Source organism: Schistocerca americana, chromosome 5 (genome assembly GCF_021461395.2).
Source record: "Schistocerca americana isolate TAMUIC-IGC-003095 chromosome 5, iqSchAmer2.1, whole genome shotgun sequence".
NCBI lineage: Eukaryota > Metazoa > Arthropoda > Insecta > Orthoptera > Acrididae > Schistocerca > Schistocerca americana.
In genome coordinates, this window is record NC_060123.1 from 244,093,272 (window position 1) to 244,381,629 (window position 288,358).

General features: G+C 39.7%; 2 protein-coding genes across 8 annotated transcripts; both read left to right on the plus strand.

Moving 5' to 3' along the window:
• The first annotated feature begins 35,232 nt into the window (after positions 1-35,232).
• On the plus strand, positions 35,233-172,601 carry LOC124615711 (putative methyltransferase DDB_G0268948). Of its 7 annotated transcripts, XM_047143761.1 has the most exons (8): positions 35,233-35,520; positions 35,596-35,621; positions 101,775-101,907; positions 133,064-133,221; positions 149,357-149,567; positions 150,921-151,036; positions 151,111-151,251; positions 172,434-172,601. In XM_047143761.1, the coding sequence occupies exons 3-8, from the start codon at positions 101,797-101,799 to the stop codon at positions 172,522-172,524; spliced, it is 828 nt and encodes a 275-aa protein (XP_046999717.1). In that variant the 5' UTR covers positions 35,233-35,520; positions 35,596-35,621; positions 101,775-101,796; the 3' UTR covers positions 172,525-172,601. The 7 variants fall into 7 exon arrangements, with proteins under 7 accessions (XP_046999717.1, XP_046999716.1, XP_046999715.1 ...); XM_047143760.1 differs by lacking the exon at positions 35,596-35,621 and having other exon boundaries at positions 35,234-35,505; XM_047143759.1 differs by having other exon boundaries at positions 35,491-35,621.
• Positions 172,602-264,923: 92,322 nt separating this feature from the next.
• LOC124616023 (tetratricopeptide repeat protein 19 homolog, mitochondrial) lies at positions 264,924-287,668 on the plus strand. The gene is made up of 3 exons (XM_047144241.1): positions 264,924-265,315; positions 265,406-265,668; positions 287,099-287,668. The coding sequence occupies exons 1-3, from the start codon at positions 265,055-265,057 to the stop codon at positions 287,604-287,606; spliced, it is 1,032 nt and encodes a 343-aa protein (XP_047000197.1). The 5' UTR covers positions 264,924-265,054; the 3' UTR covers positions 287,607-287,668.
• The last annotated feature ends 690 nt before the right edge of the window (positions 287,669-288,358 follow it).

The window sequence follows — 288,358 nt, forward strand, 5'->3', positions numbered from 1 at the left end:
CGCACCGCCTCCGACAGGCTCCAAGCCAGCACGGATCTCTGCTCGACGTTCCACAGTCTCAGTGACACCCACGCCCCCACCGTCTGCGTCTTCTGCTGCTCAGGGTGGTCCTGCCCCCCGCCATCTCCCCCTGCAACCCGTCCCCCTGCCCCCTCCCCACCCAGTGGTGTCCACGAAACCTTCCAAGCGCCCGAATGCTGACCCTTCCCCTGAAGTCTCCTCCAAAAAAACCCCCAATCCCCGTGATCCACCCACTCCCATGGACGCGGCCCCGACCCCCGCCCCCGCCACGCCTGCCACCCACACCTTTGTCCTCTCCAATCCTGACCCTCAATTCCTTGATGCCCGCTCCCTCACTCTCGCCATCCGGAAATACTGCCCCAATGCTCCCATCTCCCAACTGATTCCTCGCAAGGACTCGGTCCTCATAAAATCCCCCAATGCTTCCTTCCACACCGACCTCCTCTCCCGCATCCCTCGTATCCAATTTGGCCAACGTGCAACCCTCACCCCCTACCACACCCCGTCCTCTCCCCATCAGCCGCAACCTCCCCAACGTCCGCCGACCTTCACCGCTGTGATCACGAAGCTTAGCCCCGTGATCACGGAGGCTGAGGTGTTGGCGGAACTCAACTCCCGGCCCGACATCGAAATCCGCTCGGCCCGTCGCATCTTCAATGATGCCGGGCCGACTTTTCTCATGCGGATATTCACTGAATCCTCCTCCTCCATTGACCGCCTCCTCACCGAGGGAGCCCTCATCTACAATCAGCGCCATAAGGTGGACCCCTCCCGTTCCCCAGTCCAATCCTACCGCTGCCAACGCTGTCTCACCTACAACGACCACGTTACCTCTGCCTGCAAGAACCCCCCTACTTGTCCCCACTGCAAAGCTTCCCACTTCCTCAAGCATTGCCCCAACCTCACCTCTCCCCCATCCTGCAACACTTGTAATGAACCCCATCCTACCTACTCCTCGAAGTGTAAAGCGAAACCTCCACCAGTAACCCCTGAGCTCACCGTCCCTGTCCGTCCTGTTGATGACCCCATCCACCCCAACAACTCGCTCCGTCCTCCCCCTACTGCTGAGGACATCATCCGTTTCACCACCATTGTGCTCCAAAACATCCACCCCTTCCAGCGCTCCCACACTCTTTCCCAAATCGCCCTCGCTGCCCGTTCCATCTTCCATCTTACCACCTATGCCACTTACTCCCACAACCAGGCCCACTTCACCTTCACCCCCCTCACCACCCTTGTCTAACTCTCCACTCCCATGGCACAACAACCATACCGTATCCTGTACCACAACATTCGCTCCCTGCCCACCCACAAACTCCTCTTCCTCCACACCCTACGTCAGCACCGCGTGGATGCCTTCGTCCTAAATGAAACCTTCCTTCAACCCCGTCTCTCCGTCTCCACGGCTCCTTACACTCTACACCGCACCGATAACCCGTACCCTCTCGCGCGTGGCGGAGTTGCTATTGGCCACCTCAAGCACCTCCCTGTCCGGCCCCAACCTCTCCTTAACAATCCTGCCGAGCATCTCACCCTCAGCCTCTTCTTCCCCACCCTTACCATCACCTGTGCCACCATTTATGTCCGCCCTCGCACCCCCATCCCGTACGATTTCCTGGCCCACATTGACCGCACCTTCTCCACCTACGTGATTGCCGCTGACCTCAATATCCACAGCCGTGATCCTGCTGACCTCCGGCGGTGGCATCAGTTTCTCACCACTCTCCAGGGAGACCTGGTTCCCCTGCCTCAGCACACCCGGCCCGAATCCAACACCACTCCTGATGTGGTCCTTGCCTCTCCGAACCTCCTTGGGCGCATCACCGCGGATGTCCTTTACCTCATTGGCAGTGACCATGCTCCTGTCCTCCTCACTATCTCTAACGGTCGCCATCCCCGCCACGCTCCTCGCCCTGACGTCCCTCCTAAACTTGTCCATGATTACTCCCGTGCCAACTGGGATGCCTACCGGGATTCCATTCACACCCAGGTTGGCGGCCACGACCTTACCCTCCAGTCTCCTGATGACATCGCTCGCGCTGCTGCCTTCCTGCACCAGACATTGTCTGACGCCGTCGCCACCCATATCCCCACCAAAGCCATCCACACTCACCGCCCCGCCCTGCCTCCACAGGCCGTCCTTCTCCTTCGAGAGTCCCGCCGCCTCTACCGCTCTTTTCTCCGCACTCGTGACCGGGATACACTTACCCGCCACCGGCAATTACAGCGACACATCCGCAACCTGCTTGTTGCGAAGAAACGCCGAGCCTGGCGCCAGACATGTACACGACTCAACACCACACTCCCCATCAACTCTTCCAAGTATTGGTCTGACTTCCACCGCCTTACTGGGAACCGCCTCACCCCCCAGTACCCTCTCCTCCTTCATGACCGTCCCTTTCCTGACAACCTCAGTAAGGCCAACCCCTTTGCCTCCCACCTCTCTGATGTTTTTTCCATCCCAGATGATCCCCAGTTTGATTATTTCCTCTTCCCTGATGTCATGGACCGTACGAATACCTCTGTTCCTCCCCTTGCTCCTAGCTTCCAGTACTTGGGCCACACCCCACCTTCTGCACTTAACACTCCCATCACTACACAGGACATCAGCCTCACACTCCGCACTAAACGCAACACTGCTCCCGGCCACGACTGCGTTACCTACCGCCACCTCAAACACTGCCCTCCCTCCTTCCTTTCCCTCCTTGCCACCCTCTACAATGTCATCCTTGCCACTGGCTTCTATCCCGACCTGTGGAAAACCTCCCGTATCCTGATGTTCTCCAAACCCAATAAGCCTCCATCTGATGCCTCTTCCTATCGTCCTACCTGTCTCACATCGGTGTTCAGCAAGCTCTTGGAATCCATCCTTTCCCGGCGCATCCATCTCCACCTCCACCAAAACCACCTCCTCCCAAACACCCAATGTGGCTTTCGACCTTCCTTCTCTGCTGATGACCAACTCCTCCGCCTCACTCATCTCCTCTCCCTCCAGCTTAACTCCCGTCGCTCCGCCATTTTTGTCTCCCTTGACCTCGAAAAGGCCTACGACCGTGTCTGGCATCCCGGTCTCCTGTTTAAACTCCAAACCTACGCCCTTCCTATCAACTACATCCGTCTGGCGGCCTCCTTCCTCTCCCACCGCCCTTCCTATGTTACCATCCATCATGCCACTTCCCACACCTTCTACCCCTCTGCCGGTGTGCCCCAGGGCTCTGTCCTCTCCCCTCTCCTCTACCTCCTGTACACGGCAGATATGCCCCAACCCCCCCCTCCAGTACACCTCTTGCAATATGTTGATGACACCGCATTCCTCGCCCTCGCTCCTACCCTCCAACGGTCCCAACGCCTTCTCCAGAATCACCTTGACCTATTTGCTGCATGGTGTAACCAATGGCTCCTGAAACTCAATCCTTCCAAGACCCAGGCAATCATCGTAGGTTGTACCACTCGCTCCTTCCGGCTCCTGGATTTCTCCCTTACTGTCTGTGCACGTCCTGTCCGCCTCACCCCCACCCTCACCTACCTTGGCCTCACCATTGACCGTCACCTCACCTGGATACCTCATCTCCGCTCCATCCAATCCAAAGCCCACAACCACCTCCGACTCCTCAAACTCCTCTCTGGCCGGACATGGGGGTTGCACCCCTCTACCATCCTCCACACCTACAAATCCTTCATCCGTCCCATCCTCTGCTATGCCAGTCCTGCCTGGATATCTGCCCCCCCCAAATTCTATCAGTCCCTCCAGATCCTTGAGCGTCATGCACTCCGCCTCGCCTTCCGTATCCGCCTCCCGTCCCCCACGCGGATCCTCTATGATCTCATTCCTTTCCCCCATCTGCTCCTATTCCTCGAACATATCCGCATCCTCTACACCTCCCGCCGAGACCCCCTGGTTGCTCCTCTCCTCTCCCATCCCCGCCCCCTGCCACGTCTTCACTGTTGTGTCCCCCCTACCCTCCATCTCTCCACCCTCCATCTCCTTTCCCAAGGTGGCTTCCGTCAACTCCCCCTCCCGGATGATGCCCTCTCTCCCTCCATTTATCCTTCCTATCAACTCTGATCCTCAATCCCCCTCCTTTCCTCTGTCCTTTCCCTGGGCTCCCTCTTCCCCCCTCCCTTGCGTCCTGTTTTCTCCCCACTCAACCTCTCCCTACCTCCCTTCTCCCCCCCAGTCCTTTTGTATTCCCCTCCTCTGCCTACCCCACTCCCTGTCGCGTCTGCCCCCCACCCCTCTTATGGGTCCTCATCCTCCTTCAGCTCCTTTCCCGGCTCCCCCCTTCGCTTTTCCTCTCCTTTCCCCCCTTTTTTGTTTTCCCCTCTTCTGTCCAGTTTCCCCCCACCTGCTCTCGACTGTGGTGTCACATTTGCCCACTTTTTAGTGCAGTGTTCCAGTGACTATTCAGTGTTGTTTGTCTTTCTCGTGTTGCGAACAGAAACCATGCTGTCGCTAGGTGTGAATTTTATGTCCTTTGCGAACAGAATCCAGACTGTCGCCGTGTTTTTTTAATTGTCTATTGTTTTCCCTGTCTGCTTCGTATGTATTTTTCTTAGCATCATCATCCCTCTGTTGTTGTTTTAAGTTCCACGATTTCTTTTCGCCTTGTTACTCTCTAAGTCTCCGATTTTATCGCCTGTTTTGTTTTTTATTATTTGTTCTCTTGATCTTTGTCACAAAATCTGTCAGCTGAAGAGCGGCATACTAAGCTGCTGCCAGCCCGCCCCCTTCGGGGGGAGTTGAAATTCAATAAATGAAAAAAAAAAAATGAAATAAGTTCACGGGCTTCACCTTATAAACAAGGATTTTAGTACATTAGTTGACCGCGTGTACCTAATAGAAGCAAGATCGGACTTGTACTCAGTCAATAACTACAGTGATGCATCAAGTAAATGTAGAGTATAACTGCTCTTTCGCATGGACAAGAAGTACACACAGTAGGTGCTACCTATAATTAACAATTCGGTCGCCAGCCTACTTAGGCAATTAGTGAGTTTTTCCTTGTACAAGTGGGTGCATGTACAAGCATAGTAACACGTAGTAATGATGCGTTATATGGCAAAGTTTGGAACTCGAAAAATCCACTGAACTAAAGTTTTCTCTTTTTTTGGTACTAATTTTGACGAGCTACATTTACACAACACCACACAGTAATGATTACTACGAACTGCATTTTGTATGTTTAGCAGACTGAAATCGGGCATAGATTGCCCTAGCGTCGACAATCTTAAAAGTACACACACAATATCACTATGAATAATAGAAAAACACTAATACATTTAGGATTAATATAGAATTTAGCTTTACTGGTCAAATCTGATCAATACACATCAGGGTCTGAACGAATGAACAAGAGCAAAGGGGGGGGGGGGGCCCTGAAACTGTTATAGTCGTTATTCTGAAACTATCTAGTACTGAAGGCAAATTAACACACAAAATTATCAATCTCTGGATAACTACTCTTTTGTCTTACTTCTGAATAATTTAACTGTCATTATTTCTGTCTCAAATTAATTAAATAACATCGCTAACTCAATCCAACAAAAACTCTTTTGTTCTTTACTAATATTTGCAACAGCACACAGAACTTTAGATCCCTTTATGGCATAGATTAATCTGCTGATAATTTTCATTAACACAAACATTAAACTTTCAGTTTAGGATACTCGGATTGCACAATACGAGGTAAGGATCCTGTCTAGGTCAGTGATCGGGATAAGTCATGGCTAAAGCAATTCTGGTAAAAGTCACGTTATTATTGAACCATTAGAAACAGTTTCGACACTGGTCCACACAGATACACTTCTAAAGATGAAATAAATGTTTGACCTGTGCAAGTCGGTGTGGCGGTTGGCGGGCAGCGAGATAGCGGGCAGCACGGCACACATACAAGCACGGCTAAGGCTCACACAACGTCGGCACTTTCCATCTTCTTAGCGTCGTAATTTTTCCAATTTTGTGCCTCAGAATATAGCCATGCCAAGTAGTCGTCGGAATCGGTTCATCCGAGGCTCAATGGAATCCACTTTTCCTGGGTAGCCTCCTTGGTACAGTACGTGTACTTCCGACTGTTGCTCGCCTCCGACTGTGTTACTGAGCCCGTTGTGCCGAATCGCGCCCAGTGTGCGTTTTCCCGCCTCGCCTGCCTCCACCTTTTCCCGCTCCCCTACAGGTAGGGTATTCACCACAGGTTTTCTACTACACATATCCTAATGCATTACCTACGTATGGACCAAGTGTATAAATTACAATTTTCACATCTTACAATAATATTAACATTAAATACACTTTCCTTTGATTACCACATTATTTGAAATCTAACATAAATAATATTCGTTTCAAAAGTTACTCACCGTTTCTTTAACATGACACGAAAAGAATCGAAAAAGAAATTCAACACATTGCTATTATTAATTTATCTAAATTCATAAAGAAAAAAATTCTTATACGTATAATTCTCGTTACAACGCGAAAGCCTAAAAGCTTTCGGATGCCGAATATAACCCCGCCGTTGTCTACCGCTGTGGCGACGATGAACAGCGGCAGTTTCTTCTTGTTGGTCTTGTTGTGCAACCTGATGGTTGCATCAACAAAACCTTGGCGGCGCAGCCCTTCCTTCACAGATTGCTCCATAAGAAGCCAAGGCAGTCCCCTCAGGAGCGCCTTGGTGACTTGTTTGCGATGAATCTTGCGATCCATCGCACTTCTTATCGGGGCGTCCACTAAATGCGCAGCCACAATGTCCTTCAGGGCCCTGTAGTCGCTCCAGTTTGCTGCCTGGAGCTTTATGGTGGTGTCGGAGTCAGCTGACTCGATGACGACCTCCTTGACACATCTCTGCCCCATCTCATTAAAGATTTCCACCCACTCGACCTCCCTGCACTTGATGTACTGGACGGGAGCGGGTGAAACTTCTTCTCCTGCCACCGAGCTGCCGCCTCTCGTGGCATCGCGTCCTATGCTACTCATCTACACCATACCGCATGCTGGGGTTTCGACAATTTGCTTCCTTGCTGGTAAAACAGCACACGACAATTTTCCACCCCACGCGCAGTGCGGCCTCCACAGTCAACTCTCCCACAAAGGCCGCTGCCGCATGCTACACTGACCCGCGCCCTACGGCTGCCACAACTCGACTCGGATACTGGGCAATCCTTGATGGCCCAATATATTCTGCAGCGCGGACGTTCCCTATTCCGTTCGCGCCCGCTCTGGCCCCCTACGACTGCGGCTGAGGCTTCCTGGTGTTTCCTTCTTGGTTCGTGCCCGCAGTGTGCAGATGTCTGTGGCTTGTTGTTGGTGTTGGAACAATGCTGCAGCCCGACAATTGGCAAAATTTGAACGCCTGAACAGCAGAGTGCAACAAAATCATGACACTCGCAAGGTTGTAAATTTGAGTGTCAGAACACTGGATGAAGCTACCCTGAAGGTTCTTGGCAGGGGCCTATATTTCGCTGTCACTCCTAGAGATCTACCAGTAGCCAATTTCATCAGCTCTGTGGAACAAGTCGTCAACACACTACCCTCAAGTACGGCTGAAGAGATTCGGAGAGAGACGTGCAGAGCCCTTACCAGAGCCAGGCCACCTAAGTCTAACATCTCAAGAGACGAGAGGCTGGCCCTCAGGAGATTACGAGAAGATGATGACATAGTGGTATTACCAGCAGACAAAGGGAACTCCACAGTCATACTGCAGAAAGGTGACTATGACCTGAGGATCTGGCGACTTCTGGAGGACCCTGCTTACAAACCACTACAGCAGGACCCAACTGACAGGGTGGACAGAAAAACCAAGTCTCTGCTGAAGGAAACTGGCCAGCCTGAGAAAGTTATCAAACAACTGAAATCCAAGGCACCAGTACCACCCAGACTCTATGGACTACCTAAAATCCACAAAGAGGGTGTACCACTATGACCCATTGTGAGCAATATTGGGGCAGCCACCTACCCAGCTGCAACATATCTCAAGAAAATGTTGGCACCATATGTGGGGAAGTGTGCACACCACATACGCAACTCACGGGACTTTGTGGAACGCCTTAAACACCTACGTTTCTCAGATGCAGATTTAATAGTCAGTTTTGACGTCTTGTCCCTGTTCACCAGAGTGCCCCTTAAGGACACACTTGACTTAATCAGTGAGAAGTTTGATGGAGCTGTGCTGGATCTGTTTAAGCATATTGTAACATCGACTTGTTTCCTATGTGGAGGTCAATTCTATGAAGAGACTGAAGGGGTGGCGATGGGTAGCCCCTTGTCACCAGTAGTGGCCAACCTGCTTATGGAGAAGTTCGAGGATGAGGCTCTTACAACTGCCACTTACCAGCCAACATGCTTCCTGAGATACGTCGATGACACATTTGTCATTTGGCCCCACGGTTGCGAAAAACTGGAAGACTTCCTGGACCACCTGAATTCAAGGCATCCGAATATTAAATTCACCATGGAGCTAGAAAAGAACGGTCAGCTTCCGTTTCTCACACCTCACAGTGTGTGCCGAAAGCCAACACACACAGACTTATACCTACAGGCAGACAGTTGCCACCACCCACACAGAAGACCGGGGTGCTTAGAACACTCGTACACCGAGCCAAGACACTGTCTGACTCTGACAGCCTGGCAGGGGAACTTGAACATCTTCAAAAAGTGTTTGCTAACAATGGATTCTCATCCAGGGACATCCGCAGAGCTCTGCATCCCGCCAGACGTCAGGATACGCCGGAGAACGAGCAAGAAGAAGAAATCAAGAAGCTGGCATTTTTACCGTATGCCAGGCCTGTTTCTGCCAAGATCAGCAGAATACTAATGAAACATAACATCAAGAGTGTCTTCTGCCCACCTAGCAAAATCAGGGCTTTACTTGGAACAGTCAAAGATGACCTGGGCTTAAGGAAGCCTGGCATTTACAATATTCCTTGTGAATGCGGTATGTCCTACATTGGCCAAACGACTACAGCGGTGGAAATCAGATGTAAGGAACACCAGCGACATACCAGGCTAAGGCAGGCTACAAAATCAGCAATAGCAGAACACTACCTAGAGTTGGAACATTCCATGGATTATGAGAACACCAAGGTCATGGTCCAGACCCCTAGGTTCTGGGATAGTGTCATCACTGAATCTATAGAGATAAAGATGGCACAAAACCTGATTAACCGGGAAGCAGGATACCAGCTAAGCACTGCATGGAACCCGGCATTTGAACTGCTGAAGCGATACCGAAGAAAATATGTTTCCAACACCAACAACGAGCCTCAGACATCCACACACTGCGGGCACGGACCGAAAAGGCAACACCAGGAGGCCACGACCGCAGTTGGAGGCAGCCGGAGTGGGCGTGGACGGAATAGGGAACACCTAGAGCGGCAGGATAGCGCGACTCGCGGGCGCGGACCGACTATGGGACGGCAAACAGAACGCCAGGCACCGGGCAGGCATAAATATGCGACCCGGTCCAGGAAGCAGCCAGTCTCAGGGAACACCTGATGAAGACATCAAGTAATGACGTCGAAATATCGTGTCTGGAAGACTCTGATATCCGGCAGAAAACCCGATTTCCGCGAGATGTCATCAAATCGCCGGGAAAGTCTAAGAAATTACAACATACACGGTGTCGGGAGTCACGTTGCGATTATCTTGTTTCTTTGTCGTTCCACCTAATCCGAGTTACACGACATGGATGAATCCAGAATTCCGCACAAAAAGAGAGGAAAGTACTTCTGTACGTATCAGAAGAAATAAGAAGAAGCTCATTTACGATTTAATCCTGCAAAAGGAAACAATTTTAAAGGGCATTGCACCCTTTGCAAGCGTGAATTCCGCACATAGTGGTAATACAGTCAGCCAGCAGCACGCCAACACCGCAAGGACACAAGCAGAGTTAGGGGATGTAACACATCTAAGATATCCAGCTATTTTCAGTGCCCAAGCGGTAGTGCCGCTGGTGGTGAATCTGACAAAGCTGCAGTGAGCGAGTTATCGTATGTGAATCATAGAGTGAAATAAAACTTAAGTTATATTAGCATGGACTGTGCAAATAAACTTGCAAAGAATGTATTTATGGATTTGGATGCAGGCCGAAAATTATGTTGTGGTAGGACAAAAGCAGACTCTATTTTTTTTTTTTAGTACTAGCGCCTAGAAGTGTAATTGATTTCCTAGGTATGCTTAATGATCCACAGAAGTGTAGCACCTTTTTTCTGTGGCTTCAGTTGCGTCGAAGTTCAAGACCAGGAAAATGTTTCCTGTAGTAATCAGATAGTTTGAAGCTTGTGTTGGCATCAGAAATAAACTATATTTTGTGAAACAAGCATATTAAAGTGCTTGTGATAGTCATGCTTTGATAGTAAACAGTATGGAATCTCATACATTAAATGTTGATAACGTTTCGTCATATAGTGCCGATAATTATGGCAACAATAAATCTGTGATGAAGAGTGAGAAAAATAACAAATTACAGAATCCATAATGGCACTACATATGCTTCTGATATCTTCGATATGTGCAGAGAAATGACATTTGTTAAGATTTATGGGCACTTTTCAGTGTCAGCAAAATGCAGGGAATAATGAAGACTTTTTTTAAGTTTTGTTGGTACTGCCTGTTGAGACATTTTAGGCATGTAGCTACTAGGTAGCTGTCCCTCACACCAGCTGCTGATAGGCTAATAAATAACTGGGAGCCAATAATTTATTTTCAAAGCACAAATGAAACACCTAAGGCTTTGAAATTGTATTTTAGTAATGAGGATTCAAGCAAAATGTAAATTCTCGAAGCGCGTCTCCAGTTTTTTTCTTACATTGGAAATATTTTGGAAACCTTAAAAATTAAGAGATTTCAGGTTTACCTATAATGGAGTACTGTAGTGCCATTGAAGCTCTGTCAAAGAAAATTGTGCAAAGAAAAGATGACTCGTTTTTTGGAAGCAAGATTTTAAATAGATTAGATCCTGTCAATCAGAAGAGAATTCAAAATAATCTTGTCGAATTTTATGATACCTTTCATACTTACATTGTAAAAAATGTAAACATAATCACAATGCTACAATTCAGTCCTTCCTCCCACTGCCCCTAAGGAATTTGGTCAATTTTAATGATTTTTAGAACAGGCTTACTCATATTCAGGTAGACATAAATGGGGTTAACCTGTACAATGAACTTTGTTCCTCGAAAAAATATAGTAAATACAAAAATTGCCACCAATGGTAGCACAGTTGAAAAGTGGGTATTCGTGATGATTGAGGCAGAGGGCAAAGGGCTTAAAGCCAAGGAGACAATAAGATTCTTGGTTTGGTTCTCACTATACAGGCATCTAATGCTCACACTGAAAGAATTTTTTCTTTGATGAACTGCAGGTAGTCTGATAATAGGAACCATTGCAATCTAAATTTAATGAAAGCTGATGCATTGATTTTTGTTACAAATGTGATGAATTTGTCCAGTCTGTAAAGAACGATTGCGAGCTTCAGACTGCTGGCAAAAGTGTAAACAAATATAGTTTTAAGTAAAACTTCTGTAGAGCTTCAGCTTATAATTGTTATAAAGAAGTTTTTTGGTTGGTCCAGGCAATAAACCTGTTTTAAGATCTAAATATACTGTGGTAGATCTAATAATATTGTCGGGTTGAAGTCTCCCTTATTTTTACAAAAAGAAGCTGGCAACCCTAGAAACGACAATTTTCACTAGGAGTTTAATTTCACTGAATGACACTTTCCTTCTCTGTAACAGTGGGAGAGTGTATCTTCACAGTGCAACAAATTTGTAATTAGGTTCATAAACTTGTGTGTCGACATGGTTGCAATTTGCCAGTGCAGTGGATCCACATTTTATTCTCATTCTCATTCACTGGAACACTAAAAAAACAACGTTTCAATAGTTTTTATATATTTATTTGTACAGTATGGTTCTACACACCATTTGCAACTCACTTTCCAAAATGTAAATTCCAAAATAAAAGATCACTGTGAATTAGCATTATGACAGTAAGAGCATCGAGCTATACAGCGATGTCACAGGCATCACATGACTCGAAATGAGCCTTTTAGCGCGCTTTCAAATTATTTGAATTTCATTTCCGTGTTTTTAGAAGAATACTGATATTCAAGAGGATGAAAAGCTTGCTAGGAGAATAAAATGACATAATTAATCATTCAAGACAATTTCAAGAAAACAATCAAATACCGTATTATGGCTAGAGTGCAACATAGATGCCCTTGCACAAATTTATTCATACAGTTGGGGATCCTCAGCATCCATGCAAGTCCATTTGTTTCACTTTTGTGCTTTGTGAACAATAATCATATAATTCACAAAACAAACATTGCATATTGTGATCATGATACAAGAAGTAAACGTGATCTACACAAAGGTATAAAAAATATCAGCATGTTACAGAAACGAGTACCCTATTCAAGCATAAGCACATACAGTTAACTCCCATATTATGTCAAATCAGTCATTGGGAATATGAGTAAAATGAAAAAACAGCTAAATCTTTATCTTTTGGAGGGGTCTTTCTATTCTTTATAAGACTTCTTTGTCACAGTGTAATACTTTGTCAAATGAATTTAATTTTAAACATTATTATAAGAACTGACTTTGTAGCACTGGTATATCACTTGTTGATTGAATGCTTGTTATATGAAATAGAATGTAAGCCTTACAATTTGATGATGTGGCCATTACTACTACTACGAGCTATGTTATTATTTGAAGACTTTGACCTCGCTTTTCATATATCTGTTTATATATGATTTAGATTGACGATTTATGTGTATTTATTACTCCATCAATGAGATACTTCTACAACATAATGATACACTCGTATCAAGGATCTAATAAATAATGGAAAAAGTGTCCAAATCTTCATGGAAGATTAACATTTCGCTGCGAAAGCAAAGCAGAATAGTAAAAAAAAAATAAAAGTTTGGAAGATACAAAAGCACAAACCATACTCCTATAGCTGAAGGAGTGCGTGCGAAAATAGGTTAACTATCGACGGTAGCAGATATCGACATCGTCAGAACTTTCTTCGCGAGAAACCTTGGCATGACGTGACATGGGGGGTCCGTTGACGGCCTATGTGAATGCCGCTATTTATAAGGCACTGAATGTTTTGACTTGATGTGACAGGAAGTGTGAATTGGCCTTTATTTTTATTATTTTTCTTTATTTTCATGGCAAATTGGAAATTTTGGTATGTACCACTATTAAATCTGCACACCCATCAGCGGAGCGCTCCTTTCAGCGCAGCCGAGAAACTCATTGTTGGCCGAACTTCTCCAAGCGCGGCGCGCTGCTAGCATCGCAGGCTGCCTTCGCGCATGCGCACTTCAACTACAGCAAGTGGTCTCAAGTTCACACAGAGATTGGCCCCTCAGAATGTACAGCGACTCCAGCCTCCCTATCCATTAACTATGGAGCCTTATTTAACGCCACCACGGACGTCTAGAAACCAGTTCTCATTGAGCCACGTTGTACTTCACAACTCGGAAATACTATGCTACAATGGACTGTTTTGTCTCTTGGACTGGTGTACCTGCCACTCGATGTTGACTTGGCAGCATTCTGGACATAGGATCTGGGTGCCATATTGGAACTTGGACTTTAACTTTGACTGGTCTTAGTATATCAACAGACTTGTGACATCTGCTGGAATTCCACATTCAACTTGCACTTGCTGGACATAGGCACAACCACAATCGATTTATATTATTTTCACAAAGTGTTCACCTACCACTTGGCACTGGGTGACACAATTATTAGTACCATGGTAGTCTTAATAAACTGCTTTATTTATTGTGTTATTCCTGGTTACAACACAATAAAAATGGCGACGAGACAGCAACCATCTACACTGGAAGCTATACTCACGCATCTTATTCATCGACAGGACGAGAATCAGAAGCTGGTACTGAACAACCTCCAACCGCTTCTTCAAGACTTCCTGCAGACGCAAGCAATGCAGCAAGTGTCGGCTTTTCCTTCCTTTGATGAGGCATTGGAGGTTTGGGAAGGCTATGAATCAAGATTAATGGACCATTTCCATGCATTCAGGGTAACTGATGCCAGCCTCATGAAATCTTTGCTATTTGTCTTGATCCTAACCTGAGATTTACCAGCTACTGTGCTAACTGGCCCCATTATTGAAGCCTTTGGAGCTAACCTTTTGAAATATTCACTCGTTGCTGACCAAGTATTACAGTGGCATAACCATATTATTTCATCATGGGTAGTCTTTTACTAATGCTAGAAACAGCCAAACCAGACTCATGAAGAATGGGCTGTACAGTTGCAAGGCTTAGGGCAAAAATGTCACATTGTTATTCCTAAAAGTAAGGACTTATTTTGAGAAGAAATTATCAATGACATGATCATCCAGGGTACTCAAAACAGGGATTTCCAGCATGAGTCACTTCGACTCGAGGAACCACCATTAGAAAAAATTTTGGACTTAGTGCAAAGCTTCGAAGTGACCTCACGCAGCAGGCAAGAAAGTAGAGTTGTGGGTCGTCATAGCAGTCGTTAATGTAAACACATCCGAGTCAGCAGCCAATGGCCATACGAGTGATCATTTGGACATAGCAACAGTACAGCCAGGATTCAATTACATTGCTGGATCCTGAATTAAGCTACCTATTTGAAAGTTTGTGCTCCTCCCTTGTAAGACACAAAGAGCTGTCTAAAGGTATACAATAAACAAACCATTCCAGCTTGTGGTCAAGTCGCACTGCCAACGATGTATCATAATGTCACCTACCACATTACCTTCTTGGTTGTTAACAATGATTCTGCTGAGAACTTGTTCGGACCTGACTCATTTCAGAAATTTGGGTTTTCGATAGACGATTCTGCGAATTTGGTACCTGAAGATGTTTGCCATGATTCTGAGGACCTGTTCACCCCAGAACTCAGAACTACAAAGGATTCTAAGGAGTACATCACACTGAAACATAATGCATGGCCTCGGTACTTATGAGCCCATGCTGTTCTGTTAGGTCTGACACCAAGTAAAGGAAGGGTTGGATTGCCTAACTGTAATTGGAATTCTAGAACCTATTGCTTCTAGTCAATGTGCTACCCCATTAGTCAAAATGCGGAAGCCATTGGGGGAGATCTGCCTGTGCAGTGATTTTAAAATAACAGTCAATGCCCAATCAGAGATTGAGACTACCCCATTCTGAAGCTGGAGGTATTACTGTCCAAATTAACAGGTGGAAACTTCTTCTCCAAAACAGACCTAGCAGATGCATACCTCCGAGTTACCTTGTTACAAAATCTCAAAAGTGTGACACTTAACACGTCTTTCGGGTTATATCGTTTGCAATGCCTGATGTTTGGTATAGCAAGTGTCCCCGCCATTTTTAACGATTTTTGTAACAATTAATACTCTGAGTGGATGGCTGCATTAACTATTTAGACGACATCATTGTAATGGGGAGAATCAAGGATGAACACCTTTGTGCGAGGGGGGCTGGCGTAAAATGCAGAAAAGAAAAATGATGTTTTTTTCAACCTGAGATGACTACCTCAGTCACATCATTTCCAGCTCTGGCATTAGTCCACTGGATAAACTAGCCACAATCAAACTCAACAGACTAACAACGCTTAAGCAACTTCATTCCTTTCTGATGAATGTATTGTATTACTGAAAGCTCTTACTTACAGCGGCAACAGAGCCGCCCCTTGTCTGTTATGCAAAAATGGGGTGCCATTCCAGCGGACACCAGCTTTCGAGCGCGCTTCCACAGATTGATGTCCTGCTTGTTGACGGCCCCTTGCCTCATCCCTTTTGATCCAACAGAGCAGATAGTTTTTCCAATAGACGCATTTGATACATGTGTCAGAGAGATCCTGACACACATAGAGGCACATGGCTCTGCGTTCCATGTGGCCTATGCATCGAAAACACGACTGACACTCAACGAGGTATTCCCAAACAGAAAAGAAGCACTGGGTATCATCTTCGCTTTAAAGAGATTCCTCCTTTTAGTGTATGCCACAAAGTTTCACCTTATCATAGGTCATAAACCGCTGATTTTATTCAATCCAGCAGCAAAGATTCCAGACTGGACTGCTCACTGTTTCCAGTGCTGGGGTTTATTTTTGGTGCGCTACCAGTCCGAGATTCACTTCTGCAATGTGACTGAGCGTGCCAACGCTGATGACCTCTCCCCCTTTCCATGGGGATCCAATCCAGAGTTTGACAAAGAAGAAATTCTGTGCTTTTATATCGACGAAGAAGCGCAAGCCGCCATGGATACTTTTCCAGTGACTAGCTCTCAGGTAGCAGGCACAGCAGGTAATGAAGAGGCACTCTAGCAAGTCCACAGTCACATACTTCATGGATGGCCCAAAGGAAACCTGCCAAGGCTTCTGTGGCATTCTGTGAGTTCTTTAATGCTCGCCGTCAGCTGATTTTGATTGACCTAGTAATTCTACTCGCTTCCGGCGAGCGATACCCACGATTAGTCATTCATTATTGTTTACATAAGCATGTCCTGCAAATATTGCAACAAGGTCGCTGGTGAGTATCCCCAGTTAAACTTCTGGCTTGTAGGTTCACTTATCAGCCAGGCATGAACCACGAGATTGAACGACTCCCCTGAACATGTCCATGCTGTTAAAGCTAGCAGGCAGCCCACGATATTTATTTGCTTCTTGCCCACCATGTGTTTGCCCTTAGGAATGGAAACACACTGATTTGCTGGACCAGTGTTTAAAGCCATATCCTTGATAGTGGTTTATGCTTACTCCAGATTTCTGTACACTATCCGATGCAATGCCATGTCAACCACCAACACCATCAGAAATTTAGAAAAAAAATTTGCGGCTGAATGTCTGCCAGAAGTGCTCGTAACTGCCGACGATCCACAATTCCATAGCAAGGAGTTTCGTGCTCTCTGTGCCCAGCAAGGCATTCGCCACGTTATAATGCCTCCCTCCCATCCACAATCTAATGGAGAAGCCGAGAGGATGTCTGCACTTTCAAAACTCAGTTGAAGCAATATCTCCAGGATCACTCCACTAATGCATCACTAGCTTTTTTTGAGCAGTTACAGGTTCACATCCATCAGAGACAAAAGTTCAGCAGACAGCAAGCCTGGACCCTCTTCAGCCTGCTCATGCCGATGCCATGGCCAGCTTCACCGCTGCCCACTTTCCAAGTTCCGCCCTAGGACCCCATTGTGAGCAAAAGGATTCTGCCAGCAACCAGCCTGGATTTTGGAAACCATCATCCAGCACCAAGGCCAGAAACTCTTCAGGGTGCAGCCTCCAGACTGGGAATTTCTGAGACATACAAATCAACATCATCCCCTATTAGTTTCCTAACAGTCTTTCTCTCCCTCCTCTCTACACTCTCATTACCGGTCACCTAGTTCCCATCCTACCCAAGCCACCCTGCCAACACCACACCACAGCAAGAGATACTTATACTAGATATCAACCAGTTGCAAAGCCTGTCCTCCCCAGACACTGATATATCGCCTAGTCATCAACCGTGAGTAATTCTGGATAATGGTGTAGAAATGCTGGTGGCTCCTCCTGATCCACCTGCTTCGCTGCCGAGGTCAACACTGTAAAACTTTCGCCCCTGCTGAGGCGTTTTCGTTCATATGCTCCTGTGTCCCAAGACAGCAAGTGAGAAGGGATGTGGAATGCACCATTATTAAATCTCTGTGCTGAGCAGTGGCTCACTCCATTGATCGTGGACGAGAAACTCATTGTTGGCGCCACTTCTCCATGGATGACTCGCTGCTAGCATCACAGACCGCCTTTGCATGTTCACTTTTCAAACCACAGTGACTGGCCACTCAGAACACACAGCAACTGGCCGCTGAGAATATACAGCCACCCCAGCTACCTTCTCCATTAACTATGGAGGCTTATTTATCGTCGCCACCAACATCTACAAGCCAGTTCTCATCATGCTACGTTGTACTCCACAACTCAGAAGTGCTGTGCTGTAGTGCACTGTTTTGTGTCTTGGACTGGTGTACCTGCTGCTCAATGCTGCACTCTGGACTTAGAATCTGGCTACCATATTGAAACTTGGACTTTAACATTCACTGCATTAAATTCCCCAATATTCTACATAATTTCAGCCTATATTCTAATACAAACAGTCCTACAAGGTTAACAAACATTTCAGAAAGTCTTATAGATAATATATTTTCAAATATAGAAAGCCCAGATACAAAAGTTTTGAATATTGACCTGGGAATGTCTGTTCATAATGCACTTATTATTAAAGCGCTCACAGTTCCAATACATGCAAAAACAGTACATCATAATTATAAGAGAATTTTCTCTCCCGAAAACTGCAACCACTTTGGTATCACACTAACTAACCAATCTTGGGCAGAAGTATTGTCACAAACTGATACAGATGCTGATACAATGTTTTCTCCTCTCTTTTCATGACGAATTTTGAAATGTGCTTTCCAAAAACATTAGTTAAAATCAACTCATCTAGCCACATACTTGTATCACATGTGCATTAAAAACTCTTCCAAGACTATAAAAAGACTAAACTCTGAAATGAAAATCAATACTGACCCTAATTTCATAAAACATGTTAGTAACTACAAAAAGGTATATAGAAGGGTAATTAATCTAGCAAAAGTATTGAGTAACGATAGACTAATAAGGAATCAGACAATAAATCAAGAACCACATGGGAAATTGTTAAAAGAGAAACAGGAAAAACTCTCAAGACCAGGATATTGTACTTAAATCTAGTGATAACATTGAAATAAAGAAGGGCATCTTGCCCAATTACATTAACAACTACTTTCTAAGTGTACCTGATAAATTAAGCAAGAGCTTTACCAAAGAAGAGAAAACAACAGCTACAAAAGTAGTCAATAGCATGATAATAAGTTCCACTGATAAATATGAAATACTGAAAGTAATTAACAGTATGAAACCCAAAATGACAGTAGTACTGGGCGAAGTGCCAGTGACAATAATAAAAAAAAGTCGCCACACAAATCTTGGAACTACTGGTACATATTGCCAATTCTACATTCAGTGAAGGTGTGTTCCCCCAAAGGCTGACCATTATTCAAAAATGGGGACATACATAAGGTAGAAAACTATAGACCTATATCCCACCTTCCATCTTTATCAAAAATTTTGAAAAACTGATGAAAATTAGACTCATAAGCTGCCTTGACACCTTCAATCTTCTAAATTGTAATCAACATGGTTTTCGTACATGTTGCAGCACAGAAAAAGCTATACAGGCCTTTACCGGAGAACTTATTAGAAATTTAGACAATAATAAATGTGTGGTAGGAATCAACCTAGATCTTTCCAAGGCCTTCGATACAGTAGATCATCAAATTCTCCTTGACAAACTGGAGGCAATAGGCATCAGAGGAATTGGGAGGAATTGGTTTGAATCCTACCTCCAAGATAGAACTCAGGTTGTGGAACTTACCTCATCATAGAATTAAAAAAAAAATAAAGTGGGTTTATGATGCTAAGAAAGTGGCAGTAGGTGTTCCTCAGGGTAGTGTTCTTGGCCCCCTGTTATTCCTAATCTATATAAATTATATTGAAAGGCCCAACAGATCATCAAAAATTATGTTATTTGCAGATGATACAAGCATAATTATAAGTGATGACAGCAAATCCTTATTCATGACAGCTGAAAAGGTTCTGAAGAATGTGCAACAGTGGTTTTACGCTAATAAGTTAACACTCAATTTAAATAAAACAAATTACATACAGTATGGAAAAGTAAATGAGAAGGATGATCACCATTTACCATTGAGTGACCATGAAATAGAGAAAGTCTGGTCTACAAAATTTTTGGGCATGTACATTGATCAGCACTTGAGCTGGAAAGACCATGTCACATACATACCCAAAAAACTCAATTCAGCATGTTTTGCACTGAGAATAATTTCTAGAGTTTACAGCGCAGAATGTACAAGATTAGTGGATATGTCTTATTTTGATTCTATTATATCATATGGAATAACATTCTGGGGTGCAACTAAATGTCGCTTGACAGAGGTTTTTAAATTACAGAAAAGGGCCATTAGAATTATTACACACAGCTCCTCACAAACATACTGCAAGCCCTTGTTCAGGCAGCTAAACATACTTACAATACCATCTCTGTACATATTAAAAAGCATACTGCATACGAGAACACACTTGAGTAGTTTACGTGTAAATTCAAATCTTCATGACTACAATACACGTTCCTGTAAGAATCTGCATGTAGAAAGAACAAGAAAAACGAAAACTCAAAAACATGTGAGCCACTATGGAATAAAGCTTTATAATGCTCTGCCACTCTGCATAAGGGGAACAGAAGATGAAGGAAAATTTAAGTCAGAATTAAAAAAGTTTATGAAAAGTAAATGTTTTTATAGCATAGAGGAATATTTTGAATCCATAAATCACTAACTGATAGTTGTATCGTTAATATCATGTTCTCATTGTCAGTTCTATGTCCGATTTATACTCTTTTTAACTCTAAAATTATGTGTAATATGTGTTTTCCAAAATGTACTAAATATATATAAATCCATGAAGGAGCATGTAAAAGAACAACACATTAATTCACTGTTTTATTTTTCAACATAGGCCTACTATATAATGTTAATTTTATGTGTTTTAATTCAATGTTTTAATTTTCAACAGAATGTTAATTTTGTGTGTTTGATAGAAATTTCCAATATTCTGCTGTGCATATTCTGGACAGTATTATGACAATTCCTGTACCATGTAAATGATGAAAAGGATGATAATAAATGAAATGAAATGAAATGAAATACACTTAGTATGTCAATTGACTTGTAATTTCCGCAGAATTCCACATTCCACTTGCACTTCCTGGACATTAGTATAACGACCATAAATTTACACCATTTTCGTAATGTGTTCGCCTAGCACTTGGCGCTTGGTGACAGAATTACTTGTATCAATGTCGTGTTAATAAGCTGTAGAACTATGATATATTTATTGTGTTCCATGATGATTTCGATACTTTTTCCAGTGAGTGTTCTTTCATAAGTGAGATCAGATATCTGAAAACGAAAAATGATTTAGGTTTTACAATAATGGAACAGAGTTTTGCTACAATGTGTATTTAGGGGAACACAAGCTGATGAAGCAATTTTCACTAAATGACAGTTACACGATTCATAATTGAAAATGACAGCCCTAATGAAGGAGAAAAATTCAGTTGTTAATGACATTATTAGCAACAGAAGAAAAAAATTGTAGGTGATGTAAACAGGCGCTACTTAATCCCTTTTAAGTACTGTATGATGTGTTCGAACATATATATTTCATTAGCAAATAAATGTCAAAGTTTTGAAGTGTTTCACTTCTCAGCGCGTTACCACACAAAATTGACCAATAACATATTTTGCAGACCACATTATTTTAAAGTAACACAGGAAAAACCATAGTGACAGAAGAAGAAAAATCACCTACAAAATGAAACAAACCACAAAGTGTCACAACCAGACCTTCACACGCCAAAAACGATGAATATTACACTGATCCAACAACAGAAGAAGCAGATGCAGCATTAACTGTAGTATTGGCATTGGAACCACAGCAATGTAAAAAAAAAAAAAAATCAAGATCATAGTGTGTCAACAGAAGAACCAGCTTGAGCAGCTTTAAATTTAATAAATGACCCATGACGTACAAACCACAAAAAGAATATGAAATACATCAAAGTATGAGAAAGCAGCAAACAGCAACTTCTGAAATTAAACACACAGAAAAGAAGCCAAAGTGGACTTCGCAGAGAGTACAAGCAGTTCTCCACTACTCAGTACAAGATTTTTTATTCCACAGCCAAACAGAGAGAAGAGTGACAAGATAAATAATGATACATATAGGGGGATAACATGCCAGTCTCCAAGTAGAACAGATTTTCAACAGGTCAATAGTCGTCAGAAAGAAAATAACATTCAAGTCTCGAACCAAAACATTCGATGTCTAGGTATCAAAAAGCTAGAAGCAGAAGTGCTCCTGAGTGAAACATGACCAAATGTGTTATGTATTATTGAGCATGGTGTCTAAATGAAATAGAACTTTTCGATCTTATAATAAGAGATTATTAATTATTTCTGTAGATCAAACACAAAGGTGGAGATGTTGTTATATGCAAGAAGAAAATCGATAGTCTGAAAACCATAAGTGTATAAATCTTCCAGCACGCACTGAAAAGACTCTGAAATTACTGGCATAATGAGTAAAGAACTAAGAATTTTCAACACTGCAACATTTCTCAAGAAACTAGCAAAATTATTACTGGAAGAATCAAAACCAAAACAAGAATTAAAAGAAACACTACTACAGTGTAATATGAAAATAATAACAAGAGTATCTGATCAGAGTTAGACCACCATTGTAACATAACTGCTAATATTGAAAACAGTGATAGTGAAGCAAAAGTTCTGCAAACAGCTATCTCCAATCATTATGGGTTAATGTTTTGTATCTGCCAAAATAGGAGCTCAAAAACCGAAACATATCAGGGTTAGAGAGAAATCAGCATTATGAATCTATGAAACACCAAAATTTTAAAATAACATTGAGGAAAGGATGTGGAACTGAAACAATGAAAGCACAAATGAGAATTATGATGCATTTCTTAACACCCTAATCCATCATTTTCATGCGGTCTTCTGACAACGGATCTGTCAGAAAAAAGCAAGGTCACCATAGCAAATGAATTACTGAAGAAATAATTGAACTAAGGACTAGAGTGAAGTAACTTGGACAAAAATGGAAGATGGAGCCATACAAACAGTATCAGAAGAAGTGCAGGTAATCAATAAGAGAAACAAAAGCCAGTTCAATAAACAGAATCAGAGCAAATTCAAATCATAAAAGGAAAACAGCGTGGGTAATAATCAGCACTGAAAGATATAGTTAAAAAGGTAAATAGTAGAAATTTTATTAAGTCAACGAAAACACTAGGAACAAAAATTGTTAATATACTCAATAACAGTTTTATAGAAGCTGTGCAAAATTTAAAATTAAAAAGAAATTATCAAGAACTGAAGCATTATAGGACACTTGAGCAACCATACCAATCAATGTTCTTGAGACCAGTAACAAAAACAAAACTCATTAAAACAATTCAGAAATTGAAATTCAAGAAGTCCACAGAAGATGATGAAATACCAAGTTATCCAATAAAGCATATAAATGAAGAAATAATTGAACCTCTTTTGGATGTAGCAAGCAGCTCATTCATAGAGTGTTCCCAGAAAATTTAAAAATAAAAAAGTGGTACCAATATATAATAAAGGTGACAGAGATGACCTGAATAACTATAGACCAGTACCTTTAATTTCTAGACTCTCAAAGATACTAGAGATGCTCATGTGTAGTAGAATGACAACATTCCTCGAGAAACATAGCATTCTTATTCCAGCACAACATGTTTTCCGAAAAGGAAAATCTACAGAAATAGCTATATCAGGCCTAACAGAATCTGTTAAAAATGCATTAAACAAGAAACTCTGTATCTGCTATGTTCCAGATTTGCCTAAGAATTTTCACACAATCAACCAAAAAACACTAATTTTTTTAAAAAAAAGTTTGAAAACTATGGCATATGTGGACATGCACTGCAGTGGATAAAATCATATGTCAGTAACAGAAAGATGTTTGTGACAACAGAATCTGGATGTAGATCTGAAGTCATGGATATTCAGTATGGTATACCTGATGGATCTATACTTGGCTCACTCCTGTTCAACTAATTTGTAAGTATTTTAAAGTCAGTGAGGATGATCTAAAATATTGGTTGCAGTAGACTGTCATTAATGAATGTAGAAGAAAATCTGGAAACACTGGAGAGAAATGTAGTTATGTCTACAAATAACACAGTACAGTGGCTCATAGAGAATGACTTAATTATAAATCTAAAAACACAATGATCATGATGTTCAAGAATAGAGAAAACAGAGATGACATAGATATAGTCATATATGAAACAAAATTTTTGGGAATTAAAGTTGAAAATAAGCTCTAATGGAGACAACATATAAACAATGTCTCTTGCAAATTAACCGCCATAATATTTATTATTTAACAGATTGTCCATTATGCTAATAAACAACTACTATGTACAGTGCACCATGCACTATTTGAACCATATTTACCGTTTGGAATTACTGTTTTGGGAAAAACTCCAACAATAATAACATAAGAAGAATTCTTGTATTGCAAAAAAAAGATCATTAGGACCATTTTGAATAAAAAACAAACAGACTCATGCAGAAATGCTTTCTGTAATCTAAAATACTGGCTCATTCATATGACACAAGAAGTAAAGGTCAGCTGAGTAGTACACCTCACAGACAGTGAGCTGCTGAAAAAGGTCCTTGATACTCAGATGTTCAATTGATGAAGCAACTTTCCAAGAATCTACAGTACAGTATGAGTGAAAGGACATTCAAGAAGCTTCTAGGGGCTTTACTTAAGGGAAAAAAATTTATGGTTTAGAGGAGCAGATATGTAAAGAATGAAGAATGCTAGTAATATTTGTATGTGCATATTGCAATTAATTGAAAATATTGTAGTATGATGTATGTAAATAACTCATAGTATATTGGCTTATATTGTATTCACTGATGCCAAAAGCATTCTTATGTTAACAATGTACATTTAGTTTAATCTGTCAAAATTTATAAGTCTAAAACTAGTAATGAAATAAAATGAGAGATACAGTATATACATTCTGACCAATAGAATATATTTCAGTTTTCTGATTTTTATGTATAAATGCGCCACAGAAAACCGTTGGTTATTACATTGCGCAATTTTTAATCTCATTTATCAGAGATGTGAAAAACCACTATCAATTTTTTTAGAAAATCATATTACTCTCATTATATGGAAGCATTCCTATTTGATGCATTATACAGTTTATAACAGAAGTATCACATTCAATGAGCTGTACAATTAGCAGTCAGTGCATACTTGCTGTGCATATTCTAAACATGAGATATTTCTTACAGCTGCAACATGTATACTTGGTGTATTGGTTTTTTGAAGGACCACATTCACAGCATCTCTGTTGTTTTGAGTGTTGGTCCTCTTCTGTGTGTTGGGTTGCGTCTTCGTCTGGAAAAAGACTGAATATCTCGTCTGAAACCTCATGGCAATGATGAACATAGAGGAAGTAGATGCAAGTAAACATCAACTAGATTACGTGCTAGAAGTTTCAGATACACACTACACCTGGTGTAAGCATCAGTATTTTTTGCATCATATATTTATGCCTTTGTAGCTGCAATGTTCATCATGCTATAAAAAAGTCGCCATAGGTCATCAGCTGGTATTTCTTGATATGTTGCATGTAATACACAGCTGACATAAAAGGTTATCATTTGTGGATTGTTGTTATCACCAAATGTGTGAATTGCATTACCATGATGCATTGTGGAAGGTATCAGATTTTTTTTTTGGCGACTAGACATTAGAGTTGAGTTTTTCTGAAATCCAAACAGTGGTCCTTTGTCTGTGTAAACTCTGGAGAGATTTCAGTTTTATTATTGGGCTCATAATTCCAACCACAGTAAGATTCTTCTGAAACATGTAAGCAGTTAACTCTAAGGAACTGAACCAATTGTTAATGGTTATATTATGCTCAGATCCTGAGATCACAGAAGTGAGTCATTTCATAACATCTGTCAGTTTGTTGCTAATTGCAAATGATCCTATTGGCTGTTTACCAGCACATATTTCCTGGTTGCCGGTGTGATACATCCCACGATCTATCAAAGCAAATATTTTTAGCCCATACCTATTTGATTTGCTAGGGGTGGACTGTCTGAAGAAACATTTGCCCCTGAAAGCTTCTTGTTTTTCATCAGTAGTGCAGTGCTCCCCAAATGACTAAGCATTTTTACAATTTGCCTCGAAGGTAGAAAATATTTCACATGTGGGACTAAATTATTAGCCTTCTTTTTTTCCTCTCGAATATCTCTGTTGCCGAACTTCAAACAGTATAAGAAGCACCTAAATCATCTTTCACTCATTGTTAGACAACATAACAGAGTTCCCATTTTATTGGAGGCCCATATGTCTTGTGTGTTTGTATGGATTTTTTTCTTGTTGCACATAAATGTAATATTCCTAACAGAGCTTTTATTTCAGTTGTGTTGTCAGATTAGCATCACTTTCTCTGGAATAATGTCCCTTAGCATTTTTTTTCTCTGGAATAATGTCCCTGTACTTCAGTCACCTTTTCGTTAGTGTACGAAACACTGCTAGAGAGCAGATCTTTGTCGAAAAAGCATTCCCAACAGTCCATTTGTGTTCTTGAATTCTTTGCAGCTCCTTTCACTCCCAGTAAATAACTAATTTCCTTCCTAGGAAATATTCGTCAACATGATTATCACTATAACTATCACTGGAGTTTGCATCTAGCTCGGTGTCGGTATTTTCTTTTCTTGTTTCCACACTGTCTTCTTCTACATCACCGTAAATACCGAAGTGATCATCTGAGATATCATCTTCCTCAAACAATAGCCATAGTACAATTTCAGTGCCACATACATTTTCCAGATTGTAGGTCTTCTGTGATCTCGTATTGGATCTTAAGAGAAGTAAATACCTGATAGCGACAGCTATTACTAACAAATTTTAAAAACTACTAGATTAAATAAAAAATAAAATATTTACCCTTAAGACTATATTAGATGGAGCGTATTTATTCGCTATTCTCTGGCGTATTTGGAAGAAGCTGCTAAATTCTACATGTGTAATAACAGACAGTGAACAAAGTCGTTACTCTGAACCGAGAGCGTCAAAAGTTGAAGTGTGCTTTACTTTTTCGCTGGTCGCTGGTTTCTCTCGTCGCTGCCTAGTGTTGGTTGCCCCATGCCATATACAGGAGCATATAAAATATTCATCAGCTGGGTGAAAATGTCTTACTGGCAACAATCTTAACAGAACAGATAATCAAACAAAAACAAAATGGAAAAGGCAAAAAGAAATGAAACAAATGGATAAGAAGGTGGATTGAGAGGAGGGATAAATATGGTACTTATGCAAATTTTTGGAGGGAATCATCATGCAAAGCTCCTTCTGCTTACAGAAATATAATGAGGATGACATTAGAAAACTTTGATACGTTATTGGAGATGGTAGAGAATAAATTAAAAAAACAGAACACCTCACAGGGATGGCGATCTTGCCAAGGACAAAAATAGAGGTAACACTGCGTTATTTGGCAATGGGTGATAGCTTCAAAACACCTGAATATATATGTCCTATACGTCAGTGTTCTATCTCCAAGTCCATTTCACAAGTTCTGAATGTGATTGCAGAGGTTTTATACTGAAGCGCCAAAGAAATTGATATAGAGGTGCATATTCAAATACAGAGATATGTAAACAGGCAGAACACAGCGCTGCAGTCAGCAACGCCTATGTAAGACAATAAGTATCTGCCCAGTTGTTATATCGGTTACTGCTGCTACAATGGTGGGTTTTCGAGATTTAAGTGAGTTTGGACGTGGTGTTATAGTCGGTGCATGAGCGATGGGACACAGCATCTCCGTGATGGCGATGAACAGAGGATTTTCCCACACGACCATTTCATGAGTGTACCATGAATATCAGGAATCAGATAAAACATCAAATCTCCGACATTGCTGCGGCCAGAAAAAGATCCTGCAAGAACAGGACCAATGACGACTGAAGAGAATCTTTCAATGTGACAGAAATGCAATCCTGCAAATTGCTGCAGATTTCAGTGTTGGGCCATCAACAAGTGTCAGGATGCGAACATTCAACGAAACGTCATTAATATGAGCTTTCAGAGCTAAAGGCCCACTCGTGTACCCCTGATGACTGCACGACACGCAACTTTACACCTCGCCTGGGTCCGTCAACGCCAACGCTGGACTGTTGATGACTGGAAACATGATGCCTGTATGGAGACAACCTCATAAATCCATGCAGGCCCACCTGGTTGGCCGCATGGTCTAACGCACTGCTTCCCGAGCAGGAAGGCGTGCTGGTCCCCAGCACGAATCCACCCAGTGGACTAGTGTCAAGGTTCGGTGTGTTGACCAACCTGTGGATGGGTTTTAAGGCGGTTTTCCATCTGCCTTAACGGATGCAGGCTGGTTCCCCTTATTCTGTCTCAATTATACTACGTCGCTGATTGCTGCGCAAGCACTGTCTCCACATACACGTACACCATAATTACTCTACCACACAAACATTTGGGGTTACACTCGCCTGGTATGAGACGTTTCTTGGGGGGTCCACTGGGGGCCAAACTGCACAATAGCCCTGGGTTCGGTGTGAGGTGGCAGTGGGGAGGGTGGACTGCTGTGGCCTGTTGTGGGGTTGTGAACCACTGAGGGCTATAGTGGGACGAAGCCTCTCTGTCGTTTCTAGGTCTGTGGTTCAATACACCCAATACACACTCGGGCATGGAGACGACCACGTGAATACATGTACTCTCCATGTCAACAGGGGACTGTTTAAGCTGTTGGAGTCTCTGAAATGATGTGGAGTGTGTGCAATTGGATTAATATGGGATCCCTGATATGTCTAGATACGACTGTGACAGGTGACATGTACGTATGCATCCTGTCTAAATACCTGCATCCATTCATGTCCTAGTGCATTCCGACAGACTTGGGCAATTCCAGCATGACAGTGCGACACCTGGTGCATCCAGAATTGCTACAGAGTGGCTCCAGGAACACTCTTCTGGGTATAACACTCCCGCTAGTCACGAAACTCCCCAGATATGAACATTATTGAAGATATCTGGGATGCCTTGCAACGTGCTGTCAGAAGAGATCTCCACACCCTCATACACTTACAGATTTCTGGAGAGCCCTGCAGGATTCATGGTGTCAATTCCCTCCAGCACTACTACAGACATTAGTTCATGCCACGTCATGTTGCGGCGGTTCTGTGTGCTCGTGGGGTCCCTACACGATATTAGGCAGGTGTTCCAGTTTCTTTGGCTCTTCAGTGTAAAATCAGATAGGCTATACACATAAGTTTATTCATTCATTTGTTAAATATTTTCAAAACGTTTGTCAGGAACAATACCAAAATACAGTTTTTTTGCAAATTACATTTTACAGCAAGTAAGGAGAATGGAAAGAAAGAAATGAAATCAGAGTTTGTGACAACACTGTCTGTGCGTACTTGAGTAAAGTACTCTTATCTATTTTTTTGTCTATAAATGAAACAGCAATGGCTTCAATAATTCTGTTTTCACTTTGGGGTGAAGGTGTCAAATGAAAATAGTTGACATATGGCGAATGTGCTTCTGTAGCATCATTTGAGGGAGAGGACAGAATGAACATGGAAAGATTCTCACTGTATTCTTTTCCTCTCAACTCTGTGGGACACTGCCAAAGTTGCCTCAATTCCGCTGCTACATATTTTCCGAAATGGTTAAATGCGTCTTCATTTTGGACTTAGTCTGAACTTCTCTAATGATTTGGCACTCAGTGATGTTAATTTTTTTTATTTTTCGTGCTGGCATTGCTGAGGATTCATTTTTTCTAGCGATCTCTTAATTGGGGTAGTTGCTGCTTTAAGAGACGACTCCAATTGTGAATCATTATTACTACATTCACATTCATTGTATTCCAGGGATTCCTCTGTCTGTTGGTGTATTTACTGAAACAAATTATTATTATTATTTCAGATGCCAAGAAAATGAGATGAATGGATTCAAATATCTAATAGTCTCCAGCATTGGTGGAAATTCCCAGGATGCTGTGGAGCAATTGATGGGAAGCATGTCCAAATAAAGTGTCCCCCAGCCTATTGGTTCTACATTTCTCAGCTATGAGGGAACATCTTGTGTTATTTTATTTAGCTTGGTTAAATGCAGATTACTGTTTCTGAAATTTTGATGTGGGTGGAAATGGATGTGCTAGTGACAGTGCCATTTTCTGTGACTCTACTCTCAATACAGCCGTGCAGAATAATCTAATTGACATACAAGAAAAATCAGTGAGTGTTGGTGATGATGCCCTTCCCATGCGAAAAAATTTAATGAAATGTTACAGCAGAACTGTGTTATCAAAAGCAGAAAAATATTTAATTACTGACTATCGAGAGCTTGATGTGCAGTGGAGAATGCTTTTGCCATACTTGTATTGCGGTTTAGAATATTTCTTAGACCAACTGAGCTTAAATTTTCTTCAACTGATAAAGTGATGTGGACTGCTTGAAGTCTACACAACTGGTTAAGAATGACATCACCAGACTATTTCCAAACACAGTACATTGACCAAGAAGATTTCAATACAGCTGGAGATATTCCAGGAGCAAAGTGCGAGTATACAATTAGTCTGCAGTCAGTGGCTCGTTTGGGAAGCAACAATTATCAAAGAGAAGCTGAAAATGTGCGATGGGAATAACGATTTCATGTAGTGGGAAAAAGTTGGAATTAAGGAATCATTTTAATAATGTAGGCCTAAACATTTGACATGACAGATAGTGAAGTTGAATAACAAATTTATATATGTTCTGAAAACACTTTGTGTGTATCTAAACCATCCAAAATATGTAGCCTATTGATTGTTGCAATGTTATCCCTTTAATAAGATCTACTTATAAATAAAATTAGTCTAGCGACGCGGTTTCGCTGACAACCTCTTCCGTCCAACACTGCACTGTAATGGATGCAGTGTTAATGAGCAAAATATAGGCGATAGGCAAAATAATGTGAACATCTGTACCTAACTTGGGAATGGTTTATTAATAAGGCATTGGACCCCCATTTGCCTGTAATACAGCTGTGATTCTTCTTGGAAAACTGGAATACGGTGATTGTATAATCCCCAGTTGAATGTTGTGCCAATCTTCGATCAGAACCTCTTCTACATCCTGTAGTGACGAGAGAGGCGGAAATCGGCTCCGGAGTCTGCGCTCCAGTACCACCCACATGGGGTTCAATAACGTTCAATTCCGGGGACTGTACTGGCCAGGGAAGACGCTGCAGTTCAGTAGCATGCTCCAGCGTGTACTGGTTGTGTGAATGGGAACATTATCATCCTGAAATATGGCATCATTGTTGGGGAACAACATTTGAATCATGGGGTGCACACGACTGTCTAAAATGCCAATATAACCGTCAGCTGTGACACGGCCATTGAGAGTAATGATAGGACCAGCAGAGTAGCATGATATGGCTTCCCACAGCATTACATTTCCACTTCCATGCTTAACCATTGGAGTCAAGCAATCAGGATTGTAAGCTTCTTTTGGCGTTCTCCATATGTAAACCTGGCCCAATGTTGGAAATAACGAAAAGGTTGACCATATGATGTGTTTCCACTCATCAGCAATCCAGCCATCCAGTATTTATGCTCTTGACACCGTGTTTTACGCTTCTTTGCATTGGTTGCCGCCACTAATGGTTTCAGTATAGCACTCGTCAATGCATATTCGCTTTATGGAGTTCTCGGCGGACAATTTCGATAGATATGGGGGTCTCTAAGATGATTATTGAGCTCCGCAGTCATTTAACTGCCGTAATTTGTGTTGTTTTCACAATTGGTGATAGCGTACGACGATCTCTCTCATTTAGTTTTGATTTGCGCCCGCTATCACATCTACATTATAATGTCTTTCCATGTTTTGTGTAGGCTGTCGTGAGTTTTGAAACAGTTGCTCTTGAAACATTCAATAACTTGGCTATCTTGGTTACTGATGCTCTAGCTAGTCGAGCCCCCACAATCTGCTATTTTTGGAACACTGGTAGTTCTTTCATTGCACGTCTAGCTCGCCTCTGAATGCAATTACGAAGTGTGCATTACTCGTAAAAAATCTCCACTGATGCCAAGTATGCACTACTCGTAAACTACAGGCACTGATGCCTAGTAATAGTCTGTAATGAACATGCACAGTCCAACGCGACATATGTCTTACCTGCATTGTTGACCGTTAAACACAACCATCCCGTTACTACCACTGTTCACATTATTTTGCCTATCCCCTGTATGTTTGCATTTATTTAACTGGAAGGTAGATGACAATAGCGATGGGCCTACTCGGGCTTACGCTAAATGGAGTTTACCAAGGCCGCGCGGAGTGGCCGCGCGGTTAGAGGCGCCATTCACGAGTCGGGCGGCCACTCCCGCCAGAGGTTCGAGTCCTCCCTCAGGCATGAACGTGTGTGTGTGTGTTGTCTTTAGCGTAAGTTAGTTGAAGTAGTGTGTAAGTCAAGGGACCGATGACCTCGGCAGTTTGGTCCCATAGGAATTCATACACATTTGAATAGTAAACCAAGCTGAAAGTTTGTGTAAAGTGAGTTAAATCGAGTTGGGATGAAAAAAACTGATATAACATTCAGCACTGTGCTCTCTTTTGCCTCTACGCAGATTATGATTCAATTCAGTTAACTAACCAGAGTTTTGCGTTTTCCCAATAGATTACTATACATATATTTCTGGTGCTATACCAAGGACAGAGTCTTCGTCACACCAGTTGCTGACGTCGACGAACTGGAGGCTAGGATACAAGCTGCTGTGGGTACTGTGACAGAACACATGTTACAAAACACCTGGCTGGACCTGGAATACCGCCTCTCCATTCTCCGAGCTATCAAGGGAACACATGTTGGGGTTTACTAACGTAAGTGGTCTTTAAAAAAAACTAGTAACACTAACCTATGTAACGGCATCAAATGTAAATTATTGTGTCAAACTGTTTTATATATATATATATATATATATATATATATATACAAAGTTGCCATGGTGCAAATGTTCTTTATAGTCCCACTAGCAAAAGACAGTTATCAAATGCTTCGTGAATTTCGATCAAACAAAGCAAATCATAATCTACTGCTACGTCACGTTCTATAAACTCCAACCTCGTGCGAAACCACCACCCACAGAGGCCGCCCACACCGTGCACCACATGAACACAATTCAAGTTACTAACAGTCTAACTAAGATTGACTTGAAATCCCCTTAACCTGAGTTAATCCGTTTGGCAGCTCGAGTTGACCCATCTCCAGATGGCACTACAAGTCCGCCAGTGTATCTTCTGAACAATACTGATTAAATAAAGTGTGCCTGGCGTCTGTGAGATGCCGCATGACCAGTCCAGGGTTACATATTTTAAGATGTTGGGTTTAAGTTGACCTGTCCTATATTATAAGTACACACACTGTACATAATGTAATCAAGTAGGATCAAATAAAAATCAGTCAATCACTCAATGAAGTTTGTTGTGGTTATTAATAAACTTTATCGTTGTTGGTTTCTCAATTCCGATATTCTACTCTGACTCTTTGTAACTCTACTGGTGTCTCATAACTTCACTTAACCGTACAGTAGCAGGCCTAAGTGAACTGACCTGATGTGACAGTCAATGTGAATACACCCTGACATGACGGTGATGTCACGTAATAATTCGTTAACGAATAGTGTGAATCGGTCGTACGGTTTATGAGATATGTCATTTGTTTGTAACTATTGCCAATACAAGTGCGGCAGATACTCATGACGGAATGACCACATTTACATGAAATTACAATTGTGTGGTCATGAAAATCAGCATTGGGTATTAAACGAAATAATACTGTGTTGTATATCAGGCTTGTTATGAACTCTCTAAAGGAGCCCTCACACGTTCAGTAATATTGTCCGACTGTCAATATATTGATCATCTGAGGGCGTGTATAGAAGTACCGTCAATAATAGAAAAATTGACGTGCAGTACTGATGGACTTCAAAATACTCTCAGTGTTGTCAACACATACTGGATATGTAAGGCCAAGTATTACGGTTTGACATTATTCTCCATTCAGATGCTGACAGAGCTTTAGAAAGCAGAAACGCGGCGTTAGTGCACACCATTTATTTTTTTAATACGCTGCTGTGTATATCGTACATCGGATTCAATTTTTAAGAAGTCTTTTAACACGAAAGAATGTCAATAGGCCTATGCAAGGGAAATCATTGGGTATACCACTTTAGGATGGTTACCGGAGGATTCCCTGTGACACTGCTTACTTCCTTAATTTGAAAGTATAGTATAGATTGGTGTAATACATTTGGAAAAACTATGCCATTTCGAAAAAATACGTCATATATCTGCAGTGGCTAAATAAGAGGTCTGCGTAATACACTTCAGTTTCGCCAGATTATCTCAAAGTGTGAAAAAACTGTTTTTCGTTAATTGTCTGAACAGGTCCTTGCCAGGCATATATAATTGCCCCACAGGTTTCCACAGAGGTCTGCGTAATACACCTCAGTTTCGCCAAATTATCTCAAAGTGTAAAAAAAACTGTTTTTCGTTAATTGCCTGAACAGGTCCTTGCCAGGCATATATAATTGCCCCACAGGTTTCCACAGAATTGTACTAATTGTGCTAGCTGATATTACAGAACTAAGCTTCGAGCATTAGAATAACCTGCCTGTCGTCAGAAATGTCTTAAGTTATTCCTAGTCGCTTGTCGACTGCTACTGCCTCTCTGATTAACGTGTTTTGCTTCTCTGTTTTATCAACGCTAATAACTTGACGTACGTTTAAGAGCTCATCGGAAAATAATTTATGAAATCTTTCAGGTCTGTGGTTCTGACTTTAGTTTGTAGCGGCCGCGGCTAGCAGTTCTGTATAGTGTAGTGGGCGTGTGTTTGGCGCATGTGTCGTGCCACGAGTGTTCGATTTCGCGCCAAATTATTTCCGCGACGACCGGCCAGAGAGCTGTGTTTTGTCTAGTATAAACTCCGTGCCGTTACTCTTCGGTTATAACAATTTATATGTTACTGTATAGTGTATACCATAAGTTTAGTTCAGTGATTTTGCATATCCCTTAGTAACAAGTCAACAAGCGGCTTATCCGTTCTCTCTCGACTTTGTGCAGCATTTAACGACTTTCTGTATTTCTTAAGACCTACGAACGAAGAAAGTCATTGTCATGTGTCATTCCAGCAAAGAGCATATAGCTTATGCGGTCTTTATTTTTATGTAAACAGGCAGGCTAAGGGGTTGGACTCCCCATACACCCTAAAGTCAGATAATTAACACATGACTTGTCGCTGTGTTGAGTTGGTTTACAACGTCTTAACCTTGTAAACTAGCGTTGTCAGCTGACAGTTTTGTCAGTGTTATTGATAGTGTGAGGTCGCTTCAATATATTGAAGTTTTGATAAACTAGAATTGTCAATAAATATTGAACGTGTGCTGGTTCCTTTTAAATTGATTACGTACACGTCCATCACGTAACAAAGGACGTACCTGTACACTGAAACCGTGTTGCGAAAGTAATGACACGTTTCAGATATGCTTCGAATAATCTGTCTGGCGTAAGGGCCACGCGTTTAAGTACCGTAAAACTTTTAATCTCTCTGTAACTCTATAAAAAGTACACATACGCTGTAGTAAACTGAGTAGATTCATTTGGCGGCATCTGTTCAAAGCGACGATAGACTGGGTTACGTAAAGAATTTACGTCACTTAAGAATCAAGAATCTTTATCAAGGTACGGCTTCAACTCCAATGAATTCAGAAAAGCAACGCAGACCTTGACGAATCACGTTGTAAAGTGTTGTCACGCCCGTTACATTGAAAACCAAACCTTAGCATCGAACCAAAAAGGTTCGTCCGTTTCAAATGTTATGGTCTTCATACTTCATGGAAGTATTGTTTCTTAATGTAATGTAAGTGTCTTTGCACCGAAAACCTAAATTAATTGGACTTTGATATTACCGCCACGTTACATGTTACAGCATTTCCTTCTAGTTTCTGTAATTTTCTAATGACCTATCTTGTGCCGTACTTGTTTGAATAATCGCATATTGTATGTTTTTATATGCTCCTGCGCAGTTGTCTTCCTCTTCTCGATTTCCCAGAAAGTTATGAATGCTACCCGGGTATCGGGAAAGTAGCGATGCTCGCTAGATGAGGAATTTCCGAACTAGTTGAGGGCGTAAATCTAGCCGAGAATGCTTTTTTGCTACTATTTCATTGGGTGTGTTGCATAACATTTCATGCCACGCATGAATATCAGTTTATAACGGACTAGAAGATGCAGATGGGGAAGACGTTTTTGTCACTTAGAATTGCAATTGAAATTATATAAATTGTACGTTAGTAAGGAGACGTTTGCCAGGCAGTAGTTTTAAATTGAAAAAACTGCAGTCGAAATTGTTTTGTATTTCTCCATACGCGGTATGTAGCTGGACATATTTTTCCAGCAGGTGTCTACAGTATGTGGTGTTTTGCCCGAATTTATTAAAAAAAAAGGAAACAATGGCCAACCTACTGTTTCGGAAGGGGAGAGTTTCTCGACTTGAAGGACATAGCAATTAGATTGCAAATCTGGTTTACATTGGTCAGTTTTTTGCTTGAGGTAATTATCCTCATTACTTTCTTTTGCAATAAAAGCCCATTCTTGCAGCCTGCAGAATGGCTCCACAGTAACAGTCCATAGCTACTGTGGCTGTGGAACATTGTGTAGTATTCTGTTAGTAGATACTGTTGTGATATTTTGCTTTTTAGTTTCCTCAAGAGGTATAAAACCTGTGAGAGTTTGGAATGTACATGGTCAGTGTGTTGTTGCCAGATTAACTTGGCATCAACGAAAAATCCACAGAAGCTTAACAGCTGCTGTGTCACCCAGTGCTCCAGTATCACTGAGGCTGTGTATCATTCTCTGTGTTTTGTCTTCAGTAATGTTCATCTTGTTTATGATAAACTAGGCCTTGACCTCACCGAATAGGACATCTGCTTGTTGAACATCCCTAACTACATTGAGAACATAGTTACCATTTGCAAACAGCAAGGTATACCCATTGGAGACTATGGCATTAACGAAAATTAAGAGCAACAGAGACCAATTATGGATCTGTGTGGCACACTATGTTTGAACTTCATTTCACTTTAGCCTGCTCCTGGCACCAATACAATCTGCTATCTGTTATTTAGGTAGGATTCGAGAGTTTGTAGAACAGCTCCCTCAGTACCATATGATTTTAGCTTGCTGAACAGGGCCTTAAGTGGGATACAATCATATGCCTTGCTAGGGACACAAAGTATCAGTGCTACCGACTCCTTGTCTTCAAAACCCTGACTTGTATTTGTAACTTAGTTAAGTACTGCTGTTGTAGTTAACTTTCCCTTCAAAATCTATGCTGCTTATCACAAAACAGGTTATTTCCTTCAAAACAACTTAACAGCTGATCTTTCATTATGGACTCCATCACCTTAGCTAGCTCTGGTATTGTAGATACAGACCTATAGTTTGACACTTCATGTGGGTTACCTTTTTTCGTAAACTGGTAGTGGTACTTCAGGAAGTCTGGAAATTCTCCAGAATGGAGGCACTTCCTTGTTGCTATTGTCATAGGGCGAGCAATTTCAAACATTACAGTTTAATGTAATTGGATAGATAACAAATGTACACATCAAGCAGTGGCAGAACTCTTACATAAAAGGAGGTTATAGTTAGGCAAGCTTTCGGAGCCAGTGGCTCCTTCTTGAGGCAGAAGGTTTGGAGGGGAAGGAAGAGGGGTGAACAAACAGGACTGGAGAGGTCTAGGAGAAGGGGCGGATTTTGGGAAGGTCACTTGGAAGTGCAGGTAAGGGGAGACTTACCAGATGGGACGAGAAGGAAAGACCACACCGGACAAGATTTGATCTTAAAGGTCGAAGACAGGGTTGTATTAAAGACAGTTATTACTGCTTAAACATGGTGCACGAGTTAATAAGAGTGAAAAGCTAACTGTATTGTATGTAACAGAGGTGGGAGGGGGTGGCAAAAAATAGCCAGGTAAGAAAATGAAAACAGAATGAAGAAAGAAGTAGTTACTGTGAAGAAAATGCTGAGGTAGAAGACATTAACACAAGTTAAGGCCAGGCGGGCGGTGAGAACCAAGAACATGTAGCAATAATTCCCACCTGCGGAGTTCCAAGAAATTGGTGTCTGGGGAAGAATCTAGATGGCCCTTGTGCTGAAACAGGCACCAAGGTCACAATTGTCATGTTATAAAGCATGCTTTTTAACAGAATACTGTGTGTTGCCAGTATACGCCCTCTGCATATGCCCATTTGTCTGAACTGATAATTTGGTGGTAGTCGTGTCGGTGTAAAAGGCCGAACAGTGTTTACATAACAGCTAGTATATGATGTGTCATTTCACCGGTGGCTCTCTCTCTGATAGTATGCTTTTCGTCGGTTAAAGGGCTGGTATAGGTGGTGGTAGGAGGGTGCATAGGGCAAGTCTTGCCGCAAGGACGGTCACAGGGTTAGGAGCCTTGGTTCTCACCACCCACCTGGCCTTAATTTACGTTAATGTCTTCCACCTCAGCGTTTCTTCACAGCAACTACCTCTTTCTTCACTCTGTTTTAGTTTTCTATATCTTTCATTTTCTTATCTGTCTATTTTTTGCTGCCCCCTCCAATCTCTGTTACATACAATACACTTAGCTTTTCATCTAAATAATTCGTACACCATGTTAAGCAGTAATCTCTGTCTTGCATAATACCCTGTCTTCCACCTTTAAGATCTCAGGTTTTCAAATATCATCCGGTGCAGTTCCCAACAATTATTCTTTCCTTCTCAATCTGAATGGTAAGTCTCCCCTGACCCGCGCTTCTAGCAGACTTTCTTGAAATACACCCCTTTTCCTAGACCTGTCCAGTCCTTTTCCTTCACTCCCTCTTCCTTCCCCTTTAACCCTCCTGCCTGAAGAAGGAACCACTGGTTCTGAAAGCTTGTGTAATTATAACCTCCTTATATGTGTGTGTTCTGCCACCACTTGGTGAGTAGATTTTTTTATCTATTCAGTTACATTATTTTGTCAAAAATTGATTGCTTTCATTATTATACAGACTGTAGTTTGTAATATAGTGTGGGATGTGCCATAAATACCTGGGATCCCTGAGTGTTTGTAGTTTTTACTTTTTTTATGCCTTTTGGATACTCTTTCTTCCGCATTACCATGCTGCATTTATTTCCAAATTTCACAGCAAATGCCGTATCTGTGCCAAAGTAAGGAGTTTTTTTGTACTGTGCTTTCTGCTGTGTTTAAAACACATTCATTAAATCTGGACTGCAAGAATTAGAGCAAGAGTTGGGCTTTTGCCTGTGTTCATTAACCAGATACCACATTACCTTGCAAGGATAATGAGCTTTTTCAATAAATCTGAAATTGCTTTCTTTTTTTGCTTTCTCTACTTCTCTTCTTTGGTCTGTAAATAATTGCAGTATAGTCGTCTTGTTAATGCTAATATCTTCAGTGGCTGTGACTTTATCCTTTAATAGTTGTAGTTCAGAAAATCTGGAGGTATACCCGCTCTTTAGTGTGACAGATTTCTCTGTATATTTTGATTTGGCAATTGGATACCTCGTGGGTTATAGTGGAAACTTTCATAAAATTTTGCTTTAAGAGTCTGGAAAATTGAATGCATCATTTGCTGCCAATACTTCAGACATTTGATGCTAATCTGTAAAAGACGCTTTAATTATGGAATAATAATCATTTTTCTATGTAATAACCCTAATTCCGATTATGTAATTTGAATGCCAACTGGAAATTTGTTGTGTATGTATTGAGTTTGTCCATAGCTTCATGATTACAGCAGTTTGATCTGCAAGCATAGGATCAATTACACTAACTTTGTAGTCTCAACTATTTAGGTTTGTGACAATTGTACCAAGACAGACACCTCCTCTTGTCAGTTGTTATTTTACCACAGATAGTCCATAGCTGCTTAATAAGTTCATCAAAGTGCTCTCCTTGTCACTGCCTTCCCCCGTTTGGATGTTGAAGTCTCTGTATAAGACAATTTTTGCTCCTAGAACCAGTAAATGACATGAAAAGCTTTCCGATTTGTTCAAAATTGCCATTTGGGAACAGTGCGTAGAAACAACAATTAAGTTAGTGTCTGGCAGCCTCAAAGTTGCCAAATCTAGATCGAAGTTCACACAGAAGTTATTTATGTCAATTTTCTAAGCAATGGGCTTACTATTTGAATACGCAGACACACTACCATGGATAGAAGTTTGTCTACACCATGGTCTCACTTCCTCAACAAAAAGTGATGATGTATCGAGTTTTGTTGTCAGGCACTGCACATGTGCACTGGCTGTAACTAAGCTTGCATTTTTTCAGTGGTGACATTTCCTGTTCTACTGGAATATTCTTTGCCGTGGGAGTTTATCTCACTGGAGCACTGGGCATCATCTGGAATAAAAAACATCATAATGCTCTTGGGTCATACATTGTTGTCCATTATTTTATCTTGTAAGTCGAAATGAACACAAAGATTGAAGCTGTTATTTAATTCCTTTGATTCCAGTTTATCAACTATAAAACTGTTGTGACTTGGTAAAGTGTTTTGTCAGAAGTTAGTTACAGAATCAGTTTTGGCTAGAACTAGACTCTCTTTTCCCCATACAGCATTCCATTTTCTTTGCCTGTAGTACCTATTATGACATTACTTCTATTTTTAGTACTGACATTTCCAAGAGTAGGCTTCAGAGTATGCCATTCTGTTCACCAGCTTTCCTATTTTGTAACACAGTCATGTATGACGGTTTATTTCCTTTTGCTGTGCCTGCAATGGTTTTGGCCAATTGGTTTCTTCTGCCTCTCTACTTGTTGTTCACTTCCTGCCAGCCTGTATTTTTGCCTTCTATAGAGTTTATGTCCAGCAACTTTTTAACATCTGTATGCAGTTTGTTGTCATTGATAGATTCTGTGTTACTGACGCACTTGCTGAAATGGTTGCCGCTGCAGAAACGTCTGGATCTTCATCAGCATTTTCTCTTGGAAAATTACCACCTGATGATTTCGCAGATTGTTTACTAGCTACTGTTTTGATTGCTGCTTCTATGATGTCCCTCAGTTGTAGAGGAGTGAGGTTTACCTGTTCAGTTTCACTCATAATATGTGGCTCATTATTTTATTTTCAACAACCTTTAAACATTGTTTTTCCATGTTTCTTGAAGATCATTCAGAGGGCGTTTCTCGAAGACCCCTGAGAGGGCTCATGGGTCTTGTGTGAGTTTGTGTATGGCACACAAAGATCCTGAGCTATTGTTTCACTTTGTTCCTTCCAGGGCTGCATTCCCTTCCATGTTCCCCTCCCTATTTGTTCTCACTCCGGGAATATGGAAGCGTCCAATCGCGCCCGTCTGCTTTGACCCATGACGTCACAAATGTGGCAGAAACGACCATAAACCACGATTACAATACGGCGCATATAAAATCGTTACGTACACATTATGAAGACGAAAATACACACACGTTCCACAAAAAGCCTAATGACACTAACGGGACAAGTGCGGGAAATTGGGGTTTTTGGTTGGGGACAAACTAAATATAAACAAATTTAGACACCCATCCCCATAAAAAACCTCGCAAAACAATGAAAAAAACTGACATCACAAAACTCCCTAAATACCACTAAACACAATATCTGGAATCGGACACTTCCCTTGACCTATATAGCTCAACAGCAGCTCTTGATCACAAAAATTGGGATCGAACACTTCCCTTAACCTATATAGCTCAACAGCAGCTCCCGATCCCATAAATTAGGATCAAACACATCCCTTGACCTAAGTAGCTCAAAAACATCTCCCGATACCAATACCAACATTCACAGCCACACATTTCAATAAAACACTTCCCTCGACCCCAACACAACACATACACTAAAAACAAAAAAATAAAAAATTAACACAAAAAAGTTTCGGCGCTACAAACTAGGTTGGCCACCACAATCACACACAGGCACTCACACACATCTATACTTACCCCTGTACTTAATGAACTCGGAACACACTTCAGGGCAAAAAGAAAACTAATCAAGCACACTCCTCTCACTCACACCAGTCTCATGTGCCAAAAACTGTGTGGGGATCTATAACAAAAATACTAAGTCACTAGTACAATCTTGCGCATGCCCAACCTAGACTTCTCGAACCAGGAACCGCGCTGTATGGAATGCCAAATGTTGTGTTTTCGACAGCACCACATATAACCGTCCCTGGTCCGAGACGCTGGATCTTTAGCCAACTTCATTTCTTCGCCACAAATAGAGCATTTCACAACCTCGGCAATTAAACCGAAGCTGCAAAAACTTGATCAGTTCCAAAGGAGTGTTCCCCATCATATCCCTCAGACGTGTACTGTTAATTTTATCCGTCATATCCATTCCTGAACAAAAACAACAACAGATTAATTTAAGCCAACGCGTGGGATCGGACGCTTCTGTCGACCCCTCACTCCTTCCCCTATGCCCCCTCCTCCTCACTTGGTGTCCTTGTTTACACCTTCCCAGCTATCCTCTTTGTTTGTGGCATTCCTTTTGGTCTTTGTCCTTCTTGATTTTCTTTTTCACCTCCCATTTTTGGCATTTTTAGTCTCCTTTTGGGCTTAAACTCCCCTCTGAATTTTCTCTCCTTAGTGAGAGCCAACTGGAGAACACCTTACTTAGCGTCTTCAGCATGTAGCCTTACCATCTCTTCCATCTTTTCCTCGATGCTATTGTCCTGTACCACTACACAGCCAGCATGGTAGCCAGTCCGTGTGGTGGGTTTGTTATGTACCCTCTTGGTTGAGCCCTCTGACACCAAAGAAACCACACTTTTGATACCTGAGCTGATACCTCCCCATATATACCTAGCAATTGTAGTTTGTCATTCGGGAGCGTCAGAACTCCCAGCAAGGGCTGTCATGCCAGATAGCGCTTGCTGTGGCTGGTTGGTGTCTGCGGCGAGTGTCCCTGATTGAAGAGGGTGTTATCAGGGTGGACACTTTGAGTATGAACACTCTAAGCTTCAAACGGCCATTCCACTATGTGCGTCTTTTTAGTTGGCAATGGGTGTTTTCATGCTGCTTCTTATAACCTTGCAGCCTTCCCTGGTTGCATCATGAGAGGAGGGTCAGACTCACAGGTTTGGTGTGAGGCCCTTTCACCGCCACCTGGTGTGCACCAGAACTCATGGGGACACTTTCACCACCACCAGGGTGTTACTTTTTGTGGACACTACTGAAGACAAGTTGGCAAAGTGGGGCTTTGAGTAAAATATGGTTGGGTTCAGTGTTGATCTACTTCTGCTGTCCAGTCAGCTGCTCTTCGTGCGTCTGACCATTTTGGCAACAACCCAGTGTCCATTACTCCTCAGCAGTCTTTGAATCTGGTTCTGGCAATCACTTTTCATAGGGACCTCATCCTTCAAACTAATGAGGAACTCCAGGCCATTCTTGAATGACAAGGCTCTCATTTTGTTCAGCATGTTCCAGTAGGCCACAAAAGGATAATTGCATCAATAATGATGCCTGTATTCTGGCGTTTGAGGGGGGTACTCTCTCAGAGAAGATCAAAGTTGTGTGTTATCAGTGCGACAGGAATCTATACTGCCCACCATCCATGAGCTATTATCAGTGTTTGCACTTTGGGCACATCTTTGTGTGGTGAATTGAGACACACGCTCCGTGAGGGGAGCCATGTGTTCTGCTCCCCATTTGTGTTAATTATCAAGACCATCACTCTCCACACCTGCTGTATTGCCCTATTTATAAGAAGGAAAAGAAGGTACAGGAATATAAGTCCCTTGATATTTTATCCTATACTGAGGCTTTTCAGAAGTATGACTGTCTTCATCCTGCATCTATGACACCTAACTTTGCCTCTGTTGCGTCCTTTCTCCCTTCTCCCTACCCCTTTCCTGCCCCCCTCTCTTCTCTCTCTCCCCTGTAGCTCTCACACTCACCACTCTGGGTGTCACTTCCCTTATGCTGCCATAGAGATAACCACCTCCTTCAGCACCTGTTGGTGATTGGGCCCCTTTCCGGGATCCCTCCCCTTGTGTATCCCAGACTGGAGGTGTGCTGCCAACGTGCCCCCCCCCCCCCCACCCCCACCCCAGTGTCTCCTGGACCAGAAGCATTCTGCAACTAGTTGGCCACATGTCCCACAGACCACGTGGCTCAAAGTTGCCCAATCTGTCAGTTACAGATCTTGATGAAGCCTGCTTTCTTTCTGGGCCCTGCCCTTCTCAACCTGTTAAAGAGCACAAGAAGAAACACAAGTCCCTGGACAAGGCCACACTGGCACCACAGGAGGTGCTGACTCCGCCTTCACAACTTGTCAGATCTCAGGTTTATGACTGTCACCCCATTCTTGTTCGTCACAGATGATGACCCGGCGACATGGCTGGTTTCAGCCCATCCACTTCCTGTTTGGATCCCTGTGCTGTGCGTATTCAGTGGAGTTGCAATTCCTTATTCCCTTGTATTCTGCAACTTGTGTCATTCTCCAGAAGCCTCATTTTACTGAGGCTCACTCACCAACCCTTCATGAATTCTGCGCTTTCTGTTGGAACCAGGTTGTCCATTTGAGGGCTTCTGGTGCCGTCTGCATGTTGGTCTATGCAGACTTTATTAGTACGTGGATCCCCCTTCATTCCAAATTGGCAGAGTTGCCATCTGGGTCCACTTGCAATCTCTGTCCTCCTCCTCCTCCTCCTCCTCCTCCTCCTGACAGGCCACCTATACCCACTGCCCTAACTTCCCTCCTTCAGCAACTACGCCTTCCCGTCCTCCTCCTTGGGGATTTTAATGCCCATCACCTCTTGTGGGGCAGTGCTAACTGAAGTCTCCTCATAGACCAGCTTTTGCAGACCATGATGTATGCCTTCTTAATGATGGTTCCCATAACATTTCAGTGCTGCCTGTGGCACTCATTCTGTCTTACATCTTTTACTCACTTCCCCTCCCTATCTCACTTCATTACACTGATCGCAGCACAGTGATCTCTCTGATAGCGATGACTTTCCGTTGATCCTCTCATTTCCTTCCTGCCTCCTGATGGCTAGGTTATTCTGCTGTGCTTTCCATCAAGTTGATTGCATCTGGATACCTCACAGGTTGTGTTTACCCCCTCTTTGTCAGGTTGTATTGATGAAGTGTCCGTGACATCTCTGATACAATTATTCACGCTGCCAGTGTTGCTGTTCCTCCCCCTCAATAGGCTGTTTTGCAGCTGGTCGGTCCTGTGGTGGAGCACGGCCATTGCCGTCACCATCGCCATCCATAATCACCATCTGGCCTTGCAAAGCCTTAAGCAGCTCCCATCCTCCGCTAGTCTTATTACTTTTAAACATCTTCATACCAAAGCCTGTTATTTAATCAACAGATCAAGCAGGTGTGTTGGGAACACTTTGTCTCCTCGTTAAGTTCTTCTGTCCCTTTGTCATGGATGTGGACTACACACCATACCCTCTAAGTTTGCTAATAGTAGTCATCCATCCTGGGCCTTGCCCCTTTCGGGTGGCCTTTGAATGGATCCATCTGTTCTTGCAGAACATCTTGTGACTCATTTCACTCCTGCATCGGTGTCCTTCCTATCCTCCCGCCTTCTTCCTTTGGAAACAGTGGGTTGGAGCTTCCCACTTACTTTTTACCCCTTGTCAGGTGGAATCCTGCACTGAACCTTTTACTGAATGGGAACTTCTTCTGGCCCTTTCGTCTTCCCTTGATTCAGCCCCTGGCCCCTATTCCATGCATAACCAATTGCCTCAGCATCTCAAGTCTCCACGACGATAATATCTGCTCTGGGTGTTTAACCTTATTTGGCTGCAAGGTGTTTTCCTCTCTCAATGGAGGGAAATATTGCGGGCCCTGTCCTTAAACTTGGTGGTGATTCATCATCCCTTTATAGCTCTTGACTGATCAGTCTGACCATTGTCATCTTCAAGTTATTTGAATGGATGGTACCTCGTCGGCTCAGTTGGTTCCTTGTATCTCAGGACCTTTTGTCTCCTTAGCAGTGTGGCTAATGGGAGAGATGGTCTCCGATTGACTATCTGCTTCAATTGGAAAGTGCAGTTTGACAGGCCTGATTTAGCACTGCCATCTTGTTACAGTTTTCTTCGATCTTCATAAGGCCTCTGTCATGGCTCGGCACCATAACATCTTTCTTACACTCCGTGAGTGGGACCTTCGGGGCTGTTTCCTGATTTTTATTCGTCAAATCCTATCACATTGATTATTCAGAGTTTGGGTTGGCAACATTATCAGCTTTCTGCAAACCCAGGAGAATAGTTTTCCTCAAGACTTCATATGAAGTGGCCTTCTCTTTCTCATAGCTATTAATGAACTCATAGCTTCCATCAGACTGTTGATCACCCTGGCTCTGTATGTGGATGACATCTGTGTCTGAACTAGTTCCCACTTAGTGGCCTCTGCATAGCAACGGCTCCAGGATGTTATCCGGTGCACTTCTGCATGATGCTATCATACGGTTTTCAATTCTGACGTACCTTAAATCGTGGTTGGTGCATTTCTGTCATCGTACTGCAGTCCATCCTTATCCAGAGCTCTGTCTTGATGCCCAAAGCCTCACCATGACCCCCCCCCAGTCCATTTCTTGGGTTTTCTTTCTGACAACAAGCTTACTTAGTTCATATCTGCACTCTGAAGTTTGGCTGGTTTCGCAAACTCAGTGTTCTTCACTTCCTTGCTCACACCTCTTGGAATGTGGATCATTACACTCTTCTTCGCCTTCATAGGGTCTTAGTACTGGCCTGTCTGGACTATGGTTGTCAAGTTAATGGCTCTGCTGCCCTTTTCACATTGCTGCTCATGGACTCAGTCCACCATCATGGTATCTGTTTGGCCACTAAGGCGATTCACACTAGCCCTTCTGGTTGACACTGGGATCCCCCCCCCTCCCTCCCACCCTTCCCTTCCCTTCCCTTTTCGGTTTGGCAGTCCCAGCTCCTGGTTTTGTATGCTATTGCTATCCACTCTTTCCCTGCTCACCCCTCCAATTTTATTTTTCTGCACCTTTTGAATGTCACTGGCCCACTTACCCCTCCCCCCCCCCCCCCCTCCTTCCCCTCCCCTCCGACAGGTTTACTGTTTGGGCTTTGCCTTGCTTCTCTCTGCCACAATTTCCATCTTCCTCCTCTCTGTCCTGTTCAACATATTCTCTCCCAAACCCCCCCCGCCCCAATTGGTTAGTTTCTCAGCCACAAATTCAGATGGATCTCTTCTAGCATTTTGTGGTGTGACTGTTTGTTCTGCTGCTCTTACAGAGTTTTGGGATGCTATTGTTTTTACAGTGATGGCTTTAAGCCACGTACCCCCAGTTCTCCATGATCCTTCTGGGGCAGAGATACAGCTTGACATCAAATTCCTTTTTGCTCAGTTGTGAGCTGACTCTTAGAGGGCCACCTCCCTGTCTAATAAACTTTGAGAGATCAAGGGGCCTCCCACCACATTTTGTTCTTCTCTCCACCTCTCCCAGCAGGAATCCACCATTCTCTGTTGTCTTTGTACCGGCCATACCAGGTTGATCCATGGTTTTTTACTCTATAATGAGCCGCACCCCTGGTTCCCCCCCATACCCCTCCATTCCCCTTGTAGTTGTGGTGCCTCCCTCACAGGGGTCCACGTTTTGCTGGACTGCCCTTGCCTTTTGGCCCTTCACCTTAAATATGCCCTTCCACCTTTCTTGTACCAGGGGTTAGCAGTGATCCTTGCACGGTTACATCTGTCAGTGATTTTCTTCATGAAAATCATTCGTCCTGCCAGATTTAACTACTTGAATTGCCTTCCAGAATGGGATCCCCTCAGTTAGCGTTGGCATTGTTTTTGGAGCTCTTTGGCCTTGCCCACACAGCGGCCTTGTTTTCCCCATGTTTTGCCTGGTCTTTTGTGCCATTTTGTTTCCACTTTTCTTATATCTTCTTATCATGATCATGGTATGGTATGGGGACCAGAATGGGTTGGCAGCAGTGCTGATACCCCCTCATGTGTAGCACCTTTGTGGCGTCTTGGCTCTTGCCCTTCCCCACTCCTGCCCCCCTTACTTCCCCTTCCTGTTCTTTACTCTTCCTGCCACTTCAGTGTTCCTTTTGCCTCTTTGTTTGCCAGTTTTCCTTTCCCATTGACTAAACTGTGATGTCTGTGTTGTTCCTCCATTAGTTTCTGTCACCTTGGATCGTGAGACCGATGACCTCACTGTTTGGTCCCCCATCTCCTCCCCAACCATCTGACCAGTCAAGGCTTCTTCACTTAGTGGCAACAACATTTCTAACCTATAGTTTGTGACAATCACAGAATCAAGTTTTTCTTTTATTTGTTTGTAATGGTAAGTTGTTTCACTATTTTTACTCACTATTGCAACTATGTCACCACCAACTTGCTCTCATGAACTCCATTAAGACCTCACATAAAGTATAACCTTAAAATAAGTCTCATATGATGCACAGGAATGTGTTGTAATATGAATTTTGCTATAGAACTCTTTACCAGATACTTAAACAGCTAGCTATTTCATTGTTTTTCTGCAAAGGGAAGAAAAGACCATTTACTACATCTAATCATTTAGTGGATTCGTTTCTTTCTTGCTTAAAGCAAAGGTAAATAACTGTAAATTGGATTTTGTCTGGCAGGCACTGCATATATTCGAAAGGGGCAATGACATTCAGAACTCTGCACAATGTATTGCATTTCCCACTTTTCTCATGTGAGTGATAGTCAATGCTTTATTTCCTAGCAGGCTGTTATATGTAATATTATTATCTGTGTATTACTCAAGAGGTCAAATATTTCAAATTGAAGATCATTCGAATTTTGCTTAGTCTGTGCAGAAATAGCAGAAAGAAAGAATTCCACTTCTGTTAGTAAGAAATATTCAGTGTAACAATTGCAGTGTTGAGCTATTAATGTGGACCAATTTCTTTTTTCTTTTTCTTTTTTCACTAAGCAGCAGTACAGCATGTGTGGTGCTCGAGAGAGAACTATGATAGGCTTAGATTTGCTGAAAAGTCAGTCACGTCATACAGTTATTTTAATTCAAATATAAGCACTTGTCTGAGCCTTACAGTATGGCTTTTTCTGAAATTTATATGTATTCTTGGAAAGTAGCTTAATAGCTACTTTGAATGCTGCCACTGATAAGAATCCAATATTGACAATATAGTCAATTAAAATGGCAAACATGTAACAGCTGCTTGGGGCAGCAAACTGAAAGGGGCATTAGAGGTGCCCCTAGAGCAAAACCTGTATATTCGTACATCAAATTAACACTGAAAACAAACAGTTTCCAAGGTCGTTAGACTTACATTTATTTTTAAAGGAATGGCAACTAATGTATGAGGGACGAACACAAGGGGCTGGGGGGACACCAAATGATACATTGCTTTGTGTGACATAATTTATCGAGAGTGCCAAATTATATGTTGCTTGTGTGGAAAAATGTTCTTGAACCAACCCTGGACAGAAGAGATGCACTGCCATAAGGCTTAACCACAAGTTTGAGTGTGATCATGACTGCTATTTCTCTGATTGGAGTGAATTCTTTGCCTGCTCTTCCCCTTCAGTTTTAATAGTAGTATTATTTCTGCTTGGAAGTGACTGTTGGAGTGGGGTGAAGGGAGGGGATTTGGGGGGGGGGGGGGGGGAGAGGAAAGTCAGATCAGGACTCTTTGTAAGGGAAGGGTGATGTAACAATCATGGAAGATGCTGTCTTGTTTGTGGCATTATAAACAATTTAAAATTAATTAAATAGCAGTCAGCTCGTGCTATAAAAAATGACAACAGTAGAAACAAGAACTGTTTTTTGTTATTGCCCTCTTGATATTAACTAAGGCCAAATAACTTTGGTATTGGCATGAGGCCTTTGAATAAATTAACAATAAAAACTTGAAGGTAGCAAAACTGGGCGTGTAACGTATGACTATTTCACAGTCTTCATCATACGTCGAAGAGATATAAATTTGTATTATCCTTTCTATGCATTTTTAAAATAAAGCCTTCTATTCTGTCTAAAATTTCAACAGCAGTTATTTGATTTTTTTGTTTGTTAGTGGAGTCATTCTGTGTAAAATCATTCAGCCCATCTCATTCACCATTTCAGATTTGAATGAAACTTGGCATATTTATTCTGTCCATACCAAATTTTAGCTTTCTGTCTGTCTGTTTCTGTTTTCATTTTAAGGCGCTACCAAGCCTGGAAGTTTTCCTGTTGTTAACATTATGAAGGCACAAAATGACACTTGCTAACATTTTGAAAAATAAATTAGCATTTTCTTTTTCTTTCCTATTTATTTATTTATTTGTTCTTATCATCTAAACTGTGTGTATGAAATTTGGTGGTTATACACTTCATAGTATAAAGATTTTAAAAATAAGTAACTCTTACCTCTAAGTAAAACCATTATGAGAAAAAAGATGCATACTTCCATCTTTTTATTTTTTTAAAGTCACCATTACATTAAATACTGATAATACCAGTGCCACATAAATGGAAAGAGACATGGACTATTGCCTGAGAAAATAAAATTAGTAGGGATTTTCTTCCTTTGTTATGTTTTTCCTGCTGTATAGGAAATTTTAGCTCATTCCTCATTCAGTTGTTTCATAAAATATGTTGTTAAAATGTCAGTAAAAATATATTTTTTGTACTTTCTCATTCTTTCCAATGTTGTATTATTTCTGGTTAAACATATTTTGTTTGAAAAACAAGTATCAGCCACAACTGGTGTAGTGTGGCATGTTGTTAATTCAGAATAACAGGTTACACTTCTTTCCCTCAAGGTGATGGAACATGTTACTGTAGAAACATTTTTATGTAGTTAGTATATAGAGAACTTTCCACTGTGCACATGCAGGTTTAATGGGTGTACAAATGTGGAGTGAGACATGCAAGCACTGAATGTCACTGAGGTGCAACTGCGATTGAGTGTCTCCACTTTTTGTGAAGGGATCAGTTATTCTTTGGCATTGCGGCTTGGTGATGTTTTGGAAGACAGAGAACAAGAGGTGCTGCCAACAGTGACAGCAACTGGAAAATAGTTGATAGTAGCTTCAAAGAAATGCCATTCTATTCTATTGTAAGAGTCTGTTCAGGGATGTTGTTCTGATGTACTGATTAATAAGAGAGCTGTTCACCCAGCATTATAGTTGTTAAATTGGAGCAACAAAAGAGTTGATGAAAGACATTTATGTCATTCAGCAGCTTGAATACTTTGAAGCTCTCATCCAGCCCTCAGCTCTCTGCAAGGATGGGAGGAAAGAAGATTAGGGTTTAACATCCCATCAACATCATCATCATTAGGGATGATCAGCTCTTTCTAGACAGAGGAGGAGTCACGTGGCTTGGTGGCACAGCATAACAGGTTGCATCAAAAAAATTCAAGAGAGGTGACTGTACAAGGAAGTAATTAAAGTAAAAAGTATCCAGGAAAACATCAGGGTGGCAGATTGTTTGGAAGAGAACACTGAAATTACATTCCATTGGCTAAAGGCATCCTAAATGTCAGAGCAATTGGTAACAGTTGTTCCTTTTCAGAGAGGTGTGGCACAGGATTTACCTAGCTTCTGCAGAGCTGCCTATGCGACAATCCTTAACTGTGCTTGTTTGGTGTTTGGTACTGAAGTTTTTGTATGGAAAAGTTGTGTGTCTTTAAGTATCCTTGATTGAGTTGTGTGACTGGTGAAGACTGAATTCACATGTTGCAGTAATAACTCTTTGTTTATTAATTTTGAACTAACCTCAGTATAGCTTTATTGGATGACAGTCCACACAAGAGTACAACTGAAAAGTCCACCTTGACAACGTACAGCAGGTGCCTACTGTGGTGAGGTCCACATTAATTGGATGTGGTTGTGAGCAGGGAGGTATCATGGATGATCAATGGCATTGTACCACAAGGTTGTGAGCTCGTGGGCTGTTATGACGGAGGTCCAGGCATGGGAGTGACTGATGGATGTCCAGCAGCTGATGATCCTGGTAAATGCATGAGATGGCGCTATCTGATGGTAGCAGCAGTGGCAGGCACTGTGGTCCAAAGCACAAAAGTGTGGGTGGCAGCAGTCAGTCTGGAGCCCAGAGCACAACTCACTGTCAAGGAGCTGAGCAACAACCTAAGTACCCATCGGCATAGGAACACAGTCGCGGCGTCATATGGACATGTGACAGCGTGGAAGCAAATAGGTGGCTGTGGCTGCGGCACTGATTACAACAACCTGTGCACCATTCATTGGCATGGTTTGTGCCCACAGATTCTATTGTGGCTGCAGGAGGCTTGATGATAAACAGCCTAGGGAATGTTTTGTTGATAAACAACCTCCTGAGGTAAAGCTGGGCCCACACTTGGCACCTGGCCTTCAAATTACAGCCATGAGTGTGATGGCTGAATATGCAGGGCTCTAACCCCCCATATGCGACATTTTAGTTTCAGGTTTTACATACAGATATGGTTGTATATGTGTTTTGTTGTTCATTTCATGTTTGTCTGCTGTTAAATATAAGTACTCTAGAGCTTCTATCTCAGTATATCTAAAATGAATGATGAAAAAATTACTTCTTTTGTCATCAGAGCACTAATGTATAAAAAATTCTTTTTGCATCAAAACAATTAAGAGATATATTTATATCTGCGAGATGATTCTCTGATCTATGAATTTGTATTTGCATTGTCCATCATGGAAGATAAGTGCATCATGTGAATATTGACACAGACCATTTGTCTCATAAAAACTTGTGCTAATGAAAGAATTACAGAAAATTAAGTAACTATGTGAACACGACATCAATCAATTAAAATTATGGACAGATAAAGATGAAATTTAGTTGTAAAAAAAAAAAATAAAAAAAAAAAAAAAATGAAATTCTACAAAAAATGTTGTGACCCATACAAAAAAAAATATAAACCTGTTAAGAAAACACTAGGAGTTATTCTCTCTACAACAGAGCCAGGGTGCTTTTCTCTCAAGCTGATTAAAACTATAATGAGGAGAAACATTTTATGCATCTTGTCATAAAACATTGTTTAATACCAATGATGATGATTACGGTATTGATGAATACTTTGAGGAGAGTGACGACACAGAAATGACACTCACAAGGAGTAGTGATGGAGACTTTTAAATACTGTTTTCGCATAACTAGTGTGCTCAGCTATGATATTACATGCCATTATTGAGGACTGCAAAAAGGAGTATCCAAAAGTTAAACTTTAATACTTAGAGGAAAAATAAAATTGCTTGAAGTACAAGAAGGACAATAGAAGAGAAAGCTTGGTGCTTTATAACATAGGGAACAATTTTCACCAATCTCCAGAGAAGTAATAAATGCAGTTGGTATCCTCACAACACTGAACTGGTCTTGGCAAAAAAAATTGAAATACATTCAAAATTTCTGAATACTCAACACAGCAAGCACAGAACCTTTTTAAAGAAAAGCATCTGTTAGTGAAACCAAGCCTGAAAAGAGAGAAGAAACTGCAACCTGAAGTAATTGATTTAGTCACAGTAAAGTCAACCAGTGCCCTTAAATAGGCAAGGAGTCCCTTTACCAGTTTTTCGTTAGACACAGTTTCTTCAGGTCTAGTTCTCCTGAAGATTCTATATGTTTTGCTTTCCAATGACATGCATTTGAAGATTAGATGTGATGCAGTTTATTCACCCTCATCACAGATCCTACGTTTAGGGGCTTCTTCCTGTACACCCATTGTGTGTAGGTGTTTTTTGAAATTCCCATGGCTGGTCATCAGTCCAGTCATGAGTATTATCTCTTTCCTGTTCATTCCCAGGACTACAGAGCTTCTTTTTAAACACTGCTTAGGCATCATTACCTTACCATTTTGGAACTTGGTCCAATATTCTATGTGCTGTTTTCTAGGCTAGTTCCATAGTTCTAGTTTGATCATTGCCTTGGTGATTGTCAGGACAAGTTCCGGTCATGTAAATGGAGTTGTTGCCTCATCCTGGCCAATATGTCATCTTGTTCATTGCTACAGATCCCTGAGTAGCCAGGGACCCACACAAGGTTTACACTATTGCTTCCCCCTAGCTCCACCAGAGCCCTGTGGCATTCTGCAATAACCTTAGATCTCATTGCAGGAGCTGCCAGTGATTTCAGGGCTGTCTGGCCGTCTGAATAGATGTAGATGCTATGGTTCTTGTAGCACCTGCACATGTTCTCCTCCACACATGCCCTGATTGCAGTAATTTCAGCTTGGAATACTGAAGGCCAGTTTTCCTAGAGAGATGATGCCCTCCAGTCTTGGCTGAACCCAGTACACTCCTGCCCCAATGCCTTGGTCCGATTTCGACCCATTGGTGAACCAAACAATGTCCTCCGTACATCTCGAACTGTTTTTTCCCACTACTCCTTGCTTCCAGTTGTTGTATTGTAAGGATTGTTGAAGCTGTTGAGAGTTGTTATATAGCCAGCCGGCCTTTTGCCAGCCATTCCTATATTTACCTCACTCACTATCTTAGTGTGTAATTCTGGATATCCCAGTGAGAGCCAATTTTTACCATTTTTAAGTCTATATGCCCCAATTGCTGCCTCCATCTTGACCCAAAGGTGTAGTGGAGGTATGTCCAGCATGGCTTCCAGCCCAGTGGTTGGTGTGCTGCTAATTCTGACTGTTATGGCTAAGCATGCAGGGCATGCAGCTTTACTGTATGATTACATGATGATGGCGTCCTCTTGGGTAAAATATTCCGGAGGTAAAATAGTCCCCCATTCGGATCTCCGGGCGGGGACTACTCAAGAGGATGTCGTTATCAGGAGAAAGAAAACTGGCGTTCTACGGATCGGAGCGTGGAATGTCAGATCCCTTAATCGGGCAGGTAGGTTAGAAAATTTAAAAAGGGAAATGGATAGGTTGAAGTTAGATATAGTGGGAATTAGTGAAGTTCGGTGGCAGGAGGAACAAGACTTCTGGTCAGGTGACTACAGGGTTATAAACACAAAATCAAATAGGGGTAATGCAGGAGTAGGTTTAATAATGAATAGGAAAATAGGAATGCGGGTAAGCTACTACAAACAGCATAGTGATCGCATTATTGTGGCCAAGATAGATACGAAGCCCACGCCTACTACAGTGGTACAAGTTTATATGCCAACTAGCTCTGCAGATGACGAAGAAATTGAAGAAATGTATGATGAAATAAAAGAAATTATTCAGATTGTGAAGGGAGACGAAAATTTAATAGTCATGGGTGACTGGAATTCGAGTGTAGGAACAGGGAGAGAAGGAAACGTAGTAGGTGAATATGGATTGGGGGACAGAAATGAAAGAGGAAGCCGCCTGGTCGAATTTTGCACAGAGCACAACATAATCATAACTAACACTTGGTTTAAGAATCATGAAAGAAGGTTGTATACATGGAAGAACCCTGGAGATACTAAAAGGTATCAGATAGATTATATAATGGTAAGACAGAGATTTAGGAACCAGGTTTTAAATTGTAAGACATTTCCAGGGGCAGATGTGGACTCTGACCACAATCTATTGGTTATGACCTGTAGATTAAAACTGAAGAAACTGCAAAAAGGTGGGAATTTAAGGAGATGGGACCTGGATAAACTAAAAGAACCAGAGGTTGTACAGAGATTCAGGGAGAGCATAAGGGAGCAATTGACAGGAATGGGGGAAATAAATACAGTAGAAGAAGAATGGGTAGCTTTGAGGGATGAAGTAGTGAAGGCAGCAGAGGATCAAGTAGGTAAAAAGACTAGGGCTAGTAGAAATCCTTGGGTAACAGAAGAAATATTGAATTTAATTGATGAAAGGAGAAAATATAAAAATGCAGTAAATGAAACAGGCAAAAAGGAATACAAACGTCTGAAAAATGAGATCGACAGGAAGTGCAAAATGGCTAAGCAGGGATGGCTAGAGGACAAATGTAAGGATGTAGAGGCCTATCTCACTAGGGGTAAGATAGATACCGCCTACAGGAAAATTAGAGAGACCTTTGGAGATAAGAGAACGACTTGTATGAATATCAAGAGCTCAGATGGAAACCCAGTTCTAAGCAAAGAAGGGAAAGCAGAAAGGTGGAAGGAGTATATAGAGGGTCTATACAAGGGCGATGTACTTGAGGACAATATTATGGAAATGGAAGAGGATGTAGATGAAGATGAAATGGGAGATATGATACTGCGTGAAGAGTTTGACAGAGCACTGAAAGACCTGAGTCGAAACAAGGCCCCCGGAGTAGACAATATTCCATTGGAACTACTGACGGCCGTGGGAGAGCCAGTCCTGACAAAACTCTACCATCTGGTGAGCAAGATGTATGAAACAGGCGAAATACCCTCAGACTTCAAGAAGAATATAATAATTCCAATCCCAAAGAAAGCAGGTGTTGACAGATGTGAAAATTACCGAACTATCAGCTTAATAAGTCACAGCTGCAAAATACTAACACGAATTCTTTACAGACGAATGGAAAAACTAGTAGAAGCCAACCTCGGGGAAGATCAGTTTGGATTCCGTAGAAACACTGGAACACGTGAGGCAATACTGACCTTACGACTTATCTTAGAAGAAAGATTAAGGAAAGGCAAACCTACGTTTCTAGCATTTGTAGACTTAGAGAAAGCTTTTGACAATGTTGACTGGAATACTCTCTTTCAAATTCTAAAGGTGGCAGGGGTAAAATACAGGGAGCGAAAGGCTATTTACAATTTGTACAGAAACCAGATGGCAGTTATAAGAGTCGAGGGACATGAAAGGGAAGCAGTGGTTGGGAAGGGAGTAAGACAGGGTTGTAGCCTCTCCCCGATGTTGTTCAATCTGTATATTGAGCAAGCAGTAAAGGAAACAAAAGAAAAATTCGGAGTAGGTATTAAAATTCATGGAGAAGAAATAAAAACTTTGAGGTTCGCCGATGACATTGTAATTCTGTCAGAGACAGCAAAGGACTTGGAAGAGCAGTTGAATGGAATGGACAGTGTCTTCAAAGGAGGATATAAGATGAACATCAACAAAAGCAAAACAAGGATAATGGAATGTAGTCTAATCAAGTCGGGTGATGCTGAGGGAATTAGATTAGGAAATGAGGCACTTAAAGTAGTAAAGGAGTTTTGCTATTTGGGGAGCAAAATAACTGATGATGGTCGAAGTAGAGAGGATATAAAATGTAGGCTGGCAGTGGCAAGGAAAGCGTTTCTGAAGAAGAGAAATTTGTTAACATCGAGTATAGATTTAAGTGTCAGGAAGTCATTTCTGAAAGTATTCGTATGGAGTGTAGCCATGTATGGAAGTGAAACATGGACGATAAATAGTTTGGACAAGAAGAGAATAGAAGCTTTCGAAATGTGGTGCTACAGAAGAATGCTGAAGATTAGATGGGTAGATCACATAACTAATGAGGAAGTATTGAATAGGATTGGGGAGAAGAGAAGTTTGTGGCACAACTTGACCAGAAGAAGGGATCGGTTGGTAGGACATGTTCTGAGGCATCAAGGGATCACCAATTTAGTATTGGAGGGCAGTGTGGAGGGTAAAAATCGTAGAGGGAGACCAAGAGATGAATACACTAAGCAGATTCAGAAGGATGTAGGTTGCAGTAGGTACTGGGAGATGAAAAAGCTTGCACAGGATAGAGTAGCATGGAGAGCTGCATCAAACCAGTCTCAGGACTGAAGACCACAACAACAACAACATGGCTAAGCAGGCCAGTCTCTGCACCTTAGCAAGCTCCTCAGCTGCACCCTGCTGTTCTACCTTCTTCCACCACACGTCTCTGTAAGAAATCCTAGATCTAACCACCATGATGTATATCCAGTGCGTACCTCTGGGGCTTAAGCCTTCTGGTACTCACTAGAGTACCTTTCGCCTTCGAGCAGATGCTGTTAATGTGACGGGTCCATGTTAGTTGCTCATCTAGGGTTACCCCTAGATATTTCACTATCCCCTTCATAGGTAGAGTTTCATCGAAGAGCTTCAGATTTCAGCTTGAGTGTTGGCTATGCCTCTTTGTGAATGGTGTCACAACAGTCTTTTTTTGGATTAACCCTGTGATCCTGTTTAATGCACCAGTCTTGCACAGCATTTTATGACGTATGAATGATTTGATAAACACAAGGAAAAATGCGACGAGAAAGAAAATTGTTAATTTTTGGCAGTTTACACAGAATTTTTTAAATTTTAAAAGTGAATATTCAGAAACTTAATAGGATTTCTAAATTTTGTCCTCTTTGCCCCAAGTGGTGTGTTTCAGCAGGTGGTAATGGTATCCATTCAGAACGTGTCTGCCCCATTTATCGCAACATAATTTTACTAATGAATGTAGTAACATTTGAAGAAAACTATAAAGACCTCATAGAATTACTAGTATGCGAAAACCGAATCCCAGCGTGTATGTTACAGCACTGCATTGAGTGACCTCCAGGAGAAACTTTATTATGTTACCTAGAAAAAAATGAAAACTGTGGTAAAGATGAAACCAATTATTTTCAGCTGACAGAACACAAATATACTGCAGACATTTCTGACTGTATTTAGCACCTTTCGTCTAAATAGAAAAAGAAAGGAAAAAAAAGCAAGTTCCACATTCTTTCATTGCCAAGTCTCAGTCAGAATATTACAAGACACTTAAAAGTTTCATTTGATGGAAACATTGCCACAGTATCAATGGATGTAAGTGAAACTTACTACTATGCAAGACAAAGCCCAAAGATACCATTGGACTTGACTCTTGCGCTGTGCATTCCGTTGTAATTAATCTAAAAAATACTGAAGATGGAAGAGTAGTTTAGTGTATTTGTGTTATATCTGATGACATGAAATATGAAGTCTATATCGTCCACAAAATTCAAGAAACAGTAATGTAATTTATCAAAGGAACATATTCACATGTTAAAAAAACTTCACTCTTTTAGTGATGGATATGCAGACCAGTACAAAATAAATTTAATTTTATAAAGAAGGAAAAAGAATTACAGTTAAGAGATTAGTATGAAAGGAAGATTTACAGAGCTCTTGGAAATATTATCTGTGTCAAATTTATTTCAGTTTCGTAATGCTAACATCACCAATGTTAAGTTCCAATTTGTGTCTGAAGAGCTGGTAAATTGGACGCATTCTGAGCTTGTAGAACTTCAAATATTTCCTTTGACAAGAAGTTTCCAGAACTTTAAGCTGACAGATCTTCTGCGGATCTTGGAAGCTGGGAGGACCAGTAGTGAAGTGGAGAACACCTTGAAATCCAACTTAAGGAATAAATTGGTATCCTTTGTGGGAGAAGAAAATTTGATCCCATCAAGATATGTAGCTTGTAAATATTCCAGTCTGTGGGACTTTGGGATAATCACTGAACCAAACACAACAATACTTGAAGTGACATCATCATTTATACAGAAGAATCTCCTGTTTCTTGGTGGCAACTCAGTGGAAGATGGCTCCCAGAAGAAGGAGAAAGCCAACTCAACACGACACCCAACCAGATCTTGCAGAAAGGAGCAGGAAATCAAGTAGGCCCCAAGTTTCAGAACTAAGTGCTGACCTTCTAGTGTTTCACCAAAATGTGCAATCACTGACAAATAAAATTGATGGATTTCAAATACTGCTAGTAAATGAACTTGAAGATGTTTCAGTTCTATCTTTAACTGAAAACTCGCTGCAGAAAGACATACTGAAAATGGTATATCGTCCATACTTTTGCAAGAAAGCAAAAATTTATGGTGGCAACTGTATCTATATTAAAAGTGACATCACATTTGACCATTCAGTTCCCAGAAGACATTCCCAGAGAAAGAGCTATCTGGAAATATCAGGTCTTCAACTATTAACTGAAAATACAGCCATAATTTGTTTTTACAGGATCCCCAACAGCGATGTGAACACAGCTACAAAATTTAGAATATCTCCTCTACAGTTTTCAAAGAGAACAGATGTCAGATTATTTGTGTTGACTTTAATATCATTTTTTCTGTGAAATCCAAGCAATAAACTGACATACTGAACCTCCTGTTGACATTTAACCTGAACCCTACAATAGAAATAGCAACACGTGTAACAAACATAACAATACACAAAATATAAACTAGTGTATCTATAAAATCTAATCCATGAAGTCTCATCACAGGCTTGAGAGATCACACTGCACAAATAATTTCAGTAAAAATATATCAGCCTTTATATTCAAATAAATCATTAGTATTTACTGCATGGAAATTCAGAGCACAAAACATAAATACATTTATTTATTTATTACACAACTAAACAGACATGGGAAGAGATATACACCTGTAGGAAGACAAATGAAAAATCCAATAAATTCTTAAGCACCTCCCAGTATTATTTTGAGCTGTACTTCCCACTCAAGAAAAGGAAAAATCATGAAAAATAATACAAAAGGTAGTAGTTGGCTCACTCCATACATAGAAGTTTCATTGAGGGAAAAAAGATTTCTCTATTGCATAGCCAAATAAATCAAAACACATACAAAATCTGATGCTTATTTTAAAAGACACAAACAGATCTTAAATAAAATCTCCGTAAGGCAAAAAAACTGAGAAAAAACAATTGCAGGAAAAAGCTCTGAAAACAGAGACCAGCAAACAATCTAATTTGTATTATATCCAACAGATGAAAAGGAATTACTAAATATTATGAAGGAATTAAAGTCAAAATTTTCTTCTGGCATTGACAAAACATTAAAAAATGTACAACAGTACTGTCTATGCCCTTAGCTTATCTTTGCAACTCCTCATTTTGTAGTGGTATTTTTGCAGAAAAACTATAAATGGTGAAGGTAAGGCCTCTGCTCAAGAAGGGAGACAATATAAATGAAAAGAATTGGGAAAAAAATATTTTAATGCTTATTTCATTCACAGAAAAAATATTTTTCATCAAGTACCCAACATTGATTCAAGAAGCACAAGGCAATAGAAGCTGCTCTTTTTTATTGTTAATAAACTTTTGATTGCAATGGACCAGAATAAACATGCACTGGCAATATTACTGGACCTCTCAGAAGTCTTTGATGTGATAGACCACAACTTACTGCATCAAAAATTGGACTAGGCAGGAATTGGGGGGTTGGCACACGAATTCGTGGCATCATACCTGAAAATTATAGAGCAGCTGGCAGAAATCATGTACTAGGAAGAAAGAAAACTCCCAAAAATATATAAAATTTGCTAATGACAGAAATGAATTGATAGAAGGCAAAACTGTTGCAGTACCACAATATGGAATATGTAATTGCACCTCTCACATTGCAGAGTGGTTCACGACCAAGTATTCTTTTTAACGCAAAGAAAACTGTTGCAATACACCTTCATACCATACAAAGCAAACATCCATTAACCCTCAATATAAATCTAGTTAATAAACAATCAGAAACTGTAAACTCAACAAAATTTCTAGGAATATGGATTTGGGAAAACATGAGGTGGGTTACGCACATAAATGACATCAGCAAGAAGCTAAGCACAGTATGCTGTGGCATAAAAATTCTTGCTTGGTCCACATCAAAAGAAACATTAAAAAATGTGTGCGGTGCCCAAGCACAATGATTGCTGTGAAAAGGAATGATTTTTTGGGGCAACTCATCAAGAGTTTCAGAGTCCAAAAGAGGATTGTAACGGCACCCAGAAACTGCTGCAATCCCCTTCTAAAGCACTGCAGGTACTACCATTGCCATGCCTGTATGTTCATGAGGTAACTGTGTACATAAAGAAAATTTCAGAGGCTAAAAACAACTTTGTAGGTGCAAGTCAAGCTGTCCGCACATGACACCAGGCAGATATTGGAATATCACAGTGAGCACGCAAACATAATTCTCAGACAAAATGGACCACTGCAGACAGGCAAAAACTGTACAATAAACTTCCCCACCACATCAAGGAAAAAAAAAAATATCAAAGTGGCTCTAAAAATTCAACTTGAAGAGGGACAGCTTCTCAGCCATGATAGCATTTATAAAACCTTTATTTAGAATGACCGGTTTTGACAAACAGAGGTATCATCATATGATCTGTGATAGTGTACTTAAAGTGCAAAGCATATTGCATTATGAAAAGTAGCATACATTTCATTGATATGATACAGCAAGACCATGATAATCAGGTACTCGATAATCCAACAGACCTGATAGTGTGGCACACGTATTTTTGGCTCGGCATGGTTGGCAGTGGAGTTGGACAGTTTCAAGAAACATCTGCATCTGCAAATGAACTGAATGCATGTTCAGCAGTAGAATTTGATAAATAGATCAGCGCTGACAGAAATTTAGCTATTGAAGAAGAGCTGACTGACGATGTGTTTTTACAAAGTATATTCAACCCACAGAAGGCACCAGAAATTGAGAGGGGTGATGGAGTGCCTACAACTCATATCTCTTGTGATGAGGCTTTCAGAAGCCTTGCACATGTGAAATTCACTGAGAGCAGTGAACAATAAAACACTTCTGAAGTCATGAATCTGCACATCATACAAAACAACTTTTATCAAAAAGGAACTCAATCCAAGACACAAGCATTTTCTGCAATGTTCCAAAAATCTCAAAAGAAAATTTCTGATAAACCACCTGTGGTAAATACCAGTCCGACATAATCAAAGTCTTCGACGTCAGATATCTGTGCTATCCCTGAAGACTGTGATTCCAATTAAACTGCACCAAATTCTTGATAATAATTTTTATCAATTAGCCCGTTCCTGGTACTTTCAAATCAGTGGTGCTTATTTTATTTCATGACTGACAGACAAAAAAATTATTTATGTGTATTGAGCTTTTTTAAAACTTTGAGCCATACACTGGATGTAATAGAGAAGTATAGCTTTCATCTTTTAATTCAATTTTTTTTACAGAAAAGCAATACATACATTCAATTTGGTCATACTGTAATCTCTCCTGTTGAGTTTAACAAATAACAGATTCTTGGTTTCATAGATTAACCCTATAGGTTTTGCTTCTATGCCCTTTTTAAAAACATGTTTTTAAAAATGATCCTGATAATCTACCATATTTGATGATCCAACATTTTCTGATCCCCAAGCATTCTGGATTATGAGGTACCTACTATACATAGATCAAATTTATATTACACTAACCTCTGTACTGGTTAGTACATTGGCCCCTTTGCATATATAAATGTACTCCACAAATTAATTAGCTTGGCTGCTGATGTAAGATGCATTGGCATGTCAAAGTTAAAACCAGCATATACAATATGTTCGAAGTTTAAACCAACATTTACAAAATGTTTTGCCAAGCACATCCATCCGATATTACAGATCATGGAGTACGTTACTGATGCAGAAGTGCCACGGAACTGACACACAACGAAAGTCACTATAGAATATATTCACATTTAGCATCACTAGAGGTCGTTTGTGTATTTCTGTCATCATCAGTTGCAAATATTAACTTGTCAGGTTAATAAAAATGTGGTAACTGGTATACAATTACAGTTTTTTTGTAGGATATAGAAGCTAAAATATTTTCTAAAAACAGTAGGAGATACGTAACCATAAGGAGGTAAAACAGTAAGTTGAGAAAGACAACATGTGATTGTGATCTAAGTCATATTTCAGAATCTTATTCTTATACGATGTTGATATAAAATAGAATGATCACACAGTAACATTTATTGACAATAAGCTTGCACAGCGGAAAACTGGGTGATGAAGAGATTGCACTGTATAGAGCCCCATATGTAGCTTATGATGTAGGTGACGAAGAGGCAATCCATCATTAAGCAATTTTAATGTCACTGTCCCCAGCACTATCCTGCAGTTGAAAAAAACATCATAGGTGTTCATAAACACCACCTGCTAGATTGCCACATGATATATAGCCCAAGGTCTGTGGACTCTGAACAACCATTACAAAGGGAAAATAATTAAAATCTCAAAACCAAAATAGTATTCTGACAGTGATAACAAAGGAAATTAACTAAAGACATTAAAAGATTTGGATAAAATATGGATACAGTCATAAGTGTGAAGTGTAATTACACAGTATATTGCGTATGGATATAACCAAGGACAGATCAGTGATGTAGGTACATAAAGATCACATCAAAATACATAGCCTATTCATGATCTAGCTTAAGACAAATGAAACATGATGACATTCAATTCTAAGATAACGTGAAATGTCAAGTATTCAACCCAATCAATAGCTCATGGTCTACATGTGGTGGCATTTTAAAACAAAAAAAAACAAACCCATTTAATAAGCCACAGAAAAATGATTACTCCATGCCTAATCCAGTTTAAGATTGGTGAAACAGGGTGATGTTCAGCTATAAAGTAATATGAAATGTCAAATAAACAATGCAGTCCATAGCTCATAGTCTATGTGTGATGACATCTGAAAAATGGAAAACTGCTATGTGGACTTCAGCATTTAATTATGTATTTTTTAGCGATGTTATGCGTGAAGGCTAATAAAAGAGGCTTAAAAATATTTCATGATGCACTGTAGTTGCATGCTGAAGGCTACTTAGCAGCTTTCCATTTTTCAAGTGTCATCACATGTAGACCATGAGCTATGAATTGCATTACTTAGATGGCATTTCGTGTTACTTCATAGCAGAATGTCACCTTATTTCATGAATCTTAAGCTGGATTATGCATGAAGTAATCATTTTTCTGTGATCTATTTAGTGGCTTTGTTTTTTGGTTTTAAGATGTCATAACACGTAGACCATGAGTTATGGATCAGATTGACTACTTTATATTTCATGGTACCGCAGAGCTGAATGTCAGTAGTTTCACCTAACATAAGCTGGGCCATGAATAGGCTGTTTATTTTGCTGTGACATCTATGTACCTACACCACAGATTTGTCCTTTCTTATATCCAAGGGCAGTATACTATGTTATTACATCTCATACTTATTACTAAATCCCTGTTTTATTTAAATCTTGTAGTGTGAATTTTCTTTGTCACAGCTGTCATATTACTACTACTATTACATATTACTATTTTGGTTTTGAGATTTTAGTGTCTTCTGTTTTTAATGGATGTTGAGAGTCCAAAATCATACATAAACCTCATGCTATGTATCATGTGGTATACCTATGGTATTTTTGCAACTGCAGGTGCGTGCAGAAAACAGAGATGTTAAAATTGGTTAATGAAGGGTTGCCTCTTCATCAGCTACATATGGGGCTCTGTACTGTGTAGTCTCATTGTCAACTAGTTTTCCGCTATGCAAGCTTATTGTCAATAAATATTACAGAGTGATTATTTTGTTTTATATCTGACACTGTACAAAGATAGGATTCTGAAACACAACTTAGGTTGTATTCTTAATGACATGGTGTCTTTTTCAACTCACTGCTTTACCTCTATATGGTTACATATCTGCTTCTGTTTTTAGAAAATGCTTTAGCTTCTATCTGCTACAAAAAATTGTAATTGTGAACCAGTTACCAGATTTTTTAAATTAAATTTAGATATTAATATTGCCAATTGACAGAGACATGAATATACAAGCGACTTCTAGCGCCACTAGACATCAACATGTTCTCTAGTGACTTTCACTGTATGTCAATTCAGTGGCACTCTTGCGCCAGTGGTATACTCCCCAATCTTTAATATGGGATGGATGCAGTGGGCAAAAACATTTTGCAAATACTGGTTTGAACATTGAACATATTATATATAATGGTTTTAAATTTGTACTGCCAGTGCATCTTATGTCAGCTGCCCAGCTAATAAGAAAATGGAGTATATTTATAGTCCAAAATGGCCACATGTATTAATCTGTACAGAGGTGTATGTAATAATAATTCAATATATTTATTATATTAACAACATGTCTACTAGTTTACATGATGTAATATGTTCTACAATTTATGTACACTATTCATAGATCAGACGATGGTAACTCTGGTTACCAAAACTAGTCATTGTAAATAAAGATTTCACAAATGTGATCTTGGCTGAGAAGTTGTCTTGTTTCAAGATGAATATTTAGATATCACGCCTTAGTACTCAGTATGGCTCTAAAAACACTTTTGCGAGATAGGTGATATAATGTTGTAAGTGAATATCTGTTGACATAAATTTAAATTATTTCCTTTTTTCTATTATGTATCTAATATTGTTTTTGTTACCTTTTTTACTATATATTAGATTGTACTATTATTTTAATGTATTATATTGCCCTGCTTTACTGTACTGTATAACATGCTTAATATTATTTATGGTATTGAATCAATGTCACTGTAAAGTACCATGTATTTACAACTGTGTATTGATGTACAAGATAAGCTACATCCTGTAAAAAGACAGGATGAATGGATATGTAATAAGTGAATAAAAAACAAAGTTACTGTACAGTTTACGTATCCTTGAGGACATCTGCTGTCATTCCATTGGCTCAGATGCGAGGGTATTTGGCCTGTTTCAATTATTCAAAAACTTTATTTTGTTCCTGAAACATCAATGGAAGACTATACCAGTCTTCAGATGAGCAAATATTCTCTATTCAGAAAAAATGTTACTGTTATAAGTTATGTCTACTGTATTGAGTGTTTTCTTAAAAACTGAATTAACTTGAGCATCTGTTAAAGACGTTTGGTTAAGCCCATTTCATGTATAAGTTTAATCATAAAGAATTTGAGTTTTGTCAAAAGTATATTGTTCAGAATGTTTCAAATTTCAACAGTTTATGATAGTCTCAAAAAAAAAAAATAGAAACTATTATTTCTTATACAAGAAAAATAACAAATGAACAAAAAATCTCTTAATTTTATTTTCCCAAGTGACAGCTCATCCTTCAAGGATTATTTTGTATGAAAAAAAATTAAAGATCTTACCTTTCTCTTTATGTGATGTTTGGTGTAATGATGAACCACGTTTTTTACAAAATAAAATACAAAAATGTAAATATACATTTTTTCCTGTCCTTGTGGTTTTACTTAAACGTACGAGTTATTTTATTTTTACAAACTTTACACAGTAGAGTATATAATCACCAAATTCCACATAGTTTGGATGATAAATGGAAGAAAATTGTAATTTATATTTCAAATATTAGCAAGTGCTGTGTGCCATCACAGTGTTAAAAATGGTAAAAGTTCTAAACTTGGAAGGGCCGTAAAATGGAAACAGAGAGATAAAAAAATAAATTTGGTATGGTTGCTTATCTCTGTGGGGAGAATAAATAAGCCAAATTACATCTGAATCAGAGATGAAGGGTGATAAAAATTTTTTATGGTTGAAAAGGCATGAAATAACCCATTGATAAAACCTGCTTCTCAGTATTGCCTTTGTGACATGCACCATATATACACTATCACAGCACTTAAAAGATATTGTATTGACTGACTGCTGACTTCTGAAAGCTTTCCATTCCAAGCTCTGTGAATGGATTATTATTGTTAATAAGGGAGAGAAATTCTGGTATCTTACCCTGATTGTTCCTGAATTCCACTGTAGTTGGCTTTTAAGTCTCTTGCAGATATATGTTCAATGAACATGGGGCCATGAGCCATTGTATTACTCCTTCTTTTTTATATTGCAGTTTCCGTCTCCTTCCATTCTATTTCCCCACTCACTCTCTCTTTGGCAGCTGTCTTGATGATAACCTGGCTTTCACATCAGTCACGTCTTGGGTTATTCTCATGGCCTCTTATGTTAATTCTTACCTTTCTTAATGTCTTTTGGTCCCTGTTGAGGTCTGAGCCCTGTCATTTTCTAAATTTCTCCAAATTGTGTAGGGAAACACACTCAGTCTCTCTGCTTAAGTGTGACTTTTCTGATACCCATTTCTGGGGACACTACCTACCAAACCATAGACCTAATATGTTAGTAGGTAGTCTGTTGTAGGCATGCCACCATGAACCACACGTTTGTAGCACCCTGACAATGCAGGGATTGCGCTACTGATATCTGCACTGTCGACATTGCATGCATGGCAAGGAGTACTGCTCGAGTATTTGTGTTCTGTACCAGGTCAGATTAAAGGAAGACATTGAAGCAATTTAGAGGTGGGTTGCTAGATTTGTTACTGGTAGGTTCGAACAACATGCAAGTGTTATGGATATGCTTCAGGAATTCAAATGGGGATCTTTGGAGGGAAGGTGATGTTCTTTTCAATGAATACTATTGAGGAAATAGAGAGACGCAGCACTTGAAACTGATTGCAGAATGATTCTACTGCCTCCAGCATACATTGCTCGTAAGTAACATGAAGAGAAGATACATGAAATTGGGGCTCATACTGAAGCATATAGAAAGTCGTTTGCCCTTGCTTTATTTGTGAGTGGAACAGGAAAGGAAATGACTAGTAGTCATACACGACACCCTCTGCCACACCCTGTACAGTGAATTGCAGAGTATCAATGTAGGTGTAGATATAGAGCAAGTGTCGAACCCTATTCTGCCTCTGGGACTCCTGACAACACTCATTACACCATGTAGTTCTTGTCATGGCAGGATGGTGTCCATGGAAGCAGTCCCCAATTGAAGTGGGTGACACCAGACTGGACAGCCTGCCATGAAGAAACTCAAACATGAAGCCCTTGCTCCAATGCGACAAAACCTCCTTGATGTGAGGCACAGTTGACCATTTTATCCTCCCCTATCTTACCAGCATCAGAAACCTAGAGACCCCATCCTCAGCTGGAGAAGCATTCTTCTACTCGGGTGTCCCTGGATAGAGTGTCCCCATCAGGGGAATCCTTTCCTGAAACCATGCAGGCTTGCAGACCAGCACTGGTCAGTGGCCTAAAGAACTGCAGGCTGGGGTGGTAGAGCCATCCCATCTTCTTCTGACCCCAGTCTTAAACTGGGAATTTTCACAGACCTTTGAAATCTCAACAGTGTCAAAAGACAAGCCAATGTAAAATCCAAGATGAAGATGATTCTGGCGGGTCCGTGACCCCAGAGTCTCCTACTGTACCTTAACTGGAACCTGCATTCCTCGCCATGTAACCACTGCAGGTGCTGGCGAGTGAAGACTCTGAAACATAGTTTGATACTCTGGCCTATTCCTTATCGTCTCCTCTTCAGACCCCCCCCCCCCCCCCCTTTTCCATAGCAGTTATATAGTTTGACTGAATGGGTATTACTGTCACCTCCTTCAATTATGATGACTTCTGTCGTGCTATCCTAAAATCTGTATTGTCCTATTGCCCTGATAGAAATCCATATTTCCAGTAAGAGTGAAACTCGGTTTGGACTATGATAACTGTAGGAACTGTACCAGCCCCGAGAGATTTCCTGCATAGTCATTCACACTCATTATAGTGAATGAGTTTCCCTCTTAACATTGTTAGAGGTGGTTGCTGTGCAGGTTCAAATGACCATTGCAGTCACAATTTGCAAAATTTACCTACCGCTAGGCACTCATCCTCCTCCTTAGGGATTTTAATGAGCTTCACTCCTTGCAGGGAAGTTCCAGATAGTCTGGTAGGGTCTCCATAATGAACCTCCATGGCGACAGATTCCCTACCTGTTTAGTGCAGCACAACACAGCACAGTACATGGTTCATGTCCATTATAATTATCCGGGCTGTTATGCCGAGGTTGGTTGATGAATTCTGTGTCAATTCCCAATGTTTCGTCTCTGACTGCGGGAGACATCTTCAAGGGGGTCCGTAGCTCGGTAGAAGGTTCAACACACCCACTGGCTCGCTACTGACTGCCACTAAATTCCGTGTCCACGCGCTCCCGCGGCGTGACGTCATGTGTTTTGAAAACGTCAGTGCAATTGGCCGCTGTCCATCGCCGTTGACATCACCCAGTAGTGGATGGGTGGTACACATCTTCTTTAACACTGGCATCCATATACCGTTTAATTTCACGCCCCCCTCCTTTCGAGTGAAATTATTATGGTATTTAGCGATTTCGATTGCCTCCCTGTAGAGCCTTTTGTAATATCCGCTTGTGGCCGCTAGTACTTGCGTCTCCTCGAAACGAATATTTTCCCTGGCTGGAAAACATGCTCCACAACAGCTGATCGTTCCATTTCTCCTCTTCTACAATTGCCCTTGTGCTGTTCCAAACGTTTAGAAACAGTTCTTTTAGTGGTACCCACGTAAACATCTCCACAGCTGCATGGGATCCTATACACTCCAGCTTTTTCCAATGGTTTGCGAGCGTCCTTGGCAGGCTTAAGGTATTCCTGTATCTTCCTGGTGGGCTTGTAAATTATGGTAATATTCTGCTTCGTCAAGATCCTCCCTATTCTTTCCGTTACATTTTTAACAAATGGCAGGAAAACCTTAGATTTTGCAGTAGCCTGTATGTCGCTATGATTTCTGTGTGGCTGCCTCAACACACGTTTTATTTCAGTGGACGAATATCCGTTCTTCATTAGTGCATTGTGGAGATGTTCCATCTCAGCGTCGAGCAACTCAGGTTCACAAATATTTCTAAAAAAACATGGTTCAAATGGCTCTGAGCACTATGGGACTCAACTGCTGAGGTCATTAGTCCCCTAGAACTTAGAACTAGTTAAACCTAACTAACCTAAGGACATCACACACATCCATGCCCGAGGCAGGATTCGAACCTGCGACTGTAGCGGTCTCGCGGTTCCAGACTGCAGCGCCAGAACCGCGCGGCCACTTCGGCCGGCACAAATATTTCTAGCTCTGTCCACTAACTTCTTGGTGATCGGCGGTGACGGACACCGGCCAATTGCACTGACGTTTTCAAAACACGTGACGTCACGCCGTGGTGCGGGAGTGTGCAGACACAGAATTTGGCGCAGTCAGTAGCGAGGCAGTGGGTGTGTTGGACGTTCTATCGTGCTACGGGCCCCCTTGAAGATGTATCCCACAGTCAGAGACGAAACGTTGGGAATTGACACAGAATTCATCAACTGACCACGGCATAACAGCTCGGATAATTATAATGGACATGATATTTCTGGCCGTGAAAGTCTACATTTTAGTATCAGTACATGGTTCGTTCTTGACCAGTGATTTTACACTTTGCTTACCCAACTTAGTTACCTTATTACAATGGGCTGCACATAATGATCTCTGACAGTGGTGTTCTAAGCCACCCTCACTTCTTAGAACATAGATTGCTCCACTCTATCACCATTCTATAAGGTTTTTGTTTCATCACAATGGAATAGTGGATGCCAGGCATATGTTTCAATGACACGGTGAGCATTGCTAGATACAGTTCACTATTGTGAAGTAAGACTTGCCATCTGTGCTTTCCAAATGAGCTCAGTGGACAGGCTTGTGCCAAAGCCTGGGATTCTACTCTTGGAATTTCAGTGTTACAAAGTATGACTCAACTGTGCCTCCACTGTCCACCAATTCCCTCCACCCAAACTATCATATTCTTTTTCCTCCACAGGAGTTATGAGCCCTGACACTGAACCTAGGGGCAGGCCTCCAACACTGAACCTAGGGGCAGGCCTCCAAACTGTCATTTGAATGGTAAACCACCATAGAGATCTTCCCCCCCTCCCACCCCCCATTTTGACAGTACCCATTGGATCACCTCACATACCCGTCATTGGTGCATACTTAGACTACTGGTTTGGCTACATCTATCCCATGGCCGTAATGTTTCTGTTTCTCTCATTGTCCACCAACACATTTTTCTCTGTGGTACCTGTGAGTACCAAGGAGCCTAAATCGTCTATACCAATGACTCTAAATATTCTGGAAGTAATGGATGCACTTTCACATATACCAATAGTCAGGAATTACATTCTCTGCCAAGATACCTATAGGGTATTCTTGGTGGAACTGATGGCTATTGCCATAGCTGTCCATTTTATCAAGAAGAAAGACCACAACCAATTTTTGATGTGACGTAACGAACAGTCTCCAAGCTGTTAGTTATAGTGTCCATTATCCATGATCTTATACATGATCTCAACCACATTGGCCAATCAGTTGTCTTCCTCTGTGAGTCCCCTGAGAATGAGATGGCCGTTTACCTAGCCCAGGAAGCAACCTTGTGACTTACTCTGCTCTACAAGTGTATCCACTCTACAAATTCATCTGGAACTGGGAATAGTGGGCTACCCCTCCCACTAACAAGCTATGTAAAAATAGGGAGACTTCTGCTGTGTGGTGTTCCACCTTCCATATGTCTCAGAGTAAGACTACAACTTTATGACAGCTCTGTGTTGGGCATAATCAACTGACCAGTGGCTTCACCCTGCATAATGAACATCTCTTCCTCCAATCCCAATCCCCCCACCTCCCCTTCCATTGTAGCTGTGGTGTTTTGCTGCAGTTACTCACGTCCTGGTTTTACGCCTTTTTTTTGAAAAGAGATTGGGTTTTATTTCCACCTTTAATTAATTAATTACTTAATTGATGAATTTATTTAGCAGCTTATGATGTGCATCTATGGAGTAAGTCCAAGTACATATTTGCTTTGTCAGTTTTACAATAAAATACATTACTTTTACTGATAATAACTATAGTTTTGCTAAGATAACTAATAAATTTTTGCCACAACATTTCTGGAAATTTACATCATGGTTACAAAATTTTAAAAACTGTAAACTGAATGGATTTTATGAGGCATACATAATCTACGTACTTAAATTAAAGAACATTTAATTGCAATAATTCTATACTATGGGTCCATCATTTTATATATACGGTATAATACAGTCATATAGCATATACATATTTTAGATCCCGTTTTATTTACATTTATAAAACATTTGACTGCAATAATACTGTAGAAAACAAAATATTTAGATAAGACAATGCTGTTAAGAAGTTAACACATTTTACTTTTTCTTTTTCTCTATACCGGTGTATGTTTTTTTTAGTGTACTATGCCTGTTTGCTTCAGTTATTTTTGTTTGAAAGAAATTCTCTAATTGAATATAAGTGGGTTTCTAATAGCAGTTGTTTGATTGACTGTTTAAACTTATCCTTTGACTTGGCATGTGTGGTGGTAAAGAGTTGTACAACTTTACTGCCATATAACCACTGCTGCTCTCATATTGAGTTGTGTTATGCTGCAGAATTCTTTATTATTTCTTGGTGTTTCTAGTGTGCTGCTGGTGTACATCTTCAATCTTGTTGAATTTATCTTTATGATCCCAAGCACAGAGCAGAATTTTATATATGTACAAGCTGTAGAAGGTTAGAATCTTATATTTTTTGAAAAGAGGCTTGCAAGTATCTCTTGTTCTTTTGTTTCCTGTTATTCTAATTGCTTTCTTTTGTAATTTGAATATTTTAATTGCCTCAGTTGTGTGGCTCCAAATTTCAATACCATAGCTCATTATAGCACTGAAGTATGGAAAAGTACACCATGTGCACATCATCTTCAATTATTAGTGGCTTAATTTGTCTCAGAGCAAAAACAGCACTGATAAGTTTATTGCTTATATTGGAAACATGAACTTTCCATCCTAAACAACTGTCCATGGTGATCGCTAAAAATTTAGCACTTTCAACTACTCTTACATCTAGCTCTTCCAAATTTGTCACTTCACTTGTTTTTCTTTTGTTGTTCCTAAATAGGATTTCATTAGTTTTCTCATAATTGAGAATTAACGTATTCACTTCAAGCCAGTGGGTGATCATTTCAACTGTTGGATTACTTTTACTTATGGCCTCCTGTAAGCTCAGTCTCACAGTTATGCTTGTTGTGTCATCTGTGAAGTGTGTCAGTTCACTGTCTACATTACAAGGTAAATCATTTACATATATATGGAAAAGGAGGGTCCTAGAATATTACCCTGTGGCACCCCATGTTTTATATCTTGTAGTTCTGATAGCTGTTTCCCTTGATTGTTTGACACTTCCACTGCTTGTTTTCTGTTCTGCAGAAATGACTTTATGATATCAAGAGCAGTTCCTCTAATTCCATAGTGGTGTAACTTCATTATTAATATGTGGTGATTGACAAGATAAAAAGCTTTAGATAAGCCACAAAAAAACACCAGCTGGGATTTGGCCTTGATCTAGGCCTGCAGAGATTATATTAATAAGTCAAATGCAGCTGACTCTGTAGATTTTTCCTTCTGGAACCCAAACTGTCTGCCATTTATGATACAGTTTTTATCAAAAAATGCCATTAACCTAACAAATATTATTCTTTCTAGGATCTTTGACAAAATGGGAAGGAGGCTAACTGGTCTGTAATTATGTGGACACATGCGATCCCCTTTTTTTGAATAGTCGTAGTACTCTGGCAATCTTCATTGTATCTGGGAAGATTCCTTTTTCGAGACATGAGATGACTAAGTGACAGAGGGGTTTAGCAATTTCGCTAGTAGTTAGCTTCAAAATTTTACTTGACAAGCCATTTATGTCTGTGGATGCTTTACTTTTTAGTTTCTCTATTATTTTTCTTATCTCTTGTTCGGTTGTCGGATACAGGTAACATATGTTACCCTTACCAGATCACTGGTGGGGCAGCTATGGAATGAGTGCCTCTCATTGCATAGTGAGCCTCAGGGTGGTGATGGTGGTGGTGAAGGGGGGGGGGGGGGGACCAAACTGTGCAATAACCCTGGGTTCAGTGTGGGGCGGTGGGGGAGTGAAGTGGACTGCGGTAGTCATCGTGGGGTTGTGGACCACTGCAGCTGTGGCGGGGATGGAGCCTCTCCATCGTTTCTAGGTCCCCGGTTAACATATAATACATACAATTGTTTCGTAACTTAAATTCTATTGTTGACTTATAACAAATATAAATTTTGTACTAATTATAAACATTTGGAGGAACAACTAATAATATTCTTAAGGGATCTGTTTGGCTCTATTCGAAAACATGTTAGCAAAGCCAACTCTTAATTAATTCCAAAGTAATTACCAGTTTTGTCAAAAGTATTGTTTGCGTAACTGTATCTGTTAATTTCATGATTTAAATAAATGATTCAGCTTAACTCTTGTAATAGAAGAAACTGTTAAAAAGATGGAATTGTTTGATGTATTCAGTTAATTTAATGAGTTAAGTTTTAATTGTAATTACTGTAAATTAAACATCAAACAATGTGTAGTTTCTGTTATAACCTTTAATCACTAATAAATTGCGTGTATACACAAAAGTAGGAACAATAGCGGGTTACATGCTATTAACTCCGTATCTGTCATTAGACTGCCGTGCCATGACATGCGGCCGGCGCCGTTCATAGCCAGGTGGCGCTCCCGCGCTCGGCCGGCCTGCGGAGCGCCTCTATCGCTGTGTTCGCGTTCTGACGTAGCGGCACTTTTAAATCTCGTGGCAATGTCACAACACTTTTCCCCCCTTGAAAAAAAAAACCTCACTTCTTTGGAGACACGGACAGTGCGGAGACATCAATGACCTCTTGGGAGGCCCCGAGAAGGTCCCACGGAGAAACACGAGAGTATGGTCGAAAATGGCCAGGACGGAAGCTTACGCGTGGAACGCCCCTCCTGGACGAGATGATGGGGGAAAACTCCGGAGCAGCATCCATAGGTGTCGTGGACCTGGGGGTGTGCCCCAGCGAGATCGGTCCCGGAGAAGGCGGCGTTGCAACTGGGACCGGTTCCGGCGTACTCGGAAGCGGTAGCGACTTCGGCTGCAGCAACATGCCCGGAAGATCGGCAGCAGCGACAGGACTGGCTTCTCGGGCTGGTGGAGACGAAAGAAGGGGCGGTGGCACCAACGTGGCCACCACTCGTGGACGCATCTGGTCGTAATGGCGAACAACCATGCCGTCGTCCGTACGTATTTCACAAAGCCGGCGGCCGCGTAGAGCCTGGACCACCCCTGGAATCCATTTAGGGCGAGATCCATACCCTCGTGCCCACACGTCGGCACCCACCGGGTATTTTCCCGCACTAGGGGACACAGTACAAGGCCTGACAGGGTGAAGCAGGTGCAGTAGAGTGCGCGGTTGGCAGCCATGCAAGAGTTCAGCAGGGCTGCGATCACCCAGAGGCGTGAAGCGATAAGAACTCAGAAATTGCAACAGAGCGTCATCTGTGGAAAAATCACTAAGGAATTTTTTCATCTGGCTTTTGAAAGTGCGGACAAGGTGCTCGACCTCCCCATTCGATTGCGGATGGAAGGGCGGTGCTGTAACATGATGAATCCCTTGTCCAGTACAAAAATCACGGAAGGCCTGCGAAGAGAACTGAGGGCCATTGTCCGTGACAATCGTGGATGGGAGACCTTCTAGCGCAAAGATTTTGGACAAAGCCAGCATCGTCGCCGCAGTTGTGGGCGTCGGACATCGAACAACAAACAGAAACTTCGAGAAGGCGTCAATCAACAGTAGCCAATAAGTGCCGAGGAAGGGGCCGGCAAAGTCAGCGTGCACCCGTTCCCACGGCTGCGCCGGATCAGGCCACGGAGAGGGCATAGTACGAGGTGCAGCCAGTTGTTGAGCACACTGACCACACGCAGCGACCATGTGGGCGATGTCCGAATCAATACCGGGCCAATAAACGTGCCTGCGGGCCAGGGACTTAGTCCGAGAAATCCCCCAATGGCCTTCATGCAATAGTTTGAGAACATCTTTGCGAAGAGAGGCTGGCACCACGACCCGTGGAGATGCGCCATCCATGGCCAGAAGAACAACACCCTCATGAACAGACAGACGAAGGCGCAAGGCATGGTAGTTGCGAAGGGGATCCGATGCCCGGGCCTTGGTCCTGTCCGGCCAACCCCGTTGAACAAAACCGATCACCTGACGCAGGACCGGGTCCCGCGCAGTAGCCGACGCAACCTGCGAACCTGTAAGTGGAAAACCCTCGACCGCACGACGTTCTTCCTCATCAATGTGGAAACAGAGGAGTTCATCTTGATCAAAAACCGGGTCGGGGCCCATCGCCAAACGCGACAACGCGTCAGCATTGGCGTGCTGGGCCGTGGGGCGATAGTGAATTTCATAGTGAAAACGAGACAAGTATAAGGCCTAACGTTGCAGGCGGTGAGCTGCCTTATCTGGAAGCGACGCCGAGGGGCTGAACAGAGAGACCAGCGGCTTGTGGTCGGTGATGAGGTGAAACTTAGAACCATACAAAAAAACGCTGAACTTTTTTAGAGCATAAATGATAGCGAGCGCCTCCTTTTCGATTTGAGAGTAACGCCGTTGGGCATCGTTGAGGGTCTTGGAAGCGTAGGCGATGGGTCGTTCCGACCCATCCTCATACCGATGGGCGAGAACAGCCCCTAGGCCATACTGTGACGTGTCAGTCGCCAGAACCAAGTGCTGACCCAGACGGAATGTGGCAAGACAAGGTGCCGACTGCAAATGAGCCTTCAGGCGGACAAAAGCCTGCTCACACTCGTCGGACCAGCAGAAAGGAATGTTTTTGCGTAACAGCTGATGCAGAGGATGAGCCACCGCTGCCGCGGAGGGAATGAATGTGTGATAATAAGCAATCTTGCCTAGAAACGCCTGAAGTTCTTTGACCGTAGACGGCCGGGGTAGAGCGGTAATGGCCACAACGTGCTGTCGTAGAGGACGTATACCCTCACGGGACAAGTGGAAACCAAGATAAACAATGGAGGGTTGGAAGAACTGTGACTTGTCCAGATTGCACTTCAACCCAGCTGAATGCAGAACCCGAAACAGTGAACGCAAATTGCGAAGGTGCTCCTCAGCGGAGGCCCCCGTGACAACAATGTCATCCAGATAGTTTATGCAGCCGGGAACGGAGGCCGTGAGCTGTTCCAAAAACCGCTGAAAAATGGCCGGCACGCTAGCGACGCCAAATGGTAACCGCTGGTACTGATACAACCCACAAGGAGTGTTGATGACGAGAAATTCCTTGGAAGACGCATCCAACGGCAACTGATGGTACGCCTCCGATAAGTCAAGTTTGGAAAAGAACTGGCCCCCAGCGAACTTGGTAAATAACTCCTCAGGACGGGGAAGAGGATAAGTGTCAATGAGGCTCTGAGCATTGACAGTGGCTTTAAAATCACCGCACAATCGCAGACTCCCGTTTGGTTTAAAAACCGCCACGACGGGCGATGCCCATTCGCTGGAGGTAACAGGAAGGAGAATCCCTGAAGCTGTTAAACCTGTCTATCTCAGCCTTGACAGGCACACGCAACGCCATCGGAATAGGGCGTGCCCGGACAAACTCAGGGCGAGCTGTAGGTTTAAGAGTAATGTGGGCTTCAAAATCCTTGGCCCGACCCAGACCAGCAGAGAACACGGACGAGAATTCAGAACACAATCCATCCAGCTGTTGATACGGAATATCCTCAGATATGAGGTGCACATCATCATCAATGGAGAACCCGAACAACTGGAAAGCATCATAACCGGACAGGTTTTCCATGCCCGCATGATCCACCACATAAAACGTGAGGAGCCTAACAACAAACTTGTAGGCAGTGGAAGCATCAAACTGGCCAACGATAGGAATTTTCTGCTTATTATAAGTTCGCAGATTTCGCGTAACTGGAGACAAGGGAGGGGAGCCCAACTCCAAATACGTGCGAGAATTAATGAGAGTTACTGCAGAGCCAGTGTCCACTTGCATGTGAATGTCTTTATCCAGAACACGAACAGTAACAAACAACTTATTTGTTTGAGAAAGCACACAGTTAACATCCATGTCCGATGCCTCGTCCTCGTCGACAGGAACTTTAGGGGACTGACACACAGAAGCAATGTGGCCTTTTTTGCTACATGAATTACACATGGCCCAACATTTTGGACACGCGGCCCTGTCATGCTGTACAAAACAACGTGGACAAGAAGGAAGTGCGGAACGAACCTGCTTCTGTGGTTGCTGTTTTTGCTGCGAGCGTGGTGGCCCAACGCGACATTGTTGATGCGAGTGAACCCCTGCCACATCGCCGTTCCCCTGGGAAACAGGCAAATTGTCCACGTCGAAAGTGGTCTATACAGCGCCCACATCACACCACGCATCTATTTGCGCACCAGCAGCGTGAGACACTTCAAAAGATTGAGCGATGCTGAGAACTTCCGACAACGACGGGTTTGGCAGTTGTAAGGCATGTTGCCGAACTTCTTTATCAGGAGCAAGCCGTAGAATAGTGTCCCGAACCATTGAATCAGCATAAGACTCATGATGAGTGTCTGTGACAAACTGACATTTCCTACTCAGACCGTGTAGTTCCGCCGCCCAAGCCCGGTAAGATTGATGGGGCTGTTTACGACACCAGTAGAATGCCACGTGGATGGCAACGACGTGAGTGTTTTTTCGGTAATAGTTAGACAATAATTCACACATTTCTTGGAAAGACAGAGAGGCAGGTTCCCGCAGAGGGGCTAACTGAGATAGCAGCTGATAGATCTGTGGGGAAATCCAAGATAGAAATAACGACTTACACATAGGAGCGTCGACAACGCCAAAAGCCAAGAAGTGTTGCCGCAAACGCTTCTCATAATCCTCCCAGTCTTCAGCGGCTTTGTCGTAAGGAGGGAACGGAGGCGGAGAAGAGGAAGACAGACGATGAGTTAGCGACGTCGACAACGCCTGAATAGCAGCCGTCAGCTGTGTTTGCTGTGCCTGAATAGCAGCCGTCAGCTGTGTTTGTTGTTCAATGAGTGCTTGCATAAGCTGTTCCATGTCGGCCCTGACACGAACACACAATGCCACAACACAGGAAAAAATATCCGACATCGTCGCCAAAAAGTGTTATAACCTTTAATCACTAATAAATTGCGTGGATACACAAAAGTAGGAACAATAGTGGGTTACATGCTATTAACTCCGTATCTGTCATTAGACTGCCGTGCCGTGCCGTGACATGCGGCCGGCGCCGTTCATAGCCAGGTGGCGCTCCCGCGCTCGGCCGGGCTGCGGAGCGCCTCTATCGCTGTGTTCGCGTACTGACGTAGCGGCACTTTTAAATCTCGTGGCAATGTCACAACAGTTTCAGTGGCTATTATTGTGATGGTATATTAGGGCCCAATTTTTGGTTCTGAGACAGTCATTCCATGGCCGAGTTTCAAATAAGAGACCTGTGTTGGTTAGAACAACAACAGTGCATCAACTTGACCGTTAAATAAGTGTTACACCAATAGGCCATGTGTGAAAGCAATGACAGTGTCTGTTCAATTTATCTGAAAGACTGTGAAATGTGTGGTTAGGTTTTTACTGCTTGTAGATGTTCAACAGTAAACTATTGTAGCAGTATGTTGATGTTTCCCTGCAAACTACTAATGAGGCTTATCGAAAATTAAACAATGGTGCACTGGCCATATAACTGTGTATTATTCGGGGCTTGTGAACAGTGAAAGTAAAGAACTGTGAAACACAAATGTACACTTGTCAGCTACATCATTTAAAGTAGTCAGTGTTGAACTTCCAGCCCCCATTTTTTAGCCAGTATTGCAGTGCAGTACATTGACACCAAGGACCATCAGTGAAGAAATAAAGCAGTTGAATGTCACAATTACATTTCTAGTTTCACATGCACATAGAACATAGGGAAAAACAAATGCCTATATGCTTCATACAAGCCCTAGTTTCTTTTTGCTTGTCTTCAGAGTAGTCATACGGAAAGTTTGTCTGTGACTGTAAAATTATTCTGCAGTCAGCCACAATTCCAGTTCTCTAAATAATCTCAGCAGTGTTTCACAAAAAGAACTTCATCTTACCTCTAATGATTCCCATTTGATTTCACAGAGCATTTCCGTAATACTTATGTGTTGATTGAACATACTGGTAAAAAATCTAGCAGCATGCCTTTGAATTGGTTTGATGTCTTCCTTTAATCCAACCTCTTGGGTATCCTGAACACTCAAGCAGTACTCAAGAATGGGTTGCATTAATGTTCTATATGTGGTCTTCTTTATAAATGAGTTACGGTACCTAGAATTCTCCAAGTAAACCAAAGTCTACCATTTGCCTTCCCCATGTCCAAACTTAGGTGCCCATTCAATTTGATATCACTTTCTAGCGTTATATGTAGATATTTAATCAGCATGGCTGTGCCAAGCAGCACACTGATGATAGTGTATTTAGACATTGCAGGTTTGTTTTTCGTACTCGTCTGGATTAGTTTACATTCTTCTACATCTAGAGCAAGCTGTCTTTCATCACACCTGTAGAAATACTGTATAAATCATCCTTTGTCTAACTACAGTCACTCAACAATAACAATACTTTCCTGCTATCAGCAAATAACTGCAGATTGCTGCTCACCCGGTCTACGAGATCATTTGTTTATCTAGAAAACGAGCAGTCATATCACACTTCCCTGGGGCACTACTAACAGTACCCTTGTCTCCGATGAACATTTGTCATCCAGAACAACATACTGGGCTCTAAGAAGACTTCAAGCCATTTACATATCTGAGAAGCTATCCCATATGCTCTGACCTTTGTTATCAGTCTGCAGTGGGACACTGTGTCAAATGCTTTTTGGAAATTAAAAAATATGGAATTTTCCCTTTGTCTTTCAACCATGGTTTGCTGGATATCATGGGAGGAAACAGCAAACAGAGTTTCACATGAATGATGCTTTCTAAATCCCTGCTGATTTGTGGACAGAAGGTTTTCTGTACCAAGGAAATTTGTTCTATTTGAACTTCCAATATGCTCAAGAATTCTGCAGCAAAACAGTATTAAGGATATTGGTCTGTAATTTTACAGATCCATTCTTTTATCCTTATATACAGGAGTCATCTACACTTTTTTCTACCTACATTGCACTTTGTGTTATGCAGGAGATTTGCAATAAATGCAAGTAAAATAAGGGACCAGTGCTGACAAGTACTCTTTCTCCTGAACTGGCAACTTGTTTTCAACTCTGTCAGTTGCTTCTCAATAGCAGGGATGCTTATATCCTCCACATAGGAGTCTGTACGTCGGTCATATGATGGTGTGCCTTTATGATACCCTCCTTGAATGACTTTTTAACCCTTTGTTTCCTGACATAAGAAAAAAATTACTTTTTAACATTTTCTTTGCAGAATTTATGCTATTGTGGCCTAAATGACGGTAGGATTTTTTGTAAAATTTTATCTTATTTTTCACAACTTTTTTCTCTCCTGGTACTCTGAAGTACCGTCAGACTCCGTGGACAGAATCACAATATGCGCAGAAAAATGATCCAATTTTTATAACTAGTACTTTATTCCACATAAACATTAAATATTTTTACATTAGAAAGTTAATTAACAGAAATATGATATGATATATTTCTGAATTTTTTTTTAAATTTCGCATTAATTTATTCTAGAGCAACTTCACAATACATAGTAACTTAGCTATACATATCACATATTTCGTGTTAGTGATACCTCATGAAATTGTAGGAAACAGTTCTTTTTCTCGTTGGAGCACAAATACACTTTACATGTACTACATTGTGAATGTGGTCTCTACTGAATTTTATTTTTCGCACACATTTCGCATCGTCCTCTTTTACAACTGAACACTGCAAAATGGTTTTCTCGGTTGCCAAGATGTACATTCTTCGGAACAGAAAAGTTATCCTTCCTTCTCTTTGGGGGAGTTATTTCATCTTTACCAGAGTTTCTCTTTTTGAGATTTGGCACTTGCTGTTCATTCATTAGCCCTAGTGCCACAGCCCCCCTGAATTCCAGCAGTGGCAGTGCCCCATGTAGATCACTGAAAATGACGTAAGCATTGAGAAAAGCAATTTCTATTGCTCCCCAGAAGAGACGGTGCCACCATTTCTTTGATCGCCTGTCAAGACCATAAGTTGAACGTAATCTGTCTGCATGATCCACACCACTCATGTGTTTATTGTAATCACATACAATAACCGGTTGTGGTATAGTCATACTAGTTCCATCTTTCTGTTTTCTTGTCACTACGCTCTGTTCAGTGCCATGGAAGTTTGACGCAAAATACACTACTTTATTTTCCCTCCATTGAAATACTGTTAGGTCTAAAGATGATTCTCTGTGATTTGATTCCCCACGGTTTAGACATTTTTCTTTAGGTAAATTCCCTGGAAAACCTTTCCTGTTTGTTCTAATTGTTTCTGTGTGAGAAAAAGTGAACAGAACAACTAGTGAGAGGTAACGCATTGTTGCTACAATAAAGTGTTCGCACATCCTGATGGTACTAATAAGTCCACCTTATATTTTCCACTTTATCTCATTCACTTGTAACGTAATGCTTCAAACTATTACACAAAAACAAAGAAGGTAAGAACGTACAATGGAAAACTCAACGGAAGTTTCAATAAATTGCACACAAACTCAGGTAACACCATTGAAACAAGCACATACAATCTTCTGTTTTCACAACAGCGCGCAAAAAACAATTTCAAGCTCTGACCGCCAGAGAGGTCAATGTATTGCACAATAACATCTATGAAACAGTAGAGCAGAGTTACTGTTACGTCCCGACGGGCTCTCAGATCACGAAACTGCACCACGAGAAAATAATGAGAGTCAAAACTTACTGGTACTTTTAAGTACCGTCAGGCAACAAAGGGTTAAATGTGAAATTTAAAACTTCAGCTTTACTTTTGCTGTCTTCTATTGCCATATCAGACTGGTCAACAACTGACTGACTAGAAGCCTTCAACCCACTTGATGATTTAATGTGAGACGAGAATTTTCTCAGGTTCTCAGCAAGATCTTTTGCTAATGTGTGACAGTGGAAATTGTTGTATGCTTTGTGCACCAACCTTTTTGTAGGTGCGTTAATGTCTGCTAACTTTTACCTTTCAGCTTTCCATGTTCTTTTTTGATCCAGAATGCAGCTATCTCAGTTTCCTCAGCATTTTCCAAGTTCTGTTATTAAACCAAGGTGGGGCTCTTTTGTCATTGTTGTTGTTGTTGTTGTGGTCTTCAGTCCTGAGACTGGTTTGATGCATCTCTCCATGCTTCCCTATCCTGTGCAAGCTTCTTCATCTCCCAGTACTTACTGCAACCTCCATCCTTCTGAATCTGCTTAGTGAATTCATCTCTTGGTCTCCCTCTATGATTTTTACCCTCCACACTGCCCTCCAATAATAAATTGGTGATCCCTTGATGCCACAGAACATGTCCCACCAACCGATCCCTTCTTCTAGTCAAGTTGTCCCACAAATTCCTCTTCTCCCCAATTCTATTCAATACCTCCTCATTAGTTATGTTCAGCATTCTTCTGTAGCATCACATTTCGAAAGCTTCTATTCTCTTCTTGTCCAAACTATTTATCATCCATGTTTCACTTCCATACATGGCTACACTCCATACAAATACTTTCAGAAACAACTTCCTGACACTTAAATCTATACTCAATGTTAACAAATTTCTCTTCTTCAGAAATGCTTTCCTTGCCATTGCCAGTCTACATTTTATATCCTCTCTACTTCGACCATTATCAGTTATTTTTCTCCCTAAATAGCAAAACTCCTTTACTACATTAAGTGATTCATTTCCTAATCTAATTCCATCAGCATCACCCGATTTAATTTGACTACATTCCATTATCCTCGTTTTGCTTTTGTTGATGTTCATCTTATATCCTCCTTTCAAGACACTGTCCATTCCGTTCAACTGCTCTTCCAAGTCCTTTGCTGTCTCTGACAGAATTACAATGTCATCGGCGAACCTCAAAGTTTTTACTTCTTCTCCATGAATTTTAATACCTACTCCAAATTTTTCTTTTGTTTCCTTTACTGCTTGCTCAATATACAGATTGAATAACATCGGGGAGAGGCTACAACCGTGTCTCACTCCTTTTCCAACCACTGCTTCCCTTTCATGCCCCTCGACTCTTATAACTGCAATCTGCTTTCTGTACAAATTGTAAATAGCCTTTCGCTGCCTGTATTTTACCCCTGCCACCTTCAGAATTTGAAAGAGAGTATTCCAGTTAAGATTGTCAAAAGCTTTCTCTAAGTCTACAAATGCTAGAAACGTAGGTTTGCCTTTTCTTAATCTTTCTTCTAAGATAAGTCGTAAGGTTAGTATTGCCTCACGTGTTCCAACATTTCTACGGAATCCAAACTGATCTTCGCCGAGGTCGGCTTCTACCAGTTTTTCCATTCGTCTGTAAAGAATACACGTTAGTATTTTGCAGCCGTGGCTTACTAAACTGATAGTTCGGTAATTTTCACATCTGTCAACACCTCCTTTCTTTGGGATTGGAATTATTATATTCTTCTTGAAGTCTGAGGGTATTTCGCCTGTCTCATACATCTTGCTTAGCAGATGGTAGAGTTTTGAGTTTTGTCAGGACTGGCTCTCCCAAGGCTGTCAGTAGTTCTAATGGAATGTTGTCTACTCCTGGGACCTTGTTTCGACTTAGGTCTTTCAGTGCTCTGTCAAACTCTTCATGCAGTATCATATCTCCCATTTCATCTTCATGTACATCCTCTTCCATTTCCATAATATTTTCCTCAAGTACATTGCCCTTGTATAGACCCTTTGTATACTCCTTCCACCTTTCTGCTTTCCCTTCTTTGCTTCGAACTGAGTTTTGTCCTTAATCCACTGATTCCACACATACTTCTTCAGATGCAATTTACAGTTAATTTAAACTTTACCCGTAATTCCTCTATGTCCATCACATTCGAACTGAATGATGTCCATTCATTGGGTAAGAGGACACTAACAACTGCTTATCTGCTCTTTCCAGCACAAAAATTTTCCTATCCTTCTTGGTGGATTTATCAACTTTAGTAATCATTGTTGCTATGGTGATATCATGATCAGTAATCCCTGTCTCTGTACAGACAGTATAGATAAGGTCAGCTCTATTTGCAGCTATATTATCAAAAATATTTTGATTGTGTGCAGGTTGTCAAACTAGCTACTCAACACAATATTCAGAAGGTGTATTCAACACTACTTCAGAAGACTGACTGTCTGTACCAGCTGCAATCAATCCATCAACATCCCAGCCTATATGTGTTAGGTTAAAGTTGCATCCAACTAAAGCTGCATGAATGGGGTACTTCTGCACTACTACATATAGACTTGTTTTTACATGATTCTACAATGGTCGTGATCAAATTGGGTGGCCAGTAGAAACATTTGATGATTAATTTGACTTCACCAAGACCATTTATTTGCATCCAGATAATTTTGCAGTCAGACTCAGCTGTGACCTAGACAAACACAACATTTTTGTTGATTGCAATGAACACTTCCCCTTCTTTGGTGTCTAACTTGTCTTTTTGATATATGTTCCATGATTTGTTACATGTTTTGGGGCTTTATACTTCATATTTTCTCCAGTTTTCAGTATAATTTGAGTGCAACAACTTTCCCTATGGGTGGTAAAGTTGAGAACTTTGTTATGAATGCCTCAGCAATTTATTGTTAAAATTTACCACTAGTTGAAGACAATAACCTTTCAGGGCTTGTTTTGTGAATGAGGGTCTGATGAGATTACAGTTTGGTCCCTTAACCTCCATACAAAAAACCAATCTCTAGCAGTTTAGTACTATGAACTTAGATTTTCTCTGTGCAGTGGTTGATTATCTCCCACTTAATTAATGTAGGTAGCTTACTTATCCTTCAGAATGGTATTTCACAAGTATTCATTGGACTGACAGAGAGCTTTCTCCAACGTAAAAAAATCTCATGTTAGAACTACAAATACCGTAATTACCCAAGCAATTGCTTTCTACTCTCTTACCATAGAGCAACAATATAAGATCTTTGGCCAAATAATAGATGGGTACTACAGTGTTGCTCACAGTCAGATAACAAGGAACCCTATCATTGTGGATCTTTTGTAGGCACTGAAGGGAAGGATTCCTAATAATATAGCTTTGAGGGGCACACTTCTTAAGGAGGCAGGTCTTACTCTGAGCCTTGTGACACTCAGAATGCAACTATTAGACCTATTACATAGTTTTGATACAAAGTGTCCATCTATATGGGGAGGGCTTCTACTGCTTAAGTGATAGACAGTGTGGCTTGAGGCCTGTGCTACCTGTTCAGCATAAGCAACTACACAATCTGTCTTTGTAAATCCATACTCATTCCTAATGCATTCCTAACACCTGAATCAGTCAGTACTCTCTCAAGTCTCTTTCATATTACTAATTCATATTTCCTAGAGTTGAGTTGCAGAAAAAAGTTCTTTGTACTCAGGTGTTGGGTTAGTAAAATGTCTGTAGAAGTAAAGTGATATATTTTATGGTCTGTATGTACTGGTTATTCTTGCTAAATAGTGTCTTCAAGTACTGACATGACATAAATCAAAAGTTACACATAAGTATAAATTGTACTACATAAGTATAAATTGTATGTTTTGTGTGTATGTGAAAGAATATATGATAACTTTGAGATCCAAATGTAAAACTACAGTTTGTAATTATCTTATTTTCCAAATATTTGTTGTAAATTGTAATAAAGAGACAAAAAATTAAGAGTAAGCTGGCCTTTGCTGTATAACAAACTGCACACTCTACAACAGTGTAGTCAAGTGGGACAAAATAAAAGTCAGTCAATTAAGGATGGAAAAAGCAAGCAAGAAATCAATACTGACAACTTCTCACCTACAGATAAAATATTGATGGCACAGTCACATTTATGGACCAGAAGTTACTGGCTTTCAAACTTTCCTAGTTTTCCTCACTGCAGAGTGCATGTGCCAAACAAGTACTCATGCCAGCACACACACAGAAGCATATATGTGAGTGCAGCACCCCATCCCCACCCCTTGTGCATGTGCCCCTGCCCTCGTCCCTCCTCACACACACACACACACACACACACACACACACACACAAACACATGTGATTGTGCGTGTTCACCTCCTGTGGCACAGAGTGTCTTGTTGTCTGTGCCACAGGTAGTGATTATGTGTCCATCTGTTCTAAATAATTACATATTTATAATACTCTCTCATATTGTGTTCTACTGCTTATTGTACTGCCTGTGTTGGTTGCTCACTTGAATGTGGATAAATGAACTTCTGTTCTTAATGGTCACAGTATTGGTTGTGTCTACCATTACAACACAAGTGGGGACGAGTGTGATGTTCATTTCTGTGTGCTCATTGTATCTGGTTGTTTCATCGGTTCTCATGTCAATGGAGTAAGTGATCAAAACTCTCCTCAAGCAGCAGCAGGCTATCACAAATTTGTCAGCTACATTGGCTATGCACACTTCTAAGCTGTCAGCATAGCCGCCATCCTTTCCCCCTCTTATGATGAAGTGGCCAAAGACTGGGAGGCTTATGCGAAGGGGCTTCAGCTATGCTTCCTCACTTTTGGTGTTGCTGATACGAACATGCTTAAGGCTTTTCTCCTTTCTTGGATTTACCCTTGAGTTTACCAGTTTTTGTGCCAGCTATCCCTGCTCCAGGAATGTGCATCATTTTGGTTTGACAAAATGTCTAAGTTGTAGTTCAGTTATTACCATAAGCACATGCATGTCATTGCACCATGTCCTGAGTCATACTGTTGTCATTAACAGCCCTTCCACACCTATCGGGCTTGGGTGGCTGAACTCCACAACCTCATTCGCAAATGTCAGTTTGTTACCAATGCCCATAATGACTCATATTGCTTCCTCTACTGATGTTATGACCCCTGACACCGTCATTCAGCTGGCTTCCAGCAAGGAGGTGCATCAACATTCACTAGAGTCGAGGAATGTATCTTTGGCTGAAGTGCTGAATATTGCTAAATCTTTTGAGGTATCTTGTGCTGCTGTTGATCAGATAGAGGATTGGAGTGACACTGCTGCAGTGGCTCCTATTTCTGGTTGGCAAGCATCACTTATTTCTTGGGGGGGGGGGGGGGGGATGCCCTGACAGCCATACAAATGGGACCACCATGCCACACTGAACAGCAACGTGTCAAACAACAACAACAACAGCAGCAGCAGTGGTCCCATCTTGTCCATACTGATTCATGCAGCATGGCAGGGCCATGTGCCCTAAACACTGGGCAGCTTGAAACAACCATAGGAAAAAAAGGACATACAGCATCTGTGGGTCATTCTGAGCCTCCTTATAAGAACAAGGACAAGTCAACATGGATTTGGAAAATGTTGTCCTTGTGAAACACACCATCTATATAAGCAATTTAGGAGACAATTTGAGCAGCCACCTTAATTTATTTGCAGATGATACTCTTGTTTATTGTCTAGTAAAGTCATCAGAAGATCAAAACAAATTACTAAACAATTTAGAAAAGATATCTGTGTAGTGCAAAAATCAGCCATTGACCCTAAATAATGAAAAGTGTGAGATCACCCACATGAGTGCTAAAAGGAATCTGTTAAACTTCAATTACACGATTAATCAGTCAAATGTAAAGGCCATTAATTCAACTAAATACCTAGAAATTACAATTACAAACAACTTAAATTGGAAAGAACACACAGAAAATGTTGGAGGAAGATAAACCAAAGACTGCATTTTATTGGCAGTACACTTAGAAGATACAACAGATCTACTAAAGAGACTACCTACACTACGCTACTCCTTTGGAGTACTGCTGCGCGGTGTGGAATCCTTACCAGATAGGATTAATGGAGTACATCGAGAAAGTTCAAAGAAGAGCAACATGTTTTGTATTATCAAGAAACAGTGGAGAGAGTGTCATTGACATGATGTGGGATTTGGATTGGCGATCATTAAAACAAAAGTATTTTTTGCTGTGGTGGAATATTCTCACAAAATTTCAATCACCAACTTTCTCCTCTGAATGCAAAAATATTTTGTTAATACTGACCTAAACAGGGAGAAAATATCATCAGAATAAAATAAGGGAAATCAGAGCTCACACAGAAAGATATAGGTGTTCAATTTTTCTGCGCCTTGTTCAAAGTTGGAATAATAGAGTATTATTGTGAAGGTGGATCGATGAACCTTCTGCCAGGCAGTTAAGTGCAGTTTGCAGAGTATCCATGTAGATGTATGTTTCCAGTGCTTATGAATAATAACAAACTGTTTATTGAAGTGTGAATGATGGACAAAGTGCTCAGACTGCAAATGGGCAGGTGTGCTGTTATGACATTGCAAAACTCACAAACTTATGTGGACTTGGGATCTCCGTCATTATCTCAATGTTTGATGAATTACATTGAGCAGCATATCTCAATGTTGGTACAATTTGTGGTTCTACCTATACCTCTGTGGTTTGCTCTTTGACTCTTCTGGCAGTGGATGATGCTGGCGGTGACAATTTGTTTGGTCTGGATGCTATCAATGCTTTTGGTTTTCCGCTGCAGAAGTGGTGCAGCTTGTTTCCAACAGGGTCTTTTACCAGCAATTAGATTCTCTCTGTTTTGAGTTCTTGTGTGTCTTTTTTGGATGGATTAGGTTGTGCCACTAATTTTATGGTCCGTATTACCTTGAAACTTACAGTGTGGTTGCACTTTTTCTGTACGTGCCCTATTCCAGTGGCTTTGCATGTTTAAGTGAAATCCAGATTGGGCATGTTGACAACTTATTACATCAAGTGAGTTCTCTACACCCCTCATGATTGTTAAAAAGCCAAATCATCAGCTTCACCTCTGTGGTGACTTTAAAGTTTCCATTAATGCTTAGTCTATCACTAATACCTACTCTTTGCTCTGTCAGGACAATAAATTGGCCAAACTCACCAAGGGTGAGTTTTTTTCTCTAAAATTGATTTATCTGGAGCCTGTTTGCAAGTTCCACTGGATGAGAACTCTAAACAGCTCCTTGTGATTAACACGCCGTTCACATTTTACCAATATCAGTGCCTCCTATTTGGTGTGACTAGTACCCCTGCAGTGTTTCAGCATTTTATGGAACAATTGACAATGTCTCTTCTGAGATACACAACTATCTCAGTGACATCGTCATGATGGGTGCATCCTTGGAAGAGCACGTACTCAACTTACGCTCCTTGTTCACGGTCTTAAATACTGCAGGGTTGAACTGCCACTTAGACAAGTCTCACTTTTTTCAACCATCCATTGTGTATTTGTGGTTTGACATTTCTCGGGGTGGTATAAAATCCTTAAGTCATTATGTTGCCACTGTCACAACTCTGCTTCTCCCTTCCAATGTGAAAGAACTTACGCATTTTTGGGAAAATTGCCAACTATCACAAAACTGTTCTGGATGTGGCCATGTTGGCCCATCCTCTCCACAAATAGCTCCACAAGAAATTTTCCTTTCAGTGAATGCTGCCCTGCGAGTGCATGTTTATGTTTTCGAAAATTAAATTACATTGTTATCCTTGTCTGACCACCTTCCATCCTGGCCGCCACCTGATCCTGGCTTCAGACAGCTCTCAGTATGGACTTGGAGCTGTTCTTGCACATCACTATGAGGATGGTTCCATACATTCAGTAGCTTGCTTGTCAAAAATGCTCAACTACAGGCAACAGCACTACTCTCAAGCTGAAAAGGAAGGACTTGCCATCATCTGCACCACAAAAAGTTCCATGTATTCTTGTAAGGGTCTATGTTCCACCTTTATATGGACCACAAGCCGCTGGTTTCATTGTTTAAGTCATCTGCTTCATTGACCAACAAGGCAGCACATCCCCTCCCACTGGGCCTTGTTTCTGTTTCATTAAACTATAAAATACATTTTTGGTCTTCCACACAGCTTGCCAATGCTGTTGCGACTTCTGATGGGGCTGGATCCTACATTTGATCAGGATTTGTTCCTTGATTTCCACTTAGATATTGAGGTGCAACATACAGTGGAAGGGCTTCCTATTATGGGCTTACGAATCAGAGCTGCTGTTGTTGCCGATCCATTTTGGCACCAAGTTGTTCACTTAGTTCAACATTGTTGGCCAGACAGGCCTCTAGGCAGGGCTTCTGATCCTTAATATAACTATTTTTCCCTCTATCATCATCTTTCATTATTTGATGGTGTTGCTGTCTTAGCTATGGACAGACTGTCGCTCAAGGCTGTGATCCTGACCGCCATAGGGCGCGATGTGCTTCAGCTCCTACATCTACGACATTTGGGGGCAGCGGCGGTCTCTCGTGCCAAGTCATTGGCCCGTCAACAAATGTCTTGGCCCAGCATTCGCATTGACATTGTGCCTCTTGTCGTGGCCTGCTCTCAGTGTGCTACACAACGAATGATGTCTTGGGTGACACTCTATCCTTGGCCTGCACCACATCATCAATGTAAGTCATCTGTGTTGATCTGTGAGACCCGTCCTAAATTTTTACTGGTTGTTTGTTGGTGATGCTTTCTTGAAATTTCCATACGTTATCAACTGCCCTTCTACATCAACTGTGACAACAGTTTGTGCCCTCTGAAATTTTTTCTATTGAAGGACTGCCTAATATGTAGTGATGGATAACAATCCACAGTTTGTGCCTCAGACCTTCCTTGATTTCTGCGCCTGTCAAGGCATTTGCCACATAACTGCTCCTCCTTTCCACCCCAAGTCTAATAGCAAGGTGGAACAGCTCATCTGCACATTCAAGGTTCAGATGAAGAAATACGTTGCGGACTCTTCCACAGACAATGCCTTGACATGGTTCTTTATTTGCTACAGGTTTACACTGGTGGTGAGGATCCGAGTCCAGCTGAGATGCTCCATGGTCGACAACCCTATAACCTCACGCAACTGCTCATGCTGCCCTCCAACGTCTGTCAGCACAGCCCTAGTTGCAGTTTGCTCCTCTTTCTGTGATCCAGGCTTGGGGGCTTAGCCACTGACCAAAGTAGATTTCGGTCACATTCCACAGCTTCCGTGGTAGCCACTTCTGTATAGTGTGCACCAGTGAGAGGTGATGGTGCACCATCATGATCAGCCACCATGATCATGCCTGCCTCTTTCCTTAGTGTCTGTCCTGGCCTCAAAGGCCATCCATGTTACAGGGACAGACCCATCTTCCTTGTGCAAGCGTCCACTTCTTGCTTCTTATCCAGGGTCCAGCACCCCAATACATACTGCCAGCCATTCCTGTGATGCTTTGCTGCGACCTGCATTTTCACTGCCATTTGGGCCAGAACTGTCAGTTCCGTTGGTAACAGTGTCATCAATGCCACCACTCATGTGGTCGGCACCACGACCGTCGGTGCAGTTCCACCACATTGAGGAGCCAGATGTCGAAGTGCTGTCAGTGCCCTTATTGCTAGTCCTCCCTTATGGTACTTTGCAGAGGACAGCCATCACATTTGTCTTTGGATGCACGACTTCTGCCCCTGTTCACCAATTCAGGCCCAGAATCTCCTTTTGCTGCCTCTCTCATACCACCTGTGACACCCACTGCAGAGGCCCTGGTGCCCACATTGGCATAGCAACTTGCCCTATATAGGGAGGGTTGCTGTAGCCCTGTATGCAACATGTGGATACGTGCCACAGCCCCAGGCTGGTGACGTGCCACACTTCAAATAGTCTGCCAACAGCAGCTGCAGGGGCCGGACACCAGAAGCTGCCTGCAGTGGGTCACAAGACTAGTGTGCACAGTGTGACACATGCCACACCACCTACCAGAGCCGTCCCCTACATAAACACAGCACATTTGGTGCTCCATCTCAGATTGTGTTTTACTGCCTATTGCACGGTTTGTGTGTTGGTTGTTTACGTGAATGTGAATAAATAAACTTTTGTTCTTATTGGCTGAACTATTGGTTTTGTGTAGCATTATGAACTTGCGTTAATTGTTTCAGCTTTTAAATTTATATTAATTAACTAAAATTTCATAGTTTTTCCTTTTAGTTAGCTGTTAGCAGCAATTACTATGCTTAGGTTGCTAAATTTCTTCTAAGCATCATCACAGTGTGTATACATCTGAAGATGCTTGGTAATTATTCCACAAAAGCATACTTACAAATTTTCAAAAAGCAGTACTAAGTAAGAATCTAGACACATTCTTCAATTCCCCATGTATCAGTTTAGTAGGGTCTGGGAAGACAAAATTAGACTAATATGAGCAAGCAGAGAGGCATTTAAGCTATCATTTTTAACGCACTCCATACCTACTTGGAATGGGAAGAATCCTTAACATATGGTACTGTGCTAAGTACCCTCTGCCATGCAGAGTATGTATGTAGATGTAGATATCAAGGCAGGTAATATGCAGAAGCAAAGCAAAATCAAATGAAAAGGGGCCATATGGCCATATCCTTGAAGATTTTCAGTATGTTATATAGTGCAGAAAGAAAAGGAGCTCTAATAATGTAGCCTAGAGGGGCACACTTCCAAGGTGAGGCATTTCACACCCAGGAAAGCCCATTTGCAACTGTCCCATTGTGTGGGATACCAGTGCAGTGCTGCAATCTGCATGTGGATAGAGAAGCCAAAACTTCTTGCACTCATTAATTAAATCAATAGCAGAGTTGCATATTAACTGTACGTAATGCTGACCTTCTTATACTCTGTACAGACACAGTCCCACAGTGTATCTAAGTTCTGGGGACATGTTTTACATTGTGTGTACTTGTAGGTAAACAGCATACATAAGGATTCCTTGTAGGAGCACTGTTCCACAAAAATGATGAATGGGAGAAAGAAAAATGTGATGAGCATAAAACTACAAATTCAACTCTGACTGAAGAAATTTGGAACCAAAAACTAAAGAAGTTGGTACTACACTAGAAGAAAGCAGGAAAACATTTGATCTTTTTTGTAGACAACACTCGATGTCTATTTCCACATAACTCGTGGTATAATCTCATGAAGTAAATGTGACAATGAAGAAACCCTAACGCAATCTAAGTCCCAGTACCAGTCTAGTTCAGGGGATATAGGCAAAATCTGAAGGGCAAAGAAACAATCACAGGCCTGAGGATCAATAATGTATTTTCAGTATCTGTATCCAGAAAACCAGAGGAGGGGGAAGGTGGGTTCTGAAGTGTCCTAATCAATAGGGATAGGTTTAGGGACAAATAATAAAATGTACTGTGTGATAAAATGGGTGTAGAGTTCCTATTCAGTTAGTTATTTGCATGTTCCATGAGTCATAATGGTGAAGTCTCACTATGAGGTGGAAAGAGTCAGTTTTACAATTATAGAATACTTTATCAGCGAAAAATATGACAACCGGCTGATCAGTTAAATGGTTCCCTATACATATAGTGATTTATATTTCATGATGTTCAAGGTTGTGTTTAAAGTTAATTATGTTATTTACTAGTTTTTTCCCCAGCTGCTTCACCCGCAAATGTGTTTGACACATATATTGAACACACCACCTCTTCCCTACTCTATGTCTACTTCTTCCTCCCCATTCACCTCATTCTCCCTCCTCTGTCTATTCACCCTCCCCACTCTCCCTGTCTCTTCATCTCTTTCTCCTCCTCCTCATCCTCCACCTCTCTTTGTCCATTTACTCCTACCCCTCTCTCTTTCTATCTCTGTCTCCCCCTCTTTCTGTTCCATTCATCAACTTCCCTCAACATCTTCAGCCTGCTTCATACATCTCATCTTCCCCTTTCTCTGTCCATTTCCTCTTCTTCCTCACTCTGTACACCTTGTCTATCCACCTCAACCTACCCCTGACCATGCTCCTTGGCATGTATAGCCCCTGCAGTACAGTTCGAGAAAGCATGTCGATACTACTTCCACAACATGCCCGTCATGAAGGGCAGGCTACACACTAGAGCCTTGAAAATAATTTGCCCCCAATGTATATGTCACCGTGCAAAGCAGGTTGATAAAGCAGGCCAATACTAGACCAACACAACACACCTTTCATGCGGGGCAGCACACATGTCGAGGCTCTAAAAGTTTTTCTTGCCCCTGACATGTAGGCTGCCCCACAGTGCACATTAATTTGTATATCAGTGCTGTTCCCATACAACATGATTTTCATGCTGGGCAGCCTATCTATGCATAAGAGACTGGGGAAAAAATATGTTTTTGTCCATATTTCCAATCCTATTAGAGCTAGGAGGTTATAAACCATAAAGTGCTGATACTCATTATGCCTGCCGTAATCCCAGGGTTTTGGAGGAGACCATGGACACACACACACACACGCACACACACACACACACACACACACTGTACTTTATATATATATATAAAACAGATCAAATTCTATAAATTCTTCACATCACTAAATATGTGATAGAGTTTTGTGGCTGAATACTTCCTCTTTTCTGTGCCACACTATGGCTGAGTGACAGCAGGTGTAAATAATTTCTCCAGTAACATGTTGGGCAATTCAGTTGCTTCCATTTGCTCTTCATGCTGTAGCTAGATGACTGCAGTTTTTCAGATGTGTGTGGTGGAGATACATTGTCATATGTATGTAGATACCTGTTGCCACCCTTACTGTGTGTTATCTATGTGGAGTAGTCATAAAGTTTTAATTTCTTCCTGGAGAAAATAAAATTATGTAGTTAATTTTTCGCTTGCTTGCAGATAAATGTCTGCATTTCTGATACTCATTGACATCCCCTTGCCACAGTACCATAGCACACCACTAGAGGAGCCAAAACAAAATTATGCAGTCCATTTCCACTTTATTAAGATGGATGTAGAGAAGGGCTGTACCATTGTATTTTATCTCCTCAAGTGAAATACTACAGTACTGTGGTGTATGGATTTCTGTTTCACAAAAGTCATTCTGTCCATGTGCGTGGCCACTGCCAAACTGTGGCCAAAAGACAGCTGGATCATTCAGATACTGGACATACTTCCCATCGTAATATGCTTCATTTTAATGACTGCTTTACAGCCTGTGCCATCTGGATTCATTCCACCACCAGCTTTTCTGAACGGTGCAGGTGTATGCTCTCTCTATGACCTATCCTTCATTACCATAACACCCATTGCCTTAACTTTTGCTAGCCCCTGCCCTACATCTACCTATCCCCTTCCCTGTTCCCATTCCAGTACTACCCACACCTTCTATCCCACCAATGCACCTACATAGTTCTTTCTCCTCCTCTACTTCTCTCCTCTTGCTTTCACCCTCCTCTCCCAACCCCAACCCCTCTCAGAAAAGCCTCCCGATGCTGAACCTAACAGCCCTTCCCTGTCCCCATCATGTCCCAGCACTCTTTCACAGACAGCAGTAGTATGTTCACCCACCCCTACCCTCCCTACCTATCCCAGATCTCTTCCTTATCCCTATTACTCACCCCAGCTAGATTGCTGCTCACATCAGATGAAATTGCAGTTTGGCCCTAGTGCTTGCTGGAGACAGTGGCTCGCTCTCTCTCTCTCTCTCTCTCTCTCTCTCTCTCTCTCTCTCTCTGTGTGTGTGTGTGTGTGTGTGTGTGTGTGTGTGTGTGTGTGTGTATTTCCTACTTCGGAAGAAGTACTTTGTTCAAAAGCTTCTATATCTTAGCTCCCTTTTCCATTGTGCCTGTCTGTGATGCCTCTTCTATGTGATGAATAGAAATCTATTCTTTCCATATTGTTGTTATTCCATCCTGGACTTTCCATTGTTTGAGTACTTCATTCTAAAAGTTTCTTTCACAATAAAATACATGTTATTGGAAAATATTAAGTCCAAGATCTTAAACAGATAATACATATCTACTTTTATCTCTGTGAGTTCAATTTCTCCTTAGTATGAGAGGAAGTAGGCTCAAGTTTTTCACACATATGAAAGGAGAGAAAGGGGAACCACAACAGATATACTACAATCACAGCAGTATCTCCATGGCCTTTATGTCAGCAAAAAGTTTGTAAATATTTGTGTGCAAGTGCACATGTGCAATGCACGCAATTGTATTTAGTATGTACAGTGCATAATGGTGAGATACAGAGTGTGGACAAAAGTATCAAGACACCAAAAACACAACACGTTACCATACCTTAAATGGTGTAGGAAAAGTGTTGGTGATCAAAACAGCTTCCAATCGCCCCAGAATGGATAAATATAGGTCTTGGGTGTTTTTTAAGGGAATCTTATACCATTATTCCTGTAAAACAGTGGCATGTTTCAGTAACAATGATGGGTGTGGATAGTGACAACCTACGCTTCTCTCCAAAATAGATCACAAATGCTCAGTAATACTGAGATCTGGTGACTGTGGTGGTGAGGAGTGATGTGACAATTCAGCCTTGTGTTCACAAAAACAGTCCTGGATGGTGCTTGCGAACAGGGTCACTGTAGTTTTGAAACATAGAATCACCATTGGAAAACAAATATTGTATTGGGGTTGGACTTGATCAGTCAAAATGGTCACATAATTGTTAGCAGTAATTTGACCTTGCAGAGTAACCATGGGGCCCACGGAATACCATGATATGGCTGCTCAGATCTTAGCTGAACTCCCAGCATGTTCCACTCTTGGCAGCAAGCAGGCTGAATTGTAGACTTTGGACAGCATATGCCAGCCATAAACTCAACCACAAGTTGGAAACAGAGTGGAATAAGACTCATCCATCCAAATGAATTTCTTCCATTTCTCCATAGTCTACATTTTATGGCTTCTGCACCATATTTCCTGATATGGGCATTTGCATCACTGATGTGTGGTTTTGGAATCCCAGCTCATCCTGCAATCCGCAGCTTGTGATGCTCCCTTCGTGTTGTTTTGGTGCTGACAGTATTCATGCCTGCAACATTCAGTGAATTTTGCAGCTGTTGCCTTTAATTTTTTGTGACAATCGTCTTCAATAACCATCAGTCATGATCACTCAACACACACTTTTGTCTGTGTTGACACTTATCATAACATATTTTCCCTCTTGCCCTGTATAGCAGTATAATTCTTGAATATGGTACCTCCTGACCAGCAAACGCCTTGGCTATGAAAGCATCTGCCATATGAACACCAGCAACTGGCCAAGTTCGAATCCAGTTAGCTCTGATGTACTGCACTCACAGCTACGCAGAACACTATTCTGACTGTGACTGACACTTGCAGTGTACAGAGGGCTTTGCACATGTGTCATTCTTGGTAAAATACGACAGTGCCACTTGCAGCCTTGGCTAGCACCCTCATTTGTCTTCAAGTACGCATTTTTCACATTGTTTCCTTTTTTCTAACTTCTGTAGGACTGAATAGATGACTAGTGTAACATTATTTCACCAGTATGAGCTTAATTGTCTATGTGTTTTTGTATATGAAAGACCATTGTGCGCAATATATGAGTTGCTATTAAGCTAGACAAGTAAGTAAATATATGCCTATACCTGTATGTATGAATTCGTTAACACTTGTAATATGTAAAGAGGAAATTGATTTGCCACTTGTCAGTTGAAGGAAATCTTTAGAAAGATGTAAATTTACTAACTTTCCAGTGTAGGGGCTTCACCTTGTCTTAGGAGAAAGTCATGATGGAAAAGATGATGATGAAGGTTAAGGAAACAGAATGTGTCACCCAGGACAATTCCTTTTCATCGTATATGCCACATGATTCTACCTCACAGTACAGTTCCTCTGAACTGTGCACATCAGAACTTGCTTTATGACATAAGCTTGATTTTCATCACCCATGTAGCCTCAATTTTCAGTAATTTTAATGGTCTTGAAGTTCTCTGGTCTCTCATTGTTTCTTTTACTTGTCTTTTCTTTATGGTTTTCTTTATTTATCAGTCCCTACCATGTTTCCTGTACTTAGGTTTTCTTCTCTTTGGCCCATTTATGAGATATTTTCTCTCATCTCTGACTTTCCTACTGCCCCTCTGCCAGAGTTTAAGACCTTAGCTCAGGTTTTGAAATCTCATTTAGTGCCAACACTTCCTTTTTCCCCTCTCATCAAGTCCAGTAAGTCACCCTTGTTCTGTGTTCCTGGTTGACTTTTCCTGTATACTTACAACTTGCTAATCTCTGTGCCTTCAACCTTTTCTTTTCGTCAGCCAGAAGGAGAAGGACCCACTTCCAAATGCTAGCAACTTTATGTCTATTGTTTGTTTTCCTCTGTTGAAGCTTAGTGAGTAGATATTCTGTATCTACCTTATAAATATTTCCAATTTGTTGTTCTCTTTCTTAGTTAACTTTTAACGATGTTATCTCTCTCTATTAAATTAACATTTTCAGTACCATAATAAAAATGATCTGCGGATGAATAAACAACCAACTTTTAAAATATTTTTGTGCATGTCAAATTCGATTAAATATTTATTGAAATATATCTGAACCATAATTACTTACTTGTTATATTTCTGTATTTATCCATTATATTAGGTGTACGATTTTTTTTTTATGTGAATGTACAAACCTAAATCATGTTGTAAGACTGTAAAATTATTATGGGCAAATAAAGATGGTGATGATTATTAGTATTAGTGTCATTATACACATAAGTGCAGGCTATCTGGACAATGTTTTTCATTTGCAGAGGCAGGGAAAGGAGGTTACATTTTAATGTGTACCAGAGTGTGTAGAATTCAGAGAAATAAGACCACATATGTAAAAGCAAGGGGAAAGTGGATAACAGATATGGTGGTCTGTCCTGCTTCATTTTTCTCCTCCCTTTTGAGGCACAGTATTGTAGATCACTGAGAGTAAGAGTGGTTGAAGCAGGACAAGAAGTTGTCATCAGTTATGCCAATAACTGGCTGTAAAATTTCTCATTTCAACCATTGAGATCAGACAAGGCAATTCTAATGTGCATCCAAATACATTACAGCCCTGTGATGCATGAGTTCCTTCTCTGTTCCGAGGGCGTACCAATGGCTTTAATTGATTTACCATGTAATATTCCTTCTATTTTAGGTGACAGTGATACAAATGTGATGAGTTTCTGTGCTGTCTCTGAGCTTTTATCTAAATTGCAGTAATGGAAAATCTGGAGTGGAGTATAATATCCAAATGAGGATGGATTGCTACTCACCAAATAGAGGAGGTGATGAGCAGTCGACAGGCAGGAAGGAGGAAAGGTTGCTTATTTTTGAGGGAAAGGTCTTGATCATAACTAAGAAATGTAATTCACACTCACACAGAGTCATTATTGTGTCTCAGTGTTGCCAACACTGAAGAATATCAAGTGTGGTGACACAATGATAACAAACTGGACTTGAGTTCAGGAGGAAGGCAATTCAAATCCAAATCTGTGTACCAAAATTTAAATTTTGTGTTGTTTCCCTAAATACAAGCTTGAGCTCCACTTGTAATCTTCCTTCTTTCATTATCATAAGAGATTGTAGTGTGTTCTCAGTGTGGCTCATCCATTTGCTATGCTGCTAATTATGCAGAAAGATACTTCTGATTGTTGCTTTAGTGTTTTCTATCTGTGTATTAACATTTTAACTATATTTTTAAGAAAGTGACTGAGTTAGTAGTTTCAGTGTTTAGGATAAATATGTTTCTGAATGTGAGACCAACAGAGAAGGATGGGTGGGCTTTTGACCAAGACTTTATCCTATCAGTTTCTGCACTTTAAAATTTTTAACCACATTCATCATGGAATTATTAGCAGAGGGTTAACAACTGCCCTGTTGAGCCAACAAAGACCACCAGCACCACTATCACCTCAAGCAATTTTTAGGTGGTACAGTAAGTCCACTGAATCCCTTCCCTGGCCATTTTATGATCACAAGCCATCAGATCTGTAATATCCCATGAGTAATCCAGTATGCTAACCATAATACTGTGACTGTGGTCATCATATTATGTGAATGTTTAGGGAGGTTTTGTGGGAGAAAAACAAAGAAATAAACAAAGAAAAGGTGGTAAAGTTGTCGAGGGAAGCAGGGAATGCAGGAAAACAAAGGAGAGAAAAAAGCAAGGGAAATAATAATCATTGTGAGTATGCTAAAATCTGTAAACTTATTTTAGATGCCCTATGTCAGAAGAAGAATGTTTTACTGATGCTGTGAACATTTGTTAATGCCCTGTCATTGTCTTTGGTACATAGGCATCAAGTTCAACTATTAACCTAGTTCTGAGACAGCAAGGTTACAGAGTAGGTAAGATATCAGGCTCTGTTCAGTCGTGTTTGCTTCACATTTTCCACCCCTGTCTCCACTCCCTCCTACAACAGCCTCCTCACATCCATTCCTTCTGTAAATCAATTCAGGCAGATTCTGTGATAGATAGTTCCTTCATCAAGATTGTGGCACATTCCCTGCTCATTCTCAGTTTTTTGAGCTATTGCTCTGTCTCTTATCACCTCAATGTTAACAGAAAAACAATACAAGATTTGTGAGGCTGCATTGGTTATCAAAATTGCATATTGTTTTTTCTGTAGACATGGGTCAATTATGAGAGTAGCCTGTGTGTAAAATGATCATCAAATATTATCAAATAACTTTTTTATTTATCTGTTTTCTATTCTACCATTTATTTTTTATTTATGCATGTACAGTACCTATATATTTTTAAGATAAAACTGTAGAGAGTTAATATGATCAATTTATTTTCTTATTTCTCCACAGATTTGCAAGTTATTTTTGAGACATGAGTTATCAGTACTATGAAATCCCTGAGCATGCTATTGTTTATAACAAATTCAGACCAAGCACACCAAAGGAAATAGCAGAAAAAATTGTTGATTATCTGAAACAAGAGGTAGGTATGATTGTGTTTGTTTGTATCTTTATCAGAATGCTATATATGTGTGTGTTTTTCTGTTTGTTTTTGTATAATTTGGGGGTGGAGGAGGTGGGAGAGAGAGAGAGAGAGAGAGAGAGAGAGAGAGAGAGAGAGAGAGAACAGCATAAATATCACTGTTGGAACAAATAACTGCTTCATGTGGAAGACTGTAATTAGTTGCGTAGACCATATTTCATTCTGAACCACTAGACAGTGGAATTGAGGGAGTAATGCATGTAGCTACTGTGGGAGCAAAAGCAATTTAAAGAGACTGTAGGAATGCCATCAGTCTGGCAGTGAGAAACTGTGTCCAATCTCATTAACAAAGTTCTTGGAGATGGAATATTGTGGCTTTGACATTGGCTTCAAGGTAGATCATAAAATAACATTACGAAGTTCTGTAAGCTTCATGGCATTATTGCCCCAACGATGACAGATTACCTCAAAAACAGAAAATACACAGTCATGTCAACAAACTGCATAACAGGAACAAATTATACACTTACCGGACAAAATACCAAATTAGACAATTTCAAATACATGTAAATATGATAGTCACTTTGATGTCTGTGCCATCTGATCGCAATGGCATATTTATGGGACTGTCTGGCATTGGGAGTAATATTATGCTCTATCCGATCACCTTGATTTAGTTGAAAATGGTTTTCCCAAATTTGGTGATCATCATCCTCTTATCATTTAACATTTGGGGTATATTACATTTCTTGACATGTCTTTCCTAGTATAACACTGAACATCTCCTACATCATTATAAAATGATCCATTGACTACTTCATTGTTGTTGTTGTTGTGGTCTTGAGTCCGAAGACTGGTTTGATGCAATTCTCAATGCTATTCTATCCTGTCCTAGCCTCTTCATCTCCAAGTAACTACTGCAACTTACATCCTCCTGAATCTGCTTACTGTATGGCTTTCTTCGTCTCCCTCTATATTTTTTACCCCCATGCGTCCTTCCAGTACTAAGTTGATGATCCCTTGATGTCTCAGAATGTGTCCTACCAACTAATCCCTTCTTCTAGTCAGGTTGTGCCATAAATTTCTTTTCTCCCCAATTCTATTCAGTACCTCCTCATTAGTTAGGTGATTACCAATTTAATCTGCATTCTTCTGCAGCTCCACAGTTCAAAAGCCTCTATTCCTTTTTTGTCTATACTGTTTATTGTCCATGTTTCACTTCCATGCATGGCTAAACTCCATACAAATACTTTAAGAAAAGACTTCGTGATACTTAAGTCTATACTTGATGTTAACAAATTTCTCTTCTTCAGAAACACTTTTCTTGGCATTGCCAATCTACATTTTATATCCTCTCTATTTCAGCCATCATTAATTATTTTTCTGCTCAAGTAGCAAAACTCATCTTCTACTTTAAGTGTCTCATTCCCTAATCTGATTCTCTCAGCATCACCTGATTTAATTCAACTACATTCCATTATTCTTATTTTGCTTTTGTTGATGTTCATCTTATATGCTCCTTTCAAGACACTGTCCATTCTGTGAATTCTCAACTTTTCATGGCATAATGAATAGTCCATTCTGTCCAGCTGTTCTTCCAAGTCATTTGCTGTCTCTGATAGAATTACAGTGTCATCGACAAACTTCAAAGTTTTAATTTCCTTTCCCTGGACCTTAATTACTACTTTGAATTTTTCTCTTGTTTCCTACTACTACTTTATTATATACAATACTATATGCAAACCAGGACATTGAGACTACTAACATATATGCACATAACAGATAGTGATCAAGGCTTGGATTATTTATTGGAGTTACATGCTCTTCCAGATTAGTCTCCTTGTGAAGCACATTAAAATTTTTTGCATTTCTCAGTACGTATCTTTAAAGAATGCTTTCCTATCACAGATACCAAGAAAGCATATTGAGAAACAGAAGAAAGCAACAGCACGATTAAATAATCTGTTCTTCCCTATGTAAACTTAAAATGATGTGCTCCAGAAGTTATATTATGAAAAGCCTTGCTGTAAAGGTATTACAAAGGTTAATGGCAACTTCATACTGGAGTCGAATAACAGATGCAGTGTTGACGATTATCAGAGTCTGGGATTTTTGCAAAAAAAACCAGCCTAATTACCTTAGCCCAGATTGAAATAACATTAGCATTGTTAATTCAGGGAAGTACACTATATGTAGTGATAAGTCAGTGTCTACTAATGATAATGTACTAGTCAGTCAATATAAGGACAGGTAGTATCATAACAATAAACATCAATTCATGCTGTAGATTTTGCTACCAAGATAGCAAACTGCTCCAAAGTAGCTACTGATAAAATCTTTATAGCCAGGTCTACAATGGACTAAACTAATAAAATTCTCTCTCAGACCAAGATATGAAATACATTACCTCAAATATTAATACTGAGATACAGCAAGCCTCTTTAACGGTCACTTTCTAAATGTAAGTGAGAGGCTCATTACGGCCAGCTCGAAAGAAAATCAGGACAGTCAATATCACAAGGCCTCAATTAATTTGACAACAGAAAAATAAACTTAATTTTCCTAAAAGCAAAATTTGTCATTGGATTGACATTTCAAGTGAGATATGAAAAGCTTGTTCTCTTGAAATTCGTCATTTTCATAAATTATATTTCCAGACAAAAGTATGCCATTACTAAACTCCTCTTTTAGGAATATAGTTGGACAGATATTAATAATTATCAAAACATTTCACTGTTAGCTTCCTACACAAAATTTCTGGAAAACCTAATATGTTTCAGAACGGTTGAGTATATCTGCAAATATAAAATTCTGAGTGAGCCATAGTTTGATTTCCAGAAGGGCCTCACCATTGAAGATGCCATCTTCCTGTTCCACTGACCATGTATTAAAATATCTGAATGACAAGATTCCACCTACAAGGATCTGTTGTGATCTGTCTAAGGTGTATGACTGCGCAAATCAAAATATTCTTTTGTAGAAACTTGGAAAATCTATAACTTTCAAGGCACAGTGAGGAAGTGCTTTACTTCATATTTATCTGAAGGGAAGTGATGAGTCATGTTGGGTAGCTCATGCAGCTCTCATGATCAAACTTCCTCTGACTGGGGACGAAATACTACTGGAATTCCATGGGTTTCATCTCTGGGAGCACTTCTGTTCTTGCTACATACAAATGACCTCCTATCTTACACTTATAAAGCAGAAATAGTGGCCTTTGATGATGATGCAAGCATCATAATCAAGGCCAACAGAGCTGCTACACCACAAGAAGCAATAACTAAAATATTCGGAAGTATTATTAAATGGTTCTTGTTAACTCAGTTAGACAGAGAAAGAGAGAGAGAGAGAGAGAACACATCCCAAAAGGGAGAGGCTCGGTTACTGTACCTCCATAGAGGGAAATTTTTGCCCTTATGGACCAATATCTTCAGCATATTTCCCATAACCTACTGTCCTGGAGTAAAACCCTCTTTTTGCACTTTTCAGTAGACTGACTCAAGAAAGTATAAAATGCAAGAAAATGTAAATTGCAGGAAAGCATAGGAATCGCAATAAACAAAAATGAATAAATTACTCTTACTGTAATTTATTTTGTATTGTTCAAAATAGAAATTTAAAACAAATTAAATTTTCTACATCTACATCTACATACATACTCCACAATCCACCATACAGTGCGTGGCGGAGGGTACCTCGTACCACAACTAGCATCTTCTCTCCCTATTCCATTCCCAAACAGAAAGAGGGAAAAATGACTGCCTATATACCTCTGTAGGAGCCCTAATCTCTCTTATCTTTGTGGTCTTTCTGCAAAATGTAAGTTGGTGGCAGTAAAATTGTACTGCAGTCAGCCTCAAATGCTGGTTCTCTAAATTTCCTCAGTAGCAATTCACGAAAAGAACGCCTCCTTTCCTCTAGAGACTCCCACCCGAGTTTCTGAAGCATTTCCGTAACACTCGCTTGATCATCAAACCTACCAGTAACAAGTCTAGCAGCCCGCCTCTGAATTTCTTGTATGTCCTCCATCAATCTGACCTGATAGGGATCCCAAATGCTCGAGCAGTACTCAAGAATAGGTCGTATTAGTGTTTTATAAGTGGTCTCCTTTACAGATGAACCGTATCTTCCCAAAATTCTACCAATGAACCGAAGACGACTATCCGCCTTCCCCACAACTGCCATTACATGCTTGTCCCACTTCATATCGCCCTGCAATGTTACGCCCAAATATTTAATTGACGTGACTGTGTCAAGCGCTACACTATTAATGGAGTATTCAAACATTACCGGATTCTTTTTCCTATTCATCCGCATTAATGTACATTTATCTATATTTAGAGTTAGCTGCCATTCTTTACACCAATCACAAATCCTGCCCAAGTAATTTTGTATCCTCCTACAGTCACTCAACGATGACACCTTACCATACACCACAACATCATCAGCAAACAGCCACACATTGCTATCCACCCTATCCAAAAGATCATTTGTGTAGATAGAAAACAACAGCGGACCTACCACACTTCCCTGGGACACTCCAGATGATACCCTCACCTCCGATGAACACTCATCATCGAGGACAATGTACTGGGTTCTATTACTTAAGAAGTCTTCGAGCCACTCACATACTTGGGAACCAATCCCATATGCTTTCGTACCTTAGTTAGGAGTCTGCAGTGGGGCACCGAGTCAAACGCTTTCTGGAATTCAAGGAATATTGCATCCGTTTGATACCCTTCATCCATGGTTCGCAAGATATCATGTGAAAAAGGGTGAGTTGCATTTCACAGGAGCGATGCTTTCTAAAGCCGTGCTGATGCATGGACAGCAACTCCTCGGTCTCAAGGAAATTCATTATAATCGAGCTGAGAATATGTTCGAGAATCCTGCAACAAACCGATGTTAAGGATATTGGTCTCTAATTTTGAGGATCCATCCTTCTACCCTTCTTACTGAAGTAATTAATTGACTTTGTTTCTTTTTAACAGAAATTAGTTCTACTTGTCTCTCCATACTATACAAAGCATCAGTCACAAAGGCAGTGGCTGAGTGCTGACACACAAATACACCGGTGAGTTTCCCATTTCATTCCGATCATGTCCAACTGAGTAAATAAAATGCAGAAGCAAAAGTCTTTTGTGGCCCTACATTAAATATGTAGTCATGTTCTAATGTGAAACATACTATTGATAATCATTATAAAATTATGGTCAATAAAACTTGTAACATGATACTGATTAAAACTCTAAAGTTGGCAGTCTTCATAAACAGAGAACAATGGGCACAAAATCTACAGCTTGTTGCCAGCAAGGAGGTAACTCAGTTCAGGGACATCCTGGATGAGAAAGAGGGTGGAAATTGTCATCATGTTATGGAGCATCTTGAGGAGGAATGTTTATATCTGAGATCAGGTCATACCAACCTGAGACTGTGTGCCTAGTTTGGTTTATAGCATATTTCCCACAGAAGTAATGATCCATGAAAGGCCATTATAGAGATGGCTGTCTTCAAAATTGGTGTTTATTTGTATAAATTACTCTGAAATTAAATTAAAGTTGTGGTAATACATTGCAGTGAGCAGAAGGGAGATTGCTACTAAAGTCACTATCATCAGATCATGATTATCATTAAGACAGTGACTCAGCATACTTTCCCACTCTTGCAAACACTGCAAACCGATAATATAGGTGACCATGACCCAACACACCAACAATGAGAATCTTGCTATGATCAATAACTTTGCATATACACTGTGTTTTCTTCTTCGTTCCGAGGCTGGCTCTGAGTTTTTTCAGAAATCTGTGTGAAAATCAATATTAAAGATTGTAAGGACATCAAAGAAAACCTAAAGTGTGGGAAATGCTGTAACACAGAATCATTAATGGTGGGAGAGCATTGTGTTGAGAGAATAAAACTTCCGTTGGGATGGACAAAAATGAAAGTAAAATGTAGGAAAACCTAAAATGCGGGAAATAGTAATGGACTTTTACAATATATAAAAACACTAATCATTTCCTCTACTGACTCTCCACAGTATCTGTTTTTATATCATCTGATGCTCTGCTCATCATTGTGGATTCCACCTCCCTCTGCACTAACATCCCCAGTGCCCATGGCCTCACTGCGACTGTACACAACCTTTTCCAATGCCCAACTGACTCTAAACCTACGACCTCCTTCCTGTCTACCATGACCAACTATACTGAAGCACCAGATAAACTGCTATAGATACGTGTATTCAAATACAGAGATATGCAAACAGGCAGAATACAGTGCTGCAGTTGGCAACACCTGTATAAGACAACAAGTGTCTGGTGCAGTTGTTAGATAAGTTACTGCTGCTACAATGGCAGGTTATCAAGATTTAAGTGAGTTCGAATGGCACATGAGCAATGGCACACAGCATCTCTGAGGTAGCAACAATGTGGGGATTTTCCCATATGACCATTTCGCTAGTGTACCATGAATATCAGGAATTATCAGGAATCAGGCAAAACATTAAATCTCCAACTTCGCTGTGGCCGGAAAAAGATCCTGCAAAAATGGGACCAATGATGACAGAAGAGAATCGTTTAATGTGACATAAGTGCAACCCTTCTGTTAATTGCTTCAGATTTCAGTGCTGGGCCATCAGGAAGTATCAGTGTGTGTACCATTCAGTGGAACAACTTTGACATGGGCTTTCAGAGCTGAAGGCCTGCTTGTGTACCTTTGGTGACTGCACAACACAAAGTTTTACACCTCACCTGGATCCATCAACACTGATATTGGACTGTTGATGGCTGGAAACACATTGCCTGATCGGATGAGTCTCACTTCAAATTGTATTGAGTGGATGGACACGTAATGGTACGGAGACAACCTCATAAATCCATGGACCCTGCATGTCAGCAGGGGACTGTTCAAGCTGGTGGAGGCTCTGTAATGGTGTGGGGTGTGTGCAGTTGGAGTGATATGAGTCCCCTGATACGGCTCTGACAGGTGACATGTAAGTAAGCATTCTGTCTGATTACCTGCAGCCATTCATGTCCATTGTGCATTCCAACGGACTTTGGCAATTCCAGCAGGACAGTGCGACACCCCACATGCCCAGAATTGCTACAGAGTGGCTCCAGGAACACTCTTCTGAGTTTAAACATTTTTGCTGGCCACCAAACTCTCGAGACATGAACATTATTGAGCATATCTGGGAGGCCTCGCAATGTGCTGTTCGGAAGAGATCTCCACTCTCTCGTACTCTTACAGATTTATGGACAACCTTGCAGAATTCATGGTGTCAGTTCCCTCCAGTAGTACTTCAGACATTAGCTGAGTCCATGCACGTCATGTTGCTACACTTCTGCATGCTCGTGGGGGCCCTACAAGATATTATGCAGGTTTACCAGTTTCTTTTGCTCTTCAGTGTTTATCCTTATTCACAGTCACTTCTCCTTTGAAGATAGAGCCTACAAATAAATGTGTGGTTCATCATCAATGGGCACTAATGTGGCATCATCCTACACCAACCTATTTGTGGGCTGTCTAGAGAAGTCATTCCTGTCCACTCAGGATCCCAAACCCCTCACCTGATTCAGGTTCACTGATGACATATTCGTAATCTTAGCTGAGTATGAGGGTGCTTTATCGACATTCCTCGGAGACTTCAACACCTTCCCTCTCATTTGCTTCACATGGTTGTCTTCAACTCGACAAGCCACTATCCTCAATGTTGACTCCCACTTGGAGGTTGGCTGTATCAGTATCTTCAGTCCACATCAATCCTACTGACCACCAGCAATACCTTCATTTTGATAACTGCCACCTATTCCAGACTTAGAAGTCCCTTCCTAATACCCTAGCCACCAATGGTCATTGCATCTTTAGTGAAGACCAGCCCCTCTCCAAATATGCTAAGGGTCTTACTGAGGCCTTCAGAATCTGAAATTACCTTCATAATCTTGCAGAGAAACAGATCTCCCATGCCTTGTCTCTCCAGCCACCTACCACCACCCAAAGTCCCACTGTTTAGCCACAAAGGAGCACTCCCTTCATGTCTCAGTACCATCCAGGACTGGAGTATCTGAGTAAAATTCTCCACCAGGGTTTTTGACTACCTCTTGTTGCATCTTGAAATGAGGAATATCCTACCCACTATACTCCACATCCATCCTACAGTCATGTTCTGCTGCCCGCTGAATCCCTGCTCCCAACTCGTTGCCTCATGGCTCATATACCTGCAATAGGCGTAGATGCAAAACCTGTCCCATACATCCTCCCACTACACCTCCTCCAGTCCTCTCACTGGCATGTCCTATGCCATCAAAGTCAGTGCCACCTGTGAAAGTGGCCATGTGGTCTACAAACTAAGCTGCTACCCCTGTGCTACTTTATATGTGAGTATCACAACTAACAAGCTCTCTGTCCATATGAATGTCCGCTGCCCAACTGTGGCCAAGAGACAGCCGGACTACACAGTTCCTGAGCATGCTGTCCAGCACAAGGTGCTTTACTTCAACAACTACTTCAAAGCTTGTGCATTTTGGGATCTTCCCAACAACACCAGCCTTTTGGAACTGTGCAAGTGGGAACTCTCCCTACAACTTACCATTTGTTCCTGTAACCCCTCTGATTTCAGCCTTCACTAGCTCCTGTTTTCCAACTGTCTCTATCATCTTTCCTCTTCTCACTCCCATCCTGCACATGCCTTCTATCCCACCAGTGGAGCTGCATAGTCCTTTCCTCTTCTCTGCTTCACCCCTCTACCCCCCCCCCCCCCCCAAATGATGCTACACCTAGCAGCCAACTATCTTGTTTCTGCCATGTCTCTTGGCATGCTTCCACAGGCAGTGATACTAATCTATCCCCACTCTTATCCTCCTGTCCATCATCTTGCCATCCTTTGCTTCTCCTCTTCTGTGCCCCAATATCCACCCCAGCTAAGAATGCGGCTACACCAGACGTGCTTGCAGCCTGGCCTTAGTGCTCTGAGATGACAGTTGCCTTGTGTATCTGAGTTATGAATGTGTGTGTTTGTGGCAGGGCAGCTGAAAGAAGAGAAGGAAAAAGGCTGTGGATGTGTTGGTGTAGTGCTAGATTGATAACAGGAAATGATAGGTGGGTGTAGGACAATGACTGACTAAGATTGAGGCCAGGAGGGTTACAGGAATGTAGGATATACTCCAGGGAGAGTTCCCATCTACACAATTCAGAAAAGCTGGTGTTGTTACAAAGGATCCAGATGGTGCAGGCTGTGAAGCAGCCATTAAAATGAAGAACATTCTGTTGCACAGCATGCTCAGCAACTGGGGGGTCCGGCTGTTTCTTGGTCCCAGGTTGCCAGTGGCCATTCATGTGGACAGACAGCTTGATGGCTGTCATCCCCATGTAGAATGCAGCACGGTAGTTGCAGCTTAACTTGTAGATCAAGTGATTGGATTCACATGTATCCCTGCCTCTGATGGGATAGTGATGCTTGTGAATGGACTGGAGTAGGTAGTGGTGGGAGGATTTATGGGACAGATCTTGCATCTAGGTCTATCACATGGATATGAGCCATGAGGCAAGGGTTTGGGAGCAGGGGCTGTGTACAGATGGACAAGGATATTGTGTAGGTTTGGTTGGCAGCAAAATACCACTGTGTGTGGGAAGAGGAGGGGGGGGGGGGGGGGAGGATAGCGGGTAGGACATTCCTCATTACAGGGCACAATGAGAGGTAGTCAAAACCCTGGCAGAGAATGTGATTTAGTTCTTCCAGTCCTCGGTGGTACTGAAACATGAGGGGAATGTTCCTCTGTGGCCAGATAGTGGGACTTAGGGAGTTGGGGGAACCTGGAGAGATGAGGCATGGGAGATCTATTTCTGTACAAGGTTGTTAGAGTAATTACAGTGTGTGATGGGCTACATTGCCATAACCCTCCTGGCCTCAACCTTTGTTAGTTCATTAGTCATTGTCCTAGACCCGTCAGTCCCCTTCCTTGTTCCCAATCCAGCACTACACAGCCCTCTATTCCACAAACACAGCCACAGTATTTTTATTTCTCTCCTTTTCCACCATCCCCAATCCCAGCTCTTCATATAACCTCCCAACTACACCTAGCTGCCTTTCCCTTTCTCCATCTTGTCCCTGTGTGGTCCCACAAGCAACACTTTACTGTCTCCCACCCCTACCTTGTTATCCTTGCCCACCCCAGTCTTTTTGTCGTGCTTATCTGTGACTCAACATCTTGTTTGGTTACTCTATTAGTAAAGTACAGTTTAAAAGGACCTTAAGTGTTTACTGATTGCCATCTCCTCCTACTCCACTAATGAACTTCCCAGCATAGGCAATAGATGTGAATGTTATTATGCAGTGATGTAATTAGTGTAACCAAGCCTGAAAGTTTTTGTATTGACAATGGTTGGCTACAATAAACTCCAGATTCTTATTTCTCAATTAGAAAACAATTGAGGTTACCTTCCATTAGGAAAGTGGGTGCACTCAGCAACTGTTATGTGATTTATAAATTATAGAGCGCAGCAATCAGTCGACCTATTTTTTGCAGGTTTTATTAAGAAAATCCAGATTTCAGCTAGTGCCTAGCCATTATTAATGCAATATTTTCTAATCTCAGTGCATGTTAGTTCCATGTTATTCAGGCGTCAGTCACAGTTCTTTGAATAGTGGTATTCAAAGAACTGTGACTGACACCCGAATAACAGGGAACTAACATGCATTGAGATTAGAAAATATTGCATTAATAATGGCTAAGCACTAGCTGAAATCTGGATTTGTGTAATAAAACATAAAAAAAGGGTTGACTGCTGCAGTCTATAATTTAAAGAAAACAATTGTAACTGACTTAAATACAGAAACTGTAGTTTTCCAAACATGAAAAATAGAGTACTCCAGGAATTTGTATCGTGGTCTATTCTGCTTATTATCAAGGTGAATGATCTGATTTGTGTTTTATCTTTCAAAGCAGTGGTGTATACTAATGATCCTACATTTCATTATACCATATATATATATAATGAAGTAAATAAATGACTTTGATAGAGAAGTCATGTGACTGATTTCAGGCAATAGGTCAACTACAAACAACAGTAGAATGAGTATGTAATTTTCTTTGTGAAAGCTGAAGGTAAATATTGTGTTGACAAAGACTCTGTCATGTTGTTATGTATCCATCCTGAAACCAAACTGAACTGCACTCATAGGTAAAATCTTAAACAAACTGTGTTGTGTTGTATGTCATCAAAGATGTAGAGTTTTTTTTATTACTGGAAAACTTCTACTTCTTGGGTAATATGTCTTGTCATGCACAAACGTACTCCATAGTATAGTGATTTGCTGTAACTTTGTTGGATCCAAAAGAGTTCTACACTGGCAGAAGAAAGTCATCCAGTAAACATATGATTCCAGTGTCACCATTTCTTGCAGAACATATTTAATTGAAAACAGAATTCTAACTTTCTTAATTCATGTACATTTTCAGATACTGTTGCCTGCTGAAGTCAGTTGGTATGAGTGTTAAGCAAGATCTAGAGACAGAAACTCCTTATATGGTACTGGGATTAGTGTATCAAAAACACAAAATCTTTCTGCATGTTGGAAAATCTTTTTCTTAATGTCTTGAAATCCATCAAACTGAATATCAAACAATTGACTGGGTTTGTTGGAGCCTGCCACTCGATCATCCCTCTGTTATTGACCTACTTAAGTGATGCAATTAAAATACTGACTGAAAGCTTCAACTTGGTGATACCAAGTATTATCAGGGCAATGGCTCATTTGTTTGTCAGAAAATAGCCAAAATCATGATCTTCTAAAAGTCTCTAATGTGATCACAGAATATAAAATCAGCTAAAGTTGTTTGTCAGAGGACAGGGAATTTGACATAATAAGATACACATATGACTCTCTATAGATAATGTAAATGAATTTTCTTGACTTTTGACAGCAGTCTATTGCTCAGTGTAACAACAAAGAATTCAAGAGTTCCAGTTCATTCCAATGTCCTTCAACATCTGAAAAGTGTTCAGTACGCTTTTGGACAGTCGACTGGTGAAGATCTTACCAGCTTACTGGATATTAGACCAGCTTAGTGACTGGATTCTTGACTCCCTAATGTACATGATGCAATGTCATTCTTAATTAGATGAAACCGTAAGATGTAAAAGTAATTTCAAGAAAAGCTCAAGGGATTGTTGTTGGGCTATTACTGTTCAAAATATTTATAAATGATTGCTAACACAAATCAAGAATAATAAGGGCTAAACAGGCAGAGTCATGAGGGAAACAATGGTGAATAACTCCTGTCTTGTATGCAACAGCTCTCCAACTTTAAACAACACCATCTCAAAAAACTCTCCACCCTGCTCACTTCCTATTCTTGCCTTGGAGAACATTGCCTACCACCTCTACAACAACCTCCAAACCTCCCCCATGTCCCCTAATAGCTGACAGACCCTGTCTTGCAGTCTTACTACATTTACCCCACCCTCCAAAACTCCCTCCCATCACCACATAGAATCCAGAACCTAAACAGACCTGAAACACCGTCATGAACCTTTCCTCCAGTAGCCTTATCCCCACAGGAATATCAGTCCTTTCCAAAGGCCTCAACTTTTGCCCCACTACCAAATTCAGTCATGCAGGACTTGTTAAACACCTTCTCCACTTATCCCAGTCCCTACAGTGGAAACACTTTTTTGCCACAACCCTCCCCCCCCCCCCCCCCCCCAAACAGACTCAACAAAAGACCTATGTTGAACCCTGCCGCATTCAGTTCACTCCTCCATCCAACCATGATCCACCCCCACTCCCCCAAATCACCCCCCGCCCCCTCCCATTAACTTTCCAGAATTTCTTAACATCGAACCTTTCCTCACCATCATTCCCCAAATCCCTCAAAACGCAAAATAACCTTAAATCCACAGAAAGAATCACAGTCCACCATCTGAAGACTGATCCTGACCTTATGATCTTACCTGCAGACTAAGGCTCCACCTGTTGTAACCGTGACTGTTCTGGTTGCCGAGATGTCAATAGACTCCATGAATTTCAGACTGCCTAGCTGAGTGAGAGGCAGGCACTTATATACAGGATATGGTCATCGCTATTGGCTGCTGGGACCATGTGCTCCACTGTGGCGCCCTCACATTAAACCCAAGCCAGGAATGTGTGCAGCCACAGCTTACAGTGTGATGGCTGTAGAGACCTCTTGTGGTAATCGAGGCCCATGCCATCCGGCACAGATTCAAAACCCGCAGCGCTCGGTACCAGACCACCACTGTTGTTTTGAACTGCAAGGATTACCTGGAAGAAGGACTCTGCCAGCTGTCAGATACATCCATCTACAAACCTTGCCACAATGACCCTATTCCAGGAACCCAGCAGGATCTCATGTCACTCCTCAAGTCCTTGGGCCCATCCCAGTATCTCTCCCCAAAGTCCATCTCTCTGCTCATCCCTACCACTCCGTGCTCTTCTACCTTCTACATGCTTCCTAAAGTCCATAAACCCAACCACCCAGGATGCCCCATTGTGGTCAGTTACTGTGCCCCCACTGAGAGAATCTCTGCTCTCATAGACAAACACCTTCAATGTTTTACCCGGAACCTACCCTCCTGTATAAAAGATACCAACCAATTCTTCACTGTTCCTGTACCTTTACCACATGGTGCCCTGCTTGTCACTGTTGATGCCACCTCCCTTTAGACTAACATCCCTAATGCCTGTGGTCTTACTGCTATTGAACACTACCTTTCCCAATGCCCAATGGTTTCCAAACCAGCAACCTCCTTCCTAGTCACCATGACCAACTATATCCTCACCCACAATTTCTTCTCCTTTGAAGCCATTACCTACAAACAAATCTGGAGTACGGCTGCGGGCACCTGCATGGCACCATCCTATGCCAGCCTGTTCATGGGTCTTCTTGAGGAATCTTTTCTAAACACCCAGAATCATAAACCTGTCTCCTGGGTCAGATTCTTTGATGACACCTTTGCCATCTGAATCAAGGCTGAGGATACCCTATCCACATTCCTCAAAAACCTCAACAGCTTTTCCCCCATTTGCTTCTCCTGGTCCTACTCAACCCAACAAGCTACCTTCCTAGATGTTGACCTCCACCTCAAAGATGGTTACACCAGTAACTCTGTCCATATCAAACCTAGTAAACACCAGCAATAACTCCACTTCGACAGCTGCCAGGAAGTCCCTTCCATATAACCTAGCACCCGTGGTTGTCACATCTGCAGTGATGAGCAGTCCCTCTTGAAATATGCTGAGGGTCTCAGAGAAGCCTCCACAGATTGTAATTATCCTTCCAACCTTGTAAAAAAACAAATCTCCCATGACTTATCTTTCCAGTTTCCCACCACCTCCCAAAGTCTCACCACCTGGCCACAGAGGACCAATACCCTCGTAACTCAGTACCACCCAGAACTGGAGGAGCTGAATTACATACTCTGCCCAAGTTTTGACTACCTTTCGTTGTGCCCTGAAATGAGAAATGTCCTGCCTACTACCCTTCCCACCCATTCCATAGTGGTATTCCACTGTCCTCTGAACCTACACTGTATACTTGTCCATCCTTACACAACCCGTGCTCCCAACCCCTTATCTCATGTCTCATGTCCCTGTAATAGACCTAGATGCAAGACCTGTCCCATATGTCTTCCCACCACCACCACCACCACCACCACCACCACCACCTACTCCAGTCTGGTCACAAACATCACCTATCCCATCAAAGGCAGAGCTGTCTGTGAAATGAGTCATTTGATTTACAAGCTAACCTGCAACCACTGTGCTGCATTCTATGTGGACATGACAGTCAACAAGCTGTCTGTCTGCATGAATGGCTACCGACAAACTGTGGACACCAAACAAGTGGACCACCCTGTTGCTTAGCACGCAGCCCAACACAACATCCATCATTTCTATGACTGCTTCACAGCCTGTGCCATATGGATCCTTCTCACCACACCAGCTTTTCTGAATTGCACAGGTCGGAACTTCCCCTGCAATATATCCTACATTCCCATAACCTTCCTGGCCTCAACCTTCATTAGTCACTATCCTCAACCATCCAGCCCCTTGTCTGTTCTCATTCCAACACTACACAGCCCTCATTCCATCATCACACCCAGTCTTTTTACTTGTCTCTTTTTCCATTACCCCTCTCCCCCTCCCCACCTCACCCCTGCCTGCTGTCTAACCTCCTGACTGCACGTACCTGCCCTACCCTCTCTCCACCCCTTCCCTGCCTGCTCCCCAGCAGCATTTCACTGTCCCCCACCCTTACCATACTATCCCTCCCCCACCCCGCCCCAACCTCCTCCTTACCCCCACCCAATCGCCACTCCCTTCATGTACTGGTGCTGCTGCTCACAGTGTGGCTTCAGTTGCCAGAGACTGCACTCATGTGTGCGTGAGCTGCATTTCTGTGAGTGTGTGTTTGTCTGTCATCTATTTTTGATGAAGACCTTTCTGGGCAGAAGCTTATTTGTGACAGTCTTTTTATTTCGCCTATTAGCAACTCAGCATCTCCGCTATGCAGTGCGTGACAACTTTTCTTTTCATAAAATTTTTACCAATTAGATACTTATACCATCATGAAAGGCATTCTCTATAGTAATTTTGCTTTTGACCAGTAGCAAAACATACCTACTGACTTGCTGCTGTTGTTAAGGGAATCTGCAATATCATCCACAAGGACAAAGATAGCTTTATCAGTTGATACAATCTTTTGGAAGCCAAATTGCCTTTCTTTTTATTAATTATAAAATGGTCAGTGTGTTTCACAATACTGACATGAAACATTCTATTGAATGCTTTGGAAAATACAGTTAGAAGTGAAATTAGTTTTTACTAGTTTAAATTTGTAGCAGCCACCCTTCTTTGGCAGTGTTTTTGTGATGATATAATTAACTGTTTCAGGGAACACCTCTTAATACAGTGCTATGTTAATGATGTGACACAATCCTCTACATACTTCACTAGTTCAGGTTTTCAGTAGCGGCCTCAGGGGCTCAGTATTTGTTTGCTGGGTACAGGCTTGGCGACCCCCGGACCCTGCGCTGAGGACCGGTAAGTGCTGCCAGTCCTCCATCACTGTAAGCTCTTGGCATGCTTCAGTGACCAACACGTGATCCGATCGTGGAACTTCGCATGTCACAGGGAATGAGGATCTTGACTTAACTGCCCAGTTCATGAGTATGGTAAAAACCTTTATAACAGGCCTCAATCTCAACGTGTACTGGGGCAGTAGGATTCATGGAATTTGAGGTAGACCCCTCATTAGTGGGCAACCTTTGGTGAAGTTGCCATACCTGAGATGAAACCCTCAAAATTTCCTCCTCCTCCTCCTCCTCCTCCTCCTCCCAGCAGAATGGGTGGTTTACTAGTGGGTACCAACACCCAACCACTCAAGAGGCGTCATGGTATGAGTCCTGCCAAATGTGGATTTGTTCAAGTTAATTCAGAAAACGCTGCAAAGCAGAATGTGTTTTATATAGTTAAAAGAAGAGAGGGAAGTTTTGAGAAAGTTTCACCATTTTACATTCAGAAGGGTTTAGAGAGCATAGCAGGTATGTTAAAATCTGTCAAAAGATTGCGCAATGGGATGCTGATGATCAAAACATTTGCTTCCCATCAAGCAACAAACCTGCAGAAAGCAAAAAACCTAGGGAGTGTGCCACTGAAACTGAGCTACACATCACCTTGTACTACAGCAAAGTTGCTGTGATGCGTAGGGATCTGGTGGACATTACCAAAGAAGAACTGAAAGATGAATGGGCTGAAGATGGTATAGTCAATGTGCAAGATATCTTGAAGAGGGTGGATGGGAATCTGGTAAAATCCAATTCCTTTATCTTTACCTCCAATAGCACAAGACTCGCAGAGCATGTCAAGGCACATTTCCTTCATTTAAGTGTGCAGCCCTACATCCTCAACCCAATGCACTATTTTAAATGTCAGCACTTTGGGCACAACCCCTTAGGATGTAAGGGAGAAGCTACATGTAGCAAATGTGGTAATGCCACCCATGAAGGAGTCAGTTTGTAATGTAGCAAGTTATTACCAAATAACATTCACTGCAGTAAAGCATGCAGCCGTATTATAGCCCGGTGGCTGCAGGATTGTGTCTTCACTATGACTCATAGCGCAGCTGATGCTACCAGCCATGAGAACGGTCTCAAGTAACATCTAATAGGAACGTAAATTCATACCCCCTATGAATCTAAATAAACCATAGTAATTATCATCCGATTTTGCTCAAACTTGGTGCTCAGTCTTTTCTTATTAAGTAAAGGATCATGTAAAATTTTCAGACTTTTATCTCATAAAGTTCTGGAGATAGAGAAAATTACTTAAATGTCCAAAAGCCAACACTTATGTTTCAAAACTCAGTTAGAAACATTAGCTGTTTGTCTTTTATTATCATCTTAAGTCATAACCAGAATTCTCAGTGTATAGAATCACTTAATTGGAATTTTTCTTTTCAAAACTTTAATTACTCTGCATTTTGTAGTCTAAAAATCATTCAAAATCATTATCTGCTTATTATTTTGTTGTGTGAATACATGGGAGTGAATGAGAGAGTCTGTCTGTGGGACATACGAAAAAAACTTAATACTATTTTCTGTAAAAACTTAAAATGAACTGTGGGGAATATAGTGTTGTAACCATGAAGCTGATGATGTACGTCGATGTGTGCTTGCTTTTGTAAGAGAGCAGCCAGAATAATAGTCAGAAGTGGAATGAGTTTCTAAATTAATTTAAAGATTATTTTGTTTTTCGGTCTATTTTATTAAATATTATATCAGAAACTGGCATTGGAATGACGTAAGTGATTTTCTGATTAGTGATTGGCTCAGGCAAGTTTTGCTGTGAGAATGATCTAGAAGGACGATTCTGATTGGTCATCCAAACCATTAGCCAATCAGAAAGTTAGATAGGCATAGTGTGGGGTGGCATCGAGAGAGTCGCTCGCCAACCTTTGTACATGTAACATCATACTAAATGTTGCCGAGAAAGTTACTTGTAAAATGAAGAACTGTTGAGTTCATTGCTGATAGGAAGTGTCGTGACTTAGGCAGTTTAAGTTATGAACATTGTGTGGACAATTTAATTAATTAATTGATGTGTTATGAGCATGTGATATTTCGGTCCTAGAGAAATTCTTGTAAAATGAAGAACTGTTGAGTTAATTGCTGATAGGAAGTGTCGTGACTTAGGCAGTTTAAGTTATGAACATTGTGTGGACAATTTAATTAATTAATTGATGTGTTATGAGCATGTGATATTTCGGTCCTAGAGAAATTCTGCATGGCCTGTTCCGTATTCTTTATGGAATACTTGGGCGAGCACTTCTAACTTTGAAGGCCACTGATACAATTGAAGTTTCAACTCACTATAGTAGTGGGTCAGTACTGTCAGATCAAACATTAATCGGGTCAGGCTGTTAGTTATTCTGGCTGCTTTTTTCGTGTGATAACATTTTGTACAGAGTGTGAGATGGGAATAGTAGATTAGTTAAAAATAGTAAATTCGGACTTGATCTCAAATTCTGTGCCTCCTTAAGAATAAAAACCAGTTTACTAAAATTTCCGAAGACTTACTACAGGTAAACTGCATTTACCCGTCACCCAAAATTTGTTAAATGAACTCGCAGGAACTGATTCGCAACTTATGTACAACTTGAGTTATGCGGCCTCTGTGTGGTAGGTATTAGGTAGTGGTTTCATCAATGCTGCTTTACACGGCCTAGTGAGTATCTACTACTGCAGAGTGAAGGGACATCGTAAGGAAGCCGTACTGAGGTAGGTGGACAATGAATGAGAGAGAGTATACAATCGAGAAACGACGACAAAACCCTGCCCCACCGCAGGTTGATCATCTCCTCCGAAGTGTGTGAATAGCTCTGGGGACCACCCTATCTGGAGTAGGGACTGTAGCATATATCTTGAAGAATGGAAATATAAGTGCTTAAAACTATGAAACACAACCTATATCTACGAGGCCATGCTGTCCCCAGTGCTTGTACATCATTTGCTTCAGCTCTTGAAAAGCCTGTTGAGAAAACCGATGCTGCTATGCGAATGGAGGTTCCTGGTGTTAGCACTAGTACCTGCGTTTGTCAATGTGCTTGGGCTGCTGCAGCTATTCTGAAGACTGTAACATTAGAAAAGGTTGTGGTTGACAACATTGCAGAGTTTTTTACCCCTCCCAAGGTTCAGCGTGGTTCACAATTGATCAATGACACTACCAGTGCCACAGTTGTGGCTCTGAAGCCCCCCAGGCCAAAAAATCACAGGCAATGTATCAATCACTGACTGAGATGGAAAGTGAACAGTTTGATGATGTCAATGTTCTTCTGGATGATGTCTCTGATGGTTTATCTTCTGAACTAGTGGCTGTTGATGTCAACCTTGGGCCTCATCTCATCCCAAGACTGAGCCTCCGCGTGTTGTGGGCTCTCCTTCCCCAGTGGAAAGATATGGTGAAAGTGCAACCACATGACAAATAGCTCCCCTATTGCAATGGAACATTAATGAATTCAGGATGCATGTGAAACAACTAAAACACCTAGCACAGGAAGGCTGCCTGTGCGTATTTGCAGGAAATGCATTTTAAAGTCTCTTGTGCCCCTGTAATATGGAGTTATACACTCCATCGCAATGATGACCAGACTGAGGAAAGGACTTAGGAAGGGGTTGCTTTGTTTGTCAATAACGTGCACCACTCCTCTTCCCTTCTCTTGGCTACTGACCTGCAGGCAATTGCAGTTGAAACTCGTGTATCAGAAGATTACTGTTTGTTCACTGTATTTACCTCCGCAAGATTCAATCAACTGTGAGAATCTCACAGATCTTATAGAACAATTCCCCCAACAATTTCTCGTATGGGGAGACTTCAGTGCTTTTGGAGTTGGGTTTTGGAGAGCGTCATGCTGTCTCATACCATTCATTTCTGTACTGTTGCTGGGCCATTTTCAGCCATCGATCTCTCTTTCTGCTCTCCAGCCCTCGCGGATTCTGTTCAGTGGGAATTCATTGATGACCTTTATTCCAGTGACCATTTCCCACTGAGGACTCACCTCCCTCAGAGAGCACTCCGTGAAAGGATGCAGCAACGATGGTTGACTGGCAAAGCCAACTGCAAGCCATTCAGCCAGCTGGCTGTGTTTGAACACTGCAACAATATCCAGGAGTGGATGGACTAAATCACATGAGTGATTCAGCATGCACCTGGTGTCTCCATCCACAAGTCCTCTGGTCATCTTCATAGACGGGGTCAGCCATGCGACTCTACGATGGTTTAAATACCGCCCAACAGGGAAAACCTCACAGCCTGTTGAGTTGCAAGACCTGAGGCATTTGGCAGCAACATGAAAGCCAATTCTCCTCAAATGTTTCAATTTAATGTGGGAAAGAGGCCACTTTTTCAACTCATATAGAGAAGCCATCTTGAGACCTCTTCTGAAACCAGATAAGAACCAAATGTGTCCCAGTAGTTATCGAAATGTCTCCTTATCCTTGGAATGAATGGTTAACTGCCATCTGATCTGGATGTTAGGGACCAGCTAACCACTTAGCCACTCTTAGTTTGGATTCTGGAGATTTCAATCCATGGTCGACAACCTGACCTTGCTAGAGGTGGCTATCCAGCAGGCTATCCTACATAACCATCACTGATAGGTGTATTTTTTGATATCAGTTAGGTATATGATGCTACTTGAAGACACAGTATTCTAGAGCAGCTCCAGCAGTAGGACTTCTGTGGCCACTTCCCCATCTTTATACAGTCTTTTCTGTCTAAGAGCCTTCCTGAGTTGGTGTCGTGCTGTCGAGTCATTTTGAGTAGTAGAACGATGTTTCAGAGGGCAGTGTTTTAAGTGTTATTGTCTTTACCATAGCCACAAATAGTATCATATCTATGGCAAGGAGTCCTATACAGTGTTCCTTATATGTGGACAACTTTGCAGTTTTCTGTCCCTCCTCCAGTGTTGCAACAGCAACTCTTCAGTTGCAATGTACATTAACGAGGGTTGGGGAGGGGGCAGGCTGCAAAGATTTGTTTTACATCTTCTGTAAAAAAATGTGTGTGTGTGTGTGTGTGTGTGTTTTTTCACTTTAATCAGTCTTGTCGTATTTTTAATGTACCTGACTTGCATATGTGGAATACCATTCTTCCTTTTAAAGTCTATGTGACATTTCTAGGCATTATTTTTATTCCAAACTATCACGATTACCACACCTAAAGGACCTGAAGGCAAGGTCCCAGAAGGCACTGACAATCTTAAAGTGTCTTAGCCACAGGTCCAGCAAAGCAGACAGGGCATGTCTGCTCCAGTTTTATAGGGCTTTCATGCGACTGTGGCTAGACTACAGGTGCATAGTGTATGGCTCAGAGAAACTTTGTTATCTGATGATTATTGGTGCTATCCAATGTGAGGGAATTATACTGGCAATAGGCTCTTACAGGACCACCCCCATACCCAGTCTCCATGCTGAGGCTGAGGAACCACCATTTATCATCCAGCAACAACTCCTCATGGTGCGTCAGGCATGTAAATTTCTCACTACTCCAAATTCACCAGCATACCATTCCATAGCTCATCCAGCTATGAAATGCCCCTTTACCGATTGTCGATGGGCAACTAGACCATTTGGGATGATCTGCATGAAGTGTGAACTAGCATCACTTAGTATGGAGCAAGTTCAATCCCAGTCCTGGGTTTTAACTGCCTGCCATCCTGGTTACTGCAAAAGCCCAGAGAGATTTTAGATTTGGTGCGATGCAGAAGAGGTTGCACCCCTGCATATGTTTTTAATACATTGTTTTATGACATTTTAACTGAGCACCACAACTTAGTAGTTGTATTTATGGATGGGTCTAAAATGAGGAATTCCATTGGTTGGTTTGTTGTTTTCCCTGATCATCTCCTCAAGCTCTAATTTCCTCACAAGTTTACTGTATTCAACACAGAATTGCATGTGTCCTTGTAGGCACTGAAGCAGATGAGATGTGTTATGAGCGGTAAATTTGTTGTCCATTCAGTTTCCCTGAGTGCCCTTTGTTCTGTACAATGCTTGTACATGGCAGATAAAGTAGTCCAGAACATCCAGGATGCCTTCCTCCAACTACAAAGGCTGGGCAAAGAGATGTCTTCCTACTGAGTTCCAGGACATGTGGGTATTGCAGGGAATAAATGGGCAGCTGTAGCAGCCTAGGAGACATGTTGAGATCCTTAGTTTGTTCAGTGTGCCATTCACCTGCATACTATCACCTTGTTGTTGAGGTATAGTCATACATCAGTCAGAGGAATGGGGCTAGAGTGATGGACAATAAGCTGCACATAGTAAAGTTCACACCACAGCCATGACATAACTCCTTTCAGCAATGCAAACAGGTTGTGGTCCTTCTTACTCATCTTTGCATGACACATGGGTTCTTGCTCCGATGAGAAGACCATACAATGTGTGATGCTTGTGGTTTATGAATCACTGTGGACCACATTTTATTAGACTGCATTTTGTTTTCAGGCCAGAGGACAGTAGCAAATTTGCCAACAGTTCTGCCCCCTATTTTCAGTGATGTTCAAATGAATGTGGTGAGAGTTTTAATATTTTATAATATGTCCAACTTGTTTCCTAAAATTTTAGGAAGATGTTCTTAATGTGTTAACAGGGTGACTGGCTCACCCATGTTTTCTGTAAGTGATCAACATGTCACATTTCCCTTTACCATTGTTTTAGCTCTTCTATAGCTTTACTTATGTCTTAATTCCAGGTATAGTACCTTTTACACTTTCTCTGCTGTCTTAAGGCATATGAGATAGAGTGATTGTGTGAGTCAACACAAGTGAGGTGGGAATGAGTGTCATTTTGTAGGTTTACTCTTCACTGGTTGATAACATTTTTAACCATTTTATCCATGTCATTTCCTTTAATATTTGTAAGGGCACTGATAACCTCACTGTTCAGTACCTGTAAACTCCAAACACACACATATTTTCAGTAGCTCACTAGATATGTTGTCAATTCCAGAAGAATGTTTACTTTTTTGTGAAATCCCAGTTTTTTTCTCATCCCTATTTGTTGGTGGAGATAACAGTAATTTTGTGAATAGTAATAGGGAGTTGATTCTTGAGGATATGTACTGGATGATTTTTACCTAAAGTGCAGCTGCTCATGAAGGTCCACTGTGGGGTGTAATTGTTGTCAAAACTTGATAGATATGCTGATGCGTTAATGCGTAACCGATTTTTGTTGAAAAACAAATGACTTCCAGTTGTGGCTATGAGGAGCTTTACACTGTTTGTATGATGATATGACATACTTGCTGTCATTTAATAAGCCATAACATGAGTGAACAATGTTGCTATCGAGAAGAGGGACTGTGCGCTGATAGTGAAACCTTCTTATGTTAACGGTAGTAATTATAGTGCTACATTGAGAAATTATTGCTTACTGAATGCTATGAGAAGAGACTAAATGCCATTAAATGATTCAAAGGAGATGATAGTGAAGTTCAGAAACATAGGTGAGATTGGTGTGGCACCTGGAAAAGATATGTGTCTTATCCCAGGGGAAGATTAGATTAGATTAGATTAGATTAGATTAATACTAGTTCCATGGATCATGAATACGATATTTCGTAATGATGTGGAACGAGTCGAATTTTCCAATACATGACATAATTAGGTTAATTTAACAACATACTTAAGTTAATAAAACAATTTTTTTGTGTTTTTTGTTTTTCTTTATTTTTATTTTTTTTTGTATTATTTTTTTATTTTTTTAATTATTTTTTTAATATTTGTTTTTTTTTCTTTTTTTTCTTAATTTATATCTAAAAATTCCTCTATGGAGTAGAAGGAGTTGTCATTCAGAAATTCTTTTAATTTCTTCTTAAATACTTGTTGGTTATCTGTCAGACTTTTGATACTATTTGGTAAGTGACCAAAGACTTTAGTGCCAGTATAATTCACCCCTTTCTGTGCCAAAGTTAGATTTAATCTTGAATAGCGAAGATCGTGCTTTCTCCTAGTATTGTAGTTATGCACACTGCTATTACTTTTGAATTGGGTTTGGTTGTTAATAACAAATTTCATAAGAGAGTATATATACTGAGAAGCTACTGTGAATATCCCTAGATCCTTAAATAAATGTCTGCAGGATGATCTTGGGTGGACTCCAGCTATTATTCTGATTACACGCTTTTGTGCAATAAATACTTTATTCCTCAGTGATGAATTACCCCAAAATATGATGCCATATGAAAGCAATGAGTGAAAATAGGCGTAGTAAGCTAATTTACTAAGATGTTTATCACCAAAATTTGCAATTACCCTTATTGCATAAGTAGCTGAACTCAAACGTTTCAGCAGATCATCAATGTGTTTCTTCCAATTTAATCTCTCATCAATGGACATACCTAAAAATTTGGAATATTCTACCTTAGCTATATGCTTCTGATTAAGGTCTATATTTATTAATGGTGTCATACCATTCACTGTACGGAACTGTATGTACTGTGTCTTATCAAAATTCAGTGAGAGTCCGTTTACAAGGAACCACTTAGTAATTTTCTGAAAGACAGTATTGACAATTTCATCAGTTAATTCTTGTTTCTCAGGTGTGATTACTATACTTGTATCATCAGCGAAGAGAACTAACTTTGCCTCTTCATGAATATAGAATGGCAAGTCATTAATATATAATAAGAACAACAAAGGACCCAAGACTGACCCTTGTGGAACCCCATTCTTGATAGTTCCCCAGTTTGAGGAATGTGCTGATCTTTGCATGTTACGAGAACTACTTATTTCAACTTTCTGCACTCTTCCAGTTAGGTACGAATTAAACCATTTGTGCACTGTCCCACTCATGCCACAATACTTGAGCTTGTCTAGCAGAATTTCATGATTTACACAATCAAAAGTCTTTGAGAGATCACAAAATATCCCAATGGGTGGTGTTCGGTTATTCAGATCATTCAAAATTTGACTGGTGAAAGTTATGGAAGAGGTTGCTGTTGTTGTAACTGACCACACAGCACATGCCCGGGGTAGTGCTAGTACTTGTGCAGTGTCACGAGAATTGTTTATGCCATGGTCAGCAGTAGGGAAAGTGTTATGGTTTATTTTACACTAGTACCTCTGCAAGATCCAAGTGGTGCAGCAACTGAAATCTCATGATCCGCACCAACGTTCTGAATTTTCTCTTCGGCTTTTGACACATATTGAAGTTTGTGTCCTCAGTGTTTTTCACAGTGGCATGAGTGGATAAAATCTTCTTGATTCTCAAGCTGCATCAAGTCCAATAAAATTCTTGAGCTTTTGATTGCAAGCTCCACAATCACCATCACGAGTAAAACTACTGACTGCCACTATTTCCCGCTTGTACAAGTATACCTATGATTACGGCCACTGGCACAAATCAGAGAGAGCCGAAATGATGCATGGATGGAAGTCAAATTGGGCAGCTCATAGCATCTTTGACCCGCTGCAGGATCAAGTGACGTCAGATGGCATGAGGGGCTGGCACCATGTTCGAAACTGCCACTCCCACCTCCCTACAAGCATTAAGCATCCACCATTGCTTCCTTTCGGCATCCAAAGCCCTTACCCACACCCTAATTAGTGTGTAGCCCTGGTCTCTGTTGAAATTGTTGCGGTTCATTCTAATGTTGGTTGCCTCTTTTATAATAGAGTCCAAGTTTGTTGACATAAGAGCCAAGATGCTTGTGTTCTCAAACTATATTTTGTGTCCGTTTTTGAGGCAATGCTCAGCTATGGCTGACTTGTCGAGCTCACTTTGCTTAATATGTCTCTTGTGCTCAGTACAATGCTCCGCAACTGTGCGAATTGTCTGGCCTATATAGCTGCTGCTGCACTTGTAAAGGGCACCATACACACTAGTCACACAAAGAGCTATGTCATCTTTAATAGGGCACAACATACCTCGAATCTTGGGGACAGGCCAGAATACTGGTCTCAATCCATGTTTCTGCAGTAGATGTCCTAACTTGCTGCTCATTGTCCCACAGTATGGCAGGAAAGCCACTGTCTTGGCTTCTGGTGCCAGTCTCGGCAGTCAGTAGTTTTACTCCTGATGACGATGGCAGAGCTAGCCGTTGAAAGCTTGAGAATTTTATTGGAATTGACACAGCTTGAAAACAGAGAAGATTTTATACATATTGAAGTTGATGACAAATAACTGGGCAATATTCTGTGGAGAGACAGTGCACATTTTACACTACAGGGTACAGTGAATACACAGAACTGCCAAATTTGGGGTTCTATCAAACCACATGTTGTGCACAAAGAACCATTGCACTCGCTACATGTGACTGTCTCATGTGGATTCATGAGCATCTTTACTCTGAATCCATTGTTCTTTGAATTTAATTATAATCACCTGGTATTTCTTCACATGCAGGTGACCCAAAGCTTATCTGTTCAGTTACATTACAGAAGTATTCATTTGTCAATTTCATCATCATCAGTATTTAGAACAACATTTGGGGCCTTAGAAGGTGTTTAACATGCCTTGCTTTTTACTACATTGCACACAGTTTTAACATTATTTCCAGAGTTATTAATTTTTCCCAATAAAACATATTTTAATATCACTTTATCAAGAATTTTATAGTATTTCTGGTGCAAGAAGAGTTTTGATGTTCATATAGTTCATTGCTAATCCCAAGAAAGAAATAATGTACAAAATCTTATTCCATGGGAAAACAGTGTCTTAAGTATGGTGTACCACAAGGCTCTACCATAGGATAATTTCTAACTTTTATCTTTTGTAGCAGAGTTAGAATCACATGTCCTATTTTCCCATAAAATAAGTACATTCACACACACACACACACACACACACACACACACACACACACACACACACACAGTGCTGGTAGTCACAGTTCAAATAAAGCACCTACTAACTCTGAGTACCATTACTTATGGCCTGAAAATTCTTTCTGTGTGCACAACTAGAGAGGCAGTAAAAATATGTATTTTTGCAAAGAAGAATCATTATGTAAAGTAGTGTAATCATTTGAGGAAACTCTTCAGCCAAAGAACATAATTCATATGCCAAATGAGAATTTAAGAGACTTGCAAATGCAGTTGCAGAAGCTCTGGGAGACCATTATTTAAGAAACTCCATATCCTTCCATTACTATGCTTATACATTCATTAGGAAAATCATAGATAATTGTAACAGTTTTGTATATGCAAACCAGAACATTCATTCTGAGGACCACACCACTAGAACAAAATGCTTAACAGCACCATGTATAATAACTGTTCATAACTGCTAGCTGCAAAAATAGTATTACAGCAGAGATGAATACCTTGCAATGTAAAGATTTATATCAACTTTGTTACTGAAAAAACGAAAAGATTTTATGTGTGCAAATTGTCAGCACCTTTTATAAACTATTTTAATTTGCTGTTGAAAGCTGTATGACTGTTGCCTGTGTGCTATACTGAAAGATTGTGGGTAATTTATTAAAAATACCTCATAGAGTGACATCATGAAGTTAATGAATCTGTAAACAAAAGGTTTCGAACACTAGGCATATTTTTTGATTTGACTAAGGCTTTCGATTGTGTTAATCACAAAATATTGCTCCATAAGTTGGACCATTATGGAATACGGGGAGTAGCTCACAATTGGTTCACCTCTTACTTTAACAACAGACAGCAAAAGTCATTATTCACAGTGTTGAGAATGGCTGTGATGGGGCGTCTGAGTGGAGTTCAGTCAAATGGGGTGTGCCCTAGGGATCAGTGTTGTGGCCACTCATGTTTCTTATTTATATAAATGATATGCCCTCTAGTATTATGGGTAATTCTAAAATATTTCTGTTTGCTGATGACACTAGTTTGGTACTAAAGGATGTTGTGTGCAACATTGGCTATGTTTCAAATAGTGCAATTTTTTTTATTTGTTCTCTGTTTGCCTGTGCCACATGTAATGAAATAGCCTTTATAATAATGTCAAGATACATAAGAAGTTACTATATTAGTTATTTTTTACATTACAAGTACAAGTTATTTATGCTACATTAATCAGTTGTGCAGTATTGCAATCACCGACTTAAAACTCAATTTCTATGTTAGAAGTATCCAAGAATTCTGTAAGACTGTTGTATGGATTGTCTTTTAACCCAGTATGAATTGTCTAGTGCAGTTCATGACATAAGTTCATGGCTTGTGGAAAATAATCTAATGCTAAATCACAGTAAGACTCAGTTTCTTCAGTTTCTAACACAGAATTCAAATAAACCTGACATTTGTATGTCACAGATCTGGCACTTGTTTTCATTCACACGTTATATGGTACTATATCTTGGGGTTAATATTCCCATTCTAAAAGGCTATTTCTGGCTCAGAAATGGGCAGTTCGGGCAATAAGTGGTGTAAGGGCGCGAACCTCTTATCGACCCCTGCCCAGTAGTCTGGTTATTTTAACATTGGATTCCTTAAAAAAAAAAAAAGAATTGCAGCTTTCACACAGTTAACACTCGGCATAAATCCAATCTGCATTTGGATCGCACTTCCTGAACTCTTGTGCAGAAATGTGTGCAGTATCCATTTTCAATGAGCTACCACAAGTATTCAAACATCTTAATAGTAATCCACATGCTTTGAAATCGAAACTGAAGAGTTTCCTCATAAGTCACTCCTTCTGTTCTGTTGAGGAGTTCCTTTAAAAAATTAAGCTGATCTTATGTTATATTGTTGATTGTGTTTACTTAACTTATGGCTTGACTTTTTTGGGTTCATAAAGATTTTATTTTATTTGTGATTACTTTTAAGTTGTAATTTCATGTACTGACATATTCCATGATTTTGGATATCTGCTCCTCAATTTGATCCTATGGAACTAATCATGTAAATAAATAAATAAGTAATCTCCTTAAATATTGTTGCGTATTTCACATGTGTTTATGATTTTACCATCCTCTCATTATCATATAACATGTCATCTCATTATGCAATATGTTCCCCTCTATGTTCTTTTTATCATACATTGACTTATTCAACATCATTTTGTACATCATGCAACGGTTCATTTAATTTATAAATTACATCATCACTGATCTTCAGCTCCAAGATGTCTGCAAACCCTCAACTCATTGATAATTCTTCTTGTGTCTGTAGAAGAATTCAGCTTCTACCAAAGCCAGTACTCATCAACTCTGATTTGTTGGAATATAATGTAATTGGATAGATAAAAAAATCTACTCACCAAGTGATGGCAGGAGAACACACACATAAAAAAGCTTTTACTTACACCAGCTTTTGGAGTCAGTGGCTCCTTCTTCCAGCAGAAGGGTTGAAGGGGAAGGAAGAGGAGTGAAGGAAAAGGTCTGGAGAGATTTAGGAAAAGTGGTAGAATTCAGAAAAGTCACGCAGAATCCCGAGTCAGGAGAGACTTATTGAATGGGATGAGAAGGAAAGCTCTAAATGTAGAAATATGTAAGCTAATGTTGATGGATAGGAAAAGCAAACACGTAATGTTTTGATACACCACATCATTTACATATCTGAGTGTAATGTTGCAAAGTGATACGAAGTCAAGTCAGAGTGTGAGGATCATCGTAGGGAAGGCAAATGGTTATCTTCAGTTTATTGGGAGAATTTTAGGAAAGTGTGGTTCATTTGTAAAGCAGACCACATACAGGATAGTGGTGTGACCTATTCTTGAGTGCTGCTGGAGTGTTTGAGATCCACACCAGGTTGGATTGAAGGAAGACATCAAGGCAGTTCAGAGTTGGCCTCCTATATTTGTTACCAGTAGGTTTGAACTACACACAAGTATTACAGGGATGCTTCAGGAATTCAAATGGGTTTTGAAATTTTAAACATTTGAGTAGCTGTGATCCAGCAACCACATGCTATTTAATTACAGGATATATATACAGCCACTTCAGTTGCACAAAATTTTGTCAATTGACCATGGTCTCAACTGTGCTAGGGCAATCTTCATCAGAATAAAGAATTACTTTTGCTCAGACGTTTTAAACGATGTTGTGATTACATGTGTTCTATGTAACAATCTTCATCAGAATAAAAAGTTATTTTTGCTCAGACGTTTTAAACCATGGTGTGATTATATGTATCCCGTGTAACTTTTTATTCTGATGAAGATTGCCCTAGTGCAATCGAAACCATGGTCAACTGACAAAATTTTGTGCAACCGAAGTGGCTGTATATACGTTCTGTAATCAAATTGGTATTCCTGGAGGTAAGGCAACATTCTTTTCAAGAACACAATGAAAAAATTTAGAGAACCTGCATTTGAAGCTGACTACAGAACGAGTCTACTGCTACCAGCATACATTTCGCATAAGGACTGCAAAGGTAACATACAAGAAATTGTGGTTTCTATGGAGACATAGAGACAGTTGTTTTTCCTTTGCTCTGTTTGTGAGTATAATAGGAAAGGAAATAACTAGTAGTGGTACAGGGTATTCTCCGCCAACCACCATATGGTGGCTTGTGGCGTATGTATGTAGATGTAGATAGGTCCATTTTGATTGATTATGTTATACAAACATTTTAAAACTGCATAATAATGAATAATAAATAATAAATGAATAATTTTACTCATCCAATTGCAGTCAGTGTGATAGAATGTCGCCATTCCAACAGTTTTGAAAATCGTGTTCGGAGTTAGTGAAACATTTTGTTACTCATTAAAGTTAGTATACAATTTCATCTAAAGTGCAGAAACACATGAACTGTTAAAAAAAATAAAGTGATGATTTGCCAGCAACATTATAATACATACTGGAAACAGTTGCAAAAATATTTAATCTCAGAATATTCTTGTCTCAGTCATTATACTTTTGTTTATTTATCTGTATATTCTTACTTCTGCAATGGAGAAAATTATGATACCTAATAGTCCCAGACTATTTAGACGGAAGATATATTTGATAATGGAAAATCCTGTGTGGAATATAAATAAAGAAGACAGCAAAGATAATCATTCATAATACAGTTAGGGCATCGAGTGGTCAACAGGCACACAAAAGAGATTGAAAACTTCAATTTCTGTCGACCACTCTATGATACATCTATACAGTGGGTACTATTTCTCATCTTAGTGATTGCTGCTATTACTCTTGTTAATTTTATTATTTTCTTATTTGTAGGTTACTGATTTAGCTCTGGCTGTAGATGTAGGCTGTGGTTCAGGTCAAAGTACCGAAGTACTGGCACCATATTTCCAAACAGTCATTGGGATTGATCCAAGTGAAACTCAGATTGTTGAAGCCCAAAAGAACAATACCATCCCAAACATTGTTTACAGGTATGGCTGTTGTTAATTACAAAAGTTTCTGTTAATCTGAAATATAACTTTAAAGCGAAAGGCAATTAGTGCTGCAGTACAAGCTTGGTAAAGTTGGGAAAAGAACTCCTGTTTGTTTATTTGCAAAGGAATCATCTTTACATCAAGGAATTTTGAACATATTTGTCATCTTCCTCATGCTATTTTGTATTGTTATAATGGTTGTGTTAGGATGTTTGGCTAAGAAAATTGAATTTCATAGAAATTTTAAATAGTCTATTACAGAATTGTTGAAAAGGAGAAAATTGTTAATCCAACAAGCAGAAAGTACATTTAAAAATGATGATATTTGTACCAAATACATTCCAAGAAAATAGTTTTTATGGTACATTTTTATCAATGCCAATATCTTTATTTTTGGCACATCACAGATCAGGTTTATGATGTTTAGTGCACCTTGCAACAAGACACACAAAAATCTAAATGCATGTTAACACCAACACAGAGAGAAGAGATTCCATCTCCCTGATGTAATGCTCCCACTACTACCCTACTTTGTGCTACATATAGATCTTCTTCACAGCCGGTTGGTGTGGTCGAGTGGTTCTGTTTGTTTATTTGCAAAGGAATCATCTTTACATCAAGGAATTTTGAACATATTTGTCATCTTCCTCATGCTATTTTGTATTGTTATAATGGTTGTGTTAGGATGTTTGCCTAAGAAAATTGAATTTCATAGAAATTTTAAATATTCTATTACAGAATTGTTGAAAAGGAGAAAATTGTTAATCCAACAACCAGAAAGTACATTTAAAATGATGATATTTGTACCAAATAAATTCCAAGAAAATAGTTTTTATGGTACATTTTTATCAATGCCAATATCTTTATTTTTGGCACATCACAGATCAGGTTTATGATGTTTAGTGCACCTTGCAACGAGACACACAAGAATCTAAGTGCATGTTAACACCAACACAGAGAGAAGAGATTCCATCTCCCTGATGTAATGCTCCCACTACTACCCCACTTTGTGCTACATATAGATCTTCTTCACAGCCGGTTGGTGTGGCCGAGTGGTTCTAGGCACTTCAGTCTGGAACTACGCGACCACTACGTTCGCAGGTTCGAATCCTGCCTCGGGCGTGGGTGTGTGTGATGTCCGTAGGTTGGTTAGGTTTAAGTAGTTCTAAGTTCTAGGGGACTGATGACCTCAGATGTTAAGTCCCATAGTGCTCAGAGCCATTTTCGTTTTCACATGTTGTGGACAGTGAACTCTGTTTTTGACGGTAGATTTGTAGGTAGTTTCCATGATGATAAAGAACTGCTTCATCCCTCATTGTAGCACAAGCAGTTGAAATGAAGCACAACAAAATGAAGTGTAGCATTAAACATGGTTATTACAATGCCACTGCTAACAGTTTGTTTGATCCCCAGTGTTGGGAGGGCATTGATAGAAAATACTAGGAGCTTGAAATCTTGTCTTCCACTACCCCAAACACAATATGAGACACAACCAGGATAGTATCTGACAAGGCTTACAGTGGATTCACAGCCAATGACTTAAATCTTCATCTTCCAAAAAAGCTATACTATGCAATTCCTGGGTAATAAAAATGATGTACAGATTGCCAAAATAGAGATAATTGGGCACACATTGAATGAAACTTCATGTGAAGTTCCTAGACATCCTAAACATGCACAAATGAACCAAAAACCTCAGTTCTTTATGTGTTACATTTAAAAATCTCCCTAATTGTATTGCATTGCAGATGAGATTGCTGGCATGCTTTTCCTTAATACTATCCTCTTGTATCCCCCCCCCCTCCCGACCCCCCCCTGAACCATGGACCTTGCCGTTGGTGGGGAGGCTTGTGTGCCTCAGCGATACAGATAGCCGTACCGTAGGTGCAACCACAACGGAGGGGTATCTGCTGAGAGGCCAGACAAATGTGTGGTTCCTGAAGAGGAGCAGCAGCCTTTTCAGTAGTTGCAGGGCCAACACTCTGGATGATTGATCTGGTCTCGTAACACTAACCAAAACGGCCTTGCTGTACTGGTACTGGAACGGCTAAAAGCAAGGGGGAACTACAGCCATAATTTTTCCTGAGGGCATGCAACTTTACTGTATGGTTAAATGATGATGGCATCCTCTTGGGTAAAATATTTCGGAGGTAAAATAGTCCCCCACTCTGATCTCTGGGTGGAGACTACTCAAGAGGACGTCGTTATCAGGAGAAAGAAAACTGGCATTCTATGGATTGGAGCGTGGAATGTCAGATCACTTAATCAGGCAGGTAGGTTAGAAAATTGAAAAAGGTGAGTTGATAGGTTAAAGTTAGATACAGTGGGAATTAGTGAAGTTCGGTGACAGGAGGAACAAGACTTTTGGTCAGGTGAATACAGGGTTATAAATACAAAATCGAATAGGGGTAATGCAGGAGTAGGTTTAATAATGAATAAAAAATAGTAGTGTGGGTAAGCTACTACAAACAGCATAGTGAACGCATTATTGTGGCCAAGATAGACACGAAGCCCATGCCTACTACAGTAGTACAAGTTTATATGCCAACTAGCTCTGCAGATGATGAAGAAATTGATGAAATGTATGATGAGATTAAAGAAATTATTCAGGTAGTAAAGGGAGACGAAAATTTAATAGTCATGGGTGACTAGAATTCAAGAGTAGGAAAAGGGAGAGAAGGAAACATAGTAGGTGAATATGGATTGGGGGTAAGAAATGAAAGAGGAGGCAGCCTGGTAGAATTTTGCACAGAGCATAACTTGATCATAGCTAACACTTGGTTCAAGAATCATAAAAGAAGGTTGTTGTACACATGGAAGAATCCTCGAGATACTAAAAGGTATCAGATAGATTATATAATGGTAAGACAGAGATTTAGGAACCAGGTTTTAAATTGTAAGACATTTCCAGGGGCAGATATGGACTCTGACCACAATCTATTGGTTATGAACTGTAGATTAAAACTGAAGAAACTGAAAAAAGGTGGGAATTTAAGGAGATGGGATGTGGATAAACTGACTAAACCAGAGGTTGTACAGAGTTTCAGGGAGAGCATAAGGGAACATCTGACATGCATGGGGGAAAGAAATACAGTAGAAGAAGAATGGGTAGCTTTGAGGGATGAAATAGTGAAGGTAGCAGAGGATCAAGTAGGTAAAAAGACAAGGGCTACTAGGAATCCTTGGGTAACAGAAGAAATATTGAAGTTAAATGATGAAAGGAGAAAATATAAAAACACAGTAAATGAAGCAGGCAAATAGGAATACAAACATCTCAAAAATGAGATCAACAGGAAGTGCAAAATGGCTAAGCAGGGATGGCTAGAGGACAAATGTAAGGATGTAGAGGCTTATCTCACCAGGGGTAAGATAGATACTGCCTACAGTCAAATTAAAGAGACCTTTGGAGAAAAGAGAACCACTTGTATGAATATCAAGAGCTCAAATGGAAACCCAGTTCTAAGCAAAGAAGGGAAAGCAGAAAGGTGGAAGGAGTATATAGAGTGTCTGCACAAGGGGGATGTTCTTGATGACAATATTATGGAAATGGAAGAAGATATAGATGAAGATGAAATGGGAGATATGATACTGCGTGAAGAGTTTGACAGAGCACTGAAAGACCTAAGTCGAAACAAGGCCTCGGGTGTAGACAACATTCCATTAGAACTACTGACAGCCTTGAGAGAACCAGTCCTCACAAAACTCTGCCATCTGGTGAGCAAGATGTATGAGACAAGCAAAATTCCCTCAGACTTCAAGAAGAATATAATAATTCCAATCCCAAAGAAAGCAGGTGTTGACAGATGCGAAAATTACCGAACTATCAGTTTAATAAGTGACGGTTGCAAAATACTAATGCGAATTCTTTACAGACAAATGGAACAACTAGTAGAAGCTGACTTCCGGGAAGATCAGTTTGGATTCCGTAGAAATATTGGAACACATGAGGCAATACTGACCCTACGACTTATCTTAGAAGCTAGATTAAGGAAAGGCAAACCTACATTTCTAGCATTTGCAGACTTAGAGAAAGCTTTTTGACAATGTTGAATGGAATACTCTCTTTCAAATTCTGAAGGTGGCAGGGGTAAAATACAGGGCCCGAAAGGCTATTTACAATTTGTACAGAAACCGGATGGCAGTTATAAGAGTCGAGGGACATGAAAGGGAAGCAGTAGTTGGGAAGGGAGTGAAACAGGGTTGTAGCCTCTCCCCGATATTATTCAATCTGTATATTGAGCAAGCAGTGAAGGAAACAAAAGAAAAATTCGGAGTAGGTATTAAAATCCATGGAGAAGAAATAAAAACTTTGAGGTTCGCCGATGACATTGTAATTCTGTTAGAGACACCAAAGGACTTGGAAGAGCAGTTGAACGGAATGGTTAGTGTCTTGAAAGGAGGATATAAGATGAACATCAACAAAAGCAAAATGAGGATAATGGAATGTCGTCGAATTATGTCGGGTGATGCTGAGGGAATTAGATTAGGAAATGAGACACTTAAAGTAGTAAAGGAGTTTTGCTATTTGGGGAGCAAAATAACTGATGATGGTCGAAGTAGAGAGGATATAAAATGGAGACTGGCAATAGCAAGGAAAGCGTTTCTGAAGAAGAGAAATTTGTTAACATTGAGTATAGTTTTAAGTGTCAGAAAGTCGTTTCTGAAAGTATTTGTATGGAGTGTAGCCATGTATGGAAGTGAAATATAGACGATAAATAGTTTGGACAAGAAGAGAATAGAAGCTTTCAAAATGTGGTGCTACGGAAGAATGCTGAAGATTAGATGGGTAGATCATATAACTAATGAGGAGGTATTGAATAGGATTGGGGAGAAGAGGAGTTTGTGGCACAACTTGACTAGAAGAAGGGATCGGTTGGTAGGACATGTTCTGAGGCATCAAGGGATGACCAATTTAGTTTTGGAGGGCAGTGTGTAGGGTAAACATAAAGATTGTAGAGGGAGACCAAGAGATGAATACACTAAGCAGATTCAGAAGGATGTAGGTTGCAGTAAGTACTGGGAGATGAAGAAGCTTGCACAGGATAGAGTAGGATGGAGAGCTGCATCAAACCAGTCTCAGGACTGAAGACCACAACAACAACATCCTCTTGCATAATATTTAGTTGCACCCTTCTTCCCCGTGCCCCCCTCCCCCCATCACCATCACCCCACCCACTTTCCCAGTCTTGATGGTCTTACTCTCCACTATTCACTGTCTCCCAAGCCTCTCTGTTCTTTCTGAGCCCCTGTCTGTACTCCTGATCCCACCCCTAACCCCATCTGCCTATCTGCACGCCCTTCCCCCATCCTACCCAATTGCTCCACACTTTCACATTATGAGCAACATGAATGTTTGTATTTGTGTTTCAATTTTTTTAAACTCTGGTTTTCTGAAAATTGGTTACTGTGGCTTTTACATATTTAGTTGCAAACATTCTGTAACTTGAAATGGCACATAATACAATTTCAACTATTTCTTGATTTCACACTATATATAGATTGACTTTTCTTTGCTCTTCACTACAACCGAATCTTCAATGTGATAAGTTACAAGTTTATTTGAAGTGTCATATTGCTTCTTTTGCTCAGCTGCCTTTTCCATCTGCTTCCTAGCAGTCACGTCTCTTTGCTGATGTCATCTCCTGTCTTGGGAGGTATTCAGTGATTTCATATAGCAAGTTTGGCAGCTTCACCCAATCAGTCACCTCAAGCAGGAATATGCCTGTTGCACTACTCTTATTACTGTTCAGTACATCTGCAAAATAAGGAAATTGTTCCACGCAACTGGCATACTTTGAACTAGTGTAAGACCAAAATAACTGAACAATTTTCCACATGTAGTGCTGAGTTGGATTGTTAGCCAGGTGATGTACAGATATTTGTACATATTTGATGCCGTGTTTTGCTATAAATGTCTCCCATGTGGTTGAAATGAACTATGGTCCATTGTCAGATAAGATCCTAGCTAGCCTGGCAACATTGCAAATGTAATCGTTTTCAAGTTCATCAATGATTGTTTTACTGTTTGCTTTCCTGAGGGCAAGCAACTTGATATATTTTGGGAACACTTGTCCACTAAAACGACATACCAAAACTTTGGGAAGTAGTCCAAATAAATCCATGGCTAACAGTTCACTTGCCTTGTTGGGGGTACTTGCTTCCCATTGAGTTCACTATTATCAATTTGTATGACAAGTCTTTGAGTGGGTATTTGAAATCAACTACCCAACTAGGCCTGTGTGATAATATCTCTACATAATTATGCAACATGCTGTTTAGTTTGTCACATTATGATTGATATGTTTTATTGATTCTCTTTATGCACACAAAGCTCCTCACATTCTTCATGCATAGTAATTATATGGGCTACCTGTGCCTCACCTCTTAATACTTCTTTGGATTGTATTCATTTGTAGCTTCAACCACTGTCAAATTGGAAATATCTTTTTCTATATTTCAATGAAAATAATCAATTATTGATAAATAATGTTAATGGACAGATAAAAAATCTACTCACCAAGTGGTGGCAGGGGAACACACACACACACACACACACACACACACACACACACACACACACACACACATACATACACACACACACAAAAGAGTTTAATACTTACAAGCTTTTGGAGCCAGTGGCTCCTTTTTCTTTCAGGAGAGTTGAAGGGAAGGAGGAGCAGTGAAGGAAAAGGACTGGAGAGGTTTAGGGAAAGGGGTACAGTTCAGAAAAGTCACCCAGAAACCCGTGTCAAGGGGAGACTTACCGGATGGGATGAGAAGAAAACAAGCTGTTACGTAAACACTGTTCGGCCTTTCACATCAGCATGACTGCCATCCAGTTATCAGTCAGGATGAATGGACATAGGCAGAGGGTGTATACAGGCAACACACAATATCCTGTAGCAGAACATGCTGTACAACAAGACAATCGTGACCTTGGTGCCCGTTTCACCATACGTGCCACCTGGATTCTTCCCCCAGACACCAGTTTCTCAGAGCTCTGCGGATCGAAGTTAGCACTACAACATGTCCTTGGTTCTCACACCCACCTGGCCTTAATTTATGTTAATTCCTTCTGTCTCAGCATTTCTTCGCAGTAACTACTCCTTTCTTCATTCTATTTTAGTTTTCTACATCTTTCATTTTCTGCTTTGTCTCTGTTATATACAATGCACTTAGCTTTTCACTCTTATTAACTCATGCACAATGTTTTAGTAGTAATCTCTGTCATGCATATTACCCTGCCATCCATATTTAAGCTCTCAGGTTTTCAAATCTCATCCGGTGCAATCCCCAACAATCAGTCTTTCCTTCCCATCCCGTCCAGTAATTCTCCCCTTGCCCAGGGTTCTGGGTGACTTTTCTGAACTGTAACTCTTTCCCTAAACCTCAACAGTCCTTTTCATTCACCCTCTTCCTTTCCCTTCAAGTCTTCTGCCAGCAGTCCCCAAAATCAGTCTTTCCTTCTTATCCCGTTGGCTAAATCTCTGGTGACCTGGGGTTCCCGGTGACTTTTCTGAACTGCACCCCTTTCCCTAAACCTCTCCAGTCCTTTCCCTTCACTCCTCTTCCTTCCTCTTCAACTCTTCTGCCAGAAGAAGGAGTCACTGGCGTCAAAAGCTTGTAAAGTTTTGTGTGTTTGTTCCCCTTCACTGCTTGGTGAGTAGATTTTTTATCTATCCTTTTTCTATATTTTGTATTTCTTTGATAATGCATCAAGAAATTGGTATCTAAAATTATGTCATTCACTTGATATGGGATAATTAGATAACTTGTATTAAAATCACAAACATCACTTTAAATTCTAATAATGTCCCTCACTCACATCTCCTGTTGCTACGTTTATCCCCCTCCCACCATGAAACTTCACATAAAGGATTCTGTTAAAGATAACACAAAACTGCCAGAGTCCAGAAATGTCCTATCTTTACCTCATTTATCTTAATTTTGATGAATGGTTGTACATTCCATAAATATCATTGCCTACAACAGTTTATGTATTTCTTCATCATCACAGAACAATTTATAGAAAATCTTGGTCCCTGCTTCACACTTATGTTGCTCCAACTTCCTTGCTACTCAGAACTCATTCTGCTCCCATCAAGCTGGGATAAGCAATTTGTTCATAGCCACATGACTTCAACCAACTGAATTCATGTTCTTCATTAACACAACCAGCTAGAATCTATGTTACAGTCCAAAGATGTGAGGGTCTCTTCACTCCACAGAAACAAAAGTGCAAATACCTTCTTCTGTGGTGTCGAATGCAGGGGCTGCGAAATCTGAATTAACATGAGATACATTATTTTCAAGTTCTGATCCTTACAGTGACCCACCATTAACTGTCCCTGTCACCTTTTCCATTAACTACATGAATTAACAGTCTCTGTCTGACATACGTGACTCTATCCTGTCCACCTCAAGCATCAATTCTGTAACCTGCCTTCCAATGGATGTGCCTTCAGCTCCGTCACTTTTCATAGCACAGTGGACAATATCACTCACATTAACATTACCGTCAATACTGTATCCCATCTCTTTCAATGTCTCCTTAGACCCGATTTTTACATCAGTTAGTTTCATTCCTCTCTCTGCTTTAGGAAAACAAATTTCCATGCTAATTGCTTCCATCCAGTTGTCAGAAACATATTCTGAATTATTAAATAGCCAATCAGTCTGAGAAACATCTTTAAAATTACAACCATTTTGTACTGATTTCTTCACTCTCCAATGCAAATGATTTGTCCAGACTTCCCAGAATTTCTTGTTAGTCAAAATTGCGTCAATAGCACATGCCTGCGCTGGTTGCATATTTCTGCACTTATCCTTTTCATCATCCTTTTTCTCATTGGTTTGTTAATCCATTTCAGTTCTAAAAATGCAGAAAATATTAGTTTTCCAACTGCCAGTGCCTGTGATTGTCATCATTTTCTTTCACACTCATTTCCCAGACTGTTATTGTTACTACCAGTAGACTATGTATTGAAATTCTCTCTCCTCCATGGAGAATTGGATGGGCTGTGTTCACAGCTATTGTGCACTGGAACTGCCTGATTATTCACACATCAGCACATGTCGTTCTCACTACACCCATTACTATTATGTCTGCTCAGAGTTCATATTTCTATTAAGGCACTATGTTCATATGTGTCTGATTGTCTTTTCCACACAAAATTCTTTTATAGTGGCCTGACAAGTCCTACATAAAGCCCCATTTAAGAGCTAATTTTGCAGGTGAGTCTCCCTCACATCATCTTAAAACTTAAGTTTAAAACACCTCATATAAGCCTTACTATCTATAAATTTGTCAGCGTTCTAGTTTACCCACAACAAAGTAATGCAGTGTTAAATTTGTCAGCATTCCCATTTGCCCATGACAAAGCAATGTCATGCAGGGACCACTTCATTTATCTTATTTTTGCTGCAGCAGACATCTCTGCAGCAAAATTATCATTACAAGCAGCAAGATGATATCTATCCTGTTACATATTTGCCATTCTTGAGCAGACAAAACACAGTACCAAGAAAGTTATCACCTGACTCAATTGTCCTGACTGACTGCATTTTATTTAATAGTGGATGAGTTGCTTCACTCTCATATGTCATTACTAAGGACTGCTCAGCTCCTCTGACCCACAAACACTTACTTAGTAATTGCACCCCCACAATCTCTGCCTGTAGGCAGCTCTGGAAGCCAAGTTACAAATACATTAATGCTGTCAGTGTAATATTTATCTGTTCTGTTATCTGGGCTATCTCTGCAATTTGGAACTTCTGCTGGCTGAATGTCAGCTGCTTCTGTCACACTCTTCAATGTCTTTGTATCACTCAAACACATCATACCTGACTTCCAGCATTCACTACACAATTGCTACACAATATGGTACCACTCATAAGCCCCCATGCAAGAGACTTCAACTTAACCTGTGGTGGAGCACTATGGGATAACCTTACCCCAGCCCAGAGACTCCTCAAATGGTAGCTACACCCTTTCTGTGAAACATTTAAAGGCCTATGACATCAGTGTTCTCAGATCAGTATACGTAACAAATATGAATGTGTTTTGACTGTGCATGGTATGATATAGCTCTACAACCCACTATTGCAGCCCTGTGGTGACTATACGATATGGTAGCCCTCCACCTCCTATTCATGAAGAAGGTTTCAGATGGCAACTGCAGGGGTCAGATTGAATGTTATGGGTGTCAAAAGGGCACATTTCACCAAAAAGGCTTCTTGTGGGACGGCAATGCAACAGTCAGGAGTCGAGTGCTGGAGTGGCCAAGACTGGCCAGGACCTTGTAGAATATTCCAGTACATTATAGAATCTTCCAGAATGTTTGAGAATGTCCCAGAATCTTCCAGAAGGTTCAAGAATGTTCCAGAAAGTTATAGAATCTTCAAGAAGGTTCAGGAATGTTCTGGAATTCTCCTGAATGTTTAAGAATGTTCTAGAATATTCTTGATGTTCTATAAAGAAAAGAGTAAGTAAGTGACAGAGTACTTTATTCCAAATTAGGATTTTATTGAATACCTAAGTGGATTTAAGAACACTTAAGAGTATTTTTTAGTGTTCAAGTGTATTTTTGCTTGTGAAATAGAGTATTTTTGAGTATTCAAGAGTATTTTTATTGTGAAATATTAACATTTTTAAGATTTCTTTGAATGTTCACATTTACATTGTTCTCGGGTATTCTTGAGTGATCTGGTATGTTTTCAGAAAACAAATGAAAGTAAAGACCAAGCAAAGGATCTTGTTCAGACTGGTAGAACTTTATTGGGGTTTGTACTAGTCAACAAGCCCTAAGGCAGAGTGTGGCTCTGCAGTCTTTGATGGGTCTTTCACTGCTATACATATGCCTTAATAACAGCACCAGCCACCATAAGTAGGTTTCATCAGACAAGCACTAATTACATACACAGAGTTTGGGATTTATTGCATAAATAAGTTTAAAAAAATGGTAACTTAGTGTAAAATGCCAATAACCAAGTTGTGGCTATGTATTAATCCATCAGTGATGTTAATTCACCATCTGCAAAAGTTCATCATGAAATAGAACTATCATTCAGTCAGCAAGACTCTCAGCATATTTGGAGAGGGACTGCTCATCACAGTGGATGTGACAACTGTGGATGGCTAGGTGTGTGGAATGGCTGCAGCAGTTGAAATAGTTGTATTGTTGGTGCCTAGTAGGTTTGATGTGAATAGAGAAACTGCTGGAACAATCCATGAGTGGAGGTCATTAGAAGGAAAGTAAATTGTTGCGCTGAGGAGTATCAGGTGAAGCAAACGTTTAAATATATGTTGAAGCTCTCAAGGAATGTGGACAGGATGTCCTCACATTCAGTCTGGATCATGAAGATGCCATTAGTGAATTGGAACCAGATGAGGGGTTTTGCTTAGGATTCTGGGTTGCTAGGAAGGATCCCTTTGGATGGCCCACGAATTGACTGGCATAGGTTGGTACCATGAGAGTGCCCATAGTTCTACCTTGTTTATAGGTTATACTTTCAAAGTAAAAGTAATAAAGAGTGAGGATATAGTTGTTCATGGTGGCAGGAAGGAAGTTGTGGGTTTGTAGTCAGTCTGCCACTGAGAAAGGTACTGTTCTATGGTGACAAGTTCATGGGCATTGGAGATGTTGGTATAGAGGGAAGTGGCAGTGACAGTGATGAGCAGGGTGTTGGGTGGTAAAGGGAAAGGAACTGTGGAGAATTGCTGGAGGAAATGGTTAAGGCATTTTCTATAAAAAGCTAGGTTACAGGTAATATGCTGAAGATGTTTGACAACAAGGGTGGTGCAGTAACCATCCAGTGGGGTCTCCTGAGTGGTTGGTTTTATATATTTTAGGAATCATGTAGAAGGAAGGAGTCCAGGGAGTGGTGAGTCAAAATTCCTTCTCACACCCAGCACTTTTTATGATTTAAGCAATGTCTTGGTCTTACATTTCCAGAAAAAAAGCTTTTATGACTTTAGAGATAATGGCCTTAATCTATTAAAATCTTATTTACAGAACTGTAAGCAGTTTGTCTGTTTTTTCAAAGAAGTATCCAGTGTAGTACATGTTAAAGTGTATATTCCAGAGGGATCTGTGCTGGGCATGTTTTCGTTTCTTATAGTGATTAATAACCTGCCCTCACTGTTGTCATGCCCCTCTCCTGGTGTGTCTCCATTTATTTCAGATCAACCTTTCAGTGCATGTTGGGTAGGAATTATTAACTCACATCTGCATATTTAATAATAATTATTTTTTAAAAAAAAAGACTTCTAAATGTTCATCATGTAGCCACATGTACAAATTAATTTGTTATGTGAATGTTAAATGACTCTTGTACCACATCGTTGTTGTTGTTGTTGTGGTCTTCAGTCCTGAGACTGGTTTGATGCAGTTCTCCATGCTACTCTATCCTGTGCAAGCTTCTTCATCTCCCAGTACTTACTGCAACCTACATCCTTCTGAATCTGCTTAGTGTATTCATCTCTTGGTCTCCCTTTACGATTTTTACCCTCCACGCTGCCCTCCAATGCTAAATTTGTGATCCGTTGATGCCTCAGAACATGTCTTACCAACCGGTCCCTTCTTCTTGTCAATTTGTGCCACAAACTCCTCTTCTCCCCAGTTCTATTCAATACCTCCTCATTAGTTATGTGATCTACCCATCTAATCTTCAGCATTCTTCTGTTGCACCACATTTCGAAAACTTCTATTCTCTTCTTGTCCAAACTATTTATCGTCCATATTTCACTTCCATACATGGCTACACTCCATACAAATACTTTCAGAAACGACTTCCTGACACTTAAAACTATACTCAATGTTAACAAATATCTCTCCTTCAGAAACGCTTTCCTTGCCACTGCCAGTCTCCATTTTATATCCTCTCTACTTCAACCATCATCAGTTATTTTGCTCTCCAAGTAGCAAAACTCCTTTACTACTTTAAGTGTCTCATTTCCTAATCTAATTCCCTCAGCATCACCCGACATAATTCGACTACATTCCATTATCCTCGTTTTGCTTTTGTTGACGTTCATCTTATACTCTCCTTTCAAGATACTGTCCATTCCGTTCAACTGCTCTTCCAAGTTCTTTGCTGTCTCTGACAGAATTACAATGTCATCGGTGAACCTCGAAGTTTTTATTCCTTCTCCATGGATTTTAATACCTACTCCGAATTTTTCTTTTGTTTCCTTTACTGCTTGCTCAATATACAGATTGAATAACATCAGGGAGAGGCTACAATCCTGTCTCACTCCCTTCCCAACCGCTGCTTCCCTTTCATGTCCCTCGACTCTTATAACTGCCATCTGGTTTCTGTACAAATTGTAAATAGTCTTTCGCTCCCTGTATTATACCCCTGCCACCTTCAGAATTTGAAAGAGAGTATTCCAGTCAACATTGTCAAAAGCTTTCTCTAAGTCTACAAATGCTAGAAATGTAGGTCTGCCTTCCCTTAATCTATTTTCTAAGATAAGTTGTAGGGTCAGTATTGCCACACGTGTTTCAACACTTCTACGGAATCCAAACTGATCTTCCCTGAGGTCGGCTTCTACCAGCTTTTCCATTCATCTGTAAAGAATTCGCGTTAGTATTTTGCAGCTGTGACTTATTAAACTGATATTCATACAAGTGGCTCTCTTTTCTCCAAAGATCTCTTTAATTTTTCTGAAGGCAGTATCTATCTTACCCCCAGTGAGATAAGCCTCTACATCCTTCCATTTGTCCTCTAGCCATCTCTGCTTAGCCATTTTTCACTTGCTGTCAATCTCATTTTTGAGATGTTTGTATTCCTTTTTGCCTGCTTCATTTACTTCGTTTTTATATTTCCTCCTTTCATCAATTAAATTCAGTATTTCTTCTGTTACCCAAGGATTTCTACTAGCCCTTGTCTTTTTACCTACTTGATCCTCTGCTACCTTCACTATTTCATCCCTCAAAGCTACCCATTCTTCTTCTACTGTATTTCTTTCCCCCATGCATGTCAGTTGTTCCCTTATGCTCTCCCTGAAACTCTGTACAACCTCTGGTTTAGTCAGTTTATCCATATCCCATCTGCTTAAATTCCCACCTTTTTTCAGTTTCTTCAGTTTTAATCTACAGTTCATAACCAATAGATTGTGGTCAGAGTCCATATCTGCCCCTGGAAATGTCTTACAATTTAAAACCTGGTTCCTAAATCTCTGTCTTACAATTATGTAATCTATCTGAAACTTGTCAGTATCTCCAGGCTTCTTCATGTATACAACTTCCTTTTATCATTCTTGAACCAAGTGTTAGCTGTGATTAAGTTGTGCTCTGTGCAAAATTCTACCAAATGGCTTCCTCTTTCATTTCTTACCCCCAATCCATATTCACCTACTATGTTTCCTTCTCTCCCTTTTCCTACTCTTGAATTCTTGTCACCCATGACTATTAAATTTTCGTCTCCCTTTACTACCTGAATAATTTCTTTAATCTCATCATACATTTCATCGATTTCTTCATCATCTGCAGAGCTAGTTGGCATATAAACTTGTACTACTGTAGTAGGCATGGGCTTCGTGTCTATCTTGGCCACAATAATGCGTTCACTATGCTGTTTGTAGTAGCTTACCCACACTCCTATTTTTTATTCATTATTAAACCTACTCCTGCATTACCCCTATTCGATTTTGTATTTATAACCCTGTATTCACCTGACCAAAAGTCTTGTTCCTCCTGCCACCGAACTTCACTAATTCCCACTATATCTAACATTAACCTATCCATTTCCCTTTTTAAATTTTCTAACCTACCTGCCCGATAAGGGGATCTGACATTCCATGCTCCGATCCGTAGCACGCCAGTTTTCTTTCTCCTGGTAATGACGTCCTCTTGAGTAGTCCCCGCCCGGAGATCCAAATGGGGGACTATTTTACCTCCGGAATATTTTACCCAAGAGGACGCCATCATCATTTAACCATACAGTAAAGCTGCATGCCCTCAGGAAAAATTAGGGCTGTAGTTTCCCCTTGCTTTCAGCCATTCGCAGTACCAGCACAGCAAGGCCGTTTTGGTTAGTGTTACAAGGCCAGATCAGTCAATCATCCAGAGTGTTGCCCCTGCAACTACTGAAAAGGCTGCTGCTCCTCTTCAGGAACCACATGTTTGTATGGCCTCTCAACAGATAACCCTCCGTTGTGGTTGCACCTTCGGTACGGCCATCTGTATCGCTGAGGCACGCAAGCCTCCCCACCAATGGCGAGGTCCATGGTTCATGGACATCATTATAACTAATTCAGCAAATGATCCCTGCAACATGAAACTAGCTAACTAACTACATAACTCTTAATGTCACAATAACCTCTGCATATAAACATTACAAATTTTTAACATTTTCAGTTCTTTTAAAAACATTTAAAATTATTCCTTTCTTCATATAAGTGGTTTCAGCAGTACATATTTGGTTAAAAATTAAAATTGTATCCACTACACTATTGTATTGGCAGCAGCCACAAACACTGGCACGACAGACAGGAAAACAGGATACATGAACACATATTGAACACCGATGGTGTGTGTCAAGTACACTCAGCAATAGTTGCTAAGTTGACCTCGTGTATGAAAGTCAGTTGTGCTAAGCACAGACAGTTTGAATGTATACTGTAAGAATAGAACAAAACTTTTATATATTTCACTGGAATTATTTTACAATTGTGTGATAAAGACACAAGTATGTCATAGTCATTGTAATGAACTTCTGTGACCTTTACATATGGGATGCTAGAGAAATTCTGTATATTTCAATGTTTTATATTTATACTTTCACGAATGATGTATTTTTTGGACTAGGCAGTGTTTCAAAAATAAATGGACTCATTCTCATTCCAAACTAATTACCATTAAAGAATATATTTGCAACTGTGACAGGAAACTAAATAAAAAATGAAGTTGGCAGTCCTTTATACCAACACAATGTTGGAGTTAGACAAATAAAATTATAATTATAATTGTTATTTCCTCCTGAAGTTTATTTTGATAGTACACAGCATTTCAATTTCATTTCGGTTTTATGTTGCTGTAACCATTGTAGAATTTTGAAAGATTGTTTGTCTTAGTATTTAAAAAGTTGAAAGAGTCATATTTTAAAGTCCAATCCTTTTTTAAAGGGTGGGCTCAGCAGAGAAAATAACAAGTCCATCGGGTAGTGTTCAACTTGTAACAGCAGGACAGTCATGTCACTGGTTTGATATGAAAAGGTTTTATGCTGAAGTGGAGAGGCTCTTGGTACCTGGAGGAGTTCTAGCTATATATGGATACTTTTTGCCAAGACCACATTTCCCAGGAAAATCAGAAGACTTATGCAGTGTTGTAGACAAGGTGAGAGTTCTGTTATTTAGTGTTTCTGTCCTCGGTGCACACTGCACAGCAAAATGTATCAGTTTTTTGAAACCCTCTATTTGCCTCCCATTGGAATACATAAGGTTGAAATTTGGCTCAAAGGTGCCAATAACCTTCCCCTGTAAAGGTGAAAAGCATAGTGCCCTGTGATGTCATCCTCAGGCTCATGACAGTTAAAACATAGCTCAGAAGTTCATGTGAGGTGTATTCTGGCCAATGCCTTGTGGATATGTCACATGATGAAAAGGTTGTCACACTGGCTCTTGCCCACATTTCACTGCTTCTTGTGACACCTCTGCTACATAGGTCAGTACTGTGACACCCAGCATTGAAATCAAATAGTTTTTGTATGGGTGGTGAGGAAAACATTTCACACACACCACCTCTCAGAACTGGCACAAAAAGCCCTTAGGAGGTAGTATAAAAGTCAGTAAAACCACCCCTTTCCCTGGGATGTTGATTCCCACACATTTTGCAGTTGAAAATGACAATTTGCAATACATTGAACAATGGGACAACATTCTTGATAACTTTTAACTTTGTTGAGAGTGCCCCCCCCCCCCCCCTCCCCGGACAATCCAACCCTGCTCTAAGGACAGCATGGGGTTATATTCCATTGAACATGATCTGACCTGTTGGAGTAGAGCGCAACTGCAACATCCGGTCTGGTATTCAGGATGGAACTAGTAGGTTCTGTTCATAATCATTTGATGAAATTTGAATGTGATCTGAAGCAGCAATGGTTGCTTATGCTTTTTTGGCCCTCCTGTTTCACACCATCCTGTCGCATGATCACAGAGGGGTGCAACATTGACAAATGAATGAATAAAATGGCAAATGCCCCCTCTAAGACACCACAGCTTGACAATACCATCTGTGCCACCGACACACTTAAGCTGATCTTGTTAAAAATGTACCTGTCAAAAACTTTGACACTTATTCAACTGAGTGGTGCCTTGGAGTTGCTCTAGCTTCTGAGGACAGTCAACCCCATCTAAGGGTTATTGAAGGAGCAGCCTGCTAGTTCATTTAATCACATGACATCTTGCAAGGTATGACTTACTGCGACAAGAAATTACTCCCATTGAGCTAATCTCCTCCTTCCTGTGAATATTTTGATGAGGCTGTGACCATCTTACAATGAACTATATGAGAATGACTCACAACATCCTACTGCATTATGTTTTATTTTTATCTTGGCAATATTAAACTAATTACTAATTAGTGTGAGTATTTCGAGAATGATGATGTATGAGAACAATTCTCAATACCCTATTGCATTACATAAAATTTTATTTTGGTCAATGTGAATTAAACTCTTATAATTTTCAGTTTTACAGTGATGTTCTGGGGAAATATGTACTTCCGGAGAGTAAGAAAGTATACATTGACAATTACAAAGGAGGTGATTTTATGCATTTTCCATTCACAAAACAACCAGTTATAAGGTGAATTTTTATCTAAGACTGTATGTGTTGTCTATAATATCCAACTGTTTTGTTAATGGCCTCTTTTTACTTAGGGATGAATCTGTCACGACTGAAATTGATGCTACTGTTGCTGATCTTGTGGGATATGTAAGCAGTTGGTCAGCATTTCAGAATTATGTGAAACTGGAAGGAAAGACCCAGGGAACAATGGTCCTTCAGAAATTTGAAAAAGAGTAAGTATTTAAATGTCGTAATGTCAATGTCTGTAAGTAAGTGAGCATAAACACGCATCCACACCTTGGTTTACAATGTCAGTTTGGTTTATAGGCATTATTATTCCATTTTCAACACCACTACTAAAAGTTGGAGATTAGTGATGCACACATATTTCCTGTTGCAGCTGTTACATATATTCAGAATATCTGAAGCTTTGTTACTGAATGTAACACTGAATTAACTTTTTTGACTGATTAGCACTCTGTGTGTACTGGAACAGGGCACACATGTGGGCTGTGGTCTTACTAACTGCTCTATTGAGGTATGTCTCATACTCCAAACCCAAAGCATCAACCAGCCAATGCCTTTCTCCTAGCCTTTCTCCGAAGACACCCAAACAGGAAAGAAGTCAACAATCAATCGCAATTCGGTGTGTGCTTGATTGCAGATGAATTCAGCTGCAGTATAGCTGTCGTCAGTGCATATGAAGTGAATCATGTAGACTCAACAGGCTTGTAAGTGAACATGTAATAATACATGCATTTAGTAGCCTCTGGAGTCTATATGACTCACTTCATATGCACTGATAACAGCACCTGATAGCTGAAATCTAGATCTGCAATCGGGTGCACACTGAATTGTGACTGATTGCTGACTTCTTCCTGTCTGAATTACATCACAGCCACTGTGCGCAACATATCTGATGGACTCCAGCCTAATCCAAAGACACTCTCCTGAACAAATATGGTTTTCCCTGAGTGGCTCTCTGGATAAAAGTGACGTGTCTAAAAGGGAAGGCTCTGGCCACAAGTCCTAGTCTAGTTCACAGTTTTCATTTGCTGGAGTTTATTGCTACTTCAGTTAATGTTACTCAGAAAAGTATAAACTTAATTGTGACTAGATGGAAAATTTTGATTGGTATGCAAGCATTTGTGAGAGAAAAAAATCATAGTTCACTTCTGAGCTTGAAAACCATGGGATACATAGACATACGAATCTGCAGTTATAGCAGCAATGCATTGAAGGTTTTTGTTCTTTTTCAGAGTAGAAAAGAAATTTACATGGATAGATTACAACACCCTTATAATGCTGTGGCATTTGTGATACAAAGGACTCAGAGGGTGATGAGGAAAGGAGGAGGACTCAGAAAAATACATCCTTTTCAATTATGCCCACATTATAGTAAGGCAGTTGGTCATGAACACAAAGATATCGATATGCATTTTAAATTGTCACAAACTCACAGCTTTGTACTATTTGGAAATGCTGTAGACAGTGGAACTGCAGAGACATAGAACAAAGAGGTAGAAAATAATAATACTCACAGAAAACAGAGAACTGAAACCATGAAATATTAATAATACTGAAATTTTGTGATTAACATCATAATACTTTGATACATATGACAAGATGTAAAATTTATAGTAATGGAAAATGCATAAAATAAAAATGTGCTGTAAATGTACTACAAGCAGAATCTGCATACAGATGACAGAGGTAGTATAACTAGTCATAACAGTTACATCATCAAAACAATAACATTTCTTAAAGACTTATTAAGTAGTTTTCTGCAAATTGTCTCTGCCTTTACTTTAAGGAATCATACTCAGTTTCCTACATAAATGGCTGCATCAGAAATTATACATCTATCAAAATGACAGTGAAAAAATTGTTGACCAACAATAAAAATTCATGCCATTCTTTAACATTAAACATGTTACAAGTTTGTAAATGAAATCCATCATGGAAAAGAAGGAGTTTTCACTTTGTTTGTGTTTTAAATGTAAGAAAGATTCAGTGATATTATCAAAATTTATGAGAGGGTTTTTTGCACCTCTTGAGTTCTGAAATAGTGTCAGGAGATGATGCTACCCTAGCTGCACTATGTTTTTGAAGATCCTTATATGTTAGTGTGCTGTCCAAAATTTGGATAACCTGCTGTGACGTAGCTGTAAAACCAATAGGCAATGGTTTGTCTGGCCATGATGCTCAAATGTCAACAGTAAAATATGCTGAGCAGTTATGTGCAGATCATAGAAGTAAACTATTGCATTTTAGAATCATAAACAATGACTTAATCATTGTGTTTAGAGAGAAATTACAGAAAGACAACTGGGGAGAAATTTATGAAGCAGACAGTGTAGATGGAAAATTTAACTCTTCCTTAAACATTCTTCTACACCACTCCCTAATTAAGATGACAAAATGCCATCAATGTTTGGAACTCTGCTACATCCATTTTGTAAAATCCTCAACTGTGTTATGCTCCAAAAATTAAACACTTTAAGAATGAAATGAAAACGATTTGTAATGGGAAAAAAACAAAAATGGTAATCCAAATGAAACTGATCTCTCAGAAAATAGCTCAAGCAGGATTGGTGATATGTTCAACGATTAGTTCCTCATAGTAGCAGCAAACATTGCACCCACTAATAAACAAACATTTATAGCTGCCATGCATTACTTGTGCAATCACTTGCATGCACCACCAACAGACTTTTGTTTCAAAAATACAAATCATAAGGAGATTACAAAATTCATTAAGCCACTAAAAAGTAGTAATTTTGGTCGATTGATTGCACTTCTAGCTGAATCCTCAGATCTTGCATTGATTTGATTCGTTTGCCATTAAGTTATTTTTGTAATAACATGGGTATATTTCTTGACAGACATAAATATACCATAGTAACACCCATCTATAAAACTCTAGTTAAAGATCCAGTTCACTCCTGTCAATATTTTCCAACTTTTTTGATAAAGTGACATATGATAGATTACTGGGCATTTAAATAAGTAGTACTTGTTAAGTGCTTCTCATTTAGGCTTTCTGAAATGATTCACCACAGAGAAAGGAATACAAGACCTCAAAAGTGAAGTCCTTGTGTGAGAAAAATTATGATGTTGGTATATTTTGTGACCTTGCCAAATCCTCTGATTGTGCTGATCACAAAATTCTACTTGTCAGTCTAAAGGGGTATGACATTAATGACATCCCTCTGTCATGGATCCAGCATTATCTCCATAATGGAAAGCAGTGGGTCTCACTGACTGTGTCATGTCATAGCAGTGGAACTAACCTCAAAATGGGGGAACATAACAAGTGATGTCCCACAAGATTGGCACTGAGCTCACTCCTGTTTTTCACCTACAGGATGATCTTTCAATTACTTTTAAAGAGTGATTCAGAAACTATAATGTTTGCTGATGACAAGCTCAACCTTAGCAGGCACAGCTCAGATGAAAGCTGAACAAGCCTGCAAGTGATTCAGAGCAAGGATTCACCTTGCAGCAAAACACGTACCATGACATCCAAAGTGAATAAATTCACACCTATTTCTCATGACACATAGCATCTCATTGAGCAGCCTACACTGATGCATTTGACTGTTAGGTGGTGCAGTATTTTCTGCTGTGCTGATGTCTGCTTAATGCAGACTGGATTTTTCACAATGCTGCTGTACAGCTGCCGTGTTGCATAGAGCATATGTTCATGATGTCCACAGAGAAACTAATTCTTTCTGAAGCTGTTTTGAGGAAACTGTTTGGTTAAAAAAAGGTGATTTCACATCTTGCAGTCTTCCATCCTCACATACTAAAATTATTTTTAAAGCTGAAAGTAGTCATATCTAGTTCCAGTTAAAACTAAATGGGTTTTATGTAGTGGACGTATGTTGTCCCATGCAACACTGAAAGCTGTGGATATAGACTATCGCATATTTACTTTTGCAATAGATATTTCATATTGTTGTCAGCAGTGAGAAATTTTTATTCACAAGACAATACCTACATGATGTTATTTGCAATAATATGTTAAAATCAGATTAAAGTAAGAATAAGTGCAAACATGTCTAATAATGTTCAGTAGTTGATGTGACAGGAACAAGTGGCTTTCTTTCTTTGAGTGATATTAATAGACAGGGACAAGTACAACTTTTTCTTTTATTGACTTTATTTATGCGAAACAAATTCAACTTTGGACTTAGTGATGAGAGAGAAATTTGAGGTGTCACAAGGTAATGACCAGTGATTCAGGATAATTCATATTCAATTTTTCAGTGTGATTAATGGCATTCTAAATAAAAAAAATAATGAAAGGCCATTCTGAAGTAAATATAAAAGTGTTTTTGATCCAGATGAACCTGAACACATGCCTTTAGTAATAGTAGCTTTGTAAAGATATGTCATGCACCTACCTACTTGTTTTTCTGCATATGTCTTCAACATTAATTGATAAATTTTTTAGCTTACCCCAGCTGTTTTTCATATGAGGCATAAACATCTTTCCTATGAGTGATTACATCTTTCTACTTCTTCTTCTTCTTCTTCGACTACTACTACTACTACTACTACTACTACTTCTATTACAATTAATAATGTTATTTATTCCATCCATAGAGTATTTCATTCCTAGCATTTCAATTCTTCTCCTCAGCTGTAGGCCTATGTGTTTTTGTGGACATATAGGATCTTGAAATGTTGAGTCAGCATATTTTTCTGTCTTCAGCATGCTCACTACTGTATTTATTTTCACTTACTGACGCTTTTCAGAAATAAGTAGTACTGGCATTTTTCACTGTGACAAAGCATACATTGGCAGCCCATCATGATCACAACTGACTGCAGGGTATATTTTGCTGGTTCAAAAATCCTCATGTTCTGGTGCCACTGCAATAAATTGCACTCTTGCATAAGTCACCTGGTGAAACTGAACACTTGGGTTGTAATACCACACAAACTCCATTATATGATTTCAAATAAACATTAATGACCTGTTAGCACCAGAATTAGACTGTAATAATCATACACTAAATGAAAAACCTTGTGTAAAATTCCTTGGAATCTAGTATAACAAGTTAAAATGGAGCTGACACATAAATAAACCAATTAAGAGGCTGGGTTCAGCATGTTTCACCCTTAGAAGCATATCTCATTGTGCTGATTTTAAAGAGATGATTGCCAACTAATTCTGCACATTTTCACTTCTTGCTGATATATGAAATTATGTTCTGGGGAAGTGTGCCTAAAGTAAATAGACTGTCAAATTAGCAGAAGTGAGCAGGAAGAATATTATGTAAAATAAATAAATGTACATCTTGCAGAATCCTTTTAAGCATCTTGGAATTATTAGACTCACTTTCCAATACATTTACTCCTTAATGGTTTTTGCTGTAGACAATAAAAATCAGTTGTAATTAATAACTGAGCATAATCAGAATGCAATACAAAATAATTTCCACACAGACTCTGCATCCTTGTGTTGGGTTGAGATCAGAGTTATTTTCTCCAGGAGGTAGATAATTCATCAAGCTCCCAACTGATATAAAGCGAGAAACTGGTAATCTTTGTCAATTCAAAATAAAATTAAAAATATATTTCACTAGCAAGTCTTTCTATGAATTATCTTACTATCTAGGTTGAAAGATATAACAGTACTGTTAGCTATATGGCAAAAACTAGCAATGGTAATTTATTGTTAATACCGTATAAAAATTAAGTTTATAGGTTTCGCTTATCTTCCATAAATGTATACATTGACTTGTTCTGCATCCATGAAGGTTTTCCTTCTCAGTGAGATGTATGGAACATAATAAATGAATGTAGTCCATAAAAGGAAAGAAACCACCAAGGCTCCATGACCTTTCCAGATTCACATAGATTATAATACTGGAATGCTGCATCACCTTAAGTCATAGTGAATAGCTCAGAAGACCAATGATGCCTGGTCAACAAATACTTGAGCAAAGCCCCACTTATCAATCATTGATAAAATCTTCATGATCTGGACTCAGGGCCAAGACATCCTCACTCTTCCGCAATCTCAACACCTTCTTCCAATCAGCTTCACCCAGTTGTCTACAACCCAATGTGTCACCTGCCTGGACATTGACCACCATTTTCCTGATGGCTCCATCCACACCTCTGTTCATGTTAAAACTCACTAACCACCAACAGTACCTGCATTTGGACAGCTCTTATCCCTCCCACAACAAAAATCGCTCCCATATAGCCTGGTCACCTGTGGATGGTATATCTGCAATTAAGAGAACTGCCTTGCCCAACGTGCTGAAGGTCTCACAACGCCTTCACAGACAGGCACTACCTTCCAAACCCAGTCCACAGAAAGAGTTTCCATGCTATATCCTACACACCCCTAATCCTCACACCATCCCCAAGGATCAGCTACAAAGCAGCGCCTTCCTCATCACCCATTGTTGTCCTGGACTGGAACAACTGAACCATATCCTTCCCCAGCACTTTGTTTATCAATTATCTTGACTGGAAATGAGGGACATCCCACACAAGACCATTCTCACCCCTCCTAAAATGGTATTCCATCACCCACCTGACCTACACAACATGCTGATCCCTCCCTATTCCACCCCCATTCCCAGTCCCTTGTCACAAGGATCATACCCCTGTGGAAGACCCAGATGCAAGACCTGCCCAATCCACCCACCCAGAACTTCCTACTCCAGTCCTGCCTCAGGGTTATCCTACCACAGCCATGCTGCAATAACTATACAGCTTTTTACGTCAGTATGACAACCAACTGGCTGTGCACCAGAATGAATGCCCACTGCCAAAGTATGGCCAAGAACAAAGTTGACACCCAGTGGCACAATGTGCACCTGAACGCAACAGGTTGGATTTCATTGGCTACTTCACAAGCTAGGCCATCTGGATCCTTCCCTCCACAACAACCACCTTTTCTGAACTACAAGGATGGGAGTTATCCTTGCAACACATTCTTCACTCTTGTAACCCTTCCGGCCTCAGTCTCCTTAACCACTGCCCCCCACACCCTCCACCCAACACTTTCCTCTTCCTCTGTCCTTTCAACCTCTCCCAATTCACATCTCCACATCATTTGCATTGAGCACTGCTCCCCACTGGCTCTGGGACCCATGCATCACATGTCTAGCCCATGCACTGGCCACTTCTCCCTCCTGCATTCCTAGCTAGAAAACCTGCTGCCTCTCTATGAGCCACTAGCTACCCACCCCTCACCCCTTATCCCTCTCCTCTACCTATCCCACCTGACACAATCTGCAGCCCACTTTAGTCCACTATGTCTGTTGATGGTTCAGTACTTCTGATATTTGGTGAGTGGTCTCCTATACTCCTAAATTATAAAAGATTATGTGACTTTTCTGTTTTAGTTATATCCACATATATTATAAAAATACATGTACATGTGTATTCACCATGGTCCATTGATAGTGACTGGGCCAAATATCTCATGGAATAAGCATCAAATAAAAAAACTACAAAGAACAAAACTCGTCCAGCTTGAAGGGGGAAACTAGATGGTGCTATGTTTGGCCCACTAGATGGCGCTGCCATAGGTCAAACGGTTATCAACTGCGTTTTTAAATAGGAACCCATTTTTTATTTCATGTTCATGTAGTACGTAAAGAAATATGAATGTTTTAGTTGGGCCACTTTTTTCGCTTTGTGATAGATGGCGCTGTAATAGTCACAAACATCTAAGTACGTGGTATCATGTAACATTCCGCCAGTGTGGACGGTATTTGCTTCGTGATACGTTACCTGTGTTAAAATGGACTGTTTACCAATTATGGAAAAGGTCGATATTGTGTTGATGTATGGCTATTGTGATCAAAATGCCCAACGGGCATGTGCTAAGTATGCTGCTCGGTACCCTGCAGCTGGATAGTTAAGTTATTTAAAGAAACAGGAAGTGTTCAGCCACATGTGAAACGTCAACCACGACCTACAACAAATGATGATGCTTAAGTAGGTGTTTTGGCTGCTGTCGCAGCTAATCCGCACATCAGTAGCAGACAAATTGTGCGAGAATCGGGAATCTCAGAAATGTCGTTGTTGAGAATGCTACATCAACATCGATTGCACCCGTACTATATTTCTATGCACCAGAAATTGCAAGGCGATGACTTTGAACGTCATGTACAGTTCTGCCACTGGGCACAAGAGAAATTATGGGACGATTACAAATTTTTTTGCACGCGTTCTATTTAGTGACGAAGCGTCATTCACCAATAGTGGTAACGTAAACCAGCATAACAGCACTATTGGGCAACGGAAAATCCACTATGGCTGCAACAAGTGGAACATCAGTGACCTTGGCGGGTTAATGTACGGTGCGGCATTATGGGAGGAAGGATAATTGGCCCCCATTTTATCGATGGCAATCTAAATGGTGCAATGTATGCTGATTTCCTACATAATGTTCTACTGATGTTACTACTGCATGACACAATGGCAATTGTCAATGCATGTGTGAACATTACGGAAGGCGAACCACTTGCTGTTGAGAGGAATGTCATTACACGTATTGCCAAATGCATTGAAGTTGACAGACAACATTTTGAGCATTTATTGCATTAATGTGGTATTTACAGGTAATCACACTGTAACAGCATGCATTCTCAGAAATGATAAATTCAGAAAGGTACATGTATCACATTGGAACAACCGAAATAAAATGTTCAAATGTACCTACATTCTGTATTTTAATTTCAAAAACCTGCTTGTTACCAATTGGTCATCTAAAATTGTGAGCCGTATGTTCGTGAATATTACAGTGCCATCTATCACACAGCGAAAAAAGTGGTCCAACTAAAACATTCATATTTCTTTACATACTACACGAATATGTAATAAAATATGGGGGTTCCTATTTAAAAAAACACAGTTGATATCCGTTTGACCTATGGCAGCGCCATCTAGCGGGACAACCATAGCGCCATCTGATTTCCCCCTTCAAGTTAGACAAGTTTCGTTCTTTGTAGTTTTTTTGTTTGACACTTATTTCATGAGATATTTGGCCTGGTCACGATCAATGAACCACCCTGTATATGTTACCCGTCTCCTTCTAAACCACTAGACTGATTTCAACCAAATTTGGTACACATGTCACTTACTGTCTGAAAAGAGTTGCTGTGGGGGGTAAGAACTACCTTTCTATCAGAGATGTGAGTGTATAGCCCGCATCTCGTGGTCGTGCGGTAGCGTTCTCGCTTCCCATGCCCGGGTTCCCGGGTTCGATTCCCGGCGGGGTCAGGGATTTTCTCTGCCTCGTGATGGCTGGGTGTTGTGTGCTGTCCTTAGGTTAGTTAGGTTTAAGTAGTTCTAAGTTCTAGGGGACTGATGACCATAGATGTTAAGTCCCATAGTGCTCAGAGCCATTTGAACCATTTTTGTGAGTGTATAAAAGCGGTATAGCACATGACATGCAAATAGCCATACTTCATTCATTCAGTATTTGAGAATGAGAGCACTCAATGATTTACAAAAAACTCTACACAAAATTTCAAACCTGTATGAAACTTTTTCTCATTGACAAGCCTCACAAAACGATGAAAGGAAAAAAGTTATTGCTTACTACATTCTCGCTCTTCATGCAGTAAAGCTGCCACATGAAATCATAAACAGAGCTGCTTGAAAGTAAAACTGCAGAGCAAAATACACTAGAGATATTGGTGAAAGTTGTGTACAAATACATGTGAAATTGTTTAAATATATATAAAATAGATTTGATATGTATGTATGTGGCCAAAACCATGGGTATAAAGCTGCTGAAATGATTCACCCAAATTTGCTACACATATTACTCACAGTTACAATATGGAAAGAAATACTGTGCTGGTAAAAACCACCAGCCTCCTGTTGGAGTGAGAGTGATAACATGGAGATAGAAAGGGGGGGAGGGGATGGAGAGACAGAGAGGAGGAAGAATGAGATGGACAAAGATAGAAGGAGGAGGAGACAGAAAGATAGAGGGGAAGGGGAAACATGCAGAATAAGAAAATATATGTCTAAAAACAAAGATGATGTAACTTACCAAACGAAAGCATTGGTGTGTTGATAGACACACAAACACACACACAAAATTCAAGCTTTCGTAACCCACGGTTGCTTCATCAGGAAAGAGGGAAGGAGAGGGAAAGACGAAAGGATGTGGGTTTTAAGGGAGAGGGTAAGGAGTCATTCCAATCCCGGGAGTGGAAAGACTTACCTTAGGGGGAAAAAAGGACAGGTATACACTCGCACACACACACATATCCATCCGCACATATATATTGGTATATATATTGGTATCTTCCTAACTTTGCTAGGAGCTTGAGATATTATTTTCTCAGATTCATTGAATTTATGGCTCTAGATCCTGTGTAAACTGTAAGTGGGTAATTGTATTTTAGTTATATTTGTTCCCTAGGAAGCATCTGTGCAACTCAGTACAGAAAGAAAATCAGTGTCAGTTGTACTATCATCTGTATTTTATTGCAGATACAGATTTCGGCTAACAGCAGAGTTGCCATCAGTGCTATAAGTACAAAATAACACAGGAATCAGACCTTGAAAAGCACACTAACTAAGAACCATGTCCTAGTTGTTCAGTATACCAACTGAACAATTACTAATTATTATAGGTAGTCATGGAGACTCAGCATTGTTATAATGACACGCTTTACATTATAACTTTGGATCTACAAGCATCAATCAAACTAAGGCTGCTGTTTACAGACCCACACAGTTAAACCTCAGTTTATGCTTTGGTGGCCAGCCAACACCCCCTATTTCCATTACTCATATATAAAAAAATGGGTTACGATTTTATATATAAGAATAATATGAATGAGATTTTCACTCTGCAGCAGAGTGTGTGCTGGTATGAAACTTCCTGGCAGATTAAAACTGTGTGCCAGACCGAGACTCAAACTCGGGACCTTTGCGTTTCATGTGTAAGTGCTCAACCAACTGAGCTACCCAGGCACGACTCGCGCCCCGTCCTCACAGCCTTACTTCTACTAGTACCTCACCTCCTACTTTCCAAACTTTACAGAAGCTCTTCTGCGAACCATGGAGGACTAGCACTCCTGAAAGAAAGGATATTGCGGGGACATGGCTTAGCCACAGCCTAGGGGATGTTTCCAGAATGAGATTTTCACTCTGCAGCGGAGTGTGCGCTGATATGAGACTTCCTGGCAGATTAAAACTGTGTGCCGGACCGAGACTCGAACTTGGGACCTTTGCCTTCTGTGGGCAAGTGCTCAATCAACTGAGGTACCCAGGCATGACTCACTATACGTCCTCACAGCTTTACTTCCACCAGTACCTCACCTCCTACCTTCCAAATTTTACAGAAGCTCTCCTGTGAACCATGCAGGACTAGCACTCCTGAAAGAAAGAATATTGTGGAGACATGGCTTAGCCACAGCCTAGGGGATGTTTGCAGAATGAGATTTTCACTCTGCTCAGTTGATTGAGCACTTGCCCACGAAAGGCAAAGGTCCCGAGTTTGAGTCATGGTCCGAGACACAGTTTTAATCTGCCAGGAAGTTTCAAGAATAACATGAATTCAAAATAACTGTAGTGTAAAGTAAAAGTTTTATGAGGAGGCATTAAAATAAGCATTGCCACAAATATTGCTACATATTGAGTTCATTATCATAAAGTACATTAATATGTAGTAATACTTTGCATGAGTATACCTTAAAATACTAAAACATAAGTAACAAGCTGGTGTAGAAATTAAAGTGTCCATACTTTTTTTTATAACCTAAAAACATATAATATAATCACCAATCAAATGTATGTAGACACTGTATAATGAAATTTTAAAATCACTGTCACAGCTGCCAAGCAGAAGTGGAATACAATAAAGTGTTTATAGTATACTTGTTAGCATATTTCAGAGAATATAAGTAGCATACAATAATGTTAAAAACAAAATTACAAAGCATACAATGTATAAATACTGAAAAATGACTTAGATTTTAATTATAAAGTTTCTACTTATATGGTACACAATCAAAATGTTATTACATAGGGATGAGTCCACTAGGTTGAATGCATATCTCCTGGTTTGCCACCATGCCTTCTATCTGGAAGATGGTTTTCAAAAAGCTCCCAAAAATGGGCACTTCTCATTGTGACTTGCTCATTCAGTGAAATGATCTAAGGAGAACTTTGAAGGTTGAAAATCTCCACCTCCTCAAGCAAATCTAAAAATGCGCCCTTCTTACTTCTATGAAGCTATTTTGATTGTTAGGTCAGATCTGGAACACTTTCTCCACTATCAGTCAGGTGGGGAGCAAAATTAGATTTATCTGCCATGTCCCTTCTGTCCAGCACCACATGCTACTTGAATCTGACCTCAAGCCATCTCCCAGTTCGGCCCACATAACAGGCATTACAGTCTGAACACTCCTATCTGTATACACCTTATTAGTGAAAAATATTAGTTTTTTGTATATTAAGTGATAGTAACTGACCAAGACTATTCACAGTACTAAAAGATACTGTAACTTTACACATCCTCAAAACTGATGACGCTCATGTACTACAGTACCATAGCAAGGCAACATAACAAATGTATATTTTGTCTTTTACTGTGTTATTTGCAGCAGGTGTTGTATTGTGTTCCATTTTATTGTAAATATTAGTTACATAATTCAGTGTGTAATTATTAGCTTTTGCAGTGTAATTGGTAACATTTAACTCCATCTTTGATAAAGACAGAAGCTGAAGTAATGAATTGGAATTTGTACCAAGGTCGAGACTTGAACCCTGGTCTCCTGCTTACTAGACAGATGTGCTACCCACCACACCACCATGGCATTGTGTGTGCCACAGCTGCATGGGCTACCCTAGTCCAGTGCCCTCGATAACACTAACTTCAGTTCATGCCTTCAGCCTGTTTTCTCTTTTTAAATCGCCAGAAATTTATTGAAGATAAAGTTGAGACTCAAATGTCTCCAGGAAAATATAATTCCATCAGATGAATAAATCAGCTACACCTAAGGTACAGGAAGGTTTTCCCATTATGTATGAAGCTTGGGTGCTATTCTAATATGAGAGAGCCTCAGCAGTACTGACGAAAAGAAGTGGAAAATGGCCCGAAGGCATGAACTGAAGTTAGCATTAGGGAGGGCAGTGGATTAGGATAGTCCTTGCTGCTGTGGTAGCCACAGTGCCATGGTGGTGTAGTGGTTAGCACATCCGCCTGTGGAAAATAATTCATTTTTAGCATTCGAGACAGCAGGTCAGTATTACATAATATACAAAAAACAAAATTTTTTTACCAATCAGGTGTATACAGATGGAGCATTCAGATAAAATATAACTTTTGCTGCCCACCTGACTGACAGCGAAAAGTGCGTTCAAGATCTGATCTCACAACTGAAATAGCTTCATAGAGGTGAGAAGGGGATATTTTTAGATTTCCTTGAAGAGGTGGAGATTTTTAACCTTCAAAGTTCTCCTTAGATCATCTCACTGAATGAATAAGTGGCAATGAAAAGCACCCTTTTTTGGGAGCTTCAGATAAAATATAACTTTTGCTGCCCACCTGACTGACAGCGAAAAGTGCGTTCAAGATCTGATCTCACAACTGAAATAGCTTCATAGAGGTGAGAAGGGGATATTTTTAGATTTGCTTGAAGAGGTGGAGATTTTTAACCTTCAAAGTTCTCCTTAGATCATCTCACTGAATGAATAAGTGGCAATGAAAAGCACCCTTTTTTGGGAGCTTTTTGAAAGCCATCTTCCTGATAGAAGGCATGGTGGTGATCCAGAAGGGAGAAATTCAACTTAGTGGACTCATCCCTGTGTAGTAACATTTTGATTGTGTCCCATGTGATTGTGAAGTGTCCCCATGTGGGATGGTGCACACACAGAGACTACAGCTTCCAGGTAGCCTTGAACTACAGAATTCATTTCTCTAAGGAAGCAACAAGAAAACATGGACAACAGAAATTGAATCTTTACAGAGATCAAAAGAGATTGTTCTGATCTGATAAGAATAACTGTTACTCTATGGCAACAATTCTAAGAAGGTGGAAGAGAAAGCACACAGTTTGTCACCATCGATTGCTCTCCAAGGTCAGAATCGGTTGTGGTTATGATCTCTGGTGCATTGACATTGTCTTCGTTCATGGAAGTGCTGTATTGGTGACTCATTGTTTACTCAGTGGTAGACTTGGTGGCATGATTTGCTGGAGAGCTGCAGGCTGCAGGTGGCCTACATCCTATATAGGCCATCAGTGATAGAGATACCTGGAAACAGCCTGTGTCACGTGGCTTTGCAATTGCGAAATAGTGCCAGCTGTCCACTGGACATACATCTGGTGTGATGGCAACCCACAGGGCACTGCTGTGTGGCGGTGTGGCAGAACATCAGGCACCAGAGGTACACAGTATTTCTCTCCCCTTTGGCGAGAGATGGTGAAGACAATGCAAGGCGTAGACAGCGGCCGCGGTGTTGGCAGTAGCCAAGGACATGGTACTCCTCTTCGCTTTGGAGGGATATGGCAAAGCCACCTCAAGGTATAGACAGTGGCCATGATGGAGGCAACAGCCAAGAACATAGCACTCCTCTTCCCTTCAGAGAGAGATGGCGAAGCCATCTCGAAGCGTAAATGGTGGCCGCAGTGAAGGCGACAGCCAAGGACGTGCAGTCCTCTTCCCTTTGCTGTAGATGGTGTAGCTGGCTGGAAGCAGTGGACTGCAGAGCATAGGCACTGTCAACAGCAAAGAGCACAGAGAGTGCAGGTGGGCCAGCGGAGCCCACAGAGGGTGGCGCTGAAGCCAGCAACGTACGTACCACCAGCACCGGAGCAGGTGACAGGAGGCACATGCCATGGGACCAGAATGTATGTGATGTTCGGCATACCAAGGTGGTCGGTGAGGAGGCCTGGAAAAAACAAAAACGTGCACAGACTTCATTGAGCAGGGCATCGACATCACACGAAGGTGGCAACACGAGGCATAGCCAAACGTTGTGGCGAAACTTCCACAAGTGAAGCACAGGAGGTGCAGGGAAGGCCATGAGGTGGTCAGAGAGGTCCACAAGGAAGAGTGGCTGAGGACGGCAACCAGAAGGGACAGCACTCTGAAGGGTTCCTCTGAAGGCACAGTAACAGGTGATGCATCCAGCAGAGTTGTGGAAACAGTAGATAGATAAGTCACTGCTGTAGTGGAAGGACCAAGGCAGACAGAAGGCATGTATGTCCACCAAGGGCATTGGATGAATAGGGTCAGATCGGATGGAGAGGGACGTCGACAGGACTGGTGGCAGTGGTGAGGGTGGCAGCTGCAAAACTTACGCGTCTGGAGGCGCCGCATCGGGAGGTGCCATGTCGGCAGGCATCGCGTCAACAGGCACCATGTCAGGAGGTCCTGCTTCAAGAGGTACCACATCAGAAGGTGGTGATGCTGGCATAGCTGAGGGAGCAGCGCAGTGGCACTGAGACACGAGTGTGCCAGAGGCCGTGTGGCAAGGGCCCGGAGGCAGGGAGCCAGGGGCCAGGGCCAAGGTGGCCAGGACAGAAGCATCACGAAGAGAAGTGTGAAATAGGTGGTCCAGGGTGGCTAGGAAGAGGGGCCAAGAATCCAAAGCCACTTCAAAGTTGGAAGGATGGAGGGGGTGGTAGCAAGCATGCCATCCTGCACTAGGTGGTCATTGGAACAGTGAGGTGCCATCGGAGGAGCTCCAACGAGTGCAGAAAGTGCCTAACATGAAGCAGAAGCCATGCTGTCCCAGCTGCAGCATGTGGAGGCATTGACACTAAGAAGCACTAAATCAAATGAGCTGTTTCCTGGGTCAAACGGAGCAACTGCTGAACCCACAATTGGAGAAGCTGCAGAAGCGAATGCTCTGGTGTAGAAGCAGCCATCAGAGAATAACAAGTGAAATGAGATGGGAAGAACATCAGGCAAACATGCAGAAAAGCACACTAATGCAGAGAGAGGGCTACTCAGGTGAGCTCAGATACTGGAGCAAAATTCCAAAGATGAAAGCAGGCATGAAAAGTTTACCCTTATAACCAACTGATGTGTCCCATTGTGGGATGATGTACACACAAAGAAGACAGTTCCCAGGTAGCCTTGAACTACAAAATTTATTTCTCCAAGGAAGCAACAAGAAAGCATGAACAACAGAAATTGAATCTCTACAAAGAACAAAAGAGATCATTCTGATCTGATAAGAATAACCATTACTCTTTGAAAACAGTTCTATGAAGGTGCAAGAGAAAGCACACAGTGTATAAGCATCGATTAATCTCCAAGATTGGAATTGGTTGTGATCACTATCAGAGGTGCACTGGCATTGTCTTCATCCAGAAGTGCTGTGTGGATGACTCATTGTTTACTCAGCAGCACACTCCTCTGGAGAGCTGCAGGCGATAGCCTATATAGGCTGCCTGGCATAGGGATACCTGGAAATAGTCAGGGTCACGTTAATTTGCAGACTCAAAATAGTGCTGGCTGTCCAGTGATCGTGGCACTCTCCATACCACAGGGGATGGTGCAGTGAAGTTGAACAGTGTTGGCTGCAGGCACCTTGCATGACGGCAGCCGACAGGGCATTACTGTGTGATGGCGTGCTGGAACATCAGGCACCAGAGGCACAAGGCATACCATATGAGAAGAAAGTGTATAATTAAAATCTAAGTCATCTTTCCAGTATTTACAGGTTGTAAACTTTGTAGTATACATTACTGTTTGCTACTTACATTTTCTGAAATTTGCTCACAAGCATATTATAAATATTTTTTTGTATTCCACTTTCACTTGGCAGCCATGACAGTGATTTCAAAACTTCATTACGCACTGTCTACATACATTTGATTTGGTTATTATATTATATATTTTTAATTTATGAAATAAAATATAGACTGGATAATTATAATTTTTACACTAACTTGTTACTCCTGTGATATTTTAAGGAATACCTATACAAAATTTTATTACATGTAATGTACTTCAAGATATTGAGCTCAATATATAGAAATATTTGTCACAATGCTTATTTTAATGTCTCCTGACAAAATTGCACTTTACTATAATTATTTTGAACTCATATTATTCTTATGTATGTAAAAAAAATCGTCTTTGACACTTTCAGGACTGAGCAGCCAGTGGGTAGCTCAGTTGACAGACAGTTTCAGTGTTTGGGAATTTTGTGTAACAGGTTCTAATGCACAGAATATTAGTCACTTGTATTTCATTTGAAAGAGGGGTCTTTTCTCTATGACCTGCTGCAAAGAAACATAGACTTACATCTGTGTCCCATTTATTACATGGGAATGAAAAGGTTGTTTTTGCAGCAACAAAACGTTTTTTGGCTTTCGTTTCCTAAATGGAGATAGAATTTGTTGGTCCGAGTTCTGCATTACATTCTTCACATAGTGCCTTGTATCTTTTCTTGCTATTTTCTCAGATTTTGCCTTGCTTTGTTCTGGATGAACCTTACTTCTCCTCAGAATACATCTTGACATTTCTGTAGGCAAAATCAATTTAGGGTAATGTTTTTCACTGAGTTTGTATGCAAGTGAGCTATTTTGAGTCCCAAGTTGATTCAGCCATGGCTCCCTTGTTCATCAAAGACAGTGCCAGTTCAGTGACAAATTCAACAAGATGCTTACTTGTAGGCCTTAACTTATTATATAAAACATACAAATTTACAATCCACCCTGATGAAAAAAGTATTTCTGCCACCATTTTATTTGCTTCGCCTCAAAATGGTAATAGCCCTTTAGCTGGTAGGTAGCTGTGGTCCATACCAGCCTTGTTTTTACTATAATCCAAAATTCAGGGAAATTTCATCTCCTCTATCTTTCCTAATTTTGTTCTGACACTGACATTTGATGCAGTCATTTTGAGTTTTGTTGCCAAAGGAATACATTCCTAGTGTCCTCCCGATCCACAAACAGCAAATAGTTTCATAAGTGAAATGTAAGACTTTTTTTCCAACTTCTGTGCAATTGATCTTTAACAAGCCTTCTTTCTATTTTTCAGTTGTAAGGCCATCTAAAAGAAATAAAAAGTGGGTAGCTGACAACAATTGATGCCATTTGTACTGTTTGATATCTTGAGGCATGGCATGTGGCAATAAAGGGGAATGTGAACAACACAAAGAAAGTTACACACAGTGTTTTCTGTATTTGTTTTCCACAAATATGAGTGCAACAAGATGCCATTTGTGTCTTCTCGTGGTAGTAGAAGCATCATAACATATTTTTATACAGAGCTCAGATGTAAGAAAAAAGGTGGAATACATTTACAAAGCTGAAAAGCAGCTGACCTACATTACTCATCTTCTTTCAGTATAATGTGTGCAACATTGGAGCTATGTCACTCATCTCCAAAGTGTTAACCCAATTTTTCATATATAGGTAATGGAAGTGTGTGTTTAAATCCCCCATTACTATCATATTCTTCCTTCCCATCTGCTTCTGCATTTCCTCTTCAAACTCTTGCTTCTCCTCAGAAGTGCAACCCACCTGTGGTGCATACACTTCTATTACCTCTGTGGTTGTCCCCTTGAGTGATATTTTGGTCTTCATCATCCTCTCACTTATTCTCTTCATTTCCTCTTTTAATCCATCTCTTACTACTATTCCGACTCCATTTCTGCTTCCCTCCTCATTTCCACTCCAGTACAGTTGGTAGCCTTTTCTCAGTTCTCTCCTTCTTTCCCCTTTCTATCTCACTTCAGCTAACCCCAATAGGTCTAACTTCCTTCTTTCCATCATGTCCACCATCTCCTCCACCTTTCCAGTCAATGTTTGTGTATTTAATGTTCCAAATCTTAATCCTTGTTTATATCCAGTTAGTCATTGATTAAATCTGTCCTTTCTGAGGCCCATTCTATTTTTGAAAGCAGAAATCATAATCCACAACTGGCTAAGAGAAGACAAGGCTGCAAAAGTGTGCTTGGACCAGGGGATTGGTACTGCTGAAATGAGGGAGGTGAAAGACTATTGGAGTTCTGTTAAAGGAATGGCTTGCTTGGTTGGGAACTCTTGGTTCAGGAAAAGGGAGAGCCACAAGATTACCTGGTATAGTCAAGACTTAAAGAGGAAGTCGATAGTTGACTGCGTCCTGTATGATAGTGAGATGAATAGGAACATCATTGACATTAAGGTATTACCATCAGAGGCCTTGGATAGTGACCACCGTTTGCCGGTAATGAACCTGAGAGGGACTAAGGATAATAAAGGGACAGAAAACCAGGAAAGATGTGTAAGGGCATATAAGTTGAAGGAGGAAGAAAGCAGGCTATATTACCTACAAGTAGTAGAGGAAAGCGTCCCAAAGGATGAACCAAAAACAGTAGAAGAGGAATGGGGTAGATTCAAGGGAACATTAGTAAGTGCAGTGGAAGCAATCTGTGGGAGGACAAGCAACAAAAAGAGATGGAAAGAAACACCCTGGTGGAATGATAAAACAAAGGATATAGTACAAAAGAAGAATAGAGCCTTTAGGGTACAGTTCCAGAAGAGAACAGTAGAGATGGGAAGAGTACCAGGCAAGAAAGAAAGAAACAAGAAGAGTGGTAGCAGAAGAAAGAAGAAAATGGATGGAACAGTGCACCAGAATGATGGAGGCAGATAGTGAAGGTTCAAAAGAGGTGTTATATGGGATGATTAAAAGTAAGAGGAAGAACGGTGTGACAGATTATGCTCGAATAGTGAACAAAAGTGCACTAGATGTAGAGAATAAGGAGGAACTCACAGCAAGTCTGGATGAGCTAAGTGTAGAGATGGTGAGAGCAGCAGGAGAGGTAGGGATACTATAGCTGTATTGAGTAATGAAAATTGTGTGGAGACTGAAGATGTTTCCAGAAGACTGGAAGAAGGGAATAATTGTCCCGATCTTTAAGAAGGGAAATAGGGAAGAGCAACATGGCTTCAGAACAGGAAGGTCCACGATGAATCTAATTTTTGCTGTAAGACAACTGCAGTAACAGCACTATGAATATGGAATAGATGTACTAATGTCCTTCCTGGACATTGAAAAAGCGTGTGACAGTGTATGTAGAAGCAAAGTGTGGAAAGCCCTGGAGGACAGAGGAGTAGCAAAACAGATTATTTAGAGGATAAGGGAAATGTACTGTGGAAGTGTGAGCAGTGTGAAAGTGGGAGGAGAGAGATTAGCTTGGACTGAACAGAAGAATGGCTTGAAACGGGAAGTGCACTTTCACCATTACTCTTCATTGTAGTGATGGATGATATAATGAGTACAGTACCACAAGTAATTGGTGAAAGGAATATGAAAGCTATGGTGTTTGCAGATGATCTGATGATTTGGGGCAGTAAGGAGGAGGAAGTACAAGAGCAGTTGGACGTATGGGAACGAACAGTACAAGAACATGGGATGAAATTATGAAATTTAGTATAAGTAAGAGTGAGATGATTATTACAACAAGAAAGAAGGAGAGAGGAACAACTGGAATAACAGTTGGTGAGGAATGATTGAGGAGAGTGGAGAGTTTCAAGTACCTAGGAGGCCTGATACAGGAAGATGGAAAAAACAACAGAGAAACAGGAGGAGATAGAGAAATCAAGGCTAAGATGGTATGGACACGTTAAGAGAATGGAGGAGAAGAGGATAGCCAGGAGGATACACGAGATGAAACTGGGAGGAAAGAGACCAAGAGAAAGACCAAGAGACAGATGTCTGAAAGGAGTAGAGGAATGCATCCAGATGAAAGGAGAAGACTGGAACAAGGTGAAGATGGAGAGATGGTGGCAAGACAAAAGACAATGGAGAGGCTTATGTTCCATACAGACCTGGCCAGAGGCTGGAAACTGTCTATGATGATGATGATGAGGTAAGGGAAGTGGAGGGCATTGGCCATCCAACATGGCTTAAACTGACATAGGTGTACAGGTCTGTAAACAGCAGCCTCAGTATGACTGATGCTTGTACATGCCACAGTTAAATGGTAATATGTGCCGTTATAACTTTGCTGAGTCTACATCAATACCCATAACAGCATGTAATTGTACAATTGGCATTTTCTACAACTGTGACATGGTTGATGATAAATGTACTGTTAGCTGAAATCTAGATCTGTCATGAAATACAATTTATAGTACAACCGATATGATGCTGACCTTCTTTCTGTCCTGGATTACATTATCATCCTGTGGCACAATTATTCCCATGGAATCAAACCTGACTTTTTCAATTGCTTGACATGTGTTTTTAAATATCGTAATTTACATAATCTCTTTAAAGTGTGCAGAAGAAACTAAAAATTGCTTGTTTTAGAAGCATTGCAAGAATCTTCCATGACTCTGCATCTGTCACTTCAGTAACATTACCAGAAAAGTTGTTTTATTTGTACTTTAATAATAACAAAAGTGGAATTATTAATTTTTCAGAGTTACTTGTAACTATATTTCATGTGTTTTGTTTATAGGGCTATGGATATTCTGAATGCAACATCTGCTCCTGCTGAAACAAGAATAACCATAAAATATAAATATTTTCTTATTATGGGAAGAAAATGAGCAATTTCATAGGAATTGTAGCTTTTGTATCCTACTATGTGCCAAATAAAATGATACAATAAGTGTTGAAAAAATTGGATGTGGTTGTTGTTTGTGTAACTGAATTCAATAAAATTTCACCATATTGTGATATTACTTTATGGAAATGAACTTAGTATTAAAACTTCCAGAATAAATTATTTACTAATGAGCCAAAACATGATGACCACTGCCTGCTGTGAGACTGCATCCAACCTTGTAGTGATGCGAGCTGTGACACATAAGAAAAATATGTAAGAAGAGCAAAGATGGATGGAGAATCCTTTTGATGCCAATATGGGTCACAAACTGAGAAATCCAGTAACATAAGTGACTGTCAAAGGGCAAATTTTTAGGGCCCAGCACCTGGAATTATAGTATCTTGTAAACAGTGAAGATGGTCGTGAGTTCTCTGGCTGCTGTTGTGAGATAGTGAAACTATGAGTATGTGACAAGGTGTTGGACATCCACATATGTGCACACCTCTTCACAAAATGTGAATGTGGAGATTGGAGGCTTGCCAACTCTGCAAACAAGGATAGGCAGTGATCTGTGGCATGGTATCATTGAGACTGGGCCTTGGATCGATACAGATGTGTCAACTAGTCGGATTAATCACATTTCACATGTCACCTGGTTGATATGCCATCATGCAGGTGGACCACAATTTCACATGTTCATTGGACCATGGACTCATGCCATAGGGAACAGAATTACATGATGGTGTACTGAAACTGGAGTTCCATTGGATCTGTTGCATAATTGAAGGCACCATGATAGCCATGGGATATATGACAATTACTGTGAGACACTTGCATCCCTTCACAATTTGCCTTTCCCTACGGCAATGGCATCTCCTAGTAGGAAGAAGTCACAAGAACAGAATTGTGCTACAGCATTTTGAGGAGCTTTATAGCGAAACTGACCACCAAATTCGCCTCTTTTAACCTAATGGAACACGTCTGTGACATTATAACTCGCCAATTCCATGCCCACAAACCACCGGCCCATAATTTATGGGAATTTCATGATCTGTGTGTAAACATCTGCTGCCAATTACCTCCAAAAATCTACCAATGACTTGTCAAAATCTATGTGATGTAGCATCACTGCTGTGTTGCATTCCAAAGGTGGACAAATCTGCTATTAATGGTTTGAGTCATCAGTCTATATCACTGTGGGCATGTTTCAAATTACACACATTATGAATTCAGTCTCTCCTGTCCTTGCTCCCCAGCCTCTCTCTTTCTCTCTCTCTTTCTTTCTTTTTTCTGTCTATGTATCCATCTGTCTGTCTGTCTGTCTGTCTGTCTGTCTAATCTATCTATCTATAATAGAGGGAAACATTCCACGTGGGAAAAATATATCTAAAAACACAGATGATGAGGCAACAGTTTGTTGCGAAAGCTTGAATTTCGTGTGTATGTTTGTGTTTGTTTGTGTGTCTATTGACCTGCCAGCACTTTCGTTCGGTAAGTCACATCATCTGTGTTTTTAGATATATCTATCTATCTATCTATCTGTCTATCTTATCCCTTCCAGCAGGTTGGACTGTAATCAGGTCCAAGCTGTTGGAGATGGCAGTCATGTGTACTTGAAGTAAGTTTGCTTGTGTGAATGTGTATGACTTTTCTTTTCTGAAGAAGGCTTTGGCTGGAAACTAAACATGTAACAGTCTTCTTGTTGTAACTGTCTGCAACTCAACATATCATCCTTACGGCATATAGCAATCTATCTTTTCCATAATATTGTTGAAATTTAACGTAAATTATTATTTTTTTTTTTTTTTACTCATCTGGAGGAACTCAAATTGTTATCATTTAGCCACTTTCTGCGCAATTGAATTTCTTGTACAAATCATTTTGCAATTGTTTGTGATCTTCTGATGACTTTACTAGATGGTAAACAACAGTGTCATCTGCAAGCAATCTAAGAGAGCTGCTCAGATTGTTCCCTAAATAGTTTACACAGCTTAGGAACAGCAGAGAACCTATAACACTTCCTTGGTGAACTACAGATATCACTTAGGTTTCTCTAGATGACTTCCTGTCATCTACTAACCTTCCTGAAAGTAAATCGTGAATCCAGTTTCAGAATTGAGGTGATACCCCTAGAAATGCAATTTGATTGCAAATTGTTTGTGTGGTATGGTATCAAAAGCCTCCTGGAAATCTAGAAATAAAGAATGAATTTCGAGTCCTGTCAGTAGCACTCATTATTTCATGTGGATGAAGAGCCAGCTGTGTATCGCAAGAATAATATTTTCTGAATCTGTGCTGGTTACATGTCAATAGATTGTTTACTTCCAGATATTTCATAATGTTCGAACACAGCATATGTTGCAAAACTCTATTACAAATTCAACAATGGTATTGACCTGAATTCAGCAGATTACTTCTATTTCCATTCTTGTGGATTGATGTGACGTGTTCAATGTTCCAGCGTTTAGGTACTGATGTTTCATTTATCAAGCAATGGTATATGATTGATGAAACTGGACATATTTCTCCAGCGTCTTCTGATTTCTTAAGTGACTTAAGTTGATTCTCCACACCAAGAGCATCTGCTTCCACATTACTCATATATTCTGGATTCGAATTCTAGAATACTTACAGTATTATCTTTGGCCATGGAATTTCAGAAAACTCTGTTTAGTCACTCTCCTTGTGGTGCTGTTTCTAGTAACATTACAATTGCCATCACATAGTGAAGTGTTTCTTGCCACTAGTATAATTTACATATGACCAGAATCTTTTTAGATTTTTTTGCTGCTTCTGCTACAGTTTCCTGACCTGTCTTGTGTACCATGAAGGATCTGTTCCACTTCTTATTTATTTACTTGGTATAAAACTTTCAATGCCATCATCACTATTTCTTTGAGCTGAAGCCATATTTGTTCTGCACTTACATAGTTAGTGTGGAAGAAATGGCGAGTGTGTCTTTATCTGTTATTTAAATACATATATTTCCATCTACTTTTGGTAGATTTAGATGTTAAAGTATTAAATCTTGCTACAACACCCTTGTAGTAACTAATTCCTATATCCATCATGATGCTCTTTATTGGCTCAGCACTGTTTTTGCTAAGAGGCCTAGTATGTTACTGTTGCCATTTACACTTTGTTTGGGCTCCTGAGCTAACAGCTCAAAATAATTGTTGGAGAAGGCATTTAGTACAATTTTTGACAATGTTTTGTGCCTCCCACCAACTTTCAACACGCTGAGGAGGATTACTGGGTTGGTTGCACCAATAATTGGGGGGGGGGGGGGGGGTGACTATGGTGTCGGCAGGGGTGGTCCGTGGGAGCCCAACAGCGTCGTCGGGGAGCTGTGTGGGTAGATGTCGTGAAGGTTGCATGTTCATATCTCGTCGGGGTCACCAGTGAGGAGGATTACCGGGTTGGCTGCACCAATAATCACACCCATTTAGCAATAGTTCATTTATTAACCTTAACACGTACAAGGATCACAAAGAACTGAACTGAACATGGCGGAACAGCCAAAGATAATGCTTAGAGTCCAAAGATGATTGCATATTGATGTTGGTGTCGATTTCATCAGCGCCACAATGTATTTTTGTCAACATATTGAGGGTAGATCGTGGCCACCGCCAACTAGAATTGTATGAACTGAAATGAGACTCAAATTTTACTTTCACCTTTCAGTAACTATATCATATGACTCAACAGTTTGTTAAAAGGAACCAATTACTAATTTATTCCAGTTATTGAGTATAACCTCTACCCATACAATGGGTATCCATTTCTGTTTCACCTTTAACAGTAATGAACACCCACCTTGAGACCAGAGAAAGATTAATGAAAAGCTATACTTGGAACACAACCATGTTGAGGTGCAAAACATAATTAATGGAGATGACAAAAAAGAAACATCTGGATGTCTTAAAATGTGGTGTTACTATATGCACACTCTAAGAAGAGTGTGCATATAGCTGATGTGAATAGATGTTTCAACAAAAATCATCAACTAGTATTGAGTGATATCTGATTGCTTCCAAATTTAGCTAGTAGATGAGATTGAAATAACCTTATTTATTGAATTATTAGAACAATTAAACACAGTGTTGTCATCTAGCTAAAGTTTGTAGCTATCGGAATGGAATCAGTACCAGTTAACATCATTCGATTTCCACTAGTTCAGCTGCTCCCATTTGGATGTGTATGTATAGAAGGAGAAAATGTTTTTTATAACAATACACAGCCTTATGCATTTGTCCTAAAAACATGAAATTTTGAGTGAATATCCATTACGTAAAGTAGTCACCTAATAAGAAAATATTACAACATTCAATCCTATTCACAATTCAGTACACAGACTAAACATTGGTCCTAGAAACGTGCAATTTGGAAGTGACATTTATTGTTTACTTTAGGCATCCACCAAGAAAACATTTATCAAAATTCAACCCCTATGTTAATAAAATATGACTTAAAGATTTCTTTACACATTTTGCAACACAGAGAACTAATAGACACTCAGCTTGCCTATATGTACCTTAGATAAAGGCAATCTGAAGAGCAACAAATGTAAACAATAGGTATTAATGGAACAAGAATAGCAAATCTCCCCCCCCCCCTCCCAAATGGTAAAGAACATTGTTGACAAATATGTATTGTATAATGTGTGTGTGTGTGTGTGTTTTATTTTTTTCAATTTGCATTCAGTACCTTGCACTGATCACCTTCTTTGCCATCAGAAGACTTTAACCATCAGATGCAGAAACAGGTATGTGAATATCTAGAGCACTTAACAGATGTAGTGTTCAATAAATGGCAATCTGAAAAGGTCTAACTTTTGCAATTGTACTTTGTATATGACTACACAAATACCTACTCTTTTTCTCACTGTCTATCCATGATAAACCAGGCTACTATGCCAGCAACTGATTCCCGTAAAAACTGGTGGAATGCACAGCCCTTTCTTTAACTTCCATTGTGAAGCGCAGGCATACAGCTAGAGAGAGAGAAAGTATATAGGATGAACGTGAGCTCCATTGACAGAGTTTCAGGAGTTGTTCAGGGATATTTTCTTTGTATACTGATATGAGGGAAATGTAGTGTCTGGCAATTCTTTATGGAGTAATTGCATTTCATCTAATCTCAAACCCCCATTTATCTTTGCAACTGTACTGCACTGAAATTATCTGTACAACAATTTAAATCTCAATAGACACACTGTTTTTCTTGTTTGGAAACAAACTTGTTCCATACATTCATCGTACTTACCGTTGACAACAGTGATGGCCACTTTACTCTCTGCCCTTAATCTTACATTCAGTGCTGCTCAGTTCTCTCCTGTGTTTGTGTTTCCAGTAGTGTTAGTTGTATGTTGCACAGCATTATGGATAGGTTACTGATGAAGAGTTGGCTCGTAAGCACCTTGTGTATTGGTTTGCTGAAGGCATGGGAGAATGCCACAACATTTTGCTGAGCAGTTTCTGCAGTGATAGCAACCTGTTGCAGTACTTTTGCATCTGTAACTTTTTCAACTTGCAAATGTCTTTTCTACATCCACAGCAATGATTGTGGCCACTGACTGCAAAGAACAGGCATACCAGGCTTTTCCCCAGACTCCATCCTCTTTTTACTTTTGCTGGATAGAACACTTCTGAGGAAGGCCCAAATATATAACTATCACATCATTTCAGGATCAGATTTGTTTAACCATATTTCATCACCAGTAACAATATTAAATACTGCTTTTAACAGCCCATAATCAGTTTTTTTCTGGCAGATACCAGAAGTCAATTCCACAAAATTCTTTCCATATTTTCATTTTATGCAGGTCATTTCACAGTGGTCAAGCAAGTTGTCTTAGGAAACTCCAGTATGTGGATCGATCAAAAAGACACATTATGCCTTTAAGCACACAACTGACACCATCAGTGATTTAGTTGATTGGTGGCATCATAAGAAGGGGAAGAGTTTTTTTCAGCCTGCTAAAGGGAAGATTGGTCATTTAGACGACAGCTTTGGAAAATATCATCAGATGTGTGGTGACAACTGCCACATTTCTGTTCACCATGCGTTTGAAACAGGAGATAAATTAAGAGTCCAGTGCTATCTTTCATTAGTTTTCCATTCCATTATCTTGTAATTCTTCTTAGCTTTCACTGAGGATAGCAATGTCATCAGTGAATCTTATCATTGATATCCTTTCACTTTGAATTTCAATTCCACTCTTTATTTTTGACATTTCTTCTGCAATGTATAGATTAAATAGTGGGGGCAAAATACTATGTCCCTTTGTTACAAACTTTTTAATCCAGACATTTCGTTCTTGGCCTTCCAATCTTATTGTACCCCTATGGCAACTGTACATATTGTATATTCCCCATCTTTCCCTTACTTACACCTATTTTTCTCGGAATTTTGAACATCTTACACCATTTGACACTGTTGAACTCTTTTTTTTCCAGATTGACAAATTCTATGAATGCATCTTGATTCTTCTTTAGTCTTGCTTCCATTATCAACCTCAGTGCCAGTCAACCAAGCCTAAAGTCAAATCGATCATCATCTAATACATCCTCAATTTCCTTTTCCATTCTTCTGTACATTATTCTTATCAGCAACTTGGATGCATGATCTTTTAAGTTGATTGTGCAATAATTCTCACACTTGTTGGCTCTTGCAATTTTTGGGGCTGTGTGGATGATGTTTCTCTGAAAGTTATTCATACATTCTACACACCATCATAAAGAGCCGTTTTGACGCCACTTCCCCCAAAGATTTTAGAATTTCTGATGGAATGTACTCTATCCCTTCAGCTTTATTTGATCTTAAGTCTTCCAAAGCTCTTTTAAATTCTGATTTTAATACTGGATCCCCTTTCTCCTCTATACTGATTCCTGTTTCTTCTTCTATCACATAATCAGACAAGTCTTTCCCCCCCATAGAGGGCTTCAGTGTACTCTTTCCACCAGTCCACTCTCTCCTTTGCATTTAACAGTGGAATTCTCATTGCACTTGTGGCACCAATGAGGTCGACACCAGCATCGATATGCGTTCATCTTTGGAATCTGAGCATAGTCTTTGCACTCTGAGCATTGTCTTTGGGCTGTTCTGCCATATTCAGTTCTTTGTGAATAAATGAACTACTGCTAAATGGGTGTTGTTTGTTGTAACCAAGCCAAACTCACTCCTCACTGGTGACCCCGAATTGTAACGTCTTCTGTTCTCGCCGTTTTACTGTGTCCGCGACCTTTGCGTCAGTTCTTTTGCGTGTATTACATCGACACAGCATTCGAACAATGACTTCAGCCCAGTGCCTAACACCGAATTTTGTGATCAACATGCATCGTGTTGCGGGTGATGTACACCCACCAGGACTGCAACACGATGCCTCTCACTTGACGATTCCGCCGGATGTTTTCAAGCCTGCAACAATAAGTGAGGTTAGGAGTGTGCATGACTCCGGCTATCAAACGCCTTTGTTCCTGCCACATGTGCCCTTCCTCATCGATTGTGCAGTTACCTCTTATGGATCTCCATGCAATGCGGGACAAATGCCGATTTCTGCAAATGCTTCGTCGGACAACCTACTACTGCCAGGACAACGATTTGCCACGCCGAAATCCATGCAGTACCATGCGGATACCTGCCATGTGCCTGGAACTGCTTCGTCCACAGGTCAACCTCCTCAGCATCCAACCATGCCCACACCTGCCTCGGTTCAGCATCAGCACATGCCTTCCTACTTTGATACCTCGTCCTGCAACAGGAACAATTACTTGTTATCTGTGCCTGACCCCCACCTCCGTCCCATTGCTATGCCTCAGTGTTTTGTACCACGACATTCACCTTACCCGCACACCATTTTGAGTGGAGTGATGATGATCAGTGAACATTCACACACTCCGTCCCATGTTCGACATCTTTTCCAACACTGTGCTTCTGGACAGCCCACACCTCCACAGCCTCCCTGCAACAAAGGTGGCCCCGGCTCTGGTCATACGTCAAGCTTTCCGCAGACTAACACGCGTTGTCAAACTTTGAACTTTTTCTCACCTGTCGCCCCCTCGTCAGCTCCAGTCGAGCTTCCCCTACTGTTCTCGGCACATCTTGGTGCCCCATCCACGTCAGTCTTCCACTACGTGTCAATCCAAACACACTCGCAATGTGTTGAGCTTCCGCAACTGCAATCAACACATTATGGTGTCTCACCCGCGTCGGCCTTCCGCGTCATGACGAATCGCGCTCAACCACAACATGTCACCTTCACGCTACCACCCAAACAGCTGTTGTTGGCACATCCCCTGGGGGCACACTCTCCTGGCATACTACAGCAACAACAGCTCCATTCAGGCAGTGCCACAACGAACTCAACTCAACCTGTTCTTCCGAACATTCTACAACGCTTACTGACGTTGCCGCTGTTTAATCCCGACAGAGCTACAACCTGGTTCAGAATTGTGGACGAAGTGTTCGACTATTACAAACTCGACAAGTCGACCATGTTTCTGTGCTTCATCACCCACCTGCACGACCAGGAGTACTTGATTGCTGACCTGGTCGACGCCCCGGACTCATCTACCCGGTACACTCTAGCCAAAAAGACAGTTCTACGTCGGCTTGCACGCTCAACTGAGGCAGCAATACAGCAAGTGCTCCACGTCAAGCAACTAGGCAATGACAAACCTTCCCAGCTCTGGAGACGGCTACTTGCCCTGGTCAGCGCCAATCTACTCTCTGACACAGCTTTCCTCGCCATCTGGTCAGATAAACTAGCTCCTCACATCTGCTTTGCTCTGGCTCAAAAGTCTCCCGAACCTGTCGAGCAAAGAATGACAATTGCTGACAAGCTACACGATGCATCACTGCTCTATTACGCCAGCCACTGCCTACCTGACAAGTCTCAGGTTCAGGCTCATCGTCGTGTGGCCAGACGCGGCTGGGGCCATACTGTGCCGACCGTTCAGCTCGCTCCGGGAAGCAGTAAACAAGCAACTGGGACGTCACCGTCTCCACCCACGGTCACGCCCCCTCCTGCAACTGAACCTGCTGCGGCCTCAGAACCTCAGCCACCGCCACTGGCAACAAACGTTCTGCAGGAAATGCAACCGCACTACCCGTACTGTTACTTCCACACACAGTTTGGTGAGGCGACACAGAACTGCAGACCACCCTGCTACTTCCCAAACGCCAGTCGCAGGTAGGTCCGGGTGCTGCCTCCTGCGCACAACATGACAGACACCCTCCAGTGCTCCATTCTGTCTGGGAAGGACCAGATAATTGTGGACGACTTTACATTAAAGACATTTTGTCGGGATACCTTTTCCTAGTGGACACCGGCGCCGATGTTTCACTACTGCCTACGTCCTCAGCGTCGTCGAACATCAACCCTCATCATACTTCACTGCAAGCCATGAATTCATCTAAACTAAAATGCTCAGGTTCAACTTCCCACGTCGTATCACTATCCGCAAACTGCAAACTCCAGTGGACTTTTTTAGTGTGCGAAATTGACGAACCTATACTAGGCACTGACTTCTTGCGACACACCAAACTTTCACCGGACCTAGAGCGAAACACCGTGTTTCATCATCCATGCATGACTCACTTCCCTTGTGCTCCGTTGAGCAAACCCCCGCCCCCGTGACACATCGGTCTGGGCTCATCTCATCCGTACATGCTCGTCTCTGTCAACGACGTTACAAGAAACCACGCACAAGTGCCTTGTCGAGCTTGAACACATCGCTCGCATATGCAAGGAAACCTTCGAGCTCTCCCTCCGGCTCCACGAAACACAGCTCCAGCTCTCCGATGCAGCAAAGGAATTTCAGACACTACAGCAAGGACAAAGAAAGGTCAGTAATTGCGACAAATCTGCTTGCAGTCCCAGCAATCAAGCCTCAGTGTGTTTATCTCCCGCTACCCCTCGCAACTGTGCTATCAAGACTGCCATAACATGTACTGACAGTTCCGCAGGGCCACACCCTCCTAACACAGCAGCGTTTGACTCTCGGCCGGACACAAGTGCACGTCACATGTTCCCGAACTGACGGCTCCTACCCCACCCCTCGTGGACAGCACCTCAAACCATGCAACTTCAGCTCCTGTGCACCGCCGTGCAACCGCCACTGACAACACAAACAGTGCACTCGCGCCAAGCATTGTGCCCACGACCGTGCTGCCACAGGCCGCGCCCTCGGACAATGGACTCACTAATGGCTCATGAGCTCTACCGAGCTCACTCGACCATGGTGCCACTGCTTCGGGCTGGCAGCCATCTTGTTGTGTTGACTCCTGGGACACTTTGCCGCCTCGGCTCCCGTTGGAAATGCCTAGTGACTCCGAACATCAAGACTGCGCCTCACCTGCCCCGCCCACCACACATTGTAAACAAACCACCTCCCGCACTGCCGGCAACATTTCCGTCGTCACCAGCAGCATGGTTCACAAACTTCGCCTCACGCCAGGTCCCCGGATCTCCAGTAAACCATGTTGACTTTGTCCCGAGTGCCTCTCCGACCTTAAAAATCAGATTTCTGAACTACTAAGCTCTGGCGTCATTGAACCCTCTGCCAGTAGCTGGTCTACGCCCATACATATAACACCCCAGAAAGACGGGTCCTGGTGCATGTGCGGAGACTACCGTCGACTAAACGCATGAACAATTATGGACACCTACCCCATACCCAACATTGCTGACTTTACCAGTTCCCTCGCAGGTGCGACCACGTTCTCTGTCATTGATTGCAAACGGGCCTTCCACGAGGTCTCCATGGCACCTGAAGACACCAAGAAGACAGCAATCACCACCCCGATCGGGTTATTTCAGTTTCGATTCATGCCCTGCGGTCTGAAAAATGCAACCCAGACCTGGCAACACTTCTTCAACGAAGTGCTATTCGACCTAAAATTCTGTTTTGCATATTTTGATGACATTCTTCTGTTCAGCTCCTCCGTCGAGGACAACATTCGACATGTGCAAACTGGTATGAACACTCTCGCGGCAGCAGGCATCGAGACCAACCAGGACAAATTGCAGCTACATCAACCTTCTGTCACTTTTCTTTGTTTTTGGGTCTCTGCCGACGGCATTTCACCACACCCTGAGAAAGTACAAACAATACTAAACCTACCCAGACCTTCGTGATTCAAAGAGCACCTATGCTTTCTGGGGACGGTTAATTATTATTGTCGACATCTACCTCAGGCTGCAGAGATTCAGGCTCCACTGATGGATACCTTGGTAGGCACCAACACTTCTGGATCCATTGACCCCTGCTATGACTGACTCTTTCACTGCCCTCAAAAATATTCTTGCCGAGGGCTGCACCATCACGCATCCTCATCCCAATGCGCAGCTTTTTATCACCCCAGACATGAGCGATACTGCCATCGGTGCTGTCCTTAGCAGACAATCGACGGCCAAACTTCGCCTCTGCAGTTCTTCTCGCGCAAGCTCACCAATGCACAACGAAAATATTCTGCATTTGATAGGGAGTTGCTCGTGGTCTACGAAGCGATCAAGCATTTTAAGACTGATGTTGAGGGACGTCCTTTCTATGTTTTAACAGACCACAAACGCCTCGCTGCAGCCATTACAAACCCGCCAGCTGACCCGCCTCCTCAATGCTTCAGATACATGGACTTCATATCTCAGTTCACCACCAATGTCAGACACATAAAGGGTGCTGAAAATATAGTTGCTGATTTCCTTTCATGAGTCGACGCTGTCCATTCGCTGTTAGACCTCTCTGAACTGCAACCTGCCAACGAGGAAACACAAAACCTGATTTCAGACTCTACTTCTTCACTACACTTCGTCCGCATCACCTTCCCTGGCATTTCTGGTGAGATCTGGTGCTCAACCCAACCACGCTCCGTCGAGCTGTCTTCAACGCATTGCATAATTTAGCACACCCAGGTGTTCATGTGTCTGCCTGCCTCGTAGCGCAGCGCTTTGTGTGTAGAAATGTCAACAAGGTCTGCCAGCAATGGGCATGCTCCTCCGTCACGTGCCAATAGTGCAAAGTACACAAGCACACTTCACCCCTCCTCGGCTCCTTTTCGATCCCTCCTGGGCATTTCCAGCATATTCATACTGACATTGTCGGCCCTCTCTCCCCCTCTAACGGCTTTCATTATGTTCTCTCATCTATCGACTGAACAACTCGCTCGGTTAAGGCTGTCCCCCTCCCCAATATTATGGTAGAAATTGTTGAGCTTTCGTTGAGTCACGGGTATCGCGTTTCGAGTGTCAAGCTATCATCATGACTAACCGGGGCAGACAATTTGAGTCGGCCCTGTTCAATGGGATTTGTAACATTTGTGGTATCCGGCACATCCATACCACAGCATATCATCCACAAAGTAACGGGCTAGTCGAGCGCTGACACCACACTCTCAAGGCAGCTCTTCGGTGCCACGACTCTCTATGGACAGAGGCCCTCCCCCTTGTGCTACTGCTACTCAGCATTCGTACAATCCATAAGGAACACCTCAAAGGCACAATAGCCAAGTTCGTATATGGCCAGAACATTGTTCTCCCTGGCGAACTTGAGCCCTCCCGCTTCTCTCCCTCAGTCATCAACCTCCATATCCCTCCGCCCACCAGCCATTCCCGCCCTAAGGTTCACGTCCCGAAATCTCTGGCCAATTACGAGTATGTCATGCTCCGAGATGACAATGTCCGTGCTCCCCTCCGACCTCCATATACCGGTCCATATTGAGTTCTCTGGCGCTCAGCCAACACCTATAACATCCAGATGAAAGATTCAGCTGTTACAGTCTCTCTCAACAGACTTTAGCCTGCTCATGTCGAGCCTTCTTCTACCCCCCTTCAGGCCACGACCACACCACTTACTGTCGTGGTTCACGACACTCCGATAACTCCCTCCACGTCAGACTTACACATTCGATCGAGTGACTTCCAGCTCCAATCATCGAGCTCTCCTCCGACCTTGCCATCTACGCCAGTCTCACACACTCCGTTGAGTGACTTCCAGTTCCAATCGTTGAGCTCTCCTTCGACCTCGCCCTCTACTCTGGTCTCACGCACTCCATCAAGTGACCACATGCTCCCCGTGTTGAGCTTACCTATGATCACGCCCTCGCCACCAGGCCCTTCACCAGTCCCTTCGACCTCTCCACCATCACCTGCCTTGCCCTGTCGAGGTTTCTCATGGCCCCCCCCCCCCCCCCTCGCTAGAGGTATTTGTGCCTGTCCCCCCGGACATAATCCTCAACATCTCAATAATACTGCGTGATTATACACTGTTTGTCGTGTGTTTCTCTTCATCCAGTGCTCATGACACAACCTCCACCATTCCCTGCCACCTGGTGAAATGTGTACCCCTCCCACCCGACATCGACCTGGACATGCTTCATGTGTTCGCCATGCCCACCGGAGACATCGTCATTGTCGCTCCGTTCCACCCGCAAACTGCCGGCCTACCTGTCGCCGCATGACCAGCACGCCCAGTACAACGCCCGGCTCGCTTCAACGACTTCCAGGTTCAATGGCCGAACCTTCCTTCATGACACCTATGCACCCAGCTCCCCGACGACACTGTTGAGCTGACCGTGGTCCGGCTCCCGTGGACCACCCCTGCCGACGCCTTAGTCACCCCCCCCCTGCGTGGCGGGGAGAGGGGGGGGGGAGGCTACGTGGTGCTGATGAGGTCGACACCAGCAACGATATGCGTTCGTCTTTGGACTCTGAGCATCGTCTTTGGACTCTGAGCATTGTCTTTGGGCTGTTCCACCATGTTCAGTTCTTTGTGAGCCTTGCATGTGTTTAGGTGAATAAATGATCTGCTAAATGGGTGTTGTTTGGTGTAACCAACCTGAACTCACTCCTCACACACTTAATGTTTCAACCCTTGTTTTTAATTTCACCTAAGGTTGTTTTGACTTTTCTACATGCTGTGTCAGTTCTTCTGACAGTCATTTCTTTTCCGATTTATTTTCATTTTTCATGTAGCCATTTTGACTTAGCTTCCATACACTTTCTATTTATTTGATTCCTAATTGACTTGAATTTCTGTATTGTGGACTTCCCTGAACATTCTTGTACTTACTACTTTCATCGATCAGCTGAAGTATTTCTGCTGTTACCCGTGGTTTCTTTGCATTTACCTTATTTCAGCGGCAGATACGGAAAAACCTCAAGCGGGGAGGGGAGGGGGGGGGGTGCTTAAGATATCTTGAGCTACCTTTACTTTTACCGAAATAAAAAATAATCAAGTCACATTGTGACATTTGCCTGCTTTATTTCATCGTTCATTGTCCTTGGTGTCAACGTACTGCATTGTGATACTGGCTGAAAAATGGGGGGTGGAACTTGAACACGGACTACTTTAAATGATGTAGCCAACAGGTGCACAATTGCATTTCACAGTTCTTTACTTTCACTGTTCACAACCCCAAATATATACAGTTAATATGGCCGGTGCACTATTATTTAATTTTTGATAAGCCTCGTTAATAGTTTGCAGGCATATGTCAGCATACTGCTACAATAGTTTACCGTTGAACATCTATGAGCAGTAAAACCTAACCACACAGTTCACATTCTTTCAAATAAACGTAACAGACACTGTCATTGTTTTAACACACAGCCTATTTTTTTACACTTATTTCACAGTTAAGTTGATGCATTGTTGTTGTTCTAACGAACACAGGTTTCTTGTCTGAAACTTGGCTTGGGACCAAAAATTGGGATCTTATATATCATCACAATAATAGTCACTGAGACTACAAATTGCTTGATGTTTAATTTACAGTAATTACAATTAAACTTAACTCATTCAATTAACTGAAAACATGGAAAAATTCTTTCTTTTTAACAGTTTCTTCTACTACAAGGGTTAGGCTGAATTATTTGTTTAAATGATGAAATTAACAGATATATTTAAGCAAACAATACTTTTGACAAACCTGGTAATTACTTTAGAATTAATTAATGGTTGGCTTTGCTGACATGGTTTTGAATAGAGCCAAATAAATACTTATATAATGCTATTAGTTGTTCCTCCAAATGTTTATAATTAGTATAGAATTTATATTTGTTCATAAGTTAACAATAGAATTTAAGTTATGAAACAATTACTGATTTCACCCTATAACAAAAGATTCTACATCTACTTCTACATCTACATCCATACTCCGCAAGCCACCTGACGGTGTGTGGTGGAGGGTACCCTGAGTACCTCTATCGGTTCTCCCTTCTATTCCAGTCTCGTATTGTTCGTGGAAAGAAGGATTGTCGGTATGCTTCTGTGTGGGCTCTAATCTCTCTGATTTTATCCTCATGGTCTCTTTGCGAGATATACGTAGGAGGGAGCAATATACTGCTTGACTCCTCGGAGAAGGTATGTTCTCAAAACTTTAACAAAAGCCCGTACCGATCTACTGAGCGACTCTCCTGCAGAGTCTTCCACTGGAGTTTATCTATCATCTCCGTAAAGCTTTCGCGATTACTAAATGATCCTGTAACGAAGCGCGCTGCTCTCCGTTGGATCTTCTCTATCTCATCTATCAACCCTATCTGGTACGGATCCCGCACTGCTGAGCAGTATTCAAGCAGTGGGCGAACAAGCGTACTGTAACCTACTTCCTTTGTTTTCGGATTGCATTTCCTTAGGATTCTTCCAATGAATCTCAGTCTGGCATCTGCTTTACCGACGATCAACTTTATATGATCATTCCATTTTAAATCACTCCTAATGCGTACTCCCAGGTAATTTATGGAATTAACTGCTTCCAGTTGCTGACCTGCTATTTTGTAGCTAAATGATAAGGGATCTATCTTCCTATGTATTTGCAGCACATTCACTTGTGTACATTGAGATTCAATTGCCATTCCCTGCACCATGCGTCAATTCACTGCAGATCCTCCTGCATTTCAGTACAATTTTCCATTGTTACAACCTCTCGATACACCACAGCATCATCTGCAAAAAGCCTCAGTGAACTTCCGATGTCAACCACAAGGTCATTTATGTATATTGTGAATAGCAACGGTCCTATGACACTCCCCTGTGGCACACCTGAAATCACTCTTACTTCGGAAGACTTCTCTCCATTGAGAATGACATGCTGCGTTCTGTTATCTAGGAGCTCTTCAATCCAATCACACAATTGGTCTGACAGTCCATATGCTCTTACTTTGTTCATTAAACGACTGTGGGGAACTGTATCGAATGCCTTGCGGAAGTCAAGAAACACGGCATCTACCTGTGAACCCGTGTCTATGGCCCTCTGAGTCTCGTGGACAAATAGCGCGAGCTGGGTTTCACACGACTGTCTTTTTCGAAACCCATGCTGATTCCTACAGAGTAGATTTCTAGTCTCCAGAAAAGTCATTATACTCGAACATAATATGTGTTCCAAAATTCTACAACTGATCAACGTTAGAGATACTGCGTGATTATACACTGTTCGTCGTGTGTTTCTCTTCATCCAGTGCTCATGACACAACCTCCACCATTCCCTGCCACCTGGTGAAATGTGTACCCCTCCCACCCGACATCGACCTGGACATGCTTCATGTGTTCGCCATGCCCACCGGAGACATCGTCATTGTCGCTCCGTTCCACCCGCAAACTGCCGGCCTACCTGTCGCCGCATGACCAGCACGCCCAGTACAACGCCCGGCTCGCTTCAACGACTTCCAGGTTCAATGGCCGAACCTTCCTTCATGACACCTATGCACCCAGCTCCCCGACGACACTGTTGAGCTGACCGTGGTCCGGCTCCCGTGGACCACCCCTGCCGACGCCTTAGTCACCCCCCCCCTGCGTGGCGGGGAGAGGGGGGGGGGAGGCTACGTGGTGCTGATGAGGTCGACACCAGCAACGATATGCGTTCGTCTTTGGACTCTGAGCATCGTCTTTGGACTCTGAGCATTGTCTTTGGGCTGTTCCACCATGTTCAGTTCTTTGTGAGCCTTGCATGTGTTTAGGTGAATAAATGATCTGCTAAATGGGTGTTGTTTGGTGTAACCAACCTGAACTCACTCCTCACACACTTAATGTTTCAACCCTTGTTTTTAATTTCACCTAAGGTTGTTTTGACTTTTCTACATGCTGTGTCAGTTCTTCTGACAGTCATTTCTTTTCCGATTTATTTTCATTTTTCATGTAGCCATTTTGACTTAGCTTCCATACACTTTCTATTTATTTGATTCCTAATTGACTTGAATTTCTGTATTGTGGACTTCCCTGAACATTCTTGTACTTACTACTTTCATCGATCAGCTGAAGTATTTCTGCTGTTACCCGTGGTTTCCTTGCATTTACCTTATTTCAGCGGCAGATACGGAAAAACCTCAAGCGGGGAGGGGAGGGGGGGGTGCTTAAGATATCTTGAGCTACCTTTACTTTTACCGAAATAAAAAATAATCAAGTCACATTGTGACATTTGCCTGCTTTATTTCATCGTTCATTGTCCTTGGTGTCAACGTACTGCATTGTGATACTGGCTGAAAAATGGGGGGTGGAACTTGAACACGGACTACTTTAAATGATGTAGCCAACAGGTGCACAATTGCATTTCACAGTTCTTTACTTTCACTGTTCACAACCCCAAATATATACAGTTAATATGGCCGGTGCACTATTATTTAATTTTTGATAAGCCTCGTTAATAGTTTGCAGGCATATGTCAGCATACTGCTACAATAGTTTACCGTTGAACATCTATGAGCAGTAAAACCTAACCACACAGTTCACATTCTTTCAAATAAACGTAACAGACACTGTCATTGTTTTAACACACAGCCTATTTTTTTACACTTATTTCACAGTTAAGTTGATGCATTGTTGTTGTTCTAACGAACACAGGTTTCTTGTCTGAAACTTGGCTTGGGACCAAAAATTGGGATCTTATATATCATCACAATAATAGTCACTGAGACTACAAATTGCTTGATGTTTAATTTACAGTAATTACAATTAAACTTAACTCATTCAATTAACTGAAAACATGGAAAAATTCTTTCTTTTTAACAGTTTCTTCTACTACAAGGGTTAGGCTGAATTATTTGTTTAAATGATGAAATTAACAGATATATTTAAGCAAACAATACTTTTGACAAACCTGGTAATTACTTTAGAATTAATTAATGGTTGGCTTTGCTGACATGGTTTTGAATAGAGCCAAATAAATACTTATATAATGCTATTAGTTGTTCCTCCAAATGTTTATAATTAGTATAGAATTTATATTTGTTCATAAGTCAACAATAGAATTTAAGTTATGAAACAATTACTGATTTCACCCTATAACAAAAGATTCTACATCTACTTCTACATCTACATCCATACTCCGCAAGCCACCTGACGGTGTGTGGCGGAGGGTACCCTGAGTACCTCTATCGGTTCTCCCTTCTATTCCAGTCTCGTATTGTTCGTGGAAAGAAGGATTGTCGGTATGCTTCTGTGTGGGCTCTAATCTCTCTGATTTTATCCTCATGGTCTCTTTGCGAGATATACGTAGGAGGGAGCAATATACTGCTTGACTCCTCGGAGAAGGTATGTTCTCAAAACTTTAACAAAAGCCCGTACCGATCTACTGAGCGACTCTCCTGCAGAGTCTTCCACTGGAGTTTATCTATCATCTCCGTAACGCTTTCGCGATTACTAAATGATCCTGTAACGAAGCGCGCTGCTCTCCGTTGGATCTTCTCTATCTCATCTATCAACCCTATCTGGTACGGATCCCGCACTGCTGAGCAGTATTCAAGCAGTGGGCGAACAAGCGTACTGTAACCTACTTCCTTTGTTTTCGGATTGCATTTCCTTAGGATTCTTCCAATGAATCTCAGTCTGGCATCTGCTTTACCGACGATCAACTTTATATGATCATTCCATTTTAAATCACTCCTAATGCGTACTCCCAGGTAATTTATGGAATTAACTGCTTCCAGTTGCTGACCTGCTATTTTGTAGCTAAATGATAAGGGATCTATCTTCCTATGTATTCGCAGCACATTCACTTGTCTACATTGAGATTCAATTGCCATTCCCTGCACCATGCGTCAATTCACTGCAGATCCTCCTGCATTTCAGTACAATTTTCCATTGTTACAACCTCTCGATACACCACAGCATCATCTGCAAAAAGCCTCAGTGAACTTCCGATGTCATCCACAAGGTCATTTATGTATATTGTGAATAGCAACGGTCCTATGACACTCCCCTGTGGCACACCTGAAATCACTCTTACTTCGGAAGACTTCTCTCCATTGAGAATGACATGCTGCGTTCTGTTATCTAGGAGCTCTTCAATCCAATCACACAATTGGTCTGACAGTCCATATGCTCTTACTTTGTTCATTAAACGACTGTGGGGAACTGTATCGAATGCCTTGCGGAAGTCAAGAAACACGGCATCTACCTGTGAACCCGTGTCTATGGCCCTCTGAGTCTCGTGGACAAATAGCGCGAGCTGGGTTTCACACGACTGTCTTTTTCGAAACCCATGCTGATTCCTACAGAGTAGATTTCTAGTCTCCAGAAAAGTCATTATACTCTAACATAATATGTGTTCCAAAATTCTACAACTGATCAACGTTAGAGATATAGGTCTATAGTTCTGCACATCTGTTCGACGTCCCTTCTTGAAAACGGGGATGACCTGTGCCCTTTTCCAGTCCTTTGGAATGCTACGCTCTTCTAGAGACCTAAGGTACACTCACTAGGAATAGTCAAAATAAGTTAGAAAATCAATTACATACATAAAACAAAGCACAAAAATAGATCTTGTGTCATATTCTTTTAGACTGAGGGCCAACCTTTCTCTTTTATGAAAATGCAGATTATACTCCTGTCTGTTAATGATAATTAGTGAGACATGAAAAAATGAATTTTAAGGAGGCTGATGGCAAAACAAGAGGGGAAGTAAAAATATCCCAGCTTGCTTAGTCACAACATGGAAAGTTTAAGAAACTTTTATTTAAACTGATTGCACACATATGCAAGACAATGCCATCTTATGATATAAAAAAGTTACAATTGTGGTTCTATTCCTTAAATGATGAATTCTTTGTGCCTATTCTTCATGGCAAATTGGTTAATTACATTGTCAATAGGACAATCAATGTCAGGGTGAGAGTTCAACAGAGCTAAGCCATTAAGTCAATCTTCCTTCATTGTTGACCTCAGCCATGTCTTTGTATGCCACAGTGTTGATAAACTTCTTTCTACTGTAGCAATAGATGCAGGTAGACAAGCAAATATTTTGCACAGCGTGTGCAAAGTAGTATAGTCAGATCTAAGACAGATAGACAATGCTTGCATAACAGGATCATCATCATTAAGGTCATTTATGCTTGTTTGCTTGTATTGAAGAATCTCTCCCATTAGTCTCTTTTCAATCACAAAGAGTGATTCTTCTTCAAATAATGGTAGTTCAGTTAAGCGCTGATTCAATTTATGTGCCAGATCACTACTGTCTTGTTTCAGTAGTTGTGAGGGCAAAAGTATGTTGAATTTTGAATGATAAATATTTTCTTGATAAATATTTCCTCTGTACAAGAAAACAGTAGAATATCTGCACCTTTTCTCCAAAAAATGCCAGATGGAATAACATATCAAGATCACTAGAATGGCCCTGACTTTTCTCGTAGGTATTTGTTAGCTATCTATGTGCCAGACAGAAATGTATAAAATACACTGACACGGACGCGCATGCTACATAGGAAAGTACAACTACTCGATAACTCAGTTCAGTCAAGTTGACTGATGAAAGAAATGAATGTTAAGCATCCAGGCTGGCTGGCAGGGGCAGTGCGGTTGGCAATGCGGGCGGCCCCGCTAAGGGAGATGGGGCACCCCGCGCACCCCCCATATGTATCCGCCACTGCCTTCTTTGTAACTATGTTTTTCTTTCCAAGTTGTGTGATTGCCGTTTTTAGAGATGCCCATTCCTCTTCAACTGAACTGCCTACTGAACTATTCCTTATCACACTATCTATAGGCTTAGAGAACTTCAAGTGTATCTCATCACTCCTTAGTAGTTCTGTATTCCACTTCTTTGTGCATTGATTCTTTTTGACTAGTCTCTTAAACTTCATTGTACACTTCATCACTATTAAATTGTGATCAGAATGTATACTTGCACCTGGGTGTGCCTTACAGTCCAATTTCTGATTTTGAAATCTCTGACCATGGTGTAATCTAACTGAAATCCTCCCATTTTCCCAATCTTTTCCATGTATGCCTCCTCCTCTTGTGATTATTGAACAGAGTATTTGCAATTACTAGATGAAATGTTTTGCAGAACTCAATTAGTCTTCCTCCTCTCATTCCTAGCAACATAACCCTTTCTTCTACTCCTTCCCCTACAACCGTATTCCAATCCCTCATGACTATTAGATTTTAATCTTCCTTTATGTACTGAATTACTCGTTCAATATCCTGATATACTTTCTCTATCTCTTCATCTTCAGCTTGTGATGTCGACATGTGTACCTGAATTATCATTGTCAGTGATGGTTTGCCATCAATTCTGTTGATAAAAACCCTATAACTAAACTATTCACAGTAAAACACTCTCTGTTTTACCTTCTTGTTTGTAATGAATCCTATTCCAATTATACAATTTGCTGCTGCTTTTAATATTACCTTATACCCATCTCACCATAAATCCTTGTCTTCATTCCATTTCACTTCATTTGCCCCCGCTATACCTAGATTGAGCTTTAGAATTTCCCTTTTCATATTTTCTAGCTTTCCTACCTTGCTCTGCCTTCTGACATTCCACATCCGTCATTGGTTATTCAGTCTTTTTCTAATGGTCACCCCCTGGGGGACTAGTCCAGAATCTTCTGCTAATGGAGAGATCATCATGGCACTTTGTCAATCACAGCCTTCATATACTGTGGATACACATTATTTGTCTTTAATGCAATAGTTTCCATTGCATTCTGCATGCTCATGCCATTGATCATTGCTGATCCTTCTGCCTTTATGAGCAGTTTTCCCATGCAAAGGGCAAGAGAGCTCTCTTTGATAAGGCTGAATGGAGTGACTTCTTATCCCAGAACTCTTCAGTGACCATTGCTGATGATTTTTATTCAAAATTTAAGCAGTAGCAGTGTTCAGACCTGGATTGAGGACATCTTGATTACTAATCAAAGATGCTACCGCTAGACAAGTGCAAGGCACCATACGATCCTGTTCACCAGACACTGCTACTGCAGAGAGCATGCAATCAATATCAGAAACACACAATTTCAAATGATATATTGTTATGAGATCAAAAAATACACCCATAATGGGCAAAATCTTTCCTTCATCAAAATAGCTGTAGACCTTGTACAAAACTTTTGTGACAACTGTTTGGTGTTAAGATTGTTTCTAGAGAAAAAGAAACTAAGCTGAGCCAGCATCACTGACTCAAGGATCTTACTAAATGTGGGGATCAAGGATATTGATTTACAGTCTAATGCTTCCACTGTTGATCCATTTTTATTTATTGGCCTGACTAAGCTCCTTTCCAGTGTACTCCCAGGATACCATATGTAATTTGTTTAACCACTGTTTTTGTACATTTTTTTATGGAGAGACCATCTCAACCACTTAAGTCTTTGTTGTTTCATAGTTGTTTAATTACTTTGCTTATATCTTGCTCTTTTACATCCTGAAATTCAAAGTCTTTGCCTGTCATGTCACAGTCTATAGTTTCATTAAATGAATTATGTGTCTGGAATTGTGGTGCCACTTAGGGGATATAACGTTTGTTGAAAATGTTACAAACTGTTTTTGAGTCTTGTATCAGTTGACCTTCATGTCTGATGTTTATTGGTTCTCGTTTTGTGTTCGCACATATTTTACAGTACTCGTTAGTGAGTTCCCAGGATGAATGGCTTACATTTCCTAACTGTGCTGTCCCAGTGCTGTGGAGCGTTTGCCAAGATTTAGGAGTTCTTATTTGAAACTTTGCTTTGTATTAGATATTTTTCTTTGAAAATAGCAAGAAAAAGCAGGGCAATACATTAAAGATATGATAAGCAGAATGTCTGGTGAAAGAAAACATTTCTCTACATTGCCTTCTGAAATTCAGAAACTAGCACAAATACTTTCTCAAAAGTAAAAGCTTTTGCATTACAGATAATATTCCTGACAAAATGGTGCAAATATGTTTACATTTCATACATAATCTGTAAGCTATGACTGTCACAGGTTCCATTTTTACACAAACAACTCAAGACACATGCTAATATTGATGTTGCAAGTGGTGATTGTGAATATTCATTTTATTATGGCACTCTTCATTTAGTGCATAATCTGCAACTGCCACAATGTTGCAGTAGTTCAGTTGCCTGTATCTCCTAAATGGCTCATTTATCTGGTTTCATTTTTACATTTGTAAAAGTGAACCATTTGCTAGTGAAGTAGCAATGGCACAAAGTGATGGCAAATATGTATTCATTTTGACCATCCGAGAAAGAGAGAGGCTTCATACCAAGGAAAAAAATTACAGAAACATTGACTTTTCTGACCAAAGTGTACTATGCCTTAATGTAAGCATGTTCTTATTATTACATTAAAGTATTATTACCACTGTTATTATTAGTATTATTTTTAAATTCTAGGTAACTGTGATATATTAAAAGTGGGACTGAAAGTAAAAAGGAGGGAGGGGGGGGAGGACTTAAAAAATTGTGCCCCACCCGGAAACTGTGTCTGAGTGAAATGTGTCAATGATGGATATGAATATTTATTTAATTGTGCCTGTGTGAAGTTAATGCAGAATCTACAAATTGTGCAACTTTGACTTTCTTCACTTGACTGTAGGTCCGAATAGATTCTTAAACCACCTCCTAACAGATTCTTATACCTGGGTCCATTTTTTCAACTGAAGAACTGTGCTATTATCATTGGAGGAATGATATGTGGCTACAGTGAATATTTATTGAATTGTGGCCCTTAGAACTTAATGTAGAAAATTCAGTTTACTTGGTTTTGTCATTTTTCAGTCACCTGTAACTCTGAATCAACACCTTAATGTAGTTTCAATTTTCCACACAACTGAATAAGTCCACTGCTATTAATCAACATCATATAATCATCACTTATTGGTCTATCCTGACTCATAACACACTAAAACAGTATAGTGAATATAGGACATGTTGAAATTGAGAGCGAGAGAGAAGACAAATTTCAGTTTACAAATTCCAATCTTAAATTACAAGTAACAAAAATGAAATTTAAATAGTAGGCATTGTCCATAATTACACATTCAATTTTCTTTATAGTTAAAGTATTATTTGACTTAAGATCATGTTTAAACATATTTTTACATCACTGCTGTTTCAAATCTCTGGGTAGGTGTTGAACAGGTTGACTGTTGTTTGTGATATGCTTTTCTGATGTAATACTGTTCTAGACTGATACTCAAACAGAGTGACCTCCTCCATATCATCCAGCACAGATTGTATGAAACCCAACTCGCACTTTTCTTACATGACATCCTGAAAGCCACAGATCAAGGCAGTTGGGCAGATACACTATTTATCGATATCCAAAAACATTTCATTCAGTACCACACATATGCTTATTATCAAAAGTATGATCATATGGGGTATCGAGAAAATTTTTTTACGGGATCGAGGATTTTTTAGTAGGGTGGACACACTACATTAACTTGGATGGAGAGTCATCAACAGTTATAGAAGTAACTTTGTATGTTCCCCAGGGAAGTGTGTTCATTCCCTTGCTGTTCATGTTTACATTAATTATGTGGACAATATTAATAGTAAACTCAGACTTTTAGCAGATGATAGAGTTATCTGTTGTGAAGTACAGTCTGAATGAAACTGTGCAAATATTCAGTAAGACAGTGATAAGATTTCAAAGTGGTGCAAAGGTCGGCATCTTGCTTCAGATGTTCAGAAATGTAAAATTGTGCACTTCAAACAATGAAGAAACAGTATCCTATGAATGTAATATCAGTGATCACCAGTGGAATTGATAATCTCATAAAAATACCTAAGTGTGAACTTAGTGGGGATATGAAATGGAACAATCACATAGGCTCAGTCATGGGTAAAGAAGGTAGCAGTCTTCAGTTTGTTGGTAGAATACTAAAGAAATTGAATTAGTCTACAAAAAATATTGCTTATAAATCGCATGCGAACCATCCTAGAATATTGCTGAATTCTGTGGGACCTGTACCAAATATGACTAACAAGGGATATTGAAAGGATAAAGAGAAGGGCAGCCCTGCATAGGTTTGTTTGACCCATGGGAGAGTATCACAGAGATGTAGAAAGAACTAAACAGATGGAAGCTATCCCAAAAATGTCCACTAATAAAGTTTCAAGTACCATACTGTATTTGAGTTATGACTCAAGGAATATACTGCAACCCTCTACCGGTACATATTGGTCCCATAGGGACTGTGAGGACAAGATAAGATTAATTATATCATTCACAGAGGGATTTAAACGATCACTCTTCTCCATACACGACTGCAATGGAAAAAAGCCGTAACTGGTACAATTGCCATACACTTCACAGAGATCTACAAGTATACAAGTAGATATATTTACAGGATAGATTAGGGTTTAATGTCCAGTAATATATGATGGCGCCGAGTGAAGATCGCGAGTTTGTAAGTTCTGTAAATAAATCCATAAATCATGAGGAAAAGTGCTCGACATGTGGAAATTTCTCCGTCTTTTGTGATAAACTGTGTTTTCTGTGCCATACACTTAAAGAAATCGCTGAAAGAAGAAGCGCTACAGGCAGAAAAGACGAAATGAAAAGTGTGTGTGTTCCTGCAACATCGTCTCATGAAAAATGGCGCGATATTCCTACAACATCGTCTTATGAGCGAGATTTAGACCTGTGGGCTACAACTTACTGCTACTGCGGAAGAAATGCTATCAAAGGTATAATGTGCTTTAACTGTAAAACAATGTTCTACATAAAGTGTGCAAACGTCGATCCAAAGCGGAAGAGTTGGTTCTGCTCCAACTGTTTCAAAGACAATTTAGGCAAAAAATTAAACAGTTACAAGTGCAAAGACAAAATTATCACTGTACTTTTAGAAGAAATACGTGTTCTGGAAAGTAAAGGTAATGAAATAGAACAGCAGTGCCAACAGAGTGAAGTATCAGCTATTCCAGCCTGTGAAAAGACAAGGGTTTGTGATAAACTATGTGGGAAATGTCAAAAAACAGTGAAAAATGGAATGGTGTGTAAGGAGTGTGGGAAATTATTTCATTTTCGTTGTGGAAAAATAGACTCCTCACTAAAAGGAGACAAGAAAACTGTAATGATATGGAAATGTGACGGGTGTAGGCATAATAATGTTGTCAGTAACGAAGAAAACGTATCTTGTGAAGCAGCAGAAACAGCAAGCAAAACAACAATCGAAAACTGGTCATACAGATCTGAAACTGCATATGAAAACAAAAAAGCTAACTGTTTAGGTGGACGTAGGGAAAGGTGTGGAATTGTCAATAGATCCGAAGCAGAACATTCATCTCTCAATAAAATAGTGCAGGAACCTCAAAATCCAGCAAATAACATAGTCACATCTAAGAAGAATCAGAAAGAGCCTCAAAATCCAGCAAATAGCGTATTAACACCTAAGAAGAATAGGAAAATCAAGATTTATTCTGACAGCTATGCACGAGGATTAGCAGTTATGTTAACAGAAAGAGGACCTTCTGCGATTAATGAATGCACATTATATAGATCGTAAAACCAGGGGCAGGTTTTCGAGATGTATCAGCATCAATCAAGAAAGACTGCAACACCTTGACAGATAAAGACTTTGTAGTTGTAATGGCTGGAGCAAACGACGTCAGTAGAAACGAGAGGGAGACAGCAACATCAACACTGAAGAAAACTCTGGAAACATTGACCCACACCAAAGTGATTGTTGTCAATGTGCCTCATTGACACGACTTACCTCAGTGGTCCTGTGTTAATAAGGAAGTGGATCAAACCAACCAGGAAGACAAAGCTATTTGTAAGCTCTTCAAAAATGTCTCTATAATAAACACTAGTAACTGTCACAGAGATTGTCACACCAAGCATGGTCAACATTTTAACAAATTAGGCAAACGTGTTTTAAGTGACTTAGTTATCAGGGTAGTATTAGATAAGTTGAGCTGTGTTTCAACTAAGATGACAAAAAACTTACAGTGCTAGACCAGGTTAGATACTCCTGCACCATTAGGTTACAACCTGGTCATCTGCTTTATGGTAACTGTATGTTATGTTAAGTCAGTCAGGTAAACATGTAAATGAAGTGAAGCAAAAAGGGGAGTTTAAAATAGATTTCCTCAATATACAGGGTACGACGGATAAAAACCTAATTGTTAATGAATTTTCCAATGAAAACATGTTTGATATCTTATGTATAAGTGAACACTGGTGCAAAGAGGAAAAAACTAGGTTACAAAGTACTGGATGATTATACTTTAGTTAATTGCTATAGTAGGAAACACCACTTGAATGGTGGAGTAGCAATACATGTAAAAGCACCGCCTACACAAAAGTATAGTAAGCTAGATCTCAACACTCCCTGTGAGGAACTGCACTTTGAAACATCGGATATAGTAATTGAGTGCCTTAAAATATTAGTAGTAGTAGTCTACAGGTCACCTAGTGGAGACTCCAGTATCTTTCTTGAGAAATCTGATGACCTATTAATGTCCCTCTGTACACCAAAATGGGAACAATATACTATTGTCATTGGAGGGGACATCAACTCAAGTTTTGATATTCTGCAGGACAAAAAAACTGTGGCAGATTTCAAGAATGTACTTAGGCAATATAACCTGTACTATACTAACTCCAAACCTACCAGGGGCCCTGCTTGTCTTGATAATATATTTACAAATATTAATAGAACTCATATGTCTTCAGATGTAGTTAGTTTTCATTTCTCAGACCATAATGCAGTATATATTAGCCTCAGTCATGTAACTCCAGACTATTCCAGCCCAAAAACTAAAACTGTAACCATGAGACCTAAGAACAAAGAGAGGACAGATAGATTTAGACTTGCCCTCACCTGTATCAGTTTGGATGCCCTGTTTAGTAGACTACAATATTGTTCCTCCAACATTGTTTTTACTGAGTTTTTCTCTATATTTTTAAATACATTTGAAAACAATATTCCTTTGAGAAAATGTACTCTAAATATTAAGGATAGTAGTTGTCATAAGAGAAGGAAAAACAGGGAATGGTATATTCCACAGTTAGGGCAAATGAAAAACACTGTTATGCTCTATTCTGGTATGTACAAGAACAGCAAATCTGAACTACATAAAGAATTATATTCCAGAGCTAAATGTAATTATAGACAGGCTATTAATGATGCTAAGAAGCTATATAATACAGCCCTCACTCAAAAGTCTAGAAATAAATGCAAAAAAGCCTAGAGTATAATTAACTCTGTGGCACAGAATTCAATAAATTCTGCGTCCAATCTATTGAAGAAATATGTAGCTCAATAGACAAACCTCCAGAAAATGCCCTTAACTTCATCGATAACTATTTTGAAAGGCCCCGCCAGAGCATTTTCAACTTCACAGAGGTGTGTACCAATACAGTTCTGAAAATAGTTAAAAATTTCAAAGCCTCAGATAGCGTTGATTACTATGATTTATCATGTAACTTCTTGAAAGATATTATTGACTGCATAATTGATCCTTTAACCTACTGTGTAAATAAATGTCTAGCTGAAAACAAGTTTCCTGTTGTACTAAAAATATCTAGAGTTGTCCCAGTATATAAGAAAGGTGATAAGAACTGCCCTGCTAGTTACAGACCAATATCGTTAACTCCTGTTTTCTCAAAAATTCTTGAAACAATTATGTATAATCAAGTTAACACGTATTTAGATAACTTAAACTTAATAAGTGACAAACAATATGGATTCATGAAAGGTCAATCCACCACAGATGCTATGGATTCTTTTGTAAAATTTGTTCTGGATGTGTTTGAGGCTAGGGGATTTGCTCAGGCTACATTTTGTGATCTGAGCAGAGCATTTGACTGTGTGGACCATGATACTTTACTGAATAAGCTATCCTATTATGGTTTTGCTAATAGCAGCATAAATATGATTAAATCCTTCCTTGAGAACCGCCAAAAAGTTGTATGCATTAACAGGTAGAAGTCAGATCTGATTAATGTTAGGTCTGGCGTGCCACGGGGCTCAGTACTTGGACCTCTATTGTTTTTACTTATGATTAATGACCTGCCATCTTTTGTAAACTCTCACACAATAATGTATGCTGAAGACACAACTTTTTTAAATAAAATCTCAGATTTAAACAAACTAAAAAATATAGTTAAAGATACCCTTGCGGAGAGTTCATTATGGTTTAGAGCGAACAGTTTTCTACTAAATGAAAGTAAGACCCAGGCACTTTTCTTTAGCTTAAGAGAGAATCATGACTTAGAAAGTATAAAATTTTTAGGTGTTATAGTAGACAACAAGTTGACATGGGAACCACACGTCAAACATTTATCTGCCAGACTCTCAAGAGTTACCTATATAAATAGAAACTTAAAAAGACATGTCCCTAATAGTTATATAAGATCAGCATATTTTGCTTTCTTTCAAAGTATCATATCATATATGGAATCTTATTGTGGGGCAATAGCAGTCACGTAAAGGGCATTCTACTTTTACAAAAAAAATTAGTAAGAATAATAATTGACTCAGGTAAGTTAGAACACTGTAAACCCTTGTTTGTTAAATTGCAATGCCTGACGGTAATAAACTTGTACATCTATAATGTTCTATTGTATGTTAGGAACATTATTTCAAATATATCATTAAGAAGGGATGTACATAGCCATAACACCAGGAACAAATCATGCTTAGATGGACCATATCAAAGACTATCCAAGTCACAGAATTCATATTTAGTTCTTGGACTTAAGTTGTACAATAAGTTAAGTATAGATTTAAAAGAGTTACCTGTCAATATCTTCAAAGCTAAGTTGTACAGAATACTAGTAAATAATCCTTTCTACACAGTAGACGAATTTTTTGAAACTGAAAATACTGTCTTTCAATACTGTATCTAGCGGATGGCCTTATGTAATCCAAACTACATTGTATTTAGTAATTAATGTTACAAATGTAAGTTATCTTCACGTTGCCTATAGCTTTATGAGCTGAACGACAATAAAATTTGATTGATTGATTGATTGTTGACAAGTTTTTTTATAGATGGAGATCAAGTTTGTACAGTATACATGTAGATGTTAATACCAGAATATTACTTCTTGTGTTGTAGTTATGAATATAATCATAACAACAGGATACACTTATATATGTACAGGCTTATTATTTTCAACTGAACAAAGTGTGGTCTGTACTTTTCCAGTTTCTTAAAGTTGCAGATAGCCCTCACTGCTGTTTTCTGCATCCTAAAGATTTTTTTGCTGGAGGGCTGAGTTTCCCCAGAAGATTAGCTCATACTGCAGCATTGAATGAAAGTACACTACATGTAATATGTCTGAATCACTGTTGACCTGCTCGCACTTTATTTTAGCACACAAAACGCATAACAAGCTTTTCAGACTTTTGTTTCAAGAGTTGACAGTCCCATTTTAAATTATTTTGTAGTCATATTCCTAGAACGTAAGTTTCAAAAACTTATTTCAGTAACATATTGTCATGATATGGTATTGTATCAAATTCTTATAGAAGAGAAGAAGAATGCACATTTAAACAGATAGTTGTATTTCTGTATTTATTATCATCTAATTTTTTAACCAGTTAGTAACCAGAGACATTGAAGTATCTATTGCTCATTCCATAAACTTTTGTATGTAGCTGTTATTAAAATGCTGGTTTCATCTGCAATTTTTTTTTTCTTAAATAAAGTCATTTACATCATGATACAGAAGAACCATAAATTGAGGTGAACAAATACAGCATTTGTTATACTATGTTTCTGTATTGGAAATTCAAAGTAAATGTTGGCAACAGTGATATTTAATTGCCATCTAGGTCAGTTCTAAAGCCTGTGACAGCCAGTTTATTTGTCACCAATTCTGCTGCTCAGATGTAGTTTATTTTGAAAGGTTATGTTGTGCAGTTTTTAAAGCACTGGAAATATGCTCACTAAAGAGCTGAATTTCTTCTAAAAGGTAAGGACTATATTTATGATCAATAACTTGTTACCGTTATTCCAAATTTGACAAGGATTTCTTAAAAAAATAATAATTAAGAAGAATGGTTTTGTACTGAGCAAAGTTACACACCTTATCCCATTCAATCTCAATTCCACTAAATTCATTTTTTTCTGGCTTTCCAGCTAGAATAAGATGCCCACATTTCACAAGAGACTCACTTGGACAAAACCTTTGAATCAGTACAATGCTCATCAGCATAGCACAGATAAAGCCAAAAATGATATGAAATTTGGAAAATTAACTTTGTATGCTACTTCATAAAATTATCACATACACAAGATGAAGGTATTTCAGAAATACAGAAACGTCCACTAAAAGTCTCTTGTTGTGCAGACAACTTTGAGTCCCATGGAATTGTCTATTTTGAAAAGTAGGTCTTATTAATTTGCTGAAGTAAAATACACTATAGTATTCATACCTAGCCATTGACAGTATCTAAACAAACAGGTTGTTTATACGTTTATATGTTTATTTATTAGCCATTCAGAATGTTTGCCATGAAATTGGCTTCGTCAAAATAATTTTACATATTCATAAAAGTATAGTTGTTACTAATTTTTACATTATACATTATGCATTACACATTATGCACATATATACTTGCATCTTTTTATTATTTAGTAATTTTTGGATTTTAGACACATAATAATTTTACATATACACACAAATACATAATAATAAACTTCTACAGAGCAATGTGGCACAGATGCTAGCACACTGGACTCGCATTCGGGAGGAAGATGGCTCAAACCTGCATCCGGCCATGCAGATTTAGGTTTTCTGTGATTTCCCTAAATTGCTTCAGGCAAATGTTGGGATGGTTCCTTTGAAAAGGCATGGCCGACTTCCTTCCCCATCCCCCCCGAATCCGAAGGGACCGAAGACCTACCTGTTTGGCCCCCTCTCCCGAATCAACCAACCAACCATAAACTTCTTACTAATCAGAAGATTTCAGTAATAATCATTATGTAGTTTACATTGAAGAATTAATTATACAGTTTTACACATTTAGTTAATGATAGTTGCATTATTTCATTGTTTATACAGTCCTTCCAAATTACCTCCAAGATATTCTTCAACTGCGCTATTTTTAAACCATGTGTCTAATACCTCCTTAAATTTAAAAAACGGTGAGGGTTTTGACTGATTGTGGCAGTTTATTATCTAACTTTAGACTTAGGTGTTTGTGACTGTTGTGTGTCAGTGACAGCGTAGAATATGGTATACCAAGCATGCAGTTGTTTCTAGTGCTGTGCAAATGTAAATTCATTCTCTGTGTAAATTGGCGTATATTTTCTTTTACATATATTAAGCAGTTATACATATAGAGACTTGGGAGGGTCATTATGTTTAAGAGGCTGAAGTACGACAGGTTTCTCTTGGACATAATCCTTATTAGTTGTTAAACAGTTACCATAGGTAATTACGATATCAGTACCAGTAACAGCAGTATAGGTACTATGTACAGTCAAAACACCTCTAAGCCTAGTGTACCACTCTGTAATTAAATTAGCAAATAAGACAAACATAACATGTTATTTAAACTATTCTGACCCACTGCCCCATCCGCAATAATATCATGCTTCTCAGAGAATAAAGTTTTCCATTAACATACAAGGATTTGCATGTTGTTGTTAAACGATTTTTGGACAAGCAAGGGAGGACCAAAGGAAGTTCAAAAATAATTTTACAGGTGAGCATTGGGTCTTTTCCTGTCTGATGAGACACAAAGAGCAGCTTAGCTCAAGAACGAGCGAAAATATCAAAGGGTCCAGAGCAGGCATTTCTGCATAAACAATGAATGATTATTTGGCAACCTTGACAAAACTTTTAGTGTGTGTAGAGCCTTCAGCATCATAAACTATGATGAAACAAATTTAACTGATGATCCAGGAAGCAAAATAAACAAATTTGCAAAACCTGTAATGATATTGATGTTTGCGTGAAGTGGTGATGTTAAATTGTTACTGATTTTTGTTGTATACAAAGCTGAAAATTTGTATGATGCTTGGCACTTTGGAGGGTCTAAGGGTACACATTACGGGTGATGCAGAATGGCCAGTTCTACCAAAAGCATTTTGAGGACTGGTGTATTTTACAATAACTTGCTTTACCTGCAGAAACAGCCGCAACCAAGAATTCTTATTGGTGACAATCTCTCAAGCCATTTTTCTGAGGCTTTTTTGACATCTTGTGGAGATAAGTGAGTCATGTTTACAATGCTTCCCAAACACACAGCTCATCTGGAGGCACTAGATATGATCCTTTTTAAACTTTTGGAAAGGAAGTGGAGGTCGCTCTTTCAAATGTGGTGAAATAAGGGTAACCAAGGCTCTCTGTCTAAGATCCATTCTCTATCAATGCTGAAAAAAGTCGTTAAAGAGCTGAGTGAAAGCTGCTTGTACAACAGTATGGCTGCATTCGGAAAAACAGACGTTGTCCTGTTGGACCACGAAGAAATATTGAATCAAAGATGAAATCAATGCAAATCCTGTTGAAATTGAAGAAAAAGTGTATGATTCTGTAAAAGGTTTGTGCCTGGAAATAGATTATGGAAAAGAAAAGCTGAGAGCAAAAACCAGGCAGAAGGAAAAACTCCAGGTTGAACCAGGAAGAAGTGTCAAGAATGATAGAGAGGATGAACCAGAATCAGAAAAAGATTTTGGAAATTTTGAATAAACTGGGTATTCGGTCACATCATTGTGAACTATTGCCATGAAGAGTACCACCGCAAGTTGGTCGAAGTGTCAGCATTTTAGTTGTTTTACTTGTTTACAGTGACATGGCCCAATAACCAAAATTATTTTATCCAAAATGATACCAGTCATGGAAACCTATGAACATATACAATATTTGGAAATGTCTCATGGCAGCAATGAAGAATACTTTATGGATGCCTCAGAAGAAAGTGATAAGGAAACTGAATTAGTGAGCCAGCCCCAGAAGTAGATTATATGGCTCTCAATATAAGAAACAAATAACAAAAAGAGACAAGCTGTATTGTCTCATGTGTTTTGGAAACCAGCAGTGATTGTAAGAGGATAATAGATGTAAGTTTTCTGAAACAGTGCAGATGCCATTAACTCACTTTTGTATGGCCAAAAATCAAGGAATCGAACATTGTATAACCTCATGAGGTTATCGCATGGCTTCCAAAGCCAGAGACTCTTCCCTATGGTCACTTTTATTCACTGTGGTCGCCTTTCACCCCCAACAAATATTTTCTAAGATTTTTGTAACTAAAATTGTTGCTAATGACATACTGTGTGCCTCAGTTTGCCCCAGAACTGGTAGAACATGAGACAGTGGTCATTTCATAAGTTGTATCACATTACCCACTTACCTGGGGTGAAATGATATGCACAAGGATTTAAAAAAATAGATAAAGAAAATTTAAAAAAATAATTGCATGGGTAGAGAGTCCTGAGATACATCTAATCACCCATTATAAATCTATTAATTTTTTCAGTCTTTGTTAATGTGTTTTCAATTTACATATTGTATTGCTTCACCCCCTTTTATAGGAACAGTAGAAGTCCCAGGAAAGTGCCATATAATAATCTGTACTCAACAGGTGATTTATTAGACAGATGTGTTGTTTTTGTAAAGATATTTTCTTTAATGTCGTGATGCCTCAATGTCACCATTTTCTGCCCATCTTCTAGGTAAGTTCTTATGCGCCAATCAGTGTATTCCTCTGCACTGTTTTGGGCTGATCTTTGAATAAGGAACTGATGGTCAATTACAGGAACTGATGTTTTTGACAGTTCCATAAAAACCCCCAGTACCTAATGTGGTCAATGTTATCCAGAGATTTATAGAAGGCTTCTAAGTACTCACATGTAGCTATTAATATGGATCGGGATATACTGAATGCATACTGATTTAGTGATACTTATGATTTTTTTGTAGTGTAGCTCTAAAACCTATCACAGAAAACTGTTTCAAATATTTGGAGGAAGCACTGAGTTGTGGTACTGGATGATTGTTATTTATATTTTCAGTGTCCCCTTTTTTGAATGGAGGAGTGAGTTTAGTTGTTTCTAAGCTACTGAGGACAGTTGATACGGACATGTTCACTTTGTACATTAGTGGTGTCATTGTATAATCAGATAACTTTGTAATAAATAATCAGGCACACCATCCAACCCTCATGAATATTTGTTTTTGAGCGACCTTATTATTTGGTTTATCTCTACCTCTGTGACTTCCTGAAGCAACACAGATTCATAAGTACCATTTAAATAATTTGGTAGATCCATTGGACTACTTGCATACTGATTCTGGATTAAGTGATGTGCATTATTACTAAAGTACACATTAAACTTTTCAGCTACTACTTTTGGATCTGAGAGTTCATTAATTTCTATGAAGTAATAAACAAGTAATGGCTCCTCTTTTTTTCTCCTTAAATAAAGATTGTTAATTGAAAAATTCGAATTTGGCACTATTCCTCAGTGTTTCTTCTCCAATCCACTGTGTTACCAGACTCCAGTACTGCAGTTGCTTGCAAAACAGCTGACATCGATGTTTGTATTTGCCAGTGTTCTGTGATGGAATTATTGAATGCAGAAGGAGAAACACACATTCGCATTAATGAAAGGCTGAAAAATGTGTGTGGTGATAAAACAGTGGATATTAGTGCTGTTGGATGATGGGTTTTTGGAGACTGAGATTATAGTTATTCTTCTTAGGAATGTGCTTGTTCTTACACTGGGTAACTATTGTTTTTCAGAGTGTATATTTTTTACTTTGTTTGTTGTGGGCTAAATACAGAGCTATTCATGTTTCTTGAGGGAAGATTTTACTTGTAAATAACGCTTCTCCAAAGCCATTAACCCCCAATTCCTTCCTGTGCCAAGCAATAAAGTATTTGTCCATTCCTGTAAGAGAGTTTATATTTTGTATGTCAGCCAGACAAGGCCTCGATATGCGTTGTAATGACAGCTAGCCTGACAACTGGTGATCCAATATGATTTAGCCTGCACTACAGCACAGGAAGAACTCATGTTAGTGAACCAAGCTTTCTACCATGACTGATAAACTGGATGTGACAGAATCCATTGGTTTCCATGTGTTTATTGCCTTTCTAGCACACGACCCTGCACTGTGATTTGCGCAAGTGGAAGCCAGTTACCATTATGTGGGGACGTCAATGGATTTGCAGAAGTGGTGAGACAACTAGACCATTGGTATGATGCCGAGGTTGAAGATATAACCATGCCCTCTACGACAAACTCCTATGAGAACCTGAAGATGGAACTGATTCATAGAGTCTACATCTCAAAAAGAGTACATAAGGCAAGCTTTAATTCAGGAAGCTTTCAGTGACTAGAAGCCATCACAGTGTCTAAGGCACTTGAAGAACGAGGTTGACACGCAACAACTTGTACCTGCATTATGGAGTAGTTGAGGCCATGAAAACGTCTGTGCTCCAATGGCCTTGGAAGCAGGACCATGCATTTTACCACCTTGGAATATACGCCCTTGTTAAAAGGCAGACCAAAACTGTGGAAATGGATGGAGATTAAATTGCCAGTATCGTGGTTCGCAATCTATGTAGTTGAATTTGCATCCCTTGACAAAAATAAATAAATAAGAAGCATTGCTTTTTGACTGATCCTTGTATTTGCAAATATTTTCTTAATGTGACTGCCCTGTGCCAGTTTCTGATCTGATACCTTTCTGTACAGCTTTTGTCATATTTTTTGTATTTGAAATGTAGCTATCATTATTACTTCTTTTGGTCTCTTTCTTTACGTTGCTGAGCATTTGGTTATATTTTTTCCAAATAATTTTTAAATTCTGGCGTAATATTATTGTGTTTGATTGAAGAGTAGAGAATTTTTTCTTTCGACTGGAAGCTACATTGCCTTCTGTTACCCAAATCCAATACTTGTTTTTAGCTATCTTAATTCTCCTCATTTACATTTGAAATGATAAATGAAAATAATGGAAACATATATTGTGGAAACTGTCGAATATGATATTTACTTCGGTATCTTTACAAGCCAGTCCACAGCCATAAGTCTATGGTTTTACCGTTGCATAGAAATATCTGACGGCGCGAGGATTGCGTTCTGCACATTATTGTCAACATTAATGCCGTTGGCACACGGGATGAGTTTGCTTAAGTTGACGTGGCGCTCTAAGAGTTATGTGACATCTTTTCCCGCTATGTCACGCCGAGAAGCCATTCCATCACGTGAAATAAGTTTTGTGATATTTCGGCAACGCGCCTCGTACAGTAGAACCATTAAGAAGCAAGAATACTCTTTACGTCACACACAGATTATTCCCGCCAAAGCTGGCATTGTCACGTTTTCTCTTGACAACGCAGTTTGTTTAAGAATGCCAATTCACATTGATCGTCACATCATGCCACATCAAAGCATATCACAGGGCATTTCAAATGGTGGCATTCAAACAGGTCATCAACGGAATGTCAAGTCACGTCACGGCACGTCAAGGTTTCTCGGGAAGAAAGTTTAACATTATCGTCTGCTAACACCGCAAGTTGTCCTATTTTTACCTCACTTACTTTTGTTATGGTAGTTGATTTTGTGCTTTTGTTTCTTTGTAATGTTTGTTTTCTTACTATTTTATTTTGTTTTCATGGTAAGTTACTAATGTTCCATGTCCGCTTGGCCTTTTCTCCATTGTGTGTTCTTATACAAGAAGGTTGGATATCTGAAAGTGAAACATTGTTTAGATTCTACTATAACAGAACAGAGCTGACGTTCACAATGTACACAAACAAGAACATGAGCTGACGAAGTAGTTTCCGATACGTGACATTTTAAGTTAAAAAACTCAGTTTTAATGAAGGAAAAATACAATTGTTTATCACATTATTAGCTGCGTAAGAAAGAAACATAATGGATGAAGTAAACAGGCTCCGTTTATTCCTTCCAAGGTATGTCCACACGATGCCTCTTTCGACGTGTGCAATCGCGGACGCAAGGGAATAAAAGTTCATGCACAAAAATATGTGGAGATAAACCATGTATGCTTGGGGATTCTACACTTTCCCTTATTGCGCAAGCAGTCTGTTATGAAGACTTTCTTTTCTCGGGAACTTGTGTTTCGTTTATTACGATGAAGTAGCGAAGAAAAAAAAACGCAAAGGAGACTGAAGGTAAAAAATTGCATAACCAATATAAGGACGAGAAATACAAAGAGATAACGTTTTGTCTCCAAATTTCAGAGGTCAAAACGAGATTTTCTACTTGAGAAACTGCAGTAATGAGGTTGGCAAAACAATTTTGTTACCTAGTAACTATATATTCGTTTGAATTATTTATTCCTCGTTGCAAAACAAAGTATTTCGACCCTATCAAATTTGTAGAATTATGTAGCACCCGTATCATCACATTCTTGATATTGGAGTTGTCAAGGTACAGAGCAGTATTGTCACGTAGAAGAAGGTGTAATTAGATGAATGACGAACACTAACTTCACTTAACGAAGGTTTATTCAGCACTTGAACATGAAAGAGTGCGGAGTGAACTGCCTCCAGCCAGAACACAAAAAGTATATATACAGCTACAGAACATTCCTGTACAATGATTCTAGACATATGTGGATGCTTCTGAAATGTACTCGAACCGAATATAGAAATTAAAATTGTACAGTCCAGGTGAGTTTTGACCCCACGACCCTCCATGCAACAGTATCATAACCACTACACCAAGGTGCTACTCAGCTTTTTCTGCGACATTGCTTCCTCCTTAAGAGAACATTGCCTCGATGTTACGTCCTCCTAGTCTAAGAACGAGTCATTAGTCCTGCATACGCCGACTCCTGATGACTGATTCTCGCCCTGGCGGTGATCTTCTTAGAACTTTTTTTGCCGCTATACTCTTCGTCACCTTTCCTCTTGTTGCCTGTTGCTGGAGCTACGGATTTACCCTGGGTTGCAGTATCATTATAGGGCTTCATTCGAAGGACGTAGACCGTATCTCTGATCTTTCGTTGTCTTGTGTCGGGGTCGAAATCTTCAACTTCATAAGTAACATCAGACAACTGTCTTACAACCTTATAAGGTCCAAAGTAGCGCCTGCGGAGCTTCTCAGAGAGTCCAACTTTCCGAACAGGAGTGATGATCCAGACGAGGTCACGAGGCTGATAGACAAAAGGGCGGTGGTTCGCGCCATACCTAGCATACCTAGCATTTCCGGAAAGTAGCGTAAAGTTTAACTTGTTGTTTCAGAAACTTTGCACTTTTGTTTTTGTTTACACACAGTTGCGTATAGGCCAAATTTGTGTAACCATATTTTCGTGTTTATCTGTAATTTAACTGACTTATTCTTAATAAATTATTACGTTTATCATGAGTGAAAAGTGCTTGACTTGCCGTAGAATTGTTAGGTCGGGGCTTTGGTGTGATGGGTGCTGTAGTTTTTTCCATGTGGGTGACTGTAGTGGCGTGGGAATAGGGGAAGTAAATGAGACTCATCAGTGGTTTTGTAGGATTTGTAGTAGAGATAGGAAGATACTGGAACAGGAGGGGAAAATTGCTGCCCTTCAGGCTGAGTTAGACAAGGCCAGGGGAGATCTTGACAGGTTAAGGAGGGAGAAGGGTAAAGAGAGGTGGGAAGTGGCAACAGGCAACAGGAGGAACAGGCCTAGAACTTTGTCTGACAGCTTTATGGTGAATGTGGAAAATAGATTTGACCTGTTGCTTCAGTTAGAAGCTGGTGAGCCTCAAGCAGTTACAGGTGTAGACAGGGCACAACAAACTTTCAGCAGCAAATTGAAAAGTAAGAATGTAGGGAAATCAGTAAAGAGAAAGAAAGTGTTGTTGTTAGGTAGTTCCCATGGAAGAGGTGTTGGCCAACTCTTGCAGGATGAACTAGGATCAGAATACCAGGTCACCAATTTTTTTAAACCTAGTGCTGGTCTGGAGCAGGTGACAGAGGATTTAGGATCACTTTGCAAAGATTTCACTAAGGAAGACACCGTGGTTATAGTGGGTGGGGCAGGTAACAGTATTGACAGAGATCCTGGGTACAGCATAGAGTGTGACCTGGCGAAGATTGCATCAGCATCGAGGCATACCAGTGTTGAGTTTGTATCTGTTCTTGGGCGCCATGACCGACCTCATTTGAACTCTTCTGTCAAGAGAGTTAATTTGGAGCTGGAACGGCTGCTCATGTCGGGTGCGGGGTCACACATTGGTGTGGTTCATGTTGATTCTGTCAGTAGGTGGGATTATACTAGGCATGGCCTTCACCTCAACAGGAAGGGGAAGGGTAAATTGGCTGGGGAAATAGCAGGAAAGTTAAAAGGGGGAGGCACTGTCATGAGTGGTAAAATACCAGTGGTTATAGGATTCAGAAAAGACCCTTTTTTAGGGTAGGGAGGACAGAAAGAAAACAAATTTTAAGAGAGGTTAGAACTGAGACAAACCTTCAGTTTGAGAAAGAAATCAAAAAACATAATTCCAGCTTATTACATCAACATAAACAGCCATTGGTTAAGAATTTTCAACTGTCAGCAGATATTTTAACTCCATCCAATTTTAAGTCAGTCAATGTGAAATGTCAGCTATCTTTATTGCATCAAAATATTCGAGGACTGAGAAATAAAATTAATGAATTAACTATCTGCATAGATGAATCAGAGTCTTCAAACCCAGCTGACATAATCTGCCTCTCTGAACATCATGTGACCACTGGTATAGAACTTTTAAGTGTTACAGGGTTTAGGTTAGCATCTCACTATTGTAGATCAGAAATGGAGAAAGGAGGAGTTGCCACATTCATCAGGAACTGTCATAAATTTAAGAACATAGACATTCATAAATTTTGCCTAGAACAGCATATGGAAGCATGTGCAACAGAATTAGATTTTCACAAAAAATCTTTCATAATATTAAGTGTATATCGAGCACCTGCAGGTAACTTTAATCTGTTTGTAAACCACCTTGAAGCTGTACTGGCCCATTTAACAACCAAAAACAAAGAAATAGTGGTTGCTGGTGATTTCAATGTAGATTTCCTTAAAGACTCTCCCAATAAGAACCTATTTGAGTTAGTAACACTATCATTCAACTTAATTCCCACAGTAAAGTTCCCCACTAGGATAACCACTTGCTCACAAACAGCCATTGATAATATCTTTATAGAAAAGTCAAATGAACAAAATTATATTACAAAACCAATAGTCAATGGCCTCTCAGACCATGACATGCAGTTCCTTCTGTTAAATGTTAATACTGAACAGGATATAAAATCTGTTAAATCTGAGCTCAAGAGGGTAATCAGTAAGCCAAAAATTGATTATTTTAGGACACTCCTCAGAGACATTCACTGGACTGATGTTTACAGTGCTCATGGCATGAATGAAAAATATAACATTTTTGCTAATAAAGTGCTTACCTTATTTGAACACTGCTTTCCCCCAAAACTTACCAAGGTTAGAGCAAAGTCTACAAAGAAGCCATGGATTACTCGAGGAATAGGGGTATCTTGTAAAACAAAAAGAAAACTGTATCTGTCAATCCGAAACATTTCCAATGTTGATGCTATAGCACATTATAAGAAATACTGCAAAATATTAAAGACTGTAATACGGATGTCAAAGCAAATATATTACAAGGAAAAGATAGTCATATCAGATAACAAAATAAAGACAATATGGGATATAGTGAAGGAGGAGACCGGTAGAACCAGACATGAAGAGGAACAAATAGCATTAAGAGTAAATGATGCATTGGTGACAGATGTGTATAGTGTTGCAGAACTTTTTAACAAACATTTTATAACTGTTACTGAATAGATGGGGTTGTCAGGTTCGGTAGATGCTGCTATGGATTACCTTAGACCAGACATTTCAAGTAACTTCCATAATATGAATTTGACCCTCACTACCCCAACAGAAATAATGTCCATCATAAAATCTTTAAAATCAAAAACATCTAGTGGGTATGATGAAATATCAACAAAGTTAATTAAAGAATGTGATTCTGAGCTAAGTAACATATTAAGCTATCTGTGTAACCAGTCGTTTATCAGTGGAATATTTCCCGAATGGCTGAAATATGCTGAAGTTAAGCCACTGTTTAAGAAGGGAGATAAAGAAATAGCATCAAATTTCCGTCCAATTTCACTGTTGCCAGCATTCTCAAAAATTTTCGAAAAAGTAATGTACAGTCGTCTTTATAACCATCTTATCTCAAATAACATACTGTCAAAGTCACAGTTTGGATTTCTAAAAGGTTCTGATATTGAGAAGGCTATCTACACTTACAGTGAAAATGTACTTAATTCATTAGACAAAAAATTGCAGGCAACTGGTATATTTTGTGATCTGTCAAAGGCATTTGACTGTGTAAATCACAATATCCTTTTAAGTAAACTAGAATATTATAGTGTAACAGGAAATGCTGCAAAATGGTTCAAATCTTATATCTCTGGCAGGAAACAAAGGGTGTTATTAGGAAAGAGACATGTATCAAGCTATCAGGCATCATCCAACTGGGAACTAATTACATGTGGGGTCCCACAAGGTTCCATTTTGGGGCCCTTACTTTTTCTTGTGTATATCAATGACCTTTCATCAGTAACATTACCAGATGCCAAGTTTGTTTTGTTTGCTGATGATACAAACATTGCAATAAATAGCAAATCAAGTGTAGTCTTAGAAAGATCAGCCAATAAAATATTTGTAGACATTAATCACTGGTTCCTAGCCAATTCTTTGTCACTAAACTTTGAAAAAACACACTACATGCAGTTCAGAATTTGTAAGGGGTGTCCCAAGAGTATATGTCTAACATATGATGACAAGAAGATAGAAGAAGTGGACGGTGTTAAATTCTTGCGATTACAGCTTGATAATAAATTCAACTGGGAGGAGCACACCACAGAACTGCTGAAGCATCTTAACAAATCTCTGTTTGCAATGCGAATTTTGTCAGACATAGGGGATATAAAAATGAAAAAGCTGGCATACTATGCTTACTTTCATTCCATAATGTCATATGGGATTATTTTCTGGGGTAATTCATCAAGCCAAGCTAAAGTTTTCTGGGCACAAAAACGTGCAGTAAGAATTATATGTGGTGTGAACTCAAGAACATCCTGCAGAAGCCTGTTTAGGGAACTAGGGATACTAACTACAGCTTCCCAATATATTTATTCCTTAATGAAATTTGTCATTAAAAATATATCACTTTTTCAAACCAACAGCTCAATTCATGGAATCAATACTAGAAATAAGAATAATCTTCACAAGGATTTAAAGTCACTTAGTCTTGTACAAAAAGGTGTGCATTATTCAGGAACACACATTTTCAATAACTTGCCAGCAGCCATAAAAAGCTTAACAACCAATGAAATTCAGTTTAAGAGAAGCCTAAAGGATTTATTGGTGGCCAACTCCTTCTACTCCATTGATGAATTTCTGAGGAAAACCAACTGATTTGTATATAAGTACAACATAATTTCTGCACAATTTCAGTGCAGTAATGTGTTCACTGAAAATTTGTGTGTGTGTGTGTGTGTGTGTGTGTGTGTGTGTGTGTGTGTGTGTGTGTAAGTATAATCTAACTTCTGCACCATTTCAGTGCAGTAATGTGTTCATTGTAAATAAGTATTACAGTAGTTGTATTACATGTTTCTTACCTTATAAATAAATATAAAACTTTTTTATTTTAAATTCAGTGCAATAGTATTTGTAAAATGACTCTTAGTGTTCATTAAAAAATGACGATCATTCCACTTGGGACCTGTGGAATGGTACATTAGCTTATTTGTTTTAGTTTAATTATTTGTCATGTATTGTTGTTTTTCTGACATGTTCCACATCCTGGAGGACCTCCTCACTACGGATCAATTGGAATGAAAGTAAATCTAATCTAATCTAATACCTACGGCGATCGTTTTCTTGATCCTGCGGCGTGCGGAGTCGAGCTAACTGCCGAGTTTCGTCAGCTCTGGTTAACACCTGGCCGATGTAGTCGTCATCCACGTCATTAGGATGTAACGGAAACACAGTGTCCATCGTTGTAGTCGGCTCACGCCCATTCACCGGGAAAAATGGCAAAAAACCTGTGGTGTCTTGTTTGGCGATATTGTAGGCAAACGCCATGAAAGGTAGCACCTCATCCCAGTTGCTCTGCTCAACGTTGACAAACACTGGTAGCATGTCGGCCAAGGTCTTATTAAGGCGTTCAGTAAGACCGTTAGTTTGCCGATGGTAGGCAGTAATGTTGCACCGATGGTTTATTTCTGTCACAAGATTCGATTGAAAAACTTTCCCTCGATCCGTAATTAACGACCTTGGGGCACCGTGTTTTAACACAATGTCTTCCACGATGAATTTGGCTACCTCAGATGCTTTGGCTGATTTCACAGCTTTTATAATGGCATAGTGTGTCAGATAATCAGTGCAAACAATAATCCATCTATTGCCACAAGCAGACGTTGGAAATCGCCCGAGGAGGTCAATCCCAACACGCTGGAAAGGCATTTCGGCTGGTGGGATTGGTACGAGTCGGCCAGGTGGATTCTGTGGAACTGCCTTTCTCCTCTGGCACTCTCGACAGTGCAACACATAGTGATGGACACTCCTAAATAAACCTGGCCAGAAAAATCTCTTGCAGAATCCATCGTATGTCTGGCCTCGAGTGAGTCATGGAATTTCTGTAGAACATTCAAGCGCATGTGCTTAGGAATCACTGATAGCCACCTCTTTCCAAACAGATCATTTTGCAAAGTAATCGATTAACTACCTTGCAAAACAAAGTATTTCCTTTCACATCCTCTGACCGATTTAAGACAAGCATAATTTGAGATATCTTGGCATCCTTCTTCTGCTCAGCAGAGAGATCCTGGAGTGCAGGGAGACAGTCACTATCTTCATCAAAGCCTTGATAGTCTTACACAGGGTTTCTTGAGAGACAGTCGGCATTTTGGTGTTTTCTTCCACTTTTGTACACTATGGTAATGTCATACTCTTGAAGACGTAGTGCCCACCTAGTGAGTCGTCGTTTTGGATCCTTAAGTCCTATCAACCAACAAAGTCAATCATGGTCTGTAACAACTGTGAATGGCGTTCCATAGAGATACTGTCGAAATATGCACATGGCCCAGATTACAGCAAGACATTCTCTTTCTGTAGTTGAGTAGTTTCTCTCGGCTTTTGTAAGTGTCCTAGAAGCACAGACTATAACCTTCTCTTTTCCATCCGAAATTTGCACCAGAACAGCACCGATCCCATACCTGCTGCCATCTCTGTGTAGTTCTGTAGGTGCACTCTCATCATACAGACCAAGTACAGGGTCCGTTTTCAGAGCTTTTCGGAGCACATTGAAAGAATCTTGTTGAGCACCACCCCAGATAAGTTTAAAATCAGCTTTTAGCAACTCTTGGAGTGGCCTGGCTTTGATACAAAAGTCTTTGATAAAACGACAGTAATAAGAACATAATCTGAGGAAGCTTCTCACATCTCTAATACTTTTAGGAATAGGAAATTCCGTTACAGATTCCACCTTTTCTTGGTCTGGCCGCACACCTTCGTTTGATAGAAGGTGTCCAAGTATTTTGATTTCTTTTGCTCCAAAGAGACACTTTCTTGGATTAAGTTTCAGTCCGCCTTGTTGGAGACACTTAAGAACGGTCCCCAGTCTTTTTATATGTTAATAAAATGTCTCTGAGAACACTATAATGTCATCTAAACAACAAACACACATCGTCCACTTCAGGTGTCTTAGAAGATCATCCATCATTCGTTCAAAAGTTGCTGGTGCGTACACAAACCAAACGGCATTACCTTAAACTCATACAGACCCTCAGGGGTGATGAATGCAGTTTTCTCACGATCAGCCTCATCTACTTCGATTTGCCAGTATCCCGAGTACATGTTCATCGTTTAGAGACACTGAACCGCCTTCAGACAATCTAGTGTATCGTTCAGTTCGTGGAAGGGGGATAAGCGTCCTTTTTAGTTAACTTATTAAGCTTCCTGTAATCGACACAAAAGCGCCAACTGCCATCCTTCTTCCTGATGAGGACCACTGGTGACGACCACAGGCTCTGCGAAGGCTGAATAATGTCATTCTTCATCATTTTCTCTACCTCGTCGCGAATTATTCGACGTTCTGTTGCTGACACACAGTACGCTCTCTGGTTTATTCGCTGATTATCTCCAGTGCTAATCTCGTGCTTCTCTGTCTATTTGTCTAATTTGCTCTTCACCTGTGGATTGAAGCATTCAGAGAACTCTTGAAGAATGGCAAGTAGCTTCTTCTGTTTTTCCTTAATGAGATCTGGTGATAGTCGAACTAGAAGATCTTGTTTCGTAGTGGTAGTGCTAATTTCGCCCACAGACCCAGCATGGTAGGTTTCTATGACTCTCAGCTGTTCTTCACATAATGGCTCAGCATTTGCTACGCACATGCGTCTTGGAAGGATCTGGTGTTCTCAGCGACAGTTAACTATCCACAATTTACCGAATCCGTTCTTAAACGAGACGATAGAGGCTGGGATGACCAAGTTATTCCTCAGTGGTATGCTTCTCTTACATTCCAATACATGCTCCATGGGTTGATGCACGGCATGACACGTGTCAGTTACCTTTCTAGCGTTGACTGCAGGAATGATCAATTCATCCGGCACACATAGTCTCCACACACTTGGATGCACATCTTCCTGTCCACATTATCTCATCTGGTGTAGCATAATCTTCGAGCGACCACAATCTATAATTGCTTGAGAATCTTTCAAAAAGCACAATCCGAGAATGACGTCATGACTACACTCTTGTAAGACTATGAATTCTAAGGGCTGGGTATGGCTACTTATACCCACATGAATGGTACATCTTCCTGTAGGTTTTACATATTTCCCATTAGCCAATGGTACTTCTCCGAAACGACTGAATATGATGCTCCAGAGACCACAAGAGCTTGGGCTGGTCGGCTATCCATGAGGATATCAACATAGTTTCCTATCATTTTTGTAGTGGTTGTTGGCATAGGAGTTTTCTCCTTAGCGGCTGAAATGTAACAGTCTAATCAAAACCTATTTAAATACGTAAATTTTAACCATAAACAGTAATTTCTGACATACAGGTGTATGGAAATGTGTACTTGTGAAAAAGTTATGTAGAAAACAATCACAGAATCTTAATTACACTAATGTGTAGAAGTCCGTTAATTGGTAGGAACATTTTATATGATATGAATTTTCTGTAATTAGTAAATATAACAAGTGTATTGTTAACATTTGATACCTAAGTGTTTATACACACTATAATTAATATAGAGACTAGAATTCACTCATGTGTTTAATGTATAAGAATCAAGGTAATCATTGAAATATATCATTTGTTTTAGATTGAGAGTTTTAATTGTTAATTAATCAAAAATGTTTCTAAACAATGCCGAGGATTGTTTGGGATTGTTAAGAAAGTATATAAATAGTTACAGCCATATTGGCAGTGGGAGTCTGTACTCTGAGTGTGTTTAGACAGAAAGCATGAAGCTTGTTGTGCATAATTTTTTCATTATTGTAAGTATGTTACAACTTATTTCAGACTTGACAAGATGCTTTTAATTAATTTGAGATTATAATAAATGTTCAGTGGAAACAAAAAACAGGATTAATAAATAAAAAAATAACTTTATAGTTATTTTTTTACAGTTACTGTTCGAGAACTTCTGCTGCGACAGATTGCCAGATTCTGTAAACTAATCTTGTATTTTGTTTCAGAGTTAACTCGCTTGTTGAAATAATATTCCATTTTTTTTGAGAACAGGACAAAAAAGAACGTGAGTAACACTACAAACGACTTGGTGATACTTAAGTGAAAACGCAACTTGGAGAACCAACTGTAAGTACAAAATTTATTTGAATTTTTACTCTTGGAAATTGTTTTTCGCCTGCATTGTGATTATGGAGGATAATAGAGAGGTTAACAACAATAGGGAAGTTGATGATAATGGGGAGGTTAATGGAAACTAGCAAAACAGCGTAGATATTACTGATAATGTATATAATTGTGACAACGAAATCGTAGATGGTAGTGACCACAGTAGTGTGTGTGCACCCTCTCGTGGATTTGCGCCTAATGTATCGGCCTCGGAGAGGTTAGTTCAGCTTATGGAAGAACAAAAACGGTCAATTGACGAGCGTAGAATCACTCTTGATCAAAATCTTGATTCGATCGATAAAAAAAGTAGACAAACAAGAAACCCAAATTAGCAAGAGAAAAGAGAGTTTAGAAATATGCTGGGAAAAAGTACACGAAAATTCCATAAATGTGTCGACTATAGAAGGGGAAATTGTCACCTTGACACAGGAACACCAAAAATTTTAAGAGAGGCTTTGAAAAAGCTCAACACAGATTTTGTAAGAAATTCATAGAAACAGACCAAAATATACAAAATTTCACTAAAATTGCAAATGAGAATTTCGCAGAATTAAAAGAAGATGTAGGTACTTGTTTAGACGAAATTTTGAACTTCAAATGTATTAGAAGCACTGGAAAAAGGTGAAAATGTAAGTGGTATCTTTTTAGACTTGTCCAAGGCCTTTGATACAGTTGACCACAAAATCTTACTTCATAAATTAGGGCAAATAGGAATAAGAGGTGTGACAAAGAAGTGGTTCAAATCATACTTGGAAAACAGAGTTCAACGAGTTGAGATATCACAAGTTTCAAACAATTCCCTTATAAAACACCTGTCTGACCCAGAAAATGTGAATATAGGCGTCCCACAGGGAAGTGTATTAGGCCCAATATTGTTTCTTATATACATTAACGACTTCCCACAAAGTATCAGACATGGCGAAAAAATACTTTTTGCTGATGATAGCAACATAGTAATAACAGGTGAAAATCCAACACAACTGTCAGAAAGAGCAAACGAGGCTCTCAATGATGTCCACAACTGGTCATTAAAAAATAAAGTAACCCTAAATGTAAAGAAAACTAACTATATTAACTTCGAATTGAACAAAAAACACAATGCCACTAGAATAAAAGTTAATAATAATGAATTAGAATGTGTAACAAGTACCAAATTCTTAGGGATGAATGTAGACAGCCAACTGAAATGGACAAACCATGTCAACATTTTGGCAAAGAAATTATCCACAGCATGCTATGCTCTTAGAATCCTTGCACTGGTATGCAATAATACCTGTCTTAAAAGAACATATTATGGATATCTACACTCAGTCCTCAGCTATGGGATCATGTTTTGGGGAACAAGTGCCAGTAACATACAAACTGTGTTCAAAGTACAAAAAAGAGCCATAAGGATAATAACAAATAGCAACAACAGGGCCCACTGTCTAGAATTATTTAGAAAGCTAGGAATTCTAACTGTTTCTTGTGAGTATATCTTTCAGAACATAATGTTCATTAAGAAAAATCTTAACATGTACAACACAAACAGCCTAATACATGACCATGAAACAAGAGCTTGTCACCACATCCATCTAGATAGAAAGAACAAGGCAAAGACACAAAAAAGTATATTTTACAATGGGATAAAACTGTACAAAAAATTACCACAAGAAATTAAAGAAATAAATGAGCCCCTCACTTTCAGACAAAAGCTTAAAACCTTTTTAGTAAGTAAAAGATTTTATACTGTAAAAGAATATTTAACATAGATGTAGATTATTAGCAACATATGACATTATCACCAAAATATTATGTAATTATAAATATGTGTATGACTAGTTATAAAAACTACACAAAATATGAGAAACCTGTTTAATTGTAAATGTAAATGTGTGCTCATGTGTTGTAATCTGACGACATCCATACAATATTTATTGTTCCACGGATGAATAAATAAATAAATAAATAAATAAATAAAATTTCAAGAAATCGCAGATTCTGTTGCTGTGAAATCTTGCTGTAGTTACAGTCCATTGTGGAACAATGTAAACATAAAAAACATTTTCAGGGAAGAGCAAAATACACCCAGTTGATTTCATGTGCCAGATGAAAGGGAACTTCGAATATAAAATGAGCGATAATTAAAATAAATTTTTGTAAAAAGTTTTTAGATGGGGAGGCTTTGTCATGGGCGAATCAAGCAATTAAATCCGAACTGTCGTTTAATGAGGTAGAACGAGCTTTCATGAACAAATTCTGGTCAGAAACTAAACAAGCCCAAATTAAGTCAGAATTTCTGAATGGGTCAAATTTCGGACCGGGTAGTGGACACATGGAAACCTTTTGTGAACAACTGTTAAGAACTTTAGTTTATCTTGATAAACCACTTGATGAAAGGATCCAAATAGATGCTTTAAAACGTAGATTTCCACACAGGATACAGTGGAGTTTGGCCTATGGGCCTGACAACACCATTGAAGAATTTTTAAGATTTGTAGACAAATTGGACTTAGCATGGGAAAGAAATGAAATCTATAGTGACAGCCAAGATGACAGTACAAATAGAAACAGAGCTTACGGTTTCAGAAAGGGAAGGGATAAAACAAACAGGACATACCAAAACTATGCATCCAAAAGTCAACCTGAAGTGAACAGAATAAATTTTGATAGGGAATTTTCGAAGAATTTTCTATCTGAAATCAAAGATGAAAAAAGAAAGAAAAGAAAATCTGAATTAAAATTAGAAGAAAACATTTTGAAATTTTTTCTTAACAGTAGTAATGCAGTAGTAGTTGTTGATAGTGGTGAGAACAGATCTGATGAATATGGTTTAGTGATAATGTTGAGTGACTGTGAAATAAGTGAAAATGCTGATATTGGTGCTGTATGTGTAGAAGCTGATGCTCATGTGCTAGGCAATGGAAGTGGGAATGACAGAGTAATTCAAGATGAAATTGCAGTAGATAATAGACAGGAAAAGGAGGATGTGGTAAAACAGAGTAGTCACAATGTTGAGGTTGTTGAAGAAGTGTGTGAGAGAGAAATGAGTTTGGTGTTGAATATAATATTAAGTGTGATGATAATGTTTCTGATGAGAATGTTTCAGATGATGATGATGATGATGTTGATGGTATGTTACTTATAGAATTAGATGGGCTGGTGTATGTAGAAGTTAAAGTTGATGATTTGATACTGAATGATTCCGGAAATTCTGGTGTGTGTTCGAGTAATGAGTTAGAAACCAGTAGAGCAGTGCCTGATAGATTACTGTTACCAGCTGATTTTGGTGATGTTGTGTCTGAATGTGTTTGTGAAAATGGAAAAGAAGATCTAATTAGTGATAGAGTACTAAGTTTAGTCAATGACTATAGTAACAAATGTCAGTATGGTGATTAAAAGTGTAAGGTCCTAAGCGAAATTTGTCAAAAGGTACACTCAGATGATAAAATTACCTTGAAAAATGTGGAATAGTCTCCTGGTGGTAATAGATGGGTAAATGTGAGGAATCTGTAGTAAAAGGTAGTGATTGTGATAAAGTGGAGAAAATAGTTAGTGTCTATGGGGGCAGATGTAACCATAGTGCCCAAGAGTTTTTAAATGAAATTTGTCAAAATGTGCATTTAGGAAAGGAAAGTTGTTTTGGAAATTTGGAACAGGCATATAATAGTAACTCAATTAGTGAATGTGTGCAAGTAGTGAAGGAAAGGATATCAGTAGCTTGCAGACAGATTTGAGGGAGCTCTGCAAAAACAATTACCTAGTTAATGAAAGTACCACAAAACTGAATAAACAACCAGCAAATAGTAAACTTCTGTTGAAGAATGTATGCTCTATGCCACACAGAAAAACCCATGCTGTTCAAATGGTTGAAATGGCTCTGACAAGGGAACCTCCCCATCGCACCCCCCTCAGATTTAGTTTTAAGTTGGCACAGTGGATAGACCTTGAAAAACTGAACACAGATCAGTCGAGAAAACAGGATGAAATTGTGCGGAACTAAGAAAAAAATAAGCAAAATATACAAACTGAGTAGTCCATGAGCAAGATTTGCAACATCTAGGGCAATCTGAGCTCAGGAGCGCCGTGGTTCCGTGGTTAGCGTGAGCAGCTGTGGAACGAGAGATCCTTGGTTCAAGACTTCCCTCGAGTGAAAAGTTTAATTTTTTATTTTCAGTTTATGTGACGAACTCTTATGTTGTCATCACTTTTTTGGGAGTGATTATCACATCCACAATAAAACCTAAATCGGGCAAGGTAGAAGAATCTTTGTACCCATTCGCCAAGTGTACAAGTTAGGTGGGGCGACAACATATTCGTGTCATGTGACGCACATGCCGTCACCAGTGTCGTATAGAATGTATCAGACGTGTTTTCCTGTGAGGAATCGGTTGACCTATGACCTTGCGATCAAATGTTTTCGGTTCCCATTGGAGAGGCACGTCCTTTCGTCTACTAATCGCACGGTTTTGCGGTGCGGTCGCAAAACACAGACATTAAACTTATTACAGTGAACAGAGACGTCAATGAACGAACGGACAGAGCATAACTTTACGAAAATTAAAAAAATTAAACTTTTGACTCGAAGGAAGACTTGAACCCTGGACGTCTCGTTCCGCAGCTGCTCACGCTAACCACGGGACCACGGCGCTCCTACGCTCAGGTTGCCCTAGATGTTGCATATCTTGCTCATGGACTATTCACTTTGTATATTTTGCTTATTTTTTTCATAGTTCCACACAACTTCTTCCTGTTTTCTCGATTGATCTGTGTTCAGTTTTTCAAGGTCTATCCACTGTGCCAACTTATAACTAAATCTGAGGGGGGTGCGATGGGGAGGTTCCCTTGTGAGCACTATGGGACTTAAAATCTGAGGTCATCAATCCCCTACACTTAGAACTACTTAAACATAGCTAACCTAAGGACAAATGAAAATGAAATGAAATCACACAAATCAATGCCTGAGGCAGGATTCGAACCTGTGGCCATAGCGAAACCCGTGCTGTACATCTTGTCATGCCACGCTATCAAATTTCTGACACTATAATAATGAAAATACTAATTGAAAGAAAATTACAACTCATAAAAGGTACAGTTAATGTTCACTGCTTTCTGCAGATGCAAACACTGACAAGTGAGAAATCTGATAACAACACATTTAAAGCTAATACTGTGAAATATATTTTTTGTAGTTTATATACAGATTTCTTTTATGTGTGAATATTTGCATATTTTTACCTACATTTTATCTATTCATAGAGTGGGGGTTGATAAGGGTATATTTCAACATTAGTGTATGCTTTTACCTGGCATAGATTGGAGATTGTTTGATTTTTATGTAGGACCATTTTAATTTGCGGCTATTTTGAGGAATGTGACACAGCTGAAATTGTGCAGACAACCTTAATCACCCGTTTAGCATCATCATATTTGTTCTTTGATCTTTGACACACCATTGGATATTTGTTATGCATTTTACTTTCCACAGTCAAGATCATACTGTATACTTTAGCAAACTCTATGGTGAGTACTTTAACCCAGTGAAAGTGAAGTAATCAATAAGAGGAAATTTATTTTAATTTTTGTTATCACTGAATATTTTAACATTTTTTTTTGATTCTCATGAATTAAATAGTGATTTGAGGAGTTGAAATAGTTAAGAATACATTCTGCACACCGTATAGTCAAGGCAAAATCTGGGGGTGAACATCCTCTCAGAAACATTTTCCAGTAGTTTTGTGGTGAAATTTAACAGGTAGGGGATCTGCGGTTCTTTCATAGATACAGCATGTGGCATATGGTGCCTTGCCCCGGCCAGTGACTCCATATTTATTTTCTGGAATTGCTCCCCTTTTACTATCCAGTTTTGTTAGTAAGAGCAGTTAGGATCCTTCTACTGTCCTAGAGTATACAGTGTGCAATTTGTAAGACACAAGTCTATTCCTTGACCAGGCACTTAACTTAGAGTGTGGAAGAACAAAACAACAACAATTTCAATTTTTTTTAGAAACCAGTATTTTCAAAAATGAATGATCTCCATTTTTCTTATTAAGATTTATCAAGTAGTGTTTTTCTACTGTGTACCAGCAATATATGCACAGTAATTTAGTGTATGGTCATGTGACCTTCAATGTGAAGGAAAAGGATTTATTACATGAAACTTTTAATGAAAAAACAGATGATGTGACCAACTGTTTGTGTGGTATGGATAGTAAATATCTGACAGATGATGTTCAAAAGTATTGTGTGATTCTATCAAAACTATGAAGTCTGATGAAACATGTAGTGACAAGCATAACAATTGCATGAAGACTGTAAGAACATTTGCTATTTCAAATGATGACAGCCACAAATCATTCTAACGAAAAATTCCTCAGGAGGTTGCAACCCCTTTTTGCATTTTGGCGATGGCAAACCCAAGGCTCTGAGCTGGTGTGGCTCTTTCCTTTTCAGGTCACATCCTCTCTTACTTTTCTGTACAAACTCACCCTCTTCCACTTTTTGATCTGACACATAGTTAGAGACTGGATGCCAAAAGGAACTGGTGCACATATTTTATACTAAGCAAGTTGCCTTATTCTGGTTATCTGGATATGAGTACAAACTTTGGGCAGATTTAATAATGTGTGGTTTAATAATACAATGAGAGAATGAATTTTGAGGAGAGTTGGTTTAATATTTACTTATGATGTCTGTACAGTTATTCTCATTATGTTGATAAAATTATGATCTCATTGTGGTGATGATTTTATGAAAACCTGAGAAAATGTTTAGAATTGGTGTGAAGTTTACTTAAGATATCTGTGCTGTTGTATTGACAATTCATTACTTTACAACTGAGATGTGATTTCAATTAGGTTAGACTGTTTGTAGCCTTATATATGTGTTCTCATTTGGTTTGACCTATCACTATGCCTATGATGTGAGTCACTGGATAGACGTTGATTCCCTATCAAGTATGAAAATACTTTGTCGTAATCTTATCCTTAACATGTATTATATCTACTGTGTAATTGGAAAAGGAACAATTCTCAGAAAAAATTATTATGTTTAAATTACTAGAAGGGCTCTGTCTGTGGAGCATAAAGAAAATGGAATTTTATGTTGGAGTTAGTTATTGTGACAGAAGTGTTTTGATTCCCAGAATTTAAGATTCACACAGTTTTATTTTCATGTTATTTCTACTGCTTCAATGACCATTATGACCAAACCATTGGTAGTCTTATTTAATTATTCTTTTGCCATCTTAATACTATAAGATATGTTTGCAACATGTCTGATATCTGTATATGTCATGCTATCTCCTTAGTATAGAAAGGAGGTGTTCTTTGTCAATGTCTTCACATATCTGAACTGTTCAATACTACTGTATGTTGCAGCAAGTCAATGCTTTTCAATAAATACAAATGTTAGCTTACTATCTGATTCTTAATGAAAACTGGTTAAATTTCTCCAATATCTTATTGAAAATAGTCTAATGACCACTAACAATTCATATGTAATGAGTAGCAAAGGAAAAACTAAAGATTGAGGGTTCGAATTCATGATATAGTTATGGTTCTTGCAGACGTCTTCTTTCAATTGAAGACTAGTTGATTCATTAATACGTAATTGATGAGGAAATATATGTATTTACCATACCTTTAGAGTGGCTGAACTGATTATTTTACTCCTAATATTAACCCATTCATATTTAACCACTAGTACTTTACCCTTTCCCTTAACCTAGGTTGGAATTTATCTTACCTGTGCCCAATTTTATTTATTGTCTGATCTGATGTTGCTACATCATGTCTAATGTGGTAATGACCAACGAGAAATCTGTCAACTAATTGTTGAGCAGTATGTATTCTGGAAGTATTTAATTTACCAATGTAAATCTGATTCTACGGTGGCATGTGGCCATGGTGGCTCTCAGTCTCTACGACAAGATGCTGAAAAATTTGGGATGACGACCTTCAAGCTACAAGAACAAGGTGTCTTTGACTGTTATTGTGGGCAAATCCCTTTACCTGTCCTTGTGGTTTCCAGAGCTGAAATGTTCATGTCAGTTCAGTTTCTCTAAAGTCGGAGTTTGACTTGTAAAGAAATGAGGAGGTTTGGTCCTACAAGTGGTACAGTCATTATGTCTATGTGCATTTCAACAGTTGAAAACTGACATAATTTTTCCATGAAAATCGGTGTCTGAAAGGCTAAAAATTACTGTTTCTTGTACATTGCTTGACAACTACCTTTACATGAAAAGATGCATACTATATCATCTGTTTAATCTTGTCTATATAGACTTAATACAGTGATATACTGTTACATGCAATATGGTCCTCAGTAATCACTTATTATCAATGCTCTATTCCTTTCAAAAGAAATGCACTTATTGTAATTAGATCTACAACTTACAGGCACAAAATTAGAACTAGTGACATATTGACATATATTACACCATGATGTGCTGTCACATGTAATCTAATTCTCTGTAATTATTCTTTATCTATGAGGTAAACTGCTTTCTTGTGGCATACAGCCAACCCCAGCAATTATCAACATTAATTCCATCACTCTGCTAACTACTATTTATTTATACATACTCCCATAATATATATATAGACACACACACAAACATGAGGTGACTTACCGAACGAAAGCGCTGGCAGGTCGATAGACACACAAACAAACACAAACATACACACAAAATTCAAGCTTTCGCAACAAACTGTTGCCTCATCAGGAAAGAGGGAAGGAGAGGGAAAGACGAAAAGAAGTGGTTTTTAAGGGAGAGGGTAAGGAGTCATTCCAATCCCGGGAGCGGAAAGACTTACCTTAGGGGGAAAAAAGGACAGGTATACACTCACACACACACACACATATCCATCCACGCATACAGACACAAGCAGAAATATTTACAGACAAAGAGTTTGGGCAGAGATGTCAGTCGAGGCGGAAGTGTAGAGGCAAAGAAGTTGTTGAAAGACAGGTGAGGTATGAGTGGCGGCAACTTGAAATTAGCGGAGATTGAGGCCTGGCGGATAACGAGAAGAGAGGATATACTGAAGGGCAAGTTCCCATCTCCGGAGTTCGGATAGGTTGGTGTTGGTGGGAAGTATCCATATAACCCGGACGGTGTAACACTGTGCCAAGATGTGCTGGCTGTGCACCAAGGCATGTTTAGCCACAGGGTGATCCTCATTACCAACAAACACTGTCTGCCTGTGTCCATTCATGAGAATGGACAGTTTGTTGCTGGTCATTCCCACATAGAATGCATCACAGTGTAGGCAGGTCAGTTGGTAAATCACGTGGGTGCTTTCACACGTGGCTCTGCCTTTGATCGTGTACGCCTTACGGGTTACAGGACTGGAGTAGGTGGTGGTGGGAGGGTGCATGGGACAGGTTTTGCACTGGGGGCGGTTACAAGGATAGGAGCCAGAGGGTAGGGAAGGTGGTTTGGGGATTTCATAGGGATGAACTAACAGGTTACGAAGGTTAGGTGGACGGCGGAAAGACACTCTTGGCGGAGTGGGGAGGATTTCATGAAGGATGGATCTCATTTCAGGGCAGGATTTGAGGAAGTCGTATCCCTGCTGGAGAGCCACATTCAGAGTCTGGTCCAGTCCCGGAAAGTATCCTGTCACAAGTGGGGCACTTTTGTGGTTCTTCTGTGGGGGATTCTGGGTTTGAGGGGATGAGGAAGTGGCTCTGGTTATTTGCTTCTGTACCAGGTCGGGAGGGTAGTTGCGGGATGCGAAAGCTGTTGTCAGGTTGTTGGTGTAATGATTCAGGGATTCCGGACTGGAGCAGATTCGTTTGCCACGAAGACCTAGGCTGTAGGGAAGGGACCGTTTGATGTGGAATGGGTGGCAGCTGTCATAATGGAGGTACTGTTGCTTGTTGGTGGGTTTGATGTGGACGGACGTGTGAAGTTGGCCATTGGACAGGTGGAGGTCAACGTCAAGGAAAGTGGCATGGGATTTGGAGTAGGACCAGGTGAATCTGATGGAACCAAAGGAGTTGAGGTTGGAGAGGAAATTCTGGAGTTCTTCTTCACTGTGAGTCCAGATCATGAAGATGTCATCAATAAATCTGTACCAAACTTTGGGTTGGCAGACCTGGGTAACCAAAAAGGCTTCCTCTAAGTGACCCATGAATAGGTTGGTGTACGAGGGGGCCATCCTGGTACCCATGGCTGTTCCCTTTAGTTGTCGGTATGTCTGGCCTTCAAAAGTGAAGAAGTTGTGGGTCAGGATGAAGCTGGCTAAGGTAATGAGGAAAGAGGTTTTAGGTAGGGTGGCAGGTGATCGGCGTGAAAGGAAATGCTCCATCGCAGCGAGGCCCTGGACATGCCTACAAGGCCTTTTAATGTGTCTGCTTGTGTCTGTGTGTGTGTGGATGGATATGTGTGTGTGTGCGAGTGTATACCCGTCCTTTTTTCCCCCTAAGGTAAGTCTTTCCGCTCCCGGGATTGGAATGACTCCTTACCCTCTCCTTTAAAACCCACATCCTTTCGTCTTTCCCTCTCCTTCCCTCTTTCCTGACGAAGCAACCGTTGGTTGCGAAAGCTAGAATTTTGTGTGTATGTATGTGTCTGTTTGTGTTTCTATCGACCTGCCAGCGCTTTCGTATGGTAAGTCACATCATCTTTGTTTTTAAATATATTTTCCCGCGTGGAATGTTTCCCTATTTTTTTATATATATATATATATATATATATATATATATATATATATATATATATTTCAGTTTAGGAAAGAAATTAAACAGCAGAATTCTAGCACATTGGATCACCAATCACAGCTACCAATTATAAATTTTCACCAATCACCAGAAATTTTATCTCCACCAAGTTGTATCTCAGTCCTAGGTAATTGCATTGATGAAATAAAATTACCCAACCCAGTTGATATAATCTGCCTCTCTGAACACCATGTGACCACTGGTATAGGAACTAGGCCTAAGCACAATGAGAAACTCAGACAGGAGAGTACTGCAAATGTTAGAATAAGGAAAGGTTCTCATAAAAGTATAATTAAAAATAATGTAAGTATATTTCATCAAAATATTGGGAGTCTAAAGAATAAAGTAGATGAGCTTCTGGTTTGTTTAGAAGATTTAGAAGCTGAGAACGAAATAGATATACTATGCCTGTCTGAGCATCACATTGTTACCGATATGGATAAGGTAAATGTAAGTGGTTATAAGCTCTCTGCACATGTAATGAGAGAAAATATGGAGGAAGGAGGAGTTGCCATATATGTCAAAAGTTATCATTGTGCAAAAAGTATAGAAACGAAAAAGTTTTGTGTAGAGAAACATATAGAAGCATGTGCCTGTGAGCTTAAATTAAATAAAGGCACATTTATAATTGTAACTGTATATAGGTCCCCCATCATGAAATTTTCATCTATTTCTGAAAAATTTGGACTCCTTGTTGTGCTATCTGTCAGACAGGGGGAAGCAAATTATTATTTGTGGGGACTTCAATGTAGATTCTCTGAAAGAGGGTAATAGGAAAAATGACCTTGAAGTATTACTCGGTTCTTTCAATTTGACACCCGTTATTGATTTTCCTACTCGGGTGGTAAAGGATAGCAGCTCACTGATAGATAACTTCTTTATAGACCAAGATAAGTTTAACCAGGTAAATGCTCAGCCTGTTGAGAATGGTCTTTCTGATCATGGTGCACAGCTAGTTACAATATATGACATAGCTCCATTCAGCAATACTAAACAGTCCTCCAAGTAGTACGTTCAGTCAACGATTTAACAATTGCAAATTTCAGGGAAAGCCTACAGCAGTTAGACTGGGATGAGGTGTACCGTGAACCTGATGCCAATTTAAAATATAATTTATTTCATGACATTTTTGTAAATGCATTTGAAAACTGCTTCCCCAAGAAAATAGTTAAATATACTCGTAAGAAACCTTGTAACAAACCATGGCTTACTATGGGTATAAAAATATCTTGTAACCGGAAAAGGGAAATGTATCTGACAGCAAGAAAGAGTAGTGACCCAGAAACTGTCAAAAATTATAAAAACTACTGTGTTATATTAAGAAAAGTTATTAAAAAATCCAGGAGTATGTGTATCATGTCTGAAATCAGCAACTCCGATAATAAAATTAAAACAATTTGGAATATTATTAAAAGAGAAACAGGTCAACCAAGAGCAGAGGAAGACAGTATTACCATCAAATTGAATGAAAGCTTTATGAACAAAAAGTCAGAAGTTGAAAATATTTTTAATAATCATTTTCTAAATGTTGTGGATATAGTAGGATCCAGGTGTTCATTAGAAGATGCTAGGCTGTTAATGGAAGAGGCCATACCTATGCAATTTGATACAATTGAAATCTCACCCACTTCTCCCCCTGAAATTAGGAAAATAATAAACTTGCTTAAAAGCAAAAACTCACATGGAATTGATGGCATTTCCAGCAAAATACTAAAAGCTTGTTCTCAACAGATAAGTAAGATTCTCAGCCACCTGTGTAATAGCTCTCTGGAACAGGGCATTTTCCCTGATAGACTGAAATATGCTATTGTTATACCTTTGCATAAAAAGGGGGATAGATCTGATGTCAACAATTACCGTCCAATCTCCCTTCTAACAGCTTTATCCAAAATTTTTGAGAAAGTAAAGTATTCAAGAGTAGCTTCACATATCTGTAAAAATGAAGTACTAACAAAATGTCAGTTTGGTTTCCAGAAAGGTTTTTCAACAGAAAATGCCATATATGCTTTCACCAGTCAAATTTTGAATGATCTGAATAACCGAACACCACCCATTGGGATTTTTTGTGATCTCTCAAAGGCCTTTGATTGTGTAAATCATGAAATTCTGCTAGACAAGCTCAAGTATTGTGGCATGAGTGGGACAGTGCACAAATGGTTTAATTCGTACCTAACTGGAAGAGTGCAGAAAGTTGAAATAAGTAGTTCTCGTAACATGCACGATCAGCACATTCCTCAAACTGGGGAACTATCAAGAATGGGGTTCCACAAGGGTCAGTCTTGGGTCCTTTGTTGTTCTTATTATATATTAATGACTTGCCATTCTATATTCATGAAGAGGCAAAGTTAGTTCTCTTTGCTGATGATACAAGTATAGTAATCACACCTGACAAACAAGAATTAACTGATGAAATTGTCAATACTGTCTTTCAGAAAATTACTAAGTGGTTCCTTGTAAACGGACTCTCACTGAATTTTGATAAGACACAGTACATACAGTTCCGTACAGTGAATGGTATGACGCCATTAATAAATATAGACCTTAATCGGAAGCATATAGCTAAGGTAGAATATTCCAAATTTTTAGGTATGTCCATTGATGAGAGATTAAATTGGAAGAAACACATTGATGATCTGCTGAAACGTTTGAGTTCAGCTACTTATGCAATAAGGGTCATTGCAAATTTTGGTGATAAACATCTTAGTAAATTAGCTTACTACGCCTATTTTCACTCATTGCTTTCATATGGCATCATATTTTGGGGTAATTCATCACTGAGGAATAAAGTATTTATTGCACAAAAGCGTGTAATCAGAATAATAGCTGGAGTCCACCCAAGATCATCCTGCAGACATTTATTTAAGGATCTAGGGATATTCACAGTAGCTTCTCAGTATACATACACTCTTATGAAATTTGTTATTAACAACCAAACCCAATTCAAAAGTAATAGCATTGTGCATAACTACAATACTAGGAGAAAGGACGATCTTCACTATTCAAGATTAAATCTAACTTTGGCACAGAAAGGGGTGAATTATACTGGCACTAAAGTCTTTGGTCACTTACCAAATAGTATCAAAATTCTGACAGATAACCAACAAGTATTTAAGAAGAAATTAAAAGAATTTCTGAATGACAACTCCTTCTACTCCATAGAGGAATTTTTAGATATAAATTAAGAAAAAAAAGAAAAAAAACAAAAAAAATATAAAAAAATAAAAAAAATAAAAAATAAAGAAAAAAACACAAAAAAAGTTGTTATATTAACTTAAGTATGTTTTAAATTAACCTAATTATGTCATGTATTGGAAAATTCGACTCGTTCCACATCATTACGAAATATCGTATTCATGATCCATGGAACTAGTATTAATCTAATCTAATCTAATCTGTCCTTGAACATATTCCAGTCACTTTATTTTTTTTTCTCAGATCTGCTTCCTGCTTAATTTTGAATGTGTAACAAAAAAATTTTCTTTTATCATTACCACACTTGACTCTGTGGTGTTTAGGAAATATATTGAGGTATATGAAAGTACTTCACATAATGTGAACATTGTAACACTTGGATGAACTGTCCAATGAGGCAGTTGGCTTTGTTCATTTTTTTATACGAGATATGCTGTAATTCGACACATTTGGCTACCTTATTTCTATATTAATATGTTTATATACTAATTTATGTTTGAGCAGCAACATGTATCAGAGGAACACAGTAATTTTGTACCTTCCTTTAGCAATTTTCATATATATGTCTCAGATATGTCATAGGTTTCAATATTTTATGTTTATGTAATTGATTATGTTTGATCAAACCCAGATACTAGAGGGACTGCTTATAAGTCAGCTGGTAGGATCTAGCATTTGTTACTTGGTTAAGCAATACAGCATTATATTTGTCATTTACTCTGTCCAGCAGAATGCTATTTGTTCACCCTTTGTTGATCAATCGATAGGGAGTGTTGGGGTTAATTTTCGGGGACTGGGAAGGTGAAGCTGTGACAAGTCCGTTTCGCAGGGAATGCCGAACACTCTTCTCCCTATGACGGCACAGAGAAGTACTGGAACCATGGGGGTCCTGGTAGGGTGGTAGGGGTTTTCCTGTCTTTGGGATCTGTCGTCTTTTCTTCTTCGACTCCAACACTGCGAACCTTCTATTTTATTTCTTACTTCTCTTTAAAGTACCAAGCTACCCTTCCCCCTGTCCACACATGTATGTCTCTATTGCTGAGACTCTTCTAATTTACCACGTCAGCTTTAATAAGCGACTAAAACCTTCTTTATAGGAGGATCTGGGGAACAAGCTAGCATTTCCGCTTTATTATATATAACTATGCTGTCACATTATTTATTTATGTCTGATTGTGTTGTATGTTGTCACCGAATTGGCAACATTTTATTTATGTATTTATTTTGCTACATACCAGCACTCAAAGTTGTGAACACTTACTAATCTTTTTTTTTTAATATCGTGAGAAATGACTTACTTACAAATGTTTGTTAAATATTGTGAGGAATGGCTCACTAACTAATGTTTGTTAAATATTGTGAGGAATGGTTCATTTACTAATATTTGTAATTATCGTGAGGAATGGTTCACTTACTAACTTTTTTTAACTATCTTGAGGAATGGATCACTTATCACTACTCTCTATATTTATCAATGTCTAAGTTTGTTGCATGTAATTTTTTTCCTTTTGCTATATACCAGGACTCGAAATTGTGACCACTCACTTATAGACAAGTATGCTTTGTAACCATATTGTCGACAGGAATGACTATTGTCTGTCACATAATTATGTTTCATTTGTTATGCTGTTCTATTTCATTTCTTACTTCTCATCAGAGTACAAAGCTATTCCTCCCCCTGTCAACATGCATATACATCTATTGCTGAGATCATTCTAATTTACTGTGTCAACACGTATCATTGTTGACTAAAGCCTACTTTATAGGAGAATTCGGGAAACAAGCTAGTATTTCTGCACTATTGAAGATACTGAATTTACTTAAATACTTAAATTTGTTATATATATATATATACAGGGTTATTACAAATGATTGAAGCGATTTCACAGCTCTACAATAACTTTATTATTTGAAATATTTTCACAATGCTTTGCACACACATACAAAAACTCAAAAAGTTTTTTTAGGCATTCACAAATGTTCGATACGTGCCCCTTTAGTGATTCGGCAGACATCAAGCCGATAATAAAGTTCCTCCCACACTCAGCGCAGCATGTCCCTATCAATGAGTTCGAAAGCATCGTTGATGCGAGCTCGCAGTTCTCGCACGTTTCTTGGTAGAGGAGGTTTAAACACTGAATCTTTCACATAACCCCACAGAAAGAAATCGCATGGGGTTAAGTCGGGAGAGCGTGGAAACCATGACATGAATTGCTGATCATGATCTCCACCACGACCGATCCATCGGTTTTCCAATCTCCTGTTTAAGAAATGCAGAACATCATGATGGAAGTGCGATGGAGCACCATCCTGTTGAAAGATGACGTCGGCGCTGTCGGTCTCCAGTTGTGGCATGAGCCAATTTTCCAGCATGTCCAGATACACGTGTCCTGTAACGTTTTTTTCACAGAATAAAAATGGGCCGTAAAATTTAAACTGTGAGATTGCACAAAACACGTTAACTTTTGGTGAATTGCGAATTTGCTGCACGAATGCGTGAGGATTCTCTACCGCCCAGATTCGCACGGTGTGTCTGTTCACTTCACCATTAAGAAAAAATGTTGCTTCATGACTGAAAACAAGTATCGCACTGAACGCATCCTCTTCCATGAGCTGTTGCAACCGCGCCGAAAATTCAAAGCGTTTGACTTTGTCATCGGGTGTCAGGGCTTGTAGCAATTGTAAACGGTAAGGCTTCTGCTTTAGCCTTTTCCGTAAGATTTTCCAAACCGTCGGCTGTGGTACGTTTAGCTCCCTGCTTGCTTTATTCGTCGAATTCTGCGGGCTACGCGTGAAACTTGCCCGCACGCGTTCAACAGTTTCTTCGCTCACTGCAGGCCGACCCGTTGATTTCCCCTTACAGGGGCACCCAGAAGCTTTAAACTGCGCATACCATCACCAAATGGAGTTAGCAGTGGGTGGATCTTTGTTGAACTTCGTCCTGAAGTGTCGTTGCATTTTTATGACTGACTGATGTGAATGCATTTCAAGCACGACATACGCTTTCTCGGCTCCTGTCGCCATTTTGTCTCACTGCGCTCTCGAGCGCTCTGGCGGCAGAAACCTGAAGTGCGGCTTCAGCCGAACAAAACTTTATGAGTTTTTCTACGTATCTGTAGTGTGTCGTGACCATATGTCAATAAATGGAGCTAAAGTGAATATATGAAATCGCTTCAATCATTTGTAATAGCCCTGTATATATATATATATATATATATATATATATATATATATATATATATATATAATGTGGAAACCAACTTATCAATGTATAAAACCTATAAACCTATTCATATTATTGTCATGATGTATCTGCCACTTATGAACCACTTACCAATGTATAATGCTCAGCTATATAATTGTCATGATGTATGTGTCACTTATGTACCAATTTACCAATGAATAATGCTCAACCATAAATCTCGTGATGTATCTATCACTTATGAACCAATTACCAATGTATAATTTTCAACCGTATAATTGTCATGATGTACCAATTATTTATGATTACTCATTTATTGTGTATTCACACCTAAGTGGTTATTGATAGCACTTACTGTGACGGGAAAACCAATAACTGTGTTGCGTAAATATTCCTGAAAAAAATACATTAAATAATGTTTGAATGATTATAAAAGTGGGAAAGTGGCATTGGAAGTGTCCTGACAAATGAAAAATGGAAAGATTGGACATTGGTCAGACATTACATTCTATATATGTAGGGTGAATTATGTTAACTGCTGAGTAACTGTACTCCCAGAATTTACTTGTAGTATATTATTCAATACTATATGTAAATGTCAATATAAATTGCAGAGAATAGTGCCACAGCACTTAAAAAATTTTATGCTAGTATGATTTTAGTGATATGTAATCAAAGAACAAGTTAAAATTACAATATGAGATTTAAGACAGGAAGACAGGAAGACAGAAAAGTATGAACAGTTCGAACTTTTCTGAACTGCACTGTTCTATTTAAAGCAATCAATTACACAATATATATGATGGTCATAAGGAGTGGAGTATGAGCCATATTTCAGGTTTTGCAACAAAGAACATCCGACGAGCACAGATCTACAGTATACTTCAGTTCAGTGCTCTTCATTGCACATAGAGGAGACTCAACACTTTGTTATATTATGGTCTAATACTTGGTATACTTGCCAAAGATAGGAGGTGGCTAAATACAAACTAATATGGATTTAGAGTATTGTAGTATCCGATACTAACCTTTATTCCACAATGCGTCGAAAATATTGAGAAAGGGCTATACACACCAGTGTTTCCATTGCACTCAGGAGAACCTGGAGGATCTAATGACAGACATAAATAAACAGAAACAAGGCCAATTTAGCTAACTTCCAATAGATAATTCTTCTGATTGAAATAGCTTTACCTCACATTCATGTTGTAATTCATGCTGCAGACAAATCCTGCGAATTAACTTGCTCTTTCTTTGTTCTATTAATTAATATTTTGTTTAATGTAGTTGAATCTGATACAAAATAATTTATGATAATTTTACATATTCGGTTGTACATATTTTTTGCATATTGTTTGTTCATCCAATTGATTATAAGATGAGGACTGTTACATAGATGTGTTAGAAAAGGTTTTGTTCAACTTTCAGTTGCACAAATCCTTTTGGTGGTTGTTGAAACGTAACAGTCTAATCAAAACCTATTGAAACACATAAATTTTAACTATAAACAGTAATTTCTGACATAGAGGTGTATGGAAGTGTGTACTTGCGAAAAAGTTATGTAGAAAACAATCACAGAATCTTAATTACACTAATGTGTAGAAGTCCATTAATTGGTAGGAACATTTTATATGATATGAATATTCTGTAATTAGTAAATATAACAAATGTATTGTTAACATTTGATACCTAAGCGTTTATACACACTATAATTAACATAGAGACTAGAATTCACTCATGTGTTTAATATATAAGAATCAAGGTAATAATTGAAATCTATCATTTGTTTTGGGATGAGAGTTTTAATTGTTAATTAATCAAAAATGTTTCTAAACAATGCCAAGGATTGTTTGGGATTGTTAAGAAAGTATAAATAGTTACAGCCATGTTGGCAGTGGGAGTCTGTACTCTGAGTGTGTTTAGATAGGAGGCATGTAGCTTGTTGTGCATAATTTATTTCATTATTGTATGTATGTTACAACTTATTTCAGATTTGACAAGATGCTTTTAATTAATTTGAGATTATAATAAATGTTCAGTGGAAACAAAAAACAGGATGAATTATTTAAAAAATAACTTTATAGTTTTTTTTACGGTTACTGTTCCAGAACTTGTGCTGCTCAAGATTGCCAGATACGATGAGTAAAACAACCCCTAAGAATGTTATACAGCCTCACCTCCAAGGATGGTCGGACGCTTTAGTTATCCAGGTTGCGGTGGCTAGGTGATCGGGAGGAGCTTCTGAACAGCGGTGGAGACCTTGATCGGCGTGTTAGGGAGCGGAGTTTCTAAATGGCCTTGGATACCTTGATCAACGTGTTGGGGAGCGTCCTCTCCAACGGCTAGCTTGCGGCGATGATGACCTATGTCGTCCTGCACCCACATCTTGTTCATCTTTGTCGTCCCAGAGTTGACGTCAGCTAGGATCGGTCTGCTGTATTCTGGCGCGTGCGTCATCAAATATCCGCCACCTTTCTCGACAATAGCGCACCACATGTCCTGGCTGTCCGCAGTGGAAACATACTGGTTGGTTATCCTGAGTTCTCCAGACGTCAGTCTTCCTCGTGCTCAAACAGGTTCCTCATGCGGCATTGTAGGAACGTAACTTCGCCTGGCTCTCGACTTTTTCAACGTTTTAAGGGGAGATAAAGGACGACGGATTGGATTCAATGTCAGTTCCACTTCCTCCCTTATGACCTCTTGAAGTGCCCTCCAAGTAGAAAAATACGTTAGCCAAAACCACAATGTCATCCCATTTGTTAAATTTGGCTATACGCTCATATACCTTCACCTACTTGTTTGCATCTTGGCCATATTCACCAGAGAACATAGAAGGATGTCTCATGTGGTGGCACACAGTTGCTGTCATCGTAACGTATTCTTCTTCTGTCTCTGATAGATTGCGATCTGTTGAATGTGGCTCGAAGTCCGGTTTCTCGCCACGTAAACGGCGGCTCTGTCGTGACCTGATGGGAGCCATTGTGTCGTCGATAAGGTGTGCTATCACAAGTTCCAGTACTCGGCGCCTCCACCAGAATAATGTCACGGAGAAAAAGGTGTCATTAGATGAATGACGAACACTGACTTCACGTAACGAAGGTTTATACAGCACTTGAACCTACAAGAGTGCGGAGCGAACTGCCTCCAGCCAGAGCACATACAGTATATATATAGCTACAGAACATTCCAGTACAATGATTCTTGACATTTGTGAATACTTCTGGAACGTACTCGAACCGAATATAGAAGTTAAAATTGTATAGTCCAGGTGAGTTTTGAACTCGCGACCATCCATGCAACAGTTTAGCATAATAACCACTACATCATGGTTTACTCAGGTCTTTCTGCGATAGTGTAAAGTAATACATATTTACATCATGTACAAAACCTTATCTGGTATCAACACATCTTTGTAAAAAAATATTGTTCTCCTTAATTTGATTATAAAATTATATACATACATACAGATGGAATAAAAACTAGTGAAACCCCTTGGTTGATTTTACTAAAACTATTAAATACCAGTACTTTAGGTAACTAGGCATAGTAAGATATGGAACAAAAGGTAGGCGCGTAATTAGATACATACATGAACGAAAGAAGTTTGGTTTTATGTAGGAATGGTCGATAATTATGAATTTTAGTTTAGTGAGTTATAAAGCAGACCTACAGATTTGAGCAAAATTCCAGTTATTCACTAATACTGTAGAAGCAGTTGTTTATTAGTAGGTTTTTTAGTCCTTTTTTAAATGTATTAATGTTGGTATTTTTTTGATGCTGTCTGGCAATGCACTGTACAGAATATTTGGTTTGTAAACAGCACTGTCCTGATATATTGATGTTCTGTACACATCCCTATGATAGGAATTGTTGTTCCTTCTTTGATAATTGTGGATCTCACAATTCAAAGCTGAAACTTGATGGTTTTTAACGAATAAGATGCTTTCAAATATAAATATAGATAGTACGGTCAAGATTTTTCATTCCATAAAGACATTTCTACTGTAAGCAACATTACTTATTAATCTTACAGCTGTCTTTTGGAGCTTAAAAGACTGCTTTGCAATTCCCCAGAACACTATACCATACTACAGAAGACTATGCATGTATGTGTAATAAGCACTTAACACTGTTTCGGTATTGCAGCAATCTTTAAGCACTCTTAATATGTAATAGTAATTGTGTAATTTTTTGTGAAGCATTTCTACATGTTTTTCCCATCTTAGATGCTCATCCACCAACAATCCTAAAAAATTTTCGTGTTTCTTTTGCTGAATTTTGCTATTCGATAATGTGAATTTTACATTGGTCCTATTTTTGTTCCTTATATGGTTGAAGTTCATCCGTACAGTTTTCTTGTCATTGACAACAAGACAGTTTGCAGTGATTCAAAAATTTCTGTGTAAATTCTAGAACCACTCAGCCTTCTACCGTCTCGAACACACGATATTCTGGATATGAGTCTGGGATGGTAGAATCTTACCTTCTGCACGTCACATGTTTGTGTGTGTAGGTTTAAAATCAGTCGCGTGAAGAAAGTAGACGCGGTGGTTATACGGCACCTACAAGTACCTGTTAGGCAATCCATAGACGTTTTAGTGAGCGTGTAAGGAAGAACCATGGAGTTTATATGCAGCTCCGTGCTTATTAAGTCACTGACTATTGTTATTGAAACAAGAACAGTTGAAAAAGTACTCTTGTAGACTCTTGACACAACCTTGTTAGAGGCAAGACTCTTTTTAATGATTCACGTTAAGAAAGGTCATGGTATCCAAGCCAACTTTGTTTTAATTGTCATTCAATTTCTTTCTAACGTCCGACTGTACGAGACTGGCAGGAGGTTACATATTCATGAGGAAAGTGAGATTTTTTTTGTGTATGGAGGTAAATTTAAGGTTACTTGACGAAAAGTAGTTAGTATGTCTACTTATTTCATAAGTAGAAAGAGTCTAAAAATTCCTGTATCTAGCCTTATTTGATGGAGAAGAAGTCAAGAGGATTTCCAGCAGCCGGCTATTCAGTAAAGAAGAGTGGCTGCAAATTCCAAGTAAGTCATCTTGTAAAGTAACGGAAGTTGGTTTGGAGGAATAAGCCGATATAACTCAGATCCAAACTCACACTTTAAGTCGTCAGAATGTTAGAACGTTCCCCCCTCCCCTCAGATCGAACACACGAGATTTTATACAGAATCATTATGCAAATAATATCACTTGTAACAAGGTTTCATAATTTAACAGTACACATCTCTTACATATGTATATATACATATCTTTCCTTTCAATAACAATTCTCCGTCCCTCTTGAACAATCTTTCGCTTATTGTTTCTCTACTCTTTCCTTATTTTACTTTGCTATTAAGACACAAGAATTTACTCGTGGTTTTAGTCAGCTTTACTAATATTTAGGAATTCTGAGGACTCTTTTTCTTTTCTTTATTTCCTTTTTTTTTACAATCGTAAATTCAGTCGTTTGTGACACACGAGTAAACTATTTCCTATTCTTATCTTTTGCACTACCATTTTCCTAGTATGTACTATTTTCATTGTTTGTTGCTTGGAGGAACTCAGGACGAAATGAAAGTCTTCTTTTTTCTCTCATTTAGTTCCACGAAACATAATAATGCTAGTCTTTCATAGAATTAACACTCCTCAGAATAATCCCTATAAAATTTGTGACTTTTGTCACAATACTGTTTCCTTCTCCTAGGATCAGCATCTATTCCTTGCTTGTGGATTGAACTTCTGAGAGCACTTCCTCTTTCCATTCTGGTAGGTACACCCCTTAAAAAAAATCCCTATTTTTTAGGCCACAGATCGTCCTATCTCCACATACGTACGCCAACCCTTTAGGCTTAGTGAATCCCAGGTATGCCCCTCTTATCCTTTCTGAGTACGCCTCACGATTCATTACCCTAGTATATATTTCTATGTATACCATAATTATCTTCTGGTAAAGATATAAATCTGTTTTAAACTTCGAATTCATTCTTTAATATATCATTTACTCCCTAGATTCCTCCTCTACTTATCAGCTTCTATATTTTTAACAGATACTGTCTCTACGTATACTATTTATGTCGCACTATACTTCACTTCGTCAGGGTGCTTATTACGCTGACGTCTTTTAATGATCAACATGACTGATTCTACTCTTATTTTCGTTTTCTTTCTTTGCTCACACCTCTCTCTTATTTATCCGTTACTCATTATTACTTTATAGTTGTTTGTTATGTATATGCACCTCTTCTTATGTATGTTCGATGTAGAACCGTCATAGCTTCCTATATATGTGCGCATATACCCATATGTACACACATTTTCCCTACAGTACCTGGCAGTTCTGATATCGTGACAGGCTTCCTCTTATGTGATTTAATGTTTGCGTATCTGTGGATTTGTGTTCATGTAGTCTGATTCTTTGGCCTTTTTATCTATAGATAAGATTTAGGTTCTTAGTAACCACAGAAAGAAGGAAGGACCTTGGCAATAGAAGTTTGTGAATATGGAAAAAGGGAAAAAATAGACAGGTCTTCAAATGAGAAATAAGAAATTAAAAAAGTGATATGGATGCTAGGATCGAAGAAGAGAAAGAAGACAGCCCCAAAGACAGTAAACCCTTCCCACCCCCCTTACATAGGATTCCTACCCCTCAGGTACTTGAGTGAGATGCCAGAGGAGGTTTGGTGTTTAATTGTCTCCTACAGAACGGAATTGTCCCACCTTCACACTTTGAGGTCCTCCAAGGAAATCCTAGCAACCCTATGGAAATGGCAAATGATGAAAAATCAGGAACATTTGTTTGTTAGGGTTGTTTGAAAGGTATGATGTGGGTTTTGAGTTAATCATGATTTATCTGTTCTTGTGAATAATGCGCTTAACTACAATGCCCACCCCTTTCAAAATTTATACAAACCCTCCCATCTATGTCACATCTTAAAAACGGTATAAAATACTCTATACAAAATAGAAAATCTATACACTGTGGTATAACAGTTGTGCAGCTAGTCACATCTTATTATGTTTTCGACAAATATAATACTCTATTTAGTTTATTTCGTCTAGATATCACTTTTTTCTATGATTCTCTTAAGTTGTTCTATATTTCGTAGTCGTATCCGGTTTTCTAAGCAGTAGGATTACAGAATAGTTATAGATTTTAAAGAAATTCGATGCAGGATCTGACAGTCGTTACTCCACCTGTTAACTTAGAATGATAATGTCCCTGGGGCATATACAATTTTACATCCTTTACATTGTATTTCCCTTCTTTTTTTTGCAAAATGCCAAACGAAATATTTCCTTATAGTACTCAAAGTATTATTACAATATTTTGGGTCCCATAGATCTGATATTAACTTTTCTTGAGCACTGGCAGACCGATAGTTCTCTTTAAATTTCCTTTGAAAGTCTTCCCATGAGGAAAAATTCTGAATATTTACTGTTCCCCATTCTGAGACTTCCCCTAGAAGGTACCCCACAGTAAATTCGATCTTCTTGGAATCTTTCCAATTTTTTGGGAAAGCTTGGTTAAATCTTTTTAAGAAATGGGTCGGTGTACATCTCTGTCTGGCTTAAATTTAGGGCATTGTCTAGATAACCCTGAATTAGCTCCCCATTGCAAATCAGTCACTGATTCACTAGTTAACACAACCCTAGGTGAAGTTACCCTTTTTGTTTACTTTGTCTTGGAGAAGCTTAATTTCTCTCTACAGGTCGTCCAAACCCCTCCTGGTATCATTAAGTTTAGAGGAAGGAATAGGCGTCACGCTCCTGGATGTTGTTCTCTCACTAGCCTTTCGATCTATAATTTCTCCAAATGGTTCCTCAAAATTAATTACATTTATAATATTGGAGTTTGCTATTTTCTCTTTGAAATTCCTTTCTACATTATCTATCCATTTAATGACACCTGTAATTTACAGGTGAATTAATTCATTATGCTTATCTACACTCTCTTTCAAAGTATTCATCCCCTGTATTACATAATTATATTCAATATTGTACTTGTTTTCAAAAGATCCTAGCTTTTCAATAAGTTCTGATTCTACATTATTATATTTGTTCTCAATGTCAAGTTCTAACATTTTCGATAAATCTTGAAAGTGTCATTCTGTTTCTGACTAAACTTAGTAAACATAAGATTTATATGAGTGGTCAGCGAATTTGTCAACTCGTTCTTTAAATCTACTTTTAAATTCGCTACTTTAGTACTTGTGCTGTTTAGTTCAGTCTTCAAAGCAAACATGCCTCCGCATAGATTACTAAATCCCTTGCTTTGAGAGACAACTTGGGCATTGAGTATTTAACTGACTATTTACCAAGACTAGTTCTTTACTTAGAATCGCACTATGAGCATTTGATTGAGAATTTAATGAGTTTAACTTAAGACTCTGAGCTTTGACTAAATTTATCAACTCAGCCCAGTCAGGCGCTTCTTTTCTAATCTTCATGGCTATAGTTGGGTCTTGAGATTCCCCAGCCTGTTGTATATTTTCCATACTTTTATATGCCTTAGCTCTTGTAAGCGTTTAAAACTAACTATAAATATGATAATTACACAATAACAGTTCACTCAACAGTATCTTGTACTACTTCATACTAAAGTAATCAAGTTTTGTTTCACACTCAGCCGGCGTAGAATTCTAGCTGCGTAGGTGAACGGATGTGGAGACAGGTCAGCGCTGGTGAACTGCAGCTGGTGCCGGCGGCGTCAGATGTACGTTGGTTTTCACGTCTGCGTCCCCACGATGTATGTGAGAACTGTATAGTCACCACACTGGATCTTCTTGGCTGAAGAGTTTTAGGCGTACCTCTGCTTAGACAAATACATCGAAATCTTCTTTACTATTTTTGTGGTTGTGAATATTTCATTTCTCCGATCTTTTTCCATTTAAATTTCACTCCATTGGATACTTGAACATATTCTAATTTCTCGAACTGCTTCCCTTGTCTTATTATGTTTGGTTGCTACGGCAACACATAACAGCTTCTTCTCTCGTTTTCGACTTAAAATTCCTGCTTTCGCGGCCCTTTCACACAGGTTGCCACGTTCTAATGTTCTGACGACTGAAAGTGTGAGTGTGCATATGGGTTATATCGGCTTACTCCCCGAAACCACAATTCAGGTGTTTATGCGATGACTTACTTGGAATCTGCAGCCACTCTTCTTTACCGAATAGCTGGCTGCTGGAAAACTCTTGACTTCTTCTCCATCGAATAACGCTAGGTACAGGAATTTTTAGACTTTTCTACTTATGAAATAAGTAGACATACAGACTTTATTTTTCGTCAACTAACGATATATTTGACCTCTATACACAATAAGAATCTCACTTTCCACATGAATATGTAACTTCCTGATTGTCTCTCATACAGTCAGACGTTAGAAACAAATAGAATTAGAGTTGAAAAAAAGTTGGATTGCATACCATGACCTTTCTTATCATGAATCATAAAATGAGTCTTGCCTCTAACAAGGTTGCGTCAATAGTCTACAAGAGTACTTTTTCAACTGTTCTTGTTTTAATAATAATAGTCAATGACACAATAAGCACAGAGCTGCATATAAACTCCAAAGTTCTTCCTTACATACTCACTAAAACATCTATGGATTGCCTGACAGGTACTTGTCAGTACCGTCCAATGGCTGTGTCTACTTTCTTCCCACAACTGATTTTAAACCTGCACACACAAACATGTGACACACAGAAGGCACGATTCTATCATCCCACAGTCATTACCAGAATGTCATGTGTTCGACACAGTAGAAGGCTAAGTGATTCCAGAATTTACACAGGAATTCTCGAATCACTGCAAGTAATCTTTAAACCATTTTTCTGCCACTTTTGCAGTTTTGTCGATTTTTTGCTGTATCTCATAATTATTCTTCTCTTTTATTTATGAAGCTGGTATCATCAGCAAACAATATAGTATCAGATGTTGAAAACGGTTGTGGTAGGTCATTAATAAAAATGAAGAATAACAATGGCCCCAATACCCAGCCCTGGGGCACCTCATAGTTAACTCTTTTATATTCAGAGTGGTACACATATCCATCCTGAAAATCTGTACACTCTGTTTGCCATCAGTTAAATATGACTTGAACCACTCATAGGAAATACCATGGACACAATTATTATGCTGTTGTAACAGCAGTACGTTATGATTTATAAGATCAAATGCTTTAGAAATGTCCAAAAACAACCCACAGATCAGTTCCCTGTCCTCAGTAGCTTTGTTAACAAGTTTTAAGAATCTGAAGAGAGCCATTTGTGTAGAGTTGCCTTTTCTGAAACCATTCTGTACATTTCCAAGAATTTTATTTTTGTTTAGGAAGTCTAGAAATCTGTCATACATTATTCTTTCAATTATTTTCGAAGATACAGATAACAATGATAGTGGTCGGAAATTTATAATGTCGAACTTGTCACCACTTTTGTAAACTGGTATTACAGTGGACTGTTTAAATTTACTTGGAAACACACCAGCTTCAAAGGAGTCATTGATTATGTCCACAAGTTGAAGACAACATTATTCGTACTATATTTAACAATTTCGTCAGGGATACCATAAAATCCACAGGTTATTTTATTCTTTAGTTTGCTGATAGCCATTTGTACTTCTTTGGGTGTTACAGAATATAGGCACATTATCCTTTCATTTACTGGAGTAATTACCTTTGTCTTTGGATTATAATTAGTGGTGATCAGGTTTTGGGCTACATTAATATAATGATCCTGATCGTGATCATTAAATATATTAATTATTAGAAGTGGATCATCAAATATTTCATTTCTGTGTTTTATGGCGATTTTATTACTTGCATTTTCATGTTTGCCTGTATTATTATTAATAACTTTCCATATAGATTTCATATTGTTGTTACCCTTTCTGATATATGAATCATTGTGCTTCTTTTTTGTAGCAACTATAGCTTCCATGCGCTTTTTCCTATAACACTTTACATATGGTTTCAAGATAGTATTTTGCTTTGCACACATATATTGCATTCTAAGACTTTCTGGTGTCTCTTTTATTTCACTTGTCATTTATGAATCTGTTTTTTTGTTCATTTTCATTCTCTTCAGAGGGATTGAAATATCATAACAGTATTTATAATTTGACAAGAACTTGTTGAATTTTATATCTACAGAACTACCGATTTCCTTGTCCCACTTTACATTTTTTAACATTATATTAAAGACCCTAATGCTGTTATCATTAATTAATCTTCTCTCAATATGTCTCCTGTTGTCACTTTTCCTATGTGATTTTCCTCGAGTCAATATATTGGGTTGATGATCAGAGGAACCTGTGTCTAATACCTCACATTTAAAGCCACATTTTGATTTGTCAATGAATATTTGGTCTATAGTATTTTTACTTTTGCTGCTGTACCTGGTAGTATCTTATACACATGTCCATATTGTATGTTTTTAGTAGATTAACAAGTTTCTGTCCTTTTTTACAGTTGTCCTTGAAATTAACACTGAAATCCCCAAGCACAATTATTTATTTTGACTGACTATTTAGGTAGTCCAGAAGAATTTCCATATTTTCAGAGAACTATTCAAAATTGCCAGATTTGGACATATATATATATATACAATCAATTATAATTTTATCTCTGTTAGTTCATATAAACAACATTCAAAATCTTTTTCGACACAGCAGACATTTTAAACCTAATTTCCTTTGATTTAATATCTGTTCTTACATATATACGTGTTCCACCCCCTCTGTATGTATCCCTACAAAAGCTGCTGACCAATTGGAAGTATGAACTCCAAACTGCACATTTTTGTGTTTCTTGCAGCCAGTGTTCTCCTTCAATGAACCATTCAAAAGGACCTCCACCTCATACAGCTTAGTGGTTAGGCCCTGTACATTATGATATAGGAGAGTTAAAAAATTATTCAGTTCTATGATATATGATTTTCACCTCATGGGAGTCCTGGATTTCTTCTTGGTTGTTTTCTTCTGCAGCTGATTTAGCCATAAAAAATCGTTCGTATGTTGTTTGGATGCTAATTTGTGCCTGGTTCCTCATCATGATCTCTATTTTTTAACTTCTGTCCACTCTGGTACAGCTTCCACCTCAGTCTTTTTACATGGTGAAATTGTCTTCTGTGCTGGTTTCCTGCCATTTGTTTCTTCCACTGAAGGCATATTTACTGTTAACCTTTGGGTTTCTTATTCTGTTATTTTCATATACTGTGGTGATATTGTCTTCTATGTTGCGCCCTTGTCACTTGTTCGTTCCCTAGTATGCATATTTGCCGTTAATTTTTCTATTTCGTCTTCTGTTATTTGCCTGTATTCTAAGCATACAGTTTCAGTGAGTGACTGATGTGCCTGTTGCAAGCAGTTAAACAGAGATCGGCGATGGTATGGTGGGCTGAATCATGGCTGAATGATAAAAGTTCCTGCATAGTTTTTCTTTCTCTTTCAGCACCAAATGTTGCGTATGCTTCGTATAATCAGTCCTCCTTAAAAACAGATTAACATCCAGTACCTTAGCGTCGCTGTACTAGGCAACATATTCCATCAAGGACGTGTTCATTCTGTATATTTTGTCGTTCCAGTCCGCCCTCTCAAATCTGTATGGTACTGTACACAGAATCACTTTAGTGTTCGAAGTTTTTATGAGTAGCATATTCACAGTGCGTTGGTAATCCTTGATATCTGATTACACATGATTTTTTTCCAACCAGAACAATAACACTGTCAAATAAACTGAAGTCCTTTACTTTTTTTCAATGTTATTAACAAAATATTTCAATTTTGCGTTTGGTTGGACAATAGATGTGGCAAAATACCTTGGTGGTAGCGTTTGATTTAATAATCTAGGGCAGTATCGACCATGACTATCAGGTAGAAATTAAATCTTGCGCCTTGTGTCTCCACCCTTTCCAGTATTTAAAACTTTCTTGTAGCTGTCGTTGTTTATTTTACAGGAGTTACTAAAGACGCTTGTTCTTGACAGTGCAAGAGCACTTTGTTTACTTTTAGAGTTTTTGTACTTTACCGTAGATAACACATCACAGCCGTTGTTGTGCACTAAATTTACGCTGCTTTCTCATTTTTTTTGTTTCCCACACCCTGTGAACTGTTTATGCACGTATCTTTTGTCAACTTATCGGCATAAGTTGGGTTTTGTTTCGTCGTTCTCCGCATCAACATCAGCTCACGGTTTTCGAATGGAAGTTTACTAATATTCACTTTCAGTTGACTGAACATAAGTTGTAATTTAGAAACACGGTCGTTTAGTTTCGATATTTTACTTTTATATTGTATACACACTGTCTTCTTACCAGCAAAATTGGCGTTTTTTTGACGAGATACACGATAGACTTTTACACGGGCCGCCATCTTGAACTAATGTGGAATAGTTGTAATTAATTATTTGACTGTTTTATACCTCTTTTCACTATAGGAAATCCCTAAGATTGTAATTATCAGCATATTTTGTTCCAATACAATGTTACAATTTGTGCTTAGAAACATTTATAAGAACTGTCCTCATGTATAATTATGACTCGCTTCATATCCGCGTAACTCTCTTGCATAATGGGTCAACGGAAAACAAATAACTAAATAAAAATAAAAGTGATTATTCTTGAAACTTAGAAATACTTTAGGTAGGTTCTTAATCATTGCTGAATTTTCCTTGGAAAAATGAAGTTTGGCTGTGGTTACCCACCTTACAAAACAATATTATGTGAAGATTAACTTACTTTCAATACATCATTTTATTTAATCATGAGATATGATACATAGGTTAATGTCCTCAGACTTGACGAATTTTGGAATTCCGTAGACCCCCGAATCCACTGGAATAGAGGTTGTCTTTTTCAGTCTCGTATTTTTTTTTTTTTTTGCATAATTAGTGTACTTCATCTTAATTTTTTGTAGTTTGTTGAGAAGCTACACATACCCCTTAACGTCTTTTGTTCAAATGTCAGGGTCCTCAGTTGTACTTTTAAGCAACCATAATATGATTATTTGTTCAGTTTTATATAAACTTTTCATGAATTATTCCACATAAATCACTTAACAGTATAAACTCAACACGTTACACAAGCACATATGGGCCCAGTTCCACGTCGTCTGCTAAAAGGCGCAAAAATTCTCACTGAAGGCTGGTAGCAATGCGTTTTAAGGCCCCCATAAACGATCAAACATTTTGCCAAACATCTATGCTTGTCAAATGTTTGACTGTGTACGGTGCAGTTTGACGTGTTTGCCAACTATAGATCATGTTTGGGGGAAATTTTGATTGACAGAGAGTTTGACAAGATGGCAGACGTTTTTGTGTTGATATTTCGCCACATATTTTTTGTGAAATTTTTTTTATTACGATTTATCTTTCTTTATTGTGAGTTTTCACTACTATGAAAACTATGATCAAGTATAAAAGGAAAATAACACTAACAACTATAAAAGTGGTAGAGATGCCACAACTTTCTCAGCCATGTATTACGCATGAAGTGGTTAAGAACAAAATCAATATTTTACAAATACAGTGACATACAAGCGGAGTGAAACGAAATAAAAGAAATTGAAGTTCTCTGGTTCTTACACGGACGATGTGGGTTGTATGTTACCACGTTGTGGTGTTTTAATGACCTGCCAGTCGAGCATGAAGCGAATAAATTTTCCCATACTTGAGTCTTGTTTTTCAGTGTGAGAGTGAAGGAACGCTAAACAAGTTATCAAACGTTTCACTGTCCAGCTGCAAAAATTTGATGTAATCATAAGGTTCTGAGTGAAATATTTCCATAACAGGTTAGTTGGTTGGTTTGGAGAATGACGGGACCAAACTACAGGGTCATCAGCCCCTTCCATTAACAGGTTTCCAGATGCACATTTTTCTCTTTAGACAATTCCCTGAACCAATATCTTGTTTTCTCCTTCTTTAAACACATTGTCAGAGGCATTGTTAGAAACGTTTATCTACATTTGTAGCCATTCCAACTAGTGCCAAAATACAGCATACACGAAATGTGCCTGTTTCAAAAGTATGGTTAAACTGACAAGCTATCTTAATACATGAGTGTGCTTCTTTGACACGTCCCTGCCTAGACTAGAGTGAACTTGACAGGCAAATTAGCGCTATTAGGAGGGACTTAATAAGTTTTAAAAAGTTTCACTGTCCATTCGAAGACGGTTGATGTAATCATCGGATTCTGAGAGAAATATTTCGTTTAGCATATTTTCATGGGTAAATCTCTTATTTTAATGTCTTTCCCTGGACCAGAGTCTAGTTTCTTTTCTTTTTCTTTAAAAACAGTACCAAACTCAATGCCAAGACTGCTCTGTCTGTATTTGTTGAATTACTCACTACCATCAAAATACACATGCGCGCAAACTGTGTCTACTTCAAAGTGAGCTTAAACTGATAAACATTGCTTGAAAGTGTGCGGGATTGCTTGGAAAATTTGTGGCTTGATAATAGCGATTTTTTCAAATACGTATGATCGTTTATGAGGCTTTTACACAAGGTCTCCATTTCGAAGAAATTTTGCATGCACAAATACATATGCATAATTGTGCTGTTTGGAAATACGTGTGCACAAAGTTGAACAGGAAAAAGCCAATTTGTGGACGCACTTTTATAGCTATTGATGTATTTGTATATGTATATTTTCCTAACACATAAATGTCAGTGTTTTGAAATGTTATGTCACTTCTCAGCACTTTAACTAAACAAAACTGATCAAGAGCATACATTCTCAAGTTTTCTTTGGCCATTAATAAACTTTGTCGTTGTTAGTTGCTCAATACCGATACTATGACTCTCTGCATCGGCGACAGTGACTCCTAATTTCATTTTCGCCGTTCAGAATTGGGCTGCATGAATTGAAATGACGTGATGGACAGTGTAAATACATGCTGACGTGATGGTGACATCATGTCATGCCTGTGCATTTTGCTCTTCAGAGTTAAGAGCCAAGTTTATTGTAGATATCAATGGAAATTGTTATGGTACCTGCAAAACCCTTATACCAATTCTGTGGCATCTGTGAAACAGTGGCATTCGACATTTATAGGACGCAATATAGACAAACCTACACACACTTGAGATCACATGACCACAGCAGGTCAGTAACTGAATATTCACTCCAGAGATGTTTCTACTCTATGGGTTTTACCATAGAAAAGAAACATCTCTGGAGTGAGCATTGCGTTCTGCATACATTGTCAACATTAAGGTATATCCACATGATACCTCTTTCGTCATTCACAATCGCAAACACACGGTAATAAAAGGGTATGTAGAAAAATTTGTGGAGAGAACACATGTACACATTGGCGTTCTCATGTCCACACATTGCCTCACTGTACAATACGTTTGCTTTGAATCCCCTTCTTTGCATGGGAGCTTGTGTTAAGTTTACTGCGATGAAAAGGCGTCAGAAAAAGGATATGCACATGTGACTATAGGTAAAGAAGTATATAAAAACATAGGTACGTTTTGTCTCCACATTTTAGGAGGAGGTCACAATGAGATTTTAGATTCTCTGCTTGGGAAACTGCAGTGATAAGGCTGACAATAAAATTTTGTCATCTAATATAAGTATATACTCGTTTGGAAAATTTAATCCTCAATTCAATACAAAGTATCTCAATTCTATCAAACTGGTAAATTGTACTGTGAAATAATTGTAATTTATTATTTGATTGTTATATACCTCTTTTCACTATAGGAAATGCCTGAGCTTGTAATTATTAGCATATTTTGTTTCTATATAACGCTACAATTTGTATCTATTAGCATCTGTAATAATTGTTCTCATCTGTACTTATGACTCGTTCAATATCAATGCATTTTTTGTTTTGTTTTGTGATAAGTTCCTACGGTACCATACTGCTGAGGTCGTCAGTCCCTAGGCTTACACACTACTTAATCAAACTTAAACTACCTTACGCTAAGGACAATTTTACACCCATGCCTGAGACAGGACTCGAACCACCAATGGTGGGAGCTGCGGGAACTATGGCAAGGCACCTCAGATTGTGCGGCTAACCTGCAAGGCCCAAGCAATTCTGTTGCATACTGGATCAACAGAACACGAATAAATAATAAAAAAAAAATATTATTCCTGAAACTGAGAAATAATCAACGAAAGTTCGTAGTTGTTATATGTCGGTTAATTTACTTTCAGTGCATCATATGTATTTAATAATGAAATATGATATGCAGAATAATATCCTTAAACCCTACAAATTTGGAAATTTCATAGACGCCAGAATCCACTAGAACTGAGGTTGTTTTTTTTTCAGTTTCATAATTTTTTGCATCATCAGTATGCTTTATTTCTGTTTTTAGTAGTTTCTTGAGGAGCTACACATACCTCATAACTTCTTTGGTTCAGATGTAAGTCTTTTAAGTCGCCATAGCATGAGTATTCGTCCACAGTTTTCATGTATGTACACGTTTCATAAATTTTTCACTTATTCTTCTCAGTTTTCCTACTTCAAAACTTACAACGGCTTATTCTTTACATAAACATATACAGAGACCTTTCATCTAATACGTGATGCTTAGTGCAACACATCTCGAATTTTTATTCAAATAAACTTCAGAAGCAGCATTCAAGACACCTTTCTTCTTTGTCTGTAATCATATATAATCATAAATGTGCTTCCTTTGGAGTCAACAGACATTACTGCACAGTGCACACAAATCACTTTACAGCATAACGTCAATGCACTACACAATGGATTGCAGCTGCCTGTCGTCTGCTAAAACGCGCAAAGATTCCCACCAAAGATGGGTAGCAACACACCTTGCGCATGGCCTCGCTGATGAAAATTAATGCACATGCGCAAAATTGAACCCAAAAAAGATATAGTGTGGACGTCCTTTTAAACTACAGTCTGGTTTAACAGTCGCAACACTAAGTATAGTTTTTGTTATCCTGACGATAGCAGTGCTCCTTGCAGCCACCAAGCGACACTTCTGAATACAATTTCGGATGAGAGGGAACACTAAGGTTTATATTGATTTGTAACATTGTTTTTACAACAAGGGGTGTATGTTATATAAACTAATCGACAATAACCAAAAAATTACACCCCATTTTGGATTATTTAGTTTCCTAAGGACCCGGTGAGATACAAAATGGTGCATTACATGACAGTGTATTTGCGCTGATCCTGGAACATAAAGAAATTTTCTGAGTATTGTCGTTTTCTTTTAATAATAAAAACTGGTAGTAAACACCAGTAGACCCAACCTTTTAGAGAAAGACAACTTATGTCCATCCAACAAAGGAGAGTTTTGTCCACTTCACTTCCAGCCAAATTAGAGAATGTGGAATGTAGGAAACACAAATGGAATGAAATGCCTACCTTATTTAATGTATCAAATAAGCCACCACAACTATAACTTAGAAGAATACCACACAGACATTATAATAAATGGTAAAACGCATTAAAACTGTTTCCCAACACAGGAGAAAACATTTCAGTAAGTGTTGCTAAATCTGAGCTGCAGATGGCAAGAATATTACACATGTTCACTTTTTTGCAAAGGTAATTTCACTTGAAAAATATTGGTGTATTAGTAAACCTGTGAAATGTAAGATTGGGAAAATCATTTTACACTCCATAAAAAATGTTTGACTGTCAAGGAAATTGCTTATTATAACAACAACAGACAAAAACAGAAATATATGCTTCTCATGTGTGAAATGTGTTTATATTTTCTTTCTTTCAACGGAATAAGCTGCAAATATAGACGTATTCAGAAGTATTTTTCTCATGAATGAGTTGTTGCTTCTGTCAATGGATCAATGTGATTCAGCTATTTTTTCATGTATTTCATGATAATTCATGTCTCTTGGTTACTTACTAAAGTGGGGCAGGCAAAAATATAACTGTTCCATTAACTAAGTAGAAAATGATTAAAAACGGACATTTTTCTTATAATGCATGTGACTGCTTTCTCACCACCTGGAGAGCTAGTGTCGCCCCGGCAGTCAAACGGTACCAGCAACAACTTTCGCACCAGAGAGTGTCTTGACTATATTTATTACATAGTGGTTAGACCGCGAGTGGCATGTGATCTTGAGATGACACTAATTGTTTGTGTTTGCAAAAGTGCTCGAAACATGTAATATTACATGTGTTTGGCCCCTTTTTACCGTTAGTTTACTCATAACAGCAATGGAGAATTACGAAGTTGTAGAGGTGCAAAGAGAAATACGCATAAGGAGAAAAAGTTGGTTTTGTACGAATACTTTGATGTACTGATACTGTCCAGTGCTGTTTTGGATGCATTTTTAACAATTATTTTAAATATATTATTATGTATACAATATGTGTAGAATTGTTGAGGGAATCTTTGATCTTCTGTAGCAATCATTTCTTGGCGTTCGTACACATAAAAGGTAGGAAACTCACAGCTCGAAAAATAGCCTATACTTTTGACAGTGGCGATTCTCAAAAAGGACTGGTAGAAGGTAGGCTTTCTCCTGTTCTGCTAGATCACACTTGCAAAATGTTTTAAACTGAAATATGCTTCCCATATGTTAATACGTAACATGAAAAAACAGTTTCGTGTTTGATTAAAAATCAAAATATTCGTGAAATATTACACTCATGGTTGGATAGCATGTTTCGCAGAACTGTTGTGTGTGTGTGTGTGTGTGTGTGTGTGTGTGTGTGTGTGTGTGTGTGTGTGTGTGTGTGTGTGTGTGTGTGTGTGTGTGAGGGAGGGAGGGAGGGAGAGAGAGAGAGTGAGAGAGAGATAGAGAGAGAGAGAGAGAGGGAGGGAGGGAGAGAATTGGAGACAAGAAGGAAGTTCAGTATACACTAATGTCAATATGAAATGAAGATCTGTGAAGTATATGAGAGTTGAACAATACGTCATGGTCTTCTGAGTGAAATATATCTAAACACATTTTCTGCACAAGTCTGATACCCTTCCTTTATTTATTTTTAGAACAACACTGGCATCCTCACACATTGGTTGTATACTCTGTTTTGCGTGTTAGTCAATAAGAAATCAACAAGTTGAGTGTGAACCATAATAACAAGGACAAATATCATACACACTCTCTGTGATCAAAGTAAATTCAGTTGCCTATTTGATTAATAGACATAAACATTAGTACATAAGACACCACCAAATTCCTTCATGTATGACATTATTCACTTCCCTTCATGCTGTTACATAGTCTATGCCTGAACAGATGACACTAAGGACCTAAAATAATTGTTATGGAGGCAACTGTACTGTAAATTCACGTATCTTCAGTAAAAGGGGGGGGGATAGGGCAAGAAGAGAGAGAGAGATGTGGCATATATGTTTAGGGTATATTTGACTTTACAGTACATTTAACGAGCGATCTGATTCTTCCCAGTTCTACGTAGTCTGTAATGTAGTGGGTATATGTACATTAAATGGGCTAAATAAATATGTCATGCAGGCCGTTGTGGCCGAGTGGCTCTAGGCGCTTCAGTCTGGAACCACACTGCTGCTACGGTCGCAGGTTCGAATCCTGTCTCGGGCATGGATGTGTGTGATGTCCTTCGGTTAGTTAGGTTTAAGTAATTCTAAGTCTAGGGGACTGATGGCCTCAGATGTTAAGTCCCATAGTGCTTAGAGCCGTTTGAACAATTTTTGAAATATGTCAAAGTATTATTGTGAAGCAAAATTGTGCTCTATTCTATGAGAAAGAGCAAAATAAATATACAAAAACTGGAGAAAAAAGAACGAAAAGCCAGGTGGTATAATCGCTAATCTGCGATTCAGTATTTTAGGGACACTTTGAAAGGCACTGGCCTGCTAATAAGCCGTTTTCCAATGTGTGCGATAGGAAAAATGTAATATGGTAAAATTCGGTTTAAAATCCAAAGAGAGTGGTGGCTGTCCCAGATATCAATAAATGAGCGCAGATGGACTATGACACATGTAGAAAAAAAGCAAAAGTGCCCCTATATTTTTTTCTTCAGATATGGAGTCTGGTTTATTCCAGGTATAAAATTCAAATTTTTATCATGTTAACGAAGTGTCTATACAAAATTCATAGCACCTACCAAGAGAATTTGTTTGTACTAGCGATGACACAAAATCTGTTGTGTGCACCAGAACGCTCACTTCAGAGAAATTTCTACTCTATCAGTCTTACGAAAGTCGTCCAATGGCGTTCAACTGATAGCACAAAAATAAATATTTTGATGTTGTCGTCACTGAACTCTCTATTCAATTATTTTTATTTTTGGTCCACATTTCCTGTCTATGTTTGGATCAGCTGTCAAAAGCTGAGTTTCATGGTCATTGTAGCCCATATTTGTAATGATGTTGTTGTACTTAAATTTGGTAGTCCCTTGACTTACTTTCAGCAGCTGGAACAAGCGACATGGGGCGACAGCGAATATATATAATACGGCCATCTTGTATCTGCAAAGCTCTTATTTTCGCTGTTCAGTTAACGTATACATTGTCATATATACAGCCTCCCCCCATGAACCATGGGGGGAACCATTGGTGGGGAGGCTTGCGTGCTTCAGCTATACGGATAGCCGTACCATAGGTGCAACCACAACGGAGGGTTATCTGTTGAGAGGCCAGACAAACGTGTGGTTCCTGAAGAGGGGCAGCAGCCTTTTCAGTAGTTGAAGGGGCAATAGTCTGGATGATTGACTGATCTGGCCTTGTAACACTAACCAAAACGGCCTTGCTGTGCTGGTACTGCGAATGGCTGAAAGCAAAGGGAAACTACAGCCGTAATTTTTCCCGAGAGCATGCAGCTTTACTGTATGCTTACATGACGATGGCGTCCTCTTGGGTAAAATATTCTGGAGGTAAAATAAGCCCCCATTCGTATCTCCGGGTGGGGACTACACAGGAGGACGTCGTTATCAGGAGAAAGAAAACTGGCGTTCTACGGACCAGAGCGTGGAATGTCAGACACCTTAATCGGGCAGGTAGGTTAGAAAATTTAAAAAGGGAAATGGATAGGTTACACTTAGATATAGTGGGAATTAGTGAAGTACAGTGACAGGAGGAAATAGACTTCTGGTCAGGTGAATACAGGGCTATAAATTCAAAATCAAATAGGGATAATGCAGGAGTAGGTTTAATAATGAATAAAAAATAGTAGTGCAAGTAAGCTGCTACAAACAGCATAGTGAAAGAATTATTGTGGCCAAGATAGACACGAAGCCCATGCCTACCACAGTAGTACAGGTTTATATGCCAACTAACTCAGTAGATGATGAAGAAATTGATGAAATGCATGATGACATAAAAGAAATTATTCAGATAGTGAAGGGAGACGAAAATTTAATAGTCATGGGTGACTGGAATTCAAGAGTAGGAAAAGGAAGAGAAGGAAATGTAGTAGGTGAATACGGATTGGGGATAAGAAATGCAAGAGGATACCGCCTGGTAGAATTTTGCACAGAGTATAACTTAATCATAGCTAACGCTTGGTTCAAGAATCATGAAAGAAGGTTATATACATGGAAGAGGCCTGGACATACTGGAAGGCTTCAGATAGATTATATAATGCTAAGACAGAGATTTAGGAACCAGGTTTTAAATTTTAAGATATTTCCAGGGGCAGGTGTGGACTCTGAGCCCAATCTATTGGTTATAAACAGTAGATTAAAAATTAAGAAACTGTAAAAAGGTGGGAATTTAAGGAGATGGGACCTGGATAAACTGACAGAACCAGAGGTTGTGGAGAGTTTCAGGGAGGGCGTTAGGGAATGATTGACAAGAATGGGGGAAAGAAATACAGTAGATGAAGAATGGGTAGGTTTGAGGGATGAAGTAGTGAAGGCAGCAGAAGATCAAGAAGGTAAAAAGATGAGGGGTAGTAGAAATCCTTGGGTAACAGAACAAATCTTGAATTTAATTGATGAAAGGAGAAAATATAAAAATGCAGTAAATGAAGCAGGCAAAAAGGAATACAAACGTCTCAAAAATGAGATCAACAGGAAGTGCAAAATGGCTAAGCAGGGATGGCTAGAGGACAAATGTAAGGATGTAGAGGCTTGTCTCACTAGGGGTAAGATAGATACTGCCTACAGGAAAATTAAAGAGACCTTTGGAGAGAAGAGAACCACTTGTATGAATATCAAGAGCTCAGAGGGAAACACAGTTCTAAACAAAGAAGGGAAAGCAGAAAGGTGGAAGGAGTATATAGAGGGTCTATACAAGCGGGTCTATACAAGGGCGATGTACTTGAGGACAATATTATGGAAATTGAAGAGGATATAGATGAAGATGAAATGAGAGATATGATATTGTGTGAAGAGTTTGACAGAGCACTGAAAGACCTGAGTGGAAACAAATCCTCATGTGTCGACAACATTTCATTAGAACTACTGACAGCCTTGGGAGAGCCAGTCCTGACAAAACTCTACCATCTGGTGAGCAAGATATATGAGACAGGCGAAATACCCTCAAACTTCGAGAAGAATGTAATAATTCCAATCCCAAAGAAAGCAAGTGTTGCCATATGTGAAAGTTACCGAACTATCAGTTTAATAAGCTACAGCTGCAAACTACTAACGAGAATTCTTTAGACGGATGGAAAAACTGGTAGAAGCCGATCTCGGGGAAGATCAGTTTGGATTCCGTAGAAATATTGCAACACGCGAGGCACTGAAACTGAAACTGAAACTACTGACCCTAGGACTTATCTTAGAAGATAAGTTAAGGAGAGCCAAACCTACGTTTCTAGCATTTGTAGACTTAGAAAACGCTTTTGACAATGTTGACTGGAATAATCTCTTTCAAATTCTGAAGGTGGCAGGGGTAAAATACAGGGAGCGAAAGGCTATTTACAATTTGTACAGAAACCAAATGGCAGTTATAAGAGTCGAGGGGCATAAGAGGGAGGCAGTGGTTGGGAAGGGAGTGAGACAGGGTTGTAGCCTATCCCCGATGTTATTCAATCTGTAGATTGAGCAAACTGTAAAGAAAGCAAAAGAAAAATTCGGAGTAGGAAATAAATTCCATGGAGAAGAAATGAAAACTTTGAGATTCGTCGATGACGTTGTAATTCTGACAGAGACAGCAAAAGACCTGGAAGAGCAGTTGAATGGAATGGAATGGACGGTGTACTGAAAGGAGGATATAAGATGAACAAAAGTAAAAGGAGGATAATGGAATGTAGTCGAATTAAATCGGGTGATGCTGAGGAATTAGATTAGCAAATGAGACACTTAAAGTAGTAGATGAGTTTTGCTATTTGGGAGCAAAATAACCGATGATGGTCGAAGTAGATAGGATATAAAATGTAGTCTGGCAATGGCAAGGAAAGCGTTTCTGAAGAAGAGAAATTTGTTAACATCGATTATAGATTCAAATGTTAGGAAGTCGTTTCTGAAAGTATTTGTGTGGAATGTAGCCATGTATGGAAGTGAAACATGGGCGATAAATAGTTTAGACAAGAATAGAATCACCCCTGGTAAGAGCTGTTACAAATTGACAGTTGGAGCGATCCTAGCGCTCCAAGCGGAGGAAAGGAGAATGCCAAATGCGTCGCAAGTATGATGTTTGTTTTGCATCATTTTCCTATGTGATTTACGGAATATTTGAATTACCTTTTTGTCTCCAAGATTGTGTGTAATATCAGAAGACAGAGATGTTTCTAAAAATGATTTTAAAATGAGTTCAACTTGGGATAAAAATCACGAATCCAGCCACAAGCTACAACACATTTATGAAGTAATAGGACCTCTCCTATTTCTTCTTTACATACATGATATCAAGATTCCAGTAAATGGTACTCATATAACCCTGTTTGCGGATGACACAAACATTGTAGTAACTGACATAAACCGGGTATTGGCAACATCTGCTACCAGAGTTATAGAATATTTGCAAAATTGGTTTGAAGTGAACAAATTAACCATAAGTATCTCTAAAACTAATTATATCCATTACAGGAAAGCAAAGTCACACTCTGATCTAGATCTCAGAATACAAAATAAAGAAATTGTGAGAGTTGCTACCACAAAATTCTTAGGTGTACATACAGATGAAAATTTAGACTGGAAATCCCATATCCTGTATCTCTCGCGTAAGTTAAGCTCTGCTTGCTTTGCTTTACGCGTTATTAGCTTTGTATGTAGTAGGGAATGTAGCAGAGCTGTTTACTTTGCTTATATACATTCTGCTGTTACCTATGGCCTCATCTTCTGGGGTCATAGTAAGAAAAATCTGAAAACCATCTTCACTCTACAAAAACGAGCTGTTAGAATAATTACAAACAGTTCAAGGCTAACTCCTTCAAAGCAATTATTTAAACAGCTGAATATTCTACCCCTACCGTGCCTCTATATACAGAAAAGCGTAATTAATGTAAAACGAAATATTAACAATTTCCAATCCAACTCGGATCTACATACTTACAACACAAGAAAGTGCAATTACATTCATATAAAAAGAGTTAACAAGGCTTTGGCGCTGAAACAAACAAACATACAAGGAAGCAGATTGTATAACAAACTACTGGTAAAGATAAAAGAAATAAAAAAATTGTCTTCATTTAAAGAAGCAGTATTCAAATTTTTAATGACCAACTGCTATTATGGTGTAAAAGAATACCTAGAATAGCTTCATACTAAACAATTATATTTATGTACTCTGTGCCAATAGTAATTTTTATCTGACTGTTGCTATGATCTAAATAAATAATATGTACAAAAGTGCTAGAATTGTATGTGTTATATCTAAATATCAACTGTGTATTCCATGTAAAAAGTCTTTCTCATACATCAATGTAAATAATCAAAGTTGTACATGCTATTTCAATGTGGTCTGATGTTATGTAGTCTACTATGCACATCTGTATTTTGTATAGTATTGTTCACCTTATATGTGTGTGTGTATATATATACTATGTATTTTTTGTCGAAATCCATGCAATGTAAATTGTCTCTGGATGAAGAAACTACTACTACTACTAGAAACACTTATGAGTTTGGATGAAACAGCAGCTTACCACGTTGATATCAAAGGAATATAAACATAGAGATTGACACGTAAGAGGCACAGACATGTGCCTCTACGTACAAAAGGGATCGACGCCCCATTTGTCGTTCCATAGGCCTACTGTGTTTTAGTCTTTGTCACCTGTTGCCACTAGTATGACCTTCATCTTTATATTATTCTAAGTGGGACAAGCAACTGCCAAATAATGGGAGAAATGTACAGTGTATGTAAACCCCAAGTCCTCAAAGCCAATAACACTATCAGAAGTGCTGTCAGATGTTAAATTTGTCATTAGAGACATTTCATCCAGACGGTCCATAAGTAAAAATTATCAATATACCGTAACATATTTACTAGTTTATCGATATCGCAGAATTGACGTAACTTATGATTTAAAAGGTAGAATATATTGTCACTCATCTCACATTTTATTTGTATGCCTTCCACGTATCTCTGTAATGTATGCACTGATGGAAGCATAAAACATTCAGACAAAACCCGGATGTCTGAGTGTTATAATGAAATAAATTTTGAGCAGACAGCTCGTTTTCGTCTTTTTATGTTGCAGCACGTTTCTCCTTCAGTGGCATGCTAATCCGGTTTAACAACAATTCAAGGATGTCTGTTTTTAAATATCAGGATCTTATGGTGTTCAAAATTTGTTTGTCCTTCTTTACTTGATTCTTATGGTACAGTTTCTGTTGCTGTCTGTACTTAAATGATAGGCACTTTCCCAGTCCAGTAATAGTTTTGCACGAAGTCTAGCGATGTGCACATCCTGATGCTTCACATGCTTTTGCAGGGTACGAGTAACTGCACTTAATCTAACCACTTCATTGTCAAAGCAGGCCTGTGTTGACGATTCAGATAATTAGGTACTGATTTGAACTGAGTTAAACTGGCTGCTTTTGTGACATAGGACTGTTTTACAGCTTATACGGATTGCCGAACCTTTGTGGCATTTTCCTCTATGTCGTTAGTTGAGGTGGCTTATGTGGGATATCAAACAGTGTGGGTTACTGCATTCAACACGAGTTTGTTATTGCCCACACTCATGAACTGGTTTTGTTCGAAGTGTAAGTGAACAAAACTTAACATTATATAAAAAGATGAACAGGGTATTTTTATAATGTCTTCTCGGCGTCCATTCACTAGTCATTTCCTGCTACTAAAACGAAACATTAATCACCAATACTCATATGGAAAGGGGGGGGGGGGGGTAGATGAGACTTTTTTTTATCTTCAAGCTTGTGTTCATTGAGATCGTAGGTTTGGGTGGGTACTACTACTGGGTACTATAGTGCTTTGGGTCATGGGAGTGGGTACGGTAGATCAAAGTTTGACACTGTGGTTAGTGGTACCGTGCGAAATGGTAGTTGACGTCCAAAAGATGTAGGCATCTGCTGGGTTAAAAGATGTATCGTCTGACGCGAATAGCATTTCAGGTTGAGCGCAAATGGTTATCATCGTCAAAGCTATGTAAAAAGCGATTCAATGCATCTAGGCGTGATTACAGTACGAAATTAAATACATCGTTTGTGACTGAACACGAGTATCGAAACCGAAGTGGAAACTTCCCTTCACTGTTGGTATGGGGTGGCGTGTTTTCATTTTTCCAAAGCAAGGAGGAACCCGAATTAATACAAACTATCAAACGAGCAATTTTATTAATGCAGGTGTGCATCATGCGCGATACTTCGCTCACGACTAGCTTTTGTACAGTGTTCCGCACTTACAAATTTGTTATGACATTTCTTTCTTTACAGAAAGACGAAATGAAAAAGGCAGAGCAGATGCTTCATATTGCATTAAAACTTGCTCAAGAACAACAGAACGAAGATGGTATTGTATATGTACTGGATCTTATGGCAAATTTGGCGTATGATATGAATGAGCACGATAAAGCACATAAATTATTTGTTAGCGTTATGCAGCACCTTTTCAGGAAAGGTGTTCAGCAGGATGACAATAAAATCATTCATATAAGCCTGAAACTTGCTGACAATTACCATAAACAGGGAGAAAAAAGGTAAATGCAGAGATTAGCCTACTAAATACAGGCCAATAGTGGAGAGATGGAGATGTTAATTTTTAAAGATTTGTCGACGTTTTACGCATCTTATTCCAAGTCACATAATGTACTTGCCAGTGATTTCATCAAAAGGAAATGCAATCGTTATGTTACCTGGTGGTATCAAATGTTAACTAATTAAAAAAAAAGATTTGCATGATTTCTTATGTGCTAAAAAACTACTAGTCTCACAACATTAATGGATGATTACATCCCCCACACCTGAATCTTGACATCTTGATTAAAAAAAAAATCACATGTTTTACCTTCACAGTATTTCCTATATGTTGCTTGGTGCTCTTTCAGGCATCTTAGTCCATTTTTTTAAAACACATACCTAGTTGGTGTTTAGGTTAGATTAATTATTCATTCCATAGACCCATAAAAGAGGGAGTCCTCCTTGGTGTGGAACGTCGATAAACACATTACAAAAATGTAATTAGAAAAACTTGAGTTTCATTAATTTTAATGATCCTCAGTCAGTAAGCAGTAAAATTATGTACATGAATTAAATTTAAACTTCTAATATTTACAGGTTTAATACTTACATCTGCTTTCATTAAATCCATCATTCAGACATTTGCTAGTTTCTTGGCAATTACAATCAAGTATTGTCAAAAATTAAAGTAAATTATTCATTTCAATGATCCTCAGTTAAGAACAGTCAGATTATGTAGAAGATTTAAAATTGAACTTCCAGTATTTGAAGACTTTAGACTTGCATCTGCTTTCCATACATCCATCATTCACACAGTAGATAGTTACTTGGCCGTCATAACCAAGTATTGTCAAAAATTAAAGTATATTAAATTTTCATTAAAATGGTCTACTGCACTTGTTGAGAAACCCGTGGATGGAATAGGAGGAGTTGGCCACAAAAAAATCTTTTAAATTATGTTTAAATTGTGCCTTGTCTGAAACTAAACTCGTAATGGTTGCTGGTTTCGGTTACAGCATTTTATTTGTAATTTATGTAGGTGCACTCGTGTTGGGTTCCTCCTATAATACTGATAATTCTTTGTTTGGGTCCTCACTCTAGTGACCATTTAGTTTGGTTTCAGTTGACTTTCATGGTAAATGGGAAAGTTACATGTGTCATTTTGCCTCCCTTCGGATTATTAGATGGGCACAGCCAGAAAATGAGGTTCTGTGCTCAGTTTACAAGCAGAGCACCAGACACTGGGAATCATGGGTCTTATTGCAATACAGATTCCCAGGAAATGACTTGATAGTACTGTAGTGATTTAATAGCAACATTGGAAAGTGTTAGATTGCAAAGCAGATCTTACTTATTTGCCATATAAAATATTAACCACATAATAGTCACAGATACTATTTATATTGTAAGTTATTGTGTCTCACGAACACAGTAAAAATTAAGGGGGAAGTAAAATAAATATTTCTAGATCTATTCATCTGATTTTAAGGGTGTTTAATTCCTGAAATACAACCTGATTATTAGGAAAGAACTTTAATCATATCTGAAGGAAAATTCACTACAAACTATAAAGTCATGAGACAATTTCTGTCCTGTACTTACCTTCTGGAGGTGAAATGTTAAGTACTGCTGATGAGAGAGACATGAAAGCACATGGTACTTTCCTACCTTTTGGACCTATTATTTCCTTCCTCATTGATGGGAGAAGGACTGGCTAGAGATGGTAAGAAGAAAGAGTGGGTAACTTGAGACTCCAGGATGAGAGTCTTCTCCCTGAGGAATGGATAATAGAGCTGAAAGCTAACATAATTTTGTGTACTTTCTCAGAGATTTTGCCTCCTGAGGATAAGTAAACCTACTGGTCAGCATTTCATTATTTTATTAATATTAGGAAAGAACTAACTTGTTAAAACAGTGGAGGCTTGGCTTAGATAAGTACAACGTATTATAGATATGATTGATTACAGCTTCACTTCAAGCTGAAGCACTCAGTGATGGACAGGTCTGTAGTAAGTACAGACAAATGTTACTTCTGTCATTTCGAATCTGGCGTTTCTCCAAAGTTGATAGCTTGAATTTATAAATGTGTACACACTCTTCCATCTGCAGGTGGAACTTTTGTGAAAGGGTGAAAAAAGTGATGGAGGCCATTGGTAGAGTTTATGGAGAGGGATTGCTTGATTATAATAGTAGTAATGTTAAATACCATAGCAGTAATTTACCCAGTATCGTATAGTCTGCTGAATTCGTAAAATATTTTCTTGATATAATAGAGATAATTTTCATGAATTTGTCGAACTGCATAAAAAAATTTTGAATGTATGAATACAGTGCCCTATGTACAGATGCAAATACAATACAGTTTTCAGGTTTCACTTCAGTTCAAATTTATTAATACACATGGACTGTGTTACAGTTTATTACTTTTTAATAGCCTTAACTTTGTTGCAAATTTGGAAACATCATATTTTATACAATGAAACTTAAACTGTGATCAGGAGAAGTATGGAAAAAATGCAGTTGTAATTTAGTAGGCTACTGACTTATTGTTAATGGCATAAATTTCTTGTTTGGATAAAAGGCATAGCACCCTTCTTATGTATGAAATACATTTGGGGTCAAAATGAAAACTAAATAGAATTAAAATCGTGATACATGCAGTGTGGTAGTGGTACAGAGCTGGAAGGAAATTTAACAGACAAGGTAACATATATTGAAGGCATCTTGAAAAAGAATAGTAAGACTTGTTTTAACAATGAACAAAAAATAATCCATTGAAATCATAAAAGTCTTGTGATAAAACACAGCAACACCCACTACAAAATGCTCAATGCTATGGTGTACAGGAAGGTGTCACCACTGAGTGATGGTAGAAGGATACAAGATGACTCTGACAAAATTTCTACTTGGTATGATGAGTGGCAGCTTGCTCTAAATGTAGAAAAATGTAAGTTAACACAGGTGAGTGGGAAGAACAAACCCGTAATGTTTGAATACAGCATCAGTAATGTGCTGCCTTACAGTCATGACAGCTAAATAATAAAATAGTAACTCTCCACAATGTGGTAGTCCTAAAACATATTAGAATTTCCAGTAATAGTAGGTGACATGTAACAATAGACACAAATGTAAAACTAATTAAAAGTAAATGCTGTGCAGAGGACCTGCCGGGCCCGTCGGTGCTGATTGATCGCCTCTGCCGGTGGTGTCATTTTATGCAGTGTGGAGGGGTGTGGGGTCAGTACACTGCTCTTCCAGCTGTCATCAGTTTTCATGACCTGGACCCAATACTACTCGGTCAAGTAGCTCCTCTATTGGCCTCTCAAGACTGAGCAATCGCTGTTCCAATCCTCCCACCAACAAAAAATCCCTGGCAGTACTAGGAATCAAACTTGGATCCTACACATGGCAGTCAGCTGTGCTGATCCCTCAGCTATGAAGGTGGGCAGACACAATTGTAGGAAGGGGGGAAAAAAAACCTCGTGATGTAAAAAATTGGACATATAGATTGTGATAATTTATTTAAGAATATAACAACACATTACATTACATACATACGACGCAAGACACTGTACGGTCTTTTTCCAGTCGCAAAAGGAGTAAGGGAAAAATAATTGTCTATATGCCTTTGTACGAGCACTAATTTTTCTTTTCTTATCTTTGTGGTCATTACGTGAAATTTATGTAAACAAAAAGCTACTCTAGCCAGCCTCATCTGACTGTCACAGCAAGCCTTGCAATGAACGTAAAAAAACCAGCCAACCTTGAACCAAATTCTGATTTACAAAGAGAAACTTAAGTGGTCCATAAAAGTTTACAATCAGGGTTCAGTGGTCATTAAATCTTAGCACTTAGAATTACTGTTAAAGGAGAGCAAGCAAAAAATAAAATACGAAAGATCAAATTCAGGAATTTCAGCTAGGTTAATGGAAATCTCTTAAATTATTATTACATAGTGTAGAATAGCATGCTGACCATGAAACTGAAAATCTGGCTACAAAACTCAATATAAATATATATGTAGGAAAACTAGTGCAGCATTTTGGTATTACATTCCCCCAAAAAAAGGTATTTAACTGCCCAAATAGTAAAACTCATCTACAACTTGTAGTGATTCATTTATTAATATAATTCCTTCAGCATCACTTTATTTGATTTGACTACATTCCATTACCCTTATCTTACTGTTCTTGATGTTCATCTTAATAACCTTCTACATCTACATCATACTCATTAAGCCACCCAGTGTTGTGTGGCCACCAACTGATCCCCCCGTAATCTCTTCCACTTGTGAAGTGCCTCTGTATTGGCTCTAATTTTTCTATCATGTAATTATGTGAGAGGAAGTAATATGTTGTCCGACCCGTCTCAGGAAGTGCTTTCTCAAAATTTCAATAGTAATCCTGTCCATGATGTACAAGACCTCTCTTGTAAATTACGCCAACAGAATTTTTTGAGCATATTGGTAATGCTCTCGCACTAACTAAATGATCCTGTGACAAAACGTGCTGCTCTTTGTTGGATCTTCTATCTCTTCTATCAGCCCTGTTTGGAAAGGATTCCATATTAATGAACAATACTCAAGAATCAGTTGACCAAATGCCTTATAAGCCACTTCCTTTGTGGATGAGTTACATTTCATTGAGATCGTTCCTATGAATCTCATTCTGGCATCTGCTTTTCCTACAATGTGTTTTATGTGGTCATTCCACTTAAGGTCGGTCGATCTGGATAGTTACTCCTAGATATTTTACAGTAAAGACTTTTTCCAACAGTTTCTCATCAATAGTCTAGTTGTACGGCAGTGGCTTTTGTATTCTATGTATATGCAATATGTTACATTTATTAACATTCATGGTCAACTGCCAGAGCCTGCACCATTCATCAGTTCTCTGCAGGTCATTCTGGAAATTGATACTATCATGTGCCATAGCTGCTTTGTTACAGACAACTGCATCATCTGCGAACAATGTAAAAGAGCATCTGATACTTTCTACAATTATAGACTGTTAACGAAAAGGGTCCTATCACACTTCCTTGGGGTACTCTGGAAAATGGGATGCACATGTCGATTTCCTTCCATTATGTGTGATGTGTTGAGTTCTATCCCCAAGGAAGTTTTGAATCGAGTCTTAAATCTGGTCTGATACTCAATATCTTTTTTTTTTTCACTAGAAGGCAGTGTGGGATGGTGTCAAATGCCTTTCTGAAGTCAAGGAACAGGGCATCATCCTGAGTGGTGTTGTCTACAACACTATGGATCTCAGAGAGGAACAGAGCAAGCTGAGTTTCGCAAGAACTCGGTTTGCAGAATCCATGTTGATTTTTATACAGCAGATTTTTCATTCTCCAGAAAATCTTAATGTGTAAAACACCTTCCATAACACTATAAAAGATTGATGTCAACAATATGTGTCTATAATTGTGTGCATCTGTCCTGCGGTCTCTCTTGAAAATGGGAATGACCTGCACTTTTTTCCAATTGCTAGGTGCCCTTTGTTGCTCCTGCTATGTACAATAAATTGGTGCTAGAAGGGAAGCAATCTCTTTTGTGTAATCTTATTAGAAACTTACATGTACCTCATCTGGTCCTGATGCCTTTCCATTACTAAGCAGTTGCCGCTTTCCTTTTCCATCATCGGTTATCTCAGTATCTGCCATATTGACTTCGGTGCAATGACTGAAACGAGGGACTGTTTTATGATCTTCCATGGTGAAACAGTTTCAAGACTGAATTAATTATTTTGGCCTTGACTCTGTTATCTTCTGTTTATGTGCCAGTATGATCTCTTGAGTGAATGAATAGATGATTTTGAAGTGCTTACTGATTTTAAATAAGACCAAAATCTCTCGGGGTTTTCACTCTGCTCAACTGTCAAAATTTTATTTTCAAAATCATTGAAAGCATCTCTCACTGCTCTCCTTACACTTATTTTTGCCTCGTTCTGCATGTGTTTGTCAGCTTCAGCCAAGACATTATCCATTCTGTTCAACTGCTCTTCCATATATTTTGCCCCTCATAACAGAATTGCATTGTTAATGGCAAATCTCAAAGTTTTTATTTCTTCTCCATGAACTTTAATTCCCTCTCAAGACTGCTCCTCGGTTTCCTTTACTAATGCTCAAAGTACAGATGGGGATGGACTACAATCCTGTCTCACTCCTTTCTCAACCACCACATCCTTTTCAAGCCCCTTGACCCATATAACCGCAGTCCATTTTCTGCACAAGTTGAAAACAACCTTCCTCTCCTTGTATTTTACCGCTGCTACCTCCAAAATTTCAGTTAGTGCATTCCAGTCAACATTTTCAAAACCTTTCTCTCAATCAAGAAATTCCATAAAACATAGGTTTGCCTTGTTGTAACCTACATTCTAAGATAAGTCATAAGGTAAGTGGTGTCTCATGTATTCTTACATTTCATTGGAACCCAAACTGATCAGCTTCTGCCAGTTTTTTGTTTCATTCTTCTGTTAATAACTTGTGTCAGTATTTTGCAAGCGTGACTTATTAAACTTATAATTTGGTAATATTCACACCTGCCAGCACATGCCCTCTTTCGACTTGGAATTATCACATTCTTCTTGAAGTGAGAGGGAGTTCGTGTCTCTTATATATCTTGCAAACTGAACACATGAGTTTTGTCAAGACCGGCACCCCCAAAGACCTCAATAATTCTGAGGGAATATCATCTACTCCTAGGTACTTGTTTTGACGTAGGCCTTTCAATGCTCTATCAGATTCTCCTTGCAGTATCATACTCCCAACTCCTTTTCATCTACTTCTTCCACCCTTTGTATAGTATTGCATTTGAATTCATTTGCCTTGTACAGCACTTGTATGTATCCCTTCCAATTTTCAGCTTTCGTTTCCTTGCTTAGTACTGGCTTGCCATTGAGCTCTTGTATTCATACAGCTGCTTCTCTTTTCTCCAAATGTCTCTCTAATTTTCTTATAGGCAGCATCTATCTTTCCTCTAGTTATGCATGCTTCTTCATCCTTGCATTTCATCTGTCTAATTGTTTAGACGTCTCTATTTCTGTCTGCTGCATGTTTATATTTTTCCCCTTTTTTTCACTTAGATTCAGTATCTCATGCGCTATCCAAGGATTTCTACTGGATTTTGCCTTCCTGCCTATTCGATTCTCTGCTGTCTTCACTGTTTCATCTCGTGAGGCTATCCATTCCTTTTCTGTTGTGTTCCTTACCTATGTTTTGGTCAATCATTGCCTAATTCTCTCTTTTAAGTTCTCAACGACCTTAGTTATTTCAGCTTATATAGGTCCCAGCTCCTGAATTTTGTACCTTTTTGCAATTTCTTCACTTTAATCTGCACTTTACAACCAGCACATTATGATCAGAGTCCACATCTGCCCCAGAAAATATTTTGCACTTAAAATCGAATTTCAAAGTCTCTGTTTTACCGTTATGTAATTAGGTCTCTCCAGATATACAGCCTTCTTTCATGATTCTAAACCAAGTATTAACGATGATTAAATTACGCTCTGTGCAGATTTCTACCATGCGGCTTCCTTTTTCATACCTTTCCCCCAGTCAAAATTCTCCCACTATTTTTGCTTCATTTTCTCTTCCAACTGTCAAATTCTGTCCCCCCCCCCCCCCCCCCCCCTCCTCCCCACCCCTGTCACAATTTTTTCACAAAGTATTTTATATTTTGGGGATCTGCAGCTGTTGAAAGGCATGATGTTGAGAAGAATTCAGCTGACAACTGATAAAATTCTTGTTTTATTGATACACAAGCACTCCTAGTTGAGATATATTATTCAGTGAAAATTGTGACTTTATATTGTTGAATGAAGTGTTCCTTGTTTCAAAATTTGGCTGCATTCATGTGACTGCAGTGTAACCTGGTGTTGGAAAAGGGAGCAGCAGTCCACAAAGGTGACTAAGGTGATCTCGTGAATCTGTCATAAAGGAACCCCTTGAGTGCGAGGTCTAAAAAGGCCAATGATGTTTATGGCATTTGACACCCAACATATTATCTACCATACAACCACAATATTGTCTGCTAATGGCAACAGAGGGGAGGACTGGAGTTGTCCAATGGTGAGCACAGCGTGAGGCTTCATGGTGAACTGCTTAGTCAACGAGTAACTCACAACGGTGCTACAGTGTTAGTGGTATTGACACAAAGCATAGCAGTGGTAATAATAAACAAAGCAAACATTGCCTTATATCTACAAGAATAGTTGCCAAAGTTGACATGTTGTCAGAAAGGAACTGAAGGAATTTCCCAGAGTGAGAAAGAAGTGGCAGATGAACTATTAGCATTTCTGCATGGTGAGTTAGTCAAATGTGTGTGCCGTATACACTCATCTGTGTGGACAATGTACACGAGGAGTGCATTCATAACAAAATGTGCTTAACAAGTGAAAGTGATAGTGAAACAGGTATCGAGCCCAGTAGTTCATCATCCTTGTTGAACAGGTAGCCACAAATCCCGTCTCCAGTGAAACATAGTCAAGAACAACAACTGTTCAAGGAGCAGGAACTAAACATAATTACGTACATGGGAGATCTACCACACCTAGTAAAAGGCAATATGAACATGTACTGCTTAAGAAAAACTATGGATATTCAATGGAGGACAGGACACACTTGTTACAAAAACTGGCGTTTGCATGTTTCAAGGCCACTCGACACAATTACATGATGTGCATGACAATGACCTACTACGTTATGCACATCAAATGGGATGCAACATAGATCACAGTGATGTCAAGGGAAGCAGTGGATGTTTGCATAACTTCAAACCACAGCAAACTGTGGAATCGACCCAAAAATTTGTAAATGAGATAAACAAACTTATCCCATCATTCAGTAACAAATTTGTTTTCAACTGTGACCAGTCAAAATTTGAAAAGGGAATGCCTGTGAATGGACCCCTGGAAATTAGAGGTACCAAGAGATTGTATTAATGTGACTAACATCAATGTCTCAATGCATTCATATAAAATTATGCCGATTTGCTGCAAAGTTATTTATTGTGCTGCAAGAAGTTGGAGGTGCTCTGCCTCATATGATTCTTTCTCATGTGCATGATATTCCAAGGGCAGTAGGGAATGTTGATGTCACAGCAAGCAAGAGTGGGAACATGGGAGCAAGAGAACTACAACTATGATACAAGCATGGCTTTTGACCAGTAGCTGGCCAAACTTGCTTTTGCTTGATTCCTTGTCTGGGTATAGAAATCATACTCCCTTAGAGCAAACTGTCCCTCCTGAAAAGTGTGTGTTATTGCATTTCATACTACCTGGAACCGTTGGACAAATTCAGCCTTTGGATGTTTGTTTTTTCCATGCTTATAATACATATTTTAGCACTATCTGCAGCTGTGGCTTAAAGGATAGCCAGTTTCACGATAAGCTCCACAACAGACTGATTTCACAGTTGGTTGCATGCAGTCACATTCCATCAGTTCTCATCACTCCATTATACCAATATGATTCTATATGCATTCTTTAACAGTGGATACGTAGCTGTATGTTTTGCAGAGTTCATAACTCCCAAGGAGTTCGCCTTCAATCTCAACAGTGCAAACCTTTGTAATCATTGTGACAGGCCATTTTTCATTCAGTGTTCATGACGCCAGTTAATGGTTCATTTTTTGAACATTTCTTGTATGTTAACAGTGTCCATTTTGTGAATTATAATACATACATCCCATAAGAGTTTGATTGCTGAATGTCCCCCAACACTCATTTTCTGTCATCCTCCTGATGCACATGTTGAGTCATTAGCACCTAATTTTTTTCCTGTCGTAATTGTTAACACAACACTTACAAATGAGCCTCACTAAAGGCTGAACTTGTGACTTCGCACTCAGTGGATTCCCTGTTAGACACATATGCGGGCTGCTTCTACCCTCCCCAACACTGGGTTGCCCTGCCATCACACTGATGCAGGCAAATTTTAAAACATTGGATCCTTCATTCACCAATATAGTGATAATATTCACTGAATAATATATCTTGTCTAGGAGCAATGGTCACACCTATTACCTTTTAACAAGTTTGCATCTGATGGTGCAGCTTTAGGCCACAAAACTGGTTGTGTATCAATAAAACAAGAGTTTTACCAGCTGTCAGTGGAATTCTCTGTATCATCATGCAAGTAATACTTTGTGTCCTGTAACTACACTCCTGGAAATTGAAATAAGAACACCGTGAATTCATTGTCCCAGGAAGGGGAAACTTTATTGACACATTCCTGGGGTCAGATACATCACATGATCACACTGACAGAACCACAGGCACATAGACACAGGCAACAGAGCATGCACAATGTCGGCACTAGTACAGTGTATATCCACCTTTCGCAGCAATGCAGGCTGCTATTCTCCCATGGAGACGATCGTAGAGATGCTGGATGTAGTCCTGTGGAACGGCTTGCCTTGCCATTTCCACCTGGCGCCTCAGTTGGACCAGCGTTCGTGCTGGACGTGCAGACCGCGTGAGACGACGCTTCATCCAGTCCCAAACATGCTCAATGGGGGACAGATCCAGAGATCTTGCTGGCCAGGGTAGTTGACTTACACCTTCTAGAGCACGTTGGGTGGCACGGGATACATGCGGACGTGCATTGTCCTGTTGGAACAGCAAGTTCCCTTGCCGGTCTAGGAATGGTAGAACGTTGGGTTCGATGACGGTTTGGATGTACTGTGCACTATTCAGTGTCCCCTCGACGATCACCAGTGGTGTACGGCCAGTGTAGGAGATCGCTCCCCACACCATGATGCCGGGTGTTGGCCCTGTGTGCCTCGGTCGTATGCAGTCCTGATTGTGGCGCTCACCTGCACGGTGCCAAACACGCATACGACCATCATTGGCACCAAGGCAGAAGCGACTCTCATCGCAACAGTGTCCCTAATTTGCTGGGAAGTGGCGGTGTGGTCCCCTACGGCACTGCGTAGGATCCTACGGTCTTGGCGTGCATCCGTGCGTCGCTGCGGTCCGGTCCCAGGTCGACGGGCACGTGCACCTTCCGCCGACCACTGGCGACAACATCGATGTACTGTGGAGACCTCACGCCCCACGTGTTGAGCAATTCGGCGGTACGTCCATCCGGCCTCCCGCATGCCCACTATACGCCCTCGCTCAAAGTCCGTCAACTGCACATACGGTTCACGTCCACGCTGTCGCGGCATGCTACCAGTGTTAAAGACTGCGATGGAGCTCCGTATGCCACGGCAAACTGGCTGACACTGACGGCGGTGGTGCACAAATGCTGCGCAGCTAGCGCCATTCGACGGCCAACACCGCGGTTCCTGGTGTGTCCGCTGTGCTGTGCGTGTGATCATTGCTTGTACAGCCCTCTCGCAGTGTCCGGAGCAAGTATGGTGGGTCTGACACACCGGTGTCAATGTGTTCTTTTTTCCATTTCCAGGAGTGTGTATCAGTAATTTCTTTTGTCTCATCATATGGTCTTTCCATTTCAGCATCTTTGGCAGTGCTAGGTGGCATATAAACTTGTACTGTTGTGGTTTGGGAGGAATTTAACATTAAGAGTGGAGAAGGCTACAATTGTAGTGGAAGAACAAAGTGGCATTTGAAGAGGGAGGTCATATTTGGATAACATCTTTACCCTAAGACAAATAATGGAGAAGAGAGTGGAAAGGGATCTAAGCTGTCATTTGGTCCTCATAGTTCATGAGAAAACATATGATACATTGCCACTAAAGATATTGTTCAAGTTGCTGCCGTCAGGGGAATTGCCAAAAATTTATGTAACAAGTATCATAAACATATGAAAGTCAGCAGAATGTGTCATTAAAGATGGGAAAGAAATTTCTTGGAAGTCCTTCAGAATAACTAAATGACTAAAACAAAGTTGCACCCTGTCTCCCATACTCTTCAAGATTTGCACACAGAAGGCAAAAATATATAACTTTATACTGAAACATTATTTTTTCAAGAATCAGAGCTATAAGAACAAATGCACACACAAAGTTTCATTGAAAGGTTCTACTAACTACACCAAAACCATCCACAGGAAGGAGTCATCCAAGTGAATATTAGTGTCAGACCATACTTTTATTGAGAATTAATGATACTTGGTTTGTATTTATTCAGTCTCACAGAACAGTGCCATGTTGTAAGGTTATTGATGGCATTTACTGAACGTGGTGAATGAATGTAGAAAAACTTTCAGTAAATGACCTTCAGTTGTTAACGTGTACAAGCGAACAGCATTGTTCTTTGTACATTTTCAGTCTTCATGAGAGAATTCAGCCAAATGGTAACCTTCCACTAGTCCTTTCTGCAAGAGAGAGATGTATGGTGGAAAGTACAAATACAAAGAAATCGCTCAGGGAACAGACTGGAGTGGAGGATGTAATTATGGTTGTGACATAAATGAAATTGTGGTTGGGGCATATAGTGAAGTGATTAACGGTGAATGGATTAAGGAAGTTCTTTCATGGATCTCAAATAATAGGAGGAGATTGAAATGATGTAGTGGAAGGTGAGTACATGACTTGGAAAAACATACAGGAGCAACTTGGATGAGTATTGCTGAAGACCATAGTGCATGGAAAATTCTGTATGAGGCATTCACCCAGCAGTGGGTGTAAAATGGTTGGTAACTCATTATGATAACTGTTGTGATTGGTCTTATATTTAGTGTGGAATTAGTAGTAGAAATAGTGACAGCATATATAGTAAAAACCATAATAGCTGTAACAGAAAAAACTGTAGCTTATACTTGTTAATGAAAAGTAGAATAACAGTGATCTCTAGCAGGCAGAGTGATGTTATTTTATTATGTTGCTGGTGGCAAGCTGCTGTAGGCCATGATTTTAGTTTGATATCATTGTTTTAGCAAACAGTATACATTTAATATATGGTAAATACACCAAGCTAGGATATTACTTTCAATGTCGAACATTACAAATAATTTCTGCAATTTTTCCTGCATTCTTCAGACTAGCATGAACTGTTGTGCCCCATATTTATATTACAGAGTCAAAATTTGATAAGAACAATGTACAGTATAAGAACAATGTACAGTACGAATATTTGAAGACATAGATGTTCTTATAGTGTTTGCTAATCGTGTTTACAGCAAATATGCTTTTAGTCAGCTTACAGGCCAAAGGACCTATACGCATGTTTGATTTCAGAATCTCCTGCTGTGCTGTTTCTGAAACTTTTTATCCAGATTTCTTTTTAATTACAGTGTTTGTGTCATTTGCAATTAGATGGCTTTCATTGAAATACTGGACTACTTCATTTCTGGAACTGTTGTAAAAATGTTAAGTCAGCTATAATCGTTGTGTTTGCACATAGTGGCTGTGGTATCTGCATACAATTCTTTTGAAGTTGGGAGAACACAAAAAACGGAGAAAGTGGTTGTGAGACAGCCTTGTAGAATCTCATATGTTTTGTAAGTGTTTTGCGTTTCAAAAGCCCAGTATTAATTTTAAACAACACAAATAGTCTTCTGTTGCTTATTTAAGATTTTTTTGACTTGTAACTAGTTTCTTTAATTGCTAGGTTTCATAGCTTGTCAAGCAACATTGTAATGGTGACTACTCAAATGCTTTTTCTAGGTCAAAGAACACTCCAATAATGTACACTGTTCATAATGACAACTACCATCTCGATTATTGTCTATGCTACAACTACGAATGTTGACTTGTATTTCATAAAGTCATTCTGATTTTTGAATATTAAGTTGTATTTGCTTAGAAACTTCATTTGTTCTGTGTTAATAACTTCTTCAATTGTTCTAGCAAATAAAGGTAAAATGAAAATTAGTTGATAGTTTTCCGTTTTACATTTATCACTATTGGTGTACTTAGGTATTTCTGACATACATGGGAAATTGCCCAACACATTATGCTGAAGATATGGCTCCTGAAAAGTTTATGTTCTTTTTAATGGCTTTAATGGTTAGTCCCTTATAGCCTGCAGACTTCAAGATTTTTAATAATCTGTTGTTATTTTATTGTTGTTTATTGAAGCCAAGTATATACAGTATTTAACAAAAATGTAATTTTACCTTTACTGGAGATTGTTAAAGTGGTCATTGATGGATTTTCTAATAAAAAGAAATATTCATTAGAAACATTTGCAATCCAATATTTTTATTTCATGATATGCAAATCTGCTTTTAGGCAGCTTACAGGCCAAAGAATCTACACACATGTCCGATGCCAGAATCTCCTGCTGTGCTTTTTCTGAAACTCTTTATTCAGATTTTTTAAAATTACAGTCTTTGTGTCATTTGCAATTAGACAGTTGTCATTGAAATATTGGACTATTTCATTTATGGCACTGTTGTAAAAATATCAAGTCAGTTATAACCGTTATGTTTATACATAGTGGCTGTGGTATCTGCATACAATTCTCTTAAAGTTGGGAGAGTCAAATTTGTCACTTGTCTACATGCACTTGATTATTCTGCAGTTCACACATAACTGTGTGGTAGAGGTCTCATGGAACCACTTTCAGACTATTCCTCTACTGTTCGACTCTCAAATAGTAGAATAGCAAAAACACCTAAATCTTTCCGTGCAAGCTCTGATTTCTCTTATTTTAGTATGATGGTCATTTTGCCCTGGGATTCAGTAAATATTTTGGAATTCAGAGGTGAATAATGTTGTCATGATTTCTTGCCATCTACTTCTTTATTGATTTCATCTATCAAGAAGATAAATCAGTCTAGCATTGGGTTTAGTTTTCTCAGGCTGAGGTCAATAGGCAACATTGATGTTTTCTATTACAATGTAATTGCTACATTGCACAGTGACTTCTAGTGTGCGACCACATTTTCTGCTGAAAGCAAACCAAAAATATCATGAAGATGGACTGAATTGTGTTTAATAACTAATTTGAATGTTAGGATGCTTTGACTTTCTGGGTTTTGAATACAATTTTCGTATTACCAGGTCTTGGATATGGCCCTTGTTTTGCTTTACAAACTTCTCATTGGTATCCTCAACTACATAAGAAGATATATATGATCACAGTGCACATATGAGCCAAGGCACTGTGATCAATGCCAATTGTGAGAGTGAATGTCACCTGTGGCATTGCAGGCATGTAATATCGGGTGATCAAAAAGTCAGTATAAATTTGAAAACTTAGTAAACCACGGAATAATGTAGATAGACAGGTGAAAATTGACATACATGCTTGGTATGACATGGGGTTTTATTAGAACAAAAAAAAAAAAAAGTATTGCTAGACGCGTGAAAGATCTCTTGCGCGCGTCTTTTGGTGATGATCGTGTGCTCAGCCGCCACTTTCGTCACGCTTGGCCTCCCAGGTCCCCAGACCTCAGTCCGTGCGATTATTGGCTTTGGGGTTACCTGAAGTCGCAAGTGTATTGTGATCGACCGACATCTCTAGGGATGCTGAAAGACAACATCCGACGCCAATACCTCACCATAACTCCGGACGTACTTTACAGTGCTGTTCACAACATTATTCCTTGACTACAGCTATTATTGAGAAATGATGGTGGACATATTGAGCATTTCTTGTAAAGAACATCACCTTTGCTTTGTCTTACTTTGTTATGCTAATTATTGCTATTCTGATCAGATGAAGCGCCATCTGTCGGACATTTTTTGAACTTTTGTATTATTTTGGTTCTAATAAAACCCCGTGTCATTCCAAGCATGTGTGTCAATTTGTACCTCTCTATCTACATTATTCCGTGATTTATTTAGTTTTCAAATTTATACTGACTTTTTGATCACCTGGTACATTAAGGAAAATTCACTGAAAGAAAAACAAATTGGAACACGAAAAAATAATTATTGTGGTGTAATGAAATTTCGGCAATAAATTTTTCTAGGTAACACATTTAAGTGATTAACAATGCAAGTTTATAAGTTAATGTAAGCATAAGATAACCATTGCAAATCCGAAATGTCGGTACATTAATAACTGGTGTAAATACCAGAATGTTGAATGCAAGCATGCAAATGTTCATGCATTGTGTTGTACAAGTGCAAGGTGTCAGTTTGTGGGATGGAGTTCCTTGCCTGTTGCACTTGGTCAGTCAATACAGGACAGTTTATGCTGTTTGTGGAAGACGCTGGAGTCCCACATGTGCTCATTTGGCGACAGATCTGATGATCAAGCAGGCAACCGTAACATGTTGACTTCCTGTAGAGCATGTTGGGTTACAACAGTGCTATGAGGATGAGTGTTACATTGTTGGTAAACACTCCCTGGAATGCTGTTTGTGAATGGCAGCACAATAGATCGAATCACCAGAATGACATATTGATTTACAGTCAGTGTGCATGGGATAACTGCGAGAGTGTTCCTGCTGTCATACGACATCACACCCCAGACCACAACTCCACGTGTAGATCCAGTGTGTCTAGCACACTGACAAGTTGATTGCAGACCCTCAGTTGGCCTCCTCCTAACCAACAAACAGCCATAACCGGCACTGAGGCAGAACCAGATTTCGTCAGAAAACACAACAGACCTCCACTCTGCCATGCAATGAGCTCTCACTTAACACCACTGAATTCACAAATGGTTTGAGTTCAATGGATTGACTGCTACAGGGCATCTGGCTCAGAAGTATCCTTGAAGCAACCAGTTTGTAACCATTCATTGTGTCACTGCTGTGTCAATTGCTGCTCAGATTGCTGCTGCAGACGTAGTATGATGCACCAGAGCCATATGTCGAACATAATGGTCTTTCCTCTCGGTAGTGGCACGTGGCCGTCCGGAGCCCAGTCTTCTTGCGACCGTACATTCTCGGGACCACAACCGCCAGCAGTCATGTGCAGTAGTTACATCCCTGCCAAGTCTTTCTGCAGTATCACCGAAGGAACATACAGCTTCTCATAGACCTTCAACACAACCTCATTCAGACTCAGTGAGGAGCTGATAATGGCATCTTTGTTGCCTTAGAGCAGTGGTTCCCAACAGGTGGTCTGTGGACCCCCAGGGGTCCGCGAGCTATGCCAGAGGGGTCCGCAAGATGCTATTAGAATAAAAAAATATATTAAATATATTTCAAAGACAAAGATTTTGAGCAATAATCAAAAATTTAACAATAACAATGATGGCTAAATTGAAAAAGTTTTAAGCTCAATATTTTTTCAATAATGAATATGCCATTGTTTTTTCTAAGTACTAAAAATAGAAAATGTATAAAAAGACTCTTAATTTGGCTTTTTTAGTTACTTGATACTGTGATATGACAAGGTACCAATCATGCTCGATGAGGGGTCCTCGATTAAAATTTGTTGGGAACGCCTGCCTTAGAGTAATTCTTGACTGACATCAACTCACCATGTCCAATCTCAAAGGCAACTAACACTCGTGACCATTATGGTGCATGTTTAATGCAAATGTGATATGAATCCTCATAGTGGTGCTCCTAATGCCACTCTGATGCATCTGGCACAAAATTTGGATAGACATCATATTTCAGATGTATAAACATGCCTACCAACTTTTGTTCATGTCGTGCAACTCCTTCTTGGTGTTGAGGTTTCTTTTTCTACCAGTGTATATCAGCACAGCAGAGATGAATGGAGAATCACTGTAGTGATGATCTGAACTACAAATGGGGAATTTATTGACATAAGCAATTTTGACAAAATATATATGATTATGGACCAGCATCTGCAAATGAGCATGGTGACGAAAGTTGGCTGTTTGTTGCTACTGTCTTGAGAATCTATGTAAAGTGGTTGAAGGATGGCGAGACCATGAGTAGATGACAAGGTATTTGATGCTCTCACCTCATCACAGAACATGGAGGTTGGAGACTTGTCCTCTCCGTAAAGCAGGATAAGCAACAATGTATGGAAGATCTGACAGGGTACAGTGCTGGTTCGGGCACTAGTGTATCAGAGCACACATTTCAGCGCCAATGTTGAACATGAGGCTCCACAGCAGATGACCTGACATGTCCCCATGATGATCCGACATCATCATCATCAAGCTAGCAGTCATGGGTTATCAAGATTGGACTGTGGATCAGTGAAAATATCTCTCTGGTCAGAGGAATCACATTTCTCATTACCCCATGTCAGTGATTGTGTCTGGACATGTCATTCACATGAAATGTTGCTGAAAGTGTGAACTGTACCTGGATGCAAACTGGTGGGTAATATCCTGCTGTGTGGAACATTCGTCTTTGCTCCTGTAGGATCTGTGGAAGTAATTGAAGACACCATGACATCTGTGGACTACATGTGTCTTTTCACGCTTGAGTCTTTCCCGATGGTGACATCAACCTCCAACAGGATAACTGTCTGTGTCACAAGGCCATAATCATGCCGTAGTTGTTTAAGGAGCATGATAGTGAACTCACACTGATGTCTTGGCTACCAAATTCGTGTGATTTTAACCCAATGGAAAACATCTGGTAACAATTCTGCACCCACATAGGACTGGCCCATAATTTACAGGAGCACTGTTACCTAAGTGTAGATATCTGGTGCTACATATATCTGGTAACCTACCAAGGACTTATCAAATCCATGCCATGCAAAATCGATGCTGTTTTGCTTTTCAAATGTGGACTAGCATTCTGTCAGGCAGGTGGTCATAATGTTTTGGCTCATTGTTGCATGTAGGTTATATGCTGATCACTCCCTGACATGTAGTTTTTCCCTCTTGTTTATATTTGTTCAAGTGCACTTCATATACAGAATGTATTGTTGCCAAATCTTCTTTTATTATGTAATTTCCTTTTCCTGTGACATAAGTGAATACATTACATTAACTTAGAATGTTTTTGTCAGAGGAGTTTGAAACATGTTCATCATTGTCACTGATCTCTGCTTTTTATGTATGTATGATTTGCATTCACACATTTACCATGATATAAGCCTTGCATTCGTTCTATATAACCTCACTTAAGACTTCCTGAAGCACTTATTACTAAATTAATTACACTGAAGTGCCAAAGAAACTGGTATAGTGATGCTTATTCAAATACAGAGATATGTAAACAGGCAGAAAATGGCGCTGTGGTCAGCAAGACCTATATAAGGCAACAAGTGTCTGGCACAGTTGTTAGATCGGTTACAGTTGCTACAATGGCAGGTTATCAAAATTTAAGTGAATGTGAACATGGTATTATAGTCAGTGTGTGAGCAATGATACACAGCATCTCCGAGGTAGCGATGAAGTGGGGATTTTCCCATACAACCGTTTCATGAGTGTGCCGTAAATGTCAGGAATCCAGTAAAATGTCAACTCTTAGACATCGCTGCGGCTGGAAAAAGATACTGCAAGAACGGGACCAACAATGACTGAAGAAAATTGTTCAGCGTGACAGAAGGGCAACTCTTCCACAGATTGCAGCAGATTTCAATGATGGGCTAGCAACAATTGTCAGCGTATGAACCATTCAACAAAACATCATCGATATGGGCTTTCGTAGCTGAAGGTCCACTCATGTACCCTTGATGATGGCATGAAACAAAGCTTTACACCTGGCCTGGACCTGTCAACACTGACATTGGGCTGTTGATGACTGGAAACATGTTGCCTGGTTGGACAAGTCTCATTTTAAATTGTGTCAAGTGTATGGATGTGGAGACAACCTCATAAATCCATGGACTCTTCATATCAGCAGGGGACTGTTCAAACTGGTGGAGACACTGTAATGGTGTAGGGCGTGTGTGGTTGGAGTGATATGGGACCCCTGATAGATCTAGGTACAACTCTGATGGATGACACATACGTAAGCATCCTGTCTGATCACCTGCATCCATTCATGTCCATTGTGCACTTCGACGGACTTGGGCAATTCCAGCAGGACAATGCGACAACTCTCACATCCAGAATTGCTACATAGTGACTCCAGGAACACTCTTATGTGTTTAAACACTTCTGCTGGCCACTGAGCTCCCCAGACATGAACATTATTGAACATATCCAGGATGCCTTGCAACATGCTGCTCAGAAGAGATATCCACACCCTTGTACTGCTATGGTTTTATGGACAGCCATGGAGGATTTATAATGTCAATTCCCTCCAGCACTACTTCAGATATTAGTTGAGTCCATGCCATGTCATGTTGCAGCACTTCTGCGTGCTTGCGGGGGCTTTATACGATGTTAGGCAGGTGTACCAGTTTCTTTGGCTCTTCATTGTATTTCATAATACCAAAATTGAGATTTTTTTTAGAACACTCTTAAATGCCACTCTGCAACCAAAGCCCAGAAAGTCAAAGCATCCTAACATGCAAATGAGTTACTAAACATAAGTATGTCTAACATCCAAATGAGTTACTAAACATATCAGTCAATTTTCATTCCTTTTTTGCTTTGCTTCAACTGATGAACTGAAATGCCTGCTGGAGGAAACAGATTTAGATGGCTGTCGGGTGGTGGCAGTACCTGGAAATGGTTGCAGTTGCCTAGGTAGCACCACCTGTAATTCCTCACATGGCCTATGGTTTATGTCACAACAGAGATAAATATGTCCAGGTGACCTTCTTACTTTTGTTATACACAGTTGCCATCTGGACTGTCCCCAGATTGTGTTTATTAGCTTATTGCAATGTCATGGTGTCTTATGTGGTTCTTCAGAATTTGTTTGCTTGTTGTTCACTTGTCCATGTCATGCTGCCATTTTCAACATCTCGTCTAGGTTGCTTTTCATGTGTTCTTTTTGTTGGCCTCTGGATGTGTCAATCCTCATTGACTTCCAGCTCATGTTGTTTCTTTTGTCTGAGATTCAGCCACCTTGAAACTCCATATTGAAACACTGTGTAAGGGGAAAGGGAAACAAAGGCAGCCCAAACTATGTTTGGATGAATAATCCAGTCCACGTGAAATGCAGAATTTGAAGTAAGATATGAGTGTGAGCTTCAAATGAGATCAGATTTCTAACATAAAGTTAGTATGAATTTACTTTTTGAAATTTATTATTACTAAGTAACTCTTCTTGGTTTCATGTAATGTACTGATTCCCCCCCCCCCCCCCCCCCCCCCACTTCTTCTAAAAGTGTTATGCTTAAAATGGAAATTTCTTTCTTCTGTTTTAATCAAGGGATGGTTAAAATGAAAATGCATTGTTGTTTTACATTTTTAGGGCAAATACAGTAACATAACAAGCAGAAATGACTTCATGTTAAATTTGTTTTTTAGTCAGTGGTGAAATTCAGGCTTGCCATACATAGTCTTATGTAGCGAAGGAAAAATATTGTGGTTTGCATAAATGCCCAGTTATTTATCATGTGTAAACTGTGTTATCATATCAAGGTTACTTGAAAGCTGAAGCAAATGTGTGCACTGCTTGATTGTTTTATTGGATGGTTTGCAAGCAGAAATGATTGTTACTAAGCTTAATTAGATTGTGAGTGTAGGAGGGTAGAGATGGGCATATGTTGTGTACTATAAGATTTGTGTTTTATGTTGCTATCATTTATCTCACTCTTGTTATTTTGTGTTCCTCTTGTAATTACTAAGACTTAGCTTTACCTTTCAGGAAAGCTGAAGAAGGGTTTAAATTTTGTCTTGAAAATCTTGAAAATAAACTCAATTCAGGAGTTAAAGATGAAGATACATTGCTGCTACTTGCAATGACTCTGGATTGGTATGCACAGTTTGTTTTTAAGTCAGGGCGATATAAAGATGCACAGAATCTTATGAAGAGAGCATATGACTTGTCTGTTAGCATCAATGGTGAAACCAGTGAGCAAGTTGTTGTTTTATTAAATGACCTTGGTACGGTTAGTTGCCTCCAAGGAGATTTAGACGCTGCTTTGAAATATCTGAAACAGGCTACTGCTATAGGGGAAAAATTTCCTGATATGCTTGAATTGGGATCAATTTACATTAATTTGGGTTTTGTTTATTTGAAAAAACAAATGTATGATGAAGCCAAACGTGCTTGTGTGTATGCCAGAGAACAAGGACGCAGATTGAAGAATAAAGAGGTTGAAGATGGAGCGGAGCTGTGTTTGCAGAAAATTAAGCTGCCTGAAAAAGTATGAGTTGGTGAATTTTATCTGTGATTTGGAATGTATATTATGTAGTAAAACACTTTTCTGTTTTACTCTGCTGTTTCTTTTCTTGTAAAGAAAGATAACCTATTTCATATTTAAAATAATGCAAAAAATAAAATATAATGTTCTTCAGTAGAATCTTGCGTGGCACTGAGCAGGTACAAAATACTATGATGGCTACTGCAACTGAGTGTGGCTCTTTGAATTAGCGTATCTTATATTTGTTTTTGGACCTGTTGAGGACACTCCATATTAGTAATTGTGTTAAAACAGGAACTAAGGTAATGTACTGGAAGATTAGCGTACTCTTTTATGACCATTTGAAATGCTGTGCTGTAATTGCAACTTGACCTGTAAACTTGTTGTCGGTATAGTAGTCCATAGTATTTAGCAGATATTAGCTGGTTTGTGCCCTACTTTTGTTTTGTTTCCTTGAGCTAGTCGCCTGTTCTTTTATATTCGGCTTCTTGTGTTCGTATCTGGATGAGTAATTGGGTTCAGGTATCTTTTTGGAATCCATGGCTGATGAGAAATAACCATATGTAAGCCTACTCATCTTTAATAGCATTTTTCAGAGTTCCCCAGCAAAGTTTGTATTATGAGACTGCCGATGGAGAAATAATAACCTGCATCCAAGCACAATTCAGTTTCAGTATTCAGCTTATTCACCATTGACCACTTACAGCGGAATAGGTCTGAACATTAAATATACAATTAACAATAACTTTACAGTAAAGTTT

What these genes read in the sequence shown, in the direction of transcription:
- LOC124615711 (XM_047143761.1), top strand. Translation starts at nt 101,797, where the DNA reads ATGAGTTATCAGTACTATGAAATCCCTGAGCATGCTATTGTTTATAAC. An exon ending in TTGATTATCTGAAACAAGAG is followed by an intron (nt 101,908 to 133,063) that starts GTAGGTATGATT and finishes TCTTATTTGTAG; the next exon opens with GTTACTGATTTAGCTCTGGC. An exon ending in ATCCCAAACATTGTTTACAG is followed by an intron (nt 133,222 to 149,356) that starts GTATGGCTGTTG and finishes CCTTTTTTAAAG; the next exon opens with GGTGGGCTCAGCAGAGAAAA.
- LOC124616023 (XM_047144241.1), top strand. Translation starts at nt 265,055, where the DNA reads ATGTATCGTCTGACGCGAATAGCATTTCAGGTTGAGCGCAAATGGTTA. An exon ending in GAGCAATTTTATTAATGCAG is followed by an intron (nt 265,316 to 265,405) that starts GTGTGCATCATG and finishes CTTTCTTTACAG; the next exon opens with AAAGACGAAATGAAAAAGGC. An exon ending in CATAAACAGGGAGAAAAAAG is followed by an intron (nt 265,669 to 287,098) that starts GTAAATGCAGAG and finishes TTTACCTTTCAG; the next exon opens with GAAAGCTGAAGAAGGGTTTA.